The sequence below is a fragment of the Eptesicus fuscus genome, chromosome 22 (genome assembly GCF_027574615.1).
Source record: "Eptesicus fuscus isolate TK198812 chromosome 22, DD_ASM_mEF_20220401, whole genome shotgun sequence".
Lineage (NCBI taxonomy): Eukaryota > Metazoa > Chordata > Mammalia > Chiroptera > Vespertilionidae > Eptesicus > Eptesicus fuscus.
Window position 1 is genome coordinate 7,643,774 of NC_072494.1, and position 258,372 is coordinate 7,902,145.

At 45.7% G+C, this 258,372-nt stretch overlaps 8 protein-coding genes and 1 pseudogene across 16 annotated transcripts; 5 read left to right on the forward strand and 4 right to left on the reverse strand.

The window, feature by feature from the left end:
• Nucleotides 1-4,195: 4,195 nt before the first annotated feature.
• On the forward strand, nucleotides 4,196-47,350 carry CTTNBP2NL (CTTNBP2 N-terminal like). The gene is made up of 6 exons (XM_008147165.3): nucleotides 4,196-4,245; nucleotides 16,198-16,321; nucleotides 18,791-18,898; nucleotides 38,255-38,485; nucleotides 41,448-41,555; nucleotides 43,052-47,350. The coding sequence occupies exons 3-6, from the start codon at nucleotides 18,800-18,802 to the stop codon at nucleotides 44,531-44,533; spliced, it is 1,920 nt and encodes a 639-aa protein (XP_008145387.2). The 5' UTR covers nucleotides 4,196-4,245; nucleotides 16,198-16,321; nucleotides 18,791-18,799; the 3' UTR covers nucleotides 44,534-47,350.
• Nucleotides 10,586-151,435, reverse strand: ST7L (suppression of tumorigenicity 7 like). 3 transcript variants are annotated; one of them, XM_054711425.1, is made up of 17 exons: nucleotides 151,201-151,435; nucleotides 149,611-149,693; nucleotides 144,753-144,915; nucleotides 143,459-143,513; nucleotides 139,828-139,943; nucleotides 132,641-132,719; nucleotides 127,748-127,902; nucleotides 126,195-126,292; nucleotides 125,831-125,945; nucleotides 117,523-117,595; nucleotides 114,519-114,621; nucleotides 102,229-102,379; nucleotides 100,711-100,803; nucleotides 94,300-94,439; nucleotides 35,729-35,814; nucleotides 11,131-11,242; nucleotides 10,586-10,816 (listed from the first exon to the last, which is right to left on the reverse strand). In XM_054711425.1, the coding sequence occupies exons 1-16, from the start codon at nucleotides 151,406-151,408 to the stop codon at nucleotides 11,161-11,163; spliced, it is 1,800 nt and encodes a 599-aa protein (XP_054567400.1). In that variant the 5' UTR covers nucleotides 151,409-151,435; the 3' UTR covers nucleotides 10,586-10,816; nucleotides 11,131-11,160. The 3 variants fall into 3 exon arrangements, with proteins under 3 accessions (XP_054567400.1, XP_054567401.1, XP_054567402.1); XM_054711426.1 differs by lacking the exons at nucleotides 10,586-10,816; nucleotides 11,131-11,242; nucleotides 35,729-35,814 and adding an exon at nucleotides 39,352-39,501 and having other exon boundaries at nucleotides 151,272-151,435; XM_054711427.1 differs by lacking the exons at nucleotides 10,586-10,816; nucleotides 11,131-11,242; nucleotides 35,729-35,814 and adding an exon at nucleotides 93,450-93,681 and having other exon boundaries at nucleotides 151,272-151,435.
• Nucleotides 65,299-76,730, forward strand: WNT2B (Wnt family member 2B). Its single transcript, XM_008147166.3, has 5 exons — nucleotides 65,299-65,489; nucleotides 71,094-71,314; nucleotides 72,279-72,556; nucleotides 73,233-73,497; nucleotides 76,501-76,730. The coding sequence occupies exons 1-5, from the start codon at nucleotides 65,299-65,301 to the stop codon at nucleotides 76,728-76,730; spliced, it is 1,185 nt and encodes a 394-aa protein (XP_008145388.2).
• Nucleotides 132,717-136,684, reverse strand: LOC129148001 (high mobility group protein B1-like; annotated as a pseudogene).
• Nucleotides 151,436-152,022: 587 nt separating the features above from the next.
• Nucleotides 152,023-176,014, forward strand: CAPZA1 (capping actin protein of muscle Z-line subunit alpha 1). Of its 3 annotated transcripts, XM_054711429.1 has the most exons (11): nucleotides 152,024-152,176; nucleotides 158,985-159,048; nucleotides 161,661-161,712; nucleotides 166,048-166,111; nucleotides 167,703-167,909; nucleotides 168,914-168,993; nucleotides 169,593-169,671; nucleotides 171,467-171,538; nucleotides 174,039-174,101; nucleotides 174,500-174,649; nucleotides 175,401-176,014. In XM_054711429.1, exons 1-10 carry the CDS (start codon nucleotides 152,138-152,140, stop codon nucleotides 174,638-174,640), a joined length of 861 nt encoding a protein of 286 aa, XP_054567404.1. In that variant the 5' UTR covers nucleotides 152,024-152,137; the 3' UTR covers nucleotides 174,641-174,649; nucleotides 175,401-176,014. The 3 variants fall into 3 exon arrangements, with proteins under 3 accessions (XP_008145391.1, XP_054567404.1, XP_054567405.1); XM_008147169.3 differs by having other exon boundaries at nucleotides 152,023-152,176; nucleotides 174,500-176,014; XM_054711430.1 differs by lacking the exons at nucleotides 152,024-152,176; nucleotides 158,985-159,048 and adding an exon at nucleotides 165,110-165,262 and having other exon boundaries at nucleotides 174,500-176,014.
• A 4,678-nt stretch (nucleotides 176,015-180,692) lies between these two features.
• On the forward strand, nucleotides 180,693-203,977 carry MOV10 (Mov10 RISC complex RNA helicase). 2 transcript variants are annotated; one of them, XM_028154071.2, is made up of 21 exons: nucleotides 180,693-180,702; nucleotides 180,809-181,022; nucleotides 193,342-193,515; nucleotides 193,775-194,010; nucleotides 194,186-194,444; nucleotides 196,143-196,277; nucleotides 196,936-197,104; nucleotides 197,840-197,994; nucleotides 198,276-198,452; nucleotides 198,550-198,697; nucleotides 199,175-199,333; nucleotides 199,565-199,668; nucleotides 200,033-200,130; nucleotides 200,227-200,443; nucleotides 200,784-200,901; nucleotides 201,085-201,276; nucleotides 201,537-201,611; nucleotides 202,925-203,050; nucleotides 203,133-203,221; nucleotides 203,439-203,560; nucleotides 203,647-203,977. In XM_028154071.2, the coding sequence occupies exons 2-21, from the start codon at nucleotides 180,889-180,891 to the stop codon at nucleotides 203,736-203,738; spliced, it is 2,979 nt and encodes a 992-aa protein (XP_028009872.1). In that variant the 5' UTR covers nucleotides 180,693-180,702; nucleotides 180,809-180,888; the 3' UTR covers nucleotides 203,739-203,977. The 2 variants fall into 2 exon arrangements, with proteins under 2 accessions (XP_028009872.1, XP_028009870.1); XM_028154069.2 differs by lacking the exon at nucleotides 180,693-180,702 and having other exon boundaries at nucleotides 180,799-181,022; nucleotides 193,748-194,010.
• Nucleotides 203,978-204,392: 415 nt separating this feature from the next.
• On the reverse strand, nucleotides 204,393-210,015 carry RHOC (ras homolog family member C). 3 transcript variants are annotated; one of them, XM_008147171.3, is made up of 5 exons: nucleotides 209,931-210,015; nucleotides 206,786-206,949; nucleotides 206,159-206,279; nucleotides 205,720-205,850; nucleotides 204,393-205,035 (listed from the first exon to the last, which is right to left on the reverse strand). In XM_008147171.3, exons 2-5 carry the CDS (start codon nucleotides 206,939-206,941, stop codon nucleotides 204,862-204,864), a joined length of 582 nt encoding a protein of 193 aa, XP_008145393.1. In that variant the 5' UTR covers nucleotides 206,942-206,949; nucleotides 209,931-210,015; the 3' UTR covers nucleotides 204,393-204,861. The 3 variants fall into 3 exon arrangements, with proteins under 3 accessions (XP_008145393.1, XP_054567972.1, XP_054567973.1); XM_054711997.1 differs by lacking the exon at nucleotides 209,931-210,015 and adding an exon at nucleotides 209,563-209,645; XM_054711998.1 differs by lacking the exon at nucleotides 209,931-210,015 and adding an exon at nucleotides 208,474-208,523.
• A 2,845-nt stretch (nucleotides 210,016-212,860) lies between these two features.
• On the reverse strand, nucleotides 212,861-218,049 carry PPM1J (protein phosphatase, Mg2+/Mn2+ dependent 1J). Of its 2 annotated transcripts, none has more exons than XM_054711556.1 (10): nucleotides 217,698-218,049; nucleotides 216,260-216,374; nucleotides 215,485-215,772; nucleotides 215,083-215,195; nucleotides 214,752-214,836; nucleotides 214,098-214,216; nucleotides 213,826-213,889; nucleotides 213,562-213,669; nucleotides 213,366-213,461; nucleotides 212,861-213,181 (listed from the first exon to the last, which is right to left on the reverse strand). In XM_054711556.1, the coding sequence occupies exons 1-10, from the start codon at nucleotides 218,027-218,029 to the stop codon at nucleotides 213,083-213,085; spliced, it is 1,419 nt and encodes a 472-aa protein (XP_054567531.1). In that variant the 5' UTR covers nucleotides 218,030-218,049; the 3' UTR covers nucleotides 212,861-213,082. The 2 variants fall into 2 exon arrangements, with proteins under 2 accessions (XP_054567531.1, XP_008145394.2); XM_008147172.3 differs by having other exon boundaries at nucleotides 213,310-213,461; nucleotides 217,698-218,045.
• A 5,742-nt stretch (nucleotides 218,050-223,791) lies between these two features.
• On the forward strand, nucleotides 223,792-227,303 carry TAFA3 (TAFA chemokine like family member 3). The gene is made up of 4 exons (XM_028154077.2): nucleotides 223,792-223,906; nucleotides 224,515-224,664; nucleotides 225,514-225,638; nucleotides 227,229-227,303. The coding sequence occupies exons 1-4, from the start codon at nucleotides 223,792-223,794 to the stop codon at nucleotides 227,238-227,240; spliced, it is 402 nt and encodes a 133-aa protein (XP_028009878.1). The 3' UTR covers nucleotides 227,241-227,303.
• Nucleotides 227,304-258,372: the final 31,069 nt, after the last annotated feature.

A 258,372-nucleotide genomic window follows, 5' to 3' on the forward strand; every position in this document is an offset into this window, starting at 1 on the left:
GAGTAAGAAGAGAAGGCATATGGAGACATCAAGACCCAGAGGGAAGAAGGCCGCGTGAGGACGGAAGCAGAGATTGGGATGATACAGCTAGAAGCCAGGGAACGCCAAGGATCGCCGGGAACCACCAGAAGCTGGGAGAGAGACAGGGAATGGGTCTTCCCTCAGAGCCCCGGAAGGAACCAACCTTGTCAACACCTGATTTCAGACTTCTAATCTCTAGTAGGAGAGGAATAACGTTTCTGTTGTTCTAAGCCAGTGGTCGGCACACTCATTAGTCAACAGAGCCAACTATCAACAGCACAACGATTGAAATTTCTTTTGAGAGCCAAATTTTTTAAACTTAAACCTCTTCTAACGCCACTTCTTCAAAAGAGACTCGCCCAGGCCGTGGTATTTTGTGGAAGAGCCACACTCAAGGGGCCAAAGAGCCGCCTGTGGCTCGCGAGCCGCAGTTTGCCGACCACGGTTCTAAGCCACCCCCGTTTGTGGTCATCTGTTAGGGCAGCCCTAGGAAACGAACAGAACTCCAGGTATTTTTAATGCTTTTCCAGTCACTCCATCATTGACTCCCCACGCCAGCAATAAACATGTATGGAACACCTAGGAAGCTGACCCGTCTGGAGAAAAATGGGTACAATCTATATAATCTTTAGCATTTCCTCCTAAGTTATTGCCTCACACAGTAGGCGTTTAATAAATCTTTACTGGCAGGGTGACAACATAACAGATATAAAAATGGTACGCTGTTATACAAATTTAAGGTACTGTGAACGCACTTTTGACTGCTGTGTATGCCTTTGTACTCTAAGTGTATTTATACATTTTATATCCTGAAGAATCACAAAACTCAGAACTCTCTCTCAGGGCTCCAGCCCGAGGTCTCCTGAGGCCCACAGCGCTCCTCATGAACGGCCTGCAGGGGTTTTGAATTAAAAGGAAAGTGTTGACACCAAGAAGGAACGTACCTGTCAAAAAGGACTCCTTGTGGTTAACTGGGTCCAAATTCATAATTGGGAGTCCAGCAGCCATTGTTCGCAGAGGCTCTCCCGCACGAAGCCGCAGGCAGCAGCCATGCCTTCGAGGCGGGCGGCATTCCCGCGTCTGCGCGGCCTCGGAAAGGAGTTCCGGAAATAGCATTTCAACCAATGGGCTGAGACGTCTCCGCCCAGACTGTGCCGCTATTCCCTTATTTGTACTTTTACCTGCCAATCAGAGAGGCTCCAGAACAACCAATCAAAACGTGCAATCTTGTTGCCAGGTGAAACTTTTTATTCCTTATTTGCATAAAAACGGACCAATCAGAATCAGGCAGGCACTTTTTTAAAAATTTCTTTATTGTTTAAGGTGTTACCTATGTGTCCTTATCCCCCCATTACTCCCCCATCCCCCACCCCCACTCATGCCCCCACCCCCCTGTTGTCTGTGTCCATTGGTTAGGCTTATAGGCATGCATACAAGTCCTTTGGTTGATCTCTCCCCCTACCTTCCCTCTGAGGTTTGATGGTCTGATCAATGTTTCTCTGTCTCTGGATCTGTTTTTGTTCCTCAGTTTATGTTGTTCATTATATTCCATAAATGAGTGAGATCATGTGATATTTATCTTTCTCTGACTGGCTTATTTCACTTAGCATAATGCTCTCCAGTTCCATCCATGCTGTTGCAAATGGTAAGAACTCCTTTTTTACCACAGCGTAGTATTCCACTGTGTAGATGTACCACAGTTTTTTAATCCACCCATCTGCTGATGGGCACTTAGGCTGTTTCCAAATCTTAGCTATGGTGAATTGTGCAGGCAGCCTCACCTTTGTCTCAGACTGTGAATTGCATGAGGGCAGGGCTTCCTCTGCTTTGCATTTTATGCCCCTCCCCCCGCTAGGTTGCTTCTCCCTTAGAGCCTGCATCCCCCTCCCTTTGCTGTTTGCAAACTACCTGAATAAAGACTCCCACCCCACCTCACCCACACCCCAAACTGGGGACTCCTGCTGGCATTGGGTTGGTGGCAGAGACCTTTTGTTGAAAAAAAGCAATCTGAATACCCTCAGGATTCTGAATCCTACGAGGCAAAGTTGACCTCATTCTTGCTGGGTCCTCCCACGCTCAGGAAAGGTCAGGAGGGAGTCCTGGGAGTCAGGGGAGCTGCTGATTGCTTTACAGGGAGTAAGCCACAGAGCACTGCAGAGTAGAATGGGTGGTGGTGGGTTAATAGCTACAAAGGGAAGGCGGGGAAGGAAGGAGGAGCTGATTCACCAGGACAACTCTGAGAGTGACTCAGAGGCTGCAGAAAAATAGCCTGTTCTCCCACATGTACCTCATTGTCAGGCATGAGGCACTTCCTCATTGCACACCCATAGGCGGGGGAAAGGCAGGAGGAAGAAATGGGATTTTTCTGATTCTTGAGCCTATTCCAGTACCTGAACTCTGTTTGTAACCATTTCAGACATTTTGTTTCAAGTCAAAGTCACTGTTTATTGAGCACCTACTATGTGCTGGCCCTTCATCTTGCTTTTCAAATGTCAGTCTCCTGAACACAGGGAATGATACCTTCCTGAAGTTCCGTATTTCCTCCTTCATTACCTAAAAAGGCACTTGGGCTGCTGTTAAGCTCCTCACTACAATTGACCCCCTCAAGCCTGCAATCAATAAGGGGAGGCAGGGATCTTTTTTCCCAGTTCTAATGCTGATTTTACAGTCCCGCAGGCCCGTTCTCTGGACCTGTCCTGTGACAGCCAGCGTGAGCTGGACAGAAGGTGGCACAAGTCTGGAGTTGTTGGAAGTTCTTTCTTTCCCATTTACTAGCTCTATGACTTTACTTGATTTCTCTAAATCTCTATCTTCTCATCTGTAAAATGGACACAAAGATGTCTATCTTACAGGTTGGGAAATATGTTATATAATAGTGAAGATTAAATAAGATGACATTATATGAAGGTACCTGGCACAGTGATAACATAAAAACTGGTTTACTTCCTTCCAACTTCCCCATGATTGAATAGACTGAGCACACCCCTCCAGACTGTAATTGCATAAGGGCAGGGCTTCATCTGCCTTGAGGACTGTCTGCCTAGGTGAGTACTAGGCTCTAATACTGTCCTGCTTAATAATTAGGATTAGGAATAATGTATTAAAATTAGTACATTATTTATGCATTATATTCAATTGTATTATAAGTATCGAATGGGTTGCAATTTAAATAATGTGGTTGTTAATCATTTAACTAGCTAAATCAATCTGTGAACTGCAAAAGGAATCCAGAAACCTTGACCTCAGGTAGGGATATCTCCTCTCCCCTCTCTGAGCTTTTTGGTCCTGATAGGACTTGCTGCCACCAGCAAGATCTGCATTTCTGTGTTCACAAGGAGGCACAGACATTCCTTGCATCCTCTACACTGTCCTTTGTTCCAGCTTCACTGTAAACGCCATTGCCCATCGTATAAGGGAGCCAAGGACACACAAAAAGTCCCGCATTTGTTCACATAGCGTGAAAAACCTTGACACACAAATTTGTAATTATTCATCCGACTTCTATCTAGAAGGCAAGTTGGGCTGGGTGTATGCTCTCCTGGGGACTACCAGCGTCCCCTCGCCAGGGGCTCCAGGGCTAGTATTCTCTCCCAAATGTAATGGGAAAAGATAAAGGGGGAAGGTATCGGGTTTTTTATCTCTGCGCCCTTGCTTCTAGAACCACACCCACAAGCTGGTCCAAGAAAAAAAAAGAGAGAGCATGGAAGACACGTTACCCGATTTTCAACAACTAATTCTGAAGCAGACACCAAAGCACACTTCAAACGTTAATGTGGCCAATCAGGGCACCCGCCATTCCTGAGCTTCCAGGACCAGGAGGGTAAAGCACGAAGCACTCGCCCGGGTCCTGCCCGGGAAACCGCACCGAAGGTGGAAAGTTGCAGGCGCCGGGCGGGAGAGGAGCCAGCCAGCCCCGAGCTCGGGCAGGAGCAGGGAAACGCTTCCTGCCGGAAGTGACGCGACCTCAATCCCAGTTTGTCTCTTCCCAAACAAAAGGGATCTTGGGGCCCCAGGAGGAGCCTCAATGACATTGGAGAAGCCCCGCCTCCAGCGGGCGCGGATTGGTGCCGGGGCTGGAGAGGCGCGGTGGTGATTGGCCCTGGTGGATGCCAGTGCCCGCCTGGCGGCTGAGGGGCGGGGCCTCAGTGGGCTGTGGATGCGAGCGGGTGGCAGAGGCGGCGGCGGCGGCGGCTGGGAGTGGACCGAAGCGCCGGGAAAGAAAAGGTAGGAGCTGCTAGGGCTGGGGCTTGGCGGAGGTTGGGGGGGCCGTGTTCCCGAGAGAAAAGCAAGGGTGAGACCTCCGGGATCCTCCCGCCAGCGTCCCAACTGCCACTGGCGCCCATCCCCGGAGGGGGCGGGGCCGTCTCTCCACCTCCCGGTATTCCCCGAGGAGGCGGCTCCTCATCCTCCGAGGGTCCTCGCAACTATTCATTGTCCCCGTCAGTCCCAGCTCCGCAAAAGAGGCTCCCCTCCAGACACCCCTCATTTAAAGGCTCCCTTCGACCAGCGCCTCAACCTTGGGGGGAGGGCGCACAGGTTCCCATTCTCTAGGCTGCTGCCCCCACTCCCATTTTGTCCCCGCGGGAGGCCAGACATCCCTCACTACACCTGCCCCTGCTCGCTAAAGTGGCACCAGAGCTGGTTTCATCCATAAGAAGAAGAAAAAAATCAGTGTTTTCAAAAAAAAGAGGGATGGGTCGAAGCAAAAATCAAAGACCCGATCCAGCAGCCAGCTCCACGGAGGAAGCGGCCTTCCCCCCAGTTCTTCCCATCCCCCACGCGCTGACCCTCCGTCTCCCTCCCGCAGCCCCTCGGATCCGCTGTTCTCCCGTGGGGTCCAGAGCTCACCCGCTGCGGGACTTTTTTAGACTCTGGAGGAAGGAGAAATAGTAACTCTCCACCCCCACATCCCCTTTGTACCTTCCCTCTTTCTTGAGGGAGAACCCAACTTCTAAGGGTTTTTTAGGTTTGAGTTGCGTTTCATTTCTGCTTTCCAGCCTATTTCTCCCCTGAAAACTTGGTGGAAAACCATCCTTTCTATTTCACAGTGAGACGGGTGTGTTGGATATCTGCAGAGTTGGCCTTGCGTGGGGAGGAGCGCGGCGTGTATTGTCTGACTGTCAATGAATAAGAGCGTGCTTTCCAAGGAAGCAGTGTGGATGAGTAAATCAAGAGCGTTAGATAAGGGAAGAGGATCTCCCCCGGTCTAGGGCGGGCTGGTGTGTTGCTCAGGGAGACTGCAGTTAACCTTGAAGGTATAGTTCTGTTGAAACAAAAGGCAGGAAGTGTTGGAAGAAATTCAGGTTCAGTCGTCTAGGTTTATGATTAATCTGGTCCTGTGGCCTTTGGTTACTCATATAGCCCCTCTTTTACGGTGGGTTTTTCCCTCCAGGTGAAAAACTGATACATAAGAGATGTTATTGATTGTTTTTACAAGTCCAGTATCACCTACCCAAATTTAGGGGATGAAAAGTAAGAGCACGTTTTAAGTCTCAGAAATAAGGACAGATGAAAACATGGTTAACTCCAGCTATTGTCATGCGTGTGTGACCTCCAGTGTCTATAGTGTGCTCATAAAGGCTTTGTCAGGATGACCTTCATTTCAGCAGGTGCAAAATATTGATGGTTTTGACCTAATGTGAACGCCCTTGAACCCCCTATTCTATTGCTAGCACTTCCATATATTAAAATGTGCCATATTTTGGGGTTATTTCTTCTGCTTTCAGTCCCCAGTCCATCCTATGACTGCTGCCTATAGCTAACGCTAACAGCAAGGAGATGCAAGCAGCTGGAATGGCAGAGGGTGATTAGAAAGGCCGTCTTTTACCTTCCTGATTAAACTTTCTAAAAGTAGACTTCCTGGAGGTAATTACTTTTGAATAGTTAGGTTCCAAGTTTTCAGAGCCACTCTCGGTGATTGTTTCCAGATCTCCAATAAAAAAGCACAAAGAACAAACTGTGTGGAGGGTCTGTCTCTCCAGCGAACACAAAGTGTGCTGCTGGAGGAGGGTAAGACGGGGGCCCCCCAGCAAGAGCAGCAGGAAAAAAACTAAGAGCAGAACAGGAAATCCCAAAAAGATAGATCTTATTACATGAGCAGAGAACAGAAAATAAACTAAGGTAAGAGACTCAGGAAACCAAAGTAGTGGTGATTGCCAGGACCTTAATGAGCAGAGAGGAAAAAGCAAATCATGCAAGACCAGTTTGATACACGTTTGGGTCTTGGAAATTTTCAACACTTATTTGGTCATAGTAGATGAAGAAAAGCATTGCATGTCTAATCTGTCTCATTAATTTATAAATTCTTGGAGCAGGTAGTAGTGTGTGTGTGTGTGTGTGTGTGTGTGTGTGTGTGTGGTCTTTGTATCTCTCACAGTGCCTGGTATATAGTTTGACTTAGTAAGTGTTAAACTTAGTTTGAAGCTATCACCTTAGGCTAGTCTAGAAAGGTCTTGTACTGATAAGATATGGCACATCGTGTTAGTATAAACAATCCACTTTTTGTCTTGGTTTTACTTTCTTTTCCTTATCTGATGTCTTATGAAACTTCAATATCTTAACTCTCCAATACTGAATTTCCTATAAGAAAGTAACTGCTGGTTAGATATATAATGTTGCTATGATGAAATCTGAACCAGAAATATTAATGTCCTCAGTGCTAGTCCTTGTAGGATTTGATTCCCCTAAGAATCTGACCCCAAAGGAATGAAGGGAATGTAGGAGAACACGCTAGGAACTGATGGCTGATTTTTATTTAAGAACGGTTTCTGAGTGTTTGATGTCCAGAACTTACTGATCTACTTTGGGATTGTTTTTTAAATGGATTTTTAGTTGATCTAACGCTTTTCTGAACTCGCACTAAATAAGGGAACAGGGGCACAAACAATATTGGGTCCCGAATGGAGTCATCAGACTGATCATGGTGCAGAAAGCGCCCAGTCCTCAGTGGGTTTGTGTTTTGGCACATTGTTTGCAGAGCTCCCAGTGAGCTGGCAGAACGGGACTGGAATTCTTGCCTTGTCTGAGTGGAACAGAACGGTGTTCCCAGGGGCTGCCATTGTAATGGCGTTGGTGGCATGAGATGAGAAGCAGAGATTTCTTTCCATTGGAAATTGGTCCGTCTGTTGGGTGACCCTAGGAATGGCTTGTTAGCCTATTTCCAAAGACCTTTTTTTTTCTTTTTTCTTTTCCCGAGTGTTTGCTGCCAACAACTTCTGTGAGATTTAAGGGCTTTTCAATGGTAATTTTGATTAAAAATGATTTTTGCCTTTTGAAGACAACTCCCCCAGGCCTCCCAAAGTAAGGCGCAATCATTAGAACAACCAAAACGAGTGAGAAGAAACCACCCTGGAGGAGACAGGAGTGGAGGTGGGGGGAGGAAACCAGGACTGCAAGGAGGCATTGATGTCAAGAATGCGGTAGATGGTTCCTCCCTGCCAAGTGTTTCCCAACTGTATTTCAGGTACAAAGCCAAAGCTTCCCATGTAAATGTGTCCTTTGCTGCTAAAGGAATCCTACCTGGCTTCTGGACCCACTAAGAGCGTAATACTTAATTGTTACTATCGCTACTGAGTTTAAAGACTATAATCCTTAATTGTTACGGAGTTCAATAGAAACCAGAAAGATAGAGCACAGGATGAGGGGATTTACGGACAAAAAAGACTCCTGACCCTGAACCTGGGAGCATCTGCTTAGACTGAGCCTTTGTGGAAAGCGGCTGGGGAAGGCTCGGCCAGGTGTCTCTGGGCCTGCTCTCCTTAGGAGGTGAGAGCCAGGAGGAGGAGAAGAGGGGATGGGGGAAGAAATGGGGATGAATTTTCTCAACAAGAGGAAAGAACTATCTATATTAGTGGTCGCCAACCCATGGTCCGTGGACCGCTGGTGGTCCGTCCGTGAGGTCTGAAAGGTTGGCGACCGCTGGTTTAAGGAAACCTTTGGAGCAGCAGTTGCCAACTGGTGGTCCATGAGATCCGAAAGGTTGGTGACCACTGATCTATATATATAAAAGGCTAATATGCTAAGTGTCCATCCGACCGGTAGCTATGATGCTCACTGACCACCAGGAGGCAGACGCTCAACGCAGGAGCTGCCGAGCAGCAGTTCTTGGGTAATGCACCCTGAAACCAGAGAGGAGGGAGCCCGATTCCTCGTGGGGCCACACAATTCCACCTTTGGCCATGGGTTATATTGTTGCTGGGGCACTGTCAGCTCGAATCTGGTTTACTGCACTCTTGCGTTTGCATTCCACACCCTGTACAACAGAAACTTTGCAGAGTGCCCTCTCGCACTCCGGGACCCCTCAGGGGATGTCAGAGAGCCTGTTTTGGCCCAATCCCCTCAGGCCAGGCCGAGGGACCCCCCACCTGCTGGAGGGACCCTGCTCACTCCAAAGACACCCTTGGAGCCGAAACTGGTTTGGCTCAGTGGATAGAGCGTCGGCCTGCAGACTCAAGGGTCCCAGGTTCGATTCCGGTCAAGGGCATGTACCTTGGTTGTGGGCACATCCCCAATAGGGGGTGTGCAAGAGGCAGCTGATCGATGTTTCTCTCTCATCGATGTTTCTAACTCTCTATCCCTCTCTCTTCCTCTCTGTAAAAAATCAATAAAATATATAAAAAAAAAAAAACAAAGACACCCTTGGAGCCACGGCACCACCCCAGGTGCAGCCGGCTGGGGAGGGACCAAGGGAGGTTGGCTCCAGGGCGTGTCTGGCCCATCTAGCCCAGTCCTGCCCTGCCGGCCACCTTCTAATTAATTTCCTTTCAATGTGCACAAATCTGTGCGCCAGGTCACTAGTAAGTTATAAAGGAGCGAGAAAAGGCAGTAACCGACAAGTTAAGTTGTAGGAAAAGAGAAGCACTAAGTGGTTTTGTGGTGGGAAGGGGGCCTGCTTGGTTTCTGCTTAGTCCTTTCTGTTGCAGCAGGTCGTAGAGGAGTGAGAACAGAACCAGTCTGGTTCTTCACTGGCTTAAGATTTGAGGGCACAAAAATGATCTGGTCTGTTTGGACATTGGCTTCTTCCTGTCCCTTCTGTTCTTAAGTGGAAGGCACTTCTAAAGACTTCTCCATTTCTAAACCTTTACCCTTCACCACACTGACTCTTAACACATTCCTCTTGGGGTCTGCCTACTTCTCATTCAGCATGTCTCACACCCCAGTCATCATTTCCCCGCTAAAACCAGTTCCTTTTCTAACATCCCTGTTTTGCTAATGGCATCATCATTTAGTCACCCAGTCTTAAAACCTCAGCTGACCTGGGATAATTCCCCCTCTTGCCTCCTTAAATGGAGCCAGAACCAAGTTCCTGTAAATTCTTTATAAAGTCTCTTGCATCAGTCCTTCTTGCTGCCACCGTCTTAGTCCTCTCATTTTTGCCTCAGATCTCTCCTGGGAAAGTTTCCTCCCAGCTGCCCCTTCTGCTTCCAGTTTGCCTTCAATCCACTGTGGGCTTCAAGCATTAACGTTCCTAAAACTGCCTTCGTGGTGACAGTCCCCTGGCTAAACATGTTGAGTCGCATCTCACTTCCTAAAAGATAAAGCCCAGTTTCGATGGCTGTCATCCAAGGTGCCTTCCCGGACATTTCTTTGCAGCCCGCATTTTTTGAGAACCCCCTCAAACCAGAGGCTGCTTGGTGCTAAATGTAATCAAGTTGAACACGACAGTGTTTGTCTAGAAGAGCAGTCACGTGAGACAGAAGACAGATGTGTAAACAGATGAGTTGATGGAATAGAATGCAATAACTGCTCCTATATAGATACGTACCTATCATGTATGTGAATATAGGTATGGACCTAAGCATTTGACATAATGTAAAAAAATAGCTGTGATATTTTTAGAAAACCCATTTCTCAGCCATTACAAGTTAAAATTGGGACGATTAAAAGCCGTAAAAATTCAGTGAAGCAAAGGCGTGCTTTGCACCTGTCTGCCAAAGTCACAAAAAACCCGTCTAGCAGAGGAAAGCCGTTGCTTTCTCAAGCAGTGTGCCGAGTCCGCCGGCCGGAGCAGTGTGCGTGTTCCCGAGCCTCCTCCCCAGGAACTGGCCAGGCCTTCTCTGTCCTGTAGCTGTTAAATCAGAAGGAGTCAATCTCTTTTTATTTCTAAATTCGACACATGCATGCTAGAAAACGATGACGCATTGGAAAAAGGAAACCTCATTATCTTTGGAGATGAAGCCCAGTATAGGCTCTCCAGGGATGAAAAATGAGAAGACGGACCAGTCACTAACTCATGTAAACCATTTAGTATCCTGTTAGAGTATGAATTGTTATCCCCACTTTATAGACGAAGAACTTAAAGCTCAGAGGTTAAGTGGATCGATGAACCACGAAGTGGCTGAGCAGGGATGCAGGCCTAGGTCTGTCCGACACCAAAGTCCACGCACTTTCCGCTATGACACTGCCTCCCAGGAGAATCATTGTCCCCAAAGAACCTTGGAGCAAAAACAATCGCTAGGTCTGTTGTGGGTAATTTTCAACTGATACCAAATTGTTAACCTTTTTTTAAAAGTCAGTGATCTGGTTTAGAAGACAAAATTTAAAAAGCAAAACAGCATCACCAGTTATATTTCTGTTAGAGGCTTTGGTGAAGTTTTTGGCAGTTCAGGGAGAGTAGGGTTAGGGGCACAGCCGTAAAACAGATACCTTGATTGTCCATGGTTTGTCCTCCATGCCGTACACTCTGTTTCTTCCGGTTTGGAATCCCGATGGAGTCAATAACTTCATCCTGCAATAACTTTTGAAGGTTTTTTATATTCCAGGCTGTCTCTTGAATTGTGGCCCATGAATCATTTTACTGGAAATAAAATTAATCTACATGTTATTGTTCTCTCCTTGTGGTATTTTACAAATCATCATGGCATTATTTCAGAAAAGCAAAAATTTAGGGGAATGATGGACAAACAGATGACATAGACTGATATATTTCAATGAAATCACATTGTAATTTTATTTAAACTAAATAAAGCCAGCTGACAAGTATACTTGAAATGGTTCATATTTCTGGTAATTTTCTGATGTTAAAAGACATATCTTTTTTATTTTAATGAAAAAATGTATTAACATAAAAATTATTATTCACTTTCATTAACATACATTCCAGTAGCTTACTTAATGTAGTTCTTCTGGTTTGGTCTTGTCTCAGGTGAGAATACTTGCAAGGGTGTAAACAGATATCCAGGTAGACAGACCTGTTTTTAATAGCGGCGTGCTCAGTGTCCTCCTTTTGGGGGAGAGATGTTTGAATGTTTGTTTATGGGCATGAGGCCACTTCCTCCTTTCCGTCAATATACATATAAATCCTGTTGGCAACATGGAGACAGTGAGAGAAACAGATGTACACGCATAGCAGGAAAGAGAGACATCACACCCACACAGAGCTACACCAGAGATGTGTGAGTCTTAAAGCAGCTAAACAAAACAAAAACCTGATATCCATCATGGTGTCCCAAAAAGTGGGTTAGACTGGATGTTAAAAAGACATGAGTGTTACACCTAGTTTTACTGTTTAACTGTAATCTCCAGAAAAGTAACTTAACTCTGGCCTCAATGTTCACCTGTGAATATACAGTGCTCAATTAGAGTCTTGCTGAGGTCCCTTCCAGCTTTGTGAATCACATGTGGGCCCAGGTTTTTCCTCCACGCCCTTCCTGAAGGCTGATAAAATGAGCAGATCAGATGTGAACAGAGGTTACCAAGTAGCAGGGGTTAGTAGGGAAGCCTCTGGAATCAAATTAGCAAGGTTCAAATCCCGTTCCCATCATTTACCAGGTGTGAAACTCTAAGCACGTTAGTTGGCCTTTATGCCTTAGGTTTCCCATCTGTAAAATGGGTGATGATGAAGAATTCCTTGGTGAGTTATAGCATCTCTCACCTACAGTGGTTGTGAGGATTGAATTGATACATGTCAAGTACTTAGAACACTGCCTAGAATACGTTAACGTTTATTTAGCTCAATAACCGTTTATATTTTTCATTATTACTATTACTGCTTAAATTCTTAGAAAACTGTGCTATAAAACTCTGAGGTGGTGGTGATTAATGTTGATAAGCTCAATTATATTGTTAGTAATGCCTATGCTAAGCATAAATCCAGAAAATCTGGTATCCTGGAATCTGCTTTAAGAGTACAGTGCTGTGTATTTGAACAGACTACTGAAAGTATTTTCAGTGTTAACTGCCCCGGCCAGCGGGGTCTTCTAACGGGGGTACCGAGGCGGCGCACCTAAGAGAATGAGAGACAGACAAGGGACGCAAAGAATGGAGGCAAGACAAAGGGGTTTCTGATCAAGCCTCAAAATTTTATTTTTCACAGCATTCTTTATGTGTGATTTCTAGAAGGGTGGATGCCTAGGAGGGGTGGGGGCTGACCTAGATAATCGGCTAAAGTCGTAACTATAGATAAAGGGTGTGGCAGTTGTGGCAGAAGGAATGCTTTGTCCTCAGGCAAGAGGAGGTGGGCCTAGTTTCAGTAACTTACTGAAGGTCAGAGTTAATCCTTTGACCAACTCTTGGCTCCTGACAGTTAACCTTACAGAGTATTAGCCTCATCACAGAACTGGTCTCTGGAGGCCTACTATCGCTATCTGTAGTGTGGGTGCAAAAAGCAGACTGATCAGACAAAGCAAGGCCTTCTGAACAATCTGCTATGGCTCTCCCATAGTAAGGGGAAGGGTGGGATCTAGTTGCTCTGATCGTCTTTAAAAGCTGTAAATGATCAGCACGCTGTTTTATTAGTTTTCGAGGGCTGCCCTAACAAAGCACCACAGACTGGGTGGCTTCAACCACAGAAATTAATTATCTCACAGTCCTGAGCCTCCAAGTCCAGAAGCAACCTGTCCGCAGGATTGTTGCTTCCTAGGTTTCTCTCCTTGGCTTGTGGATAGCTGTGTTCTTTCTGTCTTCACATGTCCTTTCCTTGTCTCATGTCTGTATCCACATTTTCTCATAAAGACACCAGTCATATTAGGGCCCACCCTAATGACCTCATTTTAACCTAACTAACTCTTTCAAGACCCTGTCTCTCTCCCCATGCAGTCACATTCTGAGGTCCTGGGGCTTAGGACTGCAACATAGGAATTTGGGGGAGGGAGGACACAGGTCAGCCCATAACGTATGTTATAACATGTAGATTCATAAAGACCCAAATAGTCCAGTAATATCTTTTACCTTCAACTGAAAGAAGATTAATTTGACATTTGTAATAAAAGCTTACATTGCTTAGTATTGTAGAATTAAAACTCAATTTGCTTTTTTACAGTGGTTTTAGAACCTTTGTAAATAATAATAGCAAAAACAGCTCCTTTAGTAAATGTACAAAAGACCTGCTTTCTTGATCAGAAAACTAATTTTTGATAGTACTTTGACATGTTTTTGTCCCCCAGGCTAATCCTAAAATGCCAAAAGTGGGATGAGAGGTACAGTTTAGAATGTTGTCATTCTTTTACCCCCAAATACATAAATACTGAAAAACTGGAAAGCCGGAGGCTGGGGAAACTTAAATCTTCTGAGATAGTCGAGAGAACATGTCAACACCTTCCATCCCCAGATGGCTTGTTGTTTTGGATTCATTCTTTAAAATAGCGGTGCATTTTTGTCCATATTTAGATTTAGTATTTATAAATGTGACAGATTTTTTAAAATTTCATTTAGCCCTGGCCAGTGTGGCTCAGGTGATGGAGCATCATCCCATGCGCTGAAAGATTGCAATTAATTCCTGGTGAGAGCATATGCTCAGGTTGTAGGTTTGATCCTGGTTGGGGTGCTTGCAGGAGGTAACGGATCATGTTTCTCTCTCTCTCCCTCTCCCTTCCTCTCTCAAATCAATAAAAAAAATTTTTTTTAATTCATATATTCTGGATTTCTAAGGAAGTACAGTATCCAGTGGAAAGCTGTCAGAAACACCCGTTTTGTATGTTAGTGTTGGCTCTTTGAATTTTAAGAATTAACTGGCCTCCAACATTTTGGTTTTGCTTCTATTATATGAAAGAGTCTTTACTTTTAGTATCATCACTGATACTAAAAATTTATTGAATGGCTTGAATATCAGTCAGTTGTAGCTCAAGTATAAATCTCTTAAATTTTATGTCTGAGCATATTAATAAAGAAGTGATTTTTATCCAGTTTTGCAAGTGTGATCTGGGTAAAACAACTGATTTGTTTTTATACTAGCCAAGTTGATTTTTTTTTTCTTAAGGTATTTCTATCTAAGATATATTGAAAAATATTATTTTTCCTCTTTCGTGTCTCAAGTTACCCTCCACTTAGAAATAAATAAAGCCTTTAGCTCCACGTGAAAACATAACACACACCCAGATACTAGATAGACAAACATCTTACTTGTACTCCACCCTGCCCTGCCCACTGCTTACATAGCTATAGAAGCTGTTTGGGGTGTTTCTTTTTCTGCCACCCAATCTCTATGTGGTAAAAAGGCAACAGAGCCTGCTGTTCCATCGAATTAATTCAGAGTTCCAGAGCAAAAGCTGGGATTTGCTCAAGAAAAAGGCACAACCAGAACCAGAATGAGTGGAGCCCGGGTGTCATCCAGAAAGGGCACAAGGTCAGGATCAAATGAACAGAGCCCAAGCCACAGCATACTTGCGTGGCAAGGTGCCGAGGGGGCTCTGGGAGGCTTTCTCCAGACCCCTGCTCTGACTGTGGGCACATGACAGTTGGTTAGAAAAGACCTGCTCTCGGTTGTTGGCCCTGACTTGGTGGGAAGTGAGTAGCATGTGAATAGACCAAATGTTTGAAATCACATATTGATAACAAAAATGGTTCATCCTTAGCCCATAAATAGGCAAATTTTCCCGAGTATTAAAATAGATATAACTTTGTCTTTTTTTAATTAGATATTTATATATTTTTGTAATTGGGAAAACTGTGAAGCTTAATATAGCTACAGCTAGCTGTGTCCCAGTGTATAATAATGTATCCAGACAACTTGTCCACAAGTGGTCTTACACAAGTGGTCTTTATTTCATATTTATCGACTGGAGCATTCCTTAGACAGAAATATCTGTGGCTAAACTCGAAGGAAAGGGAAAGTTAGGTCTCGGGTTCTAAGGGAAGGAATGAACTGAGCATCTGGTGGAAATGATCTTGTCTTTCAAAGTTGCTTAATGGATGATGACAGTGACAAGTAACAGCTCATTTAGAAATCGAGCACAGAATGAGTCTGTTCACTGCAACACGGCATGCCAAAAAGCTGGCTCGTGTCTCTGATAATGACTGCGGAGTTAGAAACGGCCTTTTTCTGAAAATCCTGGGCCACATAATTTATATATTGGGCAGAAATTTGGGGTGGGGCTTTTTAGTGGTTTGCCTGTATGATGGCTCTATACTCTTGTTACTGACTGCACAACACACTCCTCTCCTAAATGGAGAGACCCATAATTAGGTTAACGGCTGATTCTTGGTTAAAGACACAAGCATTTTTTGCTGCATTATGCCTCCTTCAATATTGTCCCTATTTGACTGTCATGTTCTGGCAACTCAAATAGGCTTTCAGGCCTGGTGCCTAAAAATACAAGACCAAAATTATGTTTTATCAAGTAAAATTTTAAACCTATCGTTTTTTTAAGTCTGCTGGGTCTAATCCACTGTTAGGACAGTAAAACACATTTTGTATGCAATTCGACATTTCATATTTGAAAATCAGTGGGGAAAGTAGAAGCTTGGGATGAGTGATCAGCCTTACAAAGTCCAGATGGTGACAGGTTGGTTTACTTGTTTTTTGACTGGCAGGAGGTGAGGGGATGAGCATTCTCTCACAGATTTGAAAAATTCAGTTATCTTTATTTTTCTTTGTCCATTGTGCCTAAGTCATGGTGACTCAAGCAAATGGGCTTTTGTCCGTTCAGGGAAAGCAAATCAGTCTCTTCTAGAGACAGGCGTAAGTTAGTCCCTGAAATGGCAATGGACCCCTTAAAGTCAAAAAGGTTCTGAAAGCCCTCACCTTCCCTAATTATAATTGCTTAAGGGAAGTCGGATCCCTGCTATTGGTCCTGTATTACTCAGATTCTACTTGAAGAAGTGGCTCTTTTCCTCTTTGTTGTTCAAATCAACCTACAGCTGTCAGGCCTCATCATCCTAATGACACAGTTGACATTCATGAGATTTAGAAATTGTTTGTAGTGTGGTCACATAGGCAATTAATTTCTTATTGTCTTGCAGCATTGGACACTTTTTCACCATGTTGACGGCATTTTAAATATATTTGTCAGTTTTCCCAAATTTTAACTGAAGAGAACTTGAAGAGTTTCTACTTGAGGACTGAAGTGTGACTGCCAATTATCAGGTCAGTATCACCCCCATCGTCCCCCCACCCCTACCCCACCCTCACCCCCATCCTCAGCAGTATCCCTTACATCCTAAAACATAAGGCAGTTTTACTATCTTCCATTTATATTTCATGCAAAAATGTATTGCAATGTTTTGTGTATTGAGATTACGTTCAAATGAATAGAAAAGCAAAGAGTTCTTTGCTTTATAAGTTTTAATATTTATAAAGAAAGATTATTGGAATATACAAAACAGATCTGTTGGGCTTTGAATTATTATACAGCTGTGGCCCTTTTTTTTCTTCTGTGTCATATTTGTTATTGTATTCACTTCATGCAGACACTAAGCTAAATGGGTTGGTACATATTAGCAAAATGTTCCAGATATTAACATTTGTGTGCCGGAGTGATTTACAAATGTAGAGATAACAAGCCAGGTGACTCAGCTGGCAGCTTCGTCCGCGCCATTCTTCACTCAGGATGCTGGCGCCTTTTTACAAAGGGCCGCTGAAGGTATTTCTGAGGTCACTGGTCTTGGCTGCCCCTAACTGTGGTAATACTGTTCTTTGAATTGCTTTGGAAAATGAGAGGATAGTAGTGATTAATAATTAAACCGTTCTTCAGTTTGTATCAGGAACTTGGCACTGCCTTCTACTTTTATTAACGCAATCTCCACAGTAACGCTATGAGTTAGATATCATCATCCCCCTTTCAGATAAGAAAGGTGATAATCTGAAAACTTGCCCAGAGTTACACAACCAGGAAGATGCAGGCCTGGCATCTATCTGATTGCAATGCCACGTGCTCTTTCCAACATTCCATCTATATTAAGTTTAGCTTTATGAGGTTTATTGTTGTTTTTTAGTTCTTATTTTTAAAATAACTGCGGTGAGCCCTAGCCGGTGTGGCTCAATTGGTTGGGCACCATCCCATGTACCGAAAGGTTCCCGGTTCGATTTCTGGTCAGGGAATATGCCTGGGTTGAGGACTTGATTCTCGATAGGGGGCGTGCAGGAGGCAGCCCATCACTGTTACGCTCTCACATCCATGTCTCTCTTTCTCCCTCTCCCTTCCTCTTTCTCTCAAAATCAGTAAACTAGTCTTTAAAAAATAAAAAAAAATAACTGCTTTGAGATATCTCTCTAGCACTGATGTGAGAATTACTTACTCGTCACTAAAACTCCCTCATTAGAAAGTTAGCCCTTCAAAGGTGAAGTTACATTGAACATATTTTACCATGTGGCGAAAAGATTTGTACAGCATGTCTCAAAACACAATCTGACAACACAGTGAAGTAAGAGTTTTCTCCATGTTTTCCTTCACCTGAAGGCATAGCTCTGGAGGGAATCAATGAGTCTTTTGTGTGCCTCCTAAAATGTAATGTTCCCTTAAGAGCTAGGAATTACTGGAGGGTGTGTGAACCAGTCATGCCGTGAATCATTCTACAGAATACTATAGGAAAGTAGTATTTGCTCTACTTTGGAAGTTATAAAATGTATTTTACCATAAATGCTGGTCAAAAGACCCTAAAACAGCCATCTAGTTTCTATGTGTGGTTTGTGAGAAATTAATCTCGTGGAAAAGATAGAATTTGTGCCATGAGATTTCCCATTTAACATATTTCAAGAGATACAGTTCTTTATAGAAATGTGAACTTAAGTGAAATACATTCAGTAGTCTGGCCAATTAAGATGTTTAAAACAGCCCTAACTGGTTTGGCTCAATGGATAGAGTGTCGGCCTGCGGACTGAAAGGTCCCAGGTTCGATTCTGGTCACGGGCATGTACCTTGGTTGCGGGCACATCCCCAGTAGGGGTGTGCAGGAGGCGGCTGATCGATGTTTCTCTCTCATCGATGTTTCTAACTCTCTGTCCCGCTCCCTTTCTCTCTGTAAAAAATCAATAAAATACATTTTTTTAAAAAATGTTTAAAACAATATATTTTTAAGAAGTCATTTAAAATTATTTTTGCATATTGGTTGCATTTAAGTCTTATTTTGCTATATGAAATATAAATATTGTGATATTCTCTCTGAAAGTAGACAATTTAAAAGAAAAATCTCTCCCATACCCCCAGCAAACATTATCTTTGCTCAAATTTCATTTCAACCAATTTCAGAGGGATGCCAGCATGTTTTATATACGGGTTTTGAATCTGGTTATCTAAAGATGGGAAATCTTTTTATGGTATAACAATTTTTGGTGAAATACTGTTAATTGTAACACAATTTTACCTGAATTTCTAGTGAACAAAATTAGTGACTAACTCATTCTGAGACCTTCTAGGATGCTTGCAAATATGCCTAGAGGAAAAATGATAAAATGTATTTTTGTGAGTAATGATGAATTCAATAAAGTGAATTTTATTTTCTGAAAGCGTTTTTATACTATAATAGTTATACTTCTTGTCTGTCTCAATTTATTTTTCTTTGATCATATCAAGTTAACTCTGTCTTCAGAGATTGTCTGATTGTGTCTCTGTTTTAGGCCTTCAGGATGAATCTGGAAAAACTCAGCAAGCCTGAACTCCTAACACTGTTCAGTATTCTTGAAGGAGAGCTAGAAGCCAGGGACCTTGTTATAGAAGCTTTAAAGGTATGTTAATAAGGGAAAAGGGAGATGTCATCATATGTTTTTTGAAAGTTGTTTCATTGGTTGTAATTTATTTAACCAGGGTATTTCTATAGCCCTGTTGAAGTCAGAGGCCTGGGTATACTTACTGACACTTGGAGTGGCAGCCACCTGTGTGGTGGTGTTTTAGGGACACCGGTGAAGCCTTTCTGTCCCCAAAATAGTTCCTTTGATCTCTCTACCTGATGTCTGGACCTTGAACTTCATTGTTTAGCTCAGTGGTCTTAGCTGTGTTTGAATGCCATCCCCTTGATAACCTGCTGAGACCTGCTTCCTTAAAAAAAAAAAATGTATATACAGCCATGGCCAGGTGACTTACTCTCTCTCTCTCTCTCTCTCTCTCTCTCTCTCAAATCAACTTTAAAAACATACCCTTGGCCTTGGGTGAAGTTTTTTTTTTTTAATAAAGTATATGCAACCCCCCAAAAAATGTATATATACCCATATACCACAATTCAGGATATAGTATCTATGAGATAAAGGATCCCATGAAGACCATCCATGGATTCTCTAGACCCCAGATTCAAAATTCCTACTTTTGTTTCAGTATTTGATATCCATTAAAATGAAAAAGGGGAGGGGTGTTAACTGTACTTTCTACCCAATTTTGTTGTAAACCTAAAACTGCTCTAAAATATATAGTCTAATTTTTTTATTATTATTTTTACTGATTTCAGAGAGCAGGGAGAGGGAGAGAGAGATAGAAACATCAATGATGAGAGAGAATCATTGATCAGCTGCCTCCTGCATGCCCTCCACTGGGGATCAAGCCCACAACCTGGCATGTGCCCTTGACCAGAATCGAACCCAGGACCCTTTAGTCCGCAGGCTGATGCTCTGTCCACTGACCAAAACCCACTAGGGCTATCGTCTAATTTTTTAAAAAATAGAAGGGGTGGGGAATAACTCCTTTTAAGTGTCATAAATTTTTACACCTTAGTAAGGATATTTTCCAATCTGTCTTTTAAAAAATATATTTTTTTATTGATTTCAGAGAGGAAGGGAGAAGGAGAGAGAGAGAGAGAAAGAGAAACATCATTGATGAGAATCATCAATTGGCTGCTTCCTGCACACCCCACACTGGGGACCAAGCCTGCAATCTGGGCATGTGCCCTGACTAGGTATCAACGCTGAACCACTGAGCCACACAGGGCAGGCCCCAATCTGGCTTGATATTTGAGGATGGGGAAGACCAGATTTTAAGGGTGTCTGTGTGAGTAGTAGGACATTGACACTCCAGAAGGAGGCGGGAAGCGGCCAAAGAGGAGGAGACTTAAGCGTGCTGAAGAGAGTAACTGAGTGTCTAAATATCTAGGAAGATTTTTATAGTTAAAAATTGTAGTTAGAGGTTATATTGATGTACATCCTAAAGTTCATTAGGTTTATGAAGTGCTTTACTACATTTTTTTCAAAAGTACCCTAGCTCTTTATATGAAACTAGAGGCCCGATGCATGAAATTCGTGCAAGAGTAGGCCTTCCTTCCCCTGGCTGCCTGCACCGGCTTCCCTCTGGCACCCGGGACCCAGGCTTCCCTCCAGCCGCCAGCAGGCACCTGGGACCTGGGCTTCCCTCACAGCCCCGGCTTCATCCAGAAGGACTTCCGGTCTAATTAGCATATTACGCTTTTATTATTATAGATATTATGTTAATATATCATGTGAGTTCATATGAAGCGCCTTTGTTGAAGATTTCCTTATAGCAACAAAGATCACTTTCTCTTTGCCTTTCTAGGGGGCTTAGAGAATCGGTGACTTCCTAAGTCACCCACTCATTAGGGTTCAGACAAAAGGCTGCATCTTTCCTGTTCTTGAGCTTGTCTTTCCTCCCTGCCCGCGCTGAAACAGAGCACATGTGTTCCTTTACTCAATCTGGGTCGTCTTTTCTGGTATTGCTCTGAAATTATAATTGTGATAAAAATGAAATCTAAACCCGTTATTTCTACATGCTGTTAAGTTTTGAGTGACATTAATTTATGTTACTTAAGGCGGACTGAAAAAGACTGACATTTCTATCTAATTAAATACGCTTCAGGGCAGTTTTTCACTGGAAACTCTTGCTTGTGTGTCTTCCTGGAGCTTTGAAATGTGTGATAAGTCACTGTCAGTGCTTTCATTTCTCCAGAGGCACTTCCCCTACGATGTGGGGGGAGGGAGCCTGCCTTCCTTCCCTTCCCTCCTTGCCTCAGTCTTGCAAAGATTTCTAAATAAAAATCATATGTTTATGCCTTTGACACATGCCCAGTCACATATGTTAAAGTGCGTTGCCTGAGTCTGCTTGTCATGCCAGAGCATAAATGTGTGACTTCAGTCCAGTCATTCCATCTGTCTCGAGCGAAGCTTCCTTGTTGCAGGTTCTCATCCCCAGTGGTGGGCATGCAGGAGGTAGCCCATCAATGTCTCTCTCTCTCTCTCTCTCTCTCTCTCTCCTCTCTCCTTCTCTCCTCCTCCTCCTCTCTAAAATCAATAAAAACTTATTAAAAATAAAATAAATGATTAATAACTAATATTGATATGTAACTACAATTTCCATGGCATTGCAAAAACTCCAACAGTGTAGGGTTCATTTCTTTTTTTCCCTTTAGTTATAGTCTGTCAGCGCATATCATGTTCCCGTATCCAAGAACCAGTCAGTGGTTGCTAATCTTTGGATTGGATGTCTCTGGATGCCCTCAACAATGCCCAACTTTTTATATGCCCCTGCCAGCATATACTGCATATACCATTATTCACTCTGGTGGGACTCACTTCTGTCACATTCACAGACCTTCTCCTTTGACACTGTTGGTGATGCTCTTCCTTTCCCTGAACACTGTATTCTATTCCCTTCACCCCGTCCCACTGACACCAGCAGTCCCAGCCTGCTGAAACCCAGGACACCCTCCCCTTTCTTACCCCATGTTTATCTGGTCAATGAGGAGAAAGGGAAAAGGAGGACGGGGGAAGTTGGAGCTGGTTCCTAATCCTCACTCCCAATGCCTGTTGTTTCTCCCACTTCCTCCCCTGGTTCTCTGAGACGCCCTATTCTCCTCACCACAGGAGTCATCCAGTGAGAACTGGCAGAGTGTCCCTCACTCCTCGGCCGAGCCAGGAAGAACTTGGTTCGTGGTGACCCCTTTAGAACTCAGAAAGCATTTCCAGGCGCAGCAATCGTATCAATAGCAATCAGAGTTGATGAAACTGCGTTAAATAGGCTCTCCGGAGGATCTACTGCTGTCCATACTGGGACTCCAGGAAGCAGTTGCCCATAAATATCACAGCTGACCTACACAAAAACTCGTGGGCCTCGGCCCCCTCATAACTGGGGTAGGGGTTTGGGGGTGACTGCCTCTAATGGAAAAAAAAAAAAAAATCAAAGGATGACCTTATTTTCTCTTTGCTTTTCAGCCTTAGAAACCATACAAACCTATGGGGCTTTATATGTCTGCTTTGCTAATCCTTATGTCCTCAGCACCCAGCATAGTGCCTAGTACATAGATGCCCAATAAATGTCTGTTGAATAGAGGAACTGGTTGTGCCATTGTGGCATGTTGCTTTAAAAGATTGCCATAATATTTCTAAGTGAATGTTGTGAATTACTAAATTTTAAAGCCTGTTCTTATGTATGTGTTAACGTGCTGGCCGCCTTCTGGTTTCAATGTTAACAGATGCGTAGGTGGTTAGTGCACATGTTTCCCTAAAATATACTTTTTCTGCAGGGATCCAATTTTAGTTGTTTTAGGCAGCTTCTGACTAAGCTGCCTAAAGCTTGAGAAGCTAGAGCTATAATTAAGGGAGCATTTTGATATGAAATACCATTCAGAGTCCAGCACAAGTGTTGTATCTAGTCAGTGCATACGGCTCAGGGTAATAAAGTTATCTTCAGAGGCTTAAGCTGCATGAGTTTAGCCTCCCCAGGAGTCATACATCTTTAAGAGTCTATTGTTAGATAAAGTAAGTAGCAACTGGGCTCCAAATTGTTTCCGTCCTTTGGAAAAAAAGCAACTGCCATAACAGATGCCTCAAAGTTACAATGAAACCTCATTTTCTTTGTGGGAGAGTGTTTATTTTGTTTTGTTTGTTTGTTTCTTTGTTTTGATTCTATAATACATCAGGATTCACTGCATTATTTCAGTAGCTCTTGCTTAACAGCAAACACTTGTTAAACTTCTTGACTAATATGGCAGCTTACTCATTTTATTCCTTTTAGTATATTCTCACCCAAGGATATATTTTTTGTGAGGGTTTTTTGGTTTTTAATTGATTGAGAGAGAGAGAAACATCCATTGGTTACCTCCCGTATACCCCCAACCAGGGATCGAATCTGCAACCTATGTATGTACCCTAACTAGGAATTAAACCTGCAGCCTTTTGGTATATGGGACAATACTCCAACCAACTGAGCCACCTGGCCAGGGCTAGTATTCTTTGTAAACTCATGTGTAGTGAGTTGAAAAGGTTTTGGTCTGTGTTCTAAATAGCTATTATGCTTTTTCCTTTTTGTTTAAGTAAAATAGGTTATCTTTTTTTTTTTCTTCTTACCTTCAAAATAGATTTTTTTCCTGGACATAAAATCTAATGTCTTGCATCTCTGAACAAAACCTATGGTTCACTGTAGCTGCTAAATAAATAGTAGGTCACATTGACAAGGGTTAGGTTTATACAGGAATATGTTATCAAGTTCCCAGAGTGTGTAAGTAGATCCTACCTATAGAGTTGTAATTATTTTTTAATTTTTTAATATCGCTATTTTTATATAATTGATTTCAGAGAGGAGGGGAGAGGGAGAGAGGGATAGAAACATCATTGATGAGAGATAATTGTTGATCAGCTGCCTCCTACACACTCCCTACTGGGGATCGAGCCCACAACCTGGGCATGTGCCCTTGACTGGAATCAAACCAGGGACCCTTCAGTCCACAGACTGATGTTCTATCAATTGAGCCAAACCAGCTAGAGCTGGAGTTGTAATTATAAGAGCTTTACTCATTTTCCAAATTTTCTGCAAAGCGCCAGGTTGCAACTATACCCTTCTAGAGCCCCCATAGTTACATTCCTTTTTCTCCCCCAAATACAAAAGCCTCTTCATTCTTCTGTTGCAGCCAAGACACGTTTGGCATAGAACCAGGGAGGCCAACAGAAAATAATGTAATATTCAGCCTCTTCTGTATTTGAAGTCTAATTGTTATACAGAGACCATTTATTCTGTATTTGGACCTAATTGGACTTTATATAAAGTGATTTTCTGTTTTAGAAGGGATTACATCACAGGAAAACATTCTTTATGAAAGTCTTTCCCTCTGACCACTTTCTTTTCATGAATGAAAACACTAGAGAAATCCCCTCCGCAGTGAAAGCGAATCACACTGCTGGTGAACTGTGTGTCCCAGGGAGGCTGGGCTGGGTCACACCATTTAGCAAGAGTGCGCAGCTCATTAATTCCAGGCAAATCGAGGAAATGGCTTCCGAGCTGGTCTGGCTCCTCCAGAAGACCTTGATCGATAGCCATTTAGAAACTTAGAAAGTAGATTTGACTGCGAATAAAAGTTAAATCAAATAGCTCATTTATGACTCTTGCACATCGGGTGTATCTGCACATCTTAGATCGGATGCAAAGCCACACTTAGCTATGACTAAGTAGAATCTCCCCATATTTACTAATACCATGTTATGTTAAAGCATTATTTAAATTGCTTACACAGTAATAAAAGTTAAAGTATTACAACTTCCATGTAGAATTAACTTGAGGAGTCCTGAATTCCTTTCCCCTGATGTCTCCATCGTAAAACAGGTATAACTTTTAAAGCGCAGGGTAGAGTTTTGTTGTTTTTGGCCCTCGGCCATTGCAGAATTCCCCAAGCAAGAAGATTTATAGACAAAAACATGGTAGACAGGACAAAGTTAGAAATATATTTAGTTAAACTCTGGTTTAACTGTTTTGAGTTTTTTAAGCAGCCAGGGATTAAAAATTAAAAATCCAAATGTTATATATAGGTCTGTGTTGAAACAACAAATGATTTACAGTCATGTCTTGTTTTGTTGTGCTTCGCTTTAGTATTGTGCTTTGCAGATAATGCGTTTTTTACAAATTGAAGGTTTGGGGCAATCCTGCCACAAAAGATTACGGCTCACTGAAGGCTTGAGATGATGGTTAGTTAGCATTATTAGCAATAAAGTATTTTTAATTAAGGTGTGTACCTTGTTTTTTAGATGTAATGCTATTGCATACTTAGAAGACTATAGTACAGTGTAAACATAACTTTTTAAAAATTTTTAAATATGGTTTTATTGATTTTAGACAGAGAGGAAGGTTGAGGGAGAGAGAGAAACTTGGGTCGGCTGCCTCCTGGGAATTGAGCCTGCAACCCAGGCACATGAAATCAAACCAGCGACCTCTCGGTGCATGGGACAATGCTCAACCAACTGAGCTACACTAGCCAGGGCTAAACATGACTTTGATCGGCACTGGGAAACCAGAAAACCCATGTGACTCACTTTATTGCGATACTCACTTTATTACAGTGGTTTGGAACTGAACCTGCAATATTTCTGAGGTATGCCTGTACTTTTGCTGAAAATATTCTTAAAATAATAAAAGTGGAATATGCTAATTAGACTGGACGTCCTTCCGGACGTCCTTCTTTCCAGACAAAGCAGCAGTGGGCGGGGGCCACGGCACAGGTGGCAGAGGGCCCCGGCCATGGTGGCAGTGGGGGGCAGGGGCGTGGCAGGCAGGGGCCGGGCCAAGGCTCTTGCACGAATTTTGTGCATCGGGCCTCTAGTAACAATTATAAAGCGGCAAAGATACAGAACAAAACAAAAAGTATTAGGTAAGGTCTGTAGCTCAACACCACAAACACAAGTTCACTGTAAGCAGAGCTGACATCTGCTTTTGGTCATGGTTTTGTGCCTATTATGGAAGCAGATTATTATAAAGGCTGGGCTGAGAGGAGGAAGGTAAAATTGAATTTAGCAAGCAGCATACACTGTCCTATATTAGTAAACCTGTCAAGAGTGTTTGCATTAAAGAAAAAAATCAGAATATACTGTGAATGTGCTTGAATGGACTCAAAAGTGGATGCATTCTTCAGTTCTGATAAGCCTGGATCTAATATTATTCTTTGGCCAAAATGATCTCATTTTGATAGTTGATTTTTCAGAAGAGCTTTTAGGATTGGGGTAGGTAATTTAGACCTTTGATAAAAATCACAGGCATGTAAAAGCTGAAACTGAGAGAAGACCAGTTTCTGCTTGGATAAAAAAATTGGAAAATTAGGAAGCAAACAATTTTATTTAGGAAGTTGAATTATAAGATTTTAGATTTATATTCATAAATTTTCCAATGAAATATGGTTTAGAAGGGAATTAATCAGTGGCCATTTGGGGCCATATTTTAATGTGTTTTTTATAGTTGGAATGGCCGGGGGTTTTTTGTTTTTTTTAATCCTGCTCTAAGTCCATACATGAAATCCTAGCTTTTCAAAAAAGAGACATAAAAATAATCACGATGTACTCTCCAAAGCAATCAGCTAGAACATTGATTTAAGTGTAGCTGTTGGGAGCATGCGCTTTCAAATCAGGCAGACCTCGGTTTGAGCTCTGCCATTTAGTCCCTGTGTGTGAGCTTAGACCAGATTCTTACCCTGTAAGCAGTATCTGTACATTTGTATGGTCAGTGTGAGGATTAAATGAGAGCAAATGCTAATGAAGGTGCTCAGAGCTCATTCTCTGTTAGTTATTATTAGAACATAGGTTTTAAGTCCATCCATTTAGGAACAAGGTACATTCCGTGAAGTATACTGTATTCCCTAATACTGTAACATGCTGTCCTTCGTAAGAAAGATGAAGCTTTCAATCTTTGTTAATTGACGGGGATTGCACGTTAGCTTGTTTTTCTTATGGGAATTGATGGCTTTGAGTTGATCCATCCCCACCCCCACAACCAAAAGCATGTCTTTTGAGACAGCTGGCAGGGTTAAGGGTGCACTCTGGGGCATGAAGCAGATGTTATATTATATTCCCGTTTCTCTCTTTATAATGAAAACAGGAAATACAGGGACAGTGTGGACGCTTTTTAGGATGGATTTTTCCCATTGATTTCTTTATTTCTCTGTTTGATTTGGCATATTGTTATATTTTGTTTTTTAAACTAGCTTTATTGAGGTGTAACTGAAATACAGTAAGCTGCATATATTTAATGTGTACAAGTTGATGTTTTGATATATATATTCCCTATGAATCTGTTACTAGAATCAAGATGATGAACAAATCCATCACTCAGCATAATTATCTTGAGATCCATCCTTGTTGTTGTATTAATACTGTAGTTCATTCCTTTTATTGCTGAGTAGTAGTCCAGTATATGGATGTACCACAGTGTGTTTTATCTGTTCATCTATCGATGAACATTTTTATTGCTTCAGTTTGAGACTCTTAAAAATACAGCTGCTATGGACATACATATAGCAGGCTTTGTATGGGCATGTGCTTTCATTTCTTTTGGATAAAGACCTAGGAGTGGAATGGCTCTACTGTATGGTAGGTGCATGTGTAACTTTTTAAGAAACTGCCAAACTGTTTTCCAAAGTGGTTATACCCTTTCACATTCCCACTAGCATGTGTAAGAGTTCCAGTTGCTCCACATCTTCACCAACACTGGGTATAGCCAGTCTTTTCATTTTAGCCTCTCTAATCTATATAATAAAAGCCTAAGCAATTGTTATAGTGAAATGACCAGAACGACCAGTCACTATGATGCACACTGACCACTAGGGAGCAGACGCTCAATGCAGGAGCTGCCCCTGGTGGTCAATGTGCTCCCACAGAGGGAGCGCCGCTCCGCCAGAAGCCAGGTTCACAGCTGGCGAGCACCGCAGTGGTGGCGGGAGCCTCTCCTGCCTCTGTGGCAGCGCTAAGGAGCAGCAAGCCCAGCAGTCAGGAGCAGTGAGCAGGTGGGTGGTAAGGAGCAAGTGGTCCCAGGCTGGAGAGGGATGTCCGCCTTCCAGCTGAGGGACCCACCACCCCCCCAGTGCAGGAATTTTGTGCACCGGGCCTCTAGTCTCTATCCTATATAATAAAAGGCTAACATGCAAATTGTCCCCTCGGGAGTTCAACTGCTCGCTATGATATGTGCTGACCACCAGGGAACGGCACGGAACAAAGGCAGCCAGGGGAAGGAAGGCCCCGGCCAGCAGCCAGCAGCCAGCAGCCAGGGGAAGGAAGACCCATTGGTCCTGATCGCAGGCCAGGCCTAGGGACCCTCCCCATGCACGAATTTCGTGCACTGGGCCTCTAGTATACTGTATAAAAGCCTAAACAACCATTCGACTGGTAGCTATGATGTACACTGACTACCAGGGGGCAGCTGCTCCAACTGGTAGCTTAGCTTGCTGCTAGGGTCCAGCAGATTGGGACTGGGTGAGAGGAGCCGGACACGCCCTAGAGCCCTCCTGCAGACCCTCCCCGGCCCCAAGTGTGCACTGGTGTAAGGGACCCCACCGGTGCACGAACCTCTAGTAGGTATATAATATTTCATAGCAGTTTTAATTTGCAGTTCCCTACTAATGATGTTGAGCATCTTTTCATGTACTTCTTTGCCATCTGTGTTGTCCTTTTTGCTGAAGTATTTGTTCAAATCTTCTGCCCATTTTTTAAACTGAATTACTTGTTTTGTCATTAAGTTTTGAGCATTTCTTCTATGTCTGAATGCATGTTCTTTATTAGATATATGCCTTTCCTCCCAGTCTGTGGCTGGTCCTTTCATTCTCAACTGTATCTTTTTGAAAAGCATAAGGTTTTCACTTTAATGAAGTCCAATTAATTCTTTTATGGATTTTGCTTTTAGTATCACATGTAAGAAATCTTTACCAAAACCACGGTCAGAAAGATTTTCTCCTACTATTTTCTATAGTTTTATAGCTTTTACTTTTATACTTCAGTCTATGATCAACTTCCATGAATTTTGTTACATGGTACATGTGGGTCAAAATCCTCTTTTTATTTTTTTGCATATGGATATCCGATTGTTCTAGCACCATTTTTTGAAAAGACTGTCTTCCTCTGTGGAGCGGCCTTGGCACCGTTGGCACAATCAGTGTCTCATGTTTGTGGGTTTATTTTTGGAATCGCTGTTCTGTTCCATTGATCTACTAGTATTTGTCCATCTTGAAGCCAGTACCGCATTGTCCTAATTACTGTGGCCTTACAGTAAGTCTTAATCAGGTAGTGTTAAACCTCCAACTTGTGTTCTTGTTTTAAATTTATCGATTTGAGAGAAACATTGATTTGTTGTTCTGCTTATTTATGTATTGATTGGTTGGTTCTTGTGTGTGCCCTGACTGGGGATCAGGACAACCTGGCCTTGGTGTTTGGGGACAACCCTCTAATGACCTGAGCTGGCCAGGGCAAGTTGTGTTGTTTTTAAAGTTGTTTTGGTTGTTCGTGGTCCTTGGTGTTTCCATATAAATTTTAGAATCAGCTTGCCAACTGCGTGTTGTCTCCCTTTCTCTCTCTCTCTCTTTTTTTTTTTTTATGGGGGCAACTAGAAATAACCTCTGATTAATCCCACATCACAAGGCTAACACATGCAAGCGAGACACAATAGGAGGAAGTCAAAGGAACAGGAATAAGCTGTTTCCCTTTTCTATTTGTTTTAGTTTCGGACTGAATGAATGCAGTGAAGTCCCCCACTGCTGCCATCTTCGTGAACATTCCCCGCTGCTAGAGAGCGGTGTGTGCTCTCAGTGGGTAGCACTTTACAAGCAGAATGCCTCCTTTCTTTCCTCAAAGGCATGTCAGTTACATGAGAAATTTGCTTATTCTTCTGGCACCTTGAACCCCTAAATGTCACCATTTTTAATGTGAAAGGTGATGTGATAAAACGGTGGATAGCAAGTAATTGATATCAGACAATTATTGATTTCAGAGAGAGATAGAAACATCAATGATGAGAGAGAATCATTGATCAGCTGCCTCCTGCAACCCCCACACTGGGGATCAAGTTAGCAACCCGGGCATTTGCCCTGACCGGGAATCAAACCATGACCTTCTGGTTCATGGGTCAATGCTCGACCACTGAGCCGCACCAGCTGGGCAATGCGGGTCCTCTTTATTCATTCTATCCCATCTCCACATAGCCCTGCACCCTCCTCCACTAACTTCTTACTCCTGCTTACTTAATAAACTTCTCAATGTGAACACTTCTCCTCTGCCAAGCTAGGGGCCCTCTTCCCAGGATCATACATTTGAGCAGCTGGTTTCCTGCCATGTTTCGTTGTAATATCAGGCTGTGTTTGTCATGGACGAATCTTGCTTGAAAGACGTTTGAGAGTTCAGACCCATCCCACAATTCCACATCTCCTTCCATAGAATCCTCTGGAAGAGGAAGAAGATATCCTTTCCCATCTTATTTAGTGAGCTCTTCTGCAATATTTTAATCGTGGAGTTAGTTTCTGCAGTTACCACACAGTGAGCGGAAGAGCCTGCGCACATCATTAGTGAAGGAGGTTGTTCAAGGTCACAGTTACTTCAAGTATCACACACAGTTAGTCTGCAGGCTGGGCCTCTATATATACTTCAGAGCCGGTTTGGGGTTGTGTGCCCTCTCAACCTCCTGGTGTTTCCTGTTATTCATTAAATTGCTGATAGTCCCATTTATCTGCCAGAACCCGCCCACTTCCAGGGTTGGCCTTTTCCTTCCTTTTCCTTCTAAGTGTAAGGTCTGAGTCTTAGAAAGTTCTGACCAAACAAACTGTACTTGGTGTTCCTTTAAACATTAATGATATTGTTTAGAAAACATTTAACAAGCAAAGGCAACTTGTTTATTTCTGCTGTTAGGTCTTAAACTTGTCTGGCAAATTGTCAGCTCCTTAAAAGCAGAGGATGAAATCTTACTTTAGTCAAATCTGTGTCCCCAGATCATCGCCTACATCATTTAGCATATTTGGTCCCCAGCAAAGTAAGTGTTCAATGAAAGCATCCAAAGCATGTGCCCTGTGAAGCACCCATAGTCCAGAAAGTTCTCCCAGACGTCAGCAGTGCTTATCTAGCCCTAATAACACAGAGAGATTTTTGTTTGTTTGTTGTGTTTGTATACTTGATATTAGGCTGAACTTCTGGTTGGTAGACTTTTATCACATTAGTTAGTTTAAAATAATTATACTGATTCCTTGTTACTTTTCGTTTTTACATATTTATTATAGCTTAAACTGTTTAAACTCATAGATTCAGGAGTCAGACTTGTGGGTTCTTCATTCTATTCTAATTTATTTGACAGGGACACCGTGAAAAATAGACTTTATATTGTAACCCAAGGGACACACCAACGTACACACACACACACACACACACACACACACACACGCCCCTGTATTCTTGTGCCAAAAGAAGTCTTTCTCGAACGGGCTTTTTTCAGTGCTCTGCGATGTTTTCTATTTCATTTTTAACCTACTGATTGAGACAAACTAAATTGAAGTTCATTCCTACAGAGTCCTGGGGAGTACCTATCTATGTATTACTCATTCAGCTAACATATTCAGTACTTACTATCCTAGTATACCATTTACTGTTCTCCACTTAACTAACTGGCTTTGTAACCTTGGGAAAGCCACAAGTTAATGTTCAGTTTCTTCTATGACATGCAGATAGAGTGATGCCTACCTCCAGGAAATACTGTAGGTTAGGTTAGATTAGATGCGTAAAAATTGGGTACTCTGCTTGACAGGCAATGCGCACTCCACTGTCAATGCCTCCTGTGTTGTTTCTGCTGTTCTTATCATGACTAAAATAACTTTGGTTTGAACTTCCCATGTTTCTGGAATATATATACATAGATATAAAGCTTGTAGTACATATAACTTAATTTTCCCACTAGTGCTCACTATATATTTTTATATTTTTTAACTAGAGATATAATTTAGATACAGTGTAATGCAGCAGTCACCAACCGGTGGTCCGCAGACCACTGGTGGTCCATGAGGTCCGAAAGATTGGCGACCGCTGGTATAATGTACAGATCTTAAGTGGTCAGTTTAATAAACTTTGACAAATGCATACATCCATTTCACCTACTCTCCTATAAAGACAGAAACATTCTCATCATACCAAAAAGTAATCTTGTGCCCCTTCCTACTCAGTTGTCTCCCTCTCCCCAGAGGCAACCACTATTCGGATTTTTTCGCCATTGATTAGTTTTGCCTGTTAGGACACAATCACACAGGATGTATTCTTTTATATCTGGCTTTTTGGTTTTGTCTTGTTCAGTATAATAATTTTAAGGTTCATCATTATTGTTTTCAAGTTCATCAGTAACTCATTCCTTTTCATTGCTGGATAGTATTCTATTGTATGAATGCATCACATTTGTTCTGTTGATTGATATTTCATTGTTTCCACTGGAGCTAGTATGAGTAAAGCTGCTATGGATAATTGTGTAAAAGTTTTTGTGTGAGTATACGTTTTCATTTCTTTGGGATAAATACTTGGAGGTGGAATTTCAGAGAGGCATTTTTCTAACTTTATGAGAAACTTCCAGATTAATTTCCAACGTAGTTACACCATTTATTCTCCCACCAGCACTGTGTGAATGTTCTAGTTGTTCCATATGCTTTCCAACAGTTGATGTTGTCAACCTTTAGGTTTCAGCTTTTCTAGTGTCTTATTCTTGTTTTAATGTATACCTCCCTATCACCAGTGAGGTGAGCACTTCTCCATGTGCTTTTTGGCCATTCCTATCTTATCCTTAGGTCGTGATCTATCCCTGTTTTATGTGTATGTTACAAGGCAGGTGTCAACTCTCACTTTAAGAGATATATGATCTCCTGAATAAAAGAGATTAGGATCTAAAATTATACTTAAAATCCTTGATTTATGTTCAGAGCACTAATTTATTCAGGACTAGTTGAATCCCTTTACACATTTTTCCTCGCCTGGAGAAATTATAGACTCAGTCCAGAAAGTATATATAATTTGTTTCAACCACATACATAGGAATAGCCCCCCAAAACCTTAACACATTTATTTCCATTTTACCAGAAGTTTTCATAGGACTCTGGAATTTGAATGTTGAAGCAGCTACATTATGCTATTTACCCATGTTCTTTTTCTATCAACAAGCAGTTCACCAGCTAGAAGTACCACCCTTGGAGCTATTTGTACTAAACTTCCAAAGAATTTAGTGCACTTGAGTCAAATACTAATAAATGATCATCTGTCCTTATGTAAATAATTGCTTTTATAAATATGTGGATGCCAACTGACTCCAGAAGTAATCTTTGAAGCTCATTCTATCCAGAGTCAGTTTGCTGAATGTATGAATTATTGTTACCTTAAATGATTATACAAGTAAACCATCGGTTTTACTAATAGCATAATAAAATATTGACCTCACAAAAAAGATGAGAGTAAGGAGAGGCTGAGACATCAGGAAAGAGACCGAAAAGTAAATTTCAACTGCCTCTGGCATAATACAGGATACAGGAGGAAGAAAGAGGTGTGGCAAGTGCTTTTAAATTGCTTATAATTTAGGCAGGAAGGAAAAAAGACTAACGGGAAATGTTTAATCAATGCAAGAGAAAAACACTAATTGACCACATTGACCCAGTTGGTTACAGTGTCATCCCAATACTTCAAGGTTGCGGATTCGATCCCCGATCAAGGCACATGCAAGAATCAACCAATGAATGCATAAATAAGTGGAACAACAACTCCCTCTCTCTCTCTCTCAATCAATAAATAATTCTTTAAAATTCTTACTTTTTTAAAAATTAAGAGGTTAATTTCCTATAAGAGTATAGATAATATTGGGAAGGAGAAAGGAGGTGACTGCTTCATGTGTCCTTTTGAAGTTGGTCACAGAAAGCTAAAAGTTTTGGAGAGCAAGCATGGCAGACGCCCAGGGTATTGTGAGGCTTATGTTAAGCTCTCAGTAGTGGTGTTTCATTCAGCCTGAGATAGTAAAAATAAATGAGTACTGGATGACCAGTATGCTTTGTCTGCTGTAGTAATATCCTGTATAATTGAATCTGTCTATCCAGCCGATTATTTTCCTGTTGTCTGAAATTAAAGAGCATTATGTTTTCTGACAATGTAGGAATTTCTGTGCAATTAAAGTATATGTTATTGTTGAAATGAAATTACAAGAAATTGATTGGTTTCAGCTGTATTACTGAATTCCTCCCCCCAAAAGGCAAATCAAGATCATTTATATCCTATATAATAAGAGAGGAATATGCTAATTATCGTTACCCCGTGAGGTGTAAGGACTGACCGGGTAACGACCAGATCACGGATCTGCAGGAGGGTGGGGCAGAGAGCTACAGGAGGGGGCAGGGCAGCAAGCTATGAGTGGGGGAGGAGGGGGGCAGGGGGAGCTACAGGAGGGTGGGGCAGCGGGCTGAGAGCTACAGGAAGGCAGCAGAGAGCTACTGGTGCACAGATTCGTGCGCAGGGCTACTAGTATTTCTTATAATATAGCTGAAATATCATTAAAGTATTAAACCTCAACCTTGACAGTTTTTCCTAAATTTTCACCTGAGATATAGTGGTAGCATGGCCCAGGCAATGTGGGTCAGTGGAGGTCATGGTTCGATTCCCTGTTGGGGCACATGCCCAGGTTGTGGGCTCTATCCCCAGTGTGAGGCATGCAGGAGGCAGCCAATCAATGATTCTCTCTCATCATTGATGTTTCCATCTCTCCCTCTCCCTTCCTCTCTGAAATCAATAAAAATATATTTAGATGATAGATAGATAGATAGATAGATAGATAGATAGATAGATAGATAGGAGCATATTGAGTCACTCACCTTGTGGCAGCCAGCCTCCAAGTTGGCCCCCAGTGACCCCACCTCCTAATAGTCCCACCTTTATATATGGGTCCTCTCACATTTACCAGGGTCGGTCTGTGTGACCAATGAATATATCAGAAGTGATGGGATGTCACTTTAAGTTTGTTCTAAATGACCCTGGGACTTCCATCTTGGTGTGTCTGTCTGTCTGTCTCTGTCTCTCGCCTCACTTGCTGTGAGAAGCAGCACATGCGAGGAACCAAGGTCTGTGCCTACAGCCATGTGAGTAAGCTTGGAAATGGACCCGCCAGCCCCAGTCCACCTTCTGATGATGTAGTGCTGGCCAACAGCTTGACTGCAGCCTTCTGAGACACAGCCAGAACCACCCAGCCCAGTCCCTCCCAGGTTCCTGACCTCCAGAAACTATGAAATAAAAGCAATGTTTACTGTTCAAGCTGCTAAGTTTTTGGGGTAATTTGTTATGCAGGAATAGATGACCAATACACACCTCCACTAAAGCTCTTCTTTCATTCTTCAAATCTTAACATCTATTTTTTATTATTGTCGTTGTTGTTAGTTGTGCTATTACTAGTAAACCTGTCATCCATACAATTTGCCTGATTGAGGTATTAAATTGATTGAAAAATACTATATTCTGTCTCCCATTTTCCAATCCAATGTTTGGTATAATAAATATAGACCTCAAAATTCACTGTTCCCATATGAGAATGTATTTAAATGAACTGTTTTGTGACAAGGAGCCTTTTTAAAATTATTCCGCAGATTCTTTTCATTTATGTGCAAAGCCACCAATTTTGTACAACTTGTAATTACTATGCAAGTGATTATGGAATTACTGTGAAACTTCAAGAGAAAACAGACAGCTTAACAACTGTTCTCAGAAGTCTGAGGCTCACCAGACAAGCTCCCTGTCCTTCACTCCTAGCTCGGTGGTGCTTATTAATTATACAGGATAATAACAGTGCGGGTTTTAAAAAGTCATATTTTTAAGGATTAGTTAACTACATACTCAAACCTGAGAGACGGCTTCTCAGCAGATCTAATGTCAAGGTCATGAGCTGTCCCCCAGCTCCTGCTCTCATCCCTCTTCTCCGTGGTGTTCTGACAAGGAAAAGGTCACAAAACACGCAGGTTTATAGGGTTTCTTTGGGGGAGGGGGTTGCCCTATGAAACCAATGTCGGTACCAGTAATCATTCCTTTGATTCCTTTGCCATCGCTAATCACAGAAATGGTGGATAAAAATGAATAAAAAAGGGTAATAGAAAAGTGGAATTTCAACCTCTTAACGAGTTTTTTCTCCTCTTACTTCCTTTGTCCAAGTATTTTTCTAACCATGGATTTGCCTTAGGACATGAATAACTGTAAATCGATACTTTCCTTGAATCCTGGGTTATCAATCTTTTTATAGTTGAAAATAAAGAAACAAGTGTTCTTGTTGAAAGGAAAACACTGATGAGTCCCATGTTGTTTGACTGAAGCCCTGGCCAATGTGGCTCAGTTGGTTGGAGTGTCGTCCCCTACACTGAAAGGTCGCAGGGCACATACTAGTACCCAGGCTGTGGGTTCGAGCCCCCGACAGGGCGAGTGCAAGAAGCAACCGATTGATCTCTCTCTCTCTCTCTCTCTCTCTCTCTCTCTCTCTCTCTCTCTCTCTCTCTCTCTTTCCTTCCTCTCTCCCTAAAATCAATTTAAAAATAAAACATTTTTTAAAAATGTGTGTCCTTAATTTTTTTAAAATAAAATGTAACTGAAAATTAGCTTTTTTGTTTTACTCTCACCATGATTTTGAAATATAATAATAAAATGTAAATAGGCAATTCAGGAATTGGTCTTGTCTTTCTGCATTGAGTGGACTAGAGCTTATTTTGAAATTTTACTGAAAATTTCCTTTGTTATTTGGAACTGGAAAAAAATCTTGGACTCTGTCTTCCAGGTCCCTCCCCTCCCCTGTTTAATTCACATGCGCATCACACACACACACACACACACACACACACACACACAGAGCAGGGTAAGGAAGATGCTATCAGTAACTTAAAGGAACAAATGGAGTTCCCTTTTCCTATTCCCAGGATACACATATTATCCAGAGACCCCAATAATGTCATCTTTTGGCAAGACAGAAGTAAAACCCAGAACTTCTCACTCTGCACTGAGCACCTGCCAACTCATACCAACACCAACGAGAGGCAGAGGCTGTGATTCCTGGGTCTTGGACTTGGACAGTTTAAGGAAAAAGGAAGCACCAGCTTTTCAGCACTGAAACATACTTCTGTGTTAAAGAAACCCATGCTTTACTTATTTAGGGTTTGTTTTTTGTTTGTTTGTTTTAAGCATAGCCATTGAATTGTGAATTCCCCTTTCAAATGGGTTCCTATTTGTGGATGGTGGTTATAAGAAAATATAGCCCCTGATGAAGTAATTTTTTGAATTGATACATGACAGTAATTTTCTTAACTAGATTTCATTTGAAAGTTTAAATTACATGGTACTTTGCTGTGGTTTTTGAGAAAGTTTTCTCGGTGCTATATTAACACTTTTTGTAAAATGTCTCGGGAAAATTTAATGTGTGGAGTAAAGTAGTTGCTAATGTCACTCTGTCTGCCGGCACATACTATATGCTGCTCCTACGCAGTAGGACTTCCATCCTTCCTAGCAGAGAGGAGAGAAGCGGAAGCCTGAGAATATCTTTCCCCTCCCTTCCTGGTCCTTAGACCCGATGGGTACCAGCCTGCATTCCCTGCTGGCTTCTCTCATCCTCAAAGCTCACCACCCCGAAGTGGGCAGAGGGGAATAGAAGTAGCAGCTGAAAAGAGACTAGAATAGGGGGTGGAACTTGGCAGCAGGTAGAAGGGATTTGTCTGCACCCCTGGTTCTAATCGCCTCTGCCCTCTCGACCCACCAACTGAGTGAAGTTCTGTTTGTAAAAATCACAGCTAGTCCTAGATTATAATTCAGAAGCATTTTTAGCATGCTTTACTTATCTACAGCCACCTTGATAGGGCTCCAAATATGTAAGCTCACCACATTTCATGCTTAGCATATTTTAGAAATGCAAGAGCTATAACTCAGAAAGAAAAGATCAGATACCCCTGTGGGTAATATACGCCTCACCAGCAGAAGCCGTGAGTGTGGTGGTTAAGGACACAAACCTTAGAGCCAGGTGCGTGGGTTTAAATCCCAGTCTGACCACTTGCTAGATGAGTAACCTGGAACAGGTTACCTGACCTCTCCTAATAGTTTTCTCAGCTGCAAAATGGAGATGATGTCACTACCTAAGAGGGTTGTAAAATTTAAATAAGTTAATGTTAATATAAATGCTTAGAACACGTCTAATACGTAGTTAGCTCTGTATAAGTATTCTCGTTAATATCATACTGTGCCCCCATTCTGATGTCATTTCTACATCTAGCTGGCTCCATCGGGTCTGTAGCCAACAGGTTCTATTCATACTAACCCATCACCTTTAATGTATAACTACTAGCAAATCCCTTTCCTCAGTAATTTTAAAAAGCAAAATGCAATTTTTTCTCTTCCCAGGCGCAACACAGAGATACTTTCATTGAAGAACGCTATGGAAAATATAACATCAGCGATCCTTTAATGGCTCTACAGAGAGACTTTGAAACACTGAAGGAGAAAAATGATGGCGAAAAGCAGCCGGTCTGCACAAACCCACTGTCGATTCTCAAGGTGGTGATGAAGCAGTGTAAGAACATGCAGGAACGGATGCTGTCCCAGCTGGCTGCTGCCGAGAGCAGGCACCGCAAGGTGGGCTCGCCCGGGTGGCGTGGGCTGCGTAAGCTCTTAGGGAGACTATAAATAATGCCTGATACTGCTTGTCAGCTGCCAGTTCTCACAGTAATTCAATCGGAGGCTCCCCAGGTCTCAAAAAGCCCCTTGGCTCACCGTGGAGCTAGGAGGTAGGAAAGAAAACCGGGCTGTTGCACATGCTAAGTTTAGGGAGTGTGCCAGACACATCCAAGACAGCATTCCTTCTTGCTAGGGCACTCCAAACACTTGGTATGTTTTTTCAGCTCTCGACCATTCAAACTCTGGCAACAAACTGGGGTGTAACCAAGCTTGTAGCTGAACGGAGCATTCTGTTTGCTTACTTATGTGATAAATAGAAAGATTAACAGGTATTTGGGGAATGAGCAATCAAGAGAGAATTTACCTTACTATAAGCCATTAAATTATTTTCATTTATTTCTAGTGTTGAGTTTCATTGCATTTCATTTCTCATGAAACCATAAACAGTACCTAGGGTTGTTTACCTTAAAACTGTTCTATCCTAGTAGGAAAGAGTGTGTGTGTGTGTGTGTGTGTGTGTGTGTGTGTGTGTGTGTGTGTGTGTGTAGGCCTTATAGCCCTAGTTCGGAAGGCAAACCTGTGCTTTCCTCATCTCATTGGAATTCTAGTGCTTATGATTTATTCCCATTCTTGTCATTTACTGCTCAGATCTGGCCTGTAAAACATGCTTGGCTAGAATCTGCTTTTTTTTTTTTTTTTAAACCATTGGTTTAGATTTATGCCCACAAGGGAGGACATCAGCGCAATTAGTAGGAAGCAACTTATTCTGAAAAACTGGATTAGCAGCTGCAGCTTGATGGACCTTAGTTTACTTTTATGGTTACCTGCATTCAGGAGCCATCTGCTTAAAACACGTGACAAATTGCTTAGACTCGGGTCTCGCCCATGGATTTTCTGTCCCTTCACAGAGTCCACATGAAAGGTCAGAGTGGGGGTTCTCAATGATGGATGGGCCTCAGATGTTCATGGTCCCCCTAAAAATACACAGAATGCCAAAAGCTTATGCATTCTTACAGAAAATGAAAATTTCCCCATATCTTTCATTGAATTCTCAGAGTTATACAAGATCCAGAAAAGTTTAACCTCTGGTCTACGGAAATAACCTGAAGACATTTATGCCCCAACTTACCAACTTAAAAGGTGTCGATGGGTTTGAGTTAGTTGCTCTAAAGCAGGGGTGGGGAACATTCGCCTGCATATAAGGCCCAAGAAATCATTTGGTCTGGCCCAGCCAAGGCAACCACAGGCAGGACTCGAAATTCAATAAATCTAAGAGCTTTATTGATAGCAACATAAACTTATATTAAGTGAATTATATTAAACGAATAATATTATAAACTAGAGGCCCGATGCACAAAATTCATGCAAGAGTAGGCCTTTCTTCCCCCCAGCTGCTGGCACTGGCTTCCCTCCGGGACCTGGGCTTCCCTCACAGCCCTGGCTTCATCCAGAAGGTCATCTGGAAGGACGTCGGTCTAATTAGCATATTACCCTTTTATTATTATAGATATCCAAATGGCCTTGGCAGAAACCAGTTCCCTGCCTCTGCTTTAAAGTGTGTGTGGGGGGAGTGGGTACATAATCCTCTAAGAAAGTCTCGAAGCATCCTTGTTTGGGAGGCAGGCCTTTTCCCACTTCAGACAGGAAGTAACTGACGCTGAAGGGCTGGCTGGCTTTTGAGCCCACAGAAGGGGTACGTAGTGTAGGGGTGACTTGTGGCTCTGGGTGATTGGGGAAAGGAAGACGTTAGAAATAATTCCAAATTCCTTAAGAATGTATTTCAACGTAAGAGTCTTTGAATGTTAACTATTGTAAACCAATTGCCTATCTAATCTTACCTTACGTGTTTTATCAGAGTAGAACACTGACTTTGTTGGACATCAAGTAGTACCTAGAGGCTTATAATGAGGGTGCTTACAGTCCCAGTTTGCCTGAGAGAGTCCAGTTTCTGCCCGTCACCTTGGCATGCCCTTCTGACTCTGAGAAGCACTGTTTGAGCACTGAATTACATGGTTACTCTGCTTATTATGAAACTAGAGGCCCGATGCACGAAATTCATGCAAGAGTAGGCCTTCCTTCCCTGGCTGCCAGCACCAGCTTCCCTCTGGCACCCGGGACCCAGGCTTCCTTCGCGGCCCTGACTTCATCCAGAAGGTCGTCTGGACATCTGGTCTAATTAGCATATGACGCTTTTATTACTATAGATTCCCTAGTCCACCTCTTCCCAGTCCTACTCCTTAACATTCAGACTGCCACTTTTTCTAATAACCACTTATTTCGGTAGGTAACTTCCATATTTCTAAATAATATACGGCTCTTTCCTTTATCAGGTTTAGACACTTCCTTGCTTCCTTGTATTATAGATGTGGATTTCATTATCTTACACCCCACCTCCCTTTTCTCTCCACCCTTACCACCTTCCCCAAACATAACCCCCTTTCCTCACCCCATTCTCTGTCGCATCTGCTCTTCCCGAGCCCTGAGCCTGTCCATTCTGTGTCTTAGAGGATAAACCCTGGCTCAGGCCTGGCAGCAGATGCCTGGCTGCCAACATTCTATGTCTAAGAATAAAGTTGAGGGCACAAAGAACTGTTCTGGGAAATACAGCCTCTGAGCCAGGCCCCTTGTTTTCTGTGCGCCATCATACCTCTCCTCTGCAGTCCCCGCCACCTCCAGGTTCCTTAGGCAAAGCAGCTTCCTCCCCATTCCCAAGTAGTCACCACTCCTGCAGCCTCTCTCTCCCCCAAGTGTTATTTAAATTCCTTGTCTGCTGACGTCAGTGTGCTCCTCGGTCGCCCTGGCTGGGACTGTCTGACTCTGGAACTGTCTTAGGTGCTTCGTTAGACAGGCACTTAGTATTCATTGTATTATACGTGTGATCCCTTGATATTTGGAATGATTTTTTTTTAATTCTTTAAAGGTGATCCTAGACCTTGAGGAGGAAAGGCAGAGGCACGCCCAGGACACAGCAGAGGGAGATGACGTCACCTACATGCTGGAGAAGGAGAGAGAGAGGCTGACCCAGCAGGTAATGGGGGAGGGCTTCGCGCAGCACCGGCCTGGAATAGCCTTTCTCAGAGACTCTTCTGTCAGGTGTAAACTGGTGTTGCTCAAGAAAAAGGGCCTGTAGTCCAACCAGTCCGGGAATGACTGGACTAAACAAAGCTAAGCAGGTTTCTAACTTCAGTTTCTCAGACCCTCTAGCACGCAAATGCACACTGTGGGTCTGCAAGGAAAAGACAGGGTATTCTGCGTCGAGCACATCTGTGTTTTCATAAAATCTTCTCTTGATGTAGATCACTGCCTGTGAGGCTACTGTTCCCTAGAATACACTTTGGGAACACTAACGTCAAACACTGACTTTCTGACTTAGGACTCCTGATAGAAACACATTTTATTTGTGTGGGTTTTTTTAATCGTTACCCGAGGATATTTTTTTCCCATTGGTCTTTAGAGAGAGAGTAGAAGGGAGGGAGAAGGGGAAGAGAGAGAGAAATATCGATGTTAAAGAAACACATCGACTACTTCCTCCCGCATGGGCCCCAACTGGGATCGAACCTGCAACCGAAGTACATGCCCTTGGCTGGGAATCAAACCCGAGATCCTTTGATCCATGGGTTGACACTCTAACCATTGAGCAAAACTGGCCAGGGCAAAACATTTTACATCACAGCCCAGTTATATACACACAGGCCTGAAACAAAAATATCATGAAATCAGACATAATCCTTAAAATACATATTTTCTCTTCTGTTTTATCTTTTAAAAGTTCTGGTTATGACTTACTCAATTGGTTTCCCCATCCATGAATGGGTCTCAACATTTGACAAATACTGACTAAAAGGGTTCCTTAACTCTTCCCTTTAAGTGGGGTTGGGATAATGATTAAAACAGACTGCGTTTGTGTAAAAAGTATGATTTAAATGCAACTACTGGTGTCTGCGTTTAAGCCCAGAAAGAGTTACTGCTGAAGCTTTAGGTTTCTTCTCCAGCGGCTCTCATCACAGAGCCTCCTCCATGTGCTCTCGGTCCTCTGAACTCGCCACACACCTGGAACACGATGGTGGCTGATTCCCACCAATACCCCTGAGGCTTCACAAGAACTAGAGGTGCCTCCTAAGTCGTCAAAGAGATTAAGTTGTGTGTGTCTTTTTGTTAGGTGTCCTGACACTTCAGCAATATCTGACCTAAGCCGGCTGGTATGGCTCAGTGGTTGAGTATCAGCTACGAACCAGGAGGTCATGGTTTGATTCTTGATCAGGGCACATGCCCGGGTTGTGGGCTTGAACCCCAGTGTGGGGCATGCAGGAGGCAGCCAATCAGTGATTCTCATCATTGGTGTTTCTATCTCTCCCTTTCCCTCTCTAAAATCAATAAAAAATATATATTAAAAAAAAGAAATATCTGACATGCGTGTCATCCCGTGTGCAAGAAGAGCTAGCCAGGGCACTCTAGTTGTACCTGTTCAGTGTATCTCTTTGTGTTTTTACTCTAATCAAGATGTGTGGTGGTCTTTCTTCCTAGTTGGAATTTGAAAAGTCCCAAGTGAAGAAGTTTGAGAAAGAGCAGAAGAAGCTGTCGGGCCAGCTGGAGGAGGAGCGCGCCCGCCACAAGCAGCTCTCGTCCATGCTGGTGCTCGAGTGCAAGAAGGCCAGCAGCAAGGCGGCCGAGGAGGGCCAGCGGGCCGGGGAGCTGAGCCTGCAGCTGGAGAAGGAGAAGGGCCGGGTGGGCGCGCTGGAGGAAGCGCTGGCGGCCGAGCGGCGGCGGGGCCTGCAGACGGAGGCCCGGGTGGAGAAGCAGCTGTCTGAGTTCGACATCGAAAGAGAACAACTGAGAGCAAAGCTGAACCGAGAAGAGAACCGGACCAAAACTCTGAAAGAAGAGATGGAGAGTTTGAAGAAGGTCGTGAAGGATCTAGAAGCTTCTCACCAGCATAGTAGCTCTAATGAGCAATCAAAGAAACCAGTGACCACGACTAGAGGCACAGTGACCGAGCCCCCCAGGCTAGTGTCTGTATTCTGCCAAACGGATGGTTTTCCGGCAGAAAGAACCCATGGGAGCAGCGTAGCCAAGACGACAACCGCTGGGCTGCCCGGTCCCACCACTCCCAGTTACTGTTATGCCAAAGCCAATGGCCATTTTGAGCCAGAGATGCAAACGACCAAGGAGTCCGTGACAGGCAGCAGTGTGGAAAACCAGACGCCTCCACGAGAGAAGTCTGTGGGCTCGGCCCACGAGAAAGCCGTGGAGAATGGTGGGTGTGCCGGGGGAATCGAGAGCCCGGGCCCAGTGCCGAGTCAGCTGCCGTCCAGCAGTAGCTCACTGTCCCCCAGCAGCACTGCGTCCTCCTCCCTCACGTCCTCACCTTGCTCGTCACCAGTGCTAACCAAGCGCCTGTTGGGGTCCTCGGCCAGCAGCCCCGGCTACCAGTCATCCTACCAAGTAGGGATCAACCAGCGGTTCCATGCAGCTCGGCACAAATTTCAGTCCCAGGCAGATCAGGACCAGCAAGCCAGTGGTCTGCAAAGCCCTCCGTCCAGGGACCTGTCCCCCACCCTCATAGACAACTCCGCTGCCAAGCAGCTGGCCCGAAACACGGTCACTCAGGTGCTCTCCAGATTCACCAGCCAACAGGGGCCCATCAAGCCCGTCTCGCCCAACAGCTCTCCCTTCGGCACAGACTACCGAAACCTGGCCAGCGCTGCCAACCCAAGGGGTGACACCGGCCACTCACCTACTCCAGGCAAAGTGTCCAGTCCTCTGAGTCCCCTGTCTCCAGGGATCAAGTCCCCCACCATCCCCAGAGCTGAGAGAGGAAACCCTCCACCCATCCCACCCAAAAAACCTGGCCTCACGCCTTCTCCCTCCGCTACCGCTCCACTGACCAAAACTCATTCCCAGGTGTCCTCTGGGGCCACCGCCGAGGACCTTGCGAGCAGCTGCTCTTCCAATGCTGCCATGGCCAACGGCAAGGACGTTGAGATACTTCTGCCTCCCAGCAGCTAGTCCCTGAGGGGTCTGCACAGTTGACATTCCATCAGATCTTGTCCAAGAGCTCGGAGTCAGACCGTTGAGTCAGATCATGTTATTTATTTTGATAGTAGCTGAAACCATCTGTATAATACATTTAGTGTATTTCACTTTTTTGTATTTTTTTTTTAAAGTAGAAACTTGAGTAGTTTGGGTTTTTATGACTCACCTCTTTGTACTATAAAGCTAGAAGGGCACCTCAAAGACATCCCAAGCGCAGCAGTCACCGTGGTGTTGTGATGGAGGGAGCTGAGTGAGTAGCAGGTGGTGACTTGCTGTCTATTTTAGGACTTAGAATCACTCTCACTCATTTTGAATTATGCAGAAGTGGTTCATGCAGATTTTTATTCCAGATGAACATGTTTTAAAAGTGCCTGAAATAAGACTGCCATATGAATGTGATTCTGCAGCAAAAACACGAAACGGCTCGTTTAATTGCAGAAAATTAGATCCTCTGTGAATCCTGAATGTTAAAAACAAGCACTGCTTTTAATCCTCTTTTACTGTTTTTGATACTACAAGCTGCGTAAGTAGAGTGGGGATCCTCAGGTGGGTGTGAACTCACCACCAACCGGAGCTTTTTAGAGCCCCTGAGAAGCCCTCCTGAGCATTAAGTAGTTGGGGTGCTGATTTTCTTGTACTCTTGAAAGGTTAAGTCACTCCCAGTGTCCTGCATACATTCTTGAATAGAATGAAATCACATCTCCATTCAAAAAAATGTCTTCAGGCATCTACTGTTTGTAAGGAACTTCTGATTCCGATTGCTATTACTTGAATAGGAACTGGTTACTCATTCTGTATAAAAGTTTTGCCACAGAATGTGGTTTTTATTCTGTAATCAAAAAGCAATAATTTAAAATTCGCTCTTTGTAATATAAATCAAAATTATATAGGTTTTACCAAGTTGTTCTCTTACTCTCCAGGCTGCCAGCACTTGGTGTCTGTCTGTGGAACCAAATTAACTTTTGCCTAAATGGAAGTATCACCTATCTGTATAGACACATCCCTTTACGTGTTTAACACATAAATATTAGTGTGATTATATCTTTGGAGTTTGCAATATCGCATAAAGGATGAGTAGAAATGCACATTAAGATTACCTACCAAAGCAACTAGATGGGTCTGGAACCCAGTCAATCAAAGGAGCAATGGTATCCACAAGGAGGTGGGGAAATTCCACATGAAGTCAGGTCTTCAGATTCATAAAAAGGCAGAGCCAGCCCTAGCCGGTTTGGCTTGGTGGACAGAGTGTCGGCCTGCAGACTGAAGGGTCCCAGGTTTGATTCCAGTCAAGGGCACATGCCCGGTTGTGGGCTCAATGCCCAGTCGGGGGCGTGTAGGAGGCAGCCCATCAATGATTCTCTCTCATCATTGATGTTTCTAACTCTCCTCCCTTCCTCTGAAATCAATAAAAGTCTTTTTTTAAAAGGCAGCACCAAACTAACCCTAGTGTCACAAAACGGAGCGGGCCGTGTAAATGAGCGAGGTGGTCACTCGGCCCCGTGGTGGAAGGCCGCGGGAGCAGGAGGAGCCGCAGCACACTGGATGCCCAGCCCCACCTAAAGGTCCCCTCCTGCCGTCCAGCAGCTTGTTGCCGTGCAAGAATGCTGGGCCAGGGTTACCAGCTCCTCACATTTAATAAAATCCAAATTTCCATGAGAAACATCCTCATTTTTAAATACCAAGAACCGATTCCAAAACAGTTTAAGCACTGCTAGTTAAACACTTCTGCAGCTGGATTTAGCCCACAGCTTCCGAGTTGCAATCCCTTTAAATTAGTTCCATCATGGCAGGCGTGTGAGGCAAAAGCCTCCAGACTTTCCAACCTGTAGGCTAGTACAGGAAACAAAGTCCATAGAGTATAATGACCCTCTCCCTCTTCCAAACAAGACTGCCCACAACCCAGCTCCGACGTGGTTACCGGATTTTGTGTCCACAGGGATGGGCGTCACAGAACATGGTGTCCTCACATACATTCTCGCCGACCTCTACCCAGCAGCCCCTGACCTGCTGTCATTTAAATCTGTTTCCTCTTAATCCAGTATGAGTTGATGGGCAGGTGACGGAAATTGATGTGTAACTCACAGGGGACCACATCGGTGTCTCCACAGCTTATGGTTTCATGAAGGCCAATTCTTAACAATTAAAAACTATTAATGCCCCAGAGAGTCTACCAGTGATGAAGGGAGTATCTGAAACTTCCCAAAGCAATCATGCACTGAGCTTTATTCCCAGCGAAGCCAAATGATGGTGTTGATGATAAAATAGCTGAACTTTTTAAATTGAGGGGCAGTAGTCCCAGAGTATTATTACCTCCCTTGCTTTAAATGGTAATCTTAAATGTTGCATTGTGCTCTTCCTTTATTTTGGCATAGATATATATAGAGAGAGATTATGGGGGAGTTTATTTCTTAGGAAGTGCACTGAATAATGTATTTCTTTTACAGTGTAACATGGGGGTGGGGAGATGAAAAAGAAATGTGTATTTTTGCTAGTTGCCTATCTTCTGAGATAAAAAGCACAATACTGCAATGGATCCAATAATCCAGTTAGGTATTATAGAATAGTATTTAAGTTTGCCGTAGATCGTGTGTGCTAAGTAAAAGTTCCATGATTCACAGTTTTGGTATTTAACCCATGTTGCAAAAGCTGTGTTACTGGTCAACAGATTATAATGATGTGCAACCCATAACACAGGCATTAACTAGTCACTAACATTTGTAAAGCAAATGCACCGTGCAGAAATCTTCATCCATTTTTATAGCAGACTACATTAAAACAAGTTAAATCATACTGTCTGGGGGAAGTAGTCTTGTTTGTACAAAGTGAAGAATGTTGCCCAACAAGGGCCTGTTTTGTTCCGGGAAGAAGCAAGTGGTGTAGAGGGAGCATTGGTTCACGGCTTTAAAAAGCCAAATGAAGTCAGTGACCCATCCAGTTAGACCCCAAAGGGAGCTGGGACATTGGTTTTCTCTAGAACTGTAGAGCTGGAGGGAGCCTTCCCAATATCTGTCATTGTTAAACCATTTGGAGACTCTGAACCTTTTGAGAATCTAAGAAAAGCTAGACTCTATCCCCAGAAAAAATGGATATGTACAAATTTGATTGATGGATCCAGACCCTGCAGCCATCCATGATTCGTGCCCTAACTTCAAAACACTGATCTTGTCCCGCCTCTGCTCACTTTACCCAGGACTGATGCACCCCGTGTCTCCAGTCCGGTGCTGTTGCTGCTACTTTGTTAGTAAATGCGAGTTGTAGCCAGACAAAAGCACTTGGAAGTCCCTTGATGTACAAAAGATGTTCAAACAGTGTGGATGTTTACATATCTTAAGTTTCCAGCATTTAAGCCAATTAATGATCATTTCAACAAACACTGGGCATATCTGGTTTCCCATAACAGCCTGTCAGCAATGCTGCCTGGTCAATTTGTGTGTGTGTGATTTATAAAGAGTGATTCTGGTGCTTAGTACTTGCAACAAAATTTCAAATGTCTTTTGAAACACTGGATGTGTATTCATACCCATGAGTCAGAGGTAGGCAGTGAGCGTTGCTCCACAGGTGTCATTTTGATGTAATTGCTATAAAACTATTTGAGAACCTATATCCAGCCATCTGCTGGCATATCAATGGCCAATTCATTGGTAAAAGCAGAGGAGAAAGGGTAGTGGTTCTCAAACTTTCTTGTGCTTCAGTATAACCTGGGAGCCTGCTAAATATGCGGATTCCCGGGGATGGGCCTGGGGACCAGGTGATGTGGGTAATCTCCTGAGAAATAGTGCCTCCTAGCCCTCACGTTCACTCACAAAAACTGGTTCTTGCCTTTGACCTAAGGAGATGTCTTAAGCTCCTGAGTCTAGTTTGCCAGAAGGCATTTCAGAGTCAAGAGTGTCTAATTGGGTTCCCGGCAGTGCTGATGATTTCACACGCACATTGCCTTACTAAACTTCACAAGGGTGCTGTGAGGTCATTGAGGACTAGGACAGGGCCTGGACTTAACCCCCAGGGCTCTGCTCTTTCCACTACCTGTGTTTTGCTGATCCCAGGCCCTCTGGTAGGGGGAAGGCGGCGGGGAGAGGGGGGCGGGGGATGGAAGGGGTGGGTTCTGACTGTAGACTAAAGTTGGGCTCTAGATAAGTGTCTGGGCAGATTCTTGGACTGGAGCAGGTTTAAACCCTGCAAGACACCACACTCGCCTCCTACTCCCCCTACTCCCCCCCCCCCCCCCCAGGAGTGGATTATCAGACCTAACCAAGAATTCCCCTCAAGCAACAGATTTTCCTTTAATATTTAAGACAGAAACCAAGGTAGCTATTACGGAAAACAAGTTTTAAAGAGTTTCCTTTAAACAATCTAGTTGGGAGAAGCAAAGCATTAACAGAGAAACTTAACTGAGACGACTGAAGAACACAGTGGGGTTATTGAAGGTGCCCTGGCAAAAGCACTACGGTGGAACTGAGGTGACACGGAGTACCGTGCGGCTCTGTCCACACGGCTGAAGTGGTTGGTTCTGAGAAATTACCGGAAGTTCCCCAATAAGATTGGCCTTATCCCTGGGGAGTCACCTACTTAATTTGACAAGAGCCCTACTCACTAACAGCGTGGGAGACACCAGATCCCCTTGAGGAGTGAAGGGCTCGTTTCCACAGCTGTGGGGAACACTGACCGTGAACTTCGCTCGGCCTAAGCCCCTCGTGGGAACTGCCTTAACTGAAAAACCATTCTGACCAAGGTCACATCTCCTTCCACGGGCAATTCATGTCCAAAGACTGGCTGGTGTGGAGTATAAAGACCTGGCCCCTTGTCCCTAATTAAGGATCTCTGAAGGATCTTCCCAGCTTCAAACCCCCCAGTAGGACTGGCTGAGCCACAGCTCAACGTTCTCTTCCCCTCTTTGCCTCCCCTGCCCTCCATGTGGATCCCCAGGGTACTTAGTCCCTGGTAAACCTCCTGCCTCGGTCTCCATCTCGACTCCTCCCTGTTCCTTTGGTCATGATCAAGTCTAAAGGAGGGTGCGCACACTCTGGGTAAGTTATTTGGTACCAAACTCTCAACAGGTATTTTATTGATGTTCCTTCACTTAGTCACTACAAGTCCTAAGAGAGGCAGGTATTCCTACTTGGCCCATCGGGTAATGAAGGCTTCCCCAGGGCACAGGAAAGGGCCCGGGGTCCCTCAGCAGAGCAGGGCTGACTCAGGGGCGCTGCTGGAATTCAAATCATCCAACTGACCTTCAAGTCCACTCCCCCCACTGGCCATACTGTAGCCAAAACTACGGAAAAATACATCTGGGGAGTCTAGAACGTTAGCTCCTTGTCAGCCAGACACCTAAGTGAGAATCCACTCGTTAGCTAGCTAGCTTTTGAGACTTTGACCAGAAGCAGGACACTGGGGACACAGTTCGGTGGGGAGAAAGGAGGGGGATGGTTGGAGCAAGAAGGAAGTTTAGAGGCCCTTCATTCTAGCTCCCACAGTCCAGATGAGAATGAGCCCAGAAAGGCCAGGCGGCTCTGCCAAGCTGCCATGACCGGCTCGCGGCAGAGCTCAGTCTGACTCCCTTGCTTCCGCTGCGGCCTCCTGCACCTCCCTGCGCTGCCCGGGGACCAGGAATGGCGACCTCAGCCCTGGCTGCTCCCTCGGGCTCTCCTCCCTCTCACCTGATTCTCTCCAATGTCTGGGCACCGGTCTTGCTCACCTGAGCTGCCCCAGATTCCAGCCCTGCCCTCTGTCCCCTGGCCGAGGGCTGAGTGCTGGACTGGTTGCCACAAAAATCCTGTCCTCATACCTCTGAACTGGTTTGACGGCTGAGGCGAGGCTGGAGGGGAGGATGTGGAGTGTCTACTCCCAGGCTGTGCCTCTTCTCGCAGCGGCTCTGCGAAGCACTTACTCATGAGGCAGCCTTTGCTGCTCAGGTGTGAACAGGGCGTCACCAAGCCATGAGCATCTATCCCGAGTCTGACCGGCCACACCTGCCTGCGTGGGAGAGACACTCCCTGTCCTGGCGCAAACACAGCTCTCCCCAAAGGGCCTTTCATTCTCCAAACATTCGCCCTTCTCCCTTCTCTGTACACCCACCCTCCCACGCCCCTCCTCCCCGGCCCCCCCAGCCCAAATCAAAGCCTTCCGGGACTGTTTGGCCTCAGAGCAGACAGGGTGTCCTCGGCGTGATAGGGTGGTTTGGGGTGGTGACCACAGCACACAGGCTCCTTCTTCATCCCCAGTGAGTGTCCCCTCCCCTGAGTCCTGGTGAGTCAACACCACTGGGCCACACACAAGGCTCCTATTCAGGGCTCACTTTCCTCCGGCCCGAACTCGGATCTTGGCATCTCTCTCCCTCTCATTTTCTGTGTAGGCCTTATTCTCTCCATGGGAAAGCTCTGCTCCCTGCCCTGTGCCTCCTCTCTCCCCCGGCCCCCCCCCCCCCACCCCACACACACACCCTCATTCCTCATCCATACCTTCTGGAGTGTGCAGTCGCAGCTGGACACAAACATACAAAAGGTGGAACAGCATAGAACTGTGAAACGATTAAATCCTCATTCACGTAGTTTCCGGCCGGCGTTGGTCGCTGCTGGCTCTGCAGACCCCTGAGCTATGTTGAGGACCCCCCACACTCCCACTTATGTGCCTGCCCATCATTTAGCCAGCATTTTTATTGGCTCGCGCTACGGGCAAACTTTTAGGGGGAACAAGTTTGGCAGCTGTGACATCTCAGGGCAGTGCCGGGCAGGATGCAGCAGGTGCCCCAAATGAGTGACGGGACCCCCGAGTGCCTAGAAGTTCAGCAGGACAGGGAGATCTGTGGGTCTAGAGACACCGATTTAAATAAACCGAGGGAAGGGTACTGACTTGCGCGGACAGGGGTATGGGTACTCTCTGTACCCGGGACATGGGATACAAAAGGGGGACAAGCAAGAAAGTAGGTCAGGACAGGAGCTTTGCCATTCTCTGTGGCCTGGGGCAAGTCAACCTCTGCTAGCCTCCATTTCAGCCCCAGGAGCAGGAGGATGTGGAAGGATTTGCTGCCTTTGGGGAAAGAAAGGCCCAGCGATGAGAGGGCTGCCTCAGTGAGAAGCTGTATTCCCTTCTTCCGAAAGCTGAGTTGCTTGCGCCCCCTGGTGTTTCTGTTCCTGTAATTCTCTCTGCACCGAGGTACAGCCACACCTCGTCCCACTTCAGAGACGCTGGTGTGGGCACAGATGTGTCCCTTCCCCATGTCGAGGCTCTGCCACTTCCCCAATGGCGAAGGATGGAGCAAAGCCACAGTCCCTGCCTCACACATGGATGGGGGTCCAAACCAGTGAAAGGGAACCCACAGCAACAACGTAACAGGGTTGTTGTGAGCCTCAAATGAGCAAATAGACCTCAGACTAGTGAGGGCATAAGTAAGCACTCAGCAAGTGATAGCAATTCCGATTATGTAATTGCTGGAACAATGACAGACACATAGTAGGTGTCATAACTGTTGGTTAAACAGGGGTCAGGAGGAGCCTATCAGCATTTATTTGTTCATTCATTTGCCCATTTAATTATGCTTCCAAGATGTCTTGCTCCTCCTATACTGTCTTTGCTGGGAAACAAAACAAAACGAACCTTAAGGAATCAAGAGCCAGCACCCTCTGGGAGGAAAACAGAGATTCCATTCATTCAGACACCCATACAACAGCTCCTACTAGGTGCCACTCCTGACTTAGGCACTGGGGTAGAGAAATAAATAAGTTACAGCCCTTTCGGGGCTTTAGATGCGGGCGGGAGAGACAAACACAAAACATGGCGTTATGTGTCCAGTGCTGACTGTAATAAAAATAGGAACAAGCTGCGGCACTACAATCAGGAATGGCGGAGTCAGGAATGGTCTCACAGAGGAAGTGACCTTTGTCCTGGTCCTGAAGCGGGTAGATCTCCCAGGTGAAGAAGAGCAGAGGGCATTCCAGGTAATAACAACAACATATGCAATGCACAGAGCTGTCAGGTGAGAAGTCTGGGTTGGCGTGTGGGCCTGGAGAAGCAGCTGGGAACAGAAAGGGCGTGGTCTGCCCAGGGCAGTGGTTGGCAAACTCATTAGTCAATAGAGCCAAATATCAACAGTACAACGATTGACATTTCTTCTGAGAGCCAAATTTTTTAAACTTAAACTTCTTCTAATGCCACTTCTTCAAAATAGACTCGCCCAGGCCCGTGGTATTTTGTGGAAGAGCCACACTCAAGGGGCCAAAGAACTGCATGTGGCTCCTGAACCGCAGTTTGCCGACCACGGCCCTAAGTTGAGGAGATGAAGCTGGGAGGTGGGAGGGGAGAGTCCTGGAGACAAGAGAGCTATAATGAGACCTCCAGGGATTTTCAGGTGCTTCCTCTGGAGTCTTCAACTGCGTGGTAATCACCATATGCACGTGCGGAAACTGACCCAATGAGAGGGCCCCTCAAAGGAGTAGAGGGAATAACACTAAGAGCTCACCTGGGACGGGGAGTAGCTCCTGTTCTCACTAGGCAGAACGACAACTCGCACAGTTCATGGGAGATTGGGTAGAGTACTCAGAGGGTTTTGACTCCATGATGGGCCAAAGTTAGCTCTAGACTAAATTCTTCCCTGCTCCCACCCAAAAAATAAATTAATAAAGCAAGACTCAAGAGGATCAAACTTTTTCAAATAACTGCATCCTAGAACAAAGCTCAAGAATTTGTATAGAAAAACAAGAACATCTGTACCCAAAAAATTAAAATTCAGAAAATTGTAAGAATAAAATTTCGAGGCTTGATCAGACAAAAAAAAAAAAAAAAAAGAATAAAATTCAGAAAATCTAGCACACAATCAAAAATTACCAGGCATTGCAAAGAAACAGAAAAATATAGTCCTGGAAAATAATTAGGAAAATAATCAATTAATATAAAATTAACCCAAAATGACACAATGGTATAATTAGTAGATAATTCTATTAAAACAGCTATTATAGTTGTATTCCATATGTTCAGGGAGATAGAGGAAATATTGAATTAACTAGAGACATGAAGAATATAGAAAAGACCCAAAACAAACTTCTAGAGATGAAAACCACATTATCTAAAGGTTAAAAATAAATAAAAAAACAAACCACATTGAGTGGTTTTAATATCAGATTACACACTCTGGGAGAAATTGTTAAACTTGAAAAAATAGCAATAAAAATTATCTATAGTGCAACATAGCATGTAAAAAAAAGATTTTTTAAACAATGAACAGAGTATCAGTGGCCTTTGAGACAAAATCAAATGACCTAATGTAAGTTTAATCAGTCACTATTAGCCAAATTTTGATCACTGATAGCCAAATTTTTCCTAATTTGAAGAAAATGAGAAACTGACAGATACAAAAATGTCAATGAACCCTAAGCATGAGAAACATGAAGGAAACTACACCAAGGAAAATTACAAATTATTTAAAGCCAGTGATAAAGAGAAAGCCTTCAAAACAGCCAGATGGAAAAGACCATATTATGTACAGATGAACAAGGATAAGAATAACAGCAGACTTCTCATTGGTGACATTACAACCTTGAAGACATTTGAGCTATAACCTTAGAGTACCAAGGAAAAAGCTGTCAACCTAGAATTTGATACCTTGTGAAAATACCTTTCAAAAATAAAGACTTTTCTCAAACATGCACTAGCTGAAGGAACTCATCTCCAGCAGACTTGCAGCACAAGAAATGTGAAAGGATATACTTCAGCCAAAAGGATAATGATTCCAGAAAACTGGATCTATACAAAGAAATGAAGAGCACAAAATATGTAACTATTTGGATAAGTATAAAAGATTATTCTTTTTGTCTTTAAATCTCTTTAAAAATGCATTCAAATATACTGTGGGATTTATAACATATGAAGAAATAAGATGTTTGACAACAATAACACAAAGGCTGAGAAATGGAAGTATACCATAGTAAGACTCTTACACTATACATGGATCAGTATATTGTATGAACATAGACCACAATAAGTTAAATATGTATACTGCAATCCCTAAAGCAAGCAAACCCTCCCACTAAAAAAAAAGTCCAATAAGGCATCAAAAGATATAAAAATGAAATCATGAATAATATTCAATCCAAAACAAAGAAAAAGAAGGAAAAGGGGAGCAAAGAACAGAGGGTAGAAAAATAGCAAGAATGTTGATTGAAAACTAACCATCTCAATAATGACTTAAAATGCATAAGATCTAAATAACCCAATTAAAGGCAGAGATTGTCATATTGTATAAAAAAGTAAGACCCAAATATATGCTGCCTACAATAAATCCATTTTACATACAAAGACATCATAGGGTAAATTGTTATACAATATTCCAACCAAATGCATAATATTTTTGAGTGCACACAGAACACTCACAGTGAGACTCACCATTAAAATTTCTAAATATTACATTTTTAAAAATATATTTCTTTATTGGTTTCAGAGAGGAAGGGAGAAGGAGAGAGAGATAGAAACATCAATGATGAGAGACAATCATTGACTGGCTGCCTCCTGCACACCCCCAACTGGGGATAGAGCCCGCAACCCAGGCATGTACCCTTGGCCGAAATCAAACCCGGGACCCCTCAGTCCGCAGGCTGACGCTCTATCCACTGAGCCAAGCAGGCCAGGGCCTAAATATTACATTTTTAAGGATCTAAATTATACAAAGGATGTCCTCTGACTACAATGGAATTAAATCAGAAGCCAATGACAGAAATGTCTCTGGAGAATCTCCAAATATTTGAAAAATAGCACAGTTTTAAATAACCATGAGTCATTGAAGAAATCAAAGGGGAAATTAGAAAATATTTTTATATGAATGAAAGTAAAAACACAGCTTATCAATATTTATGGAACAGAGATAAAGCAGTACTTAGGCAAACACAGGATGAAAATAGGCCATTAAATCTGGCAATTAGGAGACATTGTGTAATGATACTGAGAACAATTCCAAATATACTTTTGAGTACTAAAACCAGATTATAGCAAATTGAGAAATAAACAGGAGTTAAGAACATTCAGATGGCTGCCTGCCTAGTGTTGCTCAGTGGTTAAGCTCAACCTATGAATCAGGAGGTCACGGATCATTTCCCAGTCAGGGCACATGCCCGGGTTTCCGGCTTGATCCCCAGTAGGGGGCATGCAGGAGGTAGGTAATCAATTATTCTCTCCCATCATTGATGTTTCTATCTCTCTCTCCCTCTCCCTTCTTCTCTGAAATGAATAAAAATACATTAATATATATATATTTAAAGAGAGTATTCTTTGTTTCTCAAAGCCAAAAAGGAATTTTTTAAAAAAGAACATGCAGATGGAAAAATTTGGATTCTCCTTAATAGAGAGTGTAGACTCTATTTTTAAGAAGTTTAGGTTAGGAAAGGACAAGGGAGAGTAACTAGCTTTGAAAAAGTTTTGAGATAAAGTTTGAAAAAACAGAGTTTATCTTTAGACCAGGAGTAATTGGTTAATGGACTGAGAAATGTAAAAAAATTCAGAGACAGGTTGGCCATTATATGGAAAAAAGAAAAGTCAGACCTTGATCCATACACAAAATACAATCTTGTTGGAATAAAAACAGAAGTATAAAATATCAAGCTATAAAGCTAACAAAAAATGTAAGGGAATATTTTTGTGATTCTTGCATGAGGAAAAGACTTCTCAAATAAAGCCTCAGAAGCACAAAACCATGGGGAAAAATTGCTAAGTCTGACTAAAGACTTATGGTCAATAAAGAACATAATACGCGCCCCCGGGTCCGGGTCAGGCCATGTGTCCCTGGATCCGGGTGAGGCTGGGTTTCGGGTCCGGGTGAGGCCATGTGTCCCTGGATCCGGGTGAGGCCTCGCGCACCTAGGTCCTGGTGAGGCCACGCGACCCTGGGTCTGGGAGAGGCCATGCGCCCCTGGGTCTGGGTGAGGCCACGCGCCCCTGGGTCTGGGTGTGGCTGGGTCCCTGGGCCCGGGTGAGGCCATGTGCCCCTGGGTCCAGGTGAGGCTGGGTCCCTGGACCCGGGTGAGGCCATGGGCCCCTGGGTCCGGGTGAGGCCTTGCGCCCCTGGGTACGGGTGAAGCCGGATCCTGGGTCCGGGTGAGGCCGTGTGCCCCTGGATCCATCCGGGTGAGGCTGGGTCCCGGGCCCGGGTGAGGCCACGCACCCCTTGGGTCTGGGTGAGGCCACGTGCCCCTTAGTCCAGGTGAAGCCGTGCCCCTGGGTCCGGCCGAGACCAAACCAGAGGGAGTCGGACCTCTGTTACCACCATTTATCCACCATCCAGAACTGAAAAGTCAGTGCTGACATGTACACATAAGGAACTGGTGGACATTGAAATTGGGTCTCAAAAGAACTGTTGGTCCAGAAAGAAACTCACTACAGACTGATTCATTTGCCTGTCAGCATAACTATTATTGCTCGTCTCACATTCAGTTCTTATAAGTATATATCTAGTGACATATGATCTCGCTCATCTAGGGGAAATGATGAACAACATAGACTGAGGAACAAGAACAGAACCAGAAACAAGGAGGCATCGATCGGACTATCGGGCCTCAGAGGGAGGATAGGGGAGGTTGGGAGGAGGGGGGAGAGATCAACCAAAGGACTTGTGTGCATGCATATGAGCCTATCCAACGGTTAAGTTCAACAGGGGGTTGGGGCATCCGTGGGGAGGGGTGTGGGATGGGAATGGGGGGATGAGGACAAATATGTGACACCTTAATCAATAAAGAAATTTAAAAAAAAAAAAGAGAGAGGGAAAGGCAACCATAGAGTGTCAGAATAAATTGCACTACATATAAAAAAAAAAAAGAACACAATAGGTAAAATTAACAAACAGATTGTTTTTTTAATCCTCATTGGAGCATGTTTCCTATTGATTTTTTAGAGGGAGAGGAAGGGAGAGAAAGAGAGAGAAACATAGTTCAGTTGTGCCCCTACCAGGGATGGAACCCACAACATAGGTATGTGCCCTGACCAGGAATCGAATCTGCAACATTTTGGTGTACAGGATAATGCTCTAATTGAGCCACAGGACTTTTCATTATTATTATTTTTTATTATTATTATAATGAGGTTATGGGGAGGAAAAGCACAGAAGTGTCATTCTCATCACTTCACATCAAGGGTACTTGCCACCAACATGCCTCATCACTGTTGGTGTTGATCTTGATCGCCTGACTGAGGTTTGTCAGGCTTCTTCACTGTAAATCTAGCTCCTCTTACCTCCCCTCTCCCCATGCACACACACACACACTATACCACGATACGTTCTGTAGTCTTTGGAAGAAAGTCACAACCTGTGGCCCAAGTTAAGGAGTGGGGAGTTACACTCCACCTCATTAAGGGTGAAATAGCTACGTACATTTTTTGAATTCTTCTGCGTGGGCGATGTGTCTTCTCCCCGTAGATTTATTTACGCAATCATTTATTTATATCGGTATGGACTCATGTATTTTATACTTTGGGTTATAATTTAAAACTATTTTGTTCAAATTGTCTAGTGTGGACCACTGGGGGTGCTTTCAGTTCACCCCTGTGTTCATTTTAATTGTTAATATGGGTAGATATTAAAAATATGGGTACATAAACAAAAGCTCTTTGGGGTCCTTGATAATTTTTAAGAGTGTAAAGGGGTCCTGAGACCAAGAAGTTTGAGAACCCTACCTGAGCCCCACCCCAGGTGTGGGCGTGGCCTTCCTGCAGGAAGGGGCCGTAGACCGGACAGAAGCAGAGGAGGCCACACTTCCGTGCCCGTAGGGACACACACCTCTCTGGGCCAAGCGCTGCTAAGGTTTTCGGGGAGTCTGAAACGCACCTCACCCTGCCATGCCTTTCCAGAAAACGCCACTGCGGGGCGCACGGCCCCCAGAGTGAGTCCTCCACCCGCGAGTCAGGACCCGCCGGCATCTGGGCTACTGCCCGGCCTTTTCCTCCGCGGAGGAGCCCGGTCCTGGCCAGACCCGAGCCTTCTCGTACTCACTCCGGTTCCGTGGGCTCGCCCTCCTGGGCCACATCCGACGCAGGTGCAGTGCCAGCGGAAAAGAGCGCTCCCGCAGCCAGCCGGGGCCGGGTGGGCGCACACCGAGGAGCCGGCCGGTTCTCCAGTCCCCGAAGGGCGCCCCGACGTCCCCCACCTGCCTGTCGGGCTGAAAGCAGCGGGACAGCTCCCAGCTCCCCGCTCCCCGCTCCGCGCCCTCCCCTCGCTAGCCCGGCGGGCTGCGCCCGGCAGACCCTTTCTTATGCAAGCGCACGACAGAGAGATAAATGGCTGCAGCTGGAGACCGGGCTAATTGATACAATAAGTTCTGTAATTGCCTCAAAAATAAGGTAATGATTTGGCAGAGGGAATACTTTGATCTTATCAGCCAGGAAAGACCTCTCTTTCCAAATGAAACTTCAGAGAGGGGCTGGAGGCCTCCAACTTGGAGTGTGAAGCGTAGAAACTGCCTCACCCTCCCTCCAACCCCCCCCCCCCCCCCGACCCCCTTCCCTGCCTGACACTCCAGGCTTTTCAAGAAGGGACGCGGGGACCCTTTCCCCCCAAGGACTGGAGAATACGCGCATATGGGCCACGTGCTGTGTGCAGGAGGGGTGGGTTCTGGGCTGTTCAGAAACGGGCGGCTGGAGTGATGTCTCCAGCTGTTGAGAGGCCGTGAAAAAGGAGATGGGGGTGGAGGGCAGACTGGAATTAGGAAAAACCTGATTTGGCTCAAGTCTGATGAGGTTTCTTAGCCAGTAAGGGCTGCTCATTTGGGCTTTTCGGGCAGGAGGGTGGAACAGAGGGAGGAAAACCTTGGTCCTGCCTTCTCCAAGAAGCTGCACACACTCCACACACACACACACACACACACACACACACACACACACACACTCACACACACACACACACACACTCACACACACACACACACACACTCACACACACACACACACACACACACACACTCACACACACACACACACACTCACACACACACACACTCACACACACACACACACTCACACACACACACACTCACACACACACACACTCACACACACACACACACACACACTCACACACACACACACACACTCACACACACACACACTCACACACACACACACACACTCACACACACACACACACACACACACACACACACACCCGAGCTCTGCGCCGTGGGTGTCCCTGCCTGGCAGAGGCCCCAGCACAAAGAGGATTAGAGAGATGAGCTAATCTGGTTTGTATCCCAGACACGGCCCCAGAAAGGGACCTTGTCTACCCTGATGTTTAAGGCGTGAAGGAGTGGGGAGTCCTTTGGCGGCTGCTGACTGACAGTATGAGACTCCTTCCCACTGGGGACGGAAGGATGACAGGTTCCTGACTTCAGGGACAAACTTAGGTAGCAGAGGAGCAGGGTGGGTGGGCTGTGCTACAAGAAATGAGAGGGAAAGAGAGGAAGAGGCCCCCACCAAGGGAACTAGACCTCCAGCCTACCTGTTTCAACGGAGAGGAAACTGAGGCCAGGAGCTGGCCGGGAGCTAGAGTCGTGCAAACTGTGCCTGGCTGAGCTGAGGGGGGGTGGGGGGTGGGGGTGCGGGGCTCAGGTTTTCTGATTCCTTTCCATCTAGTGCACTTTGCACTGTGTTGCCGGGACTACAGGGGAAGGTGTAAGACAGGGGGCAAGAGAGAGAGAGAGAGACAGACAAAAGGAAACAAAGATACACACCAAGAAAAATACAGAGAGGAACACAGACACACACACAGAGACTGAGAAAGCCACAGTCAGAAAAGAGGTGAAGAGAGAGGTGGGGAGAATAAAAGACAAAGGAGAAAGACAGCCAGACGGATTCCTACAGAGGGAAAGGGGGAGACAGGTACACACCAAGAGACGGGGAGCGGCAGAGACTGAGGAGACAGATTCAGACAGGAGGAAAGGCAGGCACAGACGGGGACAAATGAAGACAGAGGTAGGAATAGACACAGAATGGCAGCAATATGACCCAGAGAGACACAGAGGGGAGACGTGGGGAGACTGAGAGGCAGAGGGAACCCAGGAAGGCAGGGTGGGAGGGAGGCAGATAGTGGAACTGTAGATTTTGGTCCCCTAGAAGCAAAGCTCGCTTCCAGACCATTCTGGGGCCCAGGACAGGTGGTGGAGAGAGAAAGCAAGCTCAGTGCTTAGCGTATGTGATACAGGCTGATTGGGAGAGGGGGGCTGTAGGCAAAGTGGGAACCACCACCCCTGGGGGTTAGGCTGGTCAGTGACCACCCAGGATCCCTGCAGCACGCCCACTGGCCTCACACAGAACCTGGGCCACCCGCCCAGGATGGCCGTCAGCCCGCCCACCGCCTGGCTCCAGTCTGATTACAGCCGAAGTGCTAAAAGGCTCCAGACCCCCCAAGCCCCGCCCCATGGTCCCACCCCCCACGCTTCCCCTCCTCCTTCCCCTTCTCCCTCAGCTCCCTCTTCTCCTTTTACCCAGCCCCCTTGGGGGAGCAGTCCACCCCATTTGGTCACTGGCTGGGAGGAAGGGGGTCTCTGCCCTACCAAGCCCCCTTCCATGGTTTGGGACTGGACGCTTCTTCCTTCAAAGCCCTCTTGGCCTGGCCTCTGTGAGACATGTTCCATGCCTCGCCTGGGAGCTCATAAATACCAAGACGAGGTCGGTCAGCTGTGTACAAAACGTCGATCCGCACCCCACCCCTTTAGAAGCCCCTGGGTTCTTTGCAAGCTCCCTTCTCTTCCCTAGACACCTGCATGGAGAGGCTGGGGAAGGAGAGACAGGGCAGGGGCTGGGCACGGGAAGGGGGAACCCTGTGTGAAACTGGCCCCATTTCAAATGAGACTTGCCTCGGTTTGCAAAGAAATCTCAGGAAAGGCGGCTCAGGGCCCCTTGTGCAAGCAGCAGGCGCAGGAATTCCTTGACTCCCATCCAAACCTCCCCCCAGCCCCTTCTCAGCCTTTCTCTCTGTTCATTACCATCCACACCACCTCCCACCCACTGGGAAAGAGAGAAGGTCATCGCCAAAGGGGCCCAGGGAAGGGGGCCTCCTGGGGAGGGCAGGCCCTGTGGAGTAAGAACTGTTTACCCACATCTGAGCTCCTAGAGCTCACCTCCACGCCCCTCCAAGGGCCAGCAGAAACTCAAAATTGCCCAGTCCCACACAGCCGAGAGAATAGAATGGAAGATGAATCCTAAGTCTAAGTGGCCCCATGGGGAGCAGAGTATGGTGAGAGGGCGGAGGCTGTGATGCCACCTGGAGGAAGAAGGAAGGCCTGACTCTAAGGCTGGGTGGGGGGCAGTCCAGCTGGAGACCCAGGGGACCCGGGAGCCTGGGGGAGAGGGCGCCTGCACTCTCTTCCTGGTCTCTGCTGACAACTGCAGCGTGAGCGGGAACAGCTAAGCCTAGGGTGCCACCCTCAGATGGCTTTGTTGTACATGTCAGAAAACGACCTTTCACAACCTCGGTGTCATTTAAATGTCCTGGTCAGTGCTGGGCACACAGCAGGTGCTCAATAAGTGCCTACACAATTCCATGCAGGCCCCTCCAGACCAGAATGTGACTCGAAAATCAGTGGCTCTTTTCGCAGACTCCCATTACGATGGATGGCGGAGTGGGAGTGGGGGTGGGGGTGGGGATGGGAGGGAGGAGCAGGTCATGCGCTAGCTGAGCCTCTGGCCTTGACCCTCTGCCTGGAAGCCCCACAACAAGCCCTTGCGTGAGGAGCTGAGCGCTCCAGTAGTGTCTAAGACCTTGAGCCTGGAAGTTTATTTTGAGATTTGAAACTCCAAAGTGGCAGATCCCAGAAAACCTCTTCTCTGGCTCCGTATTTGTTCTCTAGTTAAGTGGTTGAGAGTTGCTCTTGCAGTCAGCTGGCTCCTGCATCTGGGGTTCCTCCTGGGGAGCTGGGGGCTTGAGGGAAGGGGAAGAAGAAGAGGAAGGAGTGAAGCCTCACCCCGGATTGTCCACTTTGGGGCAGAGGTAGCCTGTGAGCCATGAGGAGGAGTCTTGTCCCCTCACCCACTTTCCTCCCTCTTGGAGTTGCTGTTTCTGGGCGGGAGGGGGGGTAGGGGGGGTAAGGGCCTCAGCTCAGCAACATGCCTTAATAGCTGAGCATCTATGTTGTGCCAAGACACAGTCCCACTTGCCTATGAAGACAGCTGAAGCCAAGGAAAGGGCCTCATCAGTGAGTCTGGGGCCCATGTGGGTGAGTCCACCCAAGGTTAGGGCTGATGTGATCATCTGCAGCCCTCCACCCTGCAACCTCGGCCCATATGTAGAAACAGACAACGGGGCCAGAGTCACACCCAGGCCTGAGCACCCAGCGGAGTCCGGGAGAGGCTGCTGGAGCGAGCTGACTGCTGCCCAGCATCCAGGTGGGGTTGGCTGGGAGGAGGGGAAAGGGTGGTCCAAGGGAAGGGGTGGGGCCCCTCCTCCCACCTGCTCCTCTCAGCATAAAGTCTGCTGCCTTTTCAAGAGCCTCCCAGACTGAGACAAAGGACAGAAGGGCAGGGGAAGGGTCAGCTGGTTGATCTCTGTATTCAATCCTCTCCCACTCCCACCCAACTTTCCACTTTCCCCCCAAAGGTAGGCACCTTCTACCCTGCACAGCACGGCCCACCCCTGCTCCCCACCTGGACTCCTCTTCTCCACTCCAGCCTCCTCTGCTCCCCCTTCTCTGGCTGGCCCCTTCTAGCTCTGCATACCAGGGTCTGTGCTGGCTGTTTGGGGTCCTCCTTCAAGCCTTTGAATGTTACCTTAATGAGACCCACTGGATCACCCCGGTTACAACTCTGTTTTTTTCCTGCTAATGGCTTTCCTACATACTATACTATGATTTACTTAGGATGTTTCCTGTTTATTGTCTATCTTCTCCCAATAAACAGTAAACTCCATGAGGGCAGAAATTGTTGTGCTTTGTTCACTGATGTGTCCTTGGTGCTGAGCATCTGGCACGTGGTAGGGAATAAATATTTGTTGAATGGATGAATGCACTCGGTCCCCTGACACAGCAAGTGAGTGAGAGGAGTAAGAAGTGGGGAGAAGGGATGAAGGTCCCTCTGAGCCCTTCTTCCCCAGCTCAGCTTCTGGGATGTCTGTGGCCAGCTGCGCCCTGTCCGCTCACACTCACGCATCTCTAACACCCCCCAACCAAGAACTGACAGTGAGTTTGGGGTTGAGGGGGGGTGAGCAATTTCCAGCGCGTTGTTTACACCAAGGCTTTATAGTTTAGATAAATCAAGGGGAGAGGCACGAAAGACACCTGGAAATGAGGGGCGAGGCGGGAGAAACTGAGGCCCGAAAGGGGTTGGGGCCAGATCCCAGACGAACTCCCAAAGTTGGAAGACCTTGGGTTTTAAAGGCCACTCTGCCCCCAGAGACTCTACCTGCGGGCCTGGGAAGTGCGGGGCCGGGCGGGGTGGGAGGTGTGTGTGTGTGTGTGTGTGTGTGTGTGTGTGTGTGTGTGTGTAGGTGTGGGGGGAGAGATGTGTGTGGGGCGGGGTGGGAGGAGTGGAGTGGGGGTGGGGGATGTGCAGAGTCACTTTCAGCAGTCAACACCTCCCACCCCTTCCCGATTTGCCACGCCCCCAGGCAGTGTTCGAGGGGTGGGAGCACTGAGGAGGAGGAAGGGTGGAAAGGCGAAGGAGAGAAATGGCTTCGGGCTTCTACTCTCTAGGCAGGACCCCCATCCGGCCTCTGTGCGGGGAAAGCCGCCCAGCTGTTTCTGATTCTTTCCTACTCGCAGCCCCGCCCGAGGGGGTGGGGGCCGAGGCAGCAGGGAAGCCGGGGGAGTCTAAGCTCTTCTGAGCCCCGCGGTGAAGGGCGTCCGGTCCGCAGGTGTGCCCCTTCCGGTTCGGCCATCGGTCGCTGGTCCACGGGCCAGAGGGAAGCAACCGGGCCGGGCCGGCGCGCGGAAGCCAAGTCTAAACGTCGTTTGGTGGGTGCGGTGGGCAGTGGGCCGCAGGAACCGGGCAAGGAGCCCTAGAGAAGAGAAGCCCCTACCTGGAGTCGGCTGCCCACAGCGCCCTGTTGGCACCGCTGAAAAGGGAGTAAGATTCTCCCGCAACTTGCCGATTCTGCCCATTTCACAGAAGCGCAAGGACGGAGAGAGGACCCGAGAAAAGGAGTGCGTCCTTTCCGCTCAGCTCCAGTGTCACTGCGGGTTAGCGGACAGCGGGAAGGTTCTGCCGGCCCCTGCTCCGCTCCCGGCCGTCGCCCGCGTTGGTTGGGGGTTGCCGAATGAAGGGCGCTAGGACCCGGTGGCGCGGTGGCGGCAGGGACTGGGCGCTCAGGGCTCAAAGGGGCGCCGAAGCGCCCACAGCGTCCAGCCCCAACAGGTGGGGGCGCGGAGTAGTGCAGTGCCGGGGCGCCGAAGGCCGCCACACCTAGGGCGCAGCGAAGCGCCCGGGCTACGCGGGCGGAGCCGCCCTGAGAGCCGCGCGTGTCCCCAGCCTCGGCCCCGCCCCGCGCTGTCCAATGAGAGTCCGCGGTCGGAGGGGCTGTCCGCACACTCTACCCGCAGCCCCACTCCACGCCACCGACCCCCTGACATCGCACCCCGCGCCCCGGCTGTGCGCCCCAGTCCCCGAGCTCGCTGCGCACCTCCCCGGAATCCTGCGCCCCGGTCCGGGAATCCAGGTGCCCCTAGGTCCCCAGCCGCCGGCAAGCCCATGGCCCCCCAGGGGGGTGAGTAAGGACAGCCGGAGTACCCCCAGCCGGTGCCGCGTCCACGCCCCTCCGGGCCGCGCGGCGGGAGTCTTGGGGAGCTATGCTGAAGCTGGGTGGTGCGGAGGACGCCGCGCAGCTCCCCCCTCGGCGCGCCCGCGCTCCTGTCCCCGCGCCCGCGCCCAGACCTGCGGCCCCCGACGGCTCCCGGGCTGCGGCCCGTCTAAGCCTTGCCTGCTTGCTGCTGCTGCTGCTGCTGCTGACGCTGCCGGCCCGCGTAGACACGTCCTGGTGGTGAGTGTGACTCTCCGGGTTGGGAGGGTGAGGCTCTGGGTCGGAGAGGCCGGAGGCGGGGAGGAATACACAGCCCCGGCACCCTCAGCTCAGGGGACCAGGTTGTCGCTTCGACGGAGTTAGAGACGTCCCGGCAGGGCTGTCACTGAAGTTGCGGCGTGGCGGAGGCGGAGGCGGGGGCGGCAGCGGCGGAGACAGAGGAGCGCCGCCCGAGGAGGTGGGTGCAGGGTATCTGGAGCAAGGACGCCCGGTGGTCGAGGCTTTCCAGAACCCCATATGCCGTGCCCATATTTCAGCTCAACCCTTTTAGGGCAAAAGCTACCTTCCGAATTTCGCTCAGGGTGGATTCAAGAAAGCAACCGCTTATCTGGGGCCTTCGGTGACCGTCCAGCAGGAACCGCTGATCACCTATGGCCGTCGCCCTGGGAGGTGGAGAAAGGGGCTGCGCGCGGGTGGAGGAGCCTCTCGCTAGCCCACCCATTCGGTCACGCAGCCAGGCTCTGGTGCGGCGCAGCACCCAGCGCAAGGGTTAGAAGTGGAACCGGGGCAAAAAGCCGACCCCATTAACTCCCACAATTAAAACAAAACACTGGGCTTGCATAACTAGGCATTGCCTTCAGGCTCCGTTTTAAGGACGTCAGTTCGAACCTTGATGTCTCCTTCTTGGCTTCCTTTTCTTCTTCCCCACGTCTCTCTCTCCCCTCCATCTCTCTCCCCTCCGAGAACTAGGCGCCTCTGGCCCCCAAATATTGAGACCCTCACCTTAGGTTTCTTGCAGGCCTTACACCCCAGACACTTCCAAAGAGGGCAGATGAGCCCAAAGGCGTCACAAACCGACTCGATGTCTGTTCTTCCCCGAGTCCCTGCTCCCAGTCCCTGGGTGGCACTCGTCTTTTTCCTTCTGGGGGCAGGGCAGGGGGAGTTGGACTGAGAAAAGGCTGTCTTCTCATCTTTCCTCTTCACCCCCCAAAATGGTCTCTTGGACTGGGCTTCTGCCCCTCTCTACCCATGCAGTGCCCGCCTTCCTGTCTTCACTCTGCCCCCTCCCTACCCACCCCCCCCCCACCTCAAAGTGTGGTCTCTTCTCCCCTTCCACCCTGTGGCTTTTCTCCTCAGGACTTGGAATCTTGGCTGGAAGGGTGAGGGGTACGGGCTGAGGGGCCAGCAAGCTTGGGCGGCAGATTCCTATCATTTCAAGATGCGTCTCTCACCACCACCACCCCCCCCCCCCCACCCCCGCCACACACACACCGTTTTCCTGTTTCAGAAAAATCTCTTGGATTTTTTTTTTTTTTTATCTCTGCAGTGTTGTGGAAGGCAAGGAGGGGGGTTCTGGATGGGGGAGAAGGGAGGCCCATATCTTACATCTGGCTTGAAACATTCCTTTAGAAAGGGAAAGGGAAGACGGGGGATGAGGAGAAAAGCCTTTCAAAGTTCGGAGTGCGCACACAGCCATCCCTTTACCTTCAGGGCTGTTTGGCTGGGGACAAGCACCCTCAGTGGCCCAGCAGAGAAAGGATGAAGTGGCCGCTGCACATCTTTGCCCACCCAGATGGCAGTTTGCTTTGAGGGACGCTCCATGCCTTCCTTCCAGTTTGGGATGCTGTCTTGGGGACCATGTGGTGTTTAGGTGAGGAAGTATCAAGTCAGTCTGGTAGTTTCAGCATGCTAGAGGTGGTTCCCAAAGACCCATCTGGAGTTCTTTCTGGTCCCCATTTTGTCCCCGTGGCGACTGTCTCCGCCTTTTCCTCTCTCTCTACTACATGCCCCCCACGTGGTTCATATTAAAGGTTTTGGAAAAAGTCCTGGGTGGGAAGCAGGCGGGTGAAGCAGAGGGATCCAGCAGTCCCTGTGACGGGGTGGGGGTGGGGGTGGGGGATGGGGAGGAGGCAGCAGCAGGTCAGGACGGGGAGTGAGTGCAGAGGGTCCTTCCATCTCCTGCCTGCACACCTGCAGGTCGTAGCTGCAGGCCCCTGGTGCCTGCCTCTGTGAGCATCACTTCTGGGATAAAGTGGAAAGCTGCTTTCTAAAGGCTGGTCAGACCCCCAAGGGGGTTCTCTCTTTCCCATAGGAAGAACCCCAGCCAGACTGATCCTCGGTCCACTCCCCAGAGGAGGTGCCGTTGGCTGTGTGTATCCCTGTTCCGCTCTCACCAGCGTACAGGCTGCTCTTCCTCACGCCCTTCCCTTCTTTCCCGGCCACTGCTTCCCTCTGCTCCTCTCACTGGAGGAGGAAGTGAGGGTCTCTTCGGAATCCACAGCAAACAATGAACGGGCTCCTGACATGTGCTTCCCTGTTCCATTCTGCACGGGTTGGACATGTCAGGGATTCACAAAGGGAGAGGAACAGAGTGGCATCACAACATTAGCATTATTGTTGCCACGTAATGAGCGCTTACTAAGCTCCAGACACTATGGCTAAACTTTATGAACATCATCATCTTCAGTCCCCCAATAATCCAGTATGGTAGGTACTGTTATTATCCCCATTTCACATAAGAAGAAAGTGAGGAATAGGAGGGAATGGCATGAAACTCAAGTTCAACCAATTCTGAAGTCAGATGGGCCCACTCCTGGCTAAGCCTCCCTTGGAGTAAAGATGACCTTGGACTTTGGAGTTCACCTAGTTCTCCTGACTGGCTCTGATGGACAGAGCTGGCTATTATCACTTACTACTCCCGGAACCTCAGTTTCTTCACTTGGTAAATGGAGGTCTCTCTTTCTCATAGGATTGTTGTGTAGAAAAATGTTTCATAGACTGTAAGGTACCATATAAATGATGTTGTATTAAGAGATTGAGGGGAGGTAATAGTTTTATCCCTGTGCTCAAAGCTTTATATGAGCTGGACTGAACCATGTGCACTAGGGACTATAAAAGAAAGGAAAAGAGGAAAAAAAGAGGCTCCCTGACCTCATTAACAAAACCCAAACAAAACATGTGCAAATATGCTGGCAATGTCCACAAGGAGTAACGCTATAATTGAAATGAAGTTTATGACTAGCTAGGGGGGAGAAAAAAGTAGGGGGTATATCAGAGCAGTTAGGTTTATTCAACAAGTAGTTACTGAGTACCTACTATGTGCCACACACTGTTCTAGGCACCGGGGATACTGAAGTGAACAAAACAGACACAAATCCCTGCCTTCACAGAGCAGTGCACACAGATCACCTGGGATGTTGGTAAGGTGCAGCCTCTGACTCAAGTCAGCCTGGGCTGGGGCCTGAGGCTCTGCACTGCCAACAGATCCCCAGGGGATGTGAATACTGCTGTTTTGGGGACCACACTTGGAGTAGCAGGGGCTATGAGAGTAGGATATGAGTCACTTTGTCAAAGGGAGGGATGTAAATGGGTCAAAAGCAGGTGAAGAAAACCTTCTGGGGCAGGAAGCTGGGAAGGAAGGGAAACTTCTGGATGGGTAAACAAAGCTAGAGGGTCAGGGGTATCGCACCACTACCAGCCCATGACCCGTGGATGCCTTAAACATCTCTTTGACCCTAACAGCTGAGCTGAGTGCTTTGCACATGGTAGGCATTTTGCAGGCATGTGCTGAGAAGGGGATTGGCTGGGGCTCAGGCTCAGTTTTATTGGAGGTCCCCACACCAACTACAAGGGGCTGACCACGGTCAGCAGGCAAGCGCCCTGCTCTGTAGAATATTGAAGCAGCCAGTTGGTGGGGTGAGGGGGGTAGTAGGAGAAACTTAATTATTCTTCCCATCTTAGATACTGAACAGATGTTCCCACGTTCAGTGGGGATGTAACAAGAAGGACCAGTGTGGGCTACAGCAGAATGGATTTAAGTCAGACCACAGGAAGGACTTTTTGCCAGAGTTTGGCCTGCCTCACTCCAGACTGTCTCATGAGGGCTGGATTACTGGTCTCCCATTCCCATCCAACCCCCTCTTCCCAAGCCCCAGTAAAAAACAAACAAACACCCATTGCACAGGGCAGTACTCGGCTGAACTGAGGAAGCAGAGTGGTGGTGAGACAGGGACGAGCTCCAACTCCACAACTCCAACGTCTTGAATCTCCAAACAAAGCACCGCAGCAGTGGGTGTAACTCCGGGCTGTGCGTCAGGCGGCCCTTTCCGGCCTGGCCCAGCCGGGGTGTTTATTTTGTTTGTTCCTGGAAGCTGTTGCCCTGATGGACAGTGCTGGGGACGCTGATTCCATGGGATTTCTCAGTGTCTGGTCAGCCCTCTCACCCCTCCCCCGGGACAGATGGGCCCCATCAGCCCTGCTGAGTTCCAGAAGAGGCATCAGCCCTCCTTGTGTTTGTTTGAGTTGGTATCACCAGTGGTGATCCAGTCTGTGGGTGAGGGTGGAGTGTGTGAACTGGGGGGAGGGGGTACACAGAGCCCAGGGCAGCCCAGCTTTTCCCCTTTACCCATTGGCCACCCTCCCTTCTCCTCACCCACTTCTAGGCCCATCTGGGGGGCTTTCCCAAACCACGGGCTCAATTCACAGCCCAAACCAAAATCTTTTCTGTTTGTTGCAGCAGAAAAGCAGGCACCCCCACCTGTTCAGAAAGGGGAGAGAAGGTGTCCCTTGATGTGTTAGGACAGGAGAATGGTGAATTCCCAGCAAATGAAGGAAGGTGTTGGAGAGATAGAAAGGGAATGAGGAGTGGGTGAGTGAGTCAGATCTCATTTGGTGGCCTTGTGGGGAGAAAAAGTGATGATACATTCTGGTCTTCTCTCTGAAATGGTCTTCCTGAGGCTGGTGGTGGAGTCTGGGTTAAGAGTGTTTGAATGAAAAGATTGCCGGGAAAAATCTGAGAAGGACTCTACCAACCCACCTATCTTTTAGTAGCCAAATGATCTTCTTATAATAGTTCATACTGGGCAAACTGGGGACTGGAATATGGGGAGTGTCACCCTCTTGCTTTATCTTGGCCTTTGGCTTCCCACAGCAATAGCCCTCTGCCCATGCAGGACGCCCTGCCTTGTAAGTTGGGGAGGAGGGTTTTGAAAGAATCAAGACTCCTAAGCTACAAAAGGCCATTGGCCTGGAATAAAGAGTACGGGGAAGAGAGCTGGGAGTGGGGTCTCCTCCCCAGATCTCAGCATTAGGAATGAGGCTATAAACATTACTCAGAGCTGCCCTTGATGTCTCTTCCCACTGGCCCCTCCCTGTCTCCATCCTTGTTCCCCCAAACCATGTCTTCATGGACCAGCCATGCAAGACGTGCCTCTTACATGTGGGAGTAAGAGTGTTATCTCAGACTCTCGTTTTGTTAGTTTATTTTTCCAGGAGGCTCTTAATGTTTGTTAAATAAACAGGCAATGGGTTTATGTGACATGCCCGCAGCTTTCTGTGTTTGTGACACATGCCTGGCTGGCGTTCCGGGAGTGTGTGTCACTTTGGCCTTTGGCAGGGGAACTGGTGATGCTAGGAGACCACTCATTACTCTCTCTCTCTGCAACTGTACAACTATTTCTCCGGAGCGTGTGGGGACCGGTTCTGTCCATCAGCCTCAGGGAATGTGGGCTGGGAAAGGGGAAGGCACCACTCCAAGGTGTGAATGCCAAGCCTTCCCTCCCTTAATCCTGTCCTGGTGCAGAAAAAGGGCCGGAACGCTCTGACAGGGCCATCTCCACCTTGCAGGTACATCGGGGCACTGGGGGCCCGAGTGATCTGTGACAATATCCCTGGTCTGGTGAGCCGGCAGCGGCAGCTGTGCCAGCGTTACCCAGACATCATGCGCTCGGTGGGCGAGGGTGCCCGAGAATGGATCCGAGAGTGTCAGCACCAGTTCCGCCACCACCGCTGGAACTGCACCACCCTGGACCGGGACCACACTGTCTTTGGCCGTGTCATGCTCAGAAGTAGGGGCCTCTTCCACCCTACCCAGCTCTTCCCTCCCTTCCTATGCTTGGGGTGGTGAGTGGGTAGGGTAGGCGTGATCCCCTCTCACGTCTCCTGCACACTTCTTCATAATTAGAGAAACAGTTGTGGGCAGAGCGCAGGATACAGTGGGAACAGACCCTCAGTACTTTAGATATGTAGCCAGGGGTCCTTCTAGGTCCCAGTATTCTGGGACTTAGGGACAAAGGAGCGGCATTCCATCTTTCTTCCTTCCTTTCCCGTCCCTCCCCAGCCCCCAGCACTGTCAGGCTGAGGACTAGGTTCTTATCACACAATCACTCCTCTCACTCTAATACTCCCAACACTACAATAATGGGAGCAAAGGATAAACAGAAAGGTGATACATAAATATTTGGAGAGTCAGCGGCTTAGCCCCAGCTCAGCAATAAAGCTAAGCAGAGGCTAAACAGTCAACTAGGAGGAAGGGATTGAGGTGGGAACCCAAAAGTGTCAGAGGGACAGGAGAGATGGGTCATTGATCCGGGAGAGCAAAGAGGGAAGGAAACAGGCGGGGAAAGGAGCCTGTCACTCCAAATGGGCTGACCCCTGGGCTGGGGTGTCCCCTGTTGGGAACTGTCCAGCAGAGTGGGCCTGAACGGGCATGGACTGTGGACCGAGACAGGCTTAGCTGAGCCAGGACTGCACTCAGTGGGAGGGGGTGACTCACCCTGCGACTTGCTCATGAATACATCCAAGGAGTTTGGAAGGAAGCAAGAGCCCAGGTCAGCCCAAGAGGTCAGATGTACAAAGAAGTGGAAGGAAAGTAGTGAGGGCTAGGGGAGGGATCAGGCAGTCTGGAGATGCTCCTGGAAGGAAGGACAATTTGAGTAAAGAAGGTACAGGGGTTGCTCTAGGAAAAGAAGAGATTTCACAGTCGCAGTTCTGTGGGCCTCCTGCTGAGACACACTTCCCTCCTCTCTCTAGGCAGCCGGGAGGCAGCGTTTGTATATGCCATCTCGTCAGCAGGGGTAGTTCATGCTATCACCCGCGCCTGTAGCCAGGGGGAACTGAGTGTGTGCAGCTGTGACCCCTATACCCGTGGCCGACACCATGACCAACGTGGGGACTTTGACTGGGGTGGCTGCAGTGACAACATACACTATGGCGTTCGCTTTGCCAAGGCCTTCGTGGATGCCAAGGAGAAGAGGCTCAAGGATGCCCGGGCCCTCATGAACTTACATAACAACCGCTGTGGTCGCACGGTCAGTATTCATGTCTGTGCATGTGCCTTCCTCTTTGCTGTGGGCGACGCTCTGTATGATCACGGACTAAATGTGGAGGAGGAAGTGCTGAAGGCTCTGGGTCACTTCCAAAAGACCCGACCCCTTGGGTCAGGAGCAGTAAACACAGGGAGCTTGCGAATGCCGAGGTGTAGCCAGGTACACAAAGTCCTCACACAGGTGGGAAGCAGGGGGAGACGGAGAAAAGCAGGGCAGTAACTCTTTAAGAAGGAAAAAGCTGCCTCCATAATGACTGAGGAGGAGAAGGGCTTGTTCTGGTCAGTCACTGGTCTCTGAGCATGTCCTCTGTGCCTGGTCCTTGCTGGAAAGTGACATGCCACAAAAGGAGAAGGCACGATACCCTGAACTCCAAAATAGTGATGTCCTGAAATCGTAAACAGAATCCTGTGGCCCTAAAGTTCAAATGGCCTGTCATAAAAAGGAGAACACTGTTGGTCCAGGAAGGCTTTCTGGAAGGAGAGCTTCTTGCATTGGATCAGGAAGAATGGGTGGGATTGATGGGGAAAGACCAACCAATGGCTGCACTAGTTAGCCGGGACCAGGTCCCGCAGAGGGCAGAGCACTCATGCTTTCAGTCCTAGGGGTGATTAAGTGCCCTGACAGGCTGCCTCTCCTTTACCTGCCTCCCACCTCCCAGGCTGTACGGCGGTTTCTGAAGCTGGAGTGTAAGTGCCATGGCGTGAGTGGCTCCTGTACTCTGCGCACCTGCTGGCGTGCGCTCTCAGACTTCCGCCGCACAGGTGATTACCTGCGGCGGCGCTATGATGGGGCCGTGCAGGTGACAGCAACCCAGGATGGCGCCAACTTCACAGCAGCCCGCCAAGGCTATCGCCGTGCCACCCGGACCGACCTTGTCTACTTTGACAACTCCCCAGACTACTGTGTCTTGGACAAGGCTGCAGGTGGGTAGAGAAAGCAGACGGGGATGTAGGGGCATGGAGACCCAGCTCTTAGTACCAGCACCCCTGGGTAGTCACGGTTTGTTCAGCCTCAGGAGTTAGGGAGGGGAGCTGAGGGAGGAGTTAGTCTCCTCCTGATATGAAAAAACCTCATAATGAGATGGATGATTTATGCCTCGGTCCGCCAGGCCCAGTGCTGCCCCAGCAGAGAGGAGAGGTCGCTCAGCTCCTTCAGGCCTGAGGTCTGTGTGGTATACAGACGTGATAGATACTACTCAGTGAATGTTAAATAAGTCACCCGTTCTCAGTATCTCAGTACCGAGCAATGCATGGACCACACCGAAGCATAAGACGCAGCCCCAAGTCATTGGCTCTTTACAATTTAGCTAAGAAATGAGATGAAACAGGTAGACTGATGCAACTGCAAGAGAGACAACTGGAGAAATCAAGAGAAGCTGAGCTGCAAATGTGGAATGTAAGCTGTTTCTTGAGGTGTGGGGATTATCTGGGTGCTAGAGAGGACAGGTGACATCGTCTACACAGAGCAGAATGGTAGGTGGTGCACGATCTGTTCCAGGAACAGAGAACAGATTAATATCCTGAGTGGAGAGTTCGGGTGAAGGAGCTTAAAGGTAGGACAGTTGGGATCAGACCATCAGTGGCCTTGAAAGGTTTTATCCCGTCTAACGGGGGGCTAGGGAGGCAAGGAAAGCAGAGGTTCCTGCCAAGGCGAACCACTGGCAGGGAGCAGCAAACATCTGTGCCAGATATTGTGGTGGGATTGTTGGGGATGCTGAAAAGTGATAAGGTGTTACCCCAAAAGAATGGAAGTTACCATCTGGGCTCAGATTTCGGGTTCAGATAGGTTAATCTAGGAACAATGTGCAATGCCACAGAACCGCTCTTCCCCGGGAACTGCCCTGGACTCGCAGGCTCTTCCCTGCAGACCCAACCGTCAGAGTCGGCTGAGGTGGATGGACTTAGAAACCTTGGCTGTCTTCGGTACTGGTTTTCACCCATCACTTTCCTTACTAAGAGTCAAGTGGCTCAGAGCAAAACTGGGCATGGCGGGGCTAGGTATAGTTTCTGCCCACGTGGTATAACTGAGAGGACTACTTCCCAATGCCTGGAGATCATTCCAGAACCTCTGAGGTGTGAGCCTATGCTGTCACACCTAAAATGCTCATTTGGGGAAGAACCTTTGGAGTTAGGATGAGTCATATGTGTGTTCGTTTTTCTCAGAGGCATAAAATTAAGGCTCATAAAACCCAAAGTGGGGTCTGGAATTCAAAGGGTCCAAGTCATCCCAGAGGGTAGAATTCCAGGGCAGTCTGTGACAATGGAAAAGTTCTAGGGCTAATATGCTAGCCACTTAGCTACATGTGATGACTATTTTTTTAAAATATATTTTTATTGATTTCAGAGAGGAAGGGAGAGGGAGAGAGAGATAGAAACATCAATGATGATAGAATCATTGATTGGCTGCCTCCTGCATGCCCCCCACCGGGGATTGTGTCCACAACCTGAGCATATGCCCTGATCGGGGATTGAACCGTGACCTCCTGGTTCATAGGTTGACACTCGATCACTGAGCCACGCCAGCTGGGCCATGTGATGACTATGGGTGACCAAGGGACTAAGTTTTAAAATTTATTTAATTTTAATTCTTTTAACTCTAAATGAGCACATTTGGCTAGTGGCTACTACACCAGATAACTCAGCTCCAGAGGGTAGGGGAGACTTCTGATGCCCAGGAAGGACTTAAGACCCAGCCCTTGCAATTATGAGAGTAACATGCATAGGAGACCTAGCCAGCCCATGCCCCAAGCAGTGGTCTCTTGACATTTGGATTGTATATTCCTAGTGTATAAAAAACTTGAGCATTCACCTCCAGTATATACATATTTACTTATAAACTACATCTATGTTCCACTATACTAATATGTATATTATAAAACAATACAGAATCGATATTTTAAATTGATGAGGTAAAAAACAAATATAGAGGTTCTTGTATTTTCTTCTCATATCCCAGTGGAATGTCAGACTGCTGCTATAGAAATCAGTTAATTGATTCCCCTTCTTGAACCCCTAGGCTAGTGTTTCCCATCTCTGGGAAAGGGCTAGAAGAGATACTGCCTAGGGTCCATCCCATTCAGAATTCTTTAGCTTTATGGTCTGTTGGCAGGGTCTCCTGTGCTAATGTCAGTGAGACTGAGGTCCTGAGCATCATCTGTGCAGAGGGAAAGCATCTCCCCTACCCTTCAAGATCCCCCCTGTAGGGTCTTTAGGAATTCCTTAGGGGTGTGCTTCCAGCCAGTCATGCCAATCCGTCCACCTCCTCCGTTGAACAGACTGTAGATATAACACAACGATCCACTGAGTTCGATGCTATTATTGTGCCTATTGTCAGATGAGAAAAACAAAGCCCAGAGAGATGAACTGACTTGTAAATCACCTAGCTAAAAAGTGGCCGAATGGGATTTAAACCTAGACACTGACACTAGGCCCAGCTTTTAATGGCCATACTATACTACTTCTCTGTATAGTACAACTTAATAAAATATAAACTAAGGACCAAAATACTAACAAATAGTAGCTGGATCAGAGTTGTGGCAAGACTTCTTGGAAAAGATAAATTATAGGCTGTTATTTCTTTTTACTCCTTATTGTGGGAAAATTCAAACATAAAAGAGAGGGCCGTCAGCCAGCTTTAACAATGACAAGCATTTTAAGGCTAGGCTTTGAAGGGGGTCTGGAGATGTGTGCTGGCAGGGAGGGCACGGCAGGTGAAGTCAGTGGTCTTGGGGTGGCCTTGCTGGCGGGAGGAAATGAGGCTGGTGTAGAGGGCCATGAGGAGATGATCATTTTGGCTAGTGGGTATACTTTCAGGAAAAGAGATTCCTTATGGTTTCCTCAGGAGGATGTGGGTAAAGGAACCCAGAGCAGCTGAAGTAAGAGGTACCTTGATTTTCTCTCTCTCTCTCTCTCTCTTCCCCAATCCAGGTTCCTTAGGCACTGCAGGCCGTGTCTGCAGCAAGACATCTAAAGGGACAGACGGCTGTGAAATCATGTGCTGTGGCCGAGGGTATGACACAACTCGAGTCACCCGTGTCACCCAGTGTGAGTGCAAATTCCACTGGTGCTGCGCCGTGCGGTGCAAGGAGTGCAGAAACACTGTGGACGTCCACACCTGCAAGGCCCCCAAGAAGGCAGAGTGGCTGGACCAGACCTGAACATGTCAATACCTCACTCATCCCTCCACTTCAAACCTCCTGACTCGAAAGCACAAGATCTTTGCATGCACACCTTCCACCACCCTCAACCCTGGGCTGCTACAGCTTCTATTTAAGGACTTGGAGAGTGATCCAGAGGGACTCTGGTGTCCTGGCTGGTTCCTTAGCCCTTGGAAGGAGTGGACAGGGACGTAAGAAACTGAGCATCTCCGACTCCCTGCTCTGGAGGCTAGAAGGGGGAGCGGAAGAGGTGTAGGTGTGATATGAGTTGCACTAAAGCACGTGGTCGAGGCTCGTGTCTCCTTTCCCTGCACTGGCTTCCTGACACCTCTGTGTGTGCAAGAGGAAAGGTACCCGGAGAGTGCTTCCCTTCGCTCCTACCTGGCTGAGGGTAGATAGGACAGAGATGAAACCACATATCTCTTCCCTAGGTCAGTTTGAGCAGACGGCCTGGTACCCCAAACAACCTCTTAGACTACAACATTCTTTCATTATGGAGAGTGAGATGAGAGTTAGCCACAGTGGACAAGGTTCCATTCATATGCTCATGTGTTTCTAAACTGCTGTTTTGTAAGGGGGAAAATTATATAACTATACAAACATACATTCTCTTCCCATCTCTCTCTCCTTTTCAGCCTACATCAGGCAGCACTACTCCCTTTGCTCACTTGCTGCCTGTTTAAATGAGTGGCAGGCAGTGATACCATGCCTAACAATCATCAGAATACTCTGAAACATCCTGAGAAAGAGTAATTTAGTAAGCCTTGGGTGTTTTTTTTAAATTCCCCTTGCATTGTTCTGGTGGTCAGCCAGAGTGAGGAAACACTGAGAAAAAGGTATAGGACTTGTGGCGGCGGGAGAGGGCAGCAGTCCTGATCTCGAGGGTCCACAATAGGCCTCTGTGTATCCTAAGCAGGTAGAGATCTCCTGCTTTGGCAATTTTTAGGAGAGGATCCTAGCCTTTGACGCTGGTAGTGGGATCCAGTGACTATAGAGGAAAGGAGAGCTGGGCTTGGAGCCAAAGTGGTGAGCATCTTAGAAAGCAGCCTTTCCCCGTTAATTTTCTCACCCCCTCAGCAAGAACACGTCTTTATGTAGCGACTCTCCAAGTCCTGGTGATGATGACTGTTGTTCCTTCCATGTTTGGCTTCCACAGGGGAGTTCCTTCTATGCTACTACCCGCTCCCTAAATCAGCTTGCGGTAGCTGAGTCTCCAGAGGCAAGCTAGAGGGTATGAAACGAAGTCTCCAAAACTATGATGTCCTATTTTTATGTGATTTGAACAGTGATTATCTCTTCCTGCTGATATCTTAAAGGAGCAGAATACTGTAGAAATTTGCAGTTATGACAGACATGGGTTGGAATCACAGCTGTTTTTGATATTTTGAGCAAGATACTCAAATTCTCTGAGCCTCTACCTTCTCATCTGTAAAATGAGGGTATAAAACTATCTCAGATACTGAGTTTTAATTATGCTCCAAACTCTAGCCAACAAACACTCTCTCCAAAGCCCCTAACTGGTCTCACCCATCATGACTTACTTCAGAGCCTTCAACTAAGGACAATCAAGTATTGACAGCAGGCTGTGGATTCAGGGGCCTACCCAAGGAATTCTGAGTGTAGCCTCCCCCCTTTCCCAGGTTCCTCTCCAACATCCCTTGGGTCCTCACATGTTTGTGGAACAGCTTCACTCTGCACAGGCAGCAGAAGGAGCCATAGCTCTGGGCTAAGGGGGGCAGATTTATTTGGATGATAGGACTAATATTTGTGTAACCTGCGGAGACCTGTGTGGGAGAGTTTGGGGTGGTTTTTCTTTTGGCAAGGGGGTTTGCTCCGATTTCACATCCATTAACACAAAACATGAGCTAGTCAGGGCCCTTGTGGTCTGCGGTGAGGGGATGCCTGTGGAGAAATGGGACTGAGTGAGTCAGGCCAGGGGAATGTCTTCCTTGAAGAGTGGAGGCAACTGGATAACTGATGAGCCAATGGTGGGATGAGGGAGGGGCACAGGAGGGAAGAGAAGAGCTTCTGACATCTTGAGCTGGGACTAAGAGGAGGAAAGCTTCAGGGTAGTGCGAAGGTAAGAGGGTTACAGCCAGTCTGAACTCAATGATAGAGTTGAATGCATTTTTAAAAGGGTGCTGTCTTGTATGCTGGGCTGCTGGGAAGAGCCTCTGGGCCCGGTTAACCCCTGCTCTCACAGAATATCCAGGTGACCATGTAAGTGATAGCATGGGCCTTCCATGGGACATCAACCTGAGTTCAATCGACTTGTCTCTATTATCTATCTGTTTTCCGTTCTTACCCCAGGGAGGGAATGGGCCTCTTCTGACATCTAACACTGCTCTACGCTTTTCTCTGGCGTCCAAATTGTGATTCCTAAAGACCCACATTTTGCATTTTCCTATAATGGTTAGGCGAAGAGTGAGCTGTCCAGAGAGTGAGCGGTTTGAAAAGTGAGGCGGGTAGGGAGAGAAAAGAGGTCCACGTGAGCCCCGCCACAGAGGTTATGTGGCTCCAAGAAGGAATGATGGCCAAGCCATTAATTATGCCTCTTATTCCTTAGCTTGCCTGTGCATTCCGATTGGCTTTAGACAACTGGCGACTATTCTGTGCTATACAAACAGAAACTAATTTATTTGGAACGAGAAGCAAAACGAGAACTTTATTTGGTGTAGTCGGGGCTCCGTGTCATTCTGCCACTACTTACTCCCTCGCTGCCTCCAATCTCCCCTCTCCCAGCCCTCCTATCTAATAGCGGTCTGTCCCTCAGACCAGCAGTCTCACAGCCCCTCTCCACTCTTCTACTCCTTCCTATTGGTCCTCATTTATTTTCACTTTTAACAGTTAGGTAAAAGGCGGACAGAAAGTGCTACATGGACACAAAGTTAACTTCAAAGAGGTTATCTCTATCCTTTAAGGATCTCAGAACCTTTCAGGGAAGGCATGTGACTACAGTGCCCCCGCTGCACGCCTGTAGCCAGTTTCTCTATGGAACATTAAGGATGCCAGCCTTCACTGCCTTGGAGATAAGGGCCAACCTGTATTATTGCCAACCTTGAATGACAGCTCTAATCCATACTCTTCCTCAGAGAGATGCTGGAAAAATTCAATCAGAGACTTTAGATTATTTAAAAGAATGAAGTACTGCCTGGCCGTGAGGGTCTGTTTGTGAAAAGTCCTGTAGGTCTGACTCATGACCGCTCACTGCCTCATTTCTTTTCCTCCCTGTAGCAGAGAGTAATTTCTTCTCCTTTCTCTCGCCTCCCTCAGCAAAAACACCAACCGCTATGTCCTTGCCAAATTCTCAGGCCCACTCCGGACATCGGCTTAATACAAGAGAGATTATTAGGATTTTCCCCCTCTGCTTTTCTGAGGTTTTATTTAAATGCCCTCAGTGGTCATAGGGCAGAAGCCCAAGTGAGGACACCGGGGAGAGTATGTTTCTCACCCCTGAGAGGCTCCTGCAGCCCAATTACAGCACCAGAGAACAATGTGATGCATTCCTGGGCAAGTCGGTGGGACCCTGGGCGCCTGGGCCTTGTGGAGAGAGGTGCCAGACACAGAGCTCTCCGTAAGCAATCCTGCAGAGCCGCCCCCTGGGTGCAGAGATGAAATACGGGAGAGCTTCACATTACACAGAGACCGATAGCTCACACCTGGTTATTGATGGCCTTGGTGGAGGCCTCTGCCCCCACCTCCACTTAGGAGCTGCCTGCTACTACGGGGGTTGGGCATCTTTGAAGCAATGTTGGAAAACAAGAGATGCTTCCTTTTCACGATTTGCCCTCCGAGTCTGCACACAACCATGAGGATACACATACATATGAGGTGCACCTATACGGGCATACATATACATATATGACCATACACATAGCTTCTCTTATTCTAGTCATCCTCCCCTTCCCCAGCAGCAAAAAATAAAAAAGCAACTAGATTTCAATCAAATTCTTCAAAATTCATACCAACAGCAGAGGTTCAGCTATAACCAAAGAATATTAAAAAGTTACATGCAGGCAGCTGTTTGGTTTGGGGACCAGTTGTCACCTGGGGGTGGGAGGAGAAGGAGCCAGAAAGGAACGGACAATGGACAATTAGCACCCACGTGAGGGGTCTGAGACGTCTCAGGGCTGATTCATGCTGGAAATAGTACAGTTCATGCTCTGTATGCTGTGGATGGTGAGGTAGTCTCCGACTGCTCATGCCCTATTGTTCGTAACTCTTGTTAGGTTAGAAGCAGGATAGCTTTGGGCTCCAGAGATGATCGCTCCAAGAGAGTTATTGGAGAGGAGCAAGCAGTGGCTCTACTAGAGCAAATATGTCACAGTTACTGCACTGAACTGAGCTTCCCCAGAAGATAGGATTCTCTTTGGGTGGTTGTCAGGTTTCAGGATCTAGCCAGTGGGGTCTCAGTAATATCCTATCCCTGCCTCCAAAGGGATAGAAGAGAGGGAGCATATATAAGCACATTTTCCCACTTCCCTTTCATGAGGATCTCTAAGCATCTTTGTGGCTATTCCTCATTTACTTAAGATGTTTTAGTCATCCTGGATTTGAGAAAGCAAGGTAAGCATCCCCCTGCACCCTTGGGCCTCTAACTGAACTATCTTGGCTTCAAATTTGCCTTTGCTCATTTCCATTCTGCCTGAGTCTATGGATGGAGCAGCAGGCCACACAGTTCCCTTTATTTGACCAAAAGGAACTGAAATCTGGTGACTTTATTTCAATACCACCAGCCCCTATAAACAGGCCTGACCAAACAGAAAGGCTAAACTGAGTGAAGAAAAAAGGAATACAGTTTAATCCACAGCTGTTCTACTTGACAACCTTTTCAAGGTAGGGCTTCCCCAAGAATAAATGTGGTACTCGCCCTGGCCAGTGTGGTTCAGTTGTTTGGGTGTCATCTGGTATATCAAAAGGTTGCTGCTTTGATTCCCAGTCAAGGCACATACCCAGGTTGCGGGCTCAATTCCTGGTGGGAGGCATGCAGGAGGCAACCAATGGCTGTTTCGTGCTCATACCGATGTTTTTCTCTCTCTCCCTCTCCTTTCCTCTCTAAGGTAATCAATAAAAAAATATTTTTAAAATGTGATACTCATAAAAAACATTTTTATGTACAAAATGCTTTAGCACATACATAATTCTCACACAACCTTGTGAGGTAGAAGTTACATTCACTGTACAGGTACCATTCAGAGAGACTTGGTGATTTCTCCAAGGTGACGTTGGATATTGAGTGACTCAGCCAGAAGTCAAACCTAGAGCTTTTGACTTCAAATCCTGTGTGCTCCTCAAAGATTGAGGATGCCTCGGGCTGGAGGCACCAGAGTCCCAGCCCCTTCAGAACAAATGGGTACAAATATTCTAGGAGGGTACATCTGAGCAGAACTGACAGAAGAAACAGCCTAGGCCTTCTCTAACCTCATCAATGATCCCCCTTTTGCCATTTCTACCCCATGATCACTAGACTAAGCGCTCCACATTTAGTCAACTCTGGCTCTTAGTTCTTTCTATTCCTTTTCACTTCAGATTAACACTTAAAAATTTGTTTTAGTTTTATCTAGTTCTTTTAAAGTGATGCTGAATGTAAAGAAAAGCCATAGGCTTTGGGCTTTTAAAGTATGTATTAGAATTTCCTTTGAGACTTCACTCTTTTTAAATGCTGTCAACCATTGGGCTAGGAAAGTAAAACAGGGAATGACAGTGCTAAAAAGCTATCCTATCCCGGGCTAGATGCCACTCCCGGCCTAGTAAAGGTCCTGGGACCTTTAGCCCAGACAGGTAATTTATCTACACCAAGGCAAGCAATATCTACCCTGCAGAGAAACCCCTGAAGATGAGGCAGACAACAGATTTTCACTTGATCAAAAACTTTTGCAGCTCAACCCTTCCTCTCACGCTCCTTCAAAATCTGGACTTCTGTTTAGGTCCAACACCATGACACAAAGCAGCTCCAAGAGACGATGTGTGCAAGAGGAACCCTTTCCTGTTCAACCCCGGATTGCATTTTGTTAGAGACAGCATAAGCCCTCACCCTACCTATCCCACTCCTGCACCCCAACTGTGAAGCAGGAGGGAAAGCTGCAGGAACACAGTGCTCATCAATCACCGACCTGGGATGCTACAGCTTCTTGCCCTGGCCCCCCTTGGAGCTAGAGGGAGGCGGCATGAAAACAGTCTACCTATAGGCAGGATTTCTCCCAGAGCAAACCTTATTTTTTGGTCCATCGATCTTGGCTCTCACTGCTCTCTCTGCTTTCCACCCCCACTGCCTCCGCATGTGGGCTCAGAAGTCATCATCTAAAGAATTCCATTGCTCACCTCCTGCATAGCAGCACAGCCCCATGAGGCCACACACCAGATGGAGGGGATAAAAGTACGAGGTCATGGCTTCTAGCAAGAGGCTTTTTCTTAAACTAACCCTGACTCCTGGAAGAGAGGCAGAGCAGGAGAGTGTCGGGTGAGCTGCTGACGACAGCCGCTTCATAGGTCATGTGTAAAAAGGAAGGAAAGAGCTAACTTGTCTTTCAGTGGAAATTTCCCCACTCCCACCTCAGACCTACTCCTGGCTTCACATCTGCTTCCAGAAGGTGTCTGAGTAGAATACAGAGAATGTCAAACCAAAGGGTTAAATCCTTCCCAACTGTAGGGACCTCTCCAGCAGGCTGCCACACACATGCTGAGGTGGAGGCCAAGCCTGTTTCTCCAGGAATGTAGCTATGAGGGAAAGGGAAGGGGAAAGGGTACGGAAAGTGGACTAAAGCTCAGGGGAACCTGAAAAGGTTGTCAGTAGGACTTCAAAATGCTTGTGTATAATAAACAACGACAACGGGATAGAGGAGGAGCATCAGTTCCAGAATCATCATGCTGTCAGGTGGCAGTGTACAGAAGCAATAATTATAAAGAAACAGTTTAAGTAACTGACTGAAAAGTCTCAGAATATAGGTATCAGGAGAATGAGCCTAATCAGGGTTTCTAGAAGAGGTGGCTTCTGAGTTGGATTTTTAAAAGATAAGGTATGGACAGGTTGAGGGCAGTCAGAGAGACACATTCTAAATAGAAGGAACTGGTTTATGCTGAAACTTAGAAGCAAGAATGTGCAAGCAATATATAAGGAATTTCAAGCAAGTACATATTATATACACTGGGGAATACAGAGAAATTAGAATGCTGAGATCAGGACTTAAATAATGTGAGGTGACTGCATGTGCCTAGACTGTCAATGGTTCAGTCCCCTACAGAGACACACAGCATCTTGATCTATGTCAGTAAACACCAGGGCACCTGTGGGAACGCACAGATGAGTCCATTTGTTACACATACAGGGACTAACGGAGAGCTAACCTGTAAAGCCCAACAAAATGTGAAGTATCATTAACTACAGCCCACTATCATTTGAGATTCTGGGCTAAATAGATATCAAATATCCTATCCAGAACTGTGATGCATTAATGTAGGTTTACAAGCCCAGAACCTGGCATAAATCAAGCCCAACTCTTAAGAAATTGAAATATAAAAAAGGAATAATTTAATACAGAAAATACACGCTTCTTTCCCTTACTCCCAGCCTTACAACATGACAGGTCTCCTATGCCCCAGGCACACTGGACTTTTGTGGCTGGCCGACTCATCTGACTTGAGGCCAGTGACTGTGAGGAGGGCTCTGAAAGAACTTTAGGGACTAAAAACCAGTTCCCTAATCAGAGGGAGACAGTTCCCGTGCACTATACAGGCTGCTAGAGCAGCAGCTAAAGACAAGACAAATTCCAATTTCATGACTTTCAATTAGGTCCCTGGCTTCTTGCATTTGTTGAAGATAAAGCAGAGCTATTTATTAGGTGTCTGCCACATTTCCTAACTGAACTTCCCTAACCTCTGAGGACAAAAACCACCAGGGCAACCTGTTCTTTCACAGCCCTTTCCTGGTGCCACTTTCAGAAACAGAATATTGGGATGTATATTTTATATTTATAAATATTAAACAAGCCATAGGTGAGTAATAGCCTACGTTTCTGCTTTACTTAACTGGCACACTTTGGTACTGGAAGGGAGGCAGCCACTTAACAGCAATAGCATTTGTTGGTATCATCTTAGTTTTTTCCTCCTTTCCTAGGCAGATTATAAAAGGTGATTTCTGAAACCCTTCACAATAGAAAAGCTCAAGGGTTTACATTCAACTGTGACACGACTGAATTCATGAAGAAGCATGTTTCAGGTTGCACTATAATTTCCCTATGTAACATAAACCCATGGAATCTGACATAAGCTGATTGCTCATGCTGTTATTTTATTTACATTTCTGAATGGAAGGGATTTCAATACTCATAAAATATCTAACTGACTTATTATTTTTCATCTGTTCTCCCAGAGCAGCTATTATAAAATAGGCATAGAGACAGAAGGCTCAACTTGTATGACTGGTTAAGTAAGCAACCAGGGAAAAGTTACTGCTCAAAAGCAATTTTTAAAAAATTCAATAAGGAGCTTGCAGCCAAACAAGAGATATGGTTATTCTCAATGCCATCGGAAAGATAAACGTTAAGTAACTGCATTCGTGATCTCTGTCCAACTGAGTCCTATGGGAGTAGGTGGTAGCTTCACAGGAACTCAGGGGCCCAGAGTTACTCAAGTCTTCCTCTAGAGACTAGTACCAGCAGACACAATCTAGTGTGAATGGGACACAGGTGAATGGGGAGAGTGAGATTCTCCTTACAACCCAGAAATATAAATGTGCCTTTATGGCGTTCCCCCTATAAAAAGGGAGAAATGTCCAGGATGCAGAATTGATCAGCAAAATTCAGCTTGTAAGAGAGGGACAAGGAGCCTTATTTTAGTGTCTTAATCCAATAGCCTTTCATTATTTCTTAAAATTAACATGATTTGTGCCTATTTTCAGAATCAGTGACTACAGGACGAATCTTTGACATTAGCAGTGGGCTCTGGGAAATTCTGAGTGGTTCATTCCCATTCTCTCCCCTCAGGGCCAAGTAATTGTAGTCTTAACTTTTGCTAGCCCATCCTGCTCACAATGACGTCACATTGCTTCATTTTCTAAACCAGGATGGCCCTTGGCCCTTATTAACCATGAGAAGATATAAAAGAGAAAGTTGAAGATGTATGAGTATGGAGATTTTTACCTTATGGCAGCTACTGTGTGAATCTGAGGCAAGACCTTTCTTATTTAAATTTTGAATTGTGGAGTGTTTAATTTTTGATAAATTCTGAAATTTAGATAAATATAATGAATACCAGTTTACAAAAAACATGAGCTTTGCCAGTTAGGTGTAAAGATGAAAGTCCTCTTAAAAATATATAAAAATAAAGAGACCTTTTTCTATCTCCTTTTATTTGACTGAAAGGAATTCTAACCAAATAAATTCTTCTAAAAGGAAAAGTCTTCATGAGTCTAAATTGACTTTTTGGGTCACCAAATCTTGTGTGAGGCACGTGAAAATAATTCATTGGTTACTTAAACTCAAATGAATAAATATGCAAAGATGAACTAATCTATTGTTGTGGTAGTAGCCTCTGTTTTATACTGATACATCTCCTGCCTCCCTCAGACCTCCTACCACTAGACTATCAGTTACTTGTGAACCAGGATTGTATTTTGTACTTCGCAAAGGTGCACAATAATGATCTGTTCATTGAATCAATAAATGAACAAACAAATTCATTAGTATTAACATCTAAATATAATGAATTAAAATGTCAGAATAATGGTTACCATATTACAGGATGTTCTAAAACAATAGTTAACATTTTTCAATGCTGAGGCTCTTGAAAAACTAAATTTTAAAAACAAATTAAAATAAGCTCTATTGGAGTCCTCCATTCAATAAGCCAATACTGAAAGAAGAATTTTTTCAGGGTATCCAGGATGAACTAGTTCTAGTGCAGTTGTTTTAAAAGGAGGTATTACCAATAGCTAAAGTACACAAAGAGCAAATTAATAAGAGAAGTCTACAAAGTTATGGTTTAGTTGAATTGGAGTCCCTGGGCTCCCTATAAGGGCTAAATCCCAAAGGGATCAGAGTCAAGTAAATAAAAAATCCAGCTGAATTTTATCAGAGGGCAAAGTTTCAATTCTGAGTACCCCAGCAACCCAGGAGGAATTATGTGTAAGATTAGTAAAGTGCCTTCATCCACACCCCAGTCAGAGAACATTCTTCTATCTCGCTGTAACTGCAGGGAAAACAGCAGTGTATTTGCCTGCCAACAATAGTTGCAGCTATTCTCTAGATGGGAGCCTACCAACACTGAGAGATTAAAATTTAATTGTAAAGCTGCTGCTACCTGGGGGTAAAAGCTTGAACTCTGGCTTCAGAAATAAATTGGGACTCCAGCATATTGAATAGATGAAAACAATAGCTAGCGTGTCACTAACCGAGTGTGAGAATATGCTCCCTTCCTAAATTCTTCCCCAGACGCCTCCGCCTCCTCCTCCGTGTATCATATGGTAATGTGCAAGAGTGCTCAATGGGAACACAGCCCTTTGCTACACTTTGAACAGTACATACACTTTTTGTTTCCAGAATGCCTGAAATTAAAGGATAAGGTCAGAGAGTGGTTATGTGTGGTCTGAATTTCCCTGAATATCAGTTCTCTTAATTTTGTTGAGCATCATCTGAAGCCCAAATAATTTATTTTCTTGAAGTTGGCTGTCAAGATGGGCCTAAGGCAATCTTAATGTTATTACAGAACTAAGAGAGGTAATTTAATTTCCCCTCAAATTCAGATAGAATGCCATTAACACCCAATCTTTTATTGAGGCCTTATCAGAATTAAGGAACACACCCAAGTTTACCACCTATTGGTATAACTACTAGCTACTGAAAATTCCCAATTTAGCAAAAAAAGCCCAAGTTATGATATTTTAAACCAAAAGGTTTACGAATTCTGTTCAGTTAACATCCCCCATGATCCTTCCCAAACTAATACTTTGATTTTAAAAGAAGAGTGATATATATTTCTACTTGATATTAAAACTTTTTTGACCATTTCAGAGAGTTAATCAAATTCTCTCTGAATCATTACAAACCGATGCCTATTGCTTCTTTAGCAATTACTGTACATTTTTGACAGGAGGGTGGCATTCTCTATGTATGTGACATAATTGACCAAACAGTTCTTTAAGTGGCTTGCTAGCAAGAACAAGAATGAAATGAGAAGGAATCAGTTTGAAAGACAGAAAAGCAAATGTGCATTCTTTAAAGCATCCGAGTTCATCAAATGGCCTTATATTATGAAGAGTTTGTAGGCAGCTTATTTGTCTATTTATGTCTCTGCCTCTGCAGTGAGCATTTTTGCACCCTGAGTGCCTTTCTACTTTCTGACAACCCAGTTCAGCCTCTTCATTGAAAACTCTTCTCCACATTAATCTCCAATAGGAAGACTTACTTCTCTAGCAAAACCATCTTGCTATCTCCACTCCATCATTCTGTATCCCCATTACTATATTTGTTTTAAAAGTTATTCTTTTGTACTTGTTAAGTTGTGAAGTGACATATTATTGAAACCAAGCATATATACCATGACTAAAGGGCTATCTATTGTGTGATTTCAAGCAAATCCCTTAACTTTAATGACTCAGACTTCCCTATAACATTGCAAGATCACAATGTGTCCTCCAATGGCTCTGGTAAGAGTAAATGAGAATATAAGTATACCTCTTTAAGAAAAAGATAATAGCTAACTGAAGTCCAAATTATTCTTGGTTTGGAATTAAAATACATTAAGTAGTCATACTAATGTAGTTCTTTTGAGCATTAGAAATTTGATTGGTTGGGGAAGGAGCTAAATTCCATTCAAGGAAAAAGTTAAAAACTGTCCTTCAAGGTTATAATTTTTTTCTGTATCTCATTATTCTCTCCGTTTAGAAGACTATACCGAGTCTCCAAAAAAACAAAGATGTTTTCTAAAACAAAAATCAGTAGGTTTCCTAATGTGATTCTAATATCACTAGTGTCATGGACTTGGAATGAGCGATTTACATCAGAATCTAAGCACAGCTCTTCTAAAAATGGCTATGCAGTCCATTTGCCCACATGCTAATGATTAAGCAATAAATGTATTAGTAGCAGTTACTACAGGATATCCTACATTTTGGCACTGAGACTTTTACTTCCAGGGGAAAAGATAATTAAATATACTGTCAAATAAATTCAGGGAGAGCTTTTGTGAACATCATACTTAACAGGCACATGTTAACAAGGTAAGAGGGTGCTTTCCACAAACTTCAAACCTGAATTAAACTCTGAGGAAGGGATATAGACTTGCATTGAAAAGTTCATTGTCCTACCTTTTATTCTTTTTTTTTCCTTTGAAATAAGAGTTCATATTTAGAAAATTTGGATAAAGAAGAACATGAGTGATTTCACAAATTTCTCACTCTGGAGTGAAAACAATGAGAAGGAAGCATGAGAAATAATACCCTTAGAGAAAATAGAGAACATTTTTTCTCTTGCTACAGATGTCAGTTAATAAATAAAATCAAAAGTGGAGCCGAAACCGGTTTGGCTCAGTGGATAGAGCGTCGGTCTGCGGACTGAAAGGTCCCAGGTTCGATTCCGGTCAAGGGCATGTACATTGGTTGCGGGCACATCCCCGGTGGGGGGTGTGCAGGAGGCAGCTGGTCAATGTATCTCTCTCATCGATGTTTCTAGCTCTCTATCCCTCTCCCTTTCTCTCTGTGAAGTCAATAAAATATATATTTAAAAAAAAAAAAGTGGAATATACCAGACTGCCCAAATAAAGACTTCAGTGGCACTAACAATAGAACAAAAATTAAGATTCTGACCTGTCACACAATAGATTCATTTTGTTATCAGGATGGTCTTTGGGAAATCCCTCAGATATATTGCTGTAGAAACAGCATGGCTATAGAACAATATTTTACAGGGCTATAGGCTTGGTAACAATTCAAGATATTTAAAAAACTATATCAGTTCTTATGAACTAAAGAAGTTTCATAGCTTTGAAAAATAATCAATTTTCAAACAAAGTGAAGAAACTTATCTTCACTTGTCAGTTTAATTTCTGCATGTGGCCCTATGTATTTAATAAAGAAAAATACAACTATCATGTTTTAATATTAATAAATGAAGGCAGATGGAGAATATAAAAATGTTTTTTTATATTTCATGTCACTTCTTATGACAATTGAAAATTAAGAACCTTTAAAAATAGTATTTATTTTTTTCTACAAGTATATATCAACAAATAGTTATAATTTTCTATCAAGTTCCCTAGTTATGAGGACAATCTTTGCCCTGGAAAAATGATGAGAATAGTGAACAAACCTCAAACATTTTGATCACTATGTAGTAAAAGATATTTTGGCATTTACAACTGCTTATTATTTTTTAAAATGTAATTTTGGGAGAAAAATGTTAATTATTTTGGGGCAGAGGCTGAAGAAATCCCAGTGAGACATTCTGTAGAGAGGTCTTTCGTTAGTGTAACATCTGACCTTCTATATCTTTGGAAATCATGCAACTTGGCTAATGTACTCCTTAAAGAATTAATCAAGTAGATTGTTAGGCCCTAGTTACAGTGGAGCCAGCCAATTATGAGTTGCTCAGAAATTCATCACTGGCAGGTCCAACCACATTTTCCCACATAAAGATTAGTAGAAATATGTGGAGACAGGGTCCATTCCCACCCTAGCACAGTGTTCAGTGGAACAAATTTCAACAACGTTTTCCCTTAGCAGAAACAATTTATTTGGGAACTTTCTTGATTCCTGTCTTTACTCATAACACCTTTCCCCCGCCACCCCCACAACATTGAAAAGGCTGCCCTATTTAGTTAAAACTAAACCAGGGATTTTTATATTCAACCACACTTCTGAATTTAGAGCACCAAAGTCACATGCCACAAGCCTGAATTCATCACTATTATTGAAATCCCCAAAGACCAACACTATCTTTTCACTGCTGTGATAACCGCCCTCCCAAGGCTTGCTGAGAAGAAAGCTTTGCATGCAACAGAGAAATGAAAGGGCCAGAGTAGGTGAAGATTGGTTCTCTAAGGAGAGGACAGTGCTGATCTTACACAAAGAAGCTCCTTTCAGATAAGCAGAATCAGATTCCAGTCCACTTGTTTGCTGGCTACCCTTACTTTGAACTCTCATATTTAACCCAGCAGGCTTCAAAGCAGGTGAGAAAATGACCTACCACTTAAAAGCAATTTTTTCTTTTTCAGGAATTCTGGCCTTGGAGAATATCAGCTCTAATATCAGCACATTCCACATCTCCAGGGATTTAAGCAATTTTTTTCATTGCTCTATGTCTAATGTCAAATTAAGTTTTATCTCAGCCAGGAAAAAAAAAAAATCAGAAAAAAAAAGTCCTAACTTACTGAAAATGAGGTCTTATTCCACATTACTTTATTCTACCATACAAAAGGAGAAAGGGAACTAAAATCACAAACCATGTCAGTGGTTCCCTTCCATTTATCAAAATCTGATGTGCAGTATAGATCATTAAAAATCATTGTTCCCTAGTGTCTTGCTTTGAGAAAAAGCAATTTTTGTTAACAAATACATTTTAACAAATTCAAACTGAATTTACTCTAGCATGTGCGCTAATACAAAAAGATATTAGAAGAGGAAGAGACAATGGTGACAACTAAGGAAATTTACTTAAATTGCTTTGCCTTACTAAACAGAAAAGCAGTATGTTTCAAAGAAAATTCTTCATTCCTTTCTACTATATCTGACTTAATTGAAAATCCTAACAAAGGCATTTGGAAGACTTACCAATAGGTTCTGTTCCATGAGACGTTTGCCATGGCTAGAAGTTGAAACCTTTCTCCACTTTCTGTGGTCCACATATACAGAAGTATAGTACTAACAATATTGTTTACATGTTTACACCACCATTTACACTGTGGGAAATGCATTTTGAGTTTACACTTAGTACATAGCTCCCCCAAATGTGAAAGGGGTAGGGTCTACTGATATAGCTGTGCTTTGGTAATGATGATGACAATGACAGTGGCGACAACAGCTAACACTCACCTAGTTTTTACTATGGGCAGACATGGTTCTAAACACTTGACATGTTTTAAACACATTTAACCCTCACACACACAAAAGACCTTGTGAGGTAGTACTACTCTCACTTGACAGTGATGGGGAGAAAAGATTAAGTAAAGTACTCGACGTTGCATAGCCAATTAAGAGTCAGGGTCAGAATCAAAGAAAAGCAGCCTGGTTCCAGAGCCTCTGCTCATTACCACTCAGCAATGCTGCCCCTTCTACCATGAAAAGGTGGTACTAACCAGGTGTTCTAAAATCTTCTTTTGGGGGTAAAGTCGAGCAGGGCTTCTCGTTTTAATATGCATATAGGTGGCCTGGGGATCTTGTTACAATGCTGATTCAGGCAGTCTGGAGTGGTGCCTGAGATTCTGCAATTCTAACAAGTTCCTGGGTCACCAATGGTGATGCTCCCAGTGCAGAGAACAAACTTTATTAAGTGGTGAAGATATAAGATGTGAGCCTCTTATTCCCTTGCTGGCTGGCTGGCTGGCTATAAGAGTCACTTATAGGTTATGTCTATACGCTGGAGACGTTCCATACCACAATCATTTTCCATTTATTCTTAAATGGAACCTGCCCTTGGAACTACTGCATACCGAATATTGGTTTGCAGGTAATTTCAGTAAATACTTAGCTTTTAGGAATTTAAAACATATATATGAAAACCACAGAGATTGGTTGTAAAAGTTTGCTGTCGGGCACATTTTTAACACTATATATCACCAACTATACAAATATCAGAAGATAGAAAATAAATGCCTGTTCATTGTTCATCAACCAGAATCACAGTAAATTAATATCTTTTGGCCTAAAAAAGGAGCTTCCACTTTAAAATCCTAATAATTCATTCTCAGACTCTGCTAGAAGAGTGCCAAGGAGCTTGTGCTATGCAATCTTCAAGGCCCTTCTGGTGCATCCGTGATCTCAGTAAGGCAGACACTGCCTACCAATACCAATGGAAGAGCTGATGGCGAGTACACTCCACATTAATTTTAGCCAGTGCCTCATGGAAGTACACCACTAACATCTGCCACATCTCTACTACAGACTCTACATCTCCCTCCTCACTCTAGTTCACCTCCTTCCCACTGCCCCGAGACAAACCCAGTATTGAAGTAGCTCTCCCATTGCTTGCCTATGATCTCAAATGCAGAGCTGCATTTTTTTCCAGTTGCTAAATGGATGGGATTCCCTTTCTAGGCCATTTTTTCCATGCCGGATTACACAGTAAGGTCATTTCAGTTTGAGATGCACTCACTCAATCAGCACCACTGCAAACAACAGAGTTATGGTATAATCACTAAGCTTCCTTTTTACACTAAAAGAAAAGAGGATAGTCAGCTTCCAACCCAAATATCTATAATCCCTGAACAACAGAGAAAGTCATTCTTCTTGAAGCTTGACCCAAAATCAAGTGTGGTCTCAGACTCCTAGGCCTACAGCCAGTGGCAACTTAACACATTATACAGTTGACCTTCAGGGAAAAAGGGAAACCAGTGCTCTTACTACTGGTGCCAGAAGAAAACCAACTAATCTTTAAGGCACAGAACAAACTATTCTTATGGCAGAAAAAGAAATTGTGAGGAAACAGGGAGTTGGAATGGAGGTATTTAGATAAAAATATTGAAATCACATTACCAAGTAAGAGCTAGTGTTTCTATGGTTCTCAGTGCTCTTCTATTTGGGAATAAAGGAACAGTCATTTCTTTTTAGGTTTGAACTCTTATTACCTGGTAAAAATGCAAAGATGTACAAGAAAGACACATTTTTTTAAAAGGCTTAGAAACTTAACAAGAATTCTCTTTGGTAATTTTACTTTGAGCCAGTGATAGTAATTTTAAGTTTATGTAGAAGAGTAAATAACATGGGAGACCCTCTGTAGAATCAGTCCTCAAGTACTTTCTGGACCTGGATAAGGAAATGGGGAAGTAGTTCAAAACCAAAGGGTAAAAATGAAAATAAAAGTCTACACATGGTTCTACACTCCAGGGCGGGGAAGGTCAATATGCAGATACTCTAACAGGGAGAAGCTCTGAGTGAAGAGGCACATCTGTACCCAGTGCGAATGTCCTAACTGATTACTTACTTAGTCTCCATTTTAGTCGCACTCTTGAATTGAAAGTTCAGCAAATACTTAGGACTAATAATTTCATTTAAATAGAAAAATCAAATGGCTTGTTTATAAAATAGGGATTATTTTTAAATGCCAAGAAAATGCATTTAAAATAATTGGATTATTCTTTAGCTAGTAATAAGTGCTATGTTTACCACCAAACGTGATCCACAAAAACCAACTTTATAATGTTATGCCATTGTTTTCTTCAAACTTTTAAGCAATAAAAATATAGCTCAAATCACCGAAAATGTATGTTTGACATATTTATGGCATCAAGTTTACAAATCAATTCCTGTAATTTACTATAACAAGTATCATCCACCACACAACTGGTTTAGCACAAACACATTAGAGATGGTTTCTTGTGTGTTTTACAAGTGCTCTACACAAGTCCTTGAGATCATACTTACAGCTTTAGCAAAAACACCCATGATTTCAGGAAACTGGTGTGTGAGAAGAGCTATCATTGCTGTAGAAGAACACAGTCCTGCTGTGAAATAGATGAAAAAAGGAAGCTCCTTCTTTGGGTAAACAGATACTTGATGAAAGGCTGCAAGGGAGAAAAGGTAGAAGTAGGTTTTATTTAAGAATACAGTGTAAGCCAGTTTTAATATTTTCAAACAAAATCTATTTTCTAAAACTAAGAAGAAAATTAATTTAAAAAAAAAAAAAAGAACAAGAAGTCTCTGGCTAAGCAAGGTAGAAAAAAGTTATCCATTATTTATTCCAGTATCCACAGGGTATCCACACAGCCAGAGAACTGCGCTGGCCACTGGGAATAGGATGGCATCGTGGGAAAGAGCACTAATTGTAAAGTCATGCTGAGGTGGTTTTGAAAAAGAGCTTTGTCACTTATTAGCTGTGTGATCTTGAATAAGTTGCTAAACCCTCTATTAGTTGCTAAGGAGTTGTTATGATGAACATTCTAAGCCCTTAATAAATGTGAGTTATTATAATTCTTGCTCTTTGGGAACTCAGAGGGGAGTATAGAGACCGAGAGATAGACATATGGTTGGAGATTTTCCAAAACCATGAATTATTTATTTTACCCAGTTATTCTATACTAGAGGCCCAGTGCACGAATTCATGCAAGGGTGGGGTCCCTCCGCCTGGCTGGTGATCAGGCCCATCTGGCCGGTGGCCGGGGAGGGCTCCAGGGCATGTCTGGCCCCGTCTTGCCCAGTCCCCATTGGCTGGACCCCAGCAGCAAGCTAACCTACTGGTCGGAGCATCTGCCCCCTGGTGGTCAGTGCACATCATAGCGACTGGTCGGTCAACCGCTGGGTCGGACACTTAGCATATTAGGCTTTTATATAGGCTTTTATATAGAGAGATGTGGCATCTCATTGAGCAGTATAAAAATTGAATTAGAATACCAAAGCCCAAGGATTCTAGACATAAGTGAAATCCCGTGTCTTATTTTACTACATTCAAACATTTACTCAGATATTATTTTTCTAATAATTGGGTACAGTAGGTTCTCGGGTTACACTGGAAATCCATTCCTACGGTGCGATGTAACGCGATTTTCACCGTAAGTTGGAACCCACCTACATAAGCACCTACATCACTCACATGGAGCACATACACAGCAGTAATGAAGTAAAACAGTAAAAAAAGTTTAAAAGAAAGGTAACAATTCCTGACCTTTACTTGTGGTAAATAAATAATAAAAAACATAAAGCACATATGTACATACATCAAAATGATGGAACTTTTTTTTTTAATTTCTTTATTAAGATGTTACATATGTGTCCTTATTCCAATATCCCCCATCCCCCCTCACTCATGCCCCCATCCCCCTGTTGTCTGTGTCCACTGGTTAGGCTTATATGCATGCATACAGGTCCTTTGGTTGATCCTCCCTCTTACCCCCACCCTCCCCTACCTTCCCTCTGAGGTTTGATGGTCTGATTGATGTTTCTCTGTCTCTGGATCTATTTTTGTTCATCAGTTTATGTTGTTCATTATATTCCATAAATGAGTGAGATCATGTGATATTTATCCTTCTCTGACTGGCTTATTTCACTTAGCATAATGCTCTCCAGTTCCATCTATGCTGTTGCAGATGGTAAGAACTCCTTCTTTTTTACCGCAGAGTAGGAACTTTTTTTTTTTATAAATAAATGGGAGATGGCGATGTAACCACGAAACGACATACATCAAGTCCAACGTAACCCAAGGACTGCCTATATTTCATTACCAATGGTATTCAAGTACTTATGTTTTATTTGAAATTTGAAAATACTTGTATAACAATGCTAAGATGAGCCTATGACAATGATTGGTACACAGTTGGTGCTCAATAAATGTCTGTTGAACTGAAAACTATTCTGGGACTTCATTAGTCCAGGAAGTTGACTGCTCAGAGCTGGACACGAACCCGAGGAATTCCTAATGTAATATCCTGCATAAGTAAGGGATGACTAATTCAGTGCTGAATCAAGGTCAGCTATAAATTTCACTTCTTTAAACATAATGATTCACAGAACATATTACACCTAAGTTTCCTTTAGTAGACATGATATTTTTAGGTCCTATACTATATTCAGAAAGTATAGACCCAAAACCAAACTCATTAAAAATCCAAAAAATGTCCAGGGCCTTGAGTCATGTTTAAAGTGAAAGCACAACAAATCTGACTTTTTTTAAAAGTTAGAAACATTAGAAGCTGTGGACAACACTGTGCTTTCAGCACCCAAAAAACAGCATTCCCTTTTGCCCCATCCCTCAGCCATGAGAGGCCAACCTCTTCAAGCAAACCACAAAAACCAAACCATGGTATTCTCAAAGATGGGAAAAAAATAGTTATGTATACCAATGGTTACTATAATTGCTATCATTTGAAATACAGCAAAATTAGTAATATTAATTAAACTGTACAGCATTTTATGGTTTACAAAGTACCTTTTCATTTATATTACTTTTATATCTTTTAATGTAAAAGTAATATAAATTACTAAGAAATAGTATTATTCCCACTTTATAAGGTAGGAAACTGTATAGCTTTAGTAAGATAATTTCCTAAAATATGAGATTTTTATACTGTAGAAGAGACCTAATTATTTATTGCTTTCTGTAGATTCATTTCAGTCAATGTTTAGCTAATACATCAATATAATGGATGACTAGTACAGAAACACTCCCTTGGAAGTAAGTTCAAATTTCATCACTGGCTTGTAGAGAAAAATTTATCAGGAGGCATAAAAGACAACCAAAGAGCTATGTGAACTAAGGGAATAGTTCAAGTCTGAACTTATGAGGCTCATAAGCAAATTCCAGAATGCTGTAAGTCATATCAAGGTTGAAGGAGAATTGAAAACAAAAAATATTAAGTACTCCTGAGTATTAGAACTCCACATTATTAAAAATGTGTTCATTCTACCACAGTCAGAGACAGAAAAAAAATACTCTAAGAACATGCAATATAATATATCCCTGGAATTTGCATATGAGTCGCACCCTAGAAATAATAAAGTCCTGCCAAGAAGCGAACTGTCTGTTCTTATAGCCTATGGCTCTGACAATACATGATAATAACCCTGGTTTTAGTCATATAATTACTTTGTAAAGTTGGCCTTATATCAGGCAACCTTTGTAATGATTTGGGGGACATTATTTTAGGCTAAATGTATTAGCTTAATATAATACACTCTTAAATATTGATGCTCCATAATTAAAAATATGTTCCTTTGCCTTAAATATCTTTGTTCCTGTTAAAATGGAAAAACAATAATAATTACTACCACCATCATCCTAGGAAAGAAAATTTCTCACCCATGACCTGCTAATTGCTAAAGTCAATGGATTCTTCTCAGTAATTACGTACCTTACTTAATCTCTCAGATACTCCTCCTCACTTGGAAATATTTTCCTCCTCTTAGTTTCTAGGATATCTGCTTCTGGCTCTTGTCCTGTCTCTCTGACCACTCCTTCACTGAGCCTTCCAGACTCCTTATCAGTCACTCATTCCTGAGACATTTTTGTGCCCTCATGGTTCCACCCTTAGTTTACTTCTCACTCTATAGCTTCCTTTAGTGATCTCATTCATGCCTAGAAAATTATGACTGTATAATAAAATATTTCATTTTATATGAACATGTATATGTGTCTATATGGGTGAGATGTAATACGTGCAACATACTCAAAGCCTGAACTCATTTACTTCCCCCCACCTAGTCCCAAACCTGCTCCTCCTGCCATATGATGGATTTACCATTCAAGTCACCAAAGTCAGATTTAGGAATCATCCCTGACCTTGGAGATCTAGGCATTCCCCATTCCAGCTTCCTGATAATCTATTCCATACACACAGCACTCAACTCATTGTTTATCAGTCTTTCTATTAACCTGTGAGCATCTTAGGAGTTCAGAACGGGCTAAGGAAGAAAAGGTAGTAATAGTTAACATTTCTATTGAGTACTTATAATGATCCTGGCATTTTATAAGAATAAATTAATAAACATGACTAATTCAAGTAATATTTCTTGAAAATCAATTTTATGGTGAATGTTACAGATACATAGAGGGACAATAAAGATTATCCTGGCTTTCAAGCTTAAAATCTAGAAGGGGGAGATTAAGAAGTACACAAAATATTAGTACTTTGATAGTTCAAAGAAAGAAGAGATAACTTATCTCAGAGCATGGAAGAAAATAAAAGACCCTGGAAGAAAATATCAGCACACTCAATTTCTACAATCTCCCCTAAATTGTGTTTTGTTGTTTGAACTTTTCAGCTCATTATGTTTGATGCTTGTGAAACTGCAACTTTCCTCCCTAGACTTCAATTCTAATGGCTCCAGAATTGTAAAAACTGTGGCACAGGTTTAAATCATATAAGGAAACATGGTACTAGTGTTTACTAACCTTCGGGTTTATTGGTTAAATCATAAAAAGAAAAGTTTAAAAGAAATTTATCAGTTGACAGAGAAAAACAGTGAGTGGATGATAGGGACTGAGACAAAAAAATATAGACTATTCTTTTGAGAGGTCAGCTTCCTGAGAGCAAGAATGAGACAAACGCTCTCAGCATTATAATCCTACACAGTTCAGGTTCTTCTCCTAACTTTTCAGCTGACTTTTTTTAAAATTGGGAAGTGTAGTCTATCCAACTTCATTTTTCTTTGTAAAGACTGCTTTGCCTGTTTTGGGTCCTTTAGTTTTCCCTACAAATGTTGTAATCAGCTTGTCAATTTTTGCAAAATCCCTGCTGGGATTTTGATAAGGAGTATATTAAATCTACAGATCAATTCGGAGAGAATTGACATATAAATAATGTTGGGTCTTCCATTCCATAAACATGGAATGTCTCTCCATTTATTCAGATATTCTTTAATTTCTCTCAGCAATATTTTGTAATTTTTGGTGTACAAATCTTTCACATCTTTTGTTAAATTTATTCCTAAGTTGTTTATTCTTTTTTATGCTACTGTGATTAGAATTAATTAGACATTTCAGTTTTGGACTGTTCATTGCTAGTATAAATATATGTAATTGAATTTTGTATGCAAACTTGCTGAACTTGTTTATTAGTTCTAATAGTATTTCTATGGAGTGCTTAGAATTTCCTACATGGAAAGTCATGTCATCTGTGAATAAAGACAGTTTCACTTCTTCCTTTCCAACATGAATGCCTTTTATTTCTTTTTCTTGCTTGAACTGAAGTCTAGGGAGGAAAGTTGCAGATCTCCAAATTGGTTTAATATAATCCTTATTTAGGGATTTTGCACTGACCAGACCTCCAGGACAATGGTGAATAGAATGGTGAGAGCAGACATCCTTGCCTTGTTCCTGATCTTACAGAAAGCATTCAGTCTTCCACTATCAAGGATGGTGTTAGCTGTCGGTTTTTGTAGATGCTCTTTATCAGATTAAGAAAGTTCCCTTTTACACCTACTTTTTTAAGAATTTTATATTAAATTTGCTAATTTTGGTTGAAGATGTTTATGTCTATATTCATGAAGAATACGGTTCCATAGTTTTCTTTTTTTTTAATATATTTTATTGATTTTTTACAGAGAGGAAGGGAGAGGGACAGAGAGTTAGAAACATTGATGAGAGAGAAACATCTATCAGCTGACTCCTGCACACTCCCCACTGGGTATGTGCCCCCAACCAAGGTACATGCCCTTGACTGGAATCGAACCTGGGACCCTTCAGTCCGCAGGCCAACGCTCTATCCACTGAGCCAAACCGGTTAGGGCCATAGTTTTCTTTTCTTATAATGTCTTTGTCTGGATTTGGTATCACAAAATGAGTTGGGAAGTGTTCTTTCTTCCTTTATTTTCCGAAAAAGAGTTTGTGAAATATTGATATTATTTCTTTCTTAAATGTTTATAACATGCCTTCCCTTTTTAATATATTTAATCTTTGTGTCCTTCACTGCATCTAGCACAGGGTTTTATTCCAAAAATATTTGAGAATGAATTGTATTATGCAAGTACATCCAAGAAATGGCTAAAATAGTATTTAAACAGTATCCTGAAGTTCAACCAAAGGTACTTTAAAAATGGGGGAAGACTATGAAAAACAATCTCACAACTACTTTTTAAAATCTTAAAAAAATATATATGTTTTTATTGATTTATTTATTTATTTTAGAGAGAGAGGAAAGGAGAGGGAGAGAAACATTGACATCAATCTTGGTTGCCTCCCATATGCACCCCTACTGGAGACTGAACCCACAACTTGGGTATGTGCCATGACCAGGAATCGAACCAGTGACCTTCAGTGCATGAGACGATGCTCAACCAACTGAGCCACACCAGCCAGGGCTCACAACTGCTTTTACGTTTAGGAAAACTAGAATATTTACTTACTAGGTAATAGCTCCTTATCAGCAGTTTCTGTGCAGCTGGGATAAGGGTGAAATAGATGGCCTTTTTCTAATGGGTATGGAATCATTCTAAAAGCTGAGGAGAGAAAAAAACATGTTGACATTCAATTCAGACTCATTTTCATTTTATATTACCTATCAAAGCTATTTTTAAGACATTTTATAGATTTTTCACATAACATTTTCTTTTCTTTTTTAGAGACACATTTTTGTTGAAAGAAACAAGATAAGCAAAATAATGAATAAAAGGAAGAATAAGTTTTATTTAGAGAATAGTGAATGGTCAAGTTAGAATAAAACTAAAGGGAGCTAATGAATAAACTTAACTAACAAGCAAAATAGAGACAGATTCATAGAGATCGGGCCTAAACCGGCAGTCAGACATCCCTCTCACAATCCGGGACCACTGGCTCCTAACCGCTCATCTGCCTGCCTGACTGATCACCCCTAACCACTCTGCCTGCCGGCCTGCTCGCCCCAACTGCACCCACCGCCAGCCTTCTCGCCCCCAATTGCTCCCCCTTGCTGGCCTGAATGCCCCCAACTGCCCCCCCACCAGCCTGCTCGCCCCAAACTGCCCACCCTGCCGGCCCTATCACCCCCAACTGCCCTCCCCTCCTGGCCTGATCGCCCCTAACCGCCTCTGCCTCGGCCCTGCCACTATGGCTTTGTCCGGAAGGATGTCTGGAAGGTCTCCCAGAAGGTCTCCTGGTCTAATTAGCATATTACCCTATTATTAGTATAGAGGCCTGGTGCACAGGTGGGGGCCAGCTGGTCTGCCCTAAAGGGAGTCCCCTTGGGGGGCGGGGCTGGCCTGGGCGAGGGGCCTGGGCCAGCCTGGGTAAGGGACTGATGGCTGTTTGCAGGCTGGCCACACCCCCATTGGGGCGAGGGTCCCTGCTGGGGGGCATGGCCAGCCTGGGCGAGGGGCCAGGGCCAGTTGGGGATGGTTTGCAGGCCGGCCAAGCCCCTGGTTTTGTCTGGAACGACGTCCGGAAAGTCTCCAGAAGGTCTCCTGGTTTAATTAGCATATTACACTTTTATTAGTATAGATTAGTATAGATGTATTTTACCACAATTAAAAAAATTTAAAAATAGAGTTGATATTAGTTGTGATGAAAATAGTTTCATGTTGTACACATCTGAAAATAAAGCAAAACCGCTGTCCAATTTTTAAAAATATTAGAATAGCTCAACTACATTAAAAAGCTCATAAAACAAGAATGATGAGTTATTTTCTTTCCTTACAAATGTACAATTTAAATGAACATGTGGCAAAATAGCATAACAGGTTCTCATTCTGCTTTTCCTAAATGTGGCACCAAGTACATTAAACATCTCTTCTACCAATAAACCAAATTAACACCACTGAGTTCACACTGAAACCAATCTGATCAACAAATCCTTATGGAAAATCAGACAATCTCACTTAAAAAAAGCTGCCTGTGAATGCAGTGAATAGTCAGAGAGATCAGGGTTACATTTGGAAAAGAATACTTACTGCCTTCCCATGTACACTGTAACAGATTAAGAGCACCTTCTATTCGCTTCCAGTGCTGAAGATGAAAGAAAGCATAGGCAACTGCTTCACTATCCCCCCGTTTCTGAATGTGTTCTGGAGGTAAAATTAGACTTTTCATCTCTAGTAAATACTAGAAAAATAACACACACACATAGACACACCACACAAAAAAAGAAAAATTATGTTAAGTTCAAACATCCACAAAAATGTAGATTCTAATTTTATAAAGTCAGTTTTACTTAAAAAACAATCACTTATTAAGCTAGTTGAAATGACATTAAGGTCCTACTGATAAATGTATACAAACATTAAGGTCCTACTGATGAATGTGTATAAAATGCTTTGTAAGCAAATTCCAATGACAACATTATTCCTATAGGTAAAAATAAGGTGATAAATGGCTTATATGTGACCTTGCTAAATACAAAATGGAAACTTCAAGTGAAGAAATAATATGAGAGCAAATATTTATTTTTTTCAAATACTAATTAAGTGTAAAAAATAGAAACTACAGTTTTGGCACAACACTTTGTGGCAACATTTAATTATTTTTTTCTCATTCTCATTTTACAGTAAAGGAACTTAATTATGAAGAAGTTCAATTGAATTAATATTTACTGAGAGCAAAGCATTTACTTGTTAGGGAATACCAAAAACAAAATGCTCTATTTTTTGGAACTTCCTAATGCAATGAGAAAGACAGATTTCTTAAGTTAATAATTATGACCAGACTGTGCTAAATGTTTTATTAGAGGTATAAACAATATTTATAGGAATATGGATAGGAGGTATTAATTTTTTTAATTTAGTTTTTTAACTGCTTTATTGAGATGTAATTTACAGTTTATTGAGATATACTTTACAATTCATCCATTTAAAATACACAATTCAATGGTATTTAGAATATTCACATATATGTGCAACTGTCACTTTAAAAGGAAACCCTTGTACTCTTTAGTTACCACCCTCAACTCCACCATTCCCGCTAAGCCCTGAGCAACCATGAATCTCCTTTCTGTCTCTATAGATTTGCCTTTTCTGGCAAATCTATACAAACAGAATCATATAATATATGGTCTTTTGTAACTGGTTTCTTTCACTTAGCAGAATGTTTTCAAGGTGTATACATGTTGCAGCATGTATCAGTCCCTCATTCCTTTTTGTGACTGAATAATATTCCATTGTATGGATATAATATATTAGTTTATCCATTCATCATTTGATAGACATTTGGTAACTTTCACCTTTAGGCTATTTGAATAATGGTGCCCAAAACATCCCCATACCAATTTTTATGTGAACATCTGTTTTTATCTCTCTTGGGTATATACCTAGGAATGGAATTGCTGGGTCATATGGTAATTCTACGTTTAGGAGGTACTACTTCTGCTTAAGGGGCTGAAAATAAACCTCTTGATGGAATTTGGGATTGGAGCTGATATATAAAGTTGGACAGAATGTGGATGGGCAGATTGGGGTTGGGGTGGAGAGAACAGGAGGACATAGTCGAAGTACAGAACCAACTTGAGCAAAGGCACTGAACCAAGAGAACAAGATGCATTGGAGGGATTAGTGAGGATGCTTGTTAAAGAAGCTAGAGCCTGTGAGTTCTTATTAATTGATGAAATTAAAGTCTACCTTAAATTCTTGAAGAACATGTTTGCCTTAATATTATAATCCATGACAAAATCAGTATAAACACAGTTATTACACTAATCAACTTCGTACACTAATTACATGAAGATACAAAATTAATCACTTGAACATCATCTTTATATAAAGTGGTCAACTGAAAACAAACTCTTTTAGTTAGCTAAATACTTTCTGCAAACACTTCCCCTACTAAAAGAGGTTTGAAATGTCCTCTTTAGTTTTAAATAACTCGATTCTGTTATGTGTATAAGGTCCAAACCACATTAACTTCTGTTATAAAATAAAGAGAAACATGCCAGAGGTGTCTCAAAATATATATTCTCACATTTCAAAATCTAAATTCCTCAGACTGTTCCACAACTAATGAGATAAACAACATAAATTAAATAGTTGAATTTATGAAACTCATTTTGTAAAACTGCTACAAGAAGGAAGAATCTTAAAAACAAAAAGTGCAGTTGTTTCAAAATTTAAGCCTTAGGTTATTAATCAATATATATGTATACATAATATTAATATATCTAAATAATTTTCTTATGAAATGTGTTTTCCCACACTTACTGAGTTTAATGCTTATCTTTAATGACTCTTACTCCTATACCTCAATATAGCTGAAATTTAAAAAAAAAGAATTATTCTTAGTCTTGATGTAGCTGGCCCCCTCCTCAAAGTGTAAGAATGCAATTTGCTCATCAATTTACTTTAGCAGATGTCACAAGCTATGAGATTATTTACTAATCCAGTTTGGGGACTTAACATTTCCCATTCAGTTTCTTAAAGGAATGCAGCAGAGGTTGTGTCCTGGTCAAGCAAAGCCCATTTGCTGCCTGGTTGGGTTTTCTCCCCTTAGAGCCCTGGGCCTATATTCAAGAGGGTACTATTCTTCCTAATCCTCTCTAATCCTTGCCCATTTTTTTAAAACACAGTAAAAGATCACTCGCACCAGGCAGCTGTGGGAAAATGGACTCAAATAGCTGACCTCTGACATGACTGCTTATGCTCTTTGTAAGTGCACGGGGAGCTTCTTCAGTAGGAAGCAAAGAAAGTGCAGCAACCACAGTGACATCTCCATCATAAAAGAGAGTATCTCATTTTCAGAAGAAAACTGCTTAATACTTAAACCAACTCATTTCTATTAAAATTCTGCCTCATTTTACAGATAGAGACAAAATATACCAAATTATTTTCACTGAGTTTTAGAATCCTGAAGTTTTAAACTAACCCTGTCTTTGTAGCCACTTAGCAAGGAAATACTTTGTGAACAGCAACTATAATGTATATTTTCACTGTTCAATAATGTAAGTGACAATTTGGATAGTAATCAAACACACATGGCATGCTTATTAGAAAATACTTCAGGAGTTTATATTTTAAAATCTTGGTCGTTAAAAAGTCTTCTTTATGCTACATTTTTTATTATGTCTTGCCTACTACCAAATGTCCTTTCCAATTTGACTTTAAAACAAAGCAAACCTTACTTTTCAGTTTCCAATAAGATACTAAAATAAAATTTCACCCTCAAAATATAAGGGAAATTTTCAGTTTAAGGAAAATACATTTAAAGAAGGAAATTATAGGATTATGACTTATTTTATCTTCTTCTCAAACTGCTACTCAGGAATTTCTGCTAAGGGGGAGACATACAGACAAAAAGAAAAGGTTTGATTATGGTACTAAAAGAACAGAGAGGAGAGAGCCTTTATCTCTCCTTGGGAAAAGTAAGAAAGATGCTTCTATAAAGGAGGCCACAGATAAGCAGGGTTTTGAAGAATGAGAAACCTGATGATAGAGAAGAGATGGGGCATATGTACAAAGGTAGGGAGGTATGATAAGACATGACCAATCCAGGAAATAGTGATGCTGGAGATAAGGAACAAGGCAGATGTGGCAAGGAGTACGGCTGGAGATAGACAATGGGCCCAGACTGTGAAGGGCTTCTATATACGCAATGTTTAAGGGATTGGTCCTTATCTTATAGGGGGTGATGGGGAACAAGCAGAGCTCTTTAGCAGAGTAAGATTTGCTGTTTAAGTAGATAACTTTGGCAATAACCAGAGTGGAGAGGGGTTGATGGCAGGGAGACAAGTGAGGAATCTGGTTTTTTTGTTGTTGTAAATCCTCACACAAGGATATGTTTTCCAATGATTTTTAGAGAGAGTGGAAGGGAGGGAGGAAGAGAGAGAAACATTTTTGTGAGTACCCAGGGAACAAATCTGCAACCCAGGTTTGTGCTCTTGACCAGGAATCAAACCTGCAACCCTTGGGTGTGCAGGCCAATGCTCTACCACTGAGCCACATTGGCCAGGGTGAGGAATCTGTTTTAAGGGTGCAAGCAAAAGACAGTAAGTATCTATAATAATAAAAGTGTAATATGCTAATTAGACCAGACATCCTTCCGGATGACCTTCTGGACGAAGCTAGGGCTGCAAGGGCCGAGCCCTTTGCATGAATTTTGTGCACCGGGCCTCTAGTATCTATATATTTAGAAATGCTTAAAAAATGTGTGGCATTAAATAAATCAAACAGAAACTATGGTTACTTAAGAGAAGCAGAATTGGAAGGGAAAAACAGGAGACATTTTACTTTACAAACTTTTGAGGGGTCTGAATTTTTTGTAAAATGTGCTCATTACTTTATAATAATAATAATAATATTTTTTTTTTTTTTTTTAAAGAATAGACAGTGAAGGTGCAAGATGGTGACCATGGGGGTGGAGTAGATGGCTAAATCTGAAAGACATATCCAAGGTTACAATACAAGTTGGTAATTTGGAAAGGGCAGAAGTAAAGGTTAATGAGGAGAAAAGGATAATGAAGTATTAAATTAGAATATTTATCTAAGAAAGGATAGACAAGTAGAAGAAAAGACTTAAATTTTTAAAAATTCATTTGCAGACACATTAAAGTATCTGAAATACCTATTAGGTATCTAGTTAAAATTTTTCATAACTAGACAGAAATGCAAGTCTATAGATGAGGAAGTCAGAGTTAAAAGATACAGATTTGGAAATTATCAATAAATAAAATAGAGTTAGAGACATAATCCAAGGCTGGTACCTAGTATGTGCTACAGGACCTTCCATATTACCTCCAAATCACCTTGTGGTTATATATCGAATAAACCAGAAACTGCTTGGGACAATTTTAACTAGTATTAAACTATGGATAATATAATATACTCAAATAACTACTCATGCCTCTTGCTTTTCCCTAAAAATATAAAAAATCAAGGCTACCTTGGAAGCTATAAAAAAGACATAACGATGTATGGTCTGATGGTTTCTTTTATAACTCTAAAACCATGCCTTTGCTTATACTCAAATTCACTTTAATTTTGAATTGCTTTGATCTTTATAATTTATCTTTAGATTACTTTGTTTCTACTACTTTGTAAATCTTACAACAGCTTTTGACCAAAAGCAATATAATTCTGACCTGAAGTAATGATAATGCTTTATAATCTTCCTCTTAAAAGCAGAAGGTTAAAGAAAAATCTCTCTGAAGGCATCTGAAATTAAGGTACTTTGGTCTTGATCAGTCATGCACACCAAGAACCAATTTATCTCTGCAATTAGTTTTCTCAGTGCACATTCTATGAGATTGGACAGGCAGGCCGAATGCAAAAAGTCCACATGGGTGTGTATTAGGGGGGAGACTAGGGACGGTTCCCACATAGAAAGTAAACAAATTCTCTATGAATAAACTGAAAACAGAATACTACCTAACAGCCTCAGGAGCAAAGGAAAGTGATCTTTTACTGAACGAAGACGGAAGGGAGGCTAGAGAGGACATTGGCCACAGGAAAACTCCTTCCCACAAGGTCCTACAGAGCAGCATCTCAGTGGGTGAGCATTTCACTTCTCAACTCTTTCACCTAGGCCACAGTATGGCCTCCCTGTTTTCTAAGTTTGGGTCCTAGACTTCAACACCACTTCCCCATTTCTCCTTTTACTGCTGCTATGCCACTTAGAATGTCAATAAGGTGCCTGATTCCCTCTTATCTTTTAAACATGCTGCTATAATATGTTTATAATATAGGTAGTTTGGCCAATGAAATGTAAGCCTGCTGCTAAAGAGCTAGTATCGTCTATGATGAATGGGATAAGTGTCATCCGACAGGTTTCAATTTCTGATCAACCAGACACTTAGAGTGTCATATAAGAACAATTACATGAAAGAGTAGCTCACTAACATGCATGGATTTAATGTTTTCAATTTCAATCATCTATGCTATCTCTAAACATCCATGACTTATAAAGCCAACAATTTGCTAAGGCACAAATTTTAATCACGAGGCTTGTGTACACGTGTGAGTAACTTACCTAATGAATAGCCCTCACTGGCTCTCCAGCATCCGCATCTCAGCAAGGTTCATTACCCATCCTCATGTTTACATTTCATGGGTGAAATTAAATGATGTGACGGTATTTTTAACTATGGAGATTCACAATGGTTTTAGACCATATTAAGCAAGAACCTCAATGGCCTACTATAATAAAAATGCTAAAGAATACCTTCTATAATAAAAGACAAATTTTTAAAAATGTACAAAAGACCTGAATAGACATTTATCCAAAGAAGATACACAAATGGACAATAAGCACATTAAAAGATGTTCAACATCATTAGTCATTAAAGAAATGCAAACCAAAACCACAATGAGATAGCACTTCACACCTCCTAGGATAACTATAATAAAAAGAAAGACAATAACAAGTGTTGACACAAATGTACAGAAATTGGAGCCCTCCCTCACACATTGCTGGTGGGAAGGTAAAATAGCACAGCCATTTTGGAAAACAGTTTGACCATCTCTCAAAAAGTTAAACATATAATTACCATATGTTCTGTCAATTCTGCTCCTAGGTATATACACTGAGTGGCCAGATTATTATGATCTCTGAACGCATAATAATCTGTCCACTCAGTGTATATCCTATATAATAAAAGGCTAATATGCAAATTGTCCCCTCAACCAGGAGTTCGACCAGCAGGCAGGCTGGCCAACTGCCCATGTCCCCTCTCCCTGGCCAGGCTGGCCGGACCCTACCCATGCACGAATTCATGCACCGGGCCTCTAATATATCTATATCTATATCTATATCTATATCTATATCTATATCTATATCTATATCTATACACACACACACACACACACACTGAGTGGACAGATTATTATGCGTTCAGAGATCATAATAATCTGGCCACTCAGTGTATACAAGTGAAACCATGTGTTCATGTAAAAACTTGCACCTGAATATTCATAGCAGCATTATTCATAATAGCCAAATAGTGGAACCAACCCAATTGTCCATCAACTGATGAATGGAAAAATAAAATGTGGTATATTCATACAATGGAATATTATTCAGACATAAAAAGAAATGAAGTATTGAAACATGGCACTCTATATTATGCTAAGTGGAAGTCATACACAGAAGGCCACATATTGTATGATTCCAAATCCATTGAGACAGAAAGTAGATTAGTGGTTGCCAATGATTGGGGGAGGGAGGAATGGGGAGTGACTGATAATAGGTTCAGGGTTTCTTTTTGAGGTAGTGAAAATGATCTAGAATTAGATAGTGGTGATAATCAGACAACCTTGTGAATAGACTAAAAACCACTGAAATGTGTACTTTAAATAGGTGAGTTTTGTCATATGTGAATTATCTCAATTAAAAGAACACCTTCTATAAAAGTCCTTGATGGTGGGATAATAAAGACTATGAGACATTAGAATAACTGAAATAGAATACTGTGGAATCATTAGAAGATATGAAAGATTTTCTATTGCAAAATAAAAAATCTGACCATTTCTATAGTAGCTGAAAGATGAACAATCCTTCTCTTGTTTGGTGACTAAAAAAGAAAATGTTTGCTGAACCAAAGTCATAGTTAGGTAATGAAGAACAAGTCAAAAACTATGAAAACATACTGTTCTAATTTTTAACTATTACTATTATAGTTACTGTACACTGAAATTCATTCAGTAGATTAAAAAAATCTGTATAGGCAATCAATATTAATGAAATATCTAAAGCAAATTCATAGCCTGAAGAGATTTATGTGATCTTTCTCTATTGCACATCTAATAGTTTCCAGCTTTAACAAATTGCATAGCTCTAGACCTACAGCCTTTCTGTTGTAGTTATTTGGAAAGTTGCCAAAAAATGTTTCCTGCTAAAATAGCTTTATCCTTTGTCATTTTACTGGTAAGATTCATAGAACATTTGACAAATTTGCATAATAAATTTGTAAGATTAAAAGATTTAATATATATATTTAAATGTCACTGTTTGTTAAGTTAAATAAATTATGACCCACAGTTGGAAGTTTGAAGATAAAACCCATAAAGCCTTTATGTTTGTTTGGCTGTAGCTGGGAGTTAGGAATAGAGACCTTAAGGGGGTGGGGGTGGGGCGAGGAAAGAACCTTTACATACTTCATCACTTGTAAAATCCTAACAAACACAGACAGCCACAGATTCCAGAGCTCTCCCAGTTCATATAACACTAGTGTTATTTAAGTGCGATATTATCCTGTTTGATAACACCCTGCTTAAAATGTCTATTCACAAACAATAATGTAAGGTTATACTTAGCTGGATATTTTAATAGAGTTGAATTGTCAACTGGCTATGACATAAAGTTGGGGGGGAAATAGGTAAATTTCTACCTATAAATAAAAATGATTTTAAATTACATACACATTACATATTTTAAAATATAGACAATTATTATATATATTTATTATATATATATTATATATATATATATATATAGCAGTTTTATTGAGGTATACTTTACATATACATATAACAAGATCACCATGTAAGTATATACATTGAGTGGCCAGATTATTATGATCTCTAAACGCATAATAATGTGGCTACTCAGTGTGTGTGTGTGTGTGTGTGTGTGTGTGTGTGTGTGTACATATATATATTAGAGGCCCGGTGCATGAATTCGTGCATGGGTGGGGTCCGTCCAGCCTGGCCAGGGGGAGGGGACATGGGCAGTTGGCGGGCCTGCCTGCTGGTCGAACTCCTGGTCGAGGGGACAATTTGCATATTAGCCTTTTATTATATAGGATATACACTGAGTGGCCAGATTATTATGCGTTCAGAGATCATAATAATCTGGCCACTCAGTGTACATATAGTTCAATGATTTTTAGTAATTTATACAGTTGTGTAACCATCACCACAAAAAGTTCCCTTGTTCCTGTTTGCAATCAATCCCCACTCCCACCGCCAGTCCCAGGGAACCACTGATCTGCTTTTTGTTTCTACAGTTTTACCTGTTCTAGGAATTACATATAAATAGAATCATACGATATGTTGTGTCTGATTTCCTTTATTTGAGGTTCATCTATATTGTATGTATTTATATTTTGTTCCTTTTCAATGCTAAGAAGTGTTCCATTTTATGGATATACCACAATTCATTTATTTATTCATCTGTGTGGATTATTTCAAATTTTTGGATCCTGTGAACAATACTGCTATGAACAATTGCATACAAGTCTTTGTATGGAAATATGTGTTCATTGCTCTTGTGTAGATACCGAGGAATGGAAATGATGGGTTATATAGTAAGTACGTATGTTTAGCTGCAAAACTGTTTTCCAAAGTAGTCACACTATTTTACATGTACAGCAGTAATGTATGAAGTTTCTCCACATTCCTGCCAACACTTAGTATTGCCAGTCTTTGATAATATGGGCATTCTAGTGGGTATCAAGTATATCATATTGTGGTTTTAATTTGTATTTCTCAATGGCCAATAATGCCGAGTATCTTTTAATGTGCCTATTAGCTATTCATGTGTTTTCTTCAGTAAAATGACTACTTATATCATTTGCCAAAAAAAATTTTTTAAATGTTTTTATTGATTTTCAGAGAAGAAGGGAGAGAGGGAGAGAGAGATAGAAACATCAGTGATGAGAGAGAATCATTGATCGGCTGCCTCTGCATGCCCCCTACTGGGGATCAAGCCTGCAATACAGGTATGTGCCCTTGACCAGAATCGAACCTGGAACCCTTCAGTCCACAGGCCAAAGCTCTAGCCACTGAGCCAAACTGGCTAAGGCCCAAAAAGATTTTTTAATACTGCTTGTATCAGCCAGGGAAATACTCCAAAACATAATTGAGATCTGTTGCACTGGGGAACTTATTATTTTCTACTCCCATTATTGACTCCTGGCTTCCATCAGCCAAGCTCACCTTGGCATGGTTTGGATTCGAGAGCTAATTAGTTCTGTGCTGGTAGCAAAGAGTTCATATTGAGATGATTTTTTTAAAATACTTTTTTATTGATTTCAGAGAGGAAGGGAGAGGGAGAGAGAGAAACATCAATGATGAGAGAGAATCATTGATTGGCTGCCTCCTGCGTGCCCCACACTGGGAATTGAGCCCGCAACCCGGACATGGGCCCGGATGTGGACCCTGACGGGGACTCGAACCAGTGTGCCCTGACAGGGAATTGAACCGTGACCTCCTGGTACATAGGTCGACACTCAACCACTGAGCCACGCCAGCTGGGCTTGAGATGATTTTTAATACCCAGCAGATTATCTTTCTTTATGCTGTATCACTTATATTGCATGTTACTTTTGGTATCAGCTTTATTCTTTGTCCAGTATACTGGTATGATAGTTCTGCTGATGTTTATTGTTTATTGGTGAACATAACTTCATTAATAGTTTTTGGAAAACTTATCAAACTTGAATAAGTCTTCTTCATAACCCATTTGGAATTATTCCTAATAAAGTGATAAAATATGTAAAAAATATTTTGAACTAAATTATGCAAAAATATTACATAGTATGCAGCAGTTAGGCTGTGCTTAGAAAAAGGTTTACAGACTTAAATAGATGTACTAGTAAGAACAAATGCTAAATATTAATGAATTAAATACCTGTGAAAGAAGATACAGGAAATAAAAAATAATAAAATAGGGCCAAAGAAAGTTGAAGGAGGTCATAAAGAGCAGAAATGAATGAGCCAGAAAACAAATAGTAGAGAGAAACAACAAAGCCAGAGCTCGGTTCTTTGCTCCTAATAAAATGGATAGATCCCTGGAGAATCTGGTCAAGGAAAAAAATAGGTAACTAGTGTTAGAGAGAAAAGTGGATATTATAACTCATCCCACAAATATTAACAAGGTAATAAAAGAATTTTATGAAAATTTATGCCAATGAATTTTAAAAATATGATGAGGTAAATTTCTAGAAAAATATAACTCACCAAAAGCAACACAAAAAAGAAATAAGAAATTTAAATAGTTATGGAATGGTTAAAGAAACTGAATTTGTAATTAAACTATTAAACTAAAGAAATAAAATTTATAATAAAAATCCTTCTCAATAAGGTGGTTATATCAGCTAATTCTATCAGTTGTCTAGGGCAGAAATAATTTTAATTTTACATGAATTATTCCACAGAATAAAAAAAAGAGGGACCATTCCTTGTTTTATACAGCCAACAACAACAACAACAAAAATATAAACTAAAAAGAAAAGAAAAGAAGGAAATGAACACAAAGTCAGAATAATGGGTATCCTTAGGTAAGAGGGAAGAGGTTGTAATTGGGAAGGGCAGTCAGGTAGGCTTCTGGGGTCTGGCAGTATTGTTTCTTGACATAGGAGGTAGTTTCCACTAATTTGCTTTATAATAAATCATTAAGATGCACATTTATGTGCATAAACTTTGCTGTATGTGTATTATAATTCATAATAAAAATTTTATTTAAATATATGGGACCAGTGTCACTTAATAAGAGAATAGTATAAATATTTGTTGACTCTCATTCTTAGATTTCAGTAGTTTTCTTAACTCTATCTTTACTCATTCTAACAGATTTACAACGTCCATTTCTTGGAGATGATTTTTTAGAGATTAATCTCTTTAATATTTATTAGCTTCCAAATTCTATCAACATACATTATACTGAAATAAGTCATTATAATTTACATTTTCTCATAAATACATCTATTGAATATTCTATACTGCCTAACATGGGACATTGTTTTTAAAACACAACATTTAATTATGGATGATAACAGAGATTAACCAATAATCTGTATGTCTGCAAGGTGCATATTATAAAGACAAATGAGATGGGACCAAATAAACATCAACTCAGCAGTTTTTCTGGGAACCTGCACAATCTATTTCCTATCATTGATCATTTTAATCTATTTGTTTTCAATCTTTGTCTATTCAGCCATAGTTCAAAACCCAGGCATCTATTTAGATGTAAAAAGCTTTCACAGTAACAGGAAATTTGATTTAATGATCTAAAAAATGAATGATCTTTTATTAAGACCAAGCCATTTTATTTCTTTAAAACTATACTAGAAGGAACAGCTAAGTGAATTTCAAATTCTATTTTGACAGCAGTTACAAAGCCTATAGTGAACTACTGTTCCTACCCATCTTTCTAAACAACTTTTAACAAGTCCTTTAAGGTGAATAATAAGCATCAAAATATAGTGGACTAAAACAATTCCAACTCAAATTATGGAGACGAAAAACCCAAACTTAGGTCTGTACACTGTCCTGAGTTTGATAAACTTAAATAAAAGTAGTATTTTTATCATAAAGTTTCTCACTTTTGGAACATGAGGATTAAATTCCACAGCTCTATGAATTGCTTCCACAGCGTTAATTTCCGCTGTGCTTAACCCTCTTCTGGAGGCTGTTTCTGGAGAGAATCTGTAAGAAAACCACAAAATTAAGAAATGAATATTAAAAAAATATATGGATTTAGATCATAATCTAATCAGAGTTTCTGGTGATGATCAAAGACAAAACCAAATAACTACTAAACATCAAATTAAAGCCTTGGTCCAACATATAATAAAGGCAGCGTAAGAAATGGAAATCTTCAAATTTAAGTAACGAAAGACTTCAGAAGAAGACCACTGAAGGCACACTTTGGGGAAAAGAATAAAATATGAAAGGCTACATGGGGATATCCACAGCATCTCCCAAAACAGAAGTACATTCTTATTAAATTTTCACAAAAAGGAAACAGACTGTGAATACTCCATTCTAATTCGTATAAGTAGTAATCTAAAGTAACCAACCTTTTGGTTGGTTTCTGGACATCTTATTTGTGGAATAAAGTGGAATTCGTTAAAGGCAGCCACAAATGCAAGAAATACAGAAAAATTCAGAATTACAATCTCAGAACAAAATTAAAATCTCAGAATGAAATTGTTTCCCCTAGCACACATCTTGTCATTATCATAGCTACTATGTACTACCACGTGTACCAGTTACTAATGCGGATTTTTTTCAATAGATGGAGTTACACATATGTTGATATATATGCAATTTGATATGTATGCTATTTTGTTGTATTGACAAGCTTCAAAATTTCATATGTTAAATTTTCTGAAGGTGTTAAAATCCTATCTAATAAAGGAGTAATATGCAAATTGACCATCACTCCAACACACAAGATGACTGCCCCTATGTGGTCAAAGATGGCTACCCCCATGTGGACACAAGATGTCTGGCAGGGGAGGGCAGTTGTGGGTAATCAGGCCAGCATGGGAGGGCAGTTGGGAGGGACCATGCCTGCAGGGGAGGGCAGTTAGGGGTGACCGGGCTGGCAGGGGAGGGCCATTGGGGGGGACCCAGGCCTGCAGGGAAGGGCCGTTGGGGGCAACCAGGCTGGCAGGGGAGGGCAGTTAGGGGTTACTGGGCCGTCAGGGGAGGGCAGTTAGGGGTGACCAGGCCGGCAGGGGAGGGCAGTTAGGGGCAACCAGGCCTGCAGCGGAGGGCAGTTGGGGGTGACCAGGCTGGCAGGGGAGGGCAGTTAGGGGCGACCAGGCTGTCAGGGGAGGGCAGTTAGGGCAACCAGGCCTGCAGGGGAGGAAAGTTGGGGGTGACCAGGCCTGCAGGGGAGGGCAGTTAGGTACGACCAGGCTGGCAAGGGAGGGCAGTTAGGAGTGACTGGGCCAGCAGGGGAGGGCAGTTGAGGGCAATCGGGCCAGCAGGAGAACAATTAGACGTCAATCAGGCTGGCAGGGGAGTGAATAGGGGGTGATCAGGCTGGCAGGCAGAAGCAATTAGGGGCAATCAGGCAGGCAGGCAGGCAGGTGAGCAGTTGAGAGCCAACAGTCCTGGATTGTGAGAGGTGTGTCCAACTGCCCATTTAGGCCCGATCCCAAATGGGCAGTCGGACATCCCTCGAGGGGTCCCAGATTGGAGAGGGTGCAGGCTGGGCTGAGGGACACCCACCCCCCGTGCACAAATTTCATGCACTGGGCCTCTAGTCATAGATATTTTTACACTTAAAAATGTCGAGTTTCATGCCAAAAAAACAGCATTTGCAGGAAGTTTTAATTCATTACTTTATTTTGAAGAAAAATGCTGCTGAAAGTTATCGTATACTTTGGGAAGCTTATGGTGAACATGCTCCATGTCAAGATACTTGTGAACACTGGTTTAAATGCTTTAAAAGTGATGATTTCAATGTGAAAAACAAAGAACATCCAGGTCAACCGAAAAAGTTTGAAGACCAACAATTACAAGCATTATTGGATGAAGATGTGTGTCAAACTCAAAAACAACTTGCAGAAAGATTAAATGTTGCTCAGCAAACAATTTCCGATAGTTCACAAGCAATGAGAAAGATTTTAAAGGAAGGAAAAATGGGTGCCACATCCACTGAATGAAAGACAAATGTAAAACCTAAAAGTCATCAGTAAAATGTTGCTTCAACGGCATGAAAGAAAGTCCCTTTTCATTGAATTGTGACTGGAGGTGAAAACTGGATTTATTTTGAGAATCCCAAACGTACAAAATCATGGGTTGATCCAGATCAACCATCAACATCGACTGCAAGGCCAAATCGCTTTGGAAAGAAGACAATGCTCTGTGTTTGCTGGGATCAGGAAGGTGTGGTGTATTATGAGCTTCTAAAACCAGGTGAAACCGTTAATACTGATTGCTACCGATAACAAATAATCATTTTGAACCATGCTTTGATCGTAAAATGATCAGAATGGGCCAGAAGACACGGCAAAGTCATTTTGCTTCATGATAACATACCATCGCACACTTCAAAACCAGTTAAAGACATGTTAAAAGATCTATTGGGACAGAATCCACAAATTATCTGAAAGATGGGGGAAATTTGTAGCTAGCAATAAACATTACTTTGAATAAAGCACTTTTGATGTTTCTCTTGAAATTATCGTGTTTTCTTTGATTACAAAATCCACATTATTAACTGGTACACCTGGTATACGTACTTTCTGTCTAGCATTGTTTTACGCATTTAGTACACATAATCCTCATAGAACCACCCTACAGTACTATTATTCTTATTTTACAGATGAGGAAGAGACTCAAACTGATTAACTTGCCCAAAGAACCATACCTGGTATATGGTAGACTTGAATATGACCCTAGGTTTACTTCAGCTCTAAAAACCTTGCTCTTTCCACTACACATTGTCAGAAGTCTCAGAGCCTCCTAAGATCAAGGTTATTCAGAAGGAAGTAGAAAGGAAAGTGAGCAGTGCTCAAAGTCAGTGGATGGCAAACATAATACTGAGTTCAGCAGTCTTTCTAAATTATTGTAGTTCCCATAATTACTTACTTATCTGAAACAGTCCTTGTCTTCAACAGTGCTGCTGTATAACAGATTGCTGCTGACTTTGGAAGGCTTATATCTGTAATAATAATTTCCAATTTAGGTAAGAATTACCAAAAATATCTAAAGACAGTTTTTAATAAAAATAATTCAACAGATACAATATAGTACTAGAAGCATGTGGACATGTAGTTGGAAGACCTGAGTTTGAATCTTGATTCTACTATTTACTAGCTATGCATCCTTGAACTAGCAATTTTTTTTTTAGTGTTGCTGTCACATTTTAATTCAGAAGTCAGTATAAAAGTTTAATACATGTAGCAAATTGTAGTGAGACAGGAGTAGGTTTTGTTTTTCTATAAGCAATTTTTAAAAAATATATATTTTATTGATTTTTACAGAGAGGAAGGGAGAGGGATAGAGAGTTAGAAACATCGATGAGAGAGAAATATCAATAAGCTGCCTCCTGCACACCCCCTACTGGGGATGTGCCCGCAACCAAGGTACATGCCCTTGACCGGAATCGAACCTGGGACCCTTCAGTCCACAGGCTGACGCTGTATTCACTGAGCCAAACCAGTCAGGGCTATAAGCAACTTCTTTAACCTCAGTTTTCTCTTCTCAAAATAAAAAAATGGTACTTTTCTGGAAGAAATTAAATTAATGTATGTCTGTGAAAGCCCTCAGCATAATGGTAAAAAGTACTCAACGAATGTTTATAATAATCTGCTTTCAAAAAATACCATTCAGGGGGAAAGAGCTGGAACTACTATGTAAAAACTCTACCTATTCAGAGAAAAACTAAGATTAAAAAAACAATAGAAATATTTAATAGTAGTTAAATCCAGGTAATACAACCATGGGTGATTTTAATTTTTTCTTCTTCCTATGATTTTATATTTTCTACATTTTCTTAAATGATAATTTGCTATAAAATAAAAGATTAATCTGGAACTGTAATAAATTATATAAATATTTCTTAAAGGATGCACAAAATAGAAAATCAATTTTGATACACTTCATAAAACGAAAGATAAAAATCATTTGATTACATCAATAGATGTAGAAAAGCATTGGAAAGATTCAACATCTATTTATGATAAAAACTCTCAGCAAAGTGGGGATAAAGGGAACATACCTCCAAATATTAAGGCTATATATGAAAACTACAGCTAACATCATAATCAGTGACGAAGTGTTGGAAGCTTTTTTTTCCTCTAAGAACGAGAATAAGACAAAAATGTCCACTTTCACTACTCTTATCTATAATAATAAAAGTGTAATATGCTAATTAGACCAGACAGCCAAATGACCTTTCAGACATCCTTCTGGACAACCTCCTGAATGAAGCTGGGCTACGAGGGCCGAGGCAAGTCGCAACGGCTGCGAGGGCTGAGCCCCTTGCACAAATTTTGTGCATCGGGCCTCTAGTTCAACATAATTCAACATAATATTGGAAGTCCTAGTCACAGCAATCAGACAGAAAGAAAAATAAAAAGAAAATTGGAAAGGAAAATGTAAAAATGTTACTATTTGCAAATGACATGATACCCTAAAGATTCCACCAAAAATATATTAGAACTAATAAATGAAGTCAGTAAAATCTGAGAATACAAAATTAATATTCAGAAATCTATTGCATTTTTATACACTAGTAACAAACTATCAGAAAGAGAAATTAAGAACACAACCCCAATTATAATTGCATCAAAAAGAATAAAATACTGCCTAGCCGGTATGGCTCAGTGGTTGAGCACTGACCCATGAACCAGGAGGTCATGATTCGATGCCCGGTCAGAGCACATGCCTGGGTTGTAGGCTTGATCCCCAGTGGGGGCATGTAGAAGGCAGCCGATCGATGATGTTTCTCTCTCATCGATGTTTTTAACTCTCTATCCCTTTCCCTTTCTCTTTCTCTAAAAATCAAGAAAAACACATTTTTTTAAAAAACAGAAATACATAGAAATAAATTTAACCAAAGAGATAAAAGATCTCTGCTATGAAAACTATAAGACATTGATGAAAGAAATTGAAGAAGACACAAATAAATGGAAGGATATACCATGCTCATGGATTGGAAGAATTAATATTGTCAAAATCCATATCACCCAAAGCAATCTATGGATTTAATGTAATCCCTATCAAAATACCAATGGCATTTTTCATAGAACTAGAACAAATAATCCTGAAATTTATGTGGAATCATACAAAAAACACATAGCCAAAGCAATCTTGAGAAAAAAGAACAGAGTTGGAGGTATTATGCTACCTAAATTCAAATTATATTACAAAGCTATAGTAATCAAAACAGTATGGTCTTGGGTGGCACAAAAAAGACACACAGATCAATGGAGCAGAATAGAGAGCCCAGAAGTAAACCCAAACTTATATGGTCAAATTAATCTATGACAAAGGAGGCAAGAATATACAATGGAATAAAGACAATAGTATTGGAAAAACTAGGTAGATAAATGCAATAAAATGAAACCAGACTACTTTCTTATACCATATACAAAAATAAACTCAAAATTGATTAAAGACCTAAAACCATAAAACTCCTGGAAGGAAACATAGCCAATAAACTCTTTGACAATGGACCTACCAATATTTTTTTAAATATATCTCTGAGGGCAAAGATAATAAAAGCAAAAGTAAACAAATGATACTACATCAAACTAAAAAGCTTTTGTACCACAAAATAAACCATCTACAAAACAAAAAAGCAAACTAGTGACTAAGATCTCTTTAAAAAAGATCTCTCTGAAAGGGGTTAATATCCAAAATATATAAAAAACTCATACAACTCAACATAAAAAAAAAAAATTCAATTAAAAAATGGGCAGAGGGTCTAAGTAGACATTTCTCCAAAGAAGACATACAGATGGCCAACAAACACATGAAAAGATGCTCAACATCACTAATAATCAGTAAAATGCAAATCAAACCACAATGATAAATCACTTCACATCTGTCAGAATGGCTACTATCAAAAAGACAACAAAGAATATGTGTTGGACAGAAGGTGGAAAAAAAGAAACCTGTTGGAGGGATTGTAAACTGGTATAGCCACTATGGAAAACAGTATAGATGTTCCTCAAAAAATTAAAAATAGAACTACCATATGACCCAGCAATCCAACGTCTGGGTATTTATTCAAAGAAATCCAAAACACTAATTCAAAAAGATATGCACTCCTATGTTCACTGCAGCATTATTTACAAGAGCCAAGATATGGAAGCAACCTAAGTGTCCACTAATAGACAAATGGATAAAGATGTCATACATAGTATATACAATAAAAAAAGAATGAAATTTTGCCATTTGCTACAACATGGATGGACCTAGTGTATTATCCTAAGTGAAATAAGGCAGTGAGAAAGACAAATACTGTATGATTTCACTTATATGTGAAATCTAAAAAACAAAATAAATGAACAAACAAAAAAAAAACCCCAGAAACAACCAGATAGATACAGAGAACAAACTAATGGTTGCCAGATGGGAGGAGTTTGGAGAAAATGAGAGGAAAAGGTGAAAGGGATTAACAAGTATCAACTGCCAGTTATAAAATTAGTCTTGGAGCTGTAAAGTACAGCATAAAAAAATATCTCTATATATAAAAGCCAAGCAACCAGAACAACAAAATGACCAGAATGACCAGTCACTATGGCACGCATTGCGATGGCCAACCGGCCCAATCGGGCCCCGATCAGCGCCCCCAACCATTCACAGCTCCTCCCCCCAGCCGGCGGGCCAACCTCCCATGTCCCCTAACCCCCACCAGCCCGGCCGCACCCCACTGTGCACAAATTCGTGCACCGGGCCTCTAGTAGTCAATAATATTGTAATAACTATATATGAAGTCAGATGGGTACTAGGCTTATCTGCTGATTACCTCATAAGGTATACTAGTATAATAGTAAGTGCCTAATCAATATGATATATACCTGAACCTAATTTAATGCCATATGTCAACTAAAATAAAAAAATAATGCCTAAAATAATATTATTAGGAGAGTAAAGCCAAAGAATTCCTTTGAAGTTTTAGATTTTATAGATGTTCCAGCAAATGAAGAACCAAAGAACTAAATTGCTTTTAATACTTCACAATTCTAGAATGGTAAGAACCGGGGACTCATAAAAATAACTGAAAACACAGAAGCATATCTAATTTGCATATTAGGCTTTTATTATATAGGATTATAAAAATTGTTAAGTTGTGAGTTTTATTTTAGATTTAATGAATCAGGTCCTATCTGCTGTTTTATATTTGGTTCCTAAGCTTGTTCATCATAAGCATCATAAGCAGGCCATGCATCTGATCAGTTACATATGGAAAGAATTTCTCATAAATTTCTCCATGAGCCCACAGTATTCTGAAGCACTTCCTAAGAATTCCAGATGTTTAAAAGAAATAAACTTCTCTTTCCAAGTGTAACACATTTCAAACCTGCCAAGTCATAGGGATTCCCAAGCTAATGGGTAGGAACTTACAAATGAACAAGTGTGAATAAAACTAGTATGTTCTCTTATAGTGAAAGATATGATCAGAAGCATTATGCTAGTTAGGATATATATGCAGCTTGGGTTTAAAAGCTGATGACTCACTCAGAATGAGGAGAAAGGCTATGCTTTGTAGAATTCTCCCAACTCCATTTGTGTTAAATTTGCACTGTTATAGTATAACTAGAGCAGTGATGGGCAACCTTTTGAGCTTGGTGTGCCAAACTTCGCCAAAAAACTGAGCATAACTTGGGTAGTGTGTCACTTTGAGGAAAAAACATTATTTCGCAAATGTTTCATCCTCAGGAGCAGCAAATGTTTCATCCTCGGCATGCGGCCACCTCAGCGGCCACGTGTCATCAGAAATAGCTACGCGTGTCAGTGCTGACACGCGTGTCATAGGTTCGCCATCACTGAACTAGAGGCCCGAAATTCGTGCATTGGTAGGGTCCCTTGGCCTGGCCGGCAATCAGGGCCGATCTGTGGGGAGACTGGCAGGGCGATGGGGGGGGGGGGGGGCAGGTGTCCCTGCTGGCACCCACCTTGGCCGGCCTGGCACCGCCCACTAGCCAGCCCCGCCCCCCCACCTCTGCCGCCACTGGTCACCTCCCTCTGCAGGGCAACCAGCAGGGCGATTAGGGGGCCCCCCGCTGGCACCTGCCTTGGCTGGCCTGGGGCTTGAGGGCTGGGGCAAGCTCCTGTGTTGAGCGTCTGCCCCCTGGTGGTCAGTGCACATCATAGTGACCAGTCGTTCCACCAGTTGTTCCACCCTTTGGTTAATTTGCATATTAGGCTTTTATTATATAGGATAATAAAAATAGGCATTCTATTGACTTCTTACTATTAGAAGACTAGTACGAAGAAATGGAATACCTGGATTTAAGTTCAGGCTTGCCACTTCCTGGCTGGGAGACCTAACCCAATTACTTAACCTTCTTCAACTCCAGTTTCCTTTTTACTAACTGGAGGTAGTAGAAATACTTGTTCTACCACATCACAAGATTATTATAAATATAAAATAAGATAAATTATGCTTTGTAACTAAAAAGCATTGTAAAAATGTCATTCTGAATTACTCTTATACATACATATGAGAGGCCCAGTGCACAAAATTCATGCTCCCTCAGGCTGGCAGAGGGAGCCAGCCTGCACCCTCTCCAATCCGGGACCCCTTGGGGGATGTCCGATTGCCAGTTTAGGCCTCATCCCAGGGATCGGGCCTAAACTGGCAGTCGGACATCCCTCTCATAATCCTGGACCGCTGGCTCCTAATCGCTCACCTGCCTGCCTGCCTGATCACCCTTTACTGCCCCCCCTGCCGGCCAGGTTGCCCCCAACTGCCCCCCCTGCTGGCCTGGCCGGCCCCAACTGCCCCCCTCCCCGCCATGCATCCTGCTGTTCAGTCGTTTGGTCATCCTGCTGGTCGCCCCACGCAGCCTGCTTGTTCAATTGTTTGGTCGTCCCTCACTAACCCCCCTGCTGGCCTGGTCGCCCCACGCAGCCTGCTTGTTCAATTGTTTGGTCGTCCCTCACTAACCCCCCTGCTGGCCTGGTCGCCCCACGCAGCCTGCTTGTTCAGTTGTTTGGTCGTCCCTCACTAACCCCCCTGCTGGCCTGGTCGCCCCATGCAGCCTGCTTGTTCAGTTGTTTGGTTGTCCCTCACTAACCCTGCTGCCAGCCTGGTTGTAGGCAGCCATCTTGTGAGGGTGTGAGGGTCAGTTTGCATATTACCTTTTTATTATATAGGATTGCTAAGCAACTTCTGTTAGCCTTCCCCGACACTCCCACACAAATGAGGTACCATCCTTTGTGCACAGCACCTCATACTTTTCCAATTATCTCAGCTAACACATCATGTTTCAATATAACTACTATTCATTTGTCTGTCTGTTCCACTAAACTGTAAATCCTACGAGAGCTAAGGCCATGTCCTTTTGTTCACCACTGTATGCCAAGTGCCTCACTCATATTAGGTACTCAGTAAACAAATCTTGACAGAAGAAAAGTTCCTCCTTACAGGCCTTTGCTTCAAAAATTCGTGATAAGGAAGATTCTTTTTTAAAAAATATTTATTAAATTTATTGGGGTGACATTGGTTAATAAAATTATATAGGTTTAAAGTGTACAATTTGCCCTAATCGGTTTGGTTCAGTGGATAGAGTGTCGGCCTGTGGACTCAAGGGTCCCAGGTTCGATTCTGGTCAAGGGCATATACCTTGGTTGTGGGCACATCCCCAGTAGGAGGTGTGCAGGAGGCAGCTGATCGATGTTTCTCTCTCATCGATGTTTCTAACTCTCTATCCCTTTCCCTTCCTCTCTGTAAAAAATGAATAAAATATATTTTAAAAAAATAAAAAAATAAAGCGTACAATTCTATAACACATCACCAGTATATTGCACTATGTGTTTACCACCCAAAGTCAAATCTCCTTCCATCACTGTATATTTGACACCCTTTTTCCTTGGCTATCTCCCCCCACTCCTTTTTCCCTCTGGTAACCACCATACTACTGTCTGCATCTAAGATTTTTTTGTGTGTTTTTCTGTCTTGTCTGTTCATTTGCTGCTTTTAATTTTATATCCCACATGAGTAAAATCATATGGTTCTTGACTTTTTCTGTCTGACTTATTTTACTTAGCATGATATTCCCAAAATATCTGATTCTTTTTTTTAAATTTTGTATTAGTTTCAGGTGTACAGCATAGTGGTTAGACCATCATATACTTTACAAAGTGTTCCCCCCAATATATCCAGTACCCATTTGGCATCATGCATAGTTATTACAATTGAATTGACATTTCCTATGCTATCCTTTGCATCCCCATGACTATTTTGTGAAGTAGTGCCAATTAGTACTTCTTAATCCCTTCACGTTTTTCACTCAGCAACCATCGATCTATTTTCTGTATTTATGAATCTGTTTCAATTTTGTTTGTTCATTTATTTTGTACTTTAGATTCCATACATAAGTGAAATCATAATGTCTGTGTCTTTTCTGACTGAATTCTCTAAACATACCATTCTAGGTCCATCTGTACTGTTGCAAATGGTAAGATTTCATTCTTTTTTAATAGTCGAGTAATGGTCCATTGTATATATGTACCACAGCTTTTTTATCCACTTATCTATTAAATGGCACTTGGGTTGCTTCCAAATCTTGGCTATTGTAAATAACACAGCAATGACCACAGGGGTGCATATATTCTTTCCAATTAGTGTTTTGGTTTCTTTGGATATACATCCAGAAGTGTAATCGCTGGGTCATAAGGCAGTTCCATTTCTAAAATATATATATTTTTATTTATTTTTTAGAGAGAGAGGGAGAGGGAAAGAGAGATAGAAACACTGAAGAGAGAGATTAGCTGCCTCCTGCAGGCCCCCCACAGGGATGGAGCCTGCAACCTGGGCATGTGCCTTGACCAAGGATGGAACCTGTGGTCTCTTGGTTCCTGGCTCCATGCTCAACTGCTGAGCTACACCAGCCGGGCAAGGCAGTTCCATTTTTAATTTTTTGAATAGTCTCCATACTGTTTTCCATAGTGGCTGCACCAATCTGCATTACCACCAACAGTGCATAAGGGTTCCCTTTTCTCCACATCTTCACTCAGGTGTGAGATGGTTCTAACTGTGGTTTTAATTTGCATTCCTTAGAAGATTCTTAATAGCAACTTGTACCCATGGATTCTAAATATTGACTGGTAAGAATGATAAAAGAAAATCACAGAAATACTAGAATAGGATCGTACTTATGATTACATAATTTTAAAAAATTCTTTAACCATGTGATCAACTAAAACAAGTATCACTCACCATCATATTTTGCTAGGACTGCCTGAACATCTGCATAGGCCTGTAATTCTAAAAGTGATTCTAGGAGATTTTCATGGATGTTCCACATGGTAAGAGGAGGAAATTCTTTCATCAACTGTATAGTAAAAGGAAAAAAAGATTAAAATTACAGCAAAGAAACTCAATAGAGTGAATCAGATTCACTGAAATAGAAATTCTTTTGTTTCTTAACAAAACTGTGGAGACTCTATCCTTAAGCAATAATTAACTTTTCATAAAAACTATCAATTAAAAGACAATGATTCTACATTAAAATAACTGGCAACTCAAACCACATTTTTAGTTTTTTGAAGAATATGAAGGTCCAGTTATCAAATTCACTTACATCTCTCATTATTTTTACTGCTTCTCTTATTCTTCCTAATTTTCTTGCACACATTGCCAATCTTCTTTTAATATAAGCCAGTACATTGGTATCTCTCCCTATTTAAAAAAAATGACACAGCTATCATTTTTGTAGTATGATTTTCTATTTCATTAACATATCCATTAATTTTATTTGCTTACTCTGGCAGCTTTAATTAAAATTAAATTGTGTCAGAATGGAAAAATATTAATGATTGTTGTATTTGGGTGATGAACATTAAATGTGGGTTCATTATAATGCTCTATTTGTGCATATGTTTGAAGTTTCTTATATTAAAAGCATATATTGAATTACTTTTACCTCTACCAATAGGTAATATGAGAATATCGAAAGTAATCTGTGTATACTTGACAAATGCATGTTAATATTAATATAAGAAGCACATATAATGGGGAGAAGTAACATTAACCTATTACTTTACATTTCTGCATAAATAATCTATTATTTTAACATCATTTATTGTTTTAACTGAAAAAAGATTTTAAAGACAAAATTTCCATGGCTAGTGCAAACTTTTGCTCAATAGACACTAACTAATAAACTATAAAATTACTTTTAGAAAGAGCTAATAGTTCTGCAACTATCTCATAACGATATTTGAGACGACACAAGGACAAATGGTGTAACTTTTTTATAAATGCAGTTTCATTAGTTCCAGACTGCAAAATCACATATTCTCACAGTTGTGTTTTATAACAAGCATTAATGAAAAATACTGTATACATCAATATTTAGTTAGAGAGAAAACGTTACGCAAATTTTAATTTCCACAAATAAAAGATTTAGAACTTAACTGCTAGCAGATAATGCATTATGTAAACATATGTCAATTTATGGCCCACTATCTACCAAAATCATGAAACTAAAACTCTCTGGCCACACAAAAACAGCAGGAAGCAGCAGTACTACATATCCTAACATCTTTGGTAAAAGTGTCTCCATCATAATTGGGAGAGTGTCTCTGTAAGGAGAAAGAAAGGACCTCAGCTGCTATGGCTCATAAGATCTCCAACACAACAGAGAAAAATCAACCAAAGAAAGAATCCATGCCAAGTAAGGCTGGCTTTTGTGCTAAAGGGGCCACTCCATGGCACTATACAGAGATACATAGTGTCTGAAGAGCAAACCAATTGATGTCCCCCTACGATTGCTTAGGGTAAGGTAAGGATAAAGGTAATAGCTGCCTGTCATTACTAGAAGGGTCTCATGGTTCTTTCTGAGTTGTGTTTCTCCAATAACCAGCCCAATTCTCATATGAAATAAATTACTATTAAGTCTTAGAGTAGCACATCTCTCAATAACCAGAGCAGATCTGTTTCCTTCCACGAGCATTCTCTAGCTAATATGTACTTCAGTCTTTCTGGTTTATAGATATTATTAATAGATTATCACTTAGGAAAAGTAGCTAACCTCTAAGTATTAAGTTTATTATTGTTGTTTTGTGTTTTAAACATTAAAGAGCCAATTGTAGGACCTAAAAAACAGATAAAAATTAGTTCAAATTTGCTTACTCAGTTGGGCTTCATGCTGAGGACTTTGGTGCTGACACTGCTGCGACCGCCTATAAATCGTTTCTCCTGCCTTGAGTGCCTGCTTAAATAACTTTTCAACGTCAACAATAGTTGTTGCTTCTTCCTCAGCCAGTAGAATATATGCAGAGGCACAGCTATGGAGAAAGCAAGCAAGACAATTTTAAGTAAAACAGTAAAGCAAGTATATCTCTTGGGTATGTCCCTTTGTTCTATGTTATATTTCCCTGCTTTTCCCTACATTTTCCATCTCTTGAAGAATAAAAACAACTTCCATCAGTATTTCATTAGGGGCATACTGGTATACCCTTTATGTCTTATTTGCACATTTTTCCATTTCCTATCTTTCTTTCCCTCCCTTTACTTTTTTTTTCTTTTCTCCCTTTACTTTCTTTTACTTCTATATTAATTCTGATCCATTTTCCTGTTTTCCTTTTGTGGAAGAAGGAAGATATATAAAGAATTATCTAACAGTTGTTCAAGGGACGATGTACTCTAGTGATCATGCCTGCTCTTAGTCACTATGTACTTTGTAATATCTATCAAATGGATAATGGAGGTATAGGAAAGTGTGACGTTTGACAAGAATATCCCATGGCCAATTAGGCACCTTTACAATTTGACTCAGAAACATATTCCAGGACTAGACTTTTTTCACTACACTGAGTATTTCCTCTTTGTGCTGCCCCATCTTCTCTCAGACTTATCAACAATAGTGCTGCAACAAAACATCCCTTGATCTGCAGCCTAGTCTTTCCTCCTACAGTCCTCCTCTCACTTGTCACACCCATGCTGACTCCCAGTTTCCTTTTCTTCACCCCACCAAAACATTGATTTCTTTTTATATCCTTTAAGTCAAAAGCTGGCTAATAAAATAAGCCAACTGGTTTGGGGACAAAAAGAAAGAGAAACAGAGAGTTTCCTTTCTATTCCCAGAAATAACTAGTTCATCTCTCTTCTAGAAACAACGTCCTAGTTCTGATTATCTAAGTGTAGATTGTCCAGTATTGTGGTCACTAGCCTTATGTAGTTATTGAGCACTTGAAATGTGTCTAGTCCAAACTGAGATGCACACCAGTCGGTGTATGGTCAGTGCAAAACGCACACTGAATTTTGAAGACTTAAAAGAATATAAAATACTTCATTAACAATTTATTTTTAATGTTGAATATATGTTAAAACATATTAATATGTTGAATATAGCTAAATAAAATATATTATTTAAGTTAATTGCATATATTTCTTTTTACTTTTTAAATGTGGCTACCAGAAAATTTAATGTTACATATATGATTTGCATTACAACAGGGGAGAAATTACTAATAAAAGTACAAGGTGGGCATGGAACAAAAGTGACGGCAAGATAGCAACAAAAAATTGGGGACAAGCCCTGGCTGATATGGCTCATTTGGTTAAGCATCATCCCATGCACCAAGAAGTCACAGGTTTGATTCCAGGTCAGGGCACATGCCCAGGTTGTGGGCTTGATCCCCAGTAAGGGGCGTGCAGAAGGCAGCCAATTGATCAATCTATTGATGTTTCTCTCTCTCTCCCTCTCCCTTCTTCTTTAAAATCAATGAAAACATATTTAAAAAAATTTTTTTTCACTGGGGACAAGACAGATCTTTCATTTGGAAAATGCAAATCACATCATTTCAGCATCCTTCAACTAATACCTTAATTTGAAGTATATAATTTCACTAATCAACAGAGACTTCTTCATTACATTACATTGGGTTAAATTAATCTACCCTTATAAATTATTTTAGCTTCATAGTAAGTTTTGAAATCAGAAAGAAAGTCCTCTAATTTTATTCTTCTTTTACAAGACTGTTTTGGCTATTTGAGATCTCTTGCAATTCTAAGTGAATTTTATAATCAGCTTGTCCTTTCTGCAAAAAAAATAGCAACTGACATTTTGATCGAAATTGCATTGAATTTGTAGATCAACTGGAGGAGTACTGCCATCTTAACAATATTAAATCTTCCAATCCATGAACATGGGATGTCTTTCCATTTATTTAGGTCTTCTTTAACTTCTTTCAACAATACTTTTTAGTTTTCCGTGTACAATTCTTCTAACTCCTTGGTTAAACTTTTTTTTTTTTAATTGATTTCAGAGAGGAAGGGAGAGGGAGAGAGATAGAAACATCAATGATCAGTTGCCTCCTGCACACCCCCCACTGGGGATCGAGGCTGCAATCTTGACATGTGTCCTGACCAGGAATGGAACCATGACCTCCTGGTTTATAGGTCCATGCTCAACCACTGAGCCACACCAGCTGGGCTAACCTAAACTTCTTAAGTATTTTAATATTTTTTTATGCTATTGTAAATGGAATGGTTTTATTTTCCTTTTCAGATAGTTCATTGCTAGTGTATGGAAATATAACTTATTTTCATATGTTGTTCTTGTCTCTTGCAACTTTGTTAAAGTCATTTATTAGCTAATAATTTGTGTGTGTGTGTGTGTATTCTTTACAATATCCTGCATGTATTATGTCATCTATGAATAGTGATAGATTGGTATGTTCAATAGTGTACCAAAGGTTTCTTAGGCTCTGTTCATTTTCTTCATTCCTTTATTTTTATTTCTCCTCAGACTAGGTAATCTTGATTGACCTAAATCCAGTTTACTGATTTTTTTCTGCCTGCTCAAATCTGTTGCTTTATTCATGTAGAAAGATTTTTATTTTGATTATATTTTTCAACTCTAGAATTTCTATTTAATTCCTTTTACTTATTTCTATATCTTTCTACCCACTTTTTAATGGTGAGACATAATTCTCCTGTTTTCCTTTAGTTCTTTGTACATGGCTTCCTTTACCTCTTTGAGCATATTTAAAATAGTTGATTTAGACCTGGCTGGTGTGGCTCAGTCAGTTGAGCATTCTCTGGTACACTGTAAGGATGCCAGTCTGATTGTCAGTCAGGGCACAGACCCAAGTTGTGGTTTAATCTCCAGTTAGGATGCATGTGGAAGGCAATCGATTGGTGTTTCTCACATCGATGTTTCTCTCTCTCTTCGGCTCTCTCTAAAATCAATTAAAAACACATTAAAAAAATAAAAGTTTACTTAAAGACTCTGTCTAGAAAGTACAAAATCTGGGCTTCCTCAAGGACAATTTCTATTCATTTCCTTTCTTTTCTGTGTATGGGGCATATTTTGTTTCCTTTGCATGTCTTGTAATTTTTTCTTGAAAACTAGGAATTTTGAATATTATAATCTGGAAACTCTAGAAATCAGATTTCTTCTCCTCCCCAAAGTTTGTTGTTACTGCTTATTGTAGTTGTTTGTTTAGTGACTTTCTGAACTAATTTTGTAAAATTCATATTCTCTATCATGTGTGACCAATGAAGTCTCTATTCCTTCAGCTTAGTGAACAGGCAGTAATTTGGTAGAGATTGCCTTTAACACCTGGAACCAAAAACAAGTCTTTGCAGATGGGTTTTGTGTGTGTGTGTATGTGTGTGTGTGTGTATGTGTGTGTGTGTGTGTGTGTGTTGGGGCACACCTTCAACATTCAATCAGCCAGTTTATAATTCTACCTTAGCCTTCACTTTCTGTTTGTACAGAGGCTGAGAGTTAGACAAACATGAGAGCTTAGGGTCTTCTTAAGCATGTACCTTGGGCAGGTGTGCAGGCTTTGAGATTTCCAGGAATAATGTGGAAGCTTTTCAAAACCTTTATTTCCAAAGTATCTCATTCCCCAGCTTTCCTCCAAAGCTTTGATTTGTCTATTGTTTGCTCCAACTTTTATCCCTTGTCCCAGGCAGCAGGAATTAGTGTATTTGCCTTTAAATGTTTTAACAAATGCCCTTCCCCCCAATGTAGTTGTGTCAGTACAGGGAGAGTTCCAAATTATCCCAAATAAAGGCAAGTCCCTTGGGCTGGTCCTTCAGGGAGCCAACAGACAGGTCCAAATAAACAACCACAATTCTTTGAGAATTAGGTCCATTCTACTTCTTCTGGTAGTTGTTTCCAAGGGTGCCACGGAACTAGGGAGTAGGGGATGGGGCCAGTGTAAGTTAAAACATCACAAAGCTCTCTTACAAAAATTCAACTGTTGTTTTCTTTTAATTGATTAAGCATTCTCCAAGTTGCTATAAAGTTTTGATTAGTTTCCAGAGTTTCAATAAAGTTGATTTACTGCTTTTGGAATTCCCTACACTACCATTTTTCTTCTGCTTTGGGAAGGTCTTCTTAATAAGGATAATATATCTGGGGAGAGAGGGAAGGAGGAGGAATACAGGGGACAATGCTAAGTTCACATTATTCAGGAAGCATACCTTGATTAATCCCAACTGGGGCCATATTTTAGTACTAGATTAATACACATTGATCTGTCTCATTTAAATATTAAGTTGACTTCTGATTTTACATTTCATCTTTTTAAAATATAAAGTTAACACAAAGAGCTATAAAAAAATGCTTGTTAACATGAAAAAAATTAAGTTAGAGATACATTTTACTTATCTTGGATCCCCATCTCATGCCTCCCATCCCATTAGTAACTAAAGTTCGCAGCGCTGAATGAATGCTTTAAATGAATGACTTAAACGAAAAACAAAATTAAAACAAGTGGCATAGTATTTTGGTATTCTTTAATATCAAGTATTATCACCAATTAGATCAGCACTCTCCATTTTAAAAAGTATTTCTAGCATAATTTCTATTCAATGCATAGATAAGTTTACTTTCAGAAGCAAAATACATATGTCGGTGAACATGGCAAATTTTGTCTCTAGTATGCAAAAAGTGAAAGGGGATTGTTAATGACTCCAAGTATCTAAGGAACAGACAAAAGGAAACATTAAATCATTTGCCTGGGTTTCCTTCAAAACAAATTTATTTTCCATATATTTCAAACTTACTCATTGTTTAATTCTAAAGCTTGGTAGGCTGCTTTAATTCGAGATAAAGGATTTCTTTCCCTCCATGCCTTCTGCATAACTGTAGGAAAAATATTTCAAAAAGTAGATGAGATGGTAAACATAAATAATCTTATGCAAAACAACACATGAAGAATGAGCTAGGAGAGTAAACAAAGACTTAAATAACATGTTCTTAAATGTAAGAAACAAGTAATTGGGATGCTAGCTCACATTAACTTTATGAGAAATTTATATTAAATTTGGAAGTTTCACATATAATAAAAAGAAATATACTGTTTTTCTGGTCTATTTTAATAACAACACATAAGGTACTTAATCAAATTAATCACATCATTATACATGAACATTTATATACTATGTGCATATAAAAATTGAGTTTGGGTGACATATTATAATCAACATGAAACATTCTAGCTCTTTATCATTTTGAAATGATTCTTTGGAACTGCTAGAAATATATAAAAACAGTTAAAAACAAAGTTTTTGTCTAATCAGTGATTCAATCGAGGAAGAATGTCTGAATTTACATTTTGTATTCAAAGGGGGGATTAATTTAGAATATAGTGCATTTAAGGAAAATGTCAGTTTCTACAAAGATTCAACAAAAACCTGAATTAGAATATCTCTGAAATAACAATATCAGCTATCATTTACAGTACCAAATGAAAATTTCACACTAAGTAAAGTTTCTTAAAAATTAAACAAATAAAGTAGACTCGTGAAACTATCTGGCCTATTTCAAGGTTGATAAGAAAAATAGAGAATCTATAAATGTTGTTTTTGGAACAAAACCCACAACTGTCCAGAAAGAATAATGTGGAAAATGTTTGAGTTTTCCTTTGGAAACAAAATATTAGTCTTGGCTTAGAAAATAAGACAATATATTCTACTTGGGTAACAAAAATACGTTTCCAATATCAAACATGTCACCAGCTAGCTGACAGCTAATGCTTCCTCAACTTGACAAACTGATGCACATCAGCACCCATCTGATAATAACCAGGTAAAGAATAGCATTTTACTGAAACATTAAAATACAACATAAAATTAAATATAATATTAGATTTGCCATTTTTGATGGTGGGTTCTCTTCTATAAGTTACATGATATTCACAAGTCAAATTTTGTGAATCTTTACCAATATTTTATTTTTAAATTTAAAATTGTATTTATTTAGAAGCATTCAGAATGTCAACAAAACAGACGCAATTTTTTTGCAATTACAGAATGGTATTCAGTTAACAGAACAACAATTATTTTGTATAAGCTGCATCAGAGACAACTGACAATGAAAAAATTACTACTCCCTTATATAATTTGTGCTGTGCACCAACAAGAACCTGCTTTAAATTTCCATGGCAATTTACACCTCCAGGCAAGGTTAGTGGCTATTGAAAATATCACCAGGACAGGACTATCTAAAAACACATTTGGTAGTGTGTTAACTATACAAAAAAAGGACACAAATCTTACACAGCCTTATATTTCAATTTTTTTCTTCAGAAGGAGTGATTTGTGTATGGGGGATGGAGGGAGGTAAATCTTTAAAGACAAGAAAAAAAGAAACTACGCTAGAACAACTTATTTATCATTATCCTCCTCTTCCTCCTCCTCTTCATCTTTGTTTTCTTGCTTTTTTCTTTTTCAGCCCTTCCTTTTTTGCCTCGCCAGGCTCTGCTCTAGCTCGATATGCAGTAATATCCTTCTCGTATTTCTCCTTCAGCTTAGCAGCCTTCTTCTCATAAGGCTGCTTGTCACCTGCAGCAGTGTGATTTCATATTCCCCCGCTTCTCTGCAACATCACCAATGGATAGGCCAGGATGCTCTCCTTTGATTTTGGAGCGATACTCAGAACAAACAAGGAAAAGGCTGAAGGAGGTCTCTTGGGTGCATTGGGATCCTTGAATTTCCTTTTTGTTTTCCCTTTAGAAAGAATATAAATTCTCATTTCTCTTTCATAATTTGCCTTGTCCACCTTTGCCATGTCTTCAAGTTTTCCTTTCTCTTCAGCAGACGTGGTCTTCCACCTCTCTGAGCACTTCTCAGAAAACTCTAAGAAGCTGACTGAAGTACTTGGGCACTTCCTCCTTGTGCTCTTTCTGGCAGGTTTGCACAAAGAAGGCATACGAAGACATTTTGCCTCTCGGCTTCTTAGATCTCCTTTGCCCATTTTCAAAAAAATTTTTTAATTGATTTAGAGAGAGGGAGAAAGAGAGAGAAGAAAGAAAGAGAGAGAAAGAGAGAGAGAGAGAGAGAGAGAGAGAGAGAGAGAGAGAGAGAGAGAGAGAGAGAGAGAGAAATGAGAGAGAAACATCAATTGGCTGCCTCCCACATGCACCCCAACTGGGGATCGAACCCGCAACCAGGCTATGTGTCCTGACTGGGAATCGGTGTATGGGACAATGCTCCAACCACCTGAGCCACACTGGCCAGGGACTGCCCATGTTTAATTACTTTTCCTCAGGGCGCACAGTCACCAAGTGCCTGTTTGGCCCGCACCTGCCCTGGCACTGCCTCTATGGAGTTCAATATACTGTGATGGCTCTTTACCAACATTTTAAATGGTTTGGGATTCTAGTATATTAAGAATATATCTCAATTTATTTAACCAATTCTCGTTTGATGGACAATTGTGTTACATCCAATTTTTTTGCACCAGGCCTCTAGTTTTCTTACTAAACAGAAATATTGTGAAAACACATTTCAATATCTACCTTTGTATACCTGACCAAGAAGTGGAATGGTTAAAATGTATGCATCTTTTAAAAGATTCTGAATTTATACTCCAAAATTCCTCCCAATAAAATTACATTAATTTACATTATTTCAGGCAGTGTAGGAGAGTGACTGTTTCCCTACTTCCTTACCAACACTGAATAATATCTGCCTTTATTAATACATGAAAATGATCTCATTTTCACTTAGATGTCTTTTATTTCTAGTAAGGTCATCAAACCCACCTTTAAGCATTTTTTCTTATTGTTTTCAACTGCACTATCCAGCCTCTCAATATTATTCTTTACAACCAATGCAGATCTAAGTCAAAGGGGGAAATTAAGTAAAGGAAGAAAAATATATATTTCCTTCTAAAAAAAGAGGTTAAGGAATAATTTAAAGCAAACTGCTGATTTAGTATTCACCTGTCCACTTTAAGAGCTCGATATGCTTAAAAATAACACAAGCAGTTAGCAATTCAATCAAATTTATTTATTTTTAAGTTAAATAATATTCTAACATGCTAATAAACAGAAAAGACACTAGCATTTATTCCAAGATCAGGGGTCACAAATATTAATGCCTACAAAGGCTAGGTAAAGAACATAAATGAATGAACTAAAAACATATGCACTGTCTAAAGAAGAATCAAAGTTCAGGTCTAACTAATTAATGCCAAGTGGAAATGCAGGTCCAAGTATGCCATATTTTCCAAATTTCTAAAGTGTAAATCTGAATTTTAATGTTAAGTCTCCTAGTTTTTAAATGTTGAAAAAAAAATACCAAGAAAATGAATTATCCAAAATCACTATTGGCTGGCCTTGAGGATATGTTTGTTCTCTGTCTTAGATAAATCAATAGGATGAGAACAAAATCTGCTAATGTAGTAATTTTTGATGACAATATTCAAGAGAAATTTATCATATCACACATATATACACATTTGTCTGAAAAGATCAATATGGAATCAACAGTCCATTTCTGGATTAACATTCACAGGTAAAGTCTGCCCTTGATTTTGGTCTTTAGCTGGGATTATGTACCTCTAGAAGTACATGAACCTTTGCAAGGACCAAAACAGGATGCATGGTTTTAAGAGAAACCAGTTTCTAAAGCCTTAATTTTATATGACTCCTTCCTATAACTAATCTACCTGAAGAATGTTCCTCTGATTGGTCTGTGCATCATGCAGGTTTTCCATTCCTACCCAACATCCACTTTCTCACTCCCCAAAAGATATATTCCTTTCTCCTACTTTATAAAAGGAAGTCTTACTTCTCACCTATCCTGAATCTTCCCAAGGTGCATTGCTCTATAGTATAAAAATCTTCAGGTGCCAACGGGACAATTCAAAGTTCAGGTTTGGGAGTAGCCATTTTTAATCAAGGAACCTATAATAGGGTTCCACTTTTAACTTATTTTTTTAACAGTGAAGCTCATCATTATTCTGGCCCTTGGATAAACTGAAATTCAAGTATATTGTAAAGTGGGGAGGGAGTGATAATGTTTACCAACTCCATTTATCAGCATCTCTCTCCCCTTACTATCAAAGAATGCATTCTCATACAGGAAGGTCCCCTCACAATAAGGCCAAGGGGGCATTAGTAAGAAATAATAAAGGCAGTGGAATCTTATTTTGGCTGAGATAAGGTCTAGGCAAAGCTATGAAATTCTGAGACTCTATCTTTTTATCTTATAATCTGTATTCAGAAGAGAGATGACTGTCATGGAATGCATGTTAATATGTTTATCTGAATTGAAAAATGAAGTCAGAGTTTGTCAGAAAATAAGTCTGATTTGGTTAATAGGATTGACATGAGAACTCAGCCAGCCAATTAGGTTATACAGAGGCCATTTTCCAAAGTTGAAAGAGCCAAATATGGAGCTCCAAGGATTTGACAAAAATATAATTAAAGTACACAATACCATTTAGAACCTTATGGTCAAAGAAAATTAATTTTTTCATTTATACTAAAAATTTATTGTGGAAAACTCATACATGTGACAAAAGACTCGCAAGCACAAAATAATCATATTAAAATCATATGAAGCTTGGGATGGATATGAATTCTAGAACAAAAAGGACTTCTATGAAATTTACTACTGTTAAAGGGTATTTGCTCATGTATTTTTCAACAGATAATGGTATGTATCAAGTAATTACATTCCTTGAGATACATTCAAATATAGTGTATTCTAGTTTTATTTTCAAATTTCTATATTTATATCAAAAACCATATTCTTTGCAATTATTCAACCTTATGATATCAACTTAAAAATACGTTAAGGGAGCCATGGCCAGGCGGCCCAGTTCATTGAAGCATCATCCCATACACCTAAAGGTTTCGGGTTTGATTCCCAGTCAGGGCATATACCTAGGTTTCAGGTTGGATCCCTTGGGTCCCATGCCCTATAGGAGATAACCGATTGACATGGATGTTTCTCTTTCTCTGCCTCTGTCTCTCTCTTGTTCTTCCTCTCTCTAAAAAACACCCTTTGGTGGATTTTATTTTTAAGTGTAAAGGGATACATCATTTTCTAAAATTCTCTTAGGAGGTATGTGAACAAAAATGTTTTAGGACCACAACTTTAGTGGACAGCCATGGTTGCTACACTTTTGCCATTAATGTAAATATTAAGCATATAAACATAAAGCAATTGCTTTTTCAACTACTTACAATTAAACCCTTTAATGTAAGCATACCAAACATCCTAGGGTCTCCTGCTACCACCCACCCTTAGTATATTTAATCCAGCAAAGAGATATCACAATGAACTCATTTCAATGCTGGAAAACTGGCTATTTTTCAGACCTTTATTATTGGTGATTTTCTTCTGCCTGTCGATGTGGTGAGTAATAGTGGCAATGTGGCAGTAGTTTAGTGGTTAAGAGCCAGACTTTAATTTGAAACCTAGCTTTATCATTTTAACTAGAGGCCCGATGCACGAAATTCGTGCAAGAGTAGGCCTTCCTTTCCTCGGCTGCCGGCCCTGGCTCCCCTCTGGCACCTGGGACCCAGGCTTCCCTCAGGCCACAGCCAACACCCGGGACCTGGGCTTCCATCACAGCCCTGGCTTTGTCCAGAAGGTTATCCGAAATGACGTCCAATCTAATTAGCATATTACAGCCTTTATTAGTATAGATAGAAGATAGCTAGGTGACTTAGGCATGTTACTTGATTCCCCTTTACACCTGGTTCTTTTTTTTTTTTTTTTTAATTGATTTCAGAGAGTAAGGGAGAAGGAGAAAGAGATAGAAACAACAATGATGAGAGAGAATTATTGATTGGCTCCCTCTTGCATGCCCCCTTCTGAGGATCAAGCCTGCAACCTGGCATGTTCCCCTGACTGGAATTGAACCCAAGACCCTTCAGTCCACAGGCTGACACTCTATCCACTAAGCCAAACCAACTAGGGCTACCACTGGTTCTTTATTTTTAAAGTAAGTCTGATAATAGTACTTATCTCATAAGGTAATTAGTACATTTATATAAATTTCTTAGGACAATGCTTGATGCATAGTAAGTGCTTTACAAGTATTAACTATTATTAGTGAAATTGCTGAAAACATCTGTGACATCAACACCACTCATTCATTCATACTTTCATCAGATAATAAATATTGATATTTGTATTTACAGTATGCCAGGCACTGTGCCAGATGATAGGGATTCAAAGATGATGGAATATAGTACCTGCTTTCCAAAGTTTCACACCCTATTAGGGAGGACAAACATTAAAGCAACACAATAACATTAGCAAATAATTGTTTGTGGTTGAAAATTGTTTCATTGAGGTTTGAACTATACTGTAGAACTGCAGAGAAGAAAGAAGATCCCAGAGAAGATTTTCTAGAGAATTTGACTTTTAATTTGGACCCTGAAGGATAGAAAGAAGCAGAAGGATAGATAAGGAGGGAGAGGGCATTCAAATTACAAAGCTAGCTGTACATTTAAGAGTTTCAATATTCTTTCCATAGAAAAGAACTTAGATAGAATTAAACAGACATTTCTATGATCTTCCACCACTTTAAATGCATCTCTAACTTATGACTGGAATAAAATTATGTCCCATTTTTCTCTACATGCCATGCCCCAATGTTTATACTTTCTCTTACTCTTTTCTCGTATGTATAATTGCAGGTGTTAATTTTCCAGACCAAACTGGATACATTTTTCTCTGCATTAGCAGTTGCTGCATTTTATCTGAAAGATTTTTTAAAGTAATAATAGAAGCAGTATTTTAATAAAATTAATTCTTTATAAGAAGGAAAGGTAGTGTAACAGCCTAGTTTACAATCATAATTATTTTCAATTTAATCTGGCTTTCTTGTCAATAATGGAAACAACTCCACGCCAAATAACTTTGTATATTATAATAAATAACTATAAAGAGCTTTAAAAATAATTTTCATGACCACTGCTTATCCCATGAACAGAGACGACACATACCTGTGTCTGAAGGACGTAAAAAGTCCGTGTCACAGGTGAAAAAGGTCTGATGGTCCTGAGCTGACAAGTTCATGTCATAGTATGTAAGTGGCTCTTTACCAGTCACCCAAGTGAGTCTTTACCAAAACACAAGAAAATATGTAAATCAAACATGAGAGAGCATTGATTTGCTATAACAGACACTATTTAAAATTCAAACATATACTGCTAAAAATTCTATTTCAGTATGTTTTAAAAGCTTATTATAATGAATAAAACAAAAGAGATAACCTACACAAACTACTTAGAGTATAATAAAACATAAAAAATGAAAAGGGAAAGGCTAGATTATTCAACAAACATTGTTTCAAAATTGGATTTGAAGGGATAAGATAATTTGCTTCAGATATATACCTTTTTAAGTATACTTCAGTAAATTTTCAGTGAGTTAGAATGATTAAAAGTAAAAGTACAAAGAAAGAAGAAAACACAGGTGGATTTTTACTAGATATCAAGATAGTAAAGGGCTTTTAAAACATAAAAGCAAAGAGGAACTTTTCTCAGATGTTACTAAATTAGAAATTTAAACTTTCATATTCCCCTGAGACTCACAGTAGCATGTTAACAGATCGGCTAATAAATACATTCTAAAATGTGCAATCTCATTAGTCATTAACAAATTGCAAATTAAAAGAAATAATTTTTACTTTCACCTATTAAATTGGCAAATATGTATATATTGTCAGGTGGAATATGGACTCACACATACTGCTGGTATCATGCAAATTGGCATTTATATTTCTGGTTCCAGAAATCAATTAGGTAATATCTATCAAGAGTCTTAAAAATATTTACACCTACCTAAGGGATGGGTACATAGTATATTATACCATCCTCTCTACTTTTATTTTTCAAATTTTCCATAATCAAAAAAAGATTAAAGGGAAGGGAAAAAAAACTGTTCACACCCCTTGATTCAGTAATCCCAGTGCTACAAATCAACCCTAAGGAAATAATCATATATGTGGTTAAATATTTATATAGAGAGATATCCCTCTAGTGTAAATGTTAACAGTGAAATATAATCTGTGACCCAGACAGGCAAGCAGTAGAGAAGGTATGGTAAATACAAGCACTAAAAATCATGTTTTTGAAGAAATTCTGTGGGAAATTCACACATTGTGATGTTTAAGTTTTGATTCTATACATGCATATAGAAAGACTGGATGGAAATACTAACAGCAATTATTACTTAGTAGTAAAAAGAGGTGGTTTTTACTTTCTTTTTCATACATCTATTTATTTTCTTCCCATTTTCTACAATGAATATACGTACTTTATAATCTGAAGAAAAAGCACTTTAAAAGCGCATTGTATTATTTATAAAAGTAGTAAAGATGTTGTTATTTAATAGTATGAGTTGCCTTGTTATTTAACATTTTTAGCTATTCTGCAAGAAATTATCATAGAGAAAGAAAAAGAAAATCCTTATTCACTTAACAGTTTTGCTATACATTCAAAAACCATAAAAAATTATTTATTAACACTCTACATTATTCCCAAAATGATTCAAAGCAGTGAAAAATATAATGTACAATATCCTATGTAATAAAAGCCTAATATGCTAAGTGTCCAGTCATCTCGTCGGCTGTTCAACCAATCAAAGCGTAATTGCTAATGATATGCTAAGGCTGCTCACCCGCTCACTATGATGTGCACTAACCACCAGCAGGTAGATGCTCTGACCAGTAGGTTAGCTTGCTGCTGGGGTCCGGCTGATCGGGACTGAGCAAGACAGGCCGGAAACGTCCTGGAACCCTCCCTCAGTCCCTCCCCGGCTGGCCAACATCCCACATCCCTCCCCAGCCCCGATCATGCACTGGTGGGGTCCCTCGGCCTGGATTATGCCCTCTCACAATCCGGGACCCCTTGGGGGATGTCTGAGAGCCAGTTTTGGCCTGATCCCGCAGGCCAGGCCAAGGGATCCCACTGGTGCATGAATTCGTGCACCGGGCCTCTAGTCAATAACATAAACTAGAAGCAAATTAAAAAGACTCAGTAAAGTAAAAACTAGGATTGGGCCATAAAATGGAGTCTGGAATGAGGCTAACATGAAATGTATACACTTGCTAAGGGTTAGCTACAATATGACTACACAATTATTATCATTGCAATTTAGACTTTTACATTAAGATAAACTAATCATTCAAAGAAGCATACGTGTTCCTGATACTAAGAAATTTCTCTTTAAAACCTTCATGAAATAGACACTATAATAATAAAAGCGTAATATGCTAATTAGACCAGACAGCTGAACGACCTTCCGGACATCATTCCGGACATCCTTCCGGACAAAGCCACGGCGGCGGGGGCCAAGGCAGAGGCAGTTAGGGATGATGAGGCAGGCAGGCAAGCAGTTAGGGGCAATCAAGCAGGCAGGCAGAGTGGTTAGGGGTGATCAGGCAGGCAGGGGAGTGGTTAGGAGCCAGTGGACCTGGATTGCTAGAGGGATGTCTGACTGCCAGTTTAGACCGGCAGTTGGACATCCCCTGAGGGGTCCTGGATTGCGAGAGGGTGCAGGCTAGGCTGAGGGACCCCTGCCCCCATACACAAATTTTGTGCACCGGGCCTCTAGTAAAATATAACAAAGGATAGCCTAAAAACTTTTTAATAAACACAGTGAGAAGTTCAATGACCTGTCTCTTGCAGAATCCCTTACAGACTAGTGGAATCTCTCATAAAAGCCTAGTTTTCACTTCCCAGGACTGACTGTCCTACACTATCAAGTCCTTAAGGACAGGGATTATTACTTAATCCAGTGATGGCGAACCTATGACACACGTGTCAGCACTGACACGCGTAGCCATTTCTGATGACACGCGGCCGCTAAGGCGGCCGCATGCCAAGGATGAAACATTTGTGAAATAATGTTTTTTTCCTCAAAGTGACACAGTACCCGAGTTATGCTCAGTTTTTTGGCGAAGTTTGACACACCAAACTCAAAAGGTTGCCCATCACTGACTTAATCATTTAGTATCCCCATCATTTTACACAGTGCCCATACAGAACAGACACATAATGTTTCTTGTTCAATGAATTAAATAACATGCCCAGTCTATCTCCAGGTAAAACACAGCCCTTCGCAAAATAAAAGTAAAGTATCTTTGGTCATAAGTTTCAAAAGATGTTTTCTCATTTAGTGTATAAGCCAGGAGAGAAATGGAAACAGTAGAGCACATAGAAAATAGCAATATAAAATACAATATAAAAGTACTATACCCTCTACTATGGCACAAATGAAGTTTATATTCACATTCAGATTGATATTTTCTAGTGAATGCTCAAATAAATCTTGAAATCAAGCACATATGCATAGGAATATACTGACATTAGTAATTTTTTCTTAATCTCATAAATTCTTTGAAAAGGCTTTCTGCCATAAACCAGGGTCAAATGTATACTTATTATGCATTATGAACACTATTATAGTAAGTACTATCAAGATGCTGCCAACTAAACTGCTAATCATTTTATCTTATATATCAGTATCTCCAACTAAAAGAGCTATGATATAGTTATAAAAACAAGTGTTTCCATAATACTTTTACTCTAAAACCAATGCTAGAATTATACTGAAAGCAAAATGTATTACCTCCTATATTCTGCTCCTCTGAAAAGGTTTAAAGGGTTTCTCCATACTTTGCATTCTAAAAAACAAAGGAGAAAAGAGAGGAAGTGAGACAATTTAATCAAATGCAGTTGAACCTTAATTCACCAACATTTACTGTATAGGCACTGTATACTAAGTACAGTGCTAGCCACTGATAGCACAAAGATAAGTAAGGGATGGATCACCCCTACTGTCACAGAGCATACAGTTAAATCTAGTCATTCCTTATTTCTGTCTTCACAGCATTTGGTTCACAATTCAATTATAGCACTTACCATATTATAATGTGATTATCTGTTTGGTTTTAAGTTTTTCCCTTTTATTTCTTTTTAATGTTTTATCGATTTGAGAGAAAGAGGAAGGGAGAGGGAGAGAAACATAGATGTGAGAGAAACATCAATCAGCTGCCTCCAGCATTCCCCCTACTGGGGATGGAGCCAGCCACCCAGGCATGTGCCTTGACCAGGAATTGAACTAGGAATCGAGCTGCCGACCTCTTGGTACATAGGGAGGATGCTCAGCCAACTGAGCCACACTGGCCAGGGCCCTTTTATTTTTGTAATTGATTTTTGTTTGAGAGAGTGAGAGAGAGGAAGGGAGAAAGAGAAACATTAACTTGCTATTCAACTTATTTATGCATTTATTGATTGACTCTGTATGTGCCCCGACTGTGGGGATTGAACTCAAAACCTTAATGTATGAGGATGACATTCTAACCAACTGAACTACCCAGCCATTATTTGCCTTTTTAACTGTGTTGACTTGAACTCAACCCTGAGAGTGAGGGCTTAAATTTTGTGCCCAGGCACCTGACTTACTTCACCCTAGTGCCAGTAACTGCAAAATTGAGCTGATGGTACAAAATCAATGGTGGGTAAAACTGCTAGTACTTTAGCTCGATTCAAGGTAGCAACACCAAATCATACTGGTCGTCACTGGATTCATTACCCCCCAGCCCAGTAAAACAAGGCAATACCAAGTATGAGGATTGTCCACCTGGCCTAATCTCCTTCCTGCTGATTGGACTGTGGAGATGATAGCTTGAGCCAGAGTGACTGTCTTAGACCACAAAGCAAAACTGCATTTGGAGATGGCAGGCTAACAAAATAGGAGTCTGTGTCTCTGATGATCCTCACTCTCTAGATCGATATTTACATGGATAGACAAACTTCTCTCTGTTGTTGTGAGTTTCTATCTCCCATAGCCAAACACAATCATAACTATACAGCTCGGAAGACTAACTATATAGCTCTGAAAACATTAGATAAGTAATCACCTGACACATTCTGTCTGCTGGTTTCACTTTCTCTGCTGCTGGAAAGAGAAGCTGGCTCTGACATGCTTCTTTCTGTTCCTCCAATCAATGGTCGCAAATGGTTTACAGACACTTGCTCAATAAAAGATGTGCCATGTTTATGGAAGTACCACCATTCAAATATCTATGACAAACAGAAAATATCTTTCACTTAATACAGAACTAATGAGCAGATATGAGCTCAAATTAAAACATTATCTCAAGATGTTCCTTTAATTCAGCATTTTAAATGTACTCTCCTTTAATTCAGCATTTTAAATGTACTCTCCTTCAAAAAATAAGCCAAATATACGATTACCCAATAACACATGCGAGCAAAAGTGAAATAGCTTTTTCATAGCTTTGTCATGAAATTTAGACAAGCTTAGGCAAAATGAAAAAAAATACATCTGTAAATAAAGCATTAAAAACAATAAAAAGGTTTAACCTATAGATTATTTGTTATATTACATTGTCATTTTATTCTATTTGTAGCATAATTTTTTAAAAAATAGTTTGAAACAACTAGCATGATGGATTAGACTAGGGTTAGAATGCCCCCATTTGACTCCCAATTTTGCTATCTATTAGCTGTGTGCTTTGGACAAGTCACTTAACCACTAACCTCTCAGAACATCAATGTCCTATCTACTAAATATGGTTAATAAGAATTATAAGTGTCCTTTGAGGAATAAAGTACTATTCCAGTATTTGACAGTATTATTAATGTAGGCTAAGGATCAGGTTGATTCCAATTTTGGACCATTTAAAAATCAGGATATTCACTTCTTTCTGTTTCCATGGTTTATCACTATTACAAAAAGAGGAACCAAAAGAAGCTCTCTGTGCTAAATTAGCAGAAAGTTTCACATGTGAACACTCCAACTTTCTCAATTCCCTTTGCCTGACTCCTTTGGGTCTTTTCCTGATTCACAAACAGAAAGCTGTACTCCCACTGGATCTTGTTATTATCCTTTGATAGTGATCGTTTCACTTGTAATAATTAAACAACTGATTTTGTTGCTATCTTTCAAGCTGCCAAAGAACACTACCCCTTTAGGAAGAAGTGACACAATCAGCACAGCTAGCTTCCTCATTTCCTTCCTTACTAAAGAATCACTATTTCAGTGAGGCCTTCCCCAACTTCCCTGTATAAAATGTCAACCTTCTCCTCTGACACTTCATATGCCTTTTTCTGCTTCATTTTCTCCTTCAGCACTTACCTCTAATAGTAAGAACATACTATTTGTTTTACTTATTTATCTTTTATTATATACTGCTCTAATATAATGTAAGCTCCACAAGGATTTTCCCCCGTTTTGTTCATTGCTATAAGTCAGAAACACTGTGTGAAACCCTGTAGGTAGTAAATTTTAAAAATGTCAAATGAATCAATGTCCATAATCATCTGTAGACCACATTTCATGAGGACAGAAGCTGTGTTTATCTGCTTACCATGGTATCCCCAACATCTAAAAGAGTGCCTAAGAGATAAAAGGCTATTTATAAATATTTGTTAAATGAATCATCAATCAATCAGGAACTTTATAGATTAAAATTGTTCAAATAACTAGTAACTAGTTTTCTATATTCTGACTGTAAAATAACTTTAATATCTTCCTTCTCTCGTTTGTGGACCACCTTCCCTTAAAAAGTCAACTGATAGACTATTCTCTACCATGTAGCAGACAAATGTATTACTTTACTTAAAGAATAAACAAACATATCCACACTACTTAAGAGACTACAATCTCTTTAAAAACTATTTTGCTATGATCTGTGAGACAGAGAGAGAGAGAAAGAGAGAGGAGAAGGAGAGAGAGAGGTATCAGTTCTTAAACCTTTAGGAATATTATTTTTTGCTTCAGTAAACAGAACAGACGTGTTACAAAGATACCAAAAGTATGATGTCATTTTGTACATTGCAGCCCAATTACTCCATTGATCAAATGCTATAACATTTATAGGACAGTGCTAGAAAATCAAGGTGCAGAATTTTTTCTATCATGCCACTAACGTCTTATGCTGAGTCTAGAATGGCTTCTTTTCCTGCTTTCTTTTACTGAGTTAGCAGGCAGTTAATCACCACCAAATATGGCCCCCGATTGGCTTCTTTTACTAAGAAATGGGATGAAACTTCTTTAAAACAACCAGAAAAAGAAATCACAAAGCAGAAGTTATTCATGTGACAGAAAAGATAAGATTTACATCAGATCAGTCAGGGACATTAATCATAAAGGCCAATGACAAACTGTCTGTCCTTCACTATATGAAGTGTTGGCAGTTTTTTAATTAGTTAATATGTTAGTGGTATTTATTTACCTTTTGAGTCAACTTTTTAACACAAATGAGCAATAATAATGGGTAATACTTACCAAGCATTGTACCAAGTTCTTTACATGCATTATGTCATTTAATTCTCACAACTGATTTCAGAAAGAACATCTATTCCAGCTTTAAATAACTAGCTCTGGTTCACACCATCCACACTTGGTAGAGCTAGGATTTTTACTCAGGTTTACCTGACTTCAGAGGTTCTAACCATTATACAGACTGCCTCTGAAACATACCACAGTGTATGTATATATGTATGTGTGTGTGTGTGTGTGTGTGTGTGTACACACAAGTTTGGTAAGTACAGATGGTGAAAGAAATGATAAACATAACCTTTGCTAATGAAAACTCATTAATTTTGCAAAAGTGATGACAAAATTTAACCTTTAAAATGTTTCCTAATTTTAAAACTTTGCTTTAGCCCTAGCCAGTTTGGCTCAGTGGATAGAGCGTCAGCCTGCAGACTGAAGGGTCCCTGGTTCAATTTCAGTGAAGGGCATGTACCTCAGTTGCAAGCTCGATCCCCAGCCCTTGTTGGACATGCAGGAGGCAACCCATCGCTGTGTCTCTCTCACACTGTTTCTGTCTCTCCCGCTTCCTTCACTATCTCTAAAAATCAATGAGTAATATCCTCAGGTGAGGAGTAACAAAACAAAACAAAACTTTGGTTTAAAAAGATAGTATGCATCCCTGGCTGGGTAGGGTAGCTCAATTGGTTAGAGCATATGTAAAGTTGCAGGTTCAATCCCTACTCAGGGCACATGCAAGAATCAAACAATGAATGCATAAATAAGTGGAGCAACAAATGGATGTTTCTTTTCCTCTCTCTAAAATTCAATAAATAAAATTTAAAAGATAATATATAACATATGTATAAATTTCCCCTCTTATAAATCAGTAGATTAAGACCCAGAATTTATGTGATTTGCCCAGGTATCAGCCAGTAAGTTGCAGTCAAGACTTAAAACTACATCTTCTAGTTCTAAAACCAATGCTTTTTCTATTACAACAGCTGTTTAAAGAACATTTATTTTCTTTGACTCATATTGTATTGACTAAATATGCTTAATTATGAATGGGCTTTATAAATCAATACATTTTGAGGCTTATATTAACCCATAGTTTTCATCCTGAATTCCTCAATTTTTTTTAAGAGAAAAATCCCTTTCTTGTCTGGCATTTCACTTTAACAAAATGGTCAAGTGTTAGCCCTAATAAAAAAAAGACAAAACCAAAACACTCAAATACAAATGCTGTTATTTCTATTATAGCTGGAGAGCACCACCTACAGATGAGAAAAAAGTACAGAAAAATTCCTTGGCCATGCACACCATAATACTTCCTAAGATTTTTATGTGTAGCAGTATTTTTCCAAAGTTTCTTCCATTACTAGGGGTGTTAACAAAAATTATACTTTTAAACTTTTGAATTAAAAATGCAAGCTGGATGAAATAAGACAAGAAAAAGCTGAATTAAAGTTAAATTGGCTTCTTTATTGTAGGACTTCTCAGAATAACAACAACCCAAATTCATTAAATGTTCACTCTGTATGAGCTACCAGTTTGTTACTAACTTTTACACACCTTACCTCATTTAGTCATCATAATCCTATGAAGTAGATACTGTTATTACCCCCCAGTTTACACCTCAGAAAACTGGGGGATAGAAAAGCTAATTAACGTGCCCTAAGTCACACCACTAAAGTGAGGGTTAACCTGACTCAAATCCCACTCTTAAACACTCCAGAGAAGATAACTGGCAGCCCATAGGCGGAATTCAAGACACAAATAAATTTTTAATTTGTCCAATGTTGCCAACATTAACATATTGTGAGATTTTATATAAAAACTAGTGTATCCATGCCCAAACCGGTTTGGCTCAGTGGATAGAGCATAGGCCTGCAGACTGAAGGGTCCCAGGTTTGATTCTGGTCAAGGGCATGTACCTTGGTTGTAGGCACATCCCCAGTAGGGGGTGTGCAGGAGGCAGCTGATGGATATTTCTCTCTCATCAATGTTTCTAACTCTCTCCCTCTCCCTTCCTCTGTGTAAAAAATCAATAAAATATATTTAAAAAAAACAAAAAACTTGTGTATCCAGGTTCTCTTGGGATCATTTGAAAAACTGGAAAATCTGGTAAGAATGGTCCACAAGTCTACATGGCAACAATCAGCTTTAGCCCTTTCTAGAAGTAGCATGCATTGTCCAGTTTACCCAGCCCTCAAAGTAAGAATTCAGTTCTTTTCACTCATTTTTGTTACCAAGATGGGCCCTGCAAGCATTTAAATGCAATCACCTCTCAATCCCCTACATAATGTAAGTCTTTTATACACAACTGCATACTGTCAATCTCTAAAAGTGGAGAGGAGATGCAGTGGCTTCTTCAAAATGCTGAACACATTTTGAGGATGCTGATCTACAAGTATTTATAATTACTGTAACTATATGGTAAAGAGTTGTGATCTTTAGATAAATACAAAAGCATGAAGGAAATGGAAACTACTTACAAATATTAGTCCTGATATCAAAGAACATGTCCCTGTAAGTGCCACATAGAATTTGGACGTCAGTGAATTTAAAAATACTGTCACTGCCAAAAGGAGAAGAAAAAAAAAATCAAAGTTTAAAAAAAATGCAAATTCAAAGTACTCAAGTTACAAATATGCAGGTGTCTTTACCAGTGGGGGAACATAAGTGGGTTAGTATCTAGTATGACATTCATTTGAGAGAGTTGTAATTTTTAAAAAGCTACTTTAACGTCCCATTGTATGCTACCCTCAAAAAAAACTTGCCTTTCCTTGGCCAGGTAGCTCGGCTGGTGGCCAGGTAGCTCCGTTGGTTAGAGCAGGGGAAATAGCCCAAAGGGAGTAGCAACCAACCGAGAGCTCCCTCCCTGCACCCGACTCGCTGAAAGTCTGGACCAGACTCTCCAAATAATTCTCATAAATGCTTCGGATTTTAGAAATAAAAATGCATTAATACTTAACTAGTCTCATCTAAATGGTGTACCTAGTTAACACGTAGAAAAATAAATGATACACTCAGTGGGAAAAAAAAACAAAACATTTCACCGAGTGTAATAACCACCAGCAAGCACTTCATTAACCTGTTACAGAGACCGCCAAATTTGCTCCATCAAACAGGGTAGGAAGGCCAAGTTATTTAGCTTGCTTTTGTGTTAGTTATATCTGAATTTACATAATAACTATGTTCTAAAAATAAAAAACAATCAAAACTAGTCCAGAGCATTATCTCAGTATTCCGTGCCATCTCATGGGATAGGAAGACGCTACAGTCATGACCTAACAGAGATGCCCCCATCTGTCCTCAGGCCGCGGTCCAGGGCTGGGATGCGATGAGATGCTGACGGGCACGGTCAGCGGCCCAGGCTCCGCTCACGGGCGGGACTCGCAGACCCTCCTCCGCCCGGGCCACGTGGCGAGCTCCCCGCCGACGTGGAAACGGCCCACGGCTGTGTGTGGCTCTCTTCCCCTTCACTACCTGCATTTCTCTAGTTTATTACTGAGGATAAAGCCCTAACAAAGAACAGACCAAAAATAAAGTCTCACGAAAACTTTGTCTTGACAGAACTGTTTTAAAACATGAGGATGGTTGGCTAGGACCCCGGGGCCCTCACGGATTCGAATAGAGAAGCGCTCGTCTTGGTGGGCTGGGCTGGGCGCCGTCAGGGGAGCGGCGGGCGGGCGGCCCGAAGGCCTGATTTCCAAGGGGTCCTACCAATGGTGGGGGGCTGTGTGTCTACATCCTGCCTCCGAGTCTGCAAGTGCCCCGGTCGGTCCCGTCCGGTGGCGGCCCCTCCCCGGGGGAACGCGGACAGCGGGGAGGCGGACCTCAGCCCCGGGGGGAGCCGGTGGCCACAGCCCGGCTTTGACAGGCGGCGGCGGCGGAGCTGCGGCCCCAGAGAAAAGAAACCCACGGGGTCGCCGCGCGCCCGCCGTCGCCTCCTTCCCCGAAGCCCTCCAGGGACCACGGAACCTCTGCCCTTTGGCCTTTGCCCCCCCCCTCCGCCCCCGCACCTCCCCAGCCCCCCCCCCCCCCGCCCCGAACCCATCCCCGGGGAAGTCTGGGCCTCTCACCCGCGGCCACATTCTCACACAGCCTCAGCGGGACCCTCAGAGCGTAAAGCAGCCCCAGCCCCACCACGAACCACAGCGAGGCCCACGTCCCCACCAGCCCGGCCCGCAGCCGCTCCCTCCAGCCCGGCGGCGGGCTCGGGCCGGGAGCGGACGCCTGAGGAGAGGCCGCGGCCGCGGCGGCAACACCCGGCCCGTCGCCGTCCGCCATCTTGGCGCTGCCCGGGCGCCGGCGCTGGGAGGGAAGCCGGGCAGGAAGCCGGGCGCCGGGAATCCTGGGATAGTGGCGGGCCTGACGTTGGCCTCCGGGCAGGCTGAGCGCCTCGGGGGTCGGGGACCGAGAGTTGGAAGGTGGAGGAGCATCCCTGGACGGGGGGGGGCGCTACCTTGTTCCTTCCGAGGGCGGCCAGGGGCGGATAGCGGCACCTCCTCTGGAGAAACTGGCCTGAGATGTGACCCCGGAGTGAAGTGATTTCGCTTCCACACGAGTGAGGGTCGCCCTTCACCCCCCTTCCCTGGGCTTTGCCAAGCTACCGGCCAAACAGGGACCGAGCAGCCCTTAGCCCTGTGGACTCGGCGGCCACGGAAGTCACTGGCACCGGGAAAACCTATCGGAGTAGCAAGTGCCGCTTGGTCGGATGGAGCTCGGGCGCCTACAACAGTCGAAACACGCTCCCCGCGTCCCTTAGATGAATGGGGAAGTGAATGTAACACAGTGAGGACGGTATTGGACTTAAAATGTCATTTCTGGCAAAGGCGACTTCCCGGCGCGGGCGCTCCGACCCATTCCCGCCCCTCCCCGGCGCCCGTAACTGACTGGGCGCCCTCCCGGCCGGCGTTTCCGGGCGGGTCCTTCCGACGGCCCCCGCGGCGATGCCGTCACTCAGCTTCCTTCCCGGCCTGCCTCGCGCCCGGCCGGGCTGGGCCAGAGCAGCCCAAGATGGCCGACTTCGAGGATCGGGTGTCGGATGAGGAGAAGGTAAGGGGCGCGCCTCTCTCTCTCTCACCTCCGCCCGCGCCAGGGATCAGGGGCCCGGCCCGGCCGCCGTGGGGAGCCCGGGAAGGCCCCCGGGAGAACGAAGCCGCTCGGCCCTGCTGGCGTCCGCCTGCCGCGGTCGGGACGCTCTCCTCCTGAGGGTCTTTCCCCCTGGCGCCCCAGTGGCCCCAGTTCCCCATTTCTCAACTCTTTTCCTCCCGGGCCTGAGGCACAGCCCGCTGGCCTTTCCTGCAAGAAAGGAGACTTTCCCTTATGGAGTCGTGGCTATGGACTCTTTTCTCTGTGACTAAGAGAGGGGACCCCGATGGTGATGTCGCGACCTATGAAGAAGCAGCTGTCCCGCCTGGAGCTGTTGGGGCTCACCCCGTTCAGGTCCCCCCGCCCCCCATCTTGAACGACGATTGAGGCTAGTTTAGGGCGAGTCACTTCCTGGTCTGGGTGGCCTCTTCACTTCCCTTTCGCCCCTCCTTCCCCTGGAAGTGATTCTGCTGTCACGACTCCTCGACAGAGAGGTCCCTACGTGCGGTCCACCTCGTTTCCCACGTCCTGTGAGCCGGACGGTTCGCAGTAGTAAATGGGGGAGCCCCAGGACACCGGGTGCAGAATGTGAGCACCCCTCTTCCCGGTAGACACTTCCTTGATTGCATGTGTCTACACTGGGCCCCGCCGAGACTCCATCCCTTAACTTACATCGACTTACATCCTCTTAACGATAATAATTGAAAAGTGGTTTTCAGTTTCTTGTTAACCGATGACTAATATTCGCCAACGGGTTATTATTATTATTATTTTTTAACTCCGGGAAGGTTTTCCTAGTATAGACGCATTCGAGTCTGGGCAAAAGCATCGTGCCTCCTTTGATGCCCCCACTGCGGTGTCTGATTATGGTTTAGTTTGTCGGTGTGTAATTTGCGTACTTCTTTCTTCAGAAGTGTCTTAAATACAAGAGCATATTTGCTGTGTTAGGTGGATTAACTTTTTTTTTTTTTCTCTTCTGACAGCTGCGCATCTTTCTTAACAGCTTGTCAGGCTTTTGGGTAACTAGGTGATTTTAGGGCCTGTGGAAAATAGAATTATTTCATTAGGTGACCAACTTTATATCTTTTTAACAACTTACTTTGTATATATGTATATGTGTTTTTATTTCAGAGAGGAAAGGAGAGGGAGAGAGAGATAGGAGCATCAATGATGAGAGAAAAATCATTGATCGGCTGCCTCCTGCACGCCCCTTCAGCCTGCAGTCTATCCACGGAGCCAAACCGGATAGAGAGGCTAGGGCAGGTGACTCACTTTAGGACAAGAATTAGGTCTTTTGTTTCCTATAGTAGCTTACAAAATGTGCATGCTTGAGTGCTTTGTAAGTGTATTTCAGCTCTTTCTCTTTTTTTTCCCAATAGAAAAGATTGGGATGGTGGAGGGGACTATTTATGCTCCAGGAGTCCTCTGTGCAGAATAATTTGATACATTATACCTACACATGGCATGCCATTTTGAAATACTGAGGAATGTGTTAAACACTCACAAGCCATTGAACAGCACTTTAGCATTAAATTTTCTCTTTCTTGGAAATTCCCATAAACGTGTAAGTTTGGGGAGGGAGGAAGCATTTTATATGAACTTGTGCTGGAGAGAAAACTATAATAAATGCTTTTTCTAAGGCAAACAGTTATGATTCAGATGAAATTAAATTGCAGTGAAAATCATAGGATAACAAAATATTTTTTAGTCCAACTGATGGGTCACTTATTTTAAGCAAAAATATTGTTACAACAAAATATCACTAAGTATTTAAATAAGCCCAAACAATACTACATTTACCAGTGCTGTCCGGTTTTTGTCTTTGACACTGAGTTAGAATGCCTTTTTAATTAAATTTGGAAAATATATGTGTATTTCAGAGTGCAAATTAAAATATCTTTGAATATTGTCAATGTTTAATAACATTCATAGTATTGATTTTATAATAATAGATCTGACCTCAATAATAGATGAGGTTCCTCTCATCTCCCAGCACACCTGATTTGTTGCTTAATTTTAATAATGACATAGTAAGGAAATCAAAATTAGTAAGGTAAATCTGCCAAGAAAGTTGATGGATTTCACGTTCAGTTAACAGTTTTTAAATGAACCACATTGTCTTCATTAGTGTGGATAATTAAGAATAACTGCTATAGTAAATGTCTCAATAAAGCCATATGATTTGAGATTTCTAATATTTTGTTAGATTCTTATTCACAAACAGAGATGAAACTGATAGTATTTCTCTGTTGTGGATCTGTAAGTAAAAAGGAAGGGCTTTGCCTTGTAAGATTTCTTCAATTCTCTTCAGCTTCATACCCTACTTGCCCCCTTTTCCAGGCTTCTGCGTCCTTTTAACTGAATTCAAGAATTGAGAAAGTATTTTTCTAACAAGACTTGTTGATATGAGTATCTTAGCATTCAGAAACATAAGTAACTCTTAAATGAGATTCTTATCCTATAAAATTTCACAACCAGGCACTATTACAAACAAATATTTTAAAAATTTTTTAGCCTTAATTTGTATTGATTCTTCCTTGAAGGAACTGTAAAGTTTCCATTTTTTCTGTTTTTAACCGAGACCTCAACTGCATTTGATTTGGGCTTTTTTTTTTTTTTAAGAGATATTTGTCATGATGCCAGTACAGCTTTTTTATTTTTGTTACATTTTCTGAAAGCAGTGAACATAGAGGTGAATTTGATGATGATGGTCTCTGATTTCCTTGCAAATATTTCTATAAAAGCTAGTAAGATCAACCATTTTCATAACTAACTGCGGACGTTGTTACCACTTTATAAAGAGGAAGTTGGGTTTTTTAACTTCTGCATTGTTACCTGAAATGGTCATGATGAGCTGCCTAAATAAAACAGGAAGTAGAAAGTGTGATAACTTGTCAAAATAAACGCTTTTAGTCTTCTCCTCCGGTTCAGTTTCTAAGAATGAGCTCTACACTTCCAGTTACTAAGACCCTTCAGTTACTTGGTTCCAAGTGCTTAACAAAACCAAAATGACAAGATACTGTAATTAGGAAACTTGAAATATGGGATGAGCAGTTTGTTTGGGTTCTTTGCATGTCTGTTTCCTTTATTTCATGATTCAGCATTTTTCTTATCCTCAAGATGTTATTGTCACATAATAAAACAAAATAGGAAGTTTAGAACTGGATCAATGGGCTCATTCTCTTATCTCATCCCATTTCATCTTAGATTGGCAGTTGGGCTCAACACATTCAAGCCTCAGCACAATCTTTGTAGTTTTAGCCTTTTTGCGGAAAACCGGCTTAGTCTGCCCATCATAGCCACTCTGCTTCCTGTCACAACGCCACTGTCCCTGCGCATTCAGAGGATCATTGCCCTTCTCATGCTGTGTTACTTTGTGGTGTTGGTGCTGGCGACACTTCTTACAGAAAGTCCCGTGGGTTTTAACATTCACTGTGTTTGCGAGAACACTAAGGGCACAGAAAGCTGATTCAGCATCTTAAAAAACATAAATGCAGAGAGAATTTTAAGGCTGAAAAACAGTGTGACGGGCATATTTTTTCCCTTCAGCCTAACTAGTGGAATATTTGTGTACAACCACAAAAATACCATAACTGAAAAGTGGATCTGTATGCTTTAAGTTTAGACAATGATCCCATCTTTAAGGCACTTTTTGAGGAAAAGTTTATCAAAATTATTTAGGAGACATGTGGAAAACGTTGTGTATGAATGCCAAAAGACCCTGAAAACTACTTACACTTTTAAACTGGATTTCCTTGATTTTGATTACCTCCTTGATTTACTAGATGAGTTATTACCCTTATGAAGTAAGCCCTGAAGCTTATTTGCCATGTTCTTTTCTAGCAAGTCATCAATTTGTATTAACACTACCATTCTTTTATCTTCCCTTTTTCCAGTTAGCTCTGCTGAGTAGTATTCATATAATCTGTTATAAAATCCTTGGACAGGAGCATAAATTTTCAGCAAGTACAAAATCAGATACCTAATCTTTGGTTAAGTATAGGTTTATTATAATTTATTCTAAAACATCTAGCTATTTTATTCGGACCAGCCTTAATGCTAAGCAAAGTAGTGTAATATGTCAGAAAATTCAAACCCCAGGTTTGTCTGTTTCAGAAGCCATGCTTTTTTCACTACACTTTATTCCATGTAACAGTGATTGAAAAGAAGAACAGAATAGAGGCCTTCATTTACTGAATTATAAATGAGATATTGTGATGTAGTGGGAAAGAATGATTCTGAGTGTCAGGAGATTTGGCCTCTCTCTCCCTGCTGTACTTTTAGCCACCAGTGTGATTTTGGAAGAAATCACTAACCTCTATAGGCCTCAGTTTTCCTATAAAATTGGGAGATAAGAGGAATTGGATGAAACCAACCAAAAAGAATTTAATGAACTTTTTCAAACTCTGATTTTAAAAAATATGTTTTAAAATTGAAACATTAAAATGTTGGAGGAATTTCTGTCATTATCTGCATTTGCACATTTGCCCTAGTAACAAAACGGAATTCCTTGGTAACTGAAACCATGTTTTTATCTAATGCCTAGCATAGGACCAGGTAGATAGTGTAGGCACAACCTATTGGTATGAAAGAGACCAATCAGTTACACTTCATTCATTCTAATATTTCCCCAACTCATGCTCCTTCATCTCTCTCTTCCCTCCACCCCCAACTGTTTCTGATAATCTCTAGATATTTCTTATGTTCAGGTTGTGTCCATACTCTGGGTGCCTCTTTCGGTATTCATCGTCCTTGAGCATCTGCTGCCGTTACTCATGCCCTGCCTTGTCACTGCTGGGAACATTTGACACTCTTCCACCACCACCACCACCACCCCAGGAGCATTTTTCCTAGTAAATCCTATAAAGCTGCAAAGCATTATGCATACCAAAATGACTATGTGTATATACTTCTAGACTTGAAAAACCCCAAATAAAAGTATTTCCTTCATCTGCTATAAATCCCCTCCTTTAGAACCCAGAAAAACACGAGGATCAGATATCATTTGCTCTTTCCTCTCTCCAGAGCACAAATCTAAGAGTATAGTTCTCTCATCTTCTTTAAATAAATAAATATCCTTATATGGATCATCTTCTGAAAATAAGCCTGGATAGGGGAAAGTAGTCGTGATACTGAAGACAATGTGACTACTTTGGGATTTCTGAACTAGGTGATAATTTTAATATACACTTACTGTTATTTTCCCTTCTGCCTGCATCAGAACCTCCCGTCAACCTCAGCATTTCTGTTCATCGCATTATTCTCTTTTAATCACACAAGCTCAGAACATTGGCATTATCTTTTTCACTTAGTCTTTCCTCTCATGTTCAATTAGTATTCCAATCCCATTCATTCTTTCTTTTATTAGATTCTGTTCCTTCATTTTAAATGAACAGAATGAATTATAAAAAATATTTTAGGTATATAGGAACTATAACCACATGCTTAAAATTAAAATGGTAGAAAAAGGCTTAAGTAAAAAATCCCCTCCCACCCATTTTCCAACCACCCAGTTCCCCTGAGAGGCAGCCATTATATCAGTTTCCTTTGTGTCTTACTTTTCAGTTAACAATGTGTCTAACCTGTCCACATTCCTACTACTATTGTCTTTATTCACATCATCTGTACACTGTATTGTGTGTTCACCACCCCAAGTCAAGTCTCCTTCCATCATCATTTATTCCCCCTACGCCCTCCTTTACCTCCCTTCCTCCCCCACCAATTACCACACTGTGTTGTCATTGTCCATGAGTTTTCCTCTTTTATGGAAAACTTTTTTTTTTAATTAGTAAAAAAGTTGCCATTGTCTATAATTATTGATGAAGATTGTAATAATGGAGAATATAAGGTGACTAGGACCTGAAGGTTTAAACAAGGATATGATATATTTGCCCGTCCTGTGTGGCTCAGTGGTTTAGTGTTCGATTCCCATTCAGGGCATATGCCCAAGTTGCGGGCTCGATCCCCATTGTGGGATGTACAGAAGGCAGCCATTAAATGATTGTCATCATTGATGTTTCTATCTCTCTCCCTCTTTTATCAATCAAAAAAATTTATTTAAAAAACTAAACAAAGGATATCTATCTACACTAATAAAAGAGAAAGATGCAAATTGACTGTACCTTCGCAATGCCCACCAGCCAATCAGGAGTGAGTATGCAGATTAACCCAACAAAGCTGGCAGGTTAATTTGCATATGCAGGCACTAAGTGGCCGGGGCGGGAATCTTGCGTTGTTACCATGGCGACGACACTGGTGTTCCGCACCGCCCTAGCCCCTCTGGGCCTCTGGGCAGCATGGGAAGGTGGAAAGGCGGCTCCAGGGCTGGAGCGGAAAGGCAGTGCCAGCAGCCAGGGGAAGGAAGGCCCATTCTTGCACGAATCTTCATGCATTGGGCCTTTAGTCTATATATATAAAAGGCTAAGTAACCAATTGTGCATATGTCAGATCGACCGACCGACCAGCCAGTACATATGACGTGCACTGGCAATTTAAAAATAAACGTTGATTCGTGCATGCACGATACATATAAAACTCTTGCTGGTGCCAATTGCACGCATGTTTTAATTTTATAATACTATATTATATATACTATTTTGACATATAATTTTTTGCAGTAATGTAATTACCGCACGAATCTTCTAATTAATTTCCTTTTGATGTGCACGAATCCATGCACCGGGCCACTAGTATTGAAAATGTTATAATCTGCTAATTCCTCTCCTTTTTATCTGTTACTCTTCATAACACTCTGTAAATTTTATTTCTCTAGGTACGCATAGCTGCTAAATTCATCACTCATGCACCCCCAGGGGAATTTAATGAAGTATTCAATGGTGAGTAAAGATTGGTATTTAGTTATTTAAGCCCTCCTTAGTAACATATAAGCACTCATTGAGTACTTGTTATATCTTTTAATCCTTACAACATATTATAGTTATAGCTAAAGAAATCAATATTCAAAGAGGTTAAAAGAACATACTCAATGTCACCCAGCTAATAAGTGTCAGAGCATACTGAGGTCTGAGTCAAAAACATGGTATTAACACATAAATTGGGATACCTATTTTATGTGAGAAAAGATTTAAAGTAGTTTAATATCAGTAAATGTAGAAACAATATTAAATTGTTTTCATGTTTGTTATCTGTCATTATAAATCATCGCTTAAATTTCTTCAGTGCTTTCATTCAGGAAGTGCCACAGTATAGAAGATTTTCTAGCCATTGGGACTAAACGGGCTGCATCTCGGAAGCTTGTTACTCTCTCAAGATTCTCATTCATTAGATCTGGGGTGGAATCTGTCTTATCAAGTTCTCTCAGGTGATTCTGAGTCACAGCCAGTTTGGGGATCACTATTCTAATACATTTACAACCTTCCATATTATTCACTGTCTTTTTTTTTTTTTTTTTAATTTTTTTAATATGTTTTTATTTATTTTAGAGAGAGGAAGGGAGAGGGAGAACAGAAAGAGAAAAACTTTGAGTGGTTGCCTCCAGTAAGCACCCCAACCAGGAATCAAACCAGAATCTGGGTATGTGCCCTCACCAGGAATGGAATCAGTGATCCTTTGGTGCAAGGAACAATGCTCAACCAACTGAGCCACACCAGCCAGGGTCTACTCACTGTCTTAACACAGCTTACAGGATGAAAAATGTAGATGAGGCATCTTGAACTTCACAATAAAAGCAATCATCATAATCTCATTAACTTATCTTAAGGGGACCCTTAAGTAAAATAATAATCTTTGCATCTTGGTTCAGTTTAGCAAACATTTATTTTTAAATTCTAGTTTTACATGAGAAGGTTACCTATTCGAGAGGGATTGTGTGATATTCATCTGTATCTGACCCAGAGCCTTACACATCATAGAACAATCAATAATCTCCATTGATAAAATTAATGATGTAGAGAAAGAGTAACTAGGAGAACATATGAACATTTACTATAAGGAGTAAATAATGCAACAAAAATGAAGACATTCTGTTATAGACTTTGTAGATTTTGAGCACTAACAGCAAAGAGGAACAGATGCAGCCTTTCTAGTCTTCCACATTGATTAAATGTAAATTTTCAACAACTGAGCTTTTAGAAAATTCTCCTTTGAGTTGACTTTATCTGACTGATTAGCTCAGATAAATTCTTAATAATATTGATGGTCTTCATAATTAGACGTTCCTTGTTTTATTTTTGAGAACTGAATGTACAATGCAAGAATACCATGAAAATAACTGTTACCAAATTGGTGTGACTCAATTGGGCATCCTCCAGTGCACCAAGAGGTTGCTGGTTCAATTTCCTGGGTTGTGAGCTCGATCCCCAGTAGGGAGTGTGAAGGAGGTAGCTGATCCATGTTTCTCTCTCTTTCCCTCTCCTTCTCCCTCTCTAAAATCAATAAAAACATACTTTACAAAAGAATTGGCAAGCTCCTTGTGACCTGAGGGCTGGTTTTTATTGGCCTGCTACACATCGGCCTCTGCCAATCCTTTCTTTCAGAAGCCCCGAGAGTCAATGGCCTTCAGTTTGTAATTAGTGTTCCCTCTTGGAGTTAATTCTTGGTAGTTTTTAGTAACAAAAGAAAAGTGACTAGACTCTTAGCACAGCTTTTTAAAAAAGATTGTAGGCTCCCACGTGAGATTATTCAAAGAAAGATATGTTCAGCGATTTCACTGCCACTGACTAAATTGTGCCCAGCTTTCTTGGTCTGATGTTCCAGATAAACTTGCAATTCTTTTTTTAAAAAATATATTTTTATTAATTTTAGAGAGGACGGAAGAGGGAGAGAGAGATAAAAACATAAATGATGAGAGAATCACTGGTTGGCTGCCTCCTGCATGCCCCCTACTGGGGATCAGCCCGCAACCTGGGCATGTGCCCTTGACCTGAATCGAACCTGGAACCCTTCAGTTCCCAGGCCGACACTATCCACTGAGCCAAACCAGCTAGGGCAAACTTGCTATTCTTAATCTGATTTTAAAGGATTCTTTAGATACAAAATTAACAGTCCTTACTTTAACCTTCTGTCAACCATGTTTTTCACTTGCTAAGAAATTCTTTGAAAATTTATTGTTGGGTTATTTATTGCACCACAAATAATTGTATGCAAATCTATGAACATTAGCAGCTATTTGTTTGCGTTTTTAGAAATAATATATCCAAAGACTAATCTTTCAAAATCTGATTTTAAAAAAATCAAGTTTAGATCCCTGGCCAGGTAGCTCAGTTGGTAAGAGTGTCGTCCCACCAAGGTTGCAGGTTCTATCTCTGGTCAGGGCACATACAAGAAGCAACCAATGAATGCATAAATAAGTGGAACAACAAATCAATGTTTCTCTCTCTTTCCCTCTCTCAAATCATAAAATTTTTTAAATCTAATTTAGAAATCTGCTAAACTCTCTCAAGTTTGTCCTATTGAACATTATAATTTTAACAGTTTTTTTCTTCCTCAGATGTTCGGCTACTACTTAATAATGACAATCTCCTCAGGGAAGGGGCAGCACAGTAAGTATCTTTAAAAATCTGTTTACAGTGTTATTCTAATATTGCATCGACTATGTTAATAGTAAACTGACACCCTGAAAACTTAGCTTAAAGTACTTCAAAATGAAGCAATTGATTTTAGCAGTTTTAGTTGTTTTATTCTTGGAGAAAATATGTTCCTCCAAAATGTTTACTTTCTTAAAGCTTATTATATTATTTTGCTTATTATACTATTTTACTTATTAGTTATTTATTTTGGTGTGAATTTCCCCCATTACAGCAGAGTTGAATGTTGGCTCTTGGGTTTTCTTCTATAGTTCTTTTAGCTCCTGTTGAATTTTTAAAAAACAGTTGTAGAAAGATTAGGCTGCAATTGGAGAATGAAAATGTTTCTCAAGTTGCCAAAGAATAGCAGATATTCATAAAGTGATTTTATGGTAAAAATTAACCGTAGAGCCCAGACAGTGTGGCTCAGTGGTTGAGTGTCAACCCATGAGCCAGAAGGTTGCGATTCGATTCCTAGTCAGGGCACATGCCCTGGTTGTGGGCTCATTCCCCAGTTAGGGGGCATGCAGGAGGCAGCCAATTGATAATTCTCTCTCATCATTGATGTTTCTATCTCTCTCTCTCTTCTCTCTGAAATCAATAAAAAATAAGTAAAAGAATTTATCGTAGAATAATAGCACGGTTATTCTACCCAGTCATTGACTTCTTATCACTGTCAGGCTAATCCTTATAAAGAAGCATTTTCATTTTGTCTTTGTTTTTAAAAAGTTACAGTGGTGGCCCTAGCTGGTTTGAGTCAGTGGATAGAGCATCAGCCTGGGGACTGAAGGGTCCCAGGTTCAAGTCTGGTCAAGGGTGCATGCCCTGGTTGCAGGCTGGACCTCCAGAAGGGGGTGTGCAGGAAGCATCCGATCAATGAGTTTCTCTCATCGTTGATGTTTCTATCTCTCTCTCCCTCTCCCTTCCTCTCTGAAATCAATAAAAATATATATATTTTTTAAATGTTACAGTGGTGTAGGTTTGCTTGTTTTGTTTTTGTTGTGTCTTCAGATTTAAACACTGTCTAGCTTTCAAGGCCCCTGGTTATCTGGCTTTATCACTACTCTCCTTTACTCTTCAGTATAGTTTTATTTCAGTTACTCTATCCAGCTGGCCCAGAGTTTCTTTGTAAAGAGGAAAACGTAATTGGATAATGTCTGGGAAAGGGTGAGGTGGGGAGATGGGATAAGGACTTTGATGCAGAACATCAAATAATTATGAATGCATTTGGTATGAAATATAATTGGTTGAGATGTTAACTGTAGAAAGCTGATAAGCTGCTGCCTGGGAAACAGTCATCTTCTGCCCTGACCATACTGCTTTTTGGAACTCATTTTGGGACCAGATTCTACAAACCTAAAATTTGCACACCATCACTATAATCATCATCATGAAAGGTATCCTAATTACACATTGATTTAGGCACACACTACAGAGACATTCTGATTTCCCTTAGGTGCATAGATTCTGCCATAGAAAAAAAAATTAATGGTTGGCTAGTTCAACCCGTTTACCCTTTGCCCTGTCATTGAAAAAAATCTCACCTACGCTTTGTCAACACTTGGTTATTCCATCTGAATGCTTCTAATAATGAATTCGCTATTTCACAAGGCAAGTTCTTCAATTTTCCTGCCTTATTGGTCTTAGTTTTATCTTTGAGAGCTACCCAAAATTAAATCTTCTCTGTACTTGGTAAGGGGGGTTGGGAATGGGATGTCAAGATCCAAGAGTGAGTACATCCTAAGTCTGTCGTCCATTTCCTATTAGGAGTGACAGTAGAATTTGGTGTGTAGTTCAGATGCTTCAATAGTTTCAATTACACTGACAAAGCTTTGTGTTTATTAATATTCTGGTTCTTGTGGACTCTAGATTCTTGGAAAACCTCTTGCTAAAGGAGAATGTCCTATGCTCAAATATTTGATTTTCCATAAAAATGAAGTTTAGTTTTATTTCCAATAATAAGGTACTTTGGTCCATTGGTCCTAGTCCTCGTAGGTAGCACTCAGTAAATGTTGTTCCAGTAATTATCATCCTCATCATTGCCTTCTATGTAAAATGAAGAAGGCCTAAACAACCTAGGAGTTACCCTCTTTCCTGGATTTCCACCAGAATCATTCTCTGATCATTCGAACACTTCTGCTCTAAGTAGGGTTTTGTAGACCAGTTAAAGAGGAGGTTTTTATTCTGAGAGAGAGAGGAAATTAACTTGTTTTAAGCAGAGAATAACATGATGAGACTTATATTTTAGGATAATCACTGGCTGCTATGCAGGGGTCCGCAAAGATTGAAGTAAAATAAGTGCTTAGAAGACCGAGTGGTTCAGAGATAAATGGTGGTGGTTTGGACTAGAGAAGCAATTTTTAACCAGTGTGCCGCAAGAATTTTTGAAACATTCAACATGTGACCATTTATTAGGGGACACTGACTTCTTTTCCCTTAGATTGTCAAATTTTAATAAATGACAGCAGCCTACACAACAATAGCTGTTTGGTGTGAATGCCCTGTCTTGAACCATAAATATATAGGTCATATAATGTAGTTGCATCTTATTGGTCACCTTGCATAATAAGGTTGTATCTGGTTAGTTGATTCTTGGTACCAGAAATCCTTATATACGAATATAGGTACCTAATTTTTTAAAAGTAACTTTGGAGCAAAAAAGGTGGGTAATTATTAGTGTGTGTGTGTGTGTGTGTGTGTGTGTGTGTGTGTGTGTGTGTGTGTATAAATCAAAATTATACTTAAGAGTGACAGTGGTAGAATTGGTGGGAAGGAGTAAGACTCTTAATATGTACTCAAGGTAGAACTACAAGATTTACTGATGGATTGTATGTAAAGTGTGAGAGAAAGAAGAATCAAGGATGACCTCATGGTAACAAATTTTAGTGTTGATATTTGTAATCTATAGTCTAGGACATATCCTAGAATGAAGTACTTATTTATTCCCTATTCTTAAGCTTTTTTTAAAAAATAATAAATATGAACACTTAATTTATATTCCATTCTAAAGAGCAAGTATATTTAGGACTTATTTTGCTACATGGAGATGTGGTATTATAAGGAAATGATTCATTGAAAGACATAACAATAACTTAAGCTGAGAAGATTGATGATTAGCCTTACGTATTTAAAGTTCAAATATTTGTTACTTTGGTTTCTCTTGAAAAGTCTAGGAAAGGTTCTATGCTTTGCTTAAAAGGAGTGGTCTAGCAGATGTTTTAACGGGTTAAAATTGGGCTGGAGAGATGTTTAATTCTTCTCTTGGCAAGTGAATTGTGTGAGAGGACTGATACTGCATAAGCATATAAGTGTATTATGCTTTCTTATACTGAAGCTTATTTCCATCTTTCTTTTGCCTTATCTTTTACTTTAGCTTACTTTGTAAGATGTACTAGGAAGCAATTGAAAATGCAGATTTAAGCAAAAGAAGAAAAAAGATGAAAACATGAATAATAAAAATACGAATAATAAAAAAAGAAAAGGCAGATTTTCATAAATCTAGCACTGAAGAAATAAACAATATGAGGCATTTACTTTGAATATTTATTCATACCCCCCCCCTTTTTTTTTTTTTAATAACCTCTGCTCTGCCTTAGGTTCTCCTCTGAGACTTGACTGATGCTCAACTCTCACCTCACTCTCCCCGTGTCAGATACATTCCAGTACATTTGCTTTTTGGTATTTTTTATTTAAAAAAATATTTTTATTGATTTTTAGAGGAAGAGAAGGGGGAGAGAGAAAAACATCCATGTAAAAGTGGAACATCCATCATCTGCCTCCTGCACGCCCTCTTTTGGGGATTGAGCCTGAAACCTGGGCATGTACCCTAACGGAATCAAACCGGCCACCTTTTGATGCACAGGAGGATGCCCAACCAACTGAACCACACTGGCTAGGGTGCCTTCCAGTACCTTTAATAATGGTCTCTCCTACCTCAGAGCCCAGAATAAAGAACACAAGATTTCCAAAATAGTGCCTCCATTGAAGATTCTTTTTGAAAGCTCCTATCTAAATGATTAAACCCTTGGTATTTCACTATAATCAGATAGCTTAAAACTCACATCCAAATGTGAGCTGTATTGGAGTTTAGGAGTGGAGAGGAAAAGAGAATTTCAGAACTTAGTGCACTTCTGAGATGCTGTGGAGAGGAGTTCCTGCAGAAAGCTGGAAGACATTACGGTATCACCAGTTGCCTAGAGATAAAGGGAAAAAGACCAGGGAGTGTTTCACCTCCTCTTTTACTATTATGTGAAGTATGTGTTGTGTTTATATATAATTCTTTATTTTATTTTTTTCACTTTTGAAAAACAGTGCATTTGCCCAGTATAACATGGATCAGTTCACGCCTGTAAAGATAGAAGGATATGAAGATCAGGTAAAAATTATTTCTATTTCATAGGCTATGCCTGAAAGATAATAGAAATCCTATAAACCAAAGTAGATATAAAAATGGCTAACTTTGTCAACATTTCCATATAAGAAATAATCAACTTAAAAATGTAGTCAAAAGGAGATCAGATTCTTAGCCATAACAGCAACAGCAAAAAAAAGATATTACTTGGACAATGAAAGAAAGATGTATGGTTTATTAGATATCATCACTGCATGTAACAAAGAATTAACCACAGTGGGTCAACTAAATGGAGATCTTATTTTTGTTATGTAGGAGTCCAGAGGAATATTTAGGGCTGGATGTGGCAGCCCTGTGATGTCATCAGAAACCCAAATTGCTTCTAGTTCTATTCTGCCATTCTTAGATACGGTTTTCATTATGCTCTCAAGATAGCTGCTCCATTTCTGGGCGGTGAATCTGTTTGAGGAAGGAAAGGGAGGTAGGTTTGAAAGGTGCTATTGGTCATTCCAGAAGCCCCTTCCACTGGCAAGTTTTTGCCAGAATGCATATCATTCCTAGCTGGGAATTGTCATTTTTTTAATTGAACACATTACCTTCTTGAAAATCTTTGAGGCTCTGTTAAGGAAAAAGGAGAAAGTGGGTATTAGGAAACTAGCAAGAGTCTGCCACACAGTTCATATATACTCACACATTTTGATCAGAAAAATAAATGGAAAACTGAATAGATCTAAGTGTCATATTTCAGGATAAAAACTATAAATAATATGGAAAGCTTATCAGCGTAAGAAATATCCTCCTATATAATAAAAGGCTAATATGCAAATTGATGGAACGGTGGAATGACTAGTCACTATGACACCCACTGACCACCAGGGGGCAGATGCTCAATGCAGGAGTTGTCCCCTGGTGGTCAGTGTGCCAGAAGCTGGGCTCACGGCTGGCAAGCGCAGCAGCAGTGGTGGGATCCTCTCCTGCCTCCACGGCAGCGTTAAGGATGTCCAAAGTTTTACAAATAAGATTTTAAAAGGAGGAAATATGCACCTGAAATACATAAAGAAAAAGCAATAAAGAAAAAAATAAAAGTGTAATATGCTAATTAGACCGGACAGCCAAACGACCTTTCGAACATCCTTCCGGACAACCTTCCACACGAAGCCGGGGCTGCAAGGGCCAAGGCAAGCTGCCGCAGCTGCGAGGGCTGAGCTCCTTGCATGAGTTTCGTGCATTGGGCCTCTAGTAATAGATACCTAAGGATGATGTCAAGAGTTCATTGAATAAATAAGGAACAGACATGAACCAACTGCACCCAGTAGGGAAATATAAAGCAAACTTGGAAAAGTGTTAGATTGCCTAGTAATAGTAATTAAAGAAGTGCAGATTAAAATTTTAATGTCATTATATTTACCTTTTAGTTACAAAAGTTGCAACATTAAGAAGAAGCTTTATGAGGGTTAGACTAAAGAATTAAATTACTTGATGGAAATATTGGTAAGGAAGAAATCTAACTAAATGAAAAGTTAACTGTCTTCACAATTTTTATTTGTTTTGTAAAATGTGTCAACAATTGTCTTTTTTACAAAAGTTACTCATGTTTTTAATTATTCTTTGGAAGGTCTTAATTACAGAACACGGTGACTTGGGTAACAGCAGATTTTTAGATCCCAGAAACAAAATTTCCTTTAAGTTTGATCACTTACGGAAAGAAGCAAGTGACCCCCAGCCAGAGGAAGTAGATGGAGGTCTGAAGTCTTGGAGAGAATCCTGTGACAGTGCTTTAAGGGCCTATGTGAAAGACCATTATTCCAGTGGCTTCTGTACTGTTAAGTATCTGCCAGTTTCATTATTAGAGAGTGTTTTATTGCTTTCATTTACCCATTCTTTGAGGGCTTTGGCCAGCCAAACATCACTTCTTTCTTCTTAGTTACAGTCTCCTGCATTTTAGTCCCTGAATAATGTTTGAAAGGGGTATGAATGGAAAATTTTATATGGAAAATTATTTTCTTAAATCCCAATGCATACAAATTTTAAATCTCAGTCAATGTATTCTATTTCACATTTTGTCAGAAATTACCTTACTCCCACCAAGAAAAAAAACAGGCCCTAGCTGGTTTGGCTCAGTGGATAGAACGTCGGCCTGCAAACTAAAGGGTCCTGGGTTGCGGGCTTGATCCCCAGTAGGGAGCATGCAGGAGGCAGCTAATCAGTGATTCTCTCTCATCATTAATGTTTCTATCGCTCTCTCTCCTCTCTTCCTCTCTGAAATCAATAAAAAAAAATTTTTTTAAGTCATCAAACGTCTTTAGCTTAAACGTGATTCTAACTACAAGCTAGACATCTTCCATGTAAATTTCCCAATTTATTAGTGGTACCACCCATCTTTCTAGTTACCCAAGCATGCAAGTACTTTCTTGCTTTTGCCCTTCAGTTGCAGTATATTGCTAGACTTTTGAATGTGTTTCTGCATCCTGCTGTTTATTGATACTACCCTAATTTACTGCCTAGATTAATTCCATGGCCTCCTGATTAATATTGGTTATTCAGTTCTAGAGGCGATGTAACAAACAAAGATATATCAAACCCCTAGTTTCTTACCTGATTGTTTACTCATCTTTTATTCCCAGTCTCTACTTGTGAGAACATCATCTGTCTTATAAGGTTCAGCCTAACTGGCGCCTCCCTTGAATTCTTTTGAATTTTCAGCTCTTCTTCTCTGATTCTTTATCTCCTCAAAAGATTTAGCGATTTAGCACACTGCTTTTATACAGTATTTGTTGTTTAAATTAAATGTGTTTTCAGAGTCTAACTTTTTTTTTTTAACAATAGGTTTATGCTAAAACTATAGATGGGCAACAGACCATTATTGCGTGTATTGAAAGCCACCAGTTTCAGCCTAAAAATTTCTGGTAAGAAAGTAGATGTTCTATTTGTATCTCATTTATATTGGAAAGATACCAAACCAGATTAATAAAGTGCCCAGTTTAAAAGTCTGAGTTTACCCTGACTGGGTAGCTCAGTTGGTTGAGCGTTGTCCCAACATGCTAAGGTTTCGGGTTCGATCCCTGGTCAGGGCACATATAAGAATCTACCAGTGAATGCATAAGTTAAACAACAAATCGATGTTTCCCTTTCCTTCTCTCTCTCTCTCTCTCTAAAAAAAAAACGACAATAAAGAAAAATATAATAAAGAGTCTGAGTTTTACTTGGATTTGGTTAACAATTCTTTGATTAATTGCATAGCTCAGCAGCTCATCCATCTGTTTGTGGAAGAGGCTCTCATGAACAGAATAGCATGGTTTTTTACTCCAATATAAAAAATGAAAGTCAAAATAACTTGGAAAAGGCTTATGATTAGGCTACTAGTATACAAACATATTTGATTTGTTAAACTAGAAATGATTTGTTTCCTTTTTCCTCTTACCCAAATTATTTGCCTCAGTGAGAAATCACCTTTTACTTATGCTTATTGCTAATTCTATAGTGATGTGTGTGTGTTTTTTAATAGGAATGGTCGTTGGAGATCAGAATGGAAGTTCACCATCACGCCACCTACAGCCCAGGTGGTTGGAGTACTTAAGATTCAGGTGAGATTCCCAACATGTTATTAGGCCACATATTAAAGCGTCACATCTTCCACAGAAACATTCAAGTTGGAATTTGTTCTGTTATGAAAAATAAGAAACAACTATATGTGTATGCAAGGGGAGACCAATGGTAGTGAATGGAAATAGAAGCTTCCTTCCTGGGGAAGTAAACAGAGAGCTATTCTAGCTTGAGAAAGGACAGTCATGTGGAGTGAACTGCTTGCTTGTTATTTTCCTCTTTCAAAGATAATCTGAGGCCTTCCCAGAAATTATCAAAAAACAGTTCCAGGAAATAGAAAAATAAGTAATTATTAAGAAATGACTATATACCAGCTACTGTAATTTACGGTCTTTCATGTATATTGTCTCATTTAAGTATTTACATATACATATATAAAACTTAGCTCTTCGGTTTGAGGAAAGCTACATGAATGGGTTATTTTGTCTTGTTTATTTTACAATAGTGACAAGATTTTAAAGTCAAGTAAATAAAAGGAATTTTTATAAAGATTGCATGAGAAAATATAAGGAATAAGTAAAATGTATTGCATAATGCCTAACATAGTAATGACTTAATAAATAATCGCGAAGGTACTGCAGGTTATTGCTCCTTTCTTCTCCTTTTCTGCTTTATCTCTGAAAACATTTCCTTTTATTCAATTATCTCCTGATAGTATGGACTAGATAAAGGAAACAGGCATTACCTGGACTATTGTTTTGGCATCATGCCCCCAATTTTAGTTCCCTTCCCATTATTTTGTTCATAACACAAGTATAATCTTTCTAAAACATTCCCTTTCCCTGGGTCCCCATCACTCATAATAGGAGGAAGTCTGAATTCTTAACATGGTTTCTAAGGCGGTTTGCTCTTCACAGTCTTATCTCCAGCTTGCTTCATAGCAGTGTCTCACAATGCCACATTCCCCTCCTCCACATATCCTTATCTGCAGTCATTTCTTTGTTCTTCCCTCAACAAAACCAGTTGTGCTCCATTCTCTTGTACTTTTTTATCCCCTTGCTAGATACCCTTCTCTACCTTGTCCACTTAGGTGACAACTCCTGTTTCCAAGACCCTGTGCAAATGCACTTAACAAAAGGAAATTCTCATCTTATTCTGTATGACCAGTTTATAGCCATGTTAAGATGACTGAACCTATCTTGTAAGTTGCCAAGATTTCCTGAGCCTTATGTCATTGATTGATTAGTCTGTCTCTTGTGTATTCCTCTTTTTTTGCTAATTGTTTTCATAATTATAGCACCCACTTTACCTTATATCCTTACAACTGCTTTTGTCTTACTTTTTTGTAGCCTAATTTACCAATATTTGTTTTTCAATCCGGTCTTTACCCCTCAAACTTTTCCTGCACATGATCAAATCTGCTTATCAATATTGATGATACTGTATATGGAACGATGTGTAAGGAATTAGAATCCATTAAAATTCCTTGGTTTTCACAGAGAAAAACTAATGTTTAATGATTTTATTTTAAACTTAAGCGTGGAATCATTTAAGTTCTTTGCATCACAATACCTAGTGTGGTGCCTGAAGTGCAATAAGACATAATAAATGTTTGTTGAACTTAATAATCAGTTTTCCCTGCAAAGGAAGGAGAGAATTCTTAAATTTGAGTGTTCTGTGCATCCTAACCGCCATAGTAAATTACCATTGGTAATAGTAACTATTCATTCAGAATTGGTAAAGATTGGAAATGGCTTAAGGCATGGATATGTGCCCTAAGCAACAGGTTTCTATATGAACTACATATAAACTTGCTCACAACATTGTTTCACACAGGTACACTATTACGAAGATGGCAATGTTCAGTTGGTTAGTCATAAAGATGTACAGGATTCAGTAACTGTTTCGGTGAGTGTGAAGTATTTAACGTCTGTCTCATTTGTGTCTTGTTTCTCTTTTAAAAATTAGTTTTGATCCTGAGGGCTGATTCTGCTGTTAGAAATTCAGTTTGTTTTCAGTGCTTTGATTTTGGCAGCTTATAAGAGTATATAACCAACCAACTATATTAGTTCAAAGACTTTGACTCAGAAGAGTGAAGAGTGGCCTTAGAGAATTCAGACTTCCGTCTTTCTCTTTCTCAGTTGTGAGATTTGCTCAAGGACAGCAGTATCTTCAGTCAGTAACCACCAGGAGGAAAAAAAAAAAAAAGATTGCCAAACTAAATCCTATCGGGCTGCATTCATATCTTTAGAGAAACAACATTTTTAGGAATATTCCCATCAAAATGTATTTTGTGTTCTGTACCTGGAAAGAAGGGATATACTTTTTCTTGTATTCTCGCTACTTCTTTATATTCCTAAAACTTACTGAGCACTCTCATGTAGCTTTTCTTTATGTATTTTATACCTGTCAATATTTACCTTATTAGAAATGAAAAACTGTATGGTGCCAGATGAGAACTAGATTTATTGCGATGATCACTTTGTAAGGCATGTAAATGTCCAATCACTATGATGTGCACCTGAAACTAATATAATATTGTGTCAACGGTAATTGAAAATATTTTTAAAGAAAAAAATTCCAAATGTAAAAATAATTAAAACTGACAAATATTAAATTTTTATTAATTAAAAATTGCAATAACAAGCCTATTAGTTTTTAACCTAAATAACATTTTCATGGAAAACAACTATGTTTTTCAAATCAAAAATAATTAATGAAAAGAATGGCATTGATTTACATTTTCACAAATTGTGCAATGTCTGGCTTACCAAAAGAACTAAATCCTCATGTGCTTCACACAAGCCATTGGCCTCAGAGTGATCACATCATCACACACATAGCTTCTAGGAAACTATACTGTATATACATGAGAGTAAGAGTAAAAAAGGCAAGTAGCTTTCTCTTAGTATTATTATAAAACTAGAGTCCCAGTGCACGAAATTATTATAAAACTAGAGGCCCAGTGTACTCCCTCCCTTCCCCCAGCCGACTGCCTCCCGCCACTGCCGCTGGTCGCCCTGCGATCAGATCAGATTGATGGGGCATCGGCCCCCCCACCTACCCCACACCCCACACCCCACCCCCCGCTCGGCTCTCTCAGCACCTGGGAGCCCAGTGGCAGCAGGACAATTGAATCGGCGGCGGGGCGGTGGGCCCCCGCCCTGTGACCAGTGGCTTGCACCAGCCTTGGCCTGGTGTTGCCCACTCACCTGCTCCACCATCCCTCCCGGTTGAGGGGACAATTTGCATATTAGGCTTTTATATAGGATTGAAAATAGTTGTGACTAGCCCTTACCAGTTTGGCTCAGTGGATAGAGCATTGGCCTGTGGACTGAAGGGTCCCAGGTTCAATTCCGGTCAAGGGCATGTACCTTGGTTGCGGGCATATCCCAAATAGGGGGTGTGCAGGAGGAAGCTGATCAATGTTTCTTTTTTTTTTTTTTTTTTTTTTGATCAATGTTTCTAACTCTCTATCCCTCTCCCTTCCTCTCTGTAAAAAAATCAATAAAATATATTAGAAAAAAGAAAATAGTTTTGACTATTTTAAAGAATCTTGGGACTGCTGCTCTGCATTAAATCTTACCCTCCTGCCTTTAATTCTGTTGTACTTAATGGTGAAAGGAAGAGAGAGATTCGGTTCATTTTATACCTGAATCATGTAAAGCAAAATGTGATTGGTTGGGTTAGCATCATAAATAGTAAATAAAGGAATATATGAGCTAAACATATATGACCGATATATCTGAGGGCATTGTTAATATCATCTTAAAGCAGAAATATTTTCAAGGCATAAAAATCTAAAGACATCACCCTAACCGGTTTGTCTCAGTAGATAGAGAGTTGGCCCTTGACTTGAAAGGTCTCAGGTTTGATTCCAGTCAAGGGCACATACCTAGGTTGCAGACTTGATCCCCAACCCCAGTTGGGGTGCATGCAGGAGGCAACCAATTGATGTGTCCCTCACACCGATGTTTCTCTCTCTCTCCCCGCCCCCCTTTCTACTCTCCCTAAAAATCAGTGGAAAAATTTTCCTTGGGTGAGGATTAACAAAAAAAAAAAAAAATGAAGACATCATGATGGTGCCTATGGGCATACTGTGATAGATTAGAAAGAGCATGGCCGTTTTTAGGCAAAGACCTGGATTCAAACCCTATCATTACCATTCAAAAGCTGTATGATTTTGGTCAAGTCACTTAAAAGGATTCTGTTTTCTGCAAAATGGAAATGATGATAACAGATCTTCACAGGGTTGTTGAAGAGAATCAAAGAAGATAATGTTCATGGGAACAGTTGATAAACTATAAATTGTGCAAATGTTAGTTAAGATAGACTTCTCACTATCTTTTTATTCACTGCTTTCACATTTTTAAAAATTCATATTTTTCTTTCCTCCTCCCTTCACTAGAATGAAGCACAAACTGCCAAGGAGTTTATTAAAATCATAGAACATGCAGAAAATGAGTATCAGGTAAGAAGATTTAGAACGAACTTTTCTTTTTTTTTTCTTTATTTTCGTAGAACGAACTTTTCTAGACCTACTACTTTCTTATTTTGCTGTTAACATTTTGTTAGACTTCTCTTTGTCCTTGTAACATAAAAATGTGTTGTTCGGTGTTATAAGTGTGGAGAATTTGCAGACCTTGCAACTTGGCATTGTGCTTACAATCAGGTTTTGATATGGAAAGGGACTGTAGCCCTAGTTTAATAAATAATACAGGTGGGCTTCTTAACCCACTTCAGAGATTGGAGTGGAGTTCAATAGAAATAGTATGTCCTGTCTGTTCTTCCTAGGGGACTCAAGCATGTCCTTGACCTCATTTACTTTACTTTCTGTTCAAGTAACTTATCTTTAATTATCCATTGCAGACAGCAATTAGTGAAAACTATCAAACAATGTCAGACACCACATTCAAGGCCTTGCGCCGGCAGCTTCCAGTTACCCGCACCAAAATCGACTGGAACAAGATACTCAGCTACAAGATTGGCAAAGAAATGCAGAATGCTTAAAGGCTGAATGTAAGATTCTTCAGTACATGCAAAGAAAGGTTTCAGTGTATGGTCATATGATAAATAAGTGATTTATAAACAAGAGTGATATTTTGCTAGGGCTTTCAAAGTTAACAGGTTTTCTAGCCTCATGGAATACTGTTGAACCTATAGCATTGTCTTGATACTTTTATGTTCTCTGACTTGTAATTTTCTGTTTTCACTATATCTACTTGTAAATTTTTTTTTTTTAATTCTGCCACATTTAATGATGGAGAGAAAGATCTATCCTGGAGTCATTTTACTGTTTAGAAAATTTTCCTAGCCATAAAGCCCTGTTTCTGGTATAGACAGGTAATATGTTCACTGCTTTTCTACCCCTGTCCTTCAAAGCACACCTGGTATTTCCATGGATTATACTGATCAGCAGCTAAAGAGGCTGTGCTACCAACTGTAGCTGAATGGAAGATACATCCATCCTCTCCCTCAACTGCCTTGATCATCTCTTAGAGCATTGCATAACTGTAGTTTTCAAAAGTTTGGATTGGGGCTTTTCAGGTCCTTTTGTTGGGCACAGGAAGTTTTCTGGAAATTCCATTATAGCCAGCTTCTCTGGGGAAGTTGTTTTTAAATCCAAAGACTTGAACCACATTCCCTGCACATGAACGTGTTTGCTTTTTTCCCTTCCTTATTGTCTCCTTCCCGTCTAGTACCTTTGTAGTTGTAGACATCTGCATTTTTAGCAGAGTTTTTACCCATTATTGTTTTTTTAATATTCCAGAACTGCTGACATACGAGGGATGTAGTAGAGTATCAGAGTTGAAAAATGAAGATGAAGAAATAATAGGTATCTGTGCTTTAATACATGTGGCAGGATTGTACTATAAGCAAACAAATCAAACAGCTATGTAAATCACAAACAAAACCTAAAAATGAACCAAAGTGAAAAGGATAACTTCCAGGCAGTATCTTTCTATTGTAACCTGTTATTTAAGGGAATACTAGTGATTTGTTCTAAATTACTTTTCTTCAGTCCTGCCTGCCAAGAACTTAAATGTAACTGTGATATAGCAACCCTTCCAGGTTTATTGGCAGGTATATGTGTGATCTCAGAATACACAGGTGACATAGATATGAGATGACAACTGAAATGGTGGATTCATTTACATTGTTTACACTTCTATGACCAGGCCTTAAGGGAAGGTCAGTTTTTAAAAAACCAAGTAGTGTCTTCCTACCTATCTGCATATACATGTCAAAAAAGAAAGTTGTTTGTGCTTCAGCTTTGTTTTTGCTCAGTAATACAGTCAAGCAAGAGTTTGTTTCCAAGTGACCTATTGAGCTGTGTAAGCTTATTTGTTTATTTCAAATAAAATATATTTGTATTATTTGTCATTCATACTATCCATCCATACCACACTATCCTCTGTATCAGGTAGTCCAATAGAAATATACCTGTTTTGTTCTTAAATGGTCTAAGTCTCCTTTTTGATCCATCCCTTCAGCCTTAGTTCTCAGGGTGGCATGTGGAAGTGTATTTGAAGAAAGCATTCAGGGGTCTGAAATTGGTTCCTATTCAACTATTCTAGTTATAGTGAATATATAAAGACTTGCAAAGAATGGTGTGTCTTTGTTTGGAGCAATGTCTCTATGGATCATACTGCTCTTCACTCAGAGACTACCAGTGGTTCAAAGGTTTTATTTTGGATTTTCAATTTCTGTCAAATAGGAAAATCTAGTTGTTTTCTACCTATCACTCAGGAAGTAGGGCTCCAATATGGTTGTAGTCACATTTAAACAGGACATAGAAATGAAAGAATTCCTGTGCCTCCAACTTAGGTAATATTTTCACTTTGACTTAACTCTAAGTGCTGCTTTTCTTCCATACAAGTGTGACTTAGCTACAGGTATGTGGGAAAGGTTTTTATCCTGGTCTCCAACAGAGAGCAGAGGAGCTTTGGTACTTCACCCTCCACCCAAGGCCAGTTCAAATCCCTTTCCCCCCCGCCCCCTATTTTGAGGGACATTTAACTGTACTACATACACTCTATTCATAATGCAAACAGATTCAAACATTCTGGCCTTTGCCTTTAACTTATTAACTTAGCCATGGGTTTCCTTATCCCCTACAGACTTTTTTAAGAACTTGATCTCCTGACCATTAAAGCTCTTGGTTATTTGTATAATAGGGAGGAAGTCAACCCTCCTTGCCCAAGTCCTTCAGAGATCTGACATCCTGGACCTCTTTCAGCAGAATATGTGCTTTGAATTATGTCTATTTTATCACACGCTGTTGAATTCAACCTGTGATACCCAAGCTGGATGAAACAGTTTTCTATGAGGCCTCACTCCTGTATTTTGATTTGAAATTACACTGCTGATGACTTTCATTTGAGCCTGTGTAGCTGTGCTGTAAGTTGCCTGGTTCCAGTATTGTTCTCTGTTTTATAATCTAGAACTTTAATACTGGACTCATCTAGGTTCGTGAGATACTTGGCAAACCTTGACACATTCTCTCCAAACTCGCAAAAGACATACATACCTGAATGCCCATTTCTGATTTTATAATTTTATATAGAACTACCAAGCTACCTACTATGTGGGGAATCAAAAAAAGAAAGGAAGATTGGTAAATACAGAATAAAACTGGGTGGTCCAGCCCTAGCTCTTTTGGCTCAGTGGATAGAGTGTCGGCCTGCGGACTGAAGGGTCCCGGGTTTGATTCCAGTCAAGGACACATGCCTGGGTTGCCAGCTAGATCCCCAGTAGAGGGCGTGCAGGAGGCAGCCGATCAATGATTCTCTCTCATCATTGATGTTTCTCTCTCCCTCTTCCTTCCTTTCTGAAATCAATGAAAATATTTTTTTAAAAACACAAAAAACTAGATGGCCCATTAAGATAAATTGAACTAAAATTGTCCCTTGAATAGACAGGCTATACATAAAAAGACAGGACCTAGGCCACCTGAGGGCAGAAATCAATCTCACACTTCTCAAATCCAGTGTCTCAAAAAGCATACTGTTATGCCGGCCCGGTGTGGCTTTGTCCCATGCACCAGGAGGTTGCTGGTTCAATTCCCCCGGCAGGGCACATGCTCAGATTGTAGGCTTGATCTACATGCAGGAGGCAGCCAGTCAATGTTTCTCTCCCTATCCCTTCCTGTCTCAGAAATCAATAAATATACTTTTTTTTAAAGCATCTGTTATGTATATGAATGTACAGTTGACTGGTTACTCATAGTAGTTATGTTCTATAAAGTTACCAGTGAACAATGAATTTGCAAATACTGAAAAATTGCTCTTCAGAGGAATAAAAAGTTAGGTTCCTGTGAGCTTCTGGTCACATTTCTTTCAACTGATCAACACATAATCTTATTCTATAAGTGTTTCTATTTAAATCAGCTTGACAGCAGCACTTATAATTCATGCCTGGAGTGTATATAAAGGAATTTTATTTGTAAGGCATTTCACAGCCTTCTTGTGCTTTGAAATCCTACACAGTAAGCACTTCAGTACCATGCAGGCTTGGGGGCCATTTTAAGCAATGAAATCACCAACAAAAAGGACAAAAATGTGATCACAAAATTGATCACAAAAAGGACATTTGTTTTATGAGCTGAAACAAGAAAGGACAGCTGGTAACAGGCACTCTGGGCGGGCAATTCCCCTCTCCTCCCCCTCTCCCCCATGGACTGGCCCATGAATGACTGCTAAAGTACTGCAAGTATTGATTTCAAGGTTACAAATAAGTTTTAGTGAGTAGGTGAATTTGTGAGTACAGAATTCGCAAGTAATGAGGATCAACTTGTATTTGCCACAGCCACTCCTTTGATCTATGGTAAACTGACTCATTCCAGCATTTCAGTTTAAGGGCTGTTTCTTCTTGCCTTTGGGAGTACAGTCTAGTTTGTATACATAAAGTTAGAAAACATTCAAATGCTGAATGGTAGCCGTGGCCTGTGCCTCAGCGGTTAGAGCAACAGCCCACACACGAAAGGGTCTCAGGTTTGATTCCCTGTCAAGGGCAGTACCTGAGTTGCAGGTTCTATATCCCCAGCCCCGGTCAGGGACCGTGCCAGAGGCAAACAATTGATATATCTCTTTCACATGATCTCTCCTCTCCCTGCTTCCTCCTTTCCACTCTCTCTTTAAAAAAAGAAAAAGAAAAAAATCAATGGAAAAAAATATCCTTGGGTGAGGATTAACAATTGTAGAACCCATGCTAACTCTGGAGTAATGAGAAAATACAAAGCTTGCAATCTTGCAAGTAGCTATCTTGTGAAGCTATGTCTGTTCCAGTAACATCATTGGGCAAAGTTAATTTTCAGATGGCCTTTGGTGCTGTTTGGGACCAAAGCAGTAAGGTTGATCTATGGTAAACTGACTCATTCCAGCATTTCAGTTTAAGGGCTGTTTCTTCTTGCCTTTGGGAGTACAGTCTAGTTTGTATACATAAAGTTAGAAAACATTCAAATGCTGAAACCAACCTTACTGCTTTCAAGTCAGCTTCTTACAAGTGCAGGAGAATTTGGGGAAGGCTTCACGAGAGTGAAGGAGACCTGAGCTAGATGTGAAAGGTAGAAAGGAAGACCATTCTAGACATCTAGCCAACAAATTTCAAAATAGTTACAACTGCTTGCGAAGTGTGTTTTTTCCAGATGAAACTGGTTTAGAAAGGTTTCATTATGAGCAAAGCTACATAACATGACAGTACAGTTCTTACTGTACCGTCGCTATTTGTGTATGTTTTGAGGACATCCAGGAAATAGGCCTAACCAGAGACAGGGAGGTTATGTAACGAAGAATAATGAGGACATCATCCATTTGCTCATCAAAATGCAGTGAGACATTGAATTCGGGTAAGGTGAGTGGTAGGTTTTTGAAATAAGTAACAAAGCATTTCGGAGGAGTCGCTCTCTTCATTACTCTCAGGTCTCGCCAGATAATTGGGGGAGAAAAAGGCAAAAAATCCATGGCTACTTGCCCAGTTTTTTCCTCTACGTTGAATAATCAATTGTTTAAGGTAACAGTTTGCCCCATCCTTGTAGCACTGGTTCCCACTGACTGCATTTCCTGTTGCTAAAGCCTGTTGTTCCTGGCCTTAGTGGGTTGTTGGCCTGGGAAAAGGTACAAGGAGAGCCCAGCTGGAGCACCACCTGGGGTCTGGACATTCCTCACCTTGGGTTCGACTGAGAGTGTGCCCTCCCACAGGCAGTTACTTTGGAGAGCAACCCTATCTTAGAAATGTTTTTGTATAACTTGTTTTATCTTGGCTCCATCCTAGTATGCGTTTATGTTATGCCAGAAGATGCATAGATGCAGAGGCTTGTTGAATGTTTCTTGTGAAGTCTTTTTCTGAAGCATGCTGGTCTTTGACTTCTCTTCCTGGTACTGATGCTGTAGCTATTAACTATTTATTGCCTAACGTAGTCTCTTGCACTCAAAGAGTTGTTTTGATGATTGGGGCAACCCTTATATATAACAGTAACAAAGAGCAATACCGACTGGAGTGCAATTGTCCAAAAACATGGCTCTAGGTGTAGTAGGATCACCGGCCTTTCCACATATCGAAGCCTGTGTAGCAGAGAAAAGTAGTGACTTGTCCCTCCCTCCCACGCGTATTCACCTTTATCTCAGAGACACTTGGTCCTTTTCCCTCCAACTTCTCCTGCTCTTACGCCTTCCTCCCAGAGCCTGAAAGCCCGAGAAGGGAAAGTGGGGGAGGGGGGCGTGCCGCTCGCTTCCGTGCTGGTATGTGTCCCTGGCCGTCTGGGGGAGGTGCTGGGGGAGCTGCCCCAGTCCAGCTGCAGCCGACCCAGGTCACAGCCCCTGCCCTTTGCTCTCCGGCTTCCCACTGAATCCGCGGGTTCCCGGGGGTAGGCGTGGGAGTGGCCCCAGCTCGGGCTCTGAAGTCCTCCCGGACTGTTCGGGGGCCCCAGGCGGTAGCCGCGTTCCTCGTCTGGCTGGGAGCCAGGGGAGGGAGCTGGGGCAAGGGGAGGGCCCTGAGGGAGGGGTCAGGCTCCTGAGGAAAGAGTTAATGGGGCGGGGGGAGGGGACAGGACGGAGACTGGAGGGAAGCCTCAGGTAGGAGGAGGACCGAGACGGGCAGCCTGGTGGGGACAGGGGGGAGCCTGCAGGATCAAGAGTCAGAGTTAGGGTGCTTCCCCCCCCCCGCTGCACCCTCTTCTAGGGCAGCCAACTTCCTGCTGCGGCGGCGACTTTCAGTTTCATTTCCCCGGACCCTCTGCCTGGGCCGCCGCCGCCGCCGCGATGCCCAAGTTCAGCTGCCGGAAGCTCCGGGAGACCGGCCAAGGCTTCGAGAATTTCCTGCTCGCGGAGGGACTGGACAAGGAGACAGATCGCGAATGCCTGCGGAACATCTACAACGAAAAGTTCAAGTCCAGGTACGGGCCGGCCCACTCCCGGGCCCCGAATCGCGGGCCCACCTCGCCGCCACGAGCCCCGCGCCGGGGCCGCCCTGCACGCCCGAGCGGAGGGGACGCAGCTCCCGCGGCGGCTCGGCCGGTCCCGGGGCGGCGCGGACATCCCCTCCCGCGCGGTGCCCACACCCCGCCCCTGCCGGGCCCCTGCGCCCACGTCCCCGCGAAGAGCCTCCCGTGCATCCCGCGCCCCCGGCGGCTCGTCCCGGGACGGGGTCGAGCGGGCACCCGCCGCTCCAGGGGGGCGAGGGGGACAGCGCTGGGAGGGGGAGGGGCGCGTGGGGTGGGGGTCTGGGCGTCGCGCACGCGCGGGGAAGCAGCTTCCTGGTGGCGGCGGCGAGCCCCGGCGCGGGCTGCATGGCACCTCCGCCCCCTGGTTGAGGGGCTGCCACAGGGTCCACTGTTTCTCCCTACCCGCCCCCCCCCCCCCCCCCTCCCGAGCTGGTGTAGGAGGGAGAACCTCTGGGAGTCCAGAAGGAGAAAAGGCACCAACTACAGACGTGCCAAACCTCCATTAGCACCTGTGGCTTCTCCATGGAGACCCAGGCCAGGCCAGTCCCCAGGGGGCCCCTTCCATCCTGTGGCTGAAGGCTGTTGGGTCGTCCTTCCTGCTGCCATCCGAGTGGAAATCAAAGAGACTTCACTCTGTCCCACCGTAGAATTGTGCTGCTGCAAAAACACCTCTGTCAATGGGCTGCAGAAAACCAAGAAACAACTTAACAGGGATAAATGTAAAGTCTTGTACAAATAAATAAGGGGTTAGGCTTAATAACAGACCTGGACAGAACTGAATTTTACCAGACGGAAGGCCAGTGTGGCTGCAGAAAGAGTGAAAGAAGTGTGGGATGGTGTTAATAGAAATAGGTATTAGGGGGAGGGGGAGTGACTCCATATGGACCAGATTATATCTGGAATATTGGTTTCGATAACGGGTGGTACCTTTTTTATTGATGGATTTTTGAGAGCGAGAGAGAGAGGAAGGGAGAAAGAGAGACATTGAGTTGTTGTTCCACTTATTTAAGCATTCATTGGTTGATTCTTGTATGCGCCCTGGCGGGGATTGAACCCACAACCTTGGCGTAGGAGTGTCACATTTTTGAAGAGCGACATGTACAGGCTTGAGCTACATCTGAAGCAGCAGCAAAGATGAGACCTGTCTGTGTCCCCACACTATCCTGGGCACTTTGGGGAATGTAAAGATGGAAAATGTACACTCCCTGGGGAGCCATAGAAGCTGTGATGTGCCCACGGTACACAAGAGGATTCAGTGGAGAGAGCGGCATTGACCCTGGCTTTTAAGGACAGAGTTTTAGTATTTGGAGGAGGAGGAGGAACGTTCTCAGTTGATTCATAGTCAATTGTGAGACCCAGTCAAAAGAAACCAAAAATGTTTGCCTTGATGGGAGGAACAATGGACCTTGAATATGTTAAAGAGTTTCACGGTGGAAAGAATTAAACTTCTGTCCCTTAAGGGGAAACTAGGTTCACTCAACATGCCCCCCTCATGCTCCCCACTCCAGGTGGGGATTTGGATTCTAATTAGTACTTTCAAGCCCAGCCTGGAACGCTGTGACATCCACCCTCATCGTCCCAGTGGGAGTTCAGTGCTTCTTCCAGGGGCTCTCATCACTCCTTCACACCCTGGTTCCAGCAGGATGACACTTGGCCTTCGTTAGAGCTGGTAGGGGCTGTCTTCCCCCACCAGACTGTCAGAGCCTCTGAAGACCCAGCAGGTTTTTCATCCTATTTGCACCTGCCTTCAGCCCCCCCGCCCCTCCCCGCTTAGAGCCTTGTATGTAGTAGATGCTCATTAAATGCTTGTGGAACCTAATTGAATTAGTATAGTTGGTCTACAAGACAATAGACTGTAGGGGAGGTATAGCCCCCGTCACCCCTGTCCCCTCCAGCCCCTCACTGTGAGGAATTCTAGGGAGATTCCTGCACTGTTAGGAATTGGCCCTTTCCAACAGGGTTATTTTAGGATGTTACAGCATGCTCTGCTCCCCTCTCTTTTTCCCATCTCTTCATTCAGTTAGGAAACCTACTTAAGGAGACTCTGCACTGTGCCTGTGCCTTCGTTCCTGCCTCTAAAGAGTGTATTCTAGCCCAGCCGGTGTGGCTCAGTGGTTGAGCACTGGCCTGTGAACCAGGAGGTCACGGTTCGATCCCCAGTCAGGGCACATACCCAGGTTGTGGGCTTGATCCCCAGTGGGGGGCATGCAGGAGGCAGCTGATCTAAGATTCTCATCATTGGTGTTTCAATCTCTCTCCCTTTCCCTTCCTCTCTGAAATCAATAAAAATATATTTAAAAAATAATAAAGTGTATTTGTCATAGTAATAGTGATAATGATAGGAAATAAGTAGAGAGTGTTACAACGTTATAGCAATCGAAAATAACTAAAGAGTGTTATAGGAAATGTAGAGAAATTATTTTTTGTGAAATATTAAAGAGCACAGGGAAGGACCACTCTGGCCAAGCCCTCGCTGCGCCATACAGATAAGACCATAGCTGAATGCTGCCCTTAGGAATGACGGACACCTTCTGAGTGACACTGTGCTAGATAACCAGCTTGTACTCCGATCCTGAGACTTCGGTCGTTCTTCTGCCGACCGGCATGGAGCAAGGCGGCGCGGAGCGTGGATCTAGAGAGGATGGAGAGGATGATCGATGTCTGAAGTCGGGGGCCCGTTTTGAAGCCTGTCCTGACCCACGGCAGCCCAGGTGGCTGTCAGTAACATAACGTCATCAACACAAGTGTTCATCAGAGTGCAAGCTGGTTATTTCCTATCATTATCGCTATTACCGTGACCGTGTTCTAGGAAGGAGTGGCAAATGGGTAGACCACGCCATACAGCTGGAGTTCAAACCTAGTGGCACAGATTTTGAACAGCAATCTGTTAAAAGAACAAAAATCCCACCCAGCGCGTTTTAAAGATTGAATTGGCTTTATTGAACAATTCCCCGAATGGGGCGCCATCCCATCTAGTCAAGACAAAAGCCCTCCAAGCAGTGGTACAAACTGGAAGGTTTACTAGGCAGGAACTGGGCCGGACAAGAAAGTTATTAGCAAAAGAAAAGAGAGGATGTTTCTGGCTGGAACACCTTTGGGGGGTGGGGCCGGAGGGCCGGAGGGCTGGCGGCAGGGGTCTTATCGGGCGTATTACCTCACCGGTGTTGATCAGGAAATTCCAGGCTGGTCTGAGGTCACATTCCTGGTATTGGCTGAAACTGCCCTCAGGCCTGGGTTTGTCGTCCTGGAGGCAGGCAGCTCTCCTTGGGCCTGTGGTTTCTTTCTCTTTAACATCTCTAACTGAAGTATGTGAAAAATGCCTTTCTCTCGGGGTTGCGTGAGACCAAAATGAGCGATGGTTGGTAAGGCCTCCATCCTGGGTGGCATAGTGCTCGGGCTGTGGGCGTTGTGGCCGTCGTGTCAGTACAGTGATGATTAGTAGGAGTCCCCTGTGCGGAGCAGGGACTGGTGCCCTGAAAAGTTTCTCGCCTTGGGCAGGAGACTCATTATTTTATCAACAAATATTGGCCGGATGCCTCCTGGGAGCAAGGTACTACGTGCGTGAGTCACAGTGAATACACAGAAGGAACCTAACTGTCTAAGGAAGGGGGCGGTGATTAAACATAATTATTTAATGACTGTTGTGACAAGTGCTTGTAAGGAAAAGTCTAGTGTGCGTGGAGAGTGTATACCTTGCAGGCCTGACCTAGTCTAGGAATTTGAGGTTTCTGGGATAAAGTGATGTTTGAACGGAATCTTGAAAGATAAGCAGGAGTTAGCAGATGCAGGGGGCAGGGGAGAGCATTCCAGACAGAGGGAGTAACCCCTTCAAAGTCTTGGGGTGAACGTGGGAGAACCCGGTGACTTGAGGCCAGAGGGAGGCAAGGGCTGGATGGGGAAGGGCCTTGTGGCCCCCGGAGAGATACTGTGGGGTTGGTTCATTTTCTTTTAATCTTAACAGAATCAGGAAAGCACCAAGTTTCAAAGTAGGAGACCTGCAGAATCAAGGATTTAGAAAGATCACTGGGGCTTCTGGCGTGGAGAATGGCTTAGTGCTTGGATCTCTGTCCACAGTAAAAAAAAAAAAAAAAAAATGCATTTTACTTCAGGGCCTGATAAACCGTGTTTCAGAGAACAACATGTGTCCTTGAAACAATCCCGTTGCCTCACTCCCTGCCCGCTGCTGTTTTTAATTCTACTTTGTTTCAATTTTATAAAAACGCTGGTCTTAACCCACCAATGAGAGTTGCAACCGGGAGTTTGAAAAAACATGGAATTAGATGTCCCTTTAAGATGGCTTCCAACTCTGATACTATGTTCTGAAATACTCCTCCTCTCGCTCTTATTATTTCCTGAACTGGGTCTAAAAAGAATAGTTATTGTTCACTCAGCAGACAGCGGGGGCCAAAGTCGGGGGTGTTCACGGTGGCAGCCAAGTCTGGAGGGGAGCTCCGGGTCCAAGTACTGAGAGCGACTGAGGTACCAATAAGGATGGACTGTCCAGCCCTGGCCGGTTTGGCTCAGTGGATAGAGCATCGGCTTGCGGACTCAAGGGTCCCAGGTTTGATTCCGGTCAAGGAAGGGCATATATCTTGGTTGCAAGCGCATGCCCAGTAGGGGGCGTGCAGGAGGCAGCTGATCGATGTTTCTGACTCTCTATCCTTTTCCCTTCCTCTCTGTAAAAAATCAATAAAATATTAAAAAAAAAAAAAAGGATGGATTGTCCATCCTTAGGGTGAGAACCTGTCCCTTATATTCTCCTCTAAAATAGAATGATAATAGTTGCTACCTCAAAGGGTTACGGTGAGGATTAAAGGAGATCGTGTGTGTAGGTGCTCAGAACCGCGCATAATGAGTTCTCAGTGTTTTCGGTTGTTGATGTGATTGTATTCGCATTGTCATCGTTATGTGGAGGGCTTAACCGTGCCATATGAAAACATTAGGCTTAATCCTGTGCACGGAGGGCCTGATCTGATTGCTGTTCGTGATGCTAGTTCTTGCCTATTAGGAGATGGACCAGGACAGGGTGTGAAGGAGGAACCAGCTCCTAGAGCTTGGGAAAATGATCCCATCAGGCAGTTCACAGAAGAAACGTAAATGGCTGTTAAACAGAAGGCAGGGTCCTCCAACTGAGGAGTGACCAGGGGGAAAAATGCAAATTTAAACAAGACACCATTTTTTGCTTATCACTGTCCGCGGAGAAGGGCAGTTTTGCGCCTCCTGTTATACATTACGATCCAAAGAGAAGAAGCAGGTGGGTTACCTGAAATCCATTGGTGACAGATGAGGGAGGTGGGAGGAAGCAAAGCAGGGGAAACCTCTGGGACTGGGTGAGAAATAAAGTGATAGGCACCTCTCTTACAGAGGTGGGTACAGGATAGTTAGCAGTCTGCGATGAACGCGATAACAATGACAGTGAGAAGATTTACGGTCTCCTCCCCGGTGCATGGTTGTGCCCTGAGTGGTCTGGGAAAAGGGCGGTGATCCTGACATTCCAAACGTCTGTTGTCATAGACAGGCTTAGTCAAGGTAAAGATTGACTTTTGTCAGGGAAGAAGCTAGTCTAGGACATGACTACCCTGCCATAAACTACTTTTAGTGAAATGTTTTCATTTCAGATCATCTTTGTGGTTACTTTAGGTCTCTGAGTTGACAAGGCCCCGCCCCACTGGGGACCGAGCCCACAACCCCGGCATATGCCCTTGACTGGAATGGAGCCCGGGGCCCCTCAATCCTCGGGCTGACGCTCTATCCACTGAGCAAAACCGGTCAGGGCTCATTTATCTCTTTATGCATTTATCTCTAGTTCATGATATCAACCAGGGTGTTTTTTTGGTTGCTGTTTTATTTTATTTTTTTTAAGGGGTCATGTTACACACATTTTCCACATCCCGATTTTCTTAACAGCACATCCTGGAAATAACGCCTAATTGTCTGGTGTACACCTCTAATGTATCGTTGGGGGGTTTGTCCCAACATTTTATTTTTTTATTCATTTCAAAGTATGTTACAGACATCAGTTCACTTCAGCATGAACTCTTAAGAGTTCCAAAATTGTTTATGATTTTTTTTTTTTTTTTTTAGTAAAATTTACATGCAATGAGCCCTGACTGGTTTGGCTCAGTGGATAGAGCGTCGGCCTGCGGACTGAAGGGTCCCAGGTTCGATTCCGGTCAAGGGCATGTACCTTGGTTGCGGGCACATCCCCAGTAGGAGGTGTGCAGGAGGCAGCTGATCGATGTTTCTCTCTCATCAGTGTTTCTAACTCTCTATCCCTCTCCCTTCCTCTCTGTAAAAAATTAATAAAATATATTAAAAATATTTACATGCAATGAAACAGACAGATTTAGGTATACCATTCCATGAGTTTTAACAAATGCATATACTGTGTACAACCCCCTGTCAAGATGTAGGACATGATGTCACTCCAGAAAGTTTCCTTATCTCCTCACCCTTACCCAGCTGGAAGCAACAGCTGCTCTGATGTGTTTTGAGGTAATATGCCTGTTCTAGAACTTCATTTAACAGATACACATACTATTACTCTTTTACAGAGTCAACCATGTTGTGTGTATCCATCAGGTGTTGTGTTTGTTTTTGTATCACAGAGTAATGTTCCTTGTGTGAATACAAATCACAGTTTATCCATTCTCTTGTTCATGGACATTATTTTCAGTTTGGGGCTATTTTGAATAAAACTGCTATGAACATTCTTGTACAGATTGTTTTGTGGACTTATAGTTTCACTTCCCTTTTTCTAAGGGGTAGAATTGCTGGGTCATAGGGTAGGTAATATTTACCGTTTTTGTTTGTTTGTTTGAAATCTTGGGTACATTGCTTAGCCTCTTTTTTTTAAAAAAAAACTTTTTTCTGTTGGTTTTTAGAGAGAGAGAAAAACATCCATTTGTTGTTCCACTTAGGTATGCATTCATTGGTTGATTTTTTTTTTTTATGTGCCCTGATCAGGATCTGAACCCACAACCTTGGTGCATCAGGACAACCAGCTGACCTATCCGGCCAGGGTGGTTAACCTCTTTTTTGATTGTGACAGCAAAGTCTTCAGGGCTGGTCTTGGTTGTTTTGTTGTGACCTTTTCTGAGGGGAAGTTGCTCAGCCTTCCCTAGTTCCTGCCCATTTCCTGAACCTGCTTCTCACAGCTTCCCAGCAATTTTAATAAAGCTCTTATCACTTAAATCCGCCATCATTTATTCTGTCGCCTACAACTCCATCTGAAAGTAGTGTGACCATTAAAAATAATAATTCTTAAATTTAAGAAGTAAAAGTAATGTGGCCATGTCTTCATATATTTCATTCCCTTTTTTTGCTTTTTCTCCTTTTATAGAGCTTGTCCAAGTTTGGACAATCTGTATAGCCTGGCACCTCCCATTCCAGGCCATTGCACATGGTGCTGTGTGCCAGCCAGCAGTTTAACGTTTGCATTGGCATCTGTTTCATCTATAAAATAACAGTCTGGAATGATTTGAATTTTTTAAAAACATTAAAAAAATTGATATTGAGAGAGAGAGAGAGAGAGAGAGAGAGAGAGAGAGAGACATCAATGTGAGAGTGAAACACCTATCAGCTGCTTCCTGCACACCCCCTATGGGGGATCAAGACTGAAGCCAAAACCCGTGCATGTGCCCTGACCAGGAATTAAACCAGCAACCTTCTGGTGCCCAACCAACTGAGCCACATCCTCCCAGCAAGTACTTGTCGAGTAAATTACTAGTACTAGGTCCACATTAGGTGTTAGAGTTGTATTATTATTATTTTTTAATGCATTTTATTGATTTTCTACAGAGAGGAAAGGAGAAGGATAGAGAGCCAGAAACATCGGTGAGAGAGAAACATTGATCACCTGCCTCCTGCACACCCCTCTCCTGGGGATGTGCCCGCAACCAAGATACATGTCCTTGACCGGAATCGAACCTGGGACCCTTCAGTCCGCAGGCCGACGCTCTATCCACTGAGCCAAACCGGTTAGGGCTATACTATTTTTTTAATGTAGTGCACAGCATAATACAATAATGTATACTTTTCGTTAAAAATCAGAAAATTACGGTGTGTGTTTAGTTTTACATGAAACTTCCAGACCCTTTCCAACATGATTGCATCATTTATATTCCAACGCACAATGCATGAGTGTTCTGTTATTCCCATGTTCTTGTCAACGTTGAATATTGTCAGCCTTTTAAATTATAGACACTTCTTAATGGCTGCACAGTATTCCAGGAAGTAGGTGTTTATAGTTACTCAGCCATCTCCCTGTTGGTGGGCATGTGTTTTGTTTCGGTTCTTGGCCATCGTGGATGACTCTGCAGTAAGCGTCCTTGTACACATGTCCTTATACACTGGTACTTTTCTTTCCAGGGGATACAGTCCTAGGAATGGGATTCCTGAGTTACGGGGGATATTGCCAGATTGTTTTTCCAGAGTTTGTAATACTTCACCGTTCTATCAGCTGTGTATGACAGTTCACTTTTCCATATATACGGGACTGAGCAATACATGTGATGACTATTTTTCCACTTTTGTCCATCTAATGGAAATAAAATTGTATCTCTCTCTCTTTTTTAATTGATTTCAGAAAGGAAGGGAGAGAGGGATAGAAGCATCAATGATGAGAGAGAATCATTGATTGTCTGCCTCCTGCACGCCCCCTTCTGAGGATTGAGTTGACCTCCTCATTCATAGTTGGACACTCAACCATTGATCCACCCTGGCTGAGTAAATAGAATCTCATTTTTACTTTAATTTGCATCTCTACTTTTGAAGTATATTTTATATACTTTTTTGGTCATCTGGATTTATTCTTTAGGTTGAATATTCAACTTTTCTATTGTTTATCTTTTTTTCCTAGAAATCTAGGTGACTAGATATATAATACGAGAATTGGGGCTTTTTTCCCACGCAGTATGTACTAAGTTTGTGATTTTTAAAAAAACACACACATTTTTTTTATGATTGTCGCCTTAGACCAGGCAGGGATAGGTGAATCTGGGGAGTAGGATCAGACGTGGGGAATAATTTGAGAAGTGTTACGATGGTAGCACCCACAGTAGAGGTTGTAAAACTTGCAAAGTTGAGTTCCTCCTGCCCCTGTGCCCACACAGAAGTTTCCAGAAATAGGCTATTGCACATTAAAATTTTGATTTGGGCTTCTCTCAAAAGCCAGACCTGGCCATCTTGGGCCTACCTTTCCTGCTGGCAACATCTGTCTGGAGATGAGGGACGTTCCTTCTTACACTAATGATTCGACAATGGCGCCCTATAGGCGCCTGAGGCTGAGGGTATCAGATACCTGTGGAGCCTGCCTTCGGTCTGCATTTGAGTTTTGTGTCCAGTCCATGGAACTGAATGACTCACTGACCAAGGAGCCCAGGTGAAAGTTTGTGACGACCTCCTGATTTCGGTCCCTTTATGACTCAGCAGCGTTTGAGGCTGATACCTGATTTTAAGACTTCTTCCTGATACTCCTCCTTCCGGGGGTGGGGGATAGGGGGTAGGGGGGAGGTTCCTTCTCTCTCTCTCTTTTTTTTTTTTAATATATTTTTATTGATTTTTAACAGAGAGGAAGGGAGAGGGATAGAGAGTTAGAAACATAGATGAGAGAGAAACATTGATCCGCTGCCTCCTGCACACCCCCTACTGGGGATGTGCCCACAACCAAGGTACATGCCCTTGACCGGAATCGAACCTGGGACCCTTCAGTCTGCAGGCCGACGCTCTATCCACTGAGCCAAACCGGCTAGGGCTCCTTCTCTCTTTTCTCTTCCTCCCTGGGTTGTCCTGGCCCCCACTGTTCTCAGACGACTCACACCACCTGGGGAGATCCTGAACACCATGATTGTAACTGCAACCTGGGGCCACGCCAATGTTAGGCTCACCTTTGACCTTGGCCTGAATTCTCCGGAGCCACCTGCCACTGGAATCTCAAACTGAGCGTGGCCAAATCCAAATGTCACGGTCCGTCCCTCCAGCATCCTTCTCCTCCGGTCCTGACCTTCTATCTCAGGAATGGCCCCTAACGCCACGCCGCTGATTGCGGTATTGTCCTAGACGCCTCTTCCTTCCCGCCTCCGTTCCCCTTCCAGAGTGTCAGCAAATCCCCCTCCTCTTACATTCTCTGTATTTTCAGATCTGGCCCCTTTTCTCTCCTGACCACTGCCTTGTTCCTGCCCTTGTCATCTTTCAGTTGGACTGTTGCCAGGGCCTCCTTCTAACTGGTCTTCTGCCTACAGTCTTGCCTGCAGCAAATCTGCCCTCCAATCCTGATGCCAGAGTGATCTGCAATGCACATCTGGTCTTGCCACTCCCCTGCTTAAAACCCACCAACCCGGTGGTTCTGTAACCACAGTGTAGCCTCTGGTTCGGGCTGAACGTAAGTTGCTGCTGCTCCTGCTGCTGCTGCTGACGATTAGTACCATTCTCACTACTAACGTGAACACTAACACCAGTAGCTGGCGTTTACTGAGCGTGTTTTCTGGTGTGTTTCCAATGACGCCTTACTTTTTAACACAAATCAGAGCTGATCCAAAGTGTTCTGCATCGTGGCATTCTCACTTATTTGGGGTGAAGGAAAAGGGCAGAGTTCCAGGCAGGGGACACCAGGGAAACGTCTGTAAATTCTCTTACTGGACGCTAGTGAGTGAGCGTGCTGGTTCAGCCTAAATAGTGAAACGGGTTACCATGGTTCTTTTTTTTTTTTTTTTAATATATTTTATTGATTTTTTTACAGAGAGGAAGGGAGAGAGATAGAGAGTTAGAAACATCGATGAGAGAGAAACATCGATCAGCTGCCTCCCGCACACCCCCCACTGGGGATGTGCCCGCAACCAAGGCACATGCCCTTGACCGGACTCGAACCTGGGACCCCTCAGTCCGCAGGCCGACGTTCTATCCACTGAGCCGAACCGGTTTCGGCTACCATGGTTCTTATGAACTAGGATTTGCTTTCATTCCCTCGAAGGCACTGAGGGAGGGCGGTGAGCTGTCCAGATCTTGAATATGCCCAGGAAGTATGTCACATGTGGGGATGCCCTCTGGCTCCTGGGTTCCAGTAAGGGAGGAGGCCTGCTGGCCTTCAGGGTCAAGGTCAGGCTTGCAGAACTGTGTGTGACCTGGTCCCTGCCCACCTCTGCTGCCTCCTGCCACTCCCTTCCTTGCACTTTTCACCCGCGCACAACCAGACTGTGTGTGGTACTAATCATAGCGCACCTTACCCCTTACCGAGGTCTCCGTATGTGCCAAGCACTGGGTTAAGTGGGTCACTGCCCTGTCCGTCTCGGGTAATCCTCACAGCCCTGCCAGGTAAGTCTGTCGTGGTCCCCGTTGTATAGAGGAGGAAAGTGAGGCTCTGAGACTCGGGTGAAATAACCTGAAGTTGAGCTGGCTCGTGGCGAGCTCCTCAGCCCTTGCTCTCGCCTCCGCCTCTGCCTCGTCCACACTGGGCTTGCACCTGACGCTGGCTCATGGGGAAACTTTCGTGAGCACCCACCCCTGCCCCCAGGCTGGACCCAGTGCTGCCCTGAAAGCCCCTCACGGGGGCTTTGGCCGCTCTGAGCCCCGGCAGCTAGTGTCTGGCACATAGCAGGTCTCTGTAAGCGTTGGTTGTGTTGACTAAACCGAATTTTCATGCACAGAACATTGAGTTCTTGCTCCTCTGACCAGTTTTCCCTATCTTCACCTTCTCCAGGCACAAAGCCAGCTATTTGATCTCTGGACAAGGATCCTCTCTCTCCCTGCTTGGGTTCTACCTGCACGCTTTGACTTCGGGTGCAAACGTGCTGTCTGATCAGCCGCCTCGCCCGCCCCCACCGGACACCCATTCTATCTCTCTGGCCCCTCTCACTCCCGCCTCAGGCCGGACCCCAGGCCCACCCTCGGGATCAACTCCTTCGCTTCCCCCTTAGCCTTTGTTCTTCCCGCTGGGCTGTCTGTGTCTTTCTCTGTCCCCCAATAGTTTTTCTCCCAAAAAAACCTTGGTTTCTTTCTCCCTTTTGGTCCTCCAAATCAACAGCCACGACGGGACGTCCCTCCTCAGAAACGCACGCACACACCTGCTGTTGAAAACTGTCGGATTTTGTCCTGGAAAGTCCCATTGCCTTTCCTTAAAACATTGGAAAGTCCTACGATCCCCAGCCTGAGTCTCTGTCCCTGTCCCGGGCCCTGCCCTGCAGCAGAGCGACCCTCAGACACCCTCCCCAGCACGCCCCCTGCATCCCACTGGCCCTGCCCGCCCTCACTTCCCAGTCTCCTCTGCTTCCGGCAGCTTTGGGAAACCTGCCCCTGGCTTCTCCTCCATGCTGTATGGGATGAAGATTGCCAACCTGGCCTATGTCACCAAGACTCGGGTCAGGTTCTTCAAACTGGACCGCTGGACCGACGTGTCCGATACCAGCACATACCACCACAAGTCACTGTTTGCCAAGATCTTCCATGACAGGTGTGTGTGTGTGTGTGTGTGTGTGTGTGTGTGTGTGTGTAAGGGGGGTGGGGCTTGGGGGGAAGCTGGCTGGCTGAGAAAGTGTGAGTTGCCTCCCTTTGGGGTAAGGCCCTCCTTTAAGAAGTGGGGGTGAGGGTAGGAAAGGAGCTAATCGGTCAGGGGAGGGGGGGGGTTGTCCAGGACAGCTGCCACTCCCTGAGGGCAACATCCAACCAGGCCCCTCCCGCCCCAGCCCCTCCTTGACTCCCACTCTCCCCAGGGCTGAGTATCTTCAAGGGAAACATGGGGTGGACGTGGAAGTCCAGGGGCCCCATGAAACCCAGGATGGGCAGCTCCTGATCCGCCTGGATTTGAACCGCAAGGAGAGGCTGACCCTGAGGCTGCAGAACGGAGGAACCCAGCCCGTCACCCTCACCCACGTCTTTCCGCTCTTCTGGACCTCCCAGTTTAAATTCTACAACGGAGACCAGAAGCTGCCCTGCTCACTGGGTCCCGGTGAGTGGTCTCCCAAGGAATGAGCCGCGGGTGGGCAGGGGCTTGGGAACCACGCTGGTGCTGTGCTGTGGCTCCTGCCTGGGGATGGCGCTCTGTGGGGGGGTTTCCAGGGCACGGGTGCTGGTGGGGGACCCCTCTCTCGCCACCCTCCCACTCACCCAACCCCCTCCCCCAGGTGAGTGCTATGAGCTCCACGTGCACTGTCAGACCAGCTTCGTGGGCTACTTCCCAGCCACGGTGATCTGGGAGCTGCTGGGCCCCGAGGAGCCGGGGTCGGAAGGCGCCGGCACTTTCTACATCGCCCGCTTCCTGGCGGTCGTCGCCCACAGTCCCCTGGCCGCGCAGCTGAAGCCCACGGCGCCCTACAAGCGGGCCCGGATCACTGGAAACCCTCTCGTGACCGCCCGGATTGAGGAAGGACAGAGGCCTGACCGGTAACTTCTCCCTCCAACCCAGTCCAGGCTGGGGGTGCCCCGAGGCGACAGGGTGGGCCCCCCTTTCCTAACTGTGAGTTCTTAACTCCTCCAGGCCTCAGAGACCCTTTCTGCCCAGGGAGAAAGTTGCCGATACGTGGACAGTGTGAAAAAAAATGTTAATTAAGGCCTTTCCACTCTGTGGTGGGTTGTTAGGCAGCCCCCATGCCGACATCGCCCTCCTTTTGTAGCAGCTTTATTGATGCAATTCACATACCATTCACTTCGCCCGTTTAAAATGTACCAGTCGGTGGTTCTTCGTATATTCACTCACAGGGGCAGCCATCACCACAATCTATTTTAGGACGTTTCCCTATCCCCAAAAGGAACCTGTCCCCTTCGGCTCCCACCCCTTTCTCCCCATCCCCTCCCAGTCCTGGGCATCCTCTCGTCTGCTTTCCATCTCCATAAATTTCCCTTTTCTGAACATTTACTGTGAATGGAATAATAGAATTTGACATGGCTGGATGTTCACATAACACTGTTCACAAAAAAAGCGAACTATAGACCATTGTGCTCTTTTTGTTAAAAATATATGTGTATAATGCAAATTTACAAAGAGAGAAGTGTGGACAGCTGCATAACATTGGTTATGCCTGGCTTATTGTTTTATTACCTGTTTTCTGGTGAATGTGTATTGTTATATACATATACACTGAGTAGCCAGATTATTATGATCTCTGAACGCATAATAATCTGGCCACTCTGTGTGTGTGTGTGTGTGTGTGTGTGTGTGTGTGTGTGTGTGTGTTTTAGAGGCCCGGTGCATGAATTCGTGCATGGGTGGGGTCCAGCCAGCCTGGCCAGGGGGAGGGGACATGAGCGGTTGCCTGGCCTGCCTGCTGGTTGAACTCCTGGTCGATGGGACAATTTGCATATTAGCCTTTTATTATATAGGACAGTGGTTGGCAAACTGCGGCTCACGAGCCACATGCGGATCTTTGGCCCCTTGAGTTTTTAGCAAAGGCCAGCTTAGGAGTACTCTAATTAAGTTAATAACAGTGTACCTACCTATATAGTTTAAGTTTTAAAAATTTGGCTCTCAAAAGAAATTTCAATCGTTGTACTGTTGATATTTGGCTCTGTTGACTAATGAGTTTGCTGACCACTGATATAGGATATACACTGAGTGGCCAGATTATTATGTATTCAGAGATCATAATAATCTGGCCACTCAGTGTATATGTATTACGTATATATATTTTAATTTTTTAAAGTATGTTTTTATTGATTTCAGAGAGGAAGGGAGAGGGAGAGAAACATCAATGATGAGAGAATCATCGCTTGGCTGCCTCTTGCACACCCCTCTACTGGGGATCAAGCCTGCAACCCAGGCATGTGCCCTGACCAGAAAATGAACTGTGGTGACCTCCTGGTTCACGGGTTGACCCTCAACCACTGAGCCACACCGCCCGTCTTACATGTATATTTTTAAATGTTTTCAAATACTGTGCATTTTCAAGAACTGAGAATGAATGGTCCAGCCTTGGGGTGAGCAGCCTCATGAGGTAGTGAGTTATGCTTCCTTGGGCAAAGGTTGCTGACCCCTTCCAGCAATGTTACTGTGTAGGGTTCCTGCATCCCCAGGGAGGGGTGTTCTCCGCGTTCTGAAGTGAGGGGTCTGTGTCTGTGACAGCTTCTCTTCCCCCATTCCTACAGTGCGAAGGGCTATGAACTGGAGCTAAGTTTGGTGCTGGGGACATACCACCCGCCCGCCCGCCTCCGGCATCTGCTCCCCACCCTTCTTCAGGGGAAAAGTGTCTTCACGGCCCCAAAGGAGATTGCGGAGATCAAGTAAGCACCCGTCCTCTGCACCCTCCTGCTGTCTGAGCCTGTTCCCCGCTGGCTTCTTCCCACCCACGCGCCGCAGCCACCCACACCCTGCAGCCTCCCCTGCTCCATTCCTTCCTTACCTTACGCAGCACGCACTGCGCATGCGCAGGGCACTCTTCAAGGTGAATCAGTCACATGAGGGCCTTGCCTATATTAGCCGGGGGAGAAATGAGCATTGATCTTAAAATTTCTTCAAAAGACCATTTATCTTATAATTTCATGGAGTGACGACTGCCGTGAAGAACTAACGTAAAGCTTAGCCAAAGCCCGAGCAGGGCAAGCGAGGGGATGGGTTGTGCTGCTTTTCAGAGGGCAGTGAGTCCCTGCCTTTTGGAGAGGGTGACATTGAGCAGGGAGTGACACGTGAATGAGGTGAGGGTGGAGGTCATGAGAGGAGTATGTTCCAAGCCCAGGGATCCCGTGCCTACTCAAGGAGGGGGCGGGGGAGTAAGAGCCAGGGTTCCCTTACTTCAAGGTCCTTCTAGTTTCTCGGATTCCTGATGCTTTCATAGTCCCAGAGCTGCAGATGGGAGAGGGTGGATGCTCCTGGGCATGGGGGTTACCTGACCCATCCTCCTCCTGCCCGCCCCCCGCCAACCTCCCACACCGTCACTGCTAGGGCCAAGCTAGAGACATCCCTGAAGTGCAGAAACTACGAGATGAAATTCCAGCTACTGCTGCACCTGGAGGAGCTGCAGATGGAGCATGACATCCGGCACTATGACCTGGAGTCGGTGCCCATGAACTTGGACCCTGTCTCCCAGAACCCCAAGCTGCTCACGTTGGAGGTTGGGGCTTGGATTGGGGGTAGGGATGGGGGGCTCAGCCCACAAGCTGTGGGCAGAATGCTGTTCCTGCCTACTGGGCAAGACAAGAGGAAGGATGAAGATGTTTCTGCCCCCCCCCCCCCCCCGGAGGGCTCAGCAGGGGGCAGCGTGGGCATCCTGTGCCCAAAAAGAGGGTCAGGGCAGGGCAGTGGGAAGCACCTGGGTTTTAGTCCCGACTTGGCTGCCATCAGCTATGTGGCCTTCACTCTCTGGGCCTGCATTCCCTTATCTGAAAAACACAGAGCTGGACCAGGGAATTCTGGGCGCTCTTTCCAGATCTCAGATGTTGAATGTGCCCACAGACGCCCAGAATTCTATGAGAACAGGTTCTTCACACACGTGCTGAGGAAGGGACCTGGTGAGGAGCGGGGGTTAAGGATGATCAGGGAGATTCCTGCAGGAACTGAGTTTTAAATGAGATTTTAAAGGCAGAGGAGGAACTGAGCCAGCTAAGGGGGCAACTGGACAGGCTGGGGGTCTGGCTCCACGTCCTGGGAGATGCATGGGAGGGTGTCCAGCATCCCTGTGCTTAGCTTCCCTGAGCAGCTTGGACAGACTTGGCTCTTCCCTGGTCCACTGACTCTGCGCCTGTTGGTTGGAGGGGAAAGAGGCAAAGTTCCCCGAGTCTTGGGGTGGCAGGGGGCTCTCCGGTGAGCCTCCCTGAGATAGAGTCTCACTTGTTTTCACACCCCATAGGTTCCTGGGGTGGCCGAGAGCCGCCCCTCCGTGCTCCGGGGAGACCACCTGTTCGCCGTTTTGTGCTCCGAGGCTCACCAGAATGACCCCATCACCTACAAGGGCTTTGTGCACCGGGTGGAGTTGGACCGTGTCAAGCTGAGCTTTTCCCCAAGGTGGGTGTTGGGGGAACCCCGAGCTGCTGAAGGGTCTACAGACACCTCTCAGGCCAACGAGAAGGGGAGCTTCTCCCTGAGATGAGTGGGACCCCAGGGACGGGACAGGAGGAATTTTCTTCAGGGGGCGCCCAGAGGTGCCTCAGCAAACTCCCTCTCCTGCAGGGATTGCAGAGAGGTCTTGGGAAGTGGGGGTGGAGTCGGGGTAGAGGGGGAGTCCCGGCCTTGAAGTGCCCACCCCCCTAACTGGCAGTCTTCCCCGTCTCTCCGCCTTCCCAAAGGCTCCTGGACCGCTTCGTGAATGGGCTGACCTTTAAGGTGAGCTTCACCTTCAACCGCCAGCCCCTGCGGGTGCAGCACCGGGCCTTGGAGCTGACGGGGCGCCACGTGCTGTGGCCCACACTCTTCCCTAAGGCCGCCCGTGGCGTCCGGCGGCTGCCCTCCGATGTGACGTTCAAGTGAGACTGTGGGCCGGGTCCCTGGGCCTGGAGGGCGGAGTCCGGGGCGCCTCTGGGAGGGACACTGGGTAACTTCATGTTCCCGACCCTCCGCCAGGCTGTACGACCGGAGTCTGGAGTCCAACCCAGAGCAGCTGCAGGCCATGAAGCACATTGTGATGGGCACCACCCGCCCAGCCCCCTACATCATCTTCGGGCCCCCGGGCACGGGCAAGACCGTCACCTTGGTGGAAGCCATCAAGCAGGTGGGGCCTGAGCAAAGACCTGGGGCCTCCACCTGGACTCCCCCGGGCCCAGGCAGTTGTCCCGGATTCTGGTTCCTTCCAGCTTCCTGCGTGCCCCTCAGCGGGCGGGCACCACGGCTCAGTGTGGCGGTTGAGATGGTGGTGTAGGCTGTGCACTGCACAACTCTCAGGGCCGCCATTCCCTTGTCCGTCGTCATACACGTGTCCAGTTCCTGCACGTTTTCCAGCATCGGACGTGCTGTTTGGACTCGCAAGGAGGCTGGGGGTCAGAGCTTGCCTTTTGTGCCACTCCCTCCCTCCGCTTTGGGAGGCAAATGTCACAGTGCGCCGCCTGCATCACCATCACGACTGAGTCTTATGCCTACTCCCCCCCGCACCACCACACACACACACACACACACACACACACACACACCCATACCCCAACCCCCCCCGATCTGGCAGCTGCTTCCCACACTGCCTATCCCCTTCCCCCAGGTGGTGAAGCACTTGCCCAAGGCCCACGTCCTGGCCTGCGCTCCATCCAACTCAGGGGCTGACCTCCTCTGTCAGCGGCTCCGCACCCACCTGCCCAGCTCCATCTACCGGCTCCTGGCCCCCAGCAGGGACATCCGCATGGTGCCCGAGGACATCAAGGTACCTGGGGAGGTGCCAGGAGGCGCTCGGGGTAGACACTGAGGCCAGGAAACTAGGTGACCTGGATTCCCACCCTCGCTGTGGGGCCTCGCCTGGGCCAGGACCCCGAGCTGGCCTTCCGTTTCCCTGTGTGTAAAATGAGAGGTGAATAAATTGCCTGGGAGCCCGGGGTCAGGGTGAGGGTGAGGGCGGGGAGTGCCATGCTGATGCCCTCTCCCTTCACACCCACAGCCCTGCTGTAACTGGGACGCAACTAAGGGGGAGTTCGTGTTTCCTGCTAAGAAGAAGCTGCAGGAATATCGAGTCTTAATCACCACCCTCATCACTGCCAGCAGGTGGGAAGTGTGTATGTGTATCTCTTTTAAAAAAAAATGTTTTTATTGAGGAAGGAAGAGGGAGAGAAAGACAGAAATATCAATGATGAGAGAGAAGCATAGATCGGTTGGCTCCTGCACGCCCCCACCTGGGGATCGAGCCCGCAACCCGGGCATGTGCCCTGACCGGGAATCAAGCCGTGACCTCCTGGTTCATGAGTCCACGCTCAATCACTGAGCCACACCAGCCGGGCATATGTGTGTCTCCTAATGGTGTATATAAGTAAAGAGGTCGCAGGCTGGGAAGTAGAGTGAGGGGCCAGCTTGGTGAGGTTTGGTGGTCGGGTCCCCGGGTCTGACCTCGGCCTGGCCTGACACCTCCCAGATTGGTTTCGGCCCAGTTTCCCATCGATCATTTCACACACATCTTCATCGATGAGGCTGGCCACTGCATGGAGCCCGAGAGTCTGGTGGCCATCGCAGGTAAGGGGCTCAGGGTGGGCTGCGGCTGCGCCACCCTACATGGGGCCGGGGGGGTCCCACCACTTACCTCTCTCCCCGCGCTGCCTTGCCTCCCAGGGCTGATGGAAGTCAAGGAATCGGACGACCCAGGAGCACAGCTGGTGCTGGCAGGGGACCCTCGGCAGCTGGGGCCTGTGCTGCGCTCCCCGCTGGCCCAGAAGCACGGGCTGGGGTACTCGCTGCTGGAGCGGCTGCTTACCTACAACGCCTTGTACAAGAAGGGCCCCGACGGCTATAACCCCCAGTTCATAACCAAGCTGCTGCGCAACTACAGGTACCCCGCGCCCTCCCCTCTCCTGCCATCCCCCGCCTTCACGCCTGTGCGGCCCCCGCGGAGGCTCCATCCGCAGGCCTGTTGCTCCGAGGCTGGGGAGCAGAAAGGCTGTAACCCAGGGCGCCGTCTCTCTGGGCCCCGCACGCCTGCTCCTTGGCCGTGTGACCTGACCAGCAGCTTTGCTCCAGAACAGTTTGCTTATCTGCATATTAAGGGCTGGCCAGTGGTTCCCAGACACTCGGATGTAGCTGGTGTGGGTCCCAGGTGAAGTTCCCAGGCAATCCAAGGAGCAGGCAGAGCGGGCGAGGCGAGAGTAATCCATTCCCCCTCCGCCCTTCAGGTCTCACCCCACCATCCTGGACATTCCTAACCAACTCTATTATGACCGGGAGCTGCAGCCCTGCGCCAACGTTGTGGACCGGGAACGCTTCTGCCAGTGGGAGGGCCTGCCTCGCCAGGTGAGGGGCTCCCACCCCGTTCCCTCCGGTTGAAGGTGCAGGGGAGGAAGTGGCTCTGAGTGGAAGCCACAGTCTGTCCCTTCGTCACCTTGGCCTGGGAGCCCACATTGCCTGGAAGGGTTTGGGGTGAGAGGCAAGAGGGGCAGGAAGGCCCGGCTAAGGGTTTCCCCGGACTGTGCCCAGGGCTTTCCCATCATCTTTCACGGCGTCATGGGCAAGGATGAGCGTGAGGGCAACAGCCCCTCCTTCTTCAACCCCGAAGAGGCTGCCACAGTGACTTCCTACCTGAGGAAGCTGCTGATCTCCTCCTCCAAGAAGGGCAAAGGCCGCCTGAGCCCCCGACATGTGGGCGTCATCTCTCCATACCGGAAGCAGGTGAGGCCCTCAGTTCCCATCGAGGGTGAGACACACACCCACACCATGGTACCCCATTCCCAGGCACACCGCTAGGTGGAGGTTCCGGAGCTCAGGCCTCTGCTCGCCCGTATCTGGGAAGCTCAGAGGTCGGCTGCCCCTCCCAGTGTGCCTTCCAACCGCCCCTCCCTGTGTGCCTCCCAGCTCCCTGGCCTCCTGCCTGACTCCCTCTTGCACTGGGGTGATGGGGTGAGAGCAAGGCCCCTGTCCCCATCTTCCAGGTGGAAAAAATCCGTGATTGCATCACCAGGCTGGACAGGGAGCTCCGGGGACTGGATGACATCAAGGACTTGAAGGTGAGCTGATCACTGTTTCACATCCGCTCTCGGTCTGCCTTCTGCGCCCCTCTTCCCCAGTCCCAGAGAGCCTCCGGCTCCTGCCCTGCTGCTCCAGGCTGCCCCTGCCCATCCCACCCTGACTAGCAGTCTTCCCCAAGCGCTCACTTCTGAATATCCGGACCTGCAGTTCAGTTCGGGATGCAACCAGGATGCCTGCATGTTTCGCAAACAGCCCACACCGTTTTTATGATCAGGCTGGCTGGCGGCCTCTGCTCTAAGTATAAAGTCCAGACTCCCCGGCCTGCCTGACCCGTCATGTGATAGTGCCCCGCTGCCCCCTCCTCCCTCTGGGACAGTAGCTTCACTCTCTCTCTCAGGCCACGTTCCTCAGCACTGGCTGCAGATAAGAATCACCTGGAGAGCTTTGGCACTGCCTGTGCCAGGGCCCCACCCAGCCAATTAGCACAGCCATCTGGGGGCAGAGCCAGGGCATCGGGATGGTTTCCAGCTCCTCAGGTGATCTCGTATGCAGCCAGCGTTGGAACCGGCCGGCGCTTTAAGATTCAGAGTCCTTGCCCTGGCCAGTGTGGCTCGGTTGGTTGGGCATCATCCCAGGAGGTCATCAGTTCAATTCTTGGTCAGGGCACAAGCCTGGGTTGCTGGCTCCATCCCCAGTAGGAAGTACGCAGGAGGCAGCCCATCCATGTTTCTGTCTCCTCTCCCTCTTCCTTCTGCTCTCCCTGAAGTCAATAAAAACATGTTTTTAAAAGTACCGAGAGGCCTCTCTCCTGGAACTTCTGATTCAGGAGGTCTGGGTTGTATTTTTTTTAACAAGTACTTAGTGATTATCTTCAGGAAAGTTTGAAAAACACTGCTGAGTTACCATGTTTTCTTTTTCCTTGTTTTAATCCTCACCCAAGGATATTTTTTTCCATTGATTTTTTTAGAGAGAGTGGAAGGGGGCGGGGAGAGAAACATCGATGTGACGATGTGAGAGAGACACATCAATTGGTTGTCTCCCACATGCACCCCGAGTGGGGCCAGGGATCGAACCTGCAATCCTTTGGTGTGAGGACCAATGCTCTAACCACTGAGCCACACGGACCAGGGCCCATGGCTTCTTTACTTGGAACACTCTCCAGCCCCCGTCCCTTTAACTGGAGCAGCTTCCAGGGCATCCCCCTGTCCTTCCCCCTGCCCGTTAGAACACACTCGCGCTCTCCCCTGTGACAACTGCCTCGTGACTTCTCCACACCTGCCTTGGGGCTCCAGCTCCCCGAGGCAGGGCTTGGCCCCCGGAGGCCCTGGTCTCAGGCCGCCCTTCCCTCTAGGTGGGCTCCGTGGAAGAGTTCCAAGGCCAAGAACGCAGCGTCATCATCATCTCCACCGTGCGCAGCAGCCAGAGCTTCGTGCAGCTGGATCTGGACTTTAACCTGGGCTTCCTCAAGAACCCCAAGGTCTGCGGGCTGGCAGGGGGGCAGGAACTCTTCCTTCCTTAGGGCCCCTCCCTCCGGTGACGCCAACCCTTCTTCCCTCCAGAGGTTCAACGTGGCTGTGACCCGGGCCAAGGCTCTGCTCATCGTGGTGGGCAACCCGCTGCTCCTGGGCCATGACTCCGACTGGAAGGCGTGAGCATCCCCAACACATCCTCCGTCCCCCCCGCCCCCAATAGGGCAGCTGTCTCTTTATAACGACCTCCTTGTGGCTCAGTTCATCTCAGACCTGCCCACCTCACAGCGCCCCCATGTCAGTTACCTGCCACTCGGAGGTTAAGCATCTTGTCCAAAGCCCCGGCTGGCGCTCCTCAGCCAGGCACACTTGTGTGAGTGTCCCTGTCCCCCCCAGATTCCTGGACTTCTGTAGAGACAACGGGGGCTACACCGGGTGCCCCTTCCCTGCCAAAGTGGACCCGCAGCACGAACAGGACTTACTCAAAGGTCTGAGCAAGCTCAGCTTCTCTACCTCAGGTACGGCTGGGCCGGGGCGGGCCAGGGCCAGGCTAGTGCTGGTTGGGGCGGAGGTAAGGAAGACGGCTCGCCTCCTTTCTCTCCAGGGCCCCAAAGTCACGACTACCTCTCCCAGGATCTGGAGGGTGAAGCCGACCTGCCCCTGCAAGTGGAGCCAGAGTGGAGAAATGAGCTCTGATGCGGCCGGCCTCCGGCCTTTGCACACCGGCCAAGCCTTAAGCGCCCAGCTACCCTGCCCCGAACCCGAACCCAGCCTGAACCCGAACCCAGCCCAGCTGCCTCTCCAAGGGGCAGGAAGGCTGGGGGCGGGAGTTTACAACCCAAGCCCCTCCCCCGCTCCCCTGCAGGGAAGAATGATACAAGCTGCTAACTGTGTGGGGTAAGGGGGGTAAGAAAAACTGAAAACAAAATCTTGTTCTATGCAAACGCCTCCATGTCTTCTTGGCCTGGTCCCCGCTTCCAAAACCCCCAAGCTGACCCCACAGAAGATGGGGTACTACCCAAGGCCCTACCACCTCCCCCTGAGCTGAACCCAGCCCCCACCCCCCCCCCCCCGCGACCAGGGGAGGAAACCCAGTGGGAGGTGGCAGGGAAGCCACCCACAGGCTGCTAAGTTTAGCCTCTGCTCCAGACCACTCCCCTCACCCGCCCCCAAGGCCCGGAGCCAGGCATGACCTCATCCTCTGCTCCTAGACTCCACCCTGCCTGCCAGAGTCCTGCCTTTGCAAACAGGGGCCGGCCTGGTGAGCGACTAGAAAAAGAGGAGGCGAGATGGGACTACAGGCTCACGGCCAACACGGGGACCAGGAGAGAAAGACAGGAAGCTGCCATGTACATGTTGAAGCCTGTGGCCCTTTTATTCATGCCCCCCAGCAGGTATAGCCAGAGACAGGGCCCCTGCCCAAAGCAGAAATACCAGGGCCCAGGACTCTGGGTTACATCCTCCAAACCCCTTCCCCAGACACGTGAGCCAGGAGTGTATAAAGTGCTGGTGTGATGATCCTCCGGGCGAGGCCAAAGGGACCCGGAGCCCCACCCTAGACCCAGGCAGCAGCAGAACTCTGCTCCGGGAGGGCGGGGCACAGCTAGGCTCCCAGAGTGCCGTGAGGGAGGGCGGGCCTGTCCCCGCCGCTGCCACCACCACTGGGGCTGGGGCCTTGGGAGACTCGATGCAGTCCTGGGCTGGAGGGAACTGGAAAAGGGAGCCTTCAGCACGGAGCCCTAAGAGGATGGGGCTTGGGGTGTTCCTGCGCCCCTGTGAAGGGACTCGAGGTGGGGATGGAGGAGAGGCCTTGGGGGTCTCAGAGAATGGGGCAGCCCCTCCGGCGCTTGTTCTTGCGGACCTGGAGGCCAGCCCGAGTGGCCATCTCGAACACCTCCCGCACCCCCTCCTTGGTCTTGGCTGAGCACTCAAGGTAGCCGAAGGCACTGATCCTGTTCGCCATGTCCCGGCCTTCCTCAGATCGCACAGGCTCCTGGGAGGACGGGAGGTGAGAAGTCAAGGGAAGCTGGTGGCAGGTGCATCTCCCTACCACACCCATAGGTGTAGTAACCAGAAGAAACACCTCCAGCCCTAATCCGCACAGCACCCACGCCCAGCACCCTGGGCAGCGGCAGGACCAGCGACCCAAGACTGGTGTTTATGTTAAAATTCTCTCTGCCGCCCCAGACCCGCGCTAAATCCTTCTGTTCCCTGAATAGGTATCTAGCCCCTCCGAACGGACCTCCCTGCCTCCCTGCTCTCTTTCTTACAACCTCTGCTGTGTGGCTGCCAGAGCAGCGTTCCTAACACAGACCTGACCACATCTGTCCCGTTTAAAACCCTGGCATAATTATCCTCAGGGTAGTCCATGCTCCTTATTCTGGCAGCTTTCTCTGATAAATGAATCCTGGCTGGAGAACCGTTTACCAGGTGCCCTGATGAGCCAGCTCCCTCCCTCTGGGCCTTTCTTTCAGCCACTTTTAATGGGTTTATTTTCTTATTCATCTTAATAGCCCCAACCACAGACAACTAAACCAAAATGCCAAGTGACCTTGGACAAGTCACTTCATTCTGATGGCTACCCCTCGTCCTCCCTCACCGGGGCGGGGAGGTAGGTGCCACCACCCCTCTAACAGGGCGGAAGGCTCGCTCGGGCACAGCCTGGCCGCCCGCCCACCTGCTTCATCTTGGCCAGCTCCCGCCGGGTGTGCTCGTCCTGCCTCAGGTCCTTCTTGTTGCCCACGAGGATGATGGGCACGTTGGGGCAGAAATGCTTCACCTCCGGAGTCCACTTCTCAGGAATGTTTTCTGCACAGACAAGACCCAACAGGTGTCGGTGCCCCCACTTAGACTAGGAAGCCCCCCTCCCTGAAGCCGCTGGTCTCCCCACAGCAGAGTCTTAGAGGGTGTTCAGCATGACAGTCCCTTTTACAGCTCAAAACCTCTCCCCTGAGCCCTCCTAAGGGCCAGCGTTCCCACAGTGAAGGAAGCGAAGGGCCCTCTGCACCCCTCCCCACAGCCCCCGCCTCCGAGGATGGCGGAAGTAAGCCAAGGCAAGAGCCACCTCGGGTTGGTTGATGCAAAGGGTTCTGGGCCCCCTCCCTCCAGGCCCTCACCCAGGCTGTCCGGGCTGTCGATGGAGAAGCACATGAGGATGACATCAGTGTCTGGGTAGGAAAGCGGCCGGAGGCGATCGTAGTCTTCCTGCCCAGCCGTGTCCCACAGGGCCAGCTCCACCTGACACACAGGGCCGTGAGTAGCTAGCCCCAGGGCCCTAGCCACACCCCACCCGGTCACCGAGAGGTCCTCTCGGAAGCCACTGATCCTTGAGGCTCCACGAACACCCACTGAGCACCTGCTACGTGCCAGGAACAGTGGCGATCACTGTCACCCACCCCCAGTTAGGTGAGGTTTTTTTTAAAATCCTGAGACATCAGCGCTTAATCTTTGTGCTGCTTATGAATGGCCATGGTGAGCGTCAGTTTTATTGAATCCTCACAACAACCCTTTGAAGGAGGCCTTATCGTTACCCCCATTTTGCAGTTGGGGGAGCTTAAAGCTCAGAGGCGAAGGGTCACTGTGGAGAGAGCCGGGAGGTGCATCTGGATTTCCTGTCTGCACTTTCACTTCCTGTCACTGGCGCCCGCAGGGAGAGGGCAGCGGGGCCCTGGTGCTGAAGGAGGACACGCTGGGTGCAGTGCTGGGCGGGGTCCCAGGTGCCATGGGAAGGGGCGCTCCTTCACCTGCTTGCCGTCCACCTCGATGTCTGCGATGTAGTTCTCAAAGACGGTGGGCACGTAGACCTCTGGGAACTGGTCCTTGCTGAAGACGATGAGGAGGCAGGTCTTCCCACAGGCCCCGTCGCCCACAATCACCAGCTTCTTTCGGATCGCAGCCATGGCTGGGGCTGGCAGGGGAGAGGCAGTGCGGGTTTGGGGAGAGGCCTAATAAGTCCCAAAGCATTTCTCTGGGCCCCCCAAGACCTCCCCGGAAGCCGAAGCATCCAGCAAAAGGAGGGCAAGGGGCTTGCTCAGGCATGTTCTTGCCAAGAACCAACTGCTTGGGAAACTGGGCTCGAAATTCCTTATCTCAGGGTCAGGGACAGGTCACCCCCCCCCCCCAAGGGTTAGAACACACAAGTGGGAGGTGGAAGACCCAGCCACGTGGGAGCCAGACAACATGAGTTCTGACCGAATCCACTCACCCACTGTGGGGCCCTGGACACCTCGAAGGGGTGCTCGGGGACATGTCCAAAGGGCCAGACTTCACTTGTCACCGGGATTCTGATACAATCTAGAACACGCTGTCCCGCACCCAGCTCAAGTCATGCCCACCCGACCACAAATTGAGCGGTTCCTCTCCAAGGGCCTGGGCCAGAAGCACAGGCGACCAGGTGGTAGGTGGGTAAGGGAAACGGGGGGGGGGGGGGGGGGGGCATTGTGACAAAAGTCCTCTCCCTCGGTCCCCAGAAGCCTAGCAGGGAAATGGAGAGCTTCCTAGTTTGACAAGTTAGGAAAGGGAGGCTCAAACACGCATTCAGCAGTCACGACAGGGATGGCACTCCAGGCAGGGCTGTGTGACTCCATCGAGCCTCCGTACCATCCCCGAGGTGGGACAGAGCGGAGGGAGGGACACCCAGACAGAGGGCAGGGGCAGCAGCCAGCAGGCGTCCCCGGCCCACCCCATCCCGGTTCCCAAAGCCCCATCACACAAAGGAGGCTCAGTCCCACGGTGCCCACAGCCCACACTCGGGCAGCCCGCCCTCCTCCCCCCTTCCTCCCGGGCCTGGCAGCAACACTGGGTCACTGAGCCGCAGGCAGGGGACAATGACCACACTGTCGCGGGAACCACACATCCACCGCGGCGGAGTGGCGGAGAGTAATCCACCGGGGAGTCACCTCCGCCCGCTCCACGGAGCAGCCCCTTCCTCCCCTCCGTCCAGCCAGTTCACCCAAGGCCCTGCCCACCCCTCCCTGTGACTCAGGGCGAGGAGTCAGCTTCCTGGGGTTTCCATGTCCCCCCCCCCCCACACCCACACACACACGCCCCAGCACACACCAGCGAGCATCTGCACAGTTCATCACACCTTCCCAGCTCCCCTGCCCCTGAGCTGAGCCTCACTTCCTGGCGCCCCCCCCCCCTTCAGGGGAGAGGAGCTGACCTCCAGCCGCTGAACTTCCCAGGGGGTAGGCCTAGAGGAAGAGAGAGTCCAGACTGTAGGAACTGCGGCTGGGAGGAGCTCCCCGAAGGGGAGACAAATGAGGGCCAGGCCCAGCAGCAAACAGGCAGGGAGCAGTTAAGAAAGAAGGAGATGGTAACCCGATCTCTGCCCAAAACCTAGCTTTTTCTCTTTGTCCCACATCCTGTCAAACTGGGCTGAACTCCTTTTCTCCCCACACACCGCCGCCTCGCACCCCTGCCTTGGTCTTGCCTGGTAGGAAGCGAATATTCCAGCCCCAAGGCTCGTTATCTTGGACAGCGGGGTCCTGGGTGGCCTCCCTCCGCTTCACACACAAACTGGGATGAGGGAAGTAGATAGGAGTGAGAGAGAATTTATAGTTGCCACACTCTCTCCGCCTGGAAGGGGGCTCTCCCTGATACCCCAAAAGACAGGCAAGAGGGGCAGATCTCCAAAAAACGGAGACCATCCTTCGGAAAGGTAACCAACTCCCCCCGGCCCCCTCCCACGAGTTCCATGGGTCGGCGGTGTGGAAACAGGCTGGGGGGCAGCCCGGACAGGGGTGGAGGGCGATCACCAGTTGCTCAGGCTTCCGTGTGCCCGTGCCCTCCCTCAGCAGGGCAGTTTCGGTGGCACCGGCAGTGGGACCGGGGCACACAGGACGCGGCCTGGAGCCCTTCCCTAAAGGCTCTGGTTGGGCCAGAAGAGCGGCCCGGGCCGGGGCCCGGACTCTGAGGACGAAGGCCAAGATGGCAAGGACAACAGCTCCCCAGGAGCAGCAGCCCAGAGACACTGCCGCACAGACCCTCAGGGGGGCCACGAGCCGGCCAGGAATGGAGCCTGGAACTCCTGGGGCCTCCCCTGGGACAAGGCAGACATCCACCCCGTCCGTCCGTCCGTCCTCACTCTCTCCATTTCCAGATGCCCCGTGGCCGCCGGGCCCTGCCAACCACCCGGAGGTCTAGGGGGGGAATCCGGTATCTCCCCAACTTTACAGCCAGAACTCGGCCGCGGGTCTCCCAGCCCAGACCGAGTTGGGAAGGGGGAGGGGGAGGGCGAGGGCTGGGAGAAAGGAGATCCTTACACACACACACACACACACACACACACACACACACACAGGAGCTGGGTCCCTCCCGCTCCCCCCGGCCTCCCACCCCGGGCCGGGCCGGGCCGGCTCCAGGAACCGTCTAGGGCGGTGTCCAGACCCCGCAGAGCAGTGGCAGCCCCCGCAGATCACACCCCGCCCCTCTTCCCGCCATTCCCCGGCCCCGCCTGGGGAAGATCCCACTTCCACCGGCCTCGGCCCGGGCCCGCACCCGCACCCGCACCGCACCGCACCCAGGTCCTCCTCGGCCGCCCGGTCTGAGCTGGGCCTCTCCCGCGGAGACCCAAGTTGTCCGCTCGCCCGGCGGGGCAGGTTCCGGGAAGCCGGGACGGGAAGGGACGGGACTCCGGCTCGGACACCAGGAGGGAGGGGCCCGGCGGGGCAGGTCCCGGGGCCCTGGCCGCAGCCCCGGGAGGGCCGAGCCGGCCGGACCCCCGCGCACCCAGACGCCGCGTCCGAAGGGCGGGAAGGCGGCGGGCGCTCGGGCCCAGGCCCCCTCCCCAGCCGGCGCCCCGAGCTCCGGCCAAGCGGATGGGGGGAGAGTGCTCTCCCGGGACGAGCTCCAGGGACGCCCGCACCCCCAGCCCCCGGCCCAGGGTACCTTCCGCTCGGCCGCCTTCAGCTGCGCGGCCGGTGCCCGAGGCAGAGACTGACCCGAGGGCCCCGCCCCGCCCTCCGCCGCGCCGCCCGGGGAGGGGAGGGGAGGGGAGGGGAGGGGCGGGCCGGCTGGGGAGGGGCGGGCCCGGGCTCCGCGGGTCCGAGTCCGGGCCTGGGGCCGCCGTGGCCGGGGTCGGAGGAGATGCTAGGGCTGGGAGGCGTGGGCGGCGGGCGGGGCGGCCCCTCTCCCCAGGACCCTCTGCCCCGCTTCCCGGCCCCTAGGGGCGGCCCGGCGTCGGGAAAGTTGCGAGGCGCTCGGGGTGCGGCCGGGAGAGGGCCGCTGCTGCCCTCCCGTGGCCGCCCAGCCACCCGCGCCGGCACCACCTGGGACCCCGCGGGAGGCGGGACCGGGGGAGCGGCCTCCGGGAGGAGGGGGTGCGGGGAGGCCCACCCTCTGCTCCTAGGATCTTGGCCGAGTCTGTCCAGCCCAGTGTCACCCCCACCCCCCACCCCCAGTCTTGAGAACTTTGCAGAATCTTTGTGACCCGGGCCAGCGGTCCACTTCACGATTTCCTTCCTCCCCCCTCGCCTGGACTTTGCATGAGTCCAATTTCTACCTTCCTCCCTCCCTACCCATCCAAGGGCGCTCCAGGAAATCCAGGTCCCCAGCTGGGAGTTCGGAGCCCACCCTCCCACCCGAAGAGTATGGTTTCTGTGCCGCCAGGGAGATGAACGCGTTGGGTATTTACCTACACGCGTGTGTCCTTCCCTGAAAGGTGGCTGAGGAGGTGGGTGGAAGGTGAGGAGTTTCATTAGCTTGTGCTGGGCACACTACATAGCTCCGCCCTCCTACGCACCACACATCTTTGGGTTAAGTATACCCACGCCCTTTTGCCTGCGAGAAACTGAGGCTCAGAGAAGCCCAGTGGCTTGCCTCGATTTTTGCTATTTCTCTGTGATTCAGCAAGAATTCGGACATTGGGTCTGTTCGGCTCCAAAGCAGGTGCTGTCTCCCTGCTGGCCCCATGCTCCTCCAACCTGTCCCTTCCCACTGTGTGTGGGGCACAATGGGTTTCACCAGATTACTTGCCGAGTGAATGAATGTTAGAAGCCATAGAGACTTTTAAGATCCGAAGTGCAACCCACACTTAATAAATGAAGAAGCCGAGGTCCGAGCACTTTGGTCCCCAGGCCTTGAGTGTGGACTTGGAGATGTGTGTGCTCAGGTTAGATCAATCTCTGCCTTCAAAGCACTTACAGTCTAGCCTGGCCTGCATGGCTCAGGGGTTGAACGTAGAGCTGTGAACCAGGAGGTCATGGTTCGATTCCCAGTAAGGGCACGTGCCTGGGTTGCAGGCTCAATCCCTGATATAGGGCATGCAAACATCTCATCATTGATGTTTCTAGCTCTCTCCTCCTCTCCCTTCCTCTCTGATATCAATATATATATATATGTATATATATTTATATATTTTTTTTTAAGAATTTACAGTCTAAATTCAGAATACAGACAGCTTAAAGATAACTAACAGTTATTGAACCCTTACTGCATGGGCCTGGCTCTATATACACGAACAGCCTTATGAGGTAGTACTGTTATCTCCATTTTACTGAGAAGCAACTCGAGGCTCACTGAGGTGACTGAGCTAGTGTTGGTCTGGCGCCAGAACCCAAACAGCAGGGCCCTAGAACTCTGGCTCTTAAATGCTGCTTCATACCAGCTCCTAACACAGACAGTAATAAAAGGAGGCAGTCACTGTAACGGGGCATGCACGGGCTGTGGGGCGCCCAGCCCTGAAGGACAGGTGAAGTGTTCAAGGCGATGTGCAGATTTTAAATGGTTGGAGCTACCACAGGCCCACAGTCACGGAAAGGAAACCCCAAGAGAGGGGTGGTGGTGGGTGGTGAGGCTAGAGGAGGAAACAGTGGCCAGATCATGAAGGCCCTTGTATGCCACCACCCTCAAGAACTGAGTGTTCTTCTAAATGGCAGGAAGGAGCCACGGAAATGTTCTCTCAAGGGAATAGCCGACTCAGATTCACTCTGCAGAAAGGACACTCTGTCTGTTATGTCCCGGGTATATTAGGGGAAAACAGGGGAGTGGCCTGGAGACAGGGATGGGAGACGAGTTAGGAAGCTAATGCAGTAAAAAAAAAACGAAGGTAGTGACATCAGGGGTAGAAATAAGTGGAGAAATATGAAATGTTTTTAAAACATATAATCAGAAATAGTGGTTAGCTTAATGAGGAAGAGACGGAAGCCAGGGTGACCAAGTCCAAGACCAGTTTCCAACTTGAGCGGCTGAGAGGACGAGCCGGAAGGCACATGTGTGCGGAGAAAGTGGTGAGTTCAGTCCGAGGCATGTTGAGCTGCAGTGCCTGGGGGATGCCTCCATGTTCCGCAGACGAGGGGGACATGGGGGTCTAAAGCTCAGGAGAGGTCTGGGCTGGAAATGCTGACTTGGATGCTACCAGCGGGCGGATGAGGCCGCAGCAGGGAGGAGAGTGCACGGAGTGGGAAGAGCAAAGGGCAGAAGACAGAAACGGGGAACAATACATTTCCGTGTCAGTAGGGGTAGAAATAAGGGGGCAAATATGAAATGCTTGTACACCAGGACCGTTCTGGTATACTTTCTACCATCCCAAGGACCTTTTTTTTTTTAAATATATTTTATTGATTTTTTTTTACAGAGAGGAAGGGAGAGGGATAGAGAGTTAGAAACATCCATGAGAGAGAAACATCGATCAGCTGCCTCCCGCACAACCCCCACTGGGGATGTACCCACAACCAAGGTACATGCCCTTGATTGGAACCGAACCTGGGACCCTTCAGTCCGCAGGCCGACGCTCTATCCACTGAGCCAAACCGGTTTCGGCCCAAGGACCTTTTTGTTACCTTTCGATTTCTACACAAAGAAATTAAGACACATTTTTATCCATCTGGTTTATTTGCCAGTAGCTGTGATTTTGGATCTAAGAGACACCCCTTCTTCAGTTAAATTGCCACTAAAGAAGGTCAGGGGGAGGGACACGCTCAGAATTTGGGTTGGGAGAGGATTAAGCATGGAGAGGCTGGGATGGCGGTGGGAGGGTCAGGGGCTGAACCCCTCAGGAGTAACTGCCTGGCCCTCCCAAGGGGATGATGAAGACAGAGATGTCATCCCCGGAACCCAGCTTGTTGTTGGGGAGACGCCAGCCACGGTCCCGGGGGGTGCCCCGGGCCCCTAGGACCAGAGCTTGGGCCAGAGCTGTGTACCTGCCAGGAGCACACGCGCACAGTCATGGACCGGCATGTCCGTGGGGAGACAGATACACAGGCCCTCATTGCTTCCCGTGGCCCCTTCCTTCCCCACTGTCACCCCTCACTGCCCATGCAACCCCTACCTGCTGGGGTCATTGGGCTCATAGGTCGACAGCACCCTGTCCACCGTGGCAGCTACCTCACAGTCGCTGGTGACATCCCACAGGCCGTCCGTCCCCAGCACGAGCACGTCGTCGGGGCAGTGCTCATACTGCGTCAGGTCATACACTTGAACCTGGTGGGGAAGGAGCGTGCGGGTACAGGGCACAGGGGCGAAAGCCGGCCCGAGCCCAGAAGAGGGAAGGTGAGGGTAAGGAGGCGCCCATACCACTCACCTCTGGGAAGCAGGAGAGGAAGGGCTTGATGGGCAGGCTGGAACTGCAGACCTTGAGGTTGTGGTCTCCTAAGCCCCGGGTCACCCCAATGGTGGCCATCACTCGAGCCTAAGTAGAAGGAGGGAGGAGTGCTGCCCACACCGTCTGTCTCCCGGACTCTGAAACCAGGCCCCTCCCACCCCTGCCCTCAGGGAGAGCCTCCACCGCCCTAGACAACTCCTGGTGGGTTCTCCGGCCCTCTCCCACCTCTACCGTGGAGTTTACCTTTTTGCCCTCCCCACAGACCAGAGGAAACCTGAGATCCTCCAGCTCGATCTTTTTGTAGGCCCTGGGGAGGGGGGAGTAGAGGAGGCATCACCCAGGCATCAAAGCCCCTCTCCCCTAGGAGCCACGCTCCTCACACAAACCCCTAAGAAGGGCCACATCCCCCGCCCACCAGCTCCCAGCCTGGCCCAGCCTCCAGCTTCCACCTTGCTGTTGGCCAGGGACTGGTTGCGTTGCCATGGGAACTGGCCCAGCTCTGAGGGAAGTGTTACCAGCCGGTCATGTTCTGGTCCCGATACAGCATCCTCTGGCCCAGCTCCTTGGTCTGAACTCTGCGGGGGAACTCCAGGTGGGTGAATTCACCACCCAGCAGCTCTGGTTTCAGGAAGCCCTGGGGTCGGGAGTGGCCAGACAAGAGCAGAGGGCCAGAGGGCATTAGGCTTACAGCATGGCCTGGTGTCTAAATGATCTTAATTGTGGCAGACCCGTAAGTGGAGCTTACTAGAGCCACACACTGTCTAATAGGAACTGGTATTAACTCATTTACTGCAACCCTTAAGGCAGGAACTACAGATACAAGTCAAGGGGATTGTCCAAAGTCACTCAATTAGCAAAGCCCTGGAACCAGGACTCAATCCCAGCTCCAAGGCCAGGGCTTAAAGCTCTAAACCATACTGCCTCTCAGGGCCTGTGCTGTTCCCTCCCCACCTCTGCCTCCACTTCCTTCCTCAGCTGGGGCCACCGTGGGAGCACGGAGCAGCCCACGCTCCTTCCTGCTACGTCCTCCACCAGCCACCAGCTCGGCTCCGCACTCCTCTGTGAGGGGCTGTCTGTGTGGTGGGGGAGGGGGAGCCCTCAGGATGCAGGGTACCAACAGGCACAAGACTCAACAAAGAATGGGAGTCAGGAGCTCAGTGCATACTCACCAGCAGCTGAAGGCGCTGGCGCTCGGTTTCCGGGGTGAATTCCCGAGACATTGGAATGATTTCACCATTCCGGACAATGATGGCTCTGCCCAGAGAAAGGAAAGGTATGGGGCTTGTCTCTCTTCCGCCCCCTAGTGGAGAGTTCCAGAAAGACCAGGCCTTCCCCCATAGGGACCTAGCATCCACACCCCTATCTTTCCTCCCCATATGTCTCTTTCAGGCCCTTCCTTCTGTCTGTGATCCCTCCTGACCTCCTCCATCTTTGATTTTTAACACCCACCACCTCACTCTCTTCTGTTTCCCCCACCCCAAAGAGTGTGGCCCCCATTACCTGCTGTCACCTGCATTGGCCACGTACACCTTGCCTAGCAAGTAGACCACCACCAGGGCACAGCAGCCCCCCTCCACTTGGTGGCCATGCCGATCCTGGGCCATCTGCTCATCCTGTCACGTGAGGAAGAGTCAAAGGGGGTGGATGAAGAAGCGCTTCCAGGCCTACAGCCACGCCCCTCCATCCCAAGTAAAGCAGCCCAGCCAAGCTGCCCTGCAGGACAGGAGGGAAGACATGGGTGTAACGCCCCCTTCTCCTTCCCCTCTGACCCAAGGATGAGGCTTTCAAAGGTATTGTAGGTCCTCAGGGTCCCCCCCACCCCCCAGGCCACCTGACTCCCACACAGAATTGACCAGAGTATCTATCTGCCTAGCAGGCCCTTGGCCCTGGCCACCCACTCACCATGAGCTGGAAGGCATTCTCAATGGCCCCCACTACCAGGCTCTCATGGGTCACTTCCTTCTGTGAAGGCCAGCAGGACTGAGGACCAACCAAGTGAGAGGGGTCCGAGGAACCCGGGGTCCCCGGGGTGGACGGGAGGCAGAGGGGAGGTGGCGAGGGGTCCTGCAGTATCTCCACGAGGTCCTTCAGCTGCTCCCGAATGTGGCGATGCAGGAGCCGGGAGGCCATCTCAGCAGCTCCGCCCCCGGCATGCCCATCAAACAGGCCCCAGTAGTAGAAGCAGAGTCCCTGGTGGAGGAAAAGTAGAGATGAGTGGTGGGTGCGTGTGTTTTATGCAGGGAGAAGAGCAAGCCCCTGGGCATCCACGCACACGTGAGAGAGGAGGTCGGAGCTTGGTAATAAGAGAATGTTAGATTTACTCACCCATTTACCCAGGGCCTAGATTGTATCAGAAAGTCAAGCATCAAAAAAAGCCAAACTCGGAGGATGCTCACGTATTTATGGATGTGTTAATTAATCACCAATGCAAAAATAAGCACTGGTGATTAATCGGATCATCCATAAATGCGCGTGCGTCTACATTTTAAGTGGAAAACTACATTCATACTGACGTGGTAGAATCTATGCCAGATAAAGATTCTGAGCCAGAAGACAGAAAGCTAGGGAGGTAGGAGGTAGGTCTTGGCATGTTTCAGATTTAAAAGCAGATGCCTAGAATGGCTGGGCAGAGGTGCCACCCTGTCTCTGGAGGCTGGGCAGGGCGTTGGGGGCTTACCTGGCCGGGGCTAGGCTCCCTAGGTGCCCCGGAGACACTCCTCCGACCTTCCACATACACCACCTCACAGCACGCCTGGTCCTCATTGTGCCGGCTCTTGCCAGCGTTGATGACCCTGCCAGGCCAGAGTGACCACATCAGGTTGGACACCAGACCAGGCCCTGGAATAACCCCCACCTTAGACATACACACACACACTCTCTGGCCTGCTGGCCAAGCGGAGAAAGGTCAAGGCCACCTGGGATCCAGGCCAGAGTGAGGAGGAGAAGGGAGGCAGGGCGAGGCACAGGGAGTTCTGTCTGGGTGTCAGGCCCCAGCACCTCACAGGAAGGCCAGCAGCAGCACCTGTCTGCCTCAGGTCCCCATCCCTGGCTAAGGGGTATCCCTGAGGGTGCTGGGGCGGGGGGGGGGTGGAGGAGGGGGGGGACGCCTGTTGGGAGCATGAGGTTTTACTTCCCTGCCCGTCAAGACCCTACTTCCCACCTGAAACCCAATCAATTCTTCTAGCGCCTGGTCCACAGCACCCCACCCTCATGGGCACACCCACCCTCATCCTAAAACCACCAGTGAAAGTTTCGGCTGCTCTGGCAAGGAGGAAGTGCTCCAGCCCCGATCCGGAAAGAGGAATTGAAATAGGGCAGGGGTGGAAGTCCACCTGACCATCAACTCTTCCAAAATAGGAAGGTAACGAGCTGGCGGGGCGGCCACGGGTCCCCCTGCCACCCCCCTCGGCGAGATCAGCAGCACCCCCTTCGCCCTCAGTGCTCCGCTCGCCCAGCGCAGGCATGAAATAGACTCATAGCCCGGGGAGCCCGCGGGCCGCGCCCACCGGGGCCACCTCCCCGCCAGGCCCGCGCGGTGCGCCCGCGGAGGGGCGTCCAAAGGGGACTCTCCGCTGCCCCGCGCGCCGCCCCCCCCCTGCCCCAGGGGAAGCCACGGCCGCCAGGTGTCGCGGGCTATTTCTGGGTGTGGAGGGGGAGGGGAACGAGAAGAGGGACCGGGAACTGGGGCGCGGGGGTCGGGAAGTCCGGGAGCGGGTCTTCGCAGCCGCCATCGCCTCTATTCAAAGAGGCTTCCGCTCCTTGAAACCTTTCCTCCCTTAGGCGTTAAAACCCGGGCCGGACTGAGAACGGGCCCATTCATCCTTCGCGGGGTCCTCCACCTCCGGGCTCCAGGAGAGAACCAGGCGCGGCGAGGGTAGCCCAGGACCCGGGAGGTCCCGCGGAAGGCGGCACCGGCTGGAGGAGGGGCTGGGAGAGGTGCGGCCCGCAGCCCAGGGTCATCGATAGCAAGGGATCTGGGGAAAGGGGGCTGCTGGCACCGAACGTGGCGGGGGTGGGAGGATGGGGTCGGCGCACCCCAGCTCCCGGGATGCCGAGGTGAGGAGGGGGTGGGGTGGGACTCCCATCCTAATTAGGGTGCCCCCAGGGACGCTCACTCGGCGTAGCCCGTGCTCCAGGGCAGGCGACGGCCGGTGTCCGGGGGACTCTGCACAGCCCTGCCGGCGTGGTCGTCGGCGCGACGCAGCCCCCCCGGGCTCAGCTGCAGGAAGGTCGGTCGGGAGAAGCTCGCTCGAGCCTCCGCGGTCTTGGCGGGCGCCGCGCTCGCGCTCCCGCTCCCAGCCTTCGCCGGGGGACTCCGGGGCGCTTCCGGAGGGACGGCGGGCAGCAGCGAGGTCGCTTCGGGCTGGTCCGGAGACTTGGGGCCCGGGGGCGGGGCGCCCCCCGAGCTCACCAGGTGCGCCACGGCTGAGCGCACCCGGCTTAGCATGCTGCCGCCCGGCCCCGCCCTCGGCCGTGGCCCCGCCCCATGGGGCTCGCGGGGGGCGGCGCTCGCTCCCGGCCCCGCCTCCCCCGCTCCCAGCCGCCGCCCGCCCCGTTCCGCCTTCGCCCCGCCTCCGGTTCTTTGGCGAAGGACCGGCCCGCTGTGGGGAGGAGGGGACGGAGAGCAGGCAGCGCGGTTTCAGCCGAGCTCCGGAGCCGACCTGGGCTAGAACCTCCCCATTGTGACGGGAGGGTGGTGTCTCCTAGCGCTCGGCGCCCCGGGCCGGCCCGCCCGGAGGGGGACGGGCGGGGCTGATGAACTCGGAGCGCAGCCAGCCGCTCCGGGGACCGCGGGGTGTGAAGCACTGGGTGTGACAGCGCCTCCTCCGATGGGGGCTGCTGGCGGGAGGGCGAGCGAGCTGGTGCGGGGTGTGATGCGGGGGTGGTGACCGCGCAGGCTGGAGCCGGCCGTGCTGAACGGAGGCGCTGCCGGTCCCCGGGCTCCGTGAAGACCACCTACCTGGATCTGGGCGCGTAGCTGCCACTCCTCCTCCACCGTGTTTCTCAGGACCCCTGGCCACAGCAGGGATGACAACAGGAACTACCGTATGGAGGACTCACTACTTAGGATGCCCTCTGCAAAGTACTTCCCATACACTAGACTAGGCCATTGATACCGCACCCCAACCCTTCAAATGGGCTTTATTTTATTTTTTAATGTTACTGATGACGCTCCTGTCATTGTACACGACTTGCCCTAAGAGGTCACACAGCCCGTGAAAGATTCACACTCATGTCAGCCCCTGGACGCCCAAACGATTCTGTCTGAAGAACCGTGCTGATTTGCGGGGATCGGCGAGGAAGGCTTAAGAGGGAGGTGAATGCTTATTGAGAAGAGGGGGGGTTCAGGCAGAGGCTGAGAGCAGTCCTGGGATGTTGACCAAGTCCTGTGTCTGCCATCAGGGGGAGACAGAGGCCAGGCTAAGCTTCCTGCCTGGGAAGGGGGGACAGTGGTATCCGGGAGTTGATCACTAGGCCTCCAGGGACACCTACCCCCCCCCCCACCCCCACACACCCACACCACCCATGGTCCAAATGGAGACAAGGCCCTTGTGGCCCTAATGCAAGTCAGGGGTAGCCCTCAGGGGCCACTCGCACCCGGTTCACGGTTGGGACTCCACCTCTAGGCTTTGTGGGCAGTGTGCTTCCTGACCATAATCCTCTCTGTTCAGGGGCTACACTGTGCCCCCAGAAGAGTAGCTTTCAAATAAAAATCTCATAATGGTCATTCAGGTTTTCAGACTTTCTGTGATCATGCCTGCACTCAGGCCAGAGAGAGCCAAAGGAAAAGAAGTCACAAGAAGAAGAAGACAAATGAGTCCGTAGGCACATCGAGTGGCACCGGCAGCTGCGTGGATAAAGAACGTGCTGCTGCTGTGGGCATTTCCTTCCTGTCTGAGGAAAGCTGGAGCCAGTGCTCAGATCAGTGGCATAAGCAGCAAGCCAAAGACTGAAGAAAAAAATATAACAGCCTGGCTATTTTTATTATTCAGTGTTTCTGGGACAGGTTGCTTCCCACTTCTCTGTGTCGCCCAGCTCCCCAATCCCTGTGCTTTGCAGCACCCAGCGGGGTGTAGCTGCAAGCGGGCCACAGAGCCAGGGCCCAGGGAGCCCTAGTTCCAGCACCAGATGGTCAGTAGGGATGTCAACAGCTCTCCTGGGCTCCAGAACAGCCTGCTGACCAGAGCCAAATCCTCAGGCTCTCTACTCCCTGAATCTCTCACTTCCTGTTCTTGGCATCAGCAACCTCCTCCTCCTCAGACTGACCCAGAACCTGGTGAGAAGGTTCCCTGAGGCAGCAGAGATTGAGAAGGAAAAGGAGGAGGGGGGGAAGGGGGGTGAGGGGAGGGATTGTGAAGAAGCAGACTTGTGAGATATTCTCTTCTGCTAAGAAATGAGACTCAGTGTCAGGCCTCAGCTAGGGAGGGGGCTGGGCATCCTTAAGGCCGCTTTATCCAGAGCTCAGAATTGAGCTTTTTCCTCTTGCCTTTCCCCTCTCCATTTCCCTGACCCCAAAGCCCTCCTAACCTAAGAGGGTTGTCCCTCCTCCTAAAGAGACAAAATCACAGACTACCGCCTTCTCCCACTTGTCTAATGCTTGTGCACATCCAAAATCTTACCCTGCAGCGATGACAAAATTGCAATTACGTCGCAGTTTTTATGACGAAGAAACTGGGTCTCCAGGGTTTGGTTCCCAAGTTGGTGTTCGCATCCCTCCTTTTGTGCCACGGTGAGAGAATGTTCTCTATCTTTTGCGGCCCACACACGAGTCCCTAGCTACGTGTGGCTACTGAGCCCTCGAAATGTGGCGAGTGCAAATGAGAATCTCAATCTTTAAATTTTATTTGACTTCTATTTCTATTTAAATATAGTTTTATTGACTTCAGAGAGGAAGGGAGAGACAGAAACATCAATGATGAAAATCATAGGTTGGCTGCCTCCTGCACACCCGCTCCTGGAGATTGAGCCCGCAACCTGGGCAGGTGCTCTGACCGGGAATCCAACTGGTCCATACGTGGAGGCTCAACCACCGAGCTACATCAGCTGGGCTGATTTCTGTTTACACTTTAAAACTACATAACAGTCAGTGGCTGAAGTATTAGACAATGCAGTCATAGAATCTTCAAGGCTCCAACGCCCTGAGGGTCTGCGCAATCACTCCTCACACTCAGCGCCCCCACGCCGGGGAGCCGCACTACCTGGGGAATTTGGAGGAACCTCTCTGGGTGACCCCAGCCTGCAGAGGGAGGTGCACCCTTATCCAACCACTGAAGTCGGAGGTCCTCTCGTCCCGCGTCCTGTCGGGGCCGCCAGGGGCCGCTGCGCCCGCCGCCCGCCGGACCCGGCGCTGTGCGCGGCGATCCGCGCTGCCCGGGAGGAGGCGGCGGCGCCCGCGCGGGGCTGGCGGACGGGGGCGGCCCCCGGCGCGGAGGACGCGGCGCGGCGGCGGCACGCTCCCGGGCCCGCGGGCCGGAGCCTCGGACGGACCCTGGCTGTGCCCTCCCGAGCTGGCCGGGCGGGCCGAGCTCCCCCAGTGCGCAGAGAGGGGCCGACATGGCGGTGGTGCCAACTGGGTCGGAGCCCGGCCGCCTTGGGGACGCAGCAACTTGGTGAGGGTCACAGGGCTCCGGACTAGACGGCACCCGAGCTGGCCGCTGGCACCGCCGTGGGACAGGTAGGTAGGTCCCAGGGATGGGGCTCAGAATTGGGAGGACTGAGTGGGCTCGGGGGGTCCAGGAGGGAGGGGAGGGAGGGGAAGGTTAAAGGTCTGTGGTTCCCATCCTCAACCCCTTGCGGGTCCGCTGGCTGCTAACTCTGCCTCGCCATAGCCTGGATCGGGGTGGGGGGAACGGGTTGGGAAACTGAGGCAGGAGTGTGGAAGCCCGAGAGCAAATTCCAGAAGCTTCTTTCTCCAGCTCTCCCTGAAGGAGAGAACAGAATGCTAGAAAAACCCAGCCTAAATGCCCCCCCACGTCTTTTGGGTCTGGGGGTTCATGGGAGAGAGAGGACAGGTGGGTTGGAGAGTGTGGCAGCTCAGAGAGAAATGGGATACGGACTCCCTGGGAGAAGAGGAAGCTGCATTTGTAATGATGAAAGGGAAGGTGCTTGACGGGGCCAGGAGAGGAGATGCCCCCTCAGAGGAGAGGTCCCCCTAGAAGTTGGGGCACCCTCTCTGCCCACAGAGCACCCGTTCCCCAGGGTCTCAGCACCACCTCGCCCTCTGCCCCCTGGGTTTTCTCTGGGCTCTCACTCCAGGGACCCAGGACACAGAGGTCTGGGTTCGTGCTGGGCCGCATCCTCCTGCCTGCCTCCGTCCACCTCCCTTTGGAGGCTGAGGGAGGAGAGGTCTTAGGAAGAAATGGAGAGGCTGTTGGGGCTGGGGACTCTGAGGCTCAGAGAGCTGGAGGCCCCCCGGCTGGCCCCGTGGAGTGGGAATGGGGGTGAGGGTGTCAGAGTTGAGCCATCCCTGGGTGAGTCCAGGAAGCAGGTGTGAGGGGGGTAAGAGGTGGAAGCAAAGAGGATTCAGGACCTTGGGGTCTGTCCCAGGTGCCCCTCGGAGCAGCATCCTGTGGGATTCTGCTCCGGACCCCTGCCCTGCCCTGCCCTTCAGCTCCCTCCCAAGGCCAGACAGGTGACAGCATTGGTTCTTAGACGCCTCCTACCATCAGCCCTGCTTTCCTCCTGGACAGAGAAACTCCCTCAGCTCCTCTTCTGAGGCTCAGCACCCTACATGCTCCCACAGCCTGCAAGGACCCCTGCAGATTCCCAGGGCACAGGAGAGACTGGCATCCTGGGCTCTGCTTCAGGTCTCAGCCCACCCCCTTCCACCCTCAGAAGGGCCAATCAATTGCTCCCTCTGTCCCTTGCAGCCCCCCCGAAGAATCTTTCCTACGTGTCTAGGTAGAGTGAGCCTGAGGCCCGTGGCTGAACAGACAGAAGCTGGAAGCTCCCAATAAAGGTGAGTTAGGAGGTCATTGAAGATGGGGAGAATCGGGGTGTAGGGAGACCCAGCACCCTGCCCAGGGAGCTGCCAGGTCCTGGCATTGGGTTTGGCCTCTGTTGTTCCCAGCACTGCGCTGGCACCTGCGGGAGCCCAGCCATGCCCCGGGGCCCAGCAGCCCCCCCGCTGCTCTGTGCCTCTGCTTCCCTGGGGTCCTCTCCATTTCTAGCCCATCTTCTGGGATGGATTTGGGAGGCCCGAACCATTGAGGATGGAGGAGGCGAAGGGAAGGGTAGGGGAGCAGAGGCAAGGGGGTGCAGTGGGGATGGGGCAGGCTCCCCGGCTGTGCCACCCACACGCTGCCTGGCCTTGGGCAAGTCATTCGACTTCTATTCGCCTCCATTTCATTTCTTCCTTTTCAAATTTAAATTTGTTTACATTGAATTGCTAGGTTCAAAATCCCAAATGTAAAAGCGCGACAGGGACAAAAACAAGTCTCTCTCTACCTTTCTACCTCCCACCCAACCAGTTCCCTTTCTTGGTGACAACCAATGTCATCAGGATTTTTTTTTTTGAACGTTTTCAGAGCTAGCTTATGCATATTTGAACAACACATATACTCCCTCCCTTTTACACATTTTATACACACCGTCCTGCACTTCGCTCCCCCGCCCCCGCCCCCGCCCCCTAATAGTGGATTATCGTTAGAGATCTTTGCATGCCTGGCACATAAAGCGTTTACCCATTCTTTTCCACAGCTGCCTGGATGGGACGGCATTTGGACCATGCTCCCCAATACAGTTAGCCAGTCCTTGATTGATGACTGTTTAGTGTGTCTGTGGGCTTCATGAATATCAGTGTGCTCCTCTGTAAAATAGGTACAAATAATTCTACGTAGTAGGACAGCTGTGGAGGATCCAAGACCCTGTTTGGGAAGTGCCTGGGTCAAGTGCTCCCAGAACTGGGAGTCAGCATTATGGTTCCTCCCAGGGCTCAGCCCTCCCTGGGACCGTGTCTGGTGCACCCTCCAAGGCCCCTCCTAAATGTCACCTCCACAACGTGTTCCAGCAGGACCGTCTCCCTCCCTGCTCCCTTTTCAGCTAGGAAAGCACTCACTACTTTCTACCCTGAGTCTGTGCCAGGCTGGGAGATGCCTGGGGACAAAGGGTGCACCCTACCTGCCTCCTAGTGCACATGTTCGAGAGTGGGGGAGGGGCTGGGGCTGCTTGTGCCCGGCGTGGAGCAAGGTGTGCGTTTCTCTCTGCAGGATGCGTCAGCGGGCCGCGCGGAACTGGAGCACGGGCGGCTGGCTGCCGGCACTTTGCCTGGTCTGGCTGTGGACCCTCCTGGCCTCGGCTTCCTTGCAGCCTCCAGCTCCCACAGGTTTGGGGGAGGTGGTGGGACCTGGGGAGAGGTGTCCCAGGATACTAGAGAGCTGGACCCCACCCCACCCGTTCGACAGCAGGCAGATCTCCTCTGAGGCTGAGTCAAGCCCACAGATTCCAGGGGTTCTGGCTCCTCCTCTGCTCTTCACCCAGGAAACGCTGCCCCCTCCGCTGCCCTGGCCCCGGAAACGTGGGCAGAGCCGTGGCTCACCTTCCCCTTCAGGCCAGAAGGTGTTCTGCAGGGAGAGAGGCCCCGGGTGGGGGCTTCAGTCTCGCCTCCTGGCCTAATTCTGTGGTTTTCCTCCTGGGATGGAAAGCCTGTGTAAGCGGATGATCCTTCCCACGCTTTGTAAGCCCCGGGGCCCTTGCCCTCCCGGAGGGAGCTGGGAGGTGTGGGCTGGCCTGGGGCGTCCTCTTCTGCCCGAAGCCATGAGTGTGATGCGTGTGTCTTCGCTGGGGAAGCAGGAAGGACAGGGACACGGAGGCAGCAGGAAGGTCTCTTCCATTTCCTCCTCCCCTGACCTGGGAGGAGGGGGTGGAGGAGTGCCCAGGTGGGGGTTGGTTCGGGAGGAGCAGGGTCCCCTGATCCTCTGCTGGTCCCTCCAGTCCCCGTGAAGCAGGGCACCTGCGAGGTGACGGCTTCTCACCGCTGCTGCAACCGGAACCGCATCGAGGAGCGCTCCCAGACCGTCAAGTGCTCCTGCTCCTCCGGCCAGGTGGCTGGCACCACGCGGGCGAAGCCCTCCTGCGTGGACGGTGAGTGGGAGGCCGGCCTGGCGGGAGGGCCTGATGGGAGAGATAAGAAGGTCTGTCTTTTCGGCCTCGCCATCTGCTGGGGATACAGTTTCCTCTCCATCTCAGGGTTTCCATGTCAGCTCTCGGATGATGGGGCAACCTCTGGGGGCGGGCAGACGTGACCATGCCGTTTCATAGATGAGAAACCTCCCTCCGGCTGGCACCCACTGCCTGGCACACACTGCCTGGCACACACACAGACGCGCCGCCTCACACAGATCCTCTCACCTCCCGTTAGACTCATCACCTCACACTCACTCCTGCATTCGTGGCCTCCTTCCCAGGCCTCCTCCACCTGGACCTCTGCCCCCTCTCACGTGGGCACGTGGGAGTCCCTCGTCCATGCATTCCTTCACTCCTGGCCTACTCCCTTTCCCACGGCCCCTGCCATGCTCATTTTCTCACGCTCACGTGGCAGCACTATAAACATGCCCACCTGCTTGTGCACGCCTGCTCTGTGGACCCCTCCGAACGGCTCGCACACTTGCTCACATACACCCAGGAGCGTGTTGGGACTGAGCCTCTCCGCTAATGACCTGGTGGCTCAGCTTGAGGGTTGCCTTCGACACAGGTCCCCTGCCTTCTCCCCACACTGTCTTTGGTGAGATCAGGGCTCAGTGGGTTGAGGTTGACGCGGTTGTGTGCCCGGGCCTTTCTGGGCAGCCCGAGTAGGGGAAAGACAGGCAAATGCAGGGCTCAAGCCAGGGGTGTGTGCAGGTGGGCACTTCATCCCACACAGACACCCCCCCCCCCCACCACACACTGCACTCCCAGAGAGCTTAGCGCTGCCCCATTGCTCTGCTCCCACAGCCTCCATCGTCCTGCAGAGGTGGTGGTGCCAGATGGAGCCCTGCCTGCCGGGGGAGGAGTGCAAGGTGCTGCCGGACCTGTCGGGCTGGAGCTGCAGCCGGGGACACAAGGTCAAAACCACCAAGGTACCTACCCATGGATGCTTCATCCTCCTCCCGCTCCCCTTCCCTCTGGGACGGAAAAGGGGGCGCAGGAGCCCTGGGAGACGTCGGTGTCCTAAGGAGGGACCTGCAAACCATGTGGGCACAGCCCCAGACAGTCCCCCAGTTCTGTCTTGACTCTGGGGTCTGGAGCCAGGGCCTCGGGATTTGAAATGCCCTGTCCTCCTGAGCAAACTTCCTGATGCGTCATAAGCCTTGGTTGTCTCCTCGGCCTGGAGCGAGTTTGCCTCCTGGAAAAAGACAGGTCTGCAGGAACAAAGCAGGTCAGTGGTCAGCAAACTCATTAGTCCACAGAGCCAAATATCAATAGGACAACGATGGACATTTCTTTTGAGAGCCAAATTTTTTAAACTTAAACTTCTTCTAACGCCACTTCTTCAAAATAGACTCGCCCAGGCCGTGGTATTTTGTGGAAGAGCCACACTCAAGGGGCCAAAGAGCCGCATGTGGCTCGCGAGCCGCAGTTTGCCGACCACAGAGATTCTAGGTGATTCAGAGGGGACGTTGCTGTAGCCACTCTGCCCGGCCACCCCTGACACAGACCCCGTCCCACACTCCCAGGATTCCCAGCTCCCCGTGGCTCACACCTGCCTTCCTCTAGCTGAATTGCCTTGCCAGGCTGTGACCCGGGAGAATTCATGGTTTGCTGCCTGCCCCACAGAACAAGGGGTCATGAAAATGTTATCAGACGCGTAAGCAAGTCCATGAGGGTCACGGTTAACCAGTCCGTAGCTCTGTCATCACCGTTTGTACAAATGATGGTACCGGGGTGGGGGGCAAGCCAGAACTCTGCCTCTGCCTTCCCCGGTCACTCCCACACACAGCAAGCAAACACACACACACACACACACACACACACACACACACACACACACACAGAAGGGAAGGCTGCCTTCAGGGTTCTGAATGAGCAACATTTTCAGAGCACAGAACAGAGGGAGCGACAGCTCTCCGTATAAAGAAGAGCTTCCTCTCTGCAGGCAGGCAAGGAGACCGCCATCCTGAGAATATTTAAGACCAGAAGAGAGGGAGACCCTCCCCACAGCGCTGGTAACATTTGTCACTATCTATTTTTTTTAATCCTCACCCAAGGATATGTTTTTTTCATTGATTTTAGAGAGGGAAGAAGGAAGAGAGAGAGAGAACAAAAAACATCGATGTGAGAAAGAAACATGGATCGGTTGCCTCCCATCCACACCTTCACCGGGGATGGGACCCACAAGCGGGGTCTGTGCCCTGACTGGGAATTGAACTCTCAACCTTTCTTGGTGTATGGGACAATACTCCAACCAACGGAGCCACCAGGCCAGCCTGTCACTGTTTCCTGTGTTTGGGTTTGAAGGCTGCAGATCACTGAGCTGGCAATTTCGGTAACTAATCTGAAGCACACTGTGGAGAGGCGTGCCTGGTTTCTGTTCGCCTGGGCCACCCTGCCATGCTCTCCCAGGCTGGGCTTCCTGAGCGGGGAGGGAGGGCAGCAATGACCTGCGTGACCTGCATATCCTGGGAGTGTTCGTTCCCGTCTCTAACCTTCTCCCCTCCCTTGCTCTCTAGGTGACACGATAGTTCTGGGGGCCATGGCCTTGGCAGAACAGCGTGACTGAGCCGTGGACTGAAGCAAGGTATCCGCCAGCAAATTTGTAGGTTCCCTTACCTGGACACGCGCCCCAGGTCAAAGGCAGCATCCCCTTTTCCAGGGGCGTTTCAGTGAAGCTGCTCAGCAGATATGGACAGACCTCCAGCCATATACCTAGTGTTGTGCTGGGCTCCCCTGGGGGACCCAGCAGAAGGTCACGATACAACACCTGCCCTCAAGGCGTGTCCAGTCAGGTGGGAGAACGGACGAAAGACGCTTTCGATCATAGGCAGGTGGTACCGGACTGTGGCTTCTGGGCCTCAGGCTGTGGGCGTGTTGGGGGAGTGGGGATGAGATTCCCACAGCTCTTCAGCCACTCCCTGGCCACAGGGCACAAAGGCAAGAGGTGACATTGACCACCCGCCGCTTCTCTCCCTCACTTGAGCCCACGTCCCCAGAACTGCTAACATGGTGGAGGAAGACACGTGTCCCTCTGCAGACGGGCTGCGTAGCCTTTGCCTGGGCCTGGCTTGACTTGCGGAAGGGACGCAGAGATGAAGCCAAACTTTCCAGCGAAGCTTCTGCCGACGTGGGGCCCGGTTTGGGCTGTTCGTTGTTGGGCGAGGGATGGACAGGACCTTCAAATCACCGCCGTCCGAGCACCTGGAGTTGTTGTTTGTTTGAACAGGTGAGGAAACAGTCCCAGAGAGGTGAAGTGACTTGCCCAAGGCATCACAGCGTGGGCCTCCAACTCTCTGACTACTGACCTTTTCACTTGGCCTGGATGTGGGATTCCCACCCTGCCTCCATGTTGCTTTTTTTTTTTTTTTTTTTTTCAGAGAGAGAGAGAGAGAAACATCAATGATGAAAGAGAATCATCGATTGGCTGCCTCCTGCACATCCCCTTCTGGGGATGGAGCCCCCAACCCAGACATGTGCCCTTGCCTGGACTCGAACCCAGGACCATTCAGTCCGCAGGTCGACGCTCTATCTACTGAGCCTAGCTGGCCAGGGCCCATGTTGTTTTTATCTCTGGAAGAGGAACCTTCAAAGAACTGGCTGGACAGCAGCAACATTTTTCTCGGGAGATCCCACAGCAGGAATTTTACCAAGGTCACTGCTCTCCTACCTGAAATGACCCAGAATGCCGACACAGGGGGATGTGGGGCCGCTGGATCTCCACTGTGCCCTCGGGCCCCATGACAGCCCAGAGTCACGGGGCCGTTACAGCTGGGACACTGAGCTGGCAGCCCTGTTGCCCACTCTGACCCATCTCTTCCAGAATCCTTAGGCTGTACCTCTCGGGCGCTAAGAGAGGGTCTGGGTGGGGTCCAGGCTGGTCAGCCCTTCAAAGGTCCCGCTGGGCTGGGCGGAAGCTCTGTCCAGGGTTCCCGGGTAGACACACAGGCTTCAGGGACTGAGACCCAGGCGACTTGGGTAGCTCATCAGTAAGAGAATTCCAGCCTCAGTGACTGCTGGGCTCAGCTGGGATGGCTGGGATGCAGAGTGGGGGCCGGGGGGTCTGGAGGGGAGGGGTGTCAAGACTGCAGAGGGGTGGACAGTGCTGAATTCTGACCCTCAGGTGACGGGTTGAGTCTCAGTCCCTGCCTGCTTCTCTCCCTCCCTCCCTCTCCCCCTGTGCAGTAGAACTAAGACTGTTCCTCCCACTCCAGGGTTTCTTTTCTTGCTTTGACTTTGTTTTGTTTTGGGTAATGGGGTGAACAAGGACACCAGCTTCTCCCTAGACTGTAAATATCAAAACTCTGACGACTGAAGAGGCTCTGTCACTGGGCGAGGTGGTCAAGGGGTAGGTCAAAGTTCATCACCTTCCAGGCTGGGGCGTGGATTAGGGTTAGCAAACTTTCTGGAAAGGACCAGGTGATAACTATTTTAAGGCTTCTCAGGCCACAAAAAAAGTCTCTTTGGTATCTTTTCCTTTGGTGTTTGTTTATTTCATTTGTTTCGTTCTTTAAAAAGAACTTCTTAAAAATGTAGAAACTATTCTTAGCTTGAGTGCCATACAGAACCAGGCCCCAAACTGTTTTTGGAAGGTTGCCGGCCCCAAGGAACCTTTGAAGGCGGGCCGTCTCTCATCTCCGCAGCCTAGGTCTTCTCCCCAGCCTCCGGGCCGGCCTGGCGTGCAGCCGCAACCTGAGCAGGAGGTCTGGGTCGGGTTTTGTTTTTCCTCTAATGCTCCTTGAGAGGTCGGGGAGTGAATTATTTAGGCTACAAATGAGACAGCTTTAGCGGAGTCAGACAGTAAGAGCCTGCCCTCCCCGAGGCCAGGGTGTGGGCTTCTCCACGCCCCACCCCTTGAGACTGTGCCCGGGAGGGAGGGAGCAGGCTCCGGCCCTGTGTCCATCTGCTGTGTCCACAAGCTGCTGGGCTTTGAGCTAACGGGAAGCCCCATCCCAGTCCTTCTGCGCGCCCTCCCCCCGCCCCCTGCCGTAAGTGACACAGGCTTCATTAATGTGGGGTAGGGACTGGAGGGGGTGGGGTGGGGGGGGTTAACTCCACTGGTGACATTTACCAAAGTCATGAACTCAGTGAACATTGTAATTTGCTGATTAAAATTTTAATTCTTGTCTTAAGGTCAGAAAACACCAGAGAATGTCAAACATTGGATGCGGAGAGGCTGACAGAAATAGGAGAGTTGGGGAGTGGCCAGCCAGGGCTGCTTTAGCTGAGGGGGGGTGTCAGGCTGCCTGGGGATGGGACACGTGGTCCTGAGGGAGCTGCGTGGGGTGGACACCCCCAGCCTGTTCCAGGTGTGGGGAGGTAGAAAGAGCTTGGACTTGAGAGAGAGGCTGACCTGGGCTAGCATCTCGCAGTGTGACCTTGGGCACAGGGACCCTGCCCGATACAGAATTAGTATCACGGATTGAGAGCAAAGTGCGGGACCTCTTCCCACGCGGCAGGCACGCGGTGAACAGCGATCACTGTGGCGTGTCTGTGTCTGGTGGGCTGAGTGTGAGCACAGACCTGTACGTGAGGGTTTGGAGCAGAGTGTGTGTCACGTCTGAGGGGTGGGGAAGTGCCTAGGGTGGGAGGGTGAGTGTGGGGTGTGCGGCTGGGTGTCCCTGGAGCTATGAGCGTCTGGGAGGCCATGACCTCTCTGTAGGTGAGGTTGTCCGCAGGCTCCATCCTGCTTGTAGAGGCCTCCAGACAAGCACGGGAGGAAACCAGAGGGGCCTCCTCCAGGGTCGTCTGGGACGGGGCGTGGCGTCCCTCCCCGGCAGCAGCAGCAGCTTGCAGGCCCTGACTCGGTATTCCAGACATCGCTGCTGTGCCTTCCGTCCCTGGTGACTTGTTAAAAGGCTTCAAAGGAGAAACTTCAGACTGGAGACCTCGCTTGCCACTCACGTTTTTTAACATTGAAGATATAACCGTACAGAACATGCCTGTGAATGGTAATTAGCCCCTTGAGAGGCAGAACAAAGAGGAGAGGAGAGAGAGACAGTGAGCTGGAGAGGGCCATTGAAATGCTGCATGGATAGCAGGGGGAAGGGCGCTACGCCCGGAATTCTGCACAATAACCTCAAGGATACACAGGCCCATGAAGGCGATAAAGTAACAAGGACAGGATCGGATCCCAGAGAGGAGTAAGTAGGGAGAGAGATGGATGGAGCTGGTGTGGGAATTTTCCTCCTCGGAGGCTGCCCCCTGCACAGGGTCAGCAGAGACCAAGATGGGGTACAGTAGGCACTGGAAGTATGGGGTGTGGCCTGAGGCTGCTGGTGCAGGCTCCCACCCCCTCATCTTTCCTCCTTGCAAGCACTAACCCCAGCCACTTATATCTGACTTCCTATTTTCATAAGAAGCACAAAAATGCATCTTTATTTAGCACCAGGTACATTTATAAATACTACCTTATTTCATTCTAGCAAGAGCCATAGGGAGGAAATACTTAGGAAATATCTCCGCTTTATAGATAAGGAAATTGGACATCAAAGGTCATATCCGGGTCTGCCTCCTGACCGTGGATCAAGCTGCCTCTATGCCTTGGGTTTTGCAAGTTTAGTTTGTTGTTTTCCAGTGGTTTCCATTTCCATTTCCCCTCCTGATCACCATGTAAATACATGCTCACTGAAGGGCATTTTAAAGATACAGGTACAGGGAAGAATATAAAAAGAATGTCTAATTTGCAGTGATCTCTCTTTATATTTTCTTTATGGCTTTGAGAATTATTGTAGCTAATGAGGTGCCCTCTTAGGAATTCTTTCAACGGTAAGAAACAGACAACTTGGCTACCAACACGGAGAAAAGAGGTGTTTAAAAAATAGGTTTATTGCCCTGGCCGGTTTGGCTCAGTGGATAGAGCGTCGAAGGGTACCAGGTTCGATTCCGGTCAAGGGCATGTACCTTGGTTGCGGGCACATCCCCAGTAGGGGGTGTGCAGGAGGTAGCTGATTGATGTTTCTCTCTCATCGATGTTTCTAACTCTCTATCCCTCTCCCTTCCTCTCTGTAAAAATATCAATAAAATATATTAAAAAAATAAAAAATAGGTTTATTTATTTTTTTTTTTTTGTATATCAGGATCTCTGGAAGTAGGCAGGTGCCTCTGTTAATTTAGGTTCAGCAATGGATTGACACCTTGAAATGCTCTTAGCCTTTGCCTCCTGGTTACAGCATGGCTGCTGCAGCTCCGGAAATCACAGCCAGGTTCAAGGCAATGAGAAGAAAACAAGCTTTCCCAGAGGCTCCTGGCAGATTTCTGTTTGCAACCCATGGGCCATACGAGAGTCTCAAAGCAACTCCTACCTTTAAGGGAGGCTAGGAAAAAACAAAAAACAAAACTGCTCCAAACTCTCTAATTGAAGTGGATTAAGGCGCCAGAGAGGAACTAAAACAGAAGCCTCTTTCCCAGGGTGGGGCATTAATGCTTCCTTGGGTTTCAGAGGCTTGAGTGAGGCAGAAAGATACAGTCTGCAGGCCGACGCTCCATCCACTGAGCCAAGCCGACCAGGGCCAGATGAAGTTTCAGTGACATGTTCAAGTTTACTCAGCTAGAAAGCAGCAGAACCAGGATTCGAACCCAGGCAGCCTGGGGTCCCCTCCTCCTCCCTCCCTCCCTCCTTCTCTTATCAAGTTTCAAACAGGCAGAAAGGCAGGCAGAAGAGCATAATGAATTCCCACACACTCATCACCTAGATTTAATAGCTGTTAACATTTTGCCACCATTGCTGCATCTTTTTTTTTTTTGGGTAAAATCTCGAATAGATAAGGACTTTAAAAAAAATAACATTGCCAGTAGCATCATCGCACTCAACTAAATGAACGGTAATTTCTTCATATCATCTACTGCTCAGTCCGTGTTCAATTTGTTCTGGTTATACAAAACATGTCTTTTTACAGTGCTTCTATGCAAATGAGGATCCAAAGCTTACATATTGCATTTGGTTGATACATCTCCTACGTCTCTTTTAATCTGTAATCCTTTCCCGCCCGCCCCCTCCTCAAAAAGCCATTAATTTGTGGAAGAAGCACCGTCACGTCACGTCCTGGAGTTGACCGTTCTCCTGGCATGGCTAACGTGGTTAATGTGTTACTCTACCGTAAACTAGTACTTGACTCTGGAGCGCTGATGGCTGTAGAGGCGCTGCTGGTGCTCCCCTGTTGCCCCGGGCGTCCATGTCTGCGTGCCCAGACTGGCATCCTGCTGCCTGAGGACTTCAGCTTCACCGTGAAGCACGTGTACCTGGGCTCTGGGCAAGTCGGGAATGCAGGAGAGTCCGTGTCCACAGAGGCAGCCCTCCACCAGGAGTCGGTGGGGAAGGCCCAGCCTCCTCCTGCTTCCGTCGAGGTGACTGACCTCTACCCTACACGGCCCGCGTTCTCCAGGGCACCTGTCTCGCTCTCCCGTCCCCTATGGGCATCTTCTGGGGTCACCTCCCAAATAAAGCACCTCCCGAATGAACCCTAGCCTCAGGATCGGCTTCTAGGCTTACACAAACCGAGACAGAGGCTGCTTCACTTTTTCCTGAGTGAATGCCTCCAATGCACTCGCTGTGTTCCAGGCACAGTGCTGGGGGCTGGCGACACGAAGAATACCTCGGCTGGGCGCCTGCCCTCAAGGCGCTCACGGTCAGAAGGAAAAGCATGGTCTAGAGTAGTTAGAACCCAGCAGGTTCAGCGCCCACATGTTCCTCTCCATTTCACATTTAAAAAAAATACATATATTTTATTGATTTTTTTACAGAGAAGAAGGGAGAGGGATAGAGAGTTAGAAACATCGATGAGAGAGAAACATTGATCAGCTGCCTCCTGCACACCTCCTACTGGGGATGTGCCCTCAACCAAGGTACGTGCCCTTAACCGGAATCGAACCCGGGACCCTTCAGTCCACAGGCTGACGCTCTATCCACTGAGCCAAACCGGTTAGGGCTCCATTTTACATTTCTCATCTCCATTTTACCAGCTGAAGGGGCAGTTTGCCAAGCCTGGTAAGGGACATGACGAGGCCACCTGTTCAGGGCTGTGTGACTCTGCATAGCGTGTTTTTTTCTCCTTTGGGTGGCCAGAAATTCCTGTCCATTTTGTCTCCTGGTGCTGAAGTCTTCTCCTTCTCTATTGCCAACGTCGCCGACGTGGTCATGAGCTCCTTCTGTCTCACCTGGACCATTCACACGTCCTCCTGCCTGGCCGCCTGGCCTTGCTGCCTCCGATTCGGCTTCCCGTCCGCTGCCCAAGTGATCTCGGAGAGCACGAAGCAGGCCGTGCGTTCCTGCCCGGCGGGACGAGAGCCACGCTGCTCAGCCAGGACGCGGAGGCTTTTCATGGCCTGACCCCGGCCTGCCTTTCTGGCCTCCTCCTGGAAGGCACATCCCACCTCCAAACTTTAGTGAGTCCAGTGCCACTAAATCACTTCAGCTCCCCAAGCTGACACTGGACGAGTCTCTTCACCACACGGGGCCTCACTTGTAAGATGGGGATCACAGTAAAACTGCCTCACAGAGCCATTGGGAGCGTTCGGCGAAAGATGGTGTATGTTGTAAAGCTCTCAGAATCCTGCCTGGCATGTCCGCACACCCGATACACGTTGTTGACTTGAATGTTATTAATGTTGGGACGCCTTCCTCCCTCTTTGCTTCCCAAGCCCTACTTCAAGACACGGCGGGTAGAATAGGCCATGGCCTCTGTGTGTCCCCACTGGGCAGAGACGGACGGCATTCCGTCCACTCAGCAGTTAACCTGTCTGTCTCCCGCCCCCCCGCCCTGTCCCCCCAGAATCGGAAGGCCCTGATTACAAAGATTGTGCCTCATTGATCTTGTTTCCTAGAACCGAGCACAGTGCCTGGTTCCTGGTCATTGCCAATTATTGTTTGGCCGGTGGATGGATGGATGGATGGATGAATGAATGAATGAATGAATAAATAGCTGTGTGGCCAAGGGAACCCGCAGTCACTCCCCCGACCCTGGCCTGGGATCCTCCCACTGCACCTGGGTACGTGTGCCTCTCACTCCTGGGAAAGAAGTTGCTAATCTCCTGTCATCTCTGCTCCCCAACAGGCCCCCCTCCACCAGCCCCAACATCTGGCTCTCCTGACGAAGGGCAGGCTTACTGATGTCTCTCCTTCGGCGGGAACAGCGAAAGCCCCACCCACAGCTGATTGGGTTCTATCTGAGGCTTTGGTGACCTTTCTCACCGCCCCAGAGCCACCCCTGGAGAGGGCATTTCAAGATGGGATATTCAGACGGGCAGCAGCCTACCCACCGGCTTGTTTTTAGCCTCCCGTCTCTTTATTTACTTCCAGGCATGAAGGCAGCAGATGGGAGCCAGTAGCGGGAGCCAGCCTGACAACGGGGTCCAAGCATGCCTTCTTTCCTCTCAGAACAGATTATTCGTGTCTGGGGAAGGCGGGGCCGAGCTGCCCTGCAGGGCTGCAGGCCGGGAAGGACTTCATGTGAATAACGAATGATCGCACTGCATTTAGGACTAGAGCCTTCCAAGCTCAGTTGCCTGTTCTCTCCGACTCCGCTGCGTGGGGGCTATTGCTGGGTGCTCAGGGCCACTGCTCCATCCACCCCTTCTCCCCCACCTTCTGAGGCCCACCTGGCTTCCTTAGTCTAACTCTGATCCTAGGGATTGGCCTAAGGCTTGTCTCTGTGGAAAGACAATGGCTTGGAGTGAGGGTGGGACCTTAGTGTGGGTCCTGGCACCCCCATGATCTGCTGTGACTTTAAGCAAGTCATCGCTCTTCTCTAGGCCTCAGTTTCCTAATTTATTTATTTTAAATATATTTTATTGATTTTTTACAGAGAGGAAGGGAGAGGGATAGAGAGCTAGAAACATCGATGAGAGAGAAACATCGACCAGCTGCCTCCTGCACACCCCCTACCGGGGATGTGCCCGCAACCAATGTACATGCCCTTGACTGGAATCGAACCTGGGACCTTTCAGTCCGCAGACCGACGCTCTATCCACTGAGCCAAACCGGTTTCGGCCAGTTTCCTAATTTATACTGACATCGGGATGTAGCGTCTCAGCCCTGGACCTCCCCGTGGCTGCTGTGAGGGGGAAATGTGATTGTGGAAACTACCTGTTTACTGGTCTGATCCTCCATGGATCAGCTGCCTCCTGCACGCCCCGCCCTGGGGACCAAGCCTGCAACCCAGGCATGTGTCCTGACCAGGAATTGAACCGTGACCTCCTGGTTCATAGGTCGAAGCTCAACCACTGAGCCACGCTGGCCAGGCATCGTTATCTTATTTAACCGTATACCAGTTGCTGAAGAGAGTAGGCAAAGTGGGAAAACCGAGATCCAGCCTGGGGAAGGGATGGTGCCAGGTACACACCATCCGGGACCCATCTCTCTGGTTTCTCTATCCCTCCTAATTCTTTTTTTTTTTTTTTTAATATATTTTATTGATTTTTTTACAGAGAGGGATAGAGAGTTAGAAACATTGATCAGCCGAAACCGGTTTGGCTCAGTGGATAGAGCGTCGGCCTGTGGACTGAAGGGTCCCAGGTTCGGTTCCGGTCAAGGGCATGTGCCTTGGTTGCGGGCACATCCCCAGTGGGGGGTGTGCAGGAGGCAGCTGGTCGATGTTTCTCTCTCATCGATGTTTCTAGCTCTCTTTCCCTCTCTCTTCCTCACTGTAATAAATCAATAAAATATATTTTAAAAAAGAAAAGAAACATCTTTCTTTTTTAAAATATAAAAAAGAAAGGGTGGGGCGGCAGCTCCTCCAGGCACTCCTTCCTGGCTTTCTAACCGGGGTTAGGAGTCTCCGTGCGCTCCTCTCTGCATCTTGAGTTTGCTTCTCTTACAGCACAGACCTGGGGTGATGGTGGGGGGTGGGGGCGTCTGCCCCTCAAGGCTGGGAGCTCCCAGGGCAGGCCCATCTCTACGTCTGTGTACCCAGCACGTACCCAGCACGCAGCGTTAGAAATGTCTGATGAACGAACGGAGAGTGGTTAAGTGGCTTGTTTGAGGTCGCTCAGCTAGGATAATAACCCTAAAAGCTAACATTGTCAAAAGGCTGAATAAATGCACCTCGAACCCAGGTTTTCGCTAAGTATTTCCACTGTCTCATGCCAGGTCCCGACCTCAAGTGCTATACTCTCTCCACTGCCCTCCCGTGAGTGCCTGTCCCCCATTAAGCCAGTTACCACTGTGGGCAATGGAGCCCTGCCTGCTGCCGAAGAGGAGGTGTATGTGGGGGAGGGGGTCTCAGTCCTCAGTGGAGGCCGAGGCTCCTGGGGCCTTCCACTCCCTGGTACTTCCTGTTTGCCAGGCACGCAGATATTCCAAGTGGCAGCCTTGGGTAGGTGGAGGTGAAAGGCCTGGGCTTGTGGGCCAGGCCTGGGCAGGGTCCATCAGGCTGGGGTGGGGTCCAGTCCAGCTCAGTGTCATTTGAGCTCCATCCTCACTTTCTGTGAAGGAGGGGTGGCCGCCCACCTTCTCAGAGGGGCTGTGGGGAGGGTGGAGGGGAGGGAGGCCTGCAGCGGGGCTGTGGGGAGGGTGGAGGGGAGGGAGGCCTGCGGCACCACTTGGCATGGTGGAGGGGATGGTGAAGATGGACTGACAAGCCCCGCTCTCCTGTAGATTTAGAAATCCGGTGCCAAAGGAAACGCTGGGCAGGTGACTCCTAGGGAGGATGGCTTTAGACTTGTATCTTTTTTTTTTTTTAATATATTTTATTGATTTTTTACAGAGAGGAAGAGAGAGGGATAGAGAGGTAGAAACATCGATGAGAGAGAAACATCGATCAGCTGCCTCCTGCACACTCCCCTACTGGGGATGTGCCCGCAACCAAGGTACATGCCCTTGACCGGAATCGAACCTGGGACCCTTGAGTCCGCAGGCCGACGCTCTATCCACTGAGCCAAACGGGTTTCGGCTAGACTTGTATCTTGATTACATTTCTGAGTCACCCCATTACTGGCCAATTCACACCCAAGCCACGCCCAGACCTCTGGGAGGAAAAATCGCTTTCATGCCGGCTCCCACCTTTGGTTCCATTATTACTCCCCTGTGGGCAGCAACTGCGGGGAAGAGAGGATGAGGGGTGCTCACGCTTTGGAAGAGGGAAGGGCAGGGCAGGATGTGGTAGTGACCAGGCGAAACTCTGCCCCAGCGGATGCCGATCATTGAATGAATGGCCTGTGTGACTCCCAAGCCTCCGCCTTTGAAGATCCAGAAGTTTCCGAGAGTGGGAAGGGGAAAGGGGAGTGAAGGCAAGGGCTGAGAAAGGCACAGAGTCTGTGCGCCTTCTGCTCCTGCCCCGTTGCTGGCCAAGGCTGCTGGCAGTACATTCAGCAAATCCATTGGACGCTAATCTTGTTGGAAGAACTTCCTGTAATTGGGTTCACTGCGGGAGATCATCAGATTTGTGTAAACTTCCAGAATGGTCTGCAAAGGCTTCATGGATCTTGACAGATACGGTCTTTAAACTGCTCGTGCTCTGGTCTTGGGACAGAAGAGGAGAGTGCGGGATGGAGGGGATCAGTGGTTTTAGGGCCCAAAGAGGTGCACTGCTTTCTCTCTGGACCCCCACTCACAGACCCTCGTTCCCCTTCTCCTGGTGGCCTGGCTCCAAAGCTGATAGGGACCCCCTGGGTTGGGAGGTAGGACTATCTTAAGGATGAGGAGGTAGCTACCTCCCCACTTCCCCAAATCTAATTGTCCAATAATTCCTGACCCAATAAGCCAATAGTATTACCTTTCAACATCTTTGTAGTCCCTGTAGCAGCACACTTGATTCTTAACAGTATGTTTATAATTTTCAATTACAAATAGAATTATTCCCTGCTTACATTTTAAAGTCATAGAAATATTTATTCTATGCAATTTCTTGTGCCTAGAAAACGTGCCATGAATAACAACCATAATAAGTAAGCATAATATACAAAAACAGCAGGGGTTTTTAAATTTGTTTATTTGTTTATAATAATAGGAACTGGATTCTTGGAGCAAATGGTGGGAGGTCAGAGGCAAAAGGCAGAACGCTATGATCTGGGAGGGCAACGGGGCAGTTTGTAGCATGATGAGATCTGGAGGGCATGCCTTTATATTTTATTTATGCTGACATGCAACCACCAATCTCCTTTCCCCCAACAAACAAAAGACAGGTCCCACTCCAATCTAACCCAAGCCTAAACAAGCATGTCATTTCATCATAAAGTGCAATTCTATGTGGCCCACCATCAGACTCTATGAATTTGGGGATATGTGTGGTTAAGGATCCAAGAAGACAGGGGATGGAGACGGGTCCTCAAGGGGATGGGCTCTGAGACTGGAGGCTGGTCATGAGCTCAGGGGAGGACAGCTGAGGTCAGAGTGGTTTCAGAGAGGTGGAGAAGATGGAAACCTGAGTCACCTCACAGAGAAAAGCCACCAAACTCGATGTCGGATCACGTATGGGGTGGGGGCGGGGAGGGCTGAGGAACGATACGTGCATACTGTGGGAGTGTTAGCGTGGGGACTAGAAAATGGTGGTATTATGAGGAGAAATGGAACCCGTTGAGGAAGAGGGACATTTAGTTGGATGAGAAGATACATTCAGTGGAAGTGACCTCGGGGCAGCTAACTGGAATGTCGAGCATTAGTGATAGGCATCGGACTGAGCAATCAGGGCAGAAGACAGAGACTTAAGAATTACTCACGTCGGGAACGTTTAGGGAGCCCCTGCTGCGTGCCAGGAACTCAGGCACCTGCCATGTGTAGAGGCGCCTGGGACCACGGTCAGAAGGACTGCACAGATCTGCGTTTCCGTCCCACTCTGTCACTGACGAGCTGCGTGACCTTGGGCCAGTCATTTGATGTTTTTAACCCACAATTTTCCCATCTGAAGAAAGGGAGTGAATGTGTCTGGCACGTAATTATCAGTAATAAAGGGGCCTGGCTGGTATGGCTTGGTTGGTTGGTCGGAGTGTAGTCCCATACAACCAAAGGTGGCCAGCTTGATTCCTGGTCAGGGCACGTATCCGGGTTGTGAGTTCGACTTCTGACCGGGGCATGTGTGTGTGTGTGTGTGGGGGGACAACTGATCAATGTTTATTGACAGCTCTTGTAATTTGCATTTCAAAGTAAAAATGTGAACATGTCCCCTCTGAGACAGAGCGAGGGTGGCAGCACCCTCACAGCCCAGAGGCTACACTTTCTCCTAAGAAACAGGAGCCACGAAGGAACCTTCCTTCCTATGATGACCTAGAGAGGAAGGGGAAGACAGCACAACAGAGTTCCTTTCCTTTCAGTCCTCTCGTCGGTCGGCAAGCTGTGAGGAGAGTGCTGGTAGGATGTGCCTGCATCAGGAAGTAGAATGAAGACAGCCGGATTCGCCTTGTGTATGTCTGCTACTCTGGTAAGCACCAAATGCACACGGATGTTCAACCTATGAAATGTAAGTGATGTAACTTGGGTGATTCTGCATAGGAACTAAATGACTTTACATTTGCACTAAAATTGGAATTGCATGAAGTAAAGGTGGATGGTAACATCTATGTTAATAATTCAAATTTTTAATTTTTTTTTACACTTAGAATGACATTAAGTAGCAAATGAACGCCATAACAAGTCAGGAGAGAAGGTGGAGAAGGAAGGAAGGGGCTTCTTTAATACTTTAATGGCACTTTTTTCTTGCTTTTTGCTGGAGGGGCCCCACCCTTGTTGATGCTAACAGGCTGGACTTGAAAAGGGGGGAGGGATGCTGAGGGGAGCAAAGCGGGATAAACAGGCAGGATGCAATGTACAAGTGAAATTGTCCTGTGGGTTCAAAAGCCCATAAAATGCTCCCAGGAAACCTTTTCTAATTGAACCCCCCCCCCCACACCCACACACACACACATCCATAGGCTTAAAGAGCCATATATTTATGATATAATATTTAAAATACAACTAAAATTTTACATTGCTTTTGTATGAAATTACATTTTCCTTATCGTTTCTTAATTTCTGTAACAGTAGAGTAACATCAGCATGGCCATACAATCAGGCAAAGAGAAGGACAGTAGTTCTGGTGGGTCAGTTGGGGGAAGTTTCATGAGTTACCCCTGGAGGCTCAGCGGCGGGCCCACTCCTGCAACCCTTCCAACAATTTTGTAAGCATCCAGTTCTCCGTATGAAATCTCTGGCGGCTTCAAACAGCTTGAGTGGTTGTAAATGAGTTTGCGCGCACAGGCCAAAGGGAGCAGCGTCAGAGACCGGAGATGATGGAGACAGCAGTCCGGCAAGAGAGAACCGAGCCGCTCATTGCTGAGTTTCTCTCTGGCATCAACCAAATCCCTCTCTGATCACGGAGGCCTGCTCACTCCTTGACTGTCCTCTGCAGAAAACCAGAGGAGCTAGACACTGGGGAATGAACAGCTGCTGGAGAGAGCTGCGTCTCAGCCCGCCCTGGCGGTGTCCAGGATGTGACGGTGGGACTCCTAGCCACCTGGTGGGTTTAAGGCCCTCCTGGTAAGCCTTCCAGAAGTTTCGACAGCCCGACTGGCGTGCCTCAGTGGTTGAGTGTCGACCTCTGAACCAGGAGGTCATGGTTCTATTCCTAGTCAGGGCACATGCCCGGGTTGTGGGCTCGATCCCCAGCAACAGATCAATGATTCTCTCATCATTGATGTTCCTATCTCTCTCCTCCTCTCTGAAATCAATAAAAATATTTTTTTTTAAAGGAGAAGTTTTGACAAGCCAGAGGAAGGTTGGATGTCACCACTAGGCCACACCTTCCATCCACACAAGATTTATTTCCTGAGGCAAAAGTACCCAAAGCCTACTACCTTGCTCCTTGAAGCTAATTTCCCTTGGGCTGACACCAAAGCAAAATGTATTAATACCCCTGATGGGTGATCAGCCTTCAATAAGTAATGCTGGTTGTTCTAATGTACCTGGCATGAAATATTCAACGTGTTTCAATTTAAATAGTCACCAGGGCTTTCGTCCAAATCAGTGGTGAGCTTAAGCTCTATCATCGTTTCTTGCACAGATCAGATGTGGAGGGAAGGCGGAGAGTTCCAGGAAAAGGCATCAGAGGCTGACCCTGGGCAGAAGGTGGGGAGCCAGGCCCGGGCGGTGCAGGAGGATGTGATCGGGGAGTGGCCAGGGTCCTCACTTGGGCCAGGACTCCTGCCCTGGCCTGGCACTAGTTACACTGAAGAGTTCAACTGGTCATGGGAAGCCAGGTCAGAGCATTATAGGATGTCGTCCCTGGTCCCTGGCTGTAAGCATTTAAAATGCATCCACTTGCCCTGACCAGTTTGGCTCAGTGGATAGATCGTCGGCCTGCGGACTCAAGGGTCCCAGGTTCAATTCCAGTCAAGGGCATGTACCTTGGTTGTGGGCACATCCCCAGTAGGGAGGGTGCAGGAGGCAGCTGATCGATGTTTCTAACTCTCTATCCCTCTCCCTTCCTCTCTGTAAAAAATCAATAAAATATATTTTAAAAAAATAAAATAAAATGCATCCACTCTCTCAAGGCTTTAAGGAACCTGGGAGAGTGGGGGAATCGGGATGGCCAGACAGATTGGGAGTGGGAGTCCAATTCCCAGGCAGTGGGGCCTCCACAGGAAACGCTGGCTGGCTGGAGATTTGAGAAGGCCACGCTCAGATAGCCTGTCGATGAGAGATGGGTTGACAGGTCTGCAAATCATGTCTGCTCAGGAGCTGTGGTCCTGATTGGCAGGTGGTGAGCGTGGGAAGAATCTGAAGGGTGAGCTGACAGTAGGGAGTCATTCTGGACCTAGCGGGGCGGCCCTGCTTCCCGCGTCTTTTGCTTTTCTGATGCTGACCCCGTAAGAGAAGGCTGGAGAACCACTGCCACGCTGTGATGTGGGTAACCGGTGAGCCCTCTGCCTTCTTGAGTTAAACATCCACTTGCATCCGAATGACGATCAGGAGGGGAACCCCAGGAGTGCTGTCCCCAAGGAAGCTTCCCTCCAGGAAGGAGCAGGGGCAGCTGGCAGGACTCCACATGCCACAGCTCTGTCCAGTCCCAGCAAAATCACGACCTGAGGCCATTCATGCTCTGCTCTCCCAGGTCACACTCACCTCCCTCTCACCAGAATGCGACTCTCAAAGAAACAAAAATAAATTCTCATGCCCGGCCAGCGTGGCTCAGTAGTTGAGCACAGACCTATGAACCAGGAGATCATGGTTCGATTCCAGGTCAAGGGCACATGCCCGGGGTTGCAGGCTCCATCCCCAGTTTGGGGCATGCAAGAGGCAGCAGATCCATGATTCTCTCTCATCATTGATGTTTCTCTCTCTCTCTTCCTCCCCCTTCCTCTCTAAAATCAATAAACATATATTAAATAATTAAATAATAATAATAATAATAATAATAGATAAATAATCCCTGGCCGGGTGGCTAAGGCAGTTGCAGCGTCATCCAGCGTGCAGGGGTCTCAGCCCAGCCTCGGCCCGCAGGGGTGGGAGCATGCGCGTAGCTGGTGGGGCCGGCCCTGTGCACGCACCTCCGCACCCGCACCCTCCGCTGGGCCCACTACCCGCTGCTGGGCCGCCTCCCTCCCCGCAGACCAAGGTGTCTGCTCGCCCGGGGGCCTGGGGTCCGCTCCGTGTGCCGCCGCCCACAGGACCTGTACGCGCGACTCGGGCGTCGAGCGTGTGCGTGACGCGGCGCAGCTCCCGCCCGCAGCACGCCGCACCCACGCTGCGAAGCTCTCCCGCCTTCTGCCCCGCCCCCGCGGTCGGAGCATGCGCGGGGGGTGGGGTCACCCTCCACCGCAGCCCCCTCCCCTCCAAGAACGCCCTCCCTCGCGTGCAGCTCCCGCGCAGCCGCGCGAGCCCCGCCACGTGCTCCCCTGCAGCCCGGGAGGCCCTGCCCGCGGGCGGGACACAGACGCCGGCCTCGGCCCGGGTGTCCGACGGTGAAAAGGGGCCCCGGGGGCCGGACTCAGGTGCGCGGGCGCGGGCGCAGGGAGGAGCGGGGCGGCGGCTGGACGTGGGGGGCCGGGCCGGGTTTGAAGGGACGGGGGCGCACCCCGGGCGGGAAGAGGTGCTGTGGTCTCGCCTCTGGGGTTCAGTGACCTCGGGGAAGTCACTCAGACGCTCAGGGCCAGTTTCCTGTCGCAGAACCGACCTCAGAGGCGCTTTGGGGGAGCTGGCCTGTGGTCTTGGCCGAATGGGGCGAGTTCAAGACGAGTCGGGGAGGAGCGCGTCAGAGGTGGCAAGTCTGATCTGAGGGGCTGCGGTGTGTGCTGGGAACACGGAGAGGTGAGAACACGGGGGGCCACATTTGTATGGGCGCTCGATGTGTGCGACAGGATAGCATAATTCACTTCACCTGAATCCTCAGGGCCCACCCTGGGAAGTCGATTTTATTAACAAATAAGGAAGGAGCCTGAGGCATAGCTGGTTTGACACAGTGAATAGAATGTTGGCCTGGGGACTGAAGGGTCCCGGGTTCGATTCTGGTCAAGGGCACGTGCCTGGGTTGCGGGTTCGATCCCCAGTAGGGGGCGTGCAGGAGGCAGCCGATCAATGATTCTCTCTTATCATTGACTAGAGGCCCAGTGCATGACTGAATCATGCACGTGTAGGGGGGGAGCTGGGTCCCTTCCGCTGGTGCACCAGGCCTTTCAGAAGCCTACGGCGCGGTGGAGGCTTCTGAAAGGCCTGGTGCCTGAGCAGACAGGCACCCAGCTCCCCCGCTTTTGATGGTCCACGGCGGGATGTGAGCTCGCTGCCCCAGAGGCCCCTTCTGTGCCGAAGCACAGCCATGGCGCAGACGCTGAGCTCGAGCTGCTGCTGGCAACACGAGCTCAGCCTCCCGCCTGCCCAATCGGCCACCCCGGCCACCCCGAGTCCCGCCCCCCCACCCCCCTGCACCTCCTGGCCAATTGTGGGCATAGCGAAGGTACGGTCAATTTGCATATTTGTCTATTATTATATTTGTCTATTATTAGGTAGGATGTTTCCATCTCTCCCTCTCCCTCTCTGAAATCAACAAGAAATGTGTGTGTGTGTGTGTGTGTGTGTGTGTGTGTATACAAAAAACAAATAAGGAACCCGAAGCTCAGGTTCAGCAAGTTTCTAGAAGTCACAATGCTTAAGAAAGGCCCAAAGTGCGTCCAAGCAGGTTAGCTGGAGAAACAGCAATAGGGAAGGTGCTAAGAGGAACCGGCTTGAGGGCGCTGGAGAAGGTGGTAGGAAAAGTAGGTATGATTTTAATGTTTTCCCCAGGCGTCATCCTGGTTTTAGAGTTGACAGGAGCTTGGACATTACATAGCCAGCCTCCCACATCCTGCAGGCGTGGGAGCTGACACCAGGGGCTGGAAAGACTTACCTAAAGCCACGCAGCTAAAGCATGGTTTGAAACGGCTCTCTGGGCTTCACTGGATCAACCACAACCTTTAAGAGAAAAGGTAATTTCCGCCCAGAAACCTTTCCTGCAAACCAAAGGGGGTACAGTGCCCTCTAGTGGTTTCCATTCTATCCTACAAATCCCCCTCACATTTCTGTTTTAAAGGTTGAGAACTGGACATGGTGCAAGGTAGTCTCCTTAGATAACCTTAGAGTTATTTGCAAACTCAGGAAGATTTCAAGCAAGTTTTCACTTCAGAAATTAGGGACATGGATGAGAAACACCATGTTTGGTATCTTTTCATGTGTGTATTTGGCATCCATATATACTCTTTAATTTTTTTATTATTAATTGATTGTAGAGAGAGAAACATTGATTTGTTGTTCCACTTATTTATGCATTCTTTGGTTGAGTCTTGTATGTGCCCTGACCAGGGGTGGAATCTGCAACCTTGGTGTATCAGGACAATGCTCTAATTAACCAACTAAGCTAATGGGCTGATATTCATATATATTCTTTTAAAAATATATATTTTATTGCCCTAACCGGTTTGGCTCAGTGGCTAGAGCGTCGGCCTGCGGACTGAAAGGTCCCAGGTTCGATTCTGGTCAAGGGCATGTACCCTGGTTGCGGGCACATCCCCAGGGGGAGGTGAGCAGGAGGCAGCTGATCGATGTTTCCCTCTCACGTGGCTGTTCCTGTCTCTTTGAAAATCAATACAAATCTTTAAAAAAAAAACAAGAGTGTAAGTGTTCACTGGTTATTGTACAATTGGTCAATGCAATTTTCGCTTTAAATAGATGAACCCTGTACATTTCATTGAGTGTTTTTATTGAGCATTCTATTGTTTCCTACTCACCTATAGTTTTACAACCTTTATGAAGGAGTTAACACCTTCCTAGTCAACCACACATGAAAAAGAAGTTCATGTTGACTGTACAGCAGCGGCAGGAGAAGCTCTGTTTAGATGCTGTGTTTCTCCAAGAGAGAAGTTGGGAAAATGCACTTGGCTGACCTGGTCATTTAAGCTCCTACCCCCCATCCTCGAACCTCACACTGAGGAAGCCAAGGACACCCCCCTGGCAGCCAGGCCCAGCAGGCTTGATGGGTTAGTCTTTCTGATTCCTCCCTAGGAACTGCTCGGTGGTTGCTGTCTGCTGTGGTGGCAGGAAGCCACCTCCGCTGCCCTGCACACAGTAGGACAACACCTCCCTGAGGACGGTCAGAGGCCTGGGGAGCCAGCGCACTGGCCCCCAGGCAGGCTTGCTTTGCTTCAGGAGAACCCAGCTGGAAAAGGTCACAAAACCCACGCAAGGCGTTCTAAAAAACCACATTCAGTTAAGGCAGAGCTGTCCGTCTAGAAGTGATTGGCACTGTATTCACTTTATAGGGAGAAAAGCAAAGTTCCTGGAGCACTTTGCCCCCAGGCACCCGGTCTCAGTGGGACGGGCCCAGTCTGTTCTGAGAAGCTGTGCTGCATGGGGATACGGGGAGAAGAATACGATTTTCTGAGTAAGGAGACTTGTAGCTGGGAATATATTGGCTAAGTGACCTTGAGCAAGTCCCCTAACCTCAGTCCCTTCATCAGTATATGGACTGCAGTGGTAAGGGCTTCATACACTAATCTACGCAGAAGCACCTAACACGATGCTTAGTGTATATCACTTAACCTGAAAACCGTCACTTAAAAAAGCAACCCCACATTCCTTCACACGCCAGCAGATGCTCTTGAGTAAGGGAGGGAAGGAAGAGGGAGGAAGTTTTCAAAAAACTTTTTATTTATTGTTGAGAGTGTTACCGATGTCCTCCGTTTCCTCGATCCTTTGCCCCGATCCACCCAGCCCCCCGGAGGGAGGAAGATTTTAAGTAGATTACCATCCAGTAAATTGGATGTGTTTGTTGAGTTGTTGCTGTTATTACTTCTTCACCTGTTAGAGTTGAAAGGGACCTGAAATGTCACCTAAGATAATGCTGAGGCAAATACGTGTAACTTTGCTTTCTTATTTTATTTATTTATTTATTTTTAAAATATATTTTATTGATTTTTTTACCGAGAGGAAGGGAGAGGGATAGAGAGCTAGAAACATCGATGAGAGAGAAACATCGACCAGCTGCCTCCTGCACACCCCCTACTGCGGGATGTGCCCGCAACCAATGTACATGCCCTTGACCGGAATCGAACCTGGAACCTTTCAGTCCGCAGACCGACGCTCTATCCACTGAGCCAAACCGGTTTCGGCTAACTTTGCTTTCTTATATGTAGTGATAGATTCTGCGTCCTTCTGGGAGGCCAGATCATCAGCTCCCTCAAACATACATAAAAATGGACATTGCCCACTAGCATTCACTCCTCCTTTCATGTGTGTAGCTCCCAGTTTCCCTCCATCGTGCTCAGCTCATTGGTCCCAAGGGAGAAGAGGTCCCCCAGCTTCAGAAGGTGACTTGTGAACCAGGCCTGGCATTACCATTACGTCTGTGGTCGACCCCATGCACTGCCTAGCCCAGTTCCCATTCCCAACCCCTTTTCCCAGCCCAACTCAACTGGAGGGCCTGGAAGAGCAAAATACTTGGCTGCCCAGCATCCCTTGAAGGTAGAGATATCTTTTCATTATATTCATATTCACTGTAAACATTTAAAAATATTAATGTAAAGATAAATTCTCCTTTAAAAAATCAATGCAGTTTACCAGTCAACAGAATATAGGAGAGAAATCATATGACCAGCTCAATACATGCAGAAAAGTTATTGACTAAAAATGTAACTGAAAGATTATTTAATTAGAAAGAGGAGAGTATGTGTGAATTGAGCATACAATTTAGAGTCAGAGAGACCTGCATTCAAATCATGAGGATGTCAGTAAACCTTTTGTGCAAGTTGCTTAACTTTTCAGAGACTGTTCTTTCTTTTGAAAGATGAATTGTTTGGAAAATTAAAGGAGATATTGTATATCAACCACTTGATAGCACAGAATAGGGGCTCAATGCATGATAACTGTTATTAATGTCATGTTTACATAGGAGATTTTATATATTTATACATATATACACATATACATACATACATATATATATAGAGGCCTGGTGCACGAATTCGTGCACAGGTGGGGTCTGGCTGGCCTGCTTGATTGGGGCCAATCAGCTGGGCCAGTTGGGGGGAGAGGGAGGGGAGGGCTGTGGGAGGTTGGCTGACCAGCCCTGCCCCCTGGTCGAACTCCCGGTCAAGGGGACAATTTGCATATTAGGCTTTTATTATATAGGAGGATTAGAGTTCTATACTAGTGGATGACATAAAAAGAAAGTACCTCTTTGGAAAAACATATGAAATAACACTTGTATTATTAAGAGGTCCTAAAGGGTTAAAATCTACACCTCGTAATACCTCATTTGTAGTTACGATTAAAACAGGCCCTGAGTAGATGGGCAATGAACGTGAAGAGACAACTCACACGAAAAGAGTAGACTACTACACAGTGAAAGGGAAAATGTTAATCTTTAAGAATTTTCTTTCCAGTATGATGGCATTTAATTAAAAAAATACATTTATTGTTTTTCCTTGGGCATCTTCTATGATGATTTAAAAAATCATTTTTTACAATAAAAATGTCTCTTAATTATAAAAAATTTAGAAAAATGTTTAATGAAAATACCCAATCCTGATGAAGTTGGGGTGAAAAAGGCTATAGCAGCACAAATTGATACAACGTATGTTTGAAAAGCCAGAATTTGATGGAAAAACAACGGAATAGGTTTTATACTATTCTTAGCATATATGTGCAATTCTTCCCTCACTTCCTTGATAGTGAGTTGATATGTGCATGACAGCAGCCTGTGGAGAGGCCAGCCTCAGAGGGCGTCAGTCCTGTGGCGTCCGGGGAGTTACCCCTCTGCTGCAGCCCGCCCGGCCGTTGTGAATGTCCCGTATCAGATCCCTTTCTGCACAGAGTCCCGAGGACACCTAGAGGGGTGTTGGTCCCTTGGACAGAATCCTAACTGCTGGGCCGAAACCGGTTTGGCTCAGTGGATAGAGCGTCGGCCTGCGGACTGAAGGGTCCCAGGTTCGAGTCCGGTCAAGGGCATGTACATTGGTTGCGGGCACATCCCCGGTGGGGGGTGTGCAGGAGGCGGCTGGTCGATGTTTCTCTCTCATCGATGTTTCTGGCTCTCTATCCCTCTCCCTTCCTCTCTGTAAAAAATCAATAAAATATATTAAAAAAAAAAAAAAAAGAATCCTAACCGCTGGATGGGGTGGACAGCGTAGCCCCAGGGGGCCGTGTCAGGGATTCACAGGACGAAAACGGCATTCCGGTGGGAGCGGCGGAAACCGTCCATTCCGGTGAGCTTCTCGCACGGCAGCCTAAACCCCCCCTGATGCAGCTAAGCGGACCGCTAAGCCTGTTGACTTCTTTGCAAGCCCTTGTGGAGCAGCTACATGTGTTGAGCTCCAATTCAGACGTCAGAGATTCATGCGTCTGCTCAAGAAAGCTGCTGCTTAGCCAGCCTGCTCGTGCCTAGGCCCGTGGTCGGCAAACTGCGGCGCGCGAGCCACATGCGGCTCTTGGGCCCCTTGAGTGTGGCTCTTCCACAAAAATAACCACGGCCTGGGCGAGTCTGTTTTGAAGAAGTGGCGTTAGAAGAAGTTTAAGTTTAAAAAATGTGGCTCTCAAAAGGAATGTCAATCGTGGTGCTGTTGATACTTGGCTCTGTGGACTAATGAGTTTGCCGACCACTGGCCTAGGACATGACGGTGGACCCTCCCTCCCTCCGCCCCCCCACCCTGCCCCATGGGAGCTGGTTGAAAGGCTCCGAGTCCCTGGAAGAAGTTTTGGCAAAAGTTTAAGTGAGGTTGGGTAGTACCCCTTGCCCACGTGAGATTTTGCCCCTTGAAGCTGTGCAGCAAAAATGGACGACTGCCTGTGATGGGGGATGAGCCTTTCATGAACCACGCTGGCTGTTCGGCTCTGGTCGCCTGCCATGAAACAGTTAGAGCTAAAAGTGCATTTCAGTGTGAATGGTCACCGGGCTAAAGCAAGGGCTTTCCTCCAGCTCCCTGGTGGGTCCAGGTGTCATCGTGTGTTTGCACAGGACAGGTGTGGAGCACAAACTGAGTGTCAGGAAAAGCGCCAGATGGCCCCTCCCACGCCAAAGGTGGGGTCTGTGTGGTCCAGGAATAGGATGGGAGGAGTGGCCAGGGCCCTCATTTCGGGCCTAGGACTTGTGTGGCCTGTCCCTAGTGTGACGCTGGCTCTGCTGAGGGACTCATGGGGTCATGGGAAGGCAGATCAGGGCACTTTAGGATGTATTCCCCAGTCCTCGATTTTACTTATTTATTTTAAATATATTTTATTGATTCCAGAGAGGAAGGGAAAAGGATAGAGAGTTAGAAACATTGATGGAGAGAAACATTGATCAGCTGCCTCCTGCACACTTACTGGGGATGTGCCCACAACCAAGGTACATGCCCTGGGCCGAAACCGGTTTGGCTCAATGGATAGAGCGTCGGTCTGGGACTGAGGGTCCCAGGTTCGATTCCGGTCAAGGGCATGTACATTAGCTGTGGGCACATCCCTGGTATGTGCAGGAGGCAGCTGATCGATGTTTCTCTCATCGATGTTTCTAGCTCTCTCTCCCTTCCTCTCTATAAAAAATCAATAAAATATATTTTTTTAAAAAATGCTACCAGGCTTTTGAGGTCCTATAAGGGGCCACAAGAGAGTGGAGGGATCAGTATGAACATAGCTGGGAGTAGGGCTCAAATGACCGGGCATTCAGTTCTGCACAGGAAACTCTAGATAACGAGGTTTGGGAAGGCTCAGCTCAGGGGCCCTGTCCGTGTAGAGCTGGTTGCGTGCCTAGGAATCTTGTCTGCGGAGCTGTGGTGCTGATGGGCAGGTGTGATGGGAGACTGAAGGGTGAGGGGACAGAAGTGATGGCGTTGTTCTTCTGGCGGCCTTGGGTCTACGTGATGGCCCGCCCTGTGCTTTTATCATTAACCCCCTTCCCTTGGGGTCTCTGTGAAGGAGACCCTGTCCTGGGAGGGCGTGGACTTCTCCCCACCGGCCACCAGTGGGCGCAGCTGCTTTGCCCGTGACCGTTCGTCTCTCCTGTCAAAGCGCGTATGCCATGGAGTAAGGCTGCTGGTCAGCTCTTCCGAGTCGATCTTGAATTTTGACGTTTGGGGCTTTCCCTCAACAGACGGGAAGGCGCTTACAGACACGAGTGCCTTTGCTAATGCGGTTGGTTTTGACTTACGTGCTGTTCGTTGCACACTTCTCAGGTGGTAAGGGAGGAAATTACTTTCTTCTCCCTTCATGGTTCTAATAAAAGACACGAGCAGATTAACAAGAGAAAATGACCCGATTTAAATGTGCGGGAACCCCGCATCCATGAGACGGTAGGAGACCCACATGCACGAGGTTCAGAGACAGAGAGGGGGGGTGAAGTATATAAAACATCCTAGCCAGGGGTGAGGTCATGCACCTTGGGGCTTCAGAAGGCAATTGCAGAGAGAGCGCAGGTTCAGAATGTATCGTTTACCCTGACCTATAGGCAGGTAAAACGTCCTTCTGCTGGGCCCGTCTCCTAATTTAAATTCTGCTACATGGTTAAGGGGGGAGGGGGCAGACGTGTCTCTCGAGCCCGCAGGGGCTCCGTTGCCTTTAGTTCAAAATAATCCGCACACCATTGAGGCACATCCTCGGCGGCTTGCTCTGCGCTCCCACCACGTCAATGTGATAGGGTCCTACCTCTGGGCCAGGACAAGAGAAGGAGCCAGAAAACTCAATTCTTAAAAAAAAAAAAAGTCTCTGGTGTTTTTTGTTTTCCTGGGCTGAGCTGAGGGAAGGGGAGACATGGGGGCCCCTGGATGGAGACACCCCCCCATGATGCCACCACAGCTGGGCCTCGGGCTTCTCCCCTGCTGGCTGAGGCTGAGGACCAGAGAATCTCAGAGCTGGAAGGAATCGGAGCTCAACGCCCATGCTTTTATCCCAGCCAGGGGGAACCGTGGACTTTGGAATTAAGTGAGAGTCCTGACCTGGTTAGCTCATCCACCAGGTTATCTCTGCCGGCTTTCCTTTGACCAGGCTATTTCACAACGCCGCCCGCCGTAGAGGTGGGCGTTCACTTGTAAAAAAAGCTGATAGTACAGCGATGTGCTCCTTTCTAAGAAATGCTCCTTGTGACCATCCCGCCATTGGCATGCAACCGGTTTCTGTGGATGTTGGCTGATTTTGGCAGTTCTTCCAGTTTTGCAACTATTTATACACTTATCACAGCATCTCTATCTGACCGTGAAGAGTGTGGGTCTGCGTGTTTTCTGCAGAACCGGTTGTCATCTCAGGCCTTCCTCGTTGGTGGGTGAGGGAGACCCTCGGACACAGGTGCCTTTTCTAGCGGGGAGAGTTGCCGCTGCGTCCTCTCTGAATGTGGTTGAGCGGAAATAAAAGCCGGTCAGCCATTTCCCCAGCAAAATGGGTTTATTCGGGCACCACAACCCAAAGTCCGCTAAACAAAAGAGGGGGAGGCCCTTTTGTGGGCGGGAAAAGGAAGTGGGGAAGAGCGGTTTCAAGGGTTTCCCCGGCTGTGCCTTGTGATTGACACGGGGCGTCAGAGCTCTCCAGTCTGGCCTCCCTATTTCATTTTAAACGAGGTTCCTGTTTACTGATTTTCACAATATCAATCCTTTAACATCCTCAGAGAAGGATAAGGAGGCTCAGAGAGGGGAGGGGATCACACAGTTCAGCTGTGCCAAAGCCATGGCCAGAACCCTCCCAGCTGTCTGTGCGCCCCGTGATGTTTCGTCATCGCTGGTCCACTTCGCAGGATGGTCCTGGGGACCAGAGGTGGGAGAGAGGAGGAAGTGGTACAAAGGGGGGGGGGGCGTGCCGTGCCCAGGTAAGGGAGTCCTGCCTGGGGTGGGGAGAGGAGGCTCACGAGGTCCTGAGGGTGCAGCCAGGTCATTCAGCCTCCCTGGGTCTCGGTGCCTGCCCTGCGTACCTCGCACCTCACCTGGTGGGGGGGGGGGGGCGGCCTGGGGAAGCGGGGTGCGGTGAGGGGAGGCTGTGAGAGAGCCGCAGTAACTTAAAAACGTGTTCACGTGTCTTTGGTATTGCTGTCTTCAGGAGGTGGAGTCTTATTCCCCTCCCTTGCGTGTGGGCTGACTTCAGTGACTCATGTCTAACAAACTGGATAAAGGAGAAGAGATGGTGTGTGGGTGTGTGTGTGTGTGAGAGAGAGAGACAGACAAGGTCATAAAACAGCGCTGTCTGTGGCTTCCATCGTGGTTACACTCAGATTTTGGGGAAGGCCAGCCGCCCTGTCTTGAGGATGCAGAGGCAGCCTGCAGAGAGGCCCTGGTGAGGAACTGAGGCCACATGAAAGCAATTCAGCCCTGGCCGGTTTTGCTCAGTGGCTAGAGCGTCGGCCTGCAGACTGAAGGGTCCCAGGTTTGATTCCGGTCAAGGGCACATTCCCGGGTTGCAGGCTCGATCCCCAGTAGGGGGTGTGCAGGAAGCAGCTGATTGATGTTTCCCTTTCACCGATGCTACTCTCTCTCCCTCTCCCTTTCTCTCTGAAAACCAATAACAATATTCTTAAAAAGAGAGATAAGAGCCCCACCCGGTTTGGCTCAGTGGCTAGAGCATTGGTCAGCCGACGGAAGGGTCCGGGGTTGGATTCCGGTCAAGGGCACGTGCCGGGTTGTGGGCTGGATTCCCAGGAGGGGGCGTGCAGGAGGCAGCCGATCAGTGATTCCCCCTCATCATTGATGTTTCTATCTCCCTCTCCCTCTCCCTTCCTCCTCTCTGATATCAATAAAAATATATTAAAAAAATAAAACAAAAAAAGAGAGATAAGAGGAGGGAGAAGGAGGGAGTCTAGGTTGGAGGCAGGCCAGTGGGTAGTAGTGAGCGTGGGCTGCAGCCCAGCGGTGACACTCGTGGGACGGCAGAGCCCAGGGCTCTGGGAAGAGGGCAACCCGGGAGGAGGGCAGCCTGGGATCCTGGCGGCCAGGCTGCAGGGCCGGCCTCGCCCACACGAGGGCGCTCCACACTCACATGGGGTGGGGGAGCCCGGATTGCAAGGAAGGTGGGGAGGAGGCCTTCTGGGGGGAGGGAAGGGAGCAGAACGCCCTCCCTCTCTGCTCCAGGCTAGTCCGTCTCTCCAGGTTTCCTGTGTGGCCCAGGCTGGAAGGTCCGTGTGAAGTCCCCCTGGCAGCTGGGAACCCAGCGGCTCTCCGCCCTGAGAAGTTCATGCATATGTATGTCAGGGCAGCCTGCGCGGGGCGGGCGGTGGTTGTTGGTTGAGGTGTCAGTGGAATGCCTGTGTCCCGTGTTGGGAGTGACTGTATGTGGAAGTGTGGGTGTGGGGGAGGGTGGAAGGGGGTGGGGAGGAGCAGTTCTGGCTTCCCAGGCCTGGGCTGGAACTCACAGGGCGGGAGCCCCGTAGCCAGCAGCCCCGTGCTTCCGCTGCCTTTCCCCTTTAGAGGAGCCCCCCCCCCCCCCCCCCCCCCGTTCTGAAAGAGGAGGCATAAGCCCTGGCCCTCAGCCTGGCCCAGCGGGACGGTGTGTTGGGGTTTCCTGTGGGCCTGTGGATCCCCAGCCTTCTGGTGGTAGCTAAGCGCCCTGCAGAGGCTGGGCTCACAGCGGCCGCCAGGCCCTGGCGCCTGCCCACTCCTGCTGCTCGGGAATCTGGTGTCACCAAGATGTGCCCAGGGGCATAGCCCAGCAGAAATCGTGTGACCCGAGGAACACCATTGGTCTCATTTTAGACCAGAACATTTATTTTTTTCTCTCCTGAAGGCTGCCAGGCGGTGGCAGGGAGCCCAGGTTCCCGGGTAGCAGAACCTGCCACTCCAAAACACGCCTCTTGGGCACAATGATTATTTTGAGCCGATTATTTTGAGAAACGACTGGCACAGGAGGAGCTCTGAAAACAGAGCGGAGATGTCCCTTTTGCCAGGGAAACGCACTTCTGGAAAGGAAATCTTACTTTGTAACGGGCCTCCCTTTCTACACTAGGAAGATGACTGAATCCTCAGAGAATCTGATCTCTGGGGGAGGCAGTGAATTCAGTCTCTCTAAACCAGCGGTCCTCAACCTGTGGGTCGTGACCCCTTTGGGGGTTGAACGACCCTTTCACAGGGGTCGCCTAAGACAGTGGTCGGCAAACTCATTAGTCAACAGAGCGGCAAACTGCGGCTTGAGAGCTGCATGTGGCTCGCGAGCCTCGGTTTTCTGACCACTGGCCTAAGACATCCTGCATATCAGATATTTACATTACAATTCATTAACAGTAGCAAAATTACAGTTATGAAGTAGCAACGAAAATAGTTTTATGGCCCTGACCGGTTTGGCTCATTGGATAGAGCATCGGCCTGCAGACTGAAAGGTCCCAGGTTCGATTCCGGTCAAGGGCATGTACCTGGGTTGCAGGCACATCCCTAGTTAGAGGTGTGCAGGAGGCAGCTGATTGATGTTTCTCTCTCATCGATGTTTCTAACTCTCTATCCCTCTCCCTTCCTCTCTGTAAAAAATCAATAAAATATATTAAAAAAAAAAGAAAATAGTTTTATGGTTGGGGGTCACCACAACATGAGGAACTGTATTAAAGGGTCGCGGCGTTACCAGGGGTCTTAGCCAAGAACTCAGAAGGGAGAATTGCTTTTCCTCCCCCATAGGGGGGACCGCGACCAGGGCCTGGAGTCTTGTCCCCTCCCACCGTGGTCACTGGACAGCTGCTGCACGTGAATGAGCTCTGCGGGTGGGGTGGGCTGTACCCTGGCCTGGCGTCTCAGCCGGGGATTTGAGAGCATTAGGGTTGGTGGAACGCACCCCCGCTGGGAGCCCCAGGCCAGCAGGCTGAGGCCCGGGGCAGTGTCCCAGGGCAGGGGAAGACCAGGAGGAGGAACAGCAAGCCCAGGGTGCTGCCGAGCCTAGGAGACCCGCGGGGGAAGGGGACCAGGACTGAGCCTCACAGAGCTCTGGCGGAGCCCTCGGCCCTTGCCCGGACTTCCCCCGGCAGACCTTCCTCCCCCTCAGCAGCCTGGCCTCGGCCGGTACCCCTGCCACTCCCCCGGGCTTCGATTCCTAGACCCAGCCCAGCGACCATGAGAGACGTAGAACAACACCTGGTGAGACTACTCTAGGGAGTTTTGGGGTTCAGGGAGCAAGGCTTAATGACCGTGTAGTTGAAGGGAAGCAGTTTGTTACCCCCAAATATGCCTTTTGGGCTATTATTTTAAGCTGGTTATTTTTATGAAACAGAAGACTCAGGAAAAAAAAAACCTCTGACCTTCCCCTCATTGCCTAAAGCAGTGGTCGGCAAACGCATTCGTCAACAGAGCCAACTATCAACAGGACAACGATTGAAATTTCTTTGGAGAGCCACATTTTTTAAACTTAAACTTCCTCTAATGCCACTTCTTCAAAATAGACTCGCCCAGGCCGTGGTATTTTGTGGAAGAGCCTCCCTCAAGGGGCCAAAGAGCCGCATGTGGCTCGCGAGCCGCAGTTTGCCGACCACGGGCCTAAAGGAATGGAGGGAGGACCCGGCAGGGAGGGCAGCCATCCCCCTAGAGAAGTGGAGTTCAGCTCCAACTCAGTGTCAGAGGAGGGGCCTCAGGGCCCTTTGACCACAGTCTTCCTGTGCCCATCGTTCCTTCCGTTGGTTGTCGTCTGTCCTGTGTCCCGTTGGTAGAGATGGCCCGGCGAACACTTATTTACCAGTGTTTGCTTTCTCGCCTCCATGGCCTATAAGCTGCTTTACCAGTAACCGCCGATCCGTTCTCAGCCCCCCTGTGCCTCTGGAACCCCCACATGTGCCTGTATCATCACTGGCCATTTTCTCTCGTGGATCGGTCTCGTGTGTGCTTGCCTCGTAGCCCGGCCAGAAGAACTTAGGAGAGCGGAAGGGAAGTTGCTGCTCTTTCCTCACACGGCCAGGAAGTAGACGGCACTGGGGTCAGGCCTGGGGTGGTTCAACTTCCAGCTCAGCCACCTAGTAGCCATGCGACCTTAAATGAGCAAGCAGAGTACTTAACCTGACCGGGCCTCGGTTTCATCATCTGCAGAATGGGAGCAGTAATTACACGGCAGGATCAGGAGGATGTGGACACTAGGACGGTGGAGTGCTCGGGCAGTAGGGAAGGCTGTTCCTATCATTGTCCCAGGCCCACACCCCCTTCCACGGCCTCCAGGCCTCCCTCCTCAGCTCCGACGAGAGCAGTCCGGGGATGTGCCTGCACCACTGTGATAGGGAATGGGGAGGAAGTGAGCGGTACCCAGCAGTGACGGGCAGTGTCCCCGTGGACAAGAGCCTCTGGGAAGGTGCCTTGGCTCCAAGGACTAAATCTCCTAGTTGGCAGGCGGCACGCCCCGCGGGTGAATGTGCAGGTGGGGGACTCCCTGGCCCTGGTCTCACCGCCGGAGGAGGCCCGGTGGCTGCCTGCTGCAATGGGGGAAGGGGCCAGGGGCTTGTCTAAGGCTCTGCTCATGTCCCTAGACCTTTCCGATCATGGGGGGGGGGGGGGAGTCTTCTAGGCGGTGGGGGGAGGAGAGAGGCCCTGAATGCAGGCTGTGCGTCCGCAGCTCTTTCCTTCTCCTTGCCCGCCCTGGACCCCACCCCGGCTGGAGCCTGCGGTCATTCAGTGAAAACTCATTTAGGCCGAGACCGGTTTGGCTCAGTGGATAGAGCGTCGGCCTTTGGACTCAAGGGTCCCAGGTTCGATTCTGGTCAAGGGCATGTACCTTGGTTGCGGGCACATCCCCAGTGGGGGGTGTGCAGGAGGCAGCTGATCGATGTTTCTCTCTCATCGATGTTTCTAACTCTCTACCCCTCTCTCTTCCTCTCTGTGAAAAATCAATAAACTATATATTAAAAAAAAAAAAGAAAACTCATTGAGGTGAGAAGCCTTCCTGGTGCTTGCGTGCAGGCCGTAAAGCTGATGTGAACTCAGTCCAGAGGCAGGGAGCCTGGGGGAGGGTGCCACCCCGAGCCAGTGCCGGGAGTAGATGGGGACCCGCCCTTCTGGGCGTGCCTGCTGTTGAAACCTGGCAGCTACCCGGGTGGGTTCCTCCCTGCACCACTCCCACTCCTCTGGGTTCGCTCTGCCTCCCCCTCGGCTCCCTCGGAGGTGCTCTGCCTTCGGTAACCATGGTAACCATCGTAACCGAAGCCCTCGCCTGCAGTCCCGCCCTCTCCCGGCCCGTTGCACCACCCGCCTCAGTGATATTCTGCGACCAGGGTGGTGCTGGTCCTGCTCTCTGACTCTAGCTCCCCCTGCCCACAGGGTAGAGCTCGGATTCTTCAGTGACACGTCAGGTCCCACGAGTCTCCGTGGCCCTCATTTCCTCCCCCGCTTCCT

What these genes read in the sequence shown, in the direction of transcription:
- CTTNBP2NL (XM_008147165.3), top strand. Translation starts at nt 18,800, where the DNA reads ATGAATCTGGAAAAACTCAGCAAGCCTGAACTCCTAACACTGTTCAGT. An exon ending in CCGAGAGCAGGCACCGCAAG is followed by an intron (nt 38,486 to 41,447) that starts GTGGGCTCGCCC and finishes AATTCTTTAAAG; the next exon opens with GTGATCCTAGACCTTGAGGA. An exon ending in GAGAGAGGCTGACCCAGCAG is followed by an intron (nt 41,556 to 43,051) that starts GTAATGGGGGAG and finishes CTTTCTTCCTAG; the next exon opens with TTGGAATTTGAAAAGTCCCA.
- WNT2B (XM_008147166.3), top strand. Translation starts at nt 65,299, where the DNA reads ATGCTGAAGCTGGGTGGTGCGGAGGACGCCGCGCAGCTCCCCCCTCGG. An exon ending in TGGCCGTGTCATGCTCAGAA is followed by an intron (nt 71,315 to 72,278) that starts GTAGGGGCCTCT and finishes TCCTCTCTCTAG; the next exon opens with GCAGCCGGGAGGCAGCGTTT. An exon ending in ACAACCGCTGTGGTCGCACG is followed by an intron (nt 72,557 to 73,232) that starts GTCAGTATTCAT and finishes CCCACCTCCCAG; the next exon opens with GCTGTACGGCGGTTTCTGAA.
- ST7L (XM_054711425.1), bottom strand. Translation starts at nt 151,408, where the DNA reads ATGGCGGACGGCGACGGGCCGGGTGTTGCCGCCGCGGCCGCGGCCTCT. An exon ending in ACAAGGACTGTTTCAGATAA is followed by an intron (nt 114,622 to 117,522) that starts GTAAGTAATTAT and finishes GTTTTCTTACAG; the next exon opens with ATTCTCTCCAGAAACAGCCT. An exon ending in GCTGAGAAGCCGTCTCTCAG is followed by an intron (nt 11,243 to 35,728) that starts GTTTGAGTATGT and finishes CTCCCCCAAAAG; the next exon opens with GAGGACACTGAGCACGCCGC.
- CAPZA1 (XM_008147169.3), top strand. Translation starts at nt 152,138, where the DNA reads ATGGCCGACTTCGAGGATCGGGTGTCGGATGAGGAGAAG. An exon ending in ATTTAATGAAGTATTCAATG is followed by an intron (nt 159,049 to 161,660) that starts GTGAGTAAAGAT and finishes TTTCTTCCTCAG; the next exon opens with ATGTTCGGCTACTACTTAAT. An exon ending in AGGATTCAGTAACTGTTTCG is followed by an intron (nt 171,539 to 174,038) that starts GTGAGTGTGAAG and finishes TCCCTTCACTAG; the next exon opens with AATGAAGCACAAACTGCCAA.
- MOV10 (XM_028154069.2), top strand. Translation starts at nt 180,889, where the DNA reads ATGCCCAAGTTCAGCTGCCGGAAGCTCCGGGAGACCGGCCAAGGCTTC. An exon ending in GAAGGACAGAGGCCTGACCG is followed by an intron (nt 194,445 to 196,142) that starts GTAACTTCTCCC and finishes CCATTCCTACAG; the next exon opens with TGCGAAGGGCTATGAACTGG. An exon ending in ATGACATCAAGGACTTGAAG is followed by an intron (nt 201,612 to 202,924) that starts GTGAGCTGATCA and finishes CCTTCCCTCTAG; the next exon opens with GTGGGCTCCGTGGAAGAGTT.
- RHOC (XM_008147171.3), bottom strand. Translation starts at nt 206,941, where the DNA reads ATGGCTGCGATCCGAAAGAAGCTGGTGATTGTGGGCGACGGGGCCTGT. An exon ending in TCGAGGTGGACGGCAAGCAG is followed by an intron (nt 206,280 to 206,785) that starts GTGAAGGAGCGC and finishes CCTGTGTGTCAG; the next exon opens with GTGGAGCTGGCCCTGTGGGA. An exon ending in AGCTGGCCAAGATGAAGCAG is followed by an intron (nt 205,036 to 205,719) that starts GTGGGCGGGCGG and finishes CCGTCCTCCCAG; the next exon opens with GAGCCTGTGCGATCTGAGGA.
- PPM1J (XM_008147172.3), bottom strand. Translation starts at nt 218,029, where the DNA reads ATGCTAAGCCGGGTGCGCTCAGCCGTGGCGCACCTGGTGAGCTCGGGG. An exon ending in TGGAGCACGGGCTACGCCGA is followed by an intron (nt 216,375 to 217,697) that starts GTGAGCGTCCCT and finishes CTGGCCTGGCAG; the next exon opens with GGTCATCAACGCTGGCAAGA. An exon ending in GGGAGCCTAGCCCCGGCCAG is followed by an intron (nt 215,773 to 216,259) that starts GTAAGCCCCCAA and finishes TTCCTCCACCAG; the next exon opens with GGACTCTGCTTCTACTACTG.
- TAFA3 (XM_028154077.2), top strand. Translation starts at nt 223,792, where the DNA reads ATGCGTCAGCGGGCCGCGCGGAACTGGAGCACGGGCGGCTGGCTGCCG. An exon ending in GCAGCCTCCAGCTCCCACAG is followed by an intron (nt 223,907 to 224,514) that starts GTTTGGGGGAGG and finishes TGGTCCCTCCAG; the next exon opens with TCCCCGTGAAGCAGGGCACC. An exon ending in GAAGCCCTCCTGCGTGGACG is followed by an intron (nt 224,665 to 225,513) that starts GTGAGTGGGAGG and finishes CTGCTCCCACAG; the next exon opens with CCTCCATCGTCCTGCAGAGG.